This window comes from Paroedura picta, chromosome 10 (assembly GCF_049243985.1).
Source record: "Paroedura picta isolate Pp20150507F chromosome 10, Ppicta_v3.0, whole genome shotgun sequence".
NCBI classification, from domain to species: domain Eukaryota; kingdom Metazoa; phylum Chordata; class Lepidosauria; order Squamata; family Gekkonidae; genus Paroedura; species Paroedura picta.
In genome coordinates, this window is record NC_135378.1 from 68,716,171 (window position 1) to 68,973,277 (window position 257,107).

A 257,107-nucleotide genomic window follows, 5' to 3' on the forward strand; every position below is an offset into this window, starting at 1 on the left:
GCTTGACGTCCATGGAGGAAATCTGAGGTTAAAATGATAAACATAAGAAAATAGAAGCACAATAATGCAATCAAGCCAATATTAAGCATATGCTGGACTTGCTCAGATCATCGATAAAGCTTAAAAGGGCTAAACATCTTCTGGATTGGGCCTTAAGTATTTGTTCTTACATTCATTACACCCAAACCGATTTTCAAGAAAGAACTGTTTTGGAGCATAAACATAACATTCTGTTTAATGAGGAATGTCTTTGACCATAAATAACTAACTCAAGCCTTTCCTCTCCTAATTTTATTTAATTTTCAGTATGCAAATGATTACTTCCTTTTGGCTAAACAACTGACTTGGACAACAGTCAGGAAGAGCTGAGACTTCCTTTGCTGAATGGAAAGGTATAATTAAACTTTCATCAGGTAGCCCAGCTCAGCTAAGGATAGTCAAGAGACATTTTTAAAAAAGACAATCTCATTTGAATCTAATCATTCCTGACATAATGCTTAATGCCATGTAGAGCTCATTATCTAGGAACTGCTTGATTGGATTATGGATTTAATCAGTTTTCACGTTTCCGGAGACTAATGCATGTTAATGAATGCCACATCATGGGGCGTTCTGATTCATTCATTTTCTTTTCCCCAAGGCCTAACTACACATTACACGCAAAGATGTGGGGGATGGGAGTTCAAGGAAAACCCATGGGCAGGAGTCGAGAAATGATGAGGAGCTTAACTCTTTCATTGATCACCACTTCTCCACTCCATCCTGTATAAGGTTACAATCTTTTAAAGTCCATGGGGTTAGAATGGTGGAACTCTGCTTAGGACTTCTCTGCAAATCACTGTCCTTAAGCTATTTCACATGGTTGAGAGGGAAACTGTGTTTTGAATCCTGGCATTAGAGAACTTTTGGAAGGGATTTGGAGAAATGATGATCAGAGAAAGAATTAAGTATCCCCCAACACACACACACACACCACTTCTCCATTCCAAATTCTGTCCCAAGATGACTGTTTCTGGAATAAAGGGCTGTCAGTATTCAGTCATACATCCTTGTTTAGGCTGTCATTCAGTAAGTTAAAATATCCTTCAACAAAAAACACATTCCTAGGTACGTATTGGAATATGCAAGATTTGTACCGTCCAGAAACACATTAAGAATGTCTTGCAGGGGGCACTGGAAGCGATATGTATTTAGCAAAGTTATAGTAGGAACTTCCTGATGTTTTTCAAATAATTTCCTGCGGAACCCTGATTGGGTCTTTGGAGACTTCCTGCTCCCTTGAGCACACTTCCTGCGCTTGCCTCCACAACAGACCAAATGAAGAAAACAGAATGCAGTCATTTGGACAGGACGCTCTCTCCCCTCTATATACAAAGTTTCTCTTCTTAATAAACCTATTTTTTCAAGTATACTGGCATTTTACTCCTCTTTGCATATCTAAACTTTGCCAACAAGAAGCCTTTTATTATCCAGATGAAGCCAGAATATAGCTTTACAATAGCAATGATAGAAATGTAAAGTGTTCAGCTTTAGAGTCCAATAGTGAAATAAGCATTCATGCAAGATTTTCTTTTTAAATTTAGATTTCTATACCGCCCATTTCTTTGCAGCTCTGGGCGGTTTACACTGAACATTATATAACTTACATGGAACATTATACAGACTGTAACATCAAAACAACTTTCAATAAAGCATCAAAAAGATTACAAAACCACATTTATAATATAAATAACAATTAACAGTAACATTGGGAGGTTAATTCTTTCAGTCATGGGGGGGGCTTCTGGGGGGACCAGCAGGTGTTCTGAATCGGTCGGCCTCAAGCGAATGCCTGGTGGAAGAGCTCCCTCTTGCAGGCCCTGCGGAACTGTGGAAGTTTGGGCAGGGCTCTAATCTCCTCAGGGAGCTCGTTCCACCAGGTGGGGGCCAGGACAAAGAAGGCTCTGGCTCTTGTTGAGGTCCGACGCGCTTCTCTGGGGCCAGGGATCCGGAGCCTGTTGGAGGTGGTGGACTCTATGAGTATTGGCATACTCTATAAGACTTGATTAGGCACATAAACAGAGGTAGTATCGCTCTGAATAGCCAGTGCAAATGATGTACAACAGAGGGGAAGGCATAATATTTTATCATATCCGACTTGTGAGGAGAACTAGTGAGTCAGTGCCCACTTGGAAACAGAATGCTGGATTAGATGGATCCTGTACGGCTGTTCTAATGTTTTGGGCTAGTCAATCCTTTCAGATATCTGCAGCCAGTAAAGGAAGGACAATAAGGAAATTCCTCCTCCGGTTCCACTATCAAGAATAGAATGCAACCTACATCGTGGTGACTGAAGAAGGACAACACCATCCCTTGGCACCCATACCAAGGAATAAGAAAGAAGAATCTAAGATTATAAAATGTAGCTGTATTTCCGAGTATTCCAGAGAAGCTCAAAAGGCATTGGGGGGGGGGGAAGAATCACTCAATGTTTCATGATAAACAAACCATCTTGCCTTTCAGGGACAGAAATATTTGAGGGGATGGAGAAAAAGTAGTACATACTGGTGCAGACCAGTTCACGTTAAGTGTGACTCTATCCAATTGAAAACAATGGGAATTAAGCATGACCTGACTTAGTCATGTTGACTTCTTCCAAAAGTGGATTTGCATGCTATACTAACAAACATATGTCTGCAAATGCAGGAGAAAGAGGGAGAGATTTGGAAGGGAGAATCTGCAGGAGTTTGCATGTGTGCAAACTCACATCAGTGCTAGATTTTTCCGGCAGATGTCCTGCAAATGCCCCCAGGTTTTTCCTTGGTCAGACTTCATCCTATCTTCAAGCTTGCTTAGGGGAAACCAATTAACAAATTGTAACCCTTCAAGCCACACCAACTAAAACTGGGCTTGTCTTTTGCATTGTGACTGAAGCTTTAAAAAGGATAAGTTTTTATAAAGGGTTCATCTTTCCCCCCTTATAAGTACTAATGATGGCATGGTTGGGAACAGTTTCAATTTCAACAGTTTGGTGTAGTGGTTAGGAGTGCGGACTTCTAATCTGGCATGCCAGGTACGATTCTGCATTCCCCCACATGCAGCCAGCTGGGTGACCTTGGGCTCGCCACGGCACTGATAAAGCTGTAATATCAGGGCTCTCTCAGCCTCACTCACCTCACAGGATGTCTGTTGTGGGGAGAGGAAAGAGAAGGCGACTGTAAGCCGCTTTGAACCTCCTTCGGGTAGAGAAAAGCGGCATATAAAAACCAACTCCTCCTCCTCCTCCTCCTCCTCCCCTCCTCCTCCTCCTCCTCCTCCTCCCCTCCTCCTCCTCCTCCTCCTCCTCTTCTTCTTCTTCTTCTTCTTCTTCTTCTTCTTCTTCTATTAGTAAAGCCATTCCCAATTTGAAGGGTTAAATTCACCATCTCTTTCCAAGTTGTTCAAATCCAAACTATTTATCCAAAGCCTTTTCAATGGAGATCCATGCTTTTCATCATGTCTCTTTTAGACTGCAGTAAGTCTGGACATGGTGTATCACTTTACACAAAGTTCTCACAAAACCCAGCACACAAATTCTATAAGCCATCAATCTGTAGGGAAAAGACTGTCTACCACAGTCCTTGAGCCAAATCTAGAGCTGACAGAGCTTACCCTTTATATGAAAACTATTCAATAATTTGGAGCCCAGGGCATTATGTCCTCTCCACTCAACATCCTCAATTGATCACAAAGATCAGATCCACAGCCTGCTGATACTACTGGGTTTTTCAATTTCCTTTCATGAAAAATGATCTGCATTTCCCAACCAAATGTAAATGGTGAACCCTGAGCCTCATTTTGAACCCGGAGAAGCCACTGGGCATTGGAGCCTAGACATCAGTAGGAGGAGGACCTTTCTTTAATCCAAAATGGAAAATATATGAGGTCCTTGATGATTATTGCAGAAAGAGTGATATTATCCAGAGCGGAAGCAATGCTAGGCGGTACTTCCAGTTCTTTAATCGGATGTCAAATGGGGTACTGCATGGCTGCCAAAGAGGCAAGATACCATATTATCCAGCTTCAGTAAAGACATTAAGTGGCAATTTAAATCCTCCCAGCAGAAATGATTTGTGCTTTTTGTAGAAATGTATACATAGAGGAAATGGAATGGCTTAACAGCAGCTGCTTGAACTGCTCTGTCTTCTTCATTTTGTGAACCCAAGACATCAAATAATAAACCCTTGCTACTTCTATGAATGGTGGTCAATATTTTTACCACTTCTCAGGTGAAACTTTGAACATTTCTGGAAGCTGAATTTTGCACAGTATGGTGATGCAATCCAACGCTTCTTGTGCAAGAATGGCATGCAGCTATAAATGAGAGCCAGAGCTTTATAACCATTTTGAAATGTGTGGATGTTAGGCAGAGTCTTTTGGCCTCTGGGCTTGATCTTGAACCTTGCTATGGCTGTAGTGTCATGTGTCATTCTGCAATGTGTACAGAGTTTCCACAGCAAAGTCATGCACCTCTTAGAAGGGGTAGCAATAGAGCAGGAACTCTCCAAATAAGGAAGATTTGCCAGGGCTGGGATTGTGGGTTAGTAGTTAGGGATGTGGAATCAGGAGTTTGTGGTGAGATCAAGGGACAGTCGACAAGTCAAATGCCAGGAGATCAAAAACTATGGCAAGTTATAAGCAAGGAGTCCAATTCAAAGGAAAGTCGAGAGGTCAAGTGCTTGAAGATTAAGAAGACAAGGTCTTGCTAAATCATGTATCAAGCGCCAATGTCAGAATGGAAGAAGGTGAAATAAAAAGCCATGGATGGAATACTAGGACTGATCATAAGAACAATTGACTGGAGAGGAAGTCACAGCCAGTGGTCAACATTCATGGGTGGAGCCTCTCTGACCAATTATACACAGGAAATCCAGGATGGCAGCAGCAGGGCAGCCCTGACTGTGCATGACGCTGTCGCCATCCCAGCCCTGGCCTAGCACATCGCCCCGGAAGACCCACAGCAAGGAAATGCTGAATTTTCCATGTTCCCTGGGATGCCACGGGTGCCAGTGGAAGTTGGGTCGGGTCAGTGCCATGAATAATCAGCAGAGTCAGGCCTTTTGGCGCGGCCCTTCCTGCGACCTGTGGTGTCCCTGCAGAGACACCAAACACCCCTGTCAGCTCCGCAGTGGGGGCCCCATGCTGCCCAATCCCCGCCTCCACTACCACCTTCAGGCAGAGTGCCGGGCTTTTCAGTCCCGGTGTTTTGCACACACACACATGCACTACACTGGAGCAGCCCACATACACCGTGGGGTTCCCTCCTCCGTGAATATGCGGGAAGTGGCAGGGCAAGCTGCCCTGGCGCAATGCCCAGCAGCAGCCCAGTGTGGCTGCTGCTGTACATAATGCATCTCTGAGACACAGAGCTTCTTAAAGCTATTGGGACTGAGTACTTTTGCTCTTTAAAATCCTAATAACAATGTTAGAAGAGTTAGGTTCAAATCCAGTATCATTTTAGAGACCAACAAAGTTTTCAGGGTATAAGACTGGAGAGTCAATACTCCATCAGATAGAATGAAGCAATCTGTTTCCAATATCAAAACCAACTGCATCTTCCTTCACTGCATGGCCCTGAGGTAAGCTTTGGCTGCAGCAAGCCTGGAATTTGCATTTTATGAGCTGCATGGTCTTTGTCTTGTTTGTTTGAGCCTAAAATCGCCATTTTTTGCATTATCATTGAGCATTCGCACTGAAGTTCCTACACTGGGAAGCAGTAGGAATGGAACTGATAATGGACAAAAATGTGAACATATGAACATGCTTAATGTGAACTGAAAAAATTGAATTGGTAAATTCAAACTGCAGTCCCCCTAAAAATACCTTAAATAACAAACGAGCAACCAGTTTTCATATTCAACTAAAATTTGGGGGACAATCCACTACATTTTCATTCCCCCATCTTTCGTACCTCTTCTGTTTTCTTAAGCCTACAGGAAAGGTTTGTTCTTCCTAATTTAATAGATTCTGTCTTTTATTTACAGGGCCTTGCTTTTAATTCACTTTATGAATTATTATTATTATTATTATTATTATTATTATTATTATTATTATTATTATTATTATAGCTACCTGCTGATTTCAATGTAGCCATTACTTTACACATCATTGAGTACTTATTAACTTAAAATACTTGCAGATCAATTCTGAGCATGGTGGTCCCCAGGTGGCATTACCAGACAACTTCGGTGCGTAGAACTTTGAAACATCTATGACAAAACTTGTCCATATTTATCACATTTCAGGGCAAAACGCCTGCCATTGGCATGACTGTTACTATAGCAAACCAAATGAGATGGAAACACATGTTTAAAAAACAAAATCCAACAACAGAAAGGGATTTGGTGCACATTAGCAACCAAAGGCAAAACAAAACAAACAAAATATAAAATTAACAAAATGAAAACAATCAAAAATAGGCAGAACAAACAGAAAACACAAAGGTCACGGTTAAAGCTTTAAAGAAAGTTAAAGGTAGGGGAATTTGTGCCTGTATCTGTGGTCAATCAGATTAGCCTGTTGCAGATTGAGGGAATTGTGGGATATGTTCTGTTTTTAAACATTATACCAGCCCCAAAAAACTGTCACAACTCATTCTTTTAAAGATTTGAGACCAGTTTTTCTTTGCTGTGTTGTAAGATTATATTTGTTTGCATATTTTATGTTTAGAAACATATATAAGTATCAATTTTAATGGATTTCAAAAGGTATTGGGAATGCTTCATTACTTAATATAGACATCTCTGCAGCAGTTTTAAGGGGAAAAACTCAGATGATGGGTTTCTTGCATAGATTCTACTTTAAAAAGATAACAGTAGTGATGTGCAAGCAAACCATGCCCACTTGGCGTCAGAATAGGTTGGATCACTCTCCGACTGGAAAAATCTCAGTAAAAAGCTCTGGACGGCCAAGTCCAGATCACTCTTTCTCCATCTTGGGTTGTCTCACCTGCCAGTTTCGTTCACCTTTTCCCTAATGGTGCCAAAGGAGGCTTCTAAGTTGTCTCTCTCTCTGTGCTATATAAACTTCTCAATGTAAAGTACTGAGAACATACATTTGGGGGAAGCACCATTCTTGTTAGGTATTCTCCAGGTCAATGAAATCAAGAAGATTTAGCAGTGAGCCACTATGAGTTGAGCAAAATTTGAAGGGGGTGAATTGGGCTCAGTAGGGAGATGTCTAAAATGGGAAAGTGCATTTCTACACATTTCTGACTGACATCACCTTTATGAAACAAGTTAAAGCAAAGAAGTTCTGCCATGCCTCTGTTTAGAGGCCATAAGTGACTGCTAAAACACCATTTTAAAGGTAAGCAATTCAACACATTTCACTGTGTGAGAAATCTGTAGCAAAAGAATTGTATTGTTAGTTAAACTTGTACATGACAGACTAGGGATATGCATAGACACAATATTTAGTCCACCTTTCTCCACAAGGGATCTAAAACAGGTATTCTTTCTGTTAACGACATGGGTTACTCATTTTTCTATGAGGTACAATGGAAAGCCCATTTATGGGAGTGATTCTTCCTCCTTTACTTGGCTCCAAATTCTCTGGGATTATGCCACTCACTCAGGGAATCCTTCCTACCAAATTTCTAGCAGATAGGAGAAAACATCACTGTTTGACAGGCAATTAAATATCAGAGCCAACAGATGGAGGTATTTAGCAACCACTAACTAGCCACATATATCACACATACATTCTCATGCATTACTCCAAGGATTAGGACTCATTTAGTATTTAAAAGCAAAACTGGAGCACCTGAGTGAAAAGGAGCTAATTCTGGCCCCTTCTACACCTGACCACACTGTGCCCTTGAAAGATTTGTGTCCTGGTTAGGCTTCAATGTTGAAATCAATTCAGCTGCAAGAGAAACATTGAAACAATTGGAGCATAAGGAGACAAGAAGTGAAAGTCTAGCTCCCCTCTCTCATGGCCCCCATTTTTGTTTCAAAACAGATATTCTTCAGAGAAAAATAAACCTGCCCACAATGGCTGTGGTCTATGGGCCTAGGCTTTGAGCACAGGTAGAAGCAGGATATATTTTTAGACAAACAAATGGTCCAGGTAATATCTGCAGCATATTTTGGGCGAAGGTTGGTTCTGACAAGACCACTTACTGGACACTAAAAGCATTTACCTTGACCAGGGCCAGCTTTTGAAACAATTTTATCTGGCCTTCTGGTCCACAGAATTGGCAAAGGTCCATAGTGTCCTGAGTATACAATTTTATATCAGATAATTTTAAGTAAAGGGGATAACTGGGTATAACAACTCTTATATTTACTGCATTTTATGTATCAATGCCTGATCACTGATAAAGAGAAAATCGAGTTTCCCCTTCATTTGTCTTTGATTGTCTTTGACAAGAAAACAATGCACCCTTGTGTAACTTTAGACCTTGCAACTCATGTTACACACAACAAGATAGCGTTCTGGTAGGGGGACAGGAAGATATGGGAAGATATGGCATGTCTCTGAGCATCTACAGAGTGAAATTCTGAAGTTTTGCAGAACCTCCCTTCCTTCCCCTCCTTTCTTCAATTTTCTCTATAATCAAAAAAGAGTTTTAGAAACTGACTAAAATTCTCAAAAACAGGGAAATAAAGTGCTGTATTTCAGGGAGAAAGGCTCTTCCCCTCAGGTTCCTTACATTCTCCAATTTCCTCAAAGTAATTCCCCCATTCTTCCTACCCTTGGCCATCCTAGTTTTCAGTGCATATGTGAGAACGTTCAATCCTAGTCAAACTGCTCATTTTCACAAGATTGTAACTGTGCCCCTAACTTTGTTCCTTGAGAAATCAGAAGGTTTATGAACCTTCTGGACCAGCCCTGCCAGTTGTGGCAGGCAGGCACAACTACTGTGAGCCCGTAAAAGTTCCGCACTGCTGCACTGATATAAAACTCACTGTAATGGCATAAGTTATTGAACCTACAGTTTTAAATGCCAGGAAACAGGTTTCAACATCAAGCTTCAAGAGTCTAATTAAACACAACAAGGGAGCTTGGGAATGGGAGAGATTTTAAAACATCATGAAAACTACCTTGATGGTGCCCTTTTAAGTTTGATGAAGTCCTGCAACACAACATGGAAATATTTATGTACAGGGGAATTAAGCAATGACCTATTTTTCCTTTCTCTCTTTGTCCTTTTGAATTCCTAATTGTTTTTGAACTCCTGACACAGTTAATTAGACACACAAAAAATACAAAAGGAATTCTTGCTGGCATTTGGCATTCTGTATATTGTGTGTGCACGGGTGATGTTTTGTTAACAATCTACAAAGCCCTGTTCTCAATTTCCTTTATTCTTTCATGCAATTATAGTTTTGGTTAAGCCTCCAGATATGCTGGATAAATTGGAAGTTCGAAGCTATGACTCCTAATGGCTTCTCTTGTTAAATGACCAACGTGCATATAATTGGCTCCTTTGTTCTTTCTGATGGCTCAGATCCAAATTGAGTTGAATCGGACAGGACTTAAGAGATGAGGAATGAGGGGAAAGCTACTACGATATCTGTACTGTACCTTGATGCACGTCTATACTGAGATTATAGCCATAAAGGACAATATAACTGAGATCTCTGTGACAAAAAAATGTAAGAATTGAACAAAGAAAACCTATATCAGGTGATCTTTTATGGAAAAGCAGACGGAGTCCATGTTAGCACGAGCAAAGTAGTATATATACCCTCAAAAGTGTATTAAGATCAAGCAGCCCAAATCTACTTAGGGAGCCAGCCCCAAAGAAATAAAACTGGCCTTGACCAGGGCCACGGCTTTCTCGGCCCTGGCCGCAGGCTGGCGAAATGCTCTGCCTGAAAAGATCAAGGACCTCCAGGCTTGGACCCTGTTTTTGTGAGGGTGAAATAGGAATGTAAGAAATAAATACCAAATGCCCAGAGAGGGTCAATATGGTGTAGGGTCAGACAGTTGGGTTCCAATTCTCGTTCTGCTCAAAGATTTTGGACAACTGTTCTCCCTCAGCCTAATCTACTTTTGAGAAGAAGGTAGGAGAATGCTGAACCTTGTGCACCTCAATGTAGTGCTTAGACTTGGGTTGTCTAACTGCGGCCCTCCAGATGTCCCTGGACTACAATTCCCATAAGCCCTTTTCAGCAAACGCTGGCAGGGGATGATGAGAATTGTAGTCCATGGACATCTGGAGGGCCACAGTTTGACTACTCCTGGTAGAGGAAAGGTGGGATTTTGTTCTATTAACTTCTCTGCTTGTACTAATTTTATGCCCATCTCAAAATGTTCGCCATCTGAGAATAATGAAAATTCAGATGAACTGTCATATCATGAAGTCATTTTGTGACCTGCCAAATCCTCAATGATTGCTGTTCCTTCTTGCCTATCCAATACGATGAAGCCAAGGCTCCCTCGCCAATCGCCATGAAAGGCCTTACCCTTATGAGCTAAAGGTTTGTATATGAGTAATGGCATTGATTTGAAAGCAAGAATGCATGTGGGAAAGAGTACTTGGGACCTGCCTCTATAGCAGTGTTTGGCACAAGCATTCAAAGTCTGTATAATGAGGTGGTGTGTACTCATGGGTGTGTGCTCTGTAACTGTTTTAGAAACATAGCTCCTGCTCTGAGATTTTGCAATTTTTGTAACAACAACAACAACAAAAATCAACCTTAACTTGTTTACAATCCCTGTTTTGTATCACGTTATATGATATATATGCTGCAATTAAAAATAAACAGCTTTCTGAGTTGTTTTGCATCTACGTAGTGACAGGATGTAGCTTTGGAAACTATCTGTGTCTCCACTGTGGATGTTCTTGCAATTTACTGGCTTGCTTAGATTACATCTATTTGAGGGTCATAATGGGTAAGTCATGCACCATTGAAAATCAACTATATGAAAGGACATATGTTCCTTCCGTATCGGCACAGGTGGTGATATTAATCACACATTGGCACATGCTCAGAACTGTCTGGATAGAACTACAGTTCCCAGGTGGCAGTACAAGAACATGTAAAGACAAACTTGCTCAAAACCAAGAGTGGGGGGGGGTGGGTGGACAAAATGGGTAAAGTTGAAACAGGAGAGAGAGACAAAATATACAGCTTCCTACATCCCTCTCCTCAGCAACCTCAAGGCAACCAAGACAACCACCTCTTGTAAGTAAAGGAAAATGAATGAAGGAGGGGAGCAGCTGTGATAAAACAGTGTAAGAATACAAATGCACGAAATATTAGTGATCCAGACCCAACCACCATTGAGTCAAGTAGGCTCAATTCCCATCCCTAACATAGAGAGCCAGTTTGGTATAGTGGTTAGGAGTGCCGGATTCTAATCTGGCATGCCAGGTTCGATTCTGCATTCCCCCACATGCAGCCAGCTGGGTGGCCTTGGGCTTGCCACGACTCTGATAAAACTGCTCTGACTGAGCAGTAATATCAGGGCTCTCTCAGCCTCACCCACCCCACAGGGTGTCTGTTGTGGGGAGAGGAAAGGGAAGGTGATTGTAAGCTGCTTTGAGCCTCCTTCAGGTAGAGAAAAGCAGCATATAAGAACTAACTCTTCTTCTTCATGGTTGAGATACTGTTTTTTATTTTTCATTTTTTTGAACATTTGAAAATTTTACATTTTTTGAAAATGAAGGTACTATCTTCACTTTGTCACTCACCCTTACTCAATTCCAAAATTTCCCACAGTCTCCACATGACTGGTGACCCCTGAGATACATAATCTGGTGCTCATACATGTAGAATAAGATTGTGTATGTACATGCAAGGCAGGCTTGTCAGGTAGCTTTTAGAAAGGCATTTATTATCTTTCTTGTAGGGGGGTCTATAGTAGAAAGTACCTCTTGATCAGATAGCAGCAATATAGTTTATACATAAAGTTTGCATTGGCAATGATTCTGGGATGGTGAATGTTCATAATGGTTTCGAGACCGTCTGGTTTCAAAACTCACTCTATCTGATGACTACCTGCTATTTCAAGATATCTTCAAACTCTTTGAATGTAACCATTGTTTTGTTTTGTGAAAGACTGGTCAGAGGTTCTTAAAGGGAGAGGCAAGGCAAACCTGCCATAAAAGACATAGAATTCTGTCTAATGGGAAGTAAAACAGAAAACTTCTCCATTTCCCCCCTCCAAATTAGACTATTTTTTTTTCAAATACCTGTGGTTAATTATTTCTTTTATATACTCCTGCCTGTATCTGCAAAAGGTTAACATAAAATCTGCTGAAATGCTGCCCAGAAAAAACAATGGCAAGTACATGGAAGAGCTTGTCTCACTGAAGTTATAATTCCTACACAAGTGGGACCAGACTGAGTCGACTATTACATGTGGTGTCAGTAGAACTGAGTCATTTTTATTAGTAGAACAGGTACCTCTGCAGTTCCCATGAACTTGGGTAGATCTCAAGCAACAGAACACATCCTACCAGTCAAATAGATGACTGTACCAATTCTTAATAGTGATAATGATAATGATAATAAATTATTATTATTATTATTATTATTATTATTATTATTATTATTATTATTATTATTATTATTATTATTTAATTTTTAGACCGCCCTTCTCCCAATAGGTCTCAGGGCGGTTTACAACATAAATAGTTAAAACACAATAAAATCCCCATAAAAACCCCAATTAAAAGTTACATATAACATATGTACTATAAGTAAGTCAGAGGACTTATTAGACTCATGCAGTAGACTCACACACAGAGTCCATAGAATAGCAAAGTCCACTGTACAAAAAGGGTATGCTTAAAGTTTGGAAACATAAAGCAAGCGTAAGTTCATCCATTTCAAGGACAGTAGATGGATCAGCATGGTCTGAAATAGATGAAGTGGAGGCACATTTGAAATTACAAAAACTGCTAGAGTAACCAAATATTCATTTGAGAGGAGATGTTGGCCACCTGAAGTACAGTAGAAGTCTGTATATGTGAGATGCATGTATTAGCTGAGCAAACTAATGGAGTAAAACAGAAAGACTACCCCAGATGGCCAGTGCTCCAAAGGGGAGAAACCGGAGAGTGTCTATGTAAATTACTATGGTGAATTTGAGATGTATATGTTGTTCACAGAATGGTACAGAAGAAACAGGCAACAGAGAGCCCAAGCTATAAAGAATGGCCAGTCATTTGCCCATAAAGACAACAGATGCTCAAAAATGTGTGGTTTGCAGCATATCAAAGAAAAGTTTTTCACAATTAGAGTTTATTTGTGCTATGTAAAGATACTTAGAATGAAGTCAGAAGGGGAATGCATCTTGCTAAACCAAATACTTTGCCTTTATATTGGGGAGGGTGGTGGAGAAAATCAGAAAATTGTTCCCGGCATATATAGCACACTAAATAATATAGACATTAAACTTTTATGACACTCCCAGGATGAAGGGAAGTCTGTTTTGATAGCAAATTTAATTCTCTGCAGCTATAAAACACCAAGATTTACACAAAATTAGGGAGTGTGGTGAACCAGTGATCTATGCCAGAAATGTCACATCTTAGTGCACTGCTAATTAATATATTGTGAAAATGTCCCAAGACTAAAACTTTGTGGCAGAACTTTTTTTTAGTGACCATAAAAGATCTTCTTGGACAGGATACCTATGTGGCTTTAGAAATGTTGTCGTTGAAGATTCAAAAATGAGACTACCACATGTAAACGATAAAAATGAAAAATAAGATGTCATTTTGAATTTTTCTGGTTAGGCAAGTGCCTTGCTGATTTAGAGTTGTAGGGGAAGGCAATATCTCCTTTTACACTTGTTACAGGTGAAATAATAGAAGGCAAGTCAGTCAAATATATGGTCCCCGCTAAATCATGTCAAATATAAAATCAAAGGTAGTGTTTGCCTCAAGCTTTTGTTTGTTGTACCAACTGGTCTTGACAATCTCTTCATGGAGTCTAAGCAGCCTTAGTCTGACAGAGTAGTAACTTTCCAGATTTCACCTGTTATGGCATTTGTAGTTGTTTGTTTGGTGGGTTTTTAAAATTATTATTATTATTATTATTATTATTATTATTATTATTTTGATTTATTTCCCGCCACTCCCAAATGGCTCATGGCGGGTTACAGTGTCTTAAAACCCCATTAAAACTCCCATTAAAAGACTTTAAAATGTCACAACATGGCGGCACAATAATAAGATCTCCTTCCTACCCTGCTTCCTAAAAAAGGGAGGTGGAGGAGAAGGAGGTCAACGATGTTCAAGAAGAAGCCCGGGGGAGAGCAGTCAATGTACCCCAGCAGATAAGGACATACACAAAATTCTCACTGGTGGGTAGAAAAGAGAAACACCTGTTCATGCTGGATCAGTGAAACCTGTGCTCTCCAACACTCTCCAATACAAGCATTGCCCTCAGCACCTCCGATAATAAGTAAAAGAATATCTCCCCATCCAGGGCACCATAAATGAAATATCTCTATTCTTGATGTGGAGTTGCCAAACTTTAACTAATGGCGAAAGGTGGAGTAGGGCCTCTGAAGACAACCTGAATGGCTAGGCAAGTTCTTACAAGTGTAGGTGTCATTGCTCTGGCTTTGTTGCCCCAAGCAATTTAGGGCTTTAAAGGTAGTAGTAACCACCACTATTTTGAATTGGACCTGGTGATGGATCGGCAGTCATTATACTTGTTGCAACATTAGGGAAACATATTGCCTGAGGGAGGTACCTGCCCTTACTTGACAAAAACAGTGCTATCCTAAGCAGAGTTACACCTCTTTAAAAGGTAAAAGTAAAGGTATCCCCTGTGTAAGCACTGATTCATGTCTGACCCTTGGGGTGACGCCCTCCAGCGTTTTCATGGCAGACTCAATATGGGGTGGTTTGCCAGTGCCTTCCCCAGTCATTACCGTTTACCCCCCAGCAAGCTGGGTACTCATTTTACCGACCTCGGAAGGATGGAAGGCTGAGTCTACCTTGAGCCGGCTGCTGGGATTGAACTCCCAGCCTCATGGGCAAAGCTTTCAGACGGCTGCCTTACCACTCTGCGCCACAAGTCAAGTCAAACATGGTATTACAAAAGAGACATTAGGGTGCAGTAATAGAAGGGGGAATTCCAAATACTAGCCCTTCCATGCCATTCACTGGGTGACGTGAGCTCATTCTGCATACAATGGTTAATAAACTTTCAATGCACTTTAGAAGCAGATTTTCCTGTTCTGCACATTTAAAGTACATTATCCTACACATGCAGTATGAGCCCTGGTCTCTGCCTTATTTGGGTTGTTATGATGATTAAAGAGGGAGGAAGAAGATTGTGTATGCCACCCAAAGTTTCTTGTCAAAAGGAATGGGGGAAACAGAACAAAAACAGTTAACATTTACACCATCACTTTAACAGAGGATTCATAGTATGTTATTTCCCATGACCATTCCAGTTTACAAATCATACACCTGTGCTTCATCTCCACAAGTTCACCATGGTTTCTGTTGTGGATGACAAGGACACTGGGTAGCAACAAACAGCTTCCTACACAACTTAATACAGACTGGGTTTGGCTCCATCTCCAGGATTGAAAGAGCTTATTGGAGAAGACAAAAGTTTTAGACAGTAGTGTAAGAGATGTTCTCAGAGAGATCTGAGTATGGAGGAAATGTAGCATGTTCTGGGACATGTGCAGGTCTTGGAATGAGAATGTATGATTCGGGTGGGTCAGAAGTGGTCACTTGACCCCAGTGCTAGAGGAATTGGATATTCAGAACGCTGCACCCTTGACAACACTAGAGTTTGATCTGCTCAAGAGAAAGGATAAGATATAGAAGAATGTTTGGCCTCAGAAACAAGCTAACCTTTCACCTCCCTACTTTGGCCAAGGAACATCTACAGTATTAACCAATTTGTCTCATTCTGACCGAGCACACAAATGCTTTGCCAGAGCTGGCCTAAAGCAGCCATCGCGTTTCCTAGCACCAATGAGCCCTTGGAGCTGTTCAACTTTTCACCTGTACACCTGTTAGCACATTTAAAAGAAGTGCTAATGTTACTCGGTATATATCAAACTAGCAAATACATCACCTAAGTGCAGCCTGGCAAGAACAAATTAAGTGAGGTAGAACAAATGAGCTGCTGCAGTCCATAAGATTGGAAAGTACCCAAATAATTAATAGCTCACTGAAAGATTATCCTCATCTGATATTTCCACACTTGTAAGGAATCTATCCCAGCTGCAACAAGATGCAGGGAACTGGCTTGCCAATCCACATTTGCTGCTAGCTTTAAATTTCCACGCCTCATCTCCTTGCTGTCAGTAATTTCAGGACAAGGAAGCCAATGAAACTAAGGCAATAAAGAGAGCTCAGCTGAACAGTTGTTTTCATTGATTCCAGTTGAATAGTTGAATGGCCCAGAAAGATATTTTGGGGTGATTTTCTTTTTTAGGCAATGGAAGCTACAGTCCCAATTTTAGTATTCAAGCAAAGGCAGCCTTTATGAAACTTCTGTAATGTTTGAAAGCTGTCAATTCACGTATCAGGACAAGCACCAAAAGAAATGCTGAGATTACTCTAGCCTCCCGCTCCCCCCAATTTCAACATTGTAATTTTTGTTTGTAATTGTAACTCAAAATTCTAATTAAAACTTGTTAGACTTATTAGAAGATCTGTTTGTGTGTTTCCAATATGAAAACTCAATTGCAGGAAAGAAATCCTATAGACTAATATTTCAGCTAATGTCTTCTTCATGAGGCATCTCGCCAAAATGTTGAGCTGAAGCATTTCCTTCCTGCCATTTCATTTAGACTTACCCTTGAGTGTTCGCAGTGATGGATACAGCTTTTAATGGACTCACTCTAACAATGGACCGTCTCAAAGGTAGGCAACAGAAAACACAATGCACACTCTATATCTAGAACATCTGTACCCCCAAATGCTTATAGATTTCCATCACTGATCTCAGCCAACTCTTATCTCCCTGAATCAAATCCATAAGGCAGGCACCAACTGATAAATCCTTCTTTCTAATTTATAAGATTTAAGTAGAAGTTGAATGGATTCATTGGGGATTTTTATTGGCATTGCTCAATATTTTACCAGATTCAAAATATCTTTCATTATTGTCTGGTATTTATATTGGGAATCAGGTTGCCAGTTTTGTTTCAGCCCAACTGACATTCAACAGATAGTCTCAAGGAACTAGCTACAATTATGATTTCATCTTCCAAAAGAATCAGAACTATATTTTAATTGAAATTCCCACTTTCTGTAGTACTTCAGTCATTGAAGCTATCACCATGCAGAACGTTCTTCTGAAACCTTAGTAGTTTTACACTAGTAGTATTCCACTAGCATCAACACAAGTAATTCCAGTATGCATCATTAGAACTTCTGTTAAATTGTATGTACCTCATGAACAATATTTAGGGTCATCAGGATCAAGTGCTTTCCCCAGAGTTATCTCAGTATTTAATACAGTAGTAAAACAAAGTTGTAGTCTGTGACTCCCTTCCAAGAAGCCCTACTTCAACAGAGAAAGATTACCTTCAGGAAGGAAAGATTGTCTCCAGCATAAAAAGCCATTCTCCACTTAAGGAAGTCTTACTACCTTGAAGAACACTTAGCAAAAAAGAGTAATAGGATCCAACCCAGAGTGAAGCAAGTGGCATCTGTCACTACCTGAATGGCCAATCAAGAACACCAAGTTTTTCTTCCAGATCTGCTTCAAACCATGACTTCACTTGTATATTATAGCCCAGGCTATCCTGATTTCAGCAGATCTTGGAAACTAAGCAGGAGCAACTATAACAAGTTTTTGTCTGGGGGTTCAGGAAGGAATATAAAGGTCATGATGTGGAGGCATTCAATGACAACGGACCTCTGAAGTCTCTTGTTGGCAGAGTTGAGAAGATAAAAGAAGAGAAGAAAGTCCTAACTGCCTGTCTTGTTGTTCATTCTGTCTGTTGTGAAGTCAAGCAGAGAGGAAGTGTGCTCAAAGGAGCAAGATGTCTCCAGTGAGCCAATCAGGAGAAAAAGGAGATTATTTGGAAAACAACAGGATGTTCCTAATCTAAATATGGTAACTGTATATCTCCTCTGAAGCTCCCTGTAGGTTATCCTTTATATTTTGTTCAATGATGCACATTACAGATCTTGCATATTCCAGTAAAAAGGTAAAGGTAAAGGTATCCCCTGTGCAAGCACCGGGTCATGTCTGACCCTTGGGGTGATGCCCTCTAGTGTTTTCATGGCAGACTCAATACGGGGTGGTTGCCAGTGCCTTCCCCAGTCATTACCATTTACCCCCCAGCAAGCTGGGTACTCATTTTACTGACCTCGGAAGGATGGAAGGCTGAGTCAACCTTGAGCCGGCTGTTGGGATTGAACTCCCAGCCTCATGAGCAGACAGCTTCAGACAGCATTTCTGCTGCCTTACCACCCTGCGCCACAAGAGGCTCTTTTATATTTTAGTAGGGATCACCATAAGTCAGTAGTAGTGACTTAACAGCACTTTTCAACACCGGCACCCACCTTGCGTGCTGAGAATAGCCCTTTAGTGCAACTCTGCTCGTTAACTAGAGCACCATAGAGAAAAGAGAAGAGAAAACAAGGGCATTCACTATTCTGAATAAGGATGGATTTCTTTGTTGCTCCACAATGATAGATGCAGTCCCAGAATGTAGGCTCTTCAGTTGAAGAGTGCCGTTTTTGCTGGATCGGCTACCCACATTAGCAATATTTAGCTTAATGTATTAGAAGATTATTTAGCTTCATGTACCAAAAAATGGATGAAACAGAATAAAGAAGGATTAGGATAAGGTATATACTCATTCAGTATCTTAGAGGTTCTCACAGGCCTAATGGCCTTTGAATAAACCTCAGGCTGACACAATATAAGGAGTGAAGAATGAATCCCCTGTTACTCCAGGGGCAAGAAAAAGGGAATAGAGCTGCATTTTTAAAGCTGTGGGTCTGTTCTTCTGCTCTGTGTAACAGGAAAATTGCCTCACCCAGAAAGACAGGTCACTACAGCAGAGAGCTCAAATGGAACTTTCCCTCACCGCCTGCATCAACAACAAATAACAAGTGCGTGGAAATGAAACATGTGCAAGCCAATTCTAGTTATTGCTCTCTGCTGAATGTAATTTTTCTTTTTACTCTATTTGGGGTCTCTCACATGACTCTGAAGTCATTGTTGCCACCAGATGGGGTCGTTTTTTTCTGGTTTCTTCAGACATGACTTCACAATCAAACTGGGACTTGCTTGCTTGCTTTTTAAAAAAAAAATTGATCCCTTTAAAATCTATGACTCTGGATGTTAAAATTGTGAGTGCAATTCTGGGTTCTATATTTAGCCAGAAAATAAATGCATTATAACTTCCAGGTGGCTCCTTTCAGCCATGCAAGATATCAGTTTCTGAACCACAAAAAGTAGCAGAAATGAATCGTCATCTTTAAAAAATTAATTTTAAAAATGTAGCTTTTGGAAAACGAAACCAAGTGCAGCCCAAGCTAACAATTGCTTATAAGCACATCAACTTTCCCTGCAAACAAAGTCTAACCTGTTCATCTCGCTAGAAGTGGTAGCCCCATGTGACCCTCCCCCCCTTGAACACTTCCTTTATTGAAGTAAATGATCCAACTGTGTTCAAAAGCTATCAATGCACTGGAATATGTGCAGGGCTGTGAAACAAAGGAGGATTTCAGTGTCCTTCAGGATCCATGAAGCAGAAGAACAAATAACTTCTGCATATTGACAGGACTTGGAACTACAATTCTCTTTTCTGCTTCTTGCACCTCTTGGACTAAAAAACAACAACAAGAGATTCATGATGACTCTGAAGCATAAACGAAGAAGATCATGGCAGGGATCCCAAAAGCCCCACAGGCATTCACAACAAATGCTTCCATGCATCAAAGTTCCCCTTAGGATCGGGAGAGGGTTGTCCAACCACAACTCTTCACGCTGCTTTGGAAGTTGTCCTTGCAGATTCTCTACATTTCAGAATAGGCTTTTCAAATTTAGTGGGGAGAGAAGACTGTGGTCAGCAGGTCTCAAAAGCCCCATTGCACGCATGGGAGTCCCCATGCAGTCCTTTGGATCCAGGCCCACAACTGTTTCCACCATCTGGCAGGAACTTCAAGAATATTTGCTTAACTCGACTGATGCTGATGGTAAAAGACCCGCCAACTTTTGTGAATGGAGCATCAGGCCTGAAACATAAGTTTCAAGGAATGCTGAACTGTGAAACAATATTCTTTTTTCCCCTTTTTGCCCTTACAAAACAATTTTATTGCTCATAAATCATCCGTGTATATGTCACTTTCCTGCAAAATAGGTATATACTTAGACACCAGAGATGTTTATGGATGGAGGCAAAGCCTTACAAATGGTATTAATTTTATCAAGCTCTAGAGAAACGAGTTTTAACACTTGCCAGGAAGGTGTTTGCTATGCAGCAGAATCATCCCCCAAAATGTTTCTTTACTCCCTTCTTAGAAATGATTAACAAAGGCAACAGACATTATTTTTGAAAGGATATATTCAGTCAGACTTTATTCAAAGTGCAATCAACTGTCCAAGGCACCAAATAAACCGAGCCTGCAACACAAACTGAAAAGGAGATACACAGTTATAATGCACAGCAAAGAATCACCTGTGCCACAGCAGAGGGTGGGCTGGAGGTCGACAAGACCTCCCTCCGGCCTGTCCATAAAGAGGCAGGCAGGACCTATGATGTCTATAAAGGTGCCACGCATGTGTGTCCCGGCCTCTTCGCCCGGCATACCATGGAACAGCTTCCCTCTGGGCTCCAGACTGTGTCAGTTAACCATGTTTCATGGTTAACATTTTATCACAGCTGCAGGTTTCACATGGGATGGAGCCGGTTGGCAGGGAGTCTGGTGGGTGATTGGACTCCTTGGGGTTCAGGGCCTCCATATGAGGAAGCATGTAAACAAGTGTGGCTTACCTGGCTGGGAGGCCAGGGGCTGGTTGCCAGGTAGCCTGGGGGGCAGCAAGTGGGTGCCTGTTGGCGATGTTTATACTCAATAATTGTGTTTTATACCAGCCCAAAATGCCCTCCGGCAAGTCAATTTGTATTTATGATAGTAAATGTTCCAGACCCAGAAAGAGTTTTCAATAAAGATATATGCTTAAATATCAATATTCGAGCACATTTCTATATTAAAAGAAAAGTGCAATGCACAATGCCCAAAAAGTCATGCAGAAGAATCATTGGAATACACAAGGCATGATCTAGCCAATACTTTGGAAAACCACTGATATTGAAGGGAGCAAGTTAAAAATATGTTTAAATTTCCCAGTGAAACTAATGAACTATAATTATGCTTACTTTTGAATGACCATGCCCCACAATGTTATGGGTTGCAAGAGAGTTGCAATTATGGGGATGTCAGAAGGTGTTTGAATCCTGCAATACATATTCTGTAGGACAGGAAATCGTGCATTCTGAAATGTATCCTGGAAGCAGACCCTCAGGAACAGCATGGGGCCAGATTGGAGATCTACAGTGAGAGGTGAAAAAGTCACCTTACCAGTGGAAATAGGGTTGCTACGTGCAGTGGTCTGGGTGGGAGTCCCCACTTTCCGATCATACCCCCCCTCACACACACACACACACTGTTTCCAAACCCAGGAAAATGCTGCATTTTAATGTGCCCCTTAATGTCTCTGATGCACTGATGTCACTTCTGGATGGTTGTTGTCACATCGCATCAGTCCCAGAAACCACCAGCAGAGTTGATAGACCTGACAAACCAAGTGGAAATTTACCGTGGGATTCAACCTTTGATCTATAAGTGTTCAGAGCCTCTCCAAGGCATTCAAATAGCAGGAGAAAGGCCTGACCCAGGAAACTGGGATAGCACCAGTTCTGGATAGGATTACACTCCCCCCCCCAAAAAGGAACAGGTTTATGGGTGCTCCTGGATCCAGGCCTCCATTTGGATTAACACATAGCACCCGTGGCAAGGAGTGCCTTTCCCCAGCTGACCGATGGGAGCTTCAAAGAGTCACCTAAACAATAACCTGACTTTCCCATCCCCCACCCCCATGCACACAAATTCCCGACTGGCAACCGTAAAGCAACAAAGCTCCCTGAGTTGCCAAAAAGAAATAAATTTCTCTTTTAGCGTTTGCAGATGCTGCTCACCATTTGGTGAGCTGTAATAATTTAAATCAAAGGAGGTGTGATCATCCCTGGGTTGGATCCAGAGGAAAAAGTTACAGAAACAGTTGGCAGAGCAGATCCTTCCCCGGCTTCCCCTTCTCCGAGCAGCCTGCTGCTTGCCTGGAAAGTCTTCTTGGAGAGTGGAGCGATCCTTGGGAACAACATGGAGAAGAGGGGAACTGATTGAAGCAACATTGTCTCTTCCCTCTTCTGCTGGAGCCTTGCACAAAAAGGTCATTTTATTTCTCCGTCTTCACAGCAGGCTTGACCTAGGCTCCCTTCATGAGATGGAATCAAGTTGTGCTTCATGTGAATTCACTCCTCCATTTCCTTCTGCAAGCTTTTCCATCAATCCTATCCACTATTTTTACCACCGAGCTATTATTGAACACACACGAAGCTGTCTTATACTGAATCAGACCATTGGCCCATCAAGGTCAGTACTGTCTACTCAGACTGGCAGCAGAACTTGAGGGCCTCAGACACTGGTCTTTCACATCAACTACTGCTTATTCTTCAAATACATTCTCACACACCCTCCAACTCCCCTGGAGGCGTGAACGGCATTGCTGAGAGGGCAAGGATCCGGAAACACAGCGGGGGGGGGGCGGTCAACTGGCCAGGTGGATGCCTGACTGCATGCATGGCACGTAGCCAGGCAGGTCAGGGGGAGTGGCCAGCAGCAGGACTTCCTTTAAGGAAGTGGGTCCGGCAACAGACGGGGCTTGCTTCTCCATCTGCTGGGCTTTTCTTGCTCCCACCCACCCAAGCTCCCACCCACCCAAGCAGCTGGTGGCTAAGAGGGACCCTCAATAGAAGCTGACGCTCGTGGGCTTCCTCTAAGCAGCACCTTCTTGGTGGTTCAGCAGGCCTGATGGAGAGGGGGAACTCGACATGTGTGTCGCTCGGACCCCACGGGTGGGTCTGCTGGTGGGGGTTCTTCCCCCTTCCCAGATGCGTGGATGGTATGACCACTAGGTGAAGGGATCAAGCTAAGGGATCCGCCCCTGCGCTGGGATTTGCCTACGCTCATTGTGTTAATAAATGCTGTGGCCTCTTTTATTCCAAATGAAACACTGTTTGTATTTCTTTGCACTCCACATTTGTCGTTTCCCTTCCACAGCAACTGGAAATTAATCCTGGGACCATCTGCGTATAAAACAGAGGCTCTTCCACTGAGTCATGGGCCCTCTGCCTCCCAAATTCAAATTGGTTTAAGCAGAAGGAGTGAAACATGGCAAATTTACAGCACGATCCTCAGCACAGCTACTCCGGAGTAAGGCCTACTATGTTGTGTGGTGCTTGTTGCCATTTCAGTTTACGCCAGATTGCACTCTAAACTTGGCTTAATGTTACTAGAGTGTCAGCTCCAGAATTATTTTCAGTATGAGTGCTGCCATCTACAGCATCAATAATTTTCTTTAATGTGGCATGAAACAACTTCAAAACCTTCAAACTGGATGGCTGGTAGCCCCTTTCAGATCATGTTCGCAGTCTCATCCCCTTGTCCCTTGGCAACAAAGACCCCACACATCTTGGCTTGTGGAACTATGCTTCTGGATTAGAGGACTCTGCAGGATTTGAAACAAATTAAGTGTTAGGAAAAGATAGGCCAGTCTCCCGCAAACGAAACCCAGTTCTCGTTTGTGTCTTTCCTTAAATTGAATAAAACTATTCCAAACAACAGATTGCTGAACACAGACTGGCGTTTTGACAGAGATCCCTTGAATGTCTTCAAATCCAGTGCATTTTTCTCCATATCTATTACATTTGCTACATTTAAATCCCACAAGCTACATTTCTAAGAGCCAAGACAAACACAGCATCAAGATACAACAAGCACCATTGCCACTCCAAGAAGCATTTATCAACTATCTCTCATTGTTTGCTGACAGACAGATTTGTGTGCGGAATCATAGCTAAATCAATGAAAAGCAAGTCCAATTGAATCCATTTGTGTGCATGAAACCTATTCCCAGTTGATACCATCAAAAGCCTGTTGTGGTGGCTCACAATGGTGCAGCTGTGCAAGAGAGGGCTGCTTTTGAACAGGTGTATCATATAACAACTTTTTTTTTTGGCATTACTTGAACTTGGAGCACTTTGAGAAAACCAGTCTTGCCTGGATCTGACATTTCCTGTGCAATAGTGCCTAAGCTGCAAGAACACAGAATACCTCCCTCCCCCATATCATTACTGGTGATTGAGGCATGCTGATAGATACTACACCATGTTGGCTTTTACCAGATGTTATGGGGAGGGCTGATGTATTCAGATTTTCTAAGAAAGATCATTCAGAGTAAGCTGTGCCATTCTTGGATCCACTAGAGCAGGGGCAGTCAACCTGTGGTCCTCCAGTTGTCCATGGACTACAATTCCCATGAGCGTTTGCTGGCAGGGGCTCATGGGAATTGTAGTCCATGGACATCTGGAGGACCACAGGTTGACTACCCCTGCACTAGAGACCCACATCATGGGGTAAGCCCTGCACAATATAAAGCAAAATGGAATGAATCAAAAGTTTAGAATCCTAGGGGATATATACTACAGCGTTTCTTCTCCTTCCTCTTTTTCGTCTCTCAGACCATCAGACTTGTGATTGCAAGTCCCTTGGAAAAGAAATCAGAAAGTTCTCCTTCTGTTACTCCTTCTGCGAAAATGCTATGTGTCTATGGCATACTATTGCTATCATTGCTATTATTGTGCCATGTATTATTATTTACACTAATGGGATAATCTTTGGGCATATGAAACTATAGATTATAATGCATGTTGTTCTGGTGAAAACAAAACTTTCCAAATAATACAATGATACAGTGATATGCATTAGCTTCTACCTTATGTCCTCTCTTTGACAAACTAATTTCTGGCCAGCTTAGCTTAGTGGTTCCTTCATTACCAGTTAATGGTAATGTGTATACCAGTGTGTATAGACCAGCCAGTCCCTCTGACTCCTGTCTGACAAGTCTTCATCCAGTGGAGAAAGACTGCCTCCAAAGGAAGGCTTTCTGTATCATAAAAATAGATTCAAGAGGGTAGCCATGTTGGTCTGAAGCAGCACAACAAAACAAAATCCAGTGGCACCTTTAAGACCAGCAAAGATTTATTCAAGGCATGAGCTTTCGGGTGCTTGCACTCTTTGTTGGTCTTAAAGGTGCCATTGGACTCCGATTTTGTTTTGTATCAGAAAAACATAATATTTCTTCTTTGGAGGAAACGTTTCATGAGAACATAACAGCAGTCGTGCTGGATCAGACCAGTGGCCTATTGAGTCCATCGTTCTTTTTCACGAAGGGTCTTCCAGAAGCATTTGGGAAGCCTACAATCGGAGCATACAGGCCAAAGTCTACCCCAGTTTCTCCCAACACTGATATTCTCTCTGATTCTATTCGAACTGCTTCTGCTTTATTTATTTTATTTGGGGATTTTTATGGTGCCCCTCTCAGTGGTACTGTCTTGGGGCGGCTTACACATATAAAGTTCAATAAGCTATTTCAATAAACAATCAAATTAATATACTAAAACAATTTAAACCAGTGCAAAATTGCAATTATCTTTGTCACATCAGCAAACAGTAATAACGCATAGCCAGTTTGATATTGATATCAATACTGATACTAGATTGGAAAACTGGAGGAAAAGGGGAAATGAGGGGAGAAGGGGAGGGAGGGAGGCTTGAGATTTGGATGTAATGTTGTTTATTGGAACTTTGGCTCCATTCCCCCAGAAATGCAGGGACTCTCTGGTATTTGAGCAAAAATTCTGTGGTAAAAATTACTTTTAACACAGAGTTTTGCCCAAATATCAGAACATCTCAAAGTTACTGGCAGCATGATGACATCAGTTCTGGGATATGATGAAAGGAAGTGATGTTATGGTTTTGCTGGCAGTGCAGGCCTAGGCTTAGTTTTCCTGCTGGTAAATCCACCCACCCTCCCACTGGGGGTGTCCTTCAGCTCTCTCTTTCAATGGCTTCAAGATTATCTTTTTCAATACTCTGAGCAAGATTAACACCTCCCTTTCAGCCCACCAACTGCAATATGACCTTACAAACTGTTGTGAAATAGTGCATGTGTGTTTAATTACTATGTCATCCATGTGTTTTCATGTGTGAAATTCACGAACTTCTCCAAATGTTCTATTATCATCATTGTTGTTGTTCAAACTATTGCAAAAAGTTCTATTCATAAATGACTGACATGTAGTTTTCAACCAGCCCACCCACCAGGAGCGGACTCAGAAGTGAAATTGGCCAGGAGCAAACCCCACTGAGTAGCCCCTGTGGATCTAGGGGCCATTCATCCCAGTAGCACCAACATTGGGAGCTCAGCTCAGCAAAGTTCACCTGTTGCATCCTTCCACAAGTTCACACTGCCAAGGTTACCACTACGGACAACAGGTTGTGACAGACAACCTTTAGTTCTGCCCTTCAGGCATCTCAGCCAATACCTGCCTACAAGGAGATTAGGCAGATACTCATTAGCACCAACCAATGAGAGGTTATGGAACCTCAGGGCAGAGGAGAGATAAGTGGATAGAAAGTCTGTCATCAGTTAAAATCAGTGCTTGAATGCATGTATCTAAAGCAACAAGCATATTTGAAACAGCAAGTTTTAAAAAATAAGGCAAGAAGGAGGGGTCACTGAGGAAAGACCAGAAAAAAACAAATAAGTCTTCACCTACTGGCAGAAGACAGTGACAAAAGAAGGCAGAGTAGGGTAATGCAGCGCCAAGCAATCAGTGGAGGGCTATAGGTGGGGATATGGGGGGCTGTGATGTGGCATCGATAAAAAATAGAAGTAACATAGGTAACTTTAGGAATCACCAGAACAGAGTTCCTGGTGATTCCTAGAGCAACTTTGGAAGTGATCATGGGTAGGTCTAAGAATTGCTGGCAACTCTATGGTAAAGTGTAGAGCTAGCCTTTCTGGTCACTTTAAAAAGAATTCCTCAGGAAGAGTGGGCAGGTAATTCCCTGCTCCAATACAGGCCTGGCACCCTGAGCCAGATTATTGTCCCTGTGCAAGAGTAGCAAATGAATGTTTAAATAAAGCCAGCGTCACAGATGATGAGAGTGAAAGCAGGCCGCTTTCTGCCCTATGAACTGATGCTTTCAACATTGTCCTCTGAGATGGTTCAGAGATCATAGCTTGGTTGGATGTAGAATGTCTACGAGCTGGAACACTGCAGGAAAGGGCAAGACAGAGTCCCCTTTACCTGTACATTCCTTTTTTGTTTTCCACACACACTTCAAGCCTTACTTAAACTATATGAAAGAAGATGAGGTAGGGAAAGAGGATAATAGGGACACCTATAGACACCTGTGCCATGCAGTTTCAAGACAGAGGTATAAATCCTGAGGCAGAGGATCCCAAGCATCCAGGCAGCCTATTATCCAAAAAGATAAATAAATAGGAAAACTGCACCAGGTGTAGAGTTGCCAGGTCTGGGTCAGGAAATACCTGGAGATTTGGGGTTCAGAGAGGGGAGAGGATGGGCCTAAAGCAGGGTCTAATGCCATAAAGTCCACCCTCCAAGACAGCCATTTTCTCCAGGCAGGGTTGTCAGGTCCCCTCTGGCTACTTTTGTGGATAGGGGGGTAGGGTCGCCATCCACACAACAGCCTCAAAGGGAGATTGAGATAGAGCATTCATCTGTCTGGAGCAGCAGAAAAGAGCAAGTTCGGCATGGTGGAACAAGAGGCAGAACTGAACTGAGAAACCCCAGGGAAAAAACTATTTATATACAATTTATATACAGTTTATATACAATCATGAACAATTGATCTTCAGGCCACTGGTCACTTTTGGTTTAATTTCTGTGGAAGAACACTTGCATAATTTTATGGTTGGGGGTCACCACAACATAAGGAAGTATATTAACATAAGGAAGTGCATTAGGAAAGTTGAGAACCACTGATTTAGAGGGTTCTGTCCGGATTAGTAGAGGAGCCTATGGAAGTTCTGAGGAACCTCATAAGGGTTTCTGTATGAATAGCTTGGTTTTCCAAGAGCTTTGTACACACTTCTAATTTCACTTCTGTACCCACCACAGCGTCAACTTTCCTGTCATGGATTTATGTGTCTGCCTGGGGTTATAAAAGTTAGCACCTAAAATTGGATTGCAGCTACATAAGAGAAAAACATTGTCCATCTTGCTTGGCAGAGGACAGTGCTGAAACAGCCTAGGCCTCTTTTAGAAGGTCTTGATATAGGGTTGCCAGTTGGGAAGTATCTGGAGATGTTGAGAGTAGAGCCTGTGGAGGACACGGTTTGGAGAGAGGAGGGACTTCAACAATCCACCCTCTAAAGCAGACTTTTTCTCCAATCTGGAGTCCAATAATAAAAGAGATCTCCAGATCCCACCTGGAGGTTGGCAACTCTAGATGCAGGTAAATTTAGATTAGCTACATTTTTGTGTCGAATGCCTCCAACAAAGCACAAAGCAGTCTCGTCCCTCACAAACCTCAGCAAGAGCACAGGCCCACTCAGCACCCAACTGGAAAAGCTCAACACATTTCAGGATTGAGTTCTTTCCCAAATGTAATCATTTTACCAGTCTAGTTCACACTTGCTCTCAAACAGCACTCGTCACATATGGGACACTGTATATACAGTTACACCAAGTTGTCATTCTCTGTTGGTTGCATCAACGAGCGCTAGTGTGCAGCTTAAAATGAGGCAGCAACACGCACAACCCCGTCAGTTTCTGAGCATTACATGTGATGGCATTTGCAGAAACTGAAAGCCATAAATCAGCTTATTCAGCAAACAGCATTTATTTAAGAGCAATGTTTTTAAGAGCAACATGTCTCTAATCTAGACCAGAAACAACGAGGAGGAGAGGGGGGAATGGACTTAAATGCTCCAGGTAGTGGTGGTGGTTCCCCAGCCCCCCCCCCCCCGTTGTATGATTTATGGCACTGAATTTTAAGAATGCGAATTAAGATACGTGTTCAGTGACTGAAACGCACACTCGGCAGCTCTGTATGTACATGGACAAGGGGGGGAGGAGAAGTATTGCAAACTGTAACACAGATGTTAAGAACTACAGCAGGAAACGTCACGGTAGGGGCTTGCCTCGAGGTTCGCAACATTTGTCATTGTGAACTCCCGTTCCCAATCCTTCCCGCTAGTTTTCCAGCAACGTACTTAGTATGTGACCTTTACGTGGCTGCACAGTTTCCCCCAACTGTTTTCATAGCTCATAGAGCGTTTAGGAAGTGTTTATAAAAATTGCTCGAGGAACCTGTGCCACAGAGATCTTGAGCGCGGGTCTCCATGGCCCAGCTTCGATCTAGTTCACAGAGAAGTGATTCTTTTTATTTGTATTGTAAATGCCCTAGTAACATCTGTACATGAACCCTCCAGGGAGTGCGCTGAGGCACGGTCAGGTTTAATGTGTGTTATTTGGCCAAGTTTCTCAAACATGTGACGCTTGACTTCTTCCCCCCTGAAATAACACATGCGAGCACTTTGCTTTCCTTCTTTATTGATGGTCACTTTCAGTTATCTGACTGCGGTGGGAAGAGATATTATGTCATAAACACCACGGAAACATCTGCAAAGAATCCTCTTGGAATGCAGCATATTAACTGTCAAACCCAAAGTGTACTGTTGGATCAAAAATCCGCAAGGTATGGTACTTGACCCATCGGTCCTAAGGGTTTTCACATGCCTTTTCATGCATGCTCGAGCAATCGGACACAGCCAGAGATGTGTCACAGGCCAGCTTTCAGTGTACAGTTCCCAACAGAGTACTTTGAAGGAGTAACAGTGAAACGCAGCCATGTCAAACGGAGGAGTTATTTAAAGGGAAATGGTTAACCAAATTTAATTAATGGGAGATGAAGCCAGACTTTTCAGTAATAAAGCGGGGTCTTGTGTTCCCCCAAAGAAACAGACTTGAGTATTTTTGCAAATGACATATTCTTTTCATTAATCCTGTACACAGACAAGGAGAAGAAGTAAATCTGTAGGACTGTTGCTATCAGCATATCAGTTTCCAGCCATTCATTGGCATTCTACTAAGTTAAGTGTCCATTGCCAAGGGAGCTTGTTCAAAAGATGTGAAAAGCACACACAAGGCAGAATATTGTATGCAGGTTGAAGCCAAATGGGAGGGAAGAGTTTTTCACTAGATGTTTTATGCTCAGATACATCTACAGAATCATTTTTGAAGATTAGATTTAAAAGACATAGAAACAGGGTCACCTTTGTCACTTGTATGTATCTTAGGTTTATTTTCTGCTAATGGAAATATTAGCAGAAGAAACACAAAGGGTAGCTGCTTTAAATGAGTACCAGGGTGTGATGTTGCAAATTCCCTGCCTGAGGAAGCTTGCTGTGTTAAGCATTACAGAAACTGGTTAAGACTTTATTAGCATTAAGAGAAATTCTTATAATTCCTCTTTAACCAATTTCTTCTTGAAAACCGACAATCTGGGTTTTCCTACCCCTTTTTAGGAATCCTGGATCTATTCTATTCAAATTAAAAAAGAACCTCAAAGAAAGGAGGGCAGGAACAGAGGTTCTGCAGCATTTTAGAACTTCACTCAGCATATGCTCAGAGGCATGCAGCATCTTCTCAGAGCTTCCTATCTTCCTGCTAAATGTGCAACATTGCAGCTAAATGTTGCTGCAATGTGCAACATCAAAAAACACTTGCAAGGTTAAGTTACACAAAGGAACACAGAAGTCAAACAGAAAAGTGTAAAGAGGAAATCAAGGAGAAATTCATCTTTTGAACAGATGACATCTTTAAAAGTGAATTTTGGAGAAATAAATTCTACTCCCAGTGCTTTCTTTGATTTAGAGAGCTTTTACCATTTTTGCTGTCATTTTAATCTGTTCTTTGGTTTTAAGGTTTGTTGTTGTTGTTGTTTTTTAATTACTGCTTAAGTTTTTGTATTGGATGTTCTGTTGATTACTGGTTTTATTACTGCTTCTTTCTCTTTTGTTGTTAATTTTATTCTTTATCAAACTGCTTGATTTTTTAAATTTTACAGTCATTAATCTATAGATTTTTTGTTGTCTGCAGCTGCATAATAGAATATCAGGATATAAATTATATGAATAAAATAAATAAAACAAATTCAACAGAAAAGGAAAGGGGAAACAAAAACACCAAAGAGATTAGATAAAATGAGAAGTGGAATATAATTAACCAAGCAAACTACTCTTCAGTGGTGGAAGTTTTCCTTGAATCCTTTAAGCAGAAACACTGAAGTCTATAAAATCTGCTTATTATGCACTAGAATAGGTTTGTAAGAGCTATTTTGAGAATAAATTTGAGGTTCATGCCTTTCTTCTCTCTCTTTGAGTTGTAGACCTCCATGCTACATCATCACGAGCTGCTTTTGGAAATCTTCAAAAGCAGTTTGCCATGTGGGGTGTGTGAGTATGTGTGTGGGCACTCAGAGACTGGTTTCTTGGATTCCAGCCACCGAAACTAACCTCAGCATGCCTTTCAATAGCTCTTTCCCTCTCAGGTGGAGTGAAATATCTCGTGCCTTTCAATGCAGTGATGTCTTAAACTAGGGGTAGGTATCCCTCAGCACACTTGCTGAATGCTGAACAGTTCTATGCTGGACCATCATGTAGGGCTGATCCTCTGTCCAAGGTACCAAAGGAGCCCCGGAGGCACAAGCAGCAATGTCGGGTTCCTTTTGCTCCCAATGCGTCTGGTCAATTATAACCCCACACTTCTGTCCTTTGTGGTTGCTGGCTACCTTTCTGAAAGGCTTGCCTCTCCCTGATTTGGCTACTCAGGTGAATCAGTTAGGTGTATAGAATATTCATCAATATTCACATTACTTGAGTTTGCTGACAAGCAATGGATGACACACATATGGTGCTTCAATGGTTTGCATCAAACTCAGTCGGCTTAAAAGGCACCCCCATATTGCTTTATTCACTCTCCTTTTGTTTTTATAGTACAAATTATGGATACTGTGAACTTTACACAAAAACATGGCACTGATATTCAGTCCTAATGCCTGTATTTTGTTCGAATCAAACTTTTCTCCTGATCACCTTGAATATTGGCTCACAATTCAGAACTTACTCTGTGGACAGAAATCAAAGACTGTTCTGCAGACTGATTGGCAGGGACAATAGTTTTTCTTCAGAAAAAGAATATCCACTGCTTTGAGTAGATAGATATGGGGGATTTAAGGGAGGAAGTAAATGTGGTTAATGATAAGTAATTTGTGATCCATTTCCAGATATTTTTGAACACTGGAGCAGGGGAAACGTCTCTCTTCTTTGATAGAAGGTGCTGGTTACAATTTACAACCAAACTCCAACCCAAACAAAGAGGTGAACAAGCATTCCTAATTCAAACTAAACGTGATGGTGGACACAAACACAACTGCCCAAAACATATATTAACCTTTAGGTGGTCCAAAGCTAAAAGTTATAAGTGCAATATTCTTCCTTTGCCCATTGTATATCCCCTTTTGAATAATTTTCTTTTCAGCCAGGCTCCAATACCAAAAGCTTAACGGAGAGAAGAGGCATTTGGAGCATTGGCACCCATGAATTTGTCTTCCTTGGCTCCTGTCAGCATACAGCAGGGACGGAAATGACCCAGCCAAGAAGAAAGGGTGGCAGCACAGCAACGTAAACAAGCAGGAAGTTGCTATGTGCTGCTGACTTACCCTCCCGCCTCTGGGACGTTGTGGGTCATTTGTAAAAGGTCAGTCAGGAATTTCATAGTTTCCCCAGAATAGTTGTTAAGAGGACCTTTTCCACCTGTGTCACAATGTTACTGAAGCTGATTAATTAGGCCTCGGGTGGGTTGTGAAGCTATTGTATTTGCACAGTGGAAGGAGATAGAGACTTACTTTGTGGGTTGTGAAGCTATTGTATTTGCAGTGGAAGGAGATAGAGACTTACTTTGTTAAAAATGAACACTTAATTTTAAATTTTAAATTCAGACAACCTGCCACAGTTATCATTACAGTAATATCTTGATATAAGGATGTTCTAGTAACAAGTTTAATTTTTTTTAAGCCTCAGTGGGGGGCCCATTCTACATACATTGAATAATGCACTTTCAATGTGTTTGCGCAGGTTTTCCTGTGCAAAACAGGAAAATCTACATCTAAAGTGCATTGCAAGTGCATTATCCAGCATTTGTAGAATGGGTCACAGTCAGGAAAAATAGCTGCCACGTAATCTAGCAAAATGAAATCCCTTCACAGCAGCCATCTCAGCTTTACCAAGACTTTGGAGCAAAGCAGGTTTCAGAAAGAGTGGAGAAAAAACAGGGATGTACATGAATGCACTGGGATGGGGTGGGTAAAAACCTGTTTCCCAAAAGTTTTAAACTTGGAACGGATAAATCACACGGAAAATACCAATATTTCCTTATTTCACTGATGTTTCAAGTGGGTAGCCACTGTGGTCTGATTTCACACCTACTCAACCAATCAGCATAATGGAGACATGGTTACTCTTGTGTGTGTGGTGACACCATCCAGAAGAGTCATTACTCTGCCAGTGTTTTATAAAATATCTTCAGAGATATTGATCCAAGGAAATATCTCAAAATGTAGAAGTGCTGAGAGACCTCCAGTATAAGATTGACATAAAACAGTGTCTGATTCCATTTCAAAAGGCTTTATATTTTTCCCTGGACAATGCTGCAGCTTTGGCAATGGTGCATCGGCTCCTATTGCAGACTTCCATATGATTAAAACAACAGTTCTAGGAATTAGTGTAACAGAGCCACTGGCTTTATGCCCTTAATGGAAGATCCTCCATAACTGTTAATGATTGGATACTTCTGCATTCTTTTAATAGGATGCAAAGAATCCTCTGCTATGCCAGAGGATATTCATGCATCTCTCCCTCTACACTACTTGGAATTCACTCTTCCATATTGGAGTCATAGTCATAAATGGGTGCCTACAATCTAAACTTGCCAATAGAACCTTGGCCTAGTAATCCAGTTTAAGAATCATCTGCACACACCATGTAGAGCAAGAAGAATGACCAATACCCGTGGTTTGAAGCATTTTTCATTGGAGCCATGGTTCAGTGCATATACTTCACATTCTCCCATCGGGGACAAACTCTTTAGGAAAAGTACCAGTGAAACAGGTAGTGTGAGAACAGACAGGTATCCATTGCTTGGTCAATTACCATATAAACCTGCTTTAATTGGCCATTGGTACAAGCAGAGACGACCCGTCAGCCGAAGATGAATAAACAGAAAGAAATTTCCAAGCTGGCGATGTCAAAAAGCTTTATTCACAACGAGTTCCTAGGTATAAAACCTTGTTTTTGTATTTTACTTCCTCAGTAAACTTATTTCTTAATTGGGTTTTTTTTTCAGGGATACTAACAAAGTCTTCAACCCACTACCTAATTCTTATATTTTATATACCTTATGCGTTATAAGCCATCTAGAACTCACTGGAAACTCTATAGTAAAACTTTAGAATTTCCAGGAATTCTTACAGCTGAGTGGTATCACTTTAGGGGGGTTTCCAGTGTGACACCATCAACCCACAGTGCCTCCCAAATGCTCATTTGTTCCCCCCAGTATTCATAAGGGAACTCATGTATGTGTTGGCACTTCCAGAAGATCTGCTGTGGTTCCATGAATGTGTCTTCTTTCCAGCTGAGGAGGCTGTGCTGTGTTACCACTGAGACCTTGCATGTGCAGAAGCATCAGTGGGTCATCAGGTCACCATCTTTTGATCACAGAGAACCATGGGGCATCTTCACTGCTGCTATTATTATGTTTTGCAAAAACGTTCCTTCTGCTGTAAGTAAACACTTCTATTACAGACTCCGGGAAATGCAATCCATAATTTTAAAAAAGGGCTGGATCCAGACTAATTTTTCAATTGGTGGAATGGAACTTTCCTGTCTTTCCCCTCCAACTTTAGCATGTTGATCTCCACCAAATGTTGCTTTTAGGGAAGAGTGATATCTTCAGTGAAGTCTGCAGCTTTAGGGGAAATTGCCATTTTAGCCTGGATCCAATCCTGTACTTAATGGTTAATGTCAGAATTGTAGACATGTTCATAAAATAAGTGATTTCCCATTAACATAGCTATCAGAATTTGCAACATACATAAAAACAAGCTAAATGTTTTTTGGGGACACACAAGATTTGTTGTAATCACATAAAGCGTACTAGCACAACAACAGTTCTAGGAATTTATGCCCTTAATGGAAGATCCTCCACAACCTTTTGAGCCTTTCTCCTCATTGGAGACCCGAAACAGCTTAGATCATTCTCCTTTGCTCCATTTCATTGCTGCAGGAGTTTGGTGGCCAATGGTTCAGACTTGGGAGGTGAAAGCCTAAGAAGTACCTTACTTGGGGTGACAAAAAGTAGTACCTTCCTAGAGGTGACTTGGGGAGAAACAGCTTCTTTATGACTAAAAAAAAAAACATACAACCCAAATATGTCTTGGGTGATTCAAAAAAGATTCACAAGGTAAACTGAGACAAAAAGGAAGAAAAGAAGCAGGTGACCTAGTTTATTCCCTACTTCTCAGAAGTCCTAAGAGAGCAGAATTGCTAACGGACTCCGGTTATAAAATGTCCAAGTTCCACATGAATGATTTTAACCATTTCCTTTGTGCTGAAGACTATAAAAGAGCAACTCCAAATGTTTGAACTGTGCCCTCCACTCCCATCGAGTGTTGGTTTACAGATGCTCTCATGAATATAAAAATACTTAAAAGCCAGAACAAAAGTGGGAAGTGGAAAATGTTATGCAGCAAAGAATGTACATTTTAAAAGCTTCACCAATTGTGGTTTTAAGCCCATCTGAGGGCCTGAAGTAAATTAACCTTGGTGGTCTACATTTCAAACCAGTAGAAGGGTTTTCTCTACATCCCCAAAACAGAACACCTGATTTTGCAAAATTTGACACTTATCTGCTGCCTTGATGCCAAAGGAAACCAGAACTCTTTGTGTATGGAAATTAAATCATCCCGTACCTCTAGAGATGGTCATCTTCCAGGTCAGGGTTATGGCAAGGAGAAATAAGGAAGATCACATTTCATTACAAGCACCATAGATGTGACTTAGACACACTACTCTTCTAAAATATTTTCACAAATGGTTATGGTTGGGGGTAGTCACCTCCTTTAAATGAGTAATAACATGAATAATGCTAAGCAACACATTCGCTTTGGAAATGTGCTCAGCTGGAAAATTAGTTGAGGATTTTTTCTTTTGCTTTGATTTTTTTGATCTGCAGTTTCTGCCTAAGTCCCACTCCAAAGCAGACAGTTTGCATGGATTTTTCATAAACAGCAAACAAACATGAAGAATATCATTAAGAGATTCTGAAATGTAGCTAGTGGAGACTACAAATGGAGAGAAACCGCAAAATGCAAACAAGGCTATCTGCCGGAGAGTGGGCTATGGGAAAACAGAGGAGAGTTTGTTGTTTGCAAATGATATCTGTCTGAGGAGCCTGAAGGCACCAGAGGAAGAAAGAAATGGAGCCAGAGGACCAACATAGCAACTAGGATCACTGTGGATATTCTTGGTCTAGTGAGAATAACAAGCCTTGCGCATGTCCCCTCGATTTGTGTAATGATCTCATGCTTGATTATTAACACACATAGGAGTTGTAGACTTCCAGCATTTGTTTCATTCTTAGAATGCCCAACCCAAATTTCTTCAGTCATAAACTGGGCACACTTTTTGGTGCTAAAACCAAATTAACTCTTAGCAATGAGTTAACTATTACCAAATCTTGGAAACAGAGACCATCGTAAACAGACATAGTGAAAAGTGTTGTCATATCACAGAAAACTTATGGCAATCCCATAGGATTTTCAAGACAATTGCCTGTCTCTGTCTCGCAACTCTGGACTTCCTTGATGGTCTCCCATCCAAGTACAAACCAAGGTCAACCTTGCTTAACTTCCAGAGGCTGAGATAATCAGGCTGAGAACAGTGACAGATCTGTTGTTGTAATGTCCCTCAAACTTTAGAGCATTATGCATCTCTCTGGTACCATTGGCAGTAGGTTTTCCCACTCTTAAAAGATACAAATTTGGCAAGGGGCAGGGTCCAGACCCTATTCACTCAGGATGAGGAACAGGGAGCATTGAGTCAATGGGTACAGCTTATATGCCTAGGGAAAGAACCAAGAAGCAAAGAGACAATGCTACAGGGTTCAAAGGAAGATCCAAAAGAAAATGTTCTGTCTGTTAAGGTGTGAAGTTCTAAGCACTTACAAGTCCTACCAAGCAATGTACCATGCAGAAATGCAGCACATCATAAAAAGGTGCAACTCTGTTTAGAACACATGGAAAACCATTAATGTAGCAGAACACTCAAGATCCATGCAGAATACGCTTCTTAAGAAAGTAAGACAGGGTAATAATTTGTCTTTCTCCATGACTTATTCATTTAGCTGCTTCTGGTGGATGGCTGCAGGTCAAGTAAACCAGTCCCTGAATTTACACGATTACTTCTTTACACAAGATTTTTCTGCTTCTTTCAGTCTTCCAGGCCCTCATCAATACATACATGCATGCATCAATGCAATAGGCCATCAAGGTCAGTATAGTTTGGCAGCAATTTAGCCAAATCTCAGGTCTCACCTTGTATCTGGAGATGTTGGAGACTGAATTTTCTGCCTGCAAAGCACTATCCCTGAGCTAAGACCTCCCCACTCACTATCTGTGGGTTGAAAGGGAGGGTGGGTTCAGCCCAGGGTTGGCCCAGCTTTGTCCAGGATCAAATTAGAAAGTCATAAAAACCACACACATTTGCAAGGAAGAGCAGGAAATTAGCATTATTGTGCACCTGTGCTAGGGCATTGGGGAAAAGATCCCTACTTTTTTCAGTTTAGTGAAATATAGTATCCATGGGCTCAACAATGTTGGGGATCCTAGGGTTAAAGGGTCAGACTAGGATGCTGAAGACCATGTTCAACACACATAGTCATTAGATTCACCTGGAAATGTTGGGCCAATTGCTCTTTCTCAGCTCAGCCTACCTCACAAAGAACAAAAGGGGGGATGTATGGGGCCCTAAATTCCTTGCATGAGAGAGAGAGAGAGAGAGACAGACAGACAGACAGACAGACTGTCATCTCTGACTACAGTGGCAACATCTTAAAGTAAAATAAGAGAATTAAAAATAGTTAAATTTTAAATAATCAGAATTTTTAAAAGTAACCAAATAGATGTAAGCCTTTAACCAACCATAAATGACAATAAGCAAAGCAACAGGTCTACTTCACCTGATATTAACCTCTCTGTTAAAGACATTGCTCTAAATATTTCTTTAGACTGCAGCAAAATGAGATTCTGAAAGCCCCAAATCCTAAATGCTCCTCATGTAAAATCTCCAAATAAAAAATCCAGGGGCTATGTCTCCACAGAGTGCTGATAAGAAATGTGTGGTTAGCTTAGATAGGATCTGATACAATGCTGTGCTTTGAACAACACAGATTGATTACAGGGCAAAATGACATCACCATGGAAATTCATTTCAGTTCTCCCTACATGTCCAGTTAATATTGGCCTTGGCCAATATCTGACCATTCTTTCTTACCAAGATATTTGCCAGAGAAAGAAAGAGAGAGTATACAACATATTCAAAACCTCCAGGCTTAAAGGTCAGCCACAGAGCAGAAAGTTGGAAACATATTACAAGAAAATGCAGAAAGCCTGTTCCAGATCCTTGTTCTCTATTAACTAGCTGGGGAGCCAAACATTTTCTGTGTTATGCAGCCAAGGACATGCTAGCAAGCAAGAGGAGTGTTTTTACAAACATGACAGCCAGAATGGAGTAGCCCCATGCCAAGGGGAACCATATCAAGAGGGCAGGATGCTTAGCTCAGTAAGGAGGTTAATGATTTTCTTCTGCCTACTTCCTGTCCCATGGAAAAATCATTGCATAATCAGCCTTTAACACAATAAAAGCACATTCCATAGTGCCAGCACATATACATGTGTGGAGGAGCCACTTTTTCCTGGAAGTACTTAAAAGATTCGGGTGTGATAGAATCAGAAGTGTTTGTCTGTGTGTGTCTTTTGGCCTGACAATCATCTTTTAAAAAGGAGTTCTTTCCTTCTGTAAGAAATTTAAAGTTTCCAGCCATCTGGTCTCAGTGATTATTGCTTTTTGATTTGTCAATTAGATCTAATTGACTCAATGGTTATTGCTTTTTGATTTATCAATCACATCTAAACTTTTCTTTTGGTCTCCTCAATTCCTTGTCAGTACCCCCCAAAAGATTTTCTTCCTGCAAATAATAGTTCTACTCTGTACTCTCTGTTTATTTCTTTAACTATTTTAACCCCCCACATTCTTCCTTTTCTGCAAACTCAGAACAGTGTGCACAATGCAATATATAAAATGCATAACAACAACAACAATAATAATAATAATTCAGGAAGACCTACAAAACCCACCAGATACTGTGTACATTCTTGAAGAAAGTGACATCATTCCGGGGGTGATGCTGGTTCAGCTTAGACAGGAATGTAGCTGGAAGTCACAGGCCTTTGGCTCTTGCACTTTTGTCATGCCCAGGTTTTGTTACCTGCAAAAAAACCCAGGAATGGCCCATGCTCAGCCTACTGTTCAACTAATTGCAATACTCCAAGCACCCTACTCCTTCATACCTCTGGCCATACCTAGACATTGTTATCAGCTAAGTTTATTGAAGATGCCATGAAGCTGCAACACTCCTTTATTTATTTATTTATTCAGTATATTTCTATATGCCACTTATCTCCCGAAACATGGAACTCAGAAAGGCATACAACATTAAAGGCCTTGACTGTTTCCATACCAGGAATTCGGCCCAACCTGCCCCAAGCCAGAAAAGCAGGTGGCGGAATGGCACAATGCCTCCCGTATGATAAAGGTCAGTGAGAATTTAAGGTAAGTATAATGACTTCTCAAAATGTATCCTTTTCACACCCCTGTTACTACAGAATTCAAAACTGAAGCATTCAAGGTTAAATACTATACCAGCCAAAAACAAACTGCAGAGACAAAAAAAATCAGGTACGAAACACAACAAGAGTCCAAACTGGTGTTTTCAGGTTTTTAAAAAACAGTTTTTAAAGGGAAAGGGGCTTTCCGGGAGCACAAACACAACAGTTCATTGGCTGTTCTGTTTGATTGATGGCCAGGGACGGGAAGAAGCGTGGAAAAATATCGCCTCCTTTGTTGCGATTCCGGCGAGACCGGAAACTTGTGGATAACGAAAACAGCGCTAGTGGGAGAGCCTTTTTTTCTGCTAGAAACAGCTGTGTGCATTATCAAGACCTGGGGGCTTTTCGCACGCCTTCAAAATCGCACAATGGTTGCCAATTGAAAACGCTACTGATTTGCCATTATGCACAACGTCGTTGACAATCTGCCACACACCTGAAACCGATCCGCAAAAAGCGCTTCCTTGTAGCGCTTTCAGGGAAATCCCCAAAAGTGGATTCACCCTGCGGAAAGCGCTACACTCCCGCAACCAATCTGCAACACTAGCGGGAAAGTTCTGTGCATTACCATTGTTGTGGTTTCTACAAAGTCCCTCCCCCTAGCTCTCTCCTCTGATCTTCCAGCAAAGCGATAGCCATTTTTTTTTGTCCGAGCGAGCAGGGCTCAACCCACCAGCGAGCCTCTGTTTAGAGGCTTCCCCGGCTTCAGTCCCTCCCCAGAGCTGTTTAGTCACTAAGCACAAACAACAGAGAAGCCCGTTTGCTGATGTATTTTCCCTTTATTTTTTACACTGTTTTCGGCCGAAAATCGGGCCTGTGAGGGGGGGGGGATTTTTTTTTTTTACTCGGGAGGAGCGTGGCAACGATGAAACGACAGCTCAAACACACCTGCCAGCTGGATGGGTCTCTCCGTTGCAACGAATCAACACAGATTCGTTGCAATGGGTGTGTTTTAAAAAAAAAAAACCTTTCTTAAAGGGAAAGGGGCCGTTTGGGAGCATGCTAACGGCTGCCCATTGGCTGCTTGACGGCCCGGGGCGGGACGAGCTTGGCAATAGCGCTTCCTTTCTAGCGATTTTTGCTGAGACCGGAAGCCTTTGGGAAACGATAGAAACGCAACTGGATTCCACTACAAAATCAGGTATGCATAATGACGAATTCCACTATTTTAAATGGCGATTTTACGTTCAGCAAACAATTTGCTATAAGGATCCCGGTGCGGAAAGCCCCCTGCTATTAATTATAGCGCTTTACAATAGCGCTTACATTTAGCTACATTGGTGGTTGTGTGGAATGGCCCTTAGTATTCCCTTCAAGCATTTGTCACTCAATGGCCCAGAGTTTTATGTTGAGGTACCAAATATATCTTTATGACTAGTAACTGTATCTTTGCAGTGTAGCTCTACAATTTTTTTTTCTTGATTTACCTACCTCTAAACTTACATCCCATTGGTCAGAAACAGCACTCTTAATTTTCTTTTCCTTTTTATCCTTTTTTTAAAATGAAGAAAATAGAGGAACTCTTTTAAGGAAAGCCTCTTTTATAGGCTCCATGATCTAGCCACACTGGCATCTTTTGGTGGTGGAAAGTGCCCTCGAGTCATACCCGCATTATGGCGACCCTGCAGGGTTTTGGGGGCAAGAGACTTTCAGAGATGGTTCACCTTGGCCAGCCTCTGTGTCACAACCCGGGTATTCCTTGGCAGTCTTCCATTCAAATCCTAGCCAGGGCCAGTATTAGTTTAGCTTCCAAGATCTGATGAGATCAGGTTAGCCTGAGCTATCCAGGCCAGGGGAGGAATTGTTTGGACTCTTGTTCAATCTTTTGTCTCTGCTGTATTGACTTTAAAGAGCCTGCAAGCTTCCTTGAGAATTCGTCCTTGTTAATTAAATCTAGCTGTGTTAGAATTTCTGGCCATCTAGTTGCTATTTCCAAACGGTCTGGCGATGTTTACATCTCACCTTATACACAGCCCAAGGATTATTTAAAGTTAAATCAAGAACTACCTCACTGATCAAACTCTTTTCCAATAACAACATACTCTGAGGAAAAGTTAAGCAAAAAGTATAAACCTTGTTCTTTAGGCTTACAGTTTTTCTTTTGTTTGGAGGGGGAGGTTAAAGAAAAGCTACTCTCACAATAGAATGGGAGAAGAGAAGAAGCAGGAGATTAAAGATTTGGTAGAAGAGGTATTTTAGATGTTGTTTGAACACCTGTAAAGAAAAATCAGCACAAATGTTGGAGTGGCAGGGAATTCCAAAGAAAGAGAACATAAAGTTGCAGGCATTTATTGTGTCTAGAAGTTGTATGTGTTAAGATTCAAATGTATAGCTGTCCCCATCAATTAGCAGGCACTTAAGAACACAGTATTCTTACACTGATCACGTTTTCTATTTGGCTGTGTTGCCAGTGCTCATGCTTCTGCATCCACAACGCCGATGAACACAAAAATCTCAGTGTGTGGATTCAGCTTTAGTTACTTCCTGAATCCTTTTCTTTTTGTATGTCAAGAATCAGAATTCTGACAACAAATTTTACTTAGATTCTTCAGAGAAGCTTGCTTCAGTTCAGATTTCAAGTTATCAGACAACTTAGACATAATCACCAGCTCCCCCTTCAGTATGTTCTGTTCTAAAACTCTTGTATCTGGGGTAACTGTAACTTATTGCTTCACTGTAGATTTTATATCCTAAAATAACCTTAACCCATCATTTTCACCATATGCTTTCTGTCTACATTCTCTTCCAGTATTGGGCACTTCCTTTTAGTACTAGCATTTGGTCCCTCTTCAAATGTTTATGTGCAGTTTCTCCTGTGACACTTTAGTCCTTTTTATCGCCTGCCAATTGGTGCTGTGTGCCTGTGGCAGGGCTGATGCGAACTTGGATGTGCAAAGTTTTAAAGTTAAAAAGGAACAAAAAGTGTGGAAAATATCAATGCCCAAGCTTGTGTGCTTCCAACTGGCCTGTGGTCTTCCAACAAACAAAACCACAGCCCTAAAGAACAAGTTGTAAGGACTTCTAGTATGGCAAACTAGCTTTCATAAACCATGCTAGACCTCATATTTTCTAGCCAGGGCAAATTAAGTTTGGTTTCTAGTACAATCCATTGTGGATGTGGAAATTGTTATTTATGCACAAATAATCCTAATTCATTTCTGGCCAATATTTTCCGTAATAAGAAAATAATTTGACTCATTGACTAATTCAGAGTGTTGATGCCACGACAAAACTGTTCAATTTAGTTGGATTTTTTGATAGTGGGGGCTCAAGTGGCTTACATTGTTCTCCTCACCTCCATTTACCTTCACAACAACCCTGTGAGGTAGGTTAGGCTGTGAGTGTGTAAATGGGCCCAGATAATCCAGTGGGCTTCCACAGCAGAACAGGGATTCAAACCTGGATCTCCTAGATCCTAATCAGAGACTTTAACCATTATGCCACAATGGCTGTTTTCTTTTATGGGTAATATAAGGAATGTTTTGAATGATATTACCTTGAAGGTTCAAAAATTAAAATCAGCCCCCAAATTGTATTTTTACCAAACTGATTTGGTCAGATGCATTATATTTTGTAGTCTTCACACAATATAGGAATAATATCCTATATTATTGGGCTTGACAACCCATCAGGAAATTTAAAATTAAATTGTAGGATGGACAAAGTGTTTGAAAAACACCACTAAGTATTACAATCTTAAACTGAGCCAAGACCAGGAATTTGAACTAGCTACAGGAAGGCCTTGCTGGAACAAGGGTCTCTAGGAAACAAGTCCCATCTGCATCTGTGCACCAGGAACACTGGAAAATGTTCTTCCTGCTTCTTATGCTTCTAGCAAGAGCTGCAACTCTGGGACCAGGACAATGCCAGAAAAGCATTTTTGGACACAACAGAGGTCCTGCTGAAATACCTCTCTGCTGTGAAGCATTGCTGTTCTGCCAGACAAGTAGTGGGGAGCAAAAGGAATTGGGGGTTAGGGTCATGGGGTTAGTTTCTCAGGCCCCATCACACTCGTGAGTATGTTACTGAGAAGCAACATTTACTTGATTTGAGCAAGATAATTTGATTAAGCCAAGCACATTTTGAATCGCTCGATAATGCGCCTAACATATTTCTTTTGAAGTTAGGTAAGTTATTTTATAACTTGAGTTCAAAAGGAAAAAAAACTTTTCAAACTAATTATTGATTTTCTAAGCACATCGTGAATGTGCTTGACCTAATATTTTTCCAAGTTAGACTGATGACTCTGTTTGGAAACTAAAGCAAAGCACCTTTAGCCAACAACATAAGAATAATCCCAAGCACAGATATGGGGCTAGATATTGGTTTTCATGCTGTCATTAAGCCAAAACATCTCAAATGTGCACACAAGAGTCATCCAATTGAAGTCAGTAGGGCTACTTAAATGAGGCATTTCAGCAGGATTTGGCACCGTGTGTTTGAGCACTGCAGATGTGGAAACCCTATCATAGCCAAAGACCAATAATGAGTTCTGAGTTGCAAGCAAGAAATGAATGGAATTTATTTCTAATCATGCATTGTGACCCACACAGAATTCCCTGGTGCAAGGGTTTATACGCTAATGTGTAATTTATAGTTTCAATAACTTTCTCCCCTCCCCAAAGTCTGGCTTGCCAATTCAACAAGAGATGCAAACAGGTAATTATAGAAAAGTTGTCACTGCTATGAATTAATGCTGCAAAAATACTGACTTTGCACTCTGTGTCTATAAAGCAGGTGAAGTGTCCTACTCCTTTCCTGAGCATGTTGGCTTTGATTTGTTTGACAGAAATGGAGTTGTTTTGTTGGCATCAGCGATGTCACAAGAGATTGGCCGTAATCAACTTGATTAGGAACCTAAGGATCCAAGCTTGTTCTTCCCCATGCAGCATAGTGGACATTTATTTATTCTGAGTTCAGGCAAACACTGAGAACAACAGGATATGAGCACGGAGCACACCGCTCTTCAAACAGACATTTTTTATACTAAAAGCATCCAAGATGCTTGGAGAGACCATGGCAAGTGCTTCTACTTACCATTCAGAAGGTTTTGTCCCCATCATCAAGGATCAAGAGGTAAGTGATGTGAGAAACCTCCACCAGACACCTGGGGGCCCACAACTTATAGTCCTCTAATAGTCTCAAATGAGTAGCCGTGTTGGTCTGAAACAGCACAATAAAATCAGAGTCCAGTAGCACCTTTAAGACCAACAAAGACTTATTCAAGGCATGAGCTTTCGAGTGCAAACACTCTTCATCAGACTAAGAGGAAGAGTGCAAGCACTCGAAAGCTCACACCTTGAATAAATCTTTGTTGGTCTTAAAGGTGCAACTGGACTCTGATTTTATTGTGTCTCTAATAGTCATAAGACTTGCCCCTGTGCAGAAAATTAAAGCAGAACAATAGGGCCAGGCACAAGAAAGAAGGAGGCTGCCACACACCCAGAGGGTCCTCCAGTGTGCAGAAATATGTGATTCCCCTCATGTACCCCCAAGAGGGAAGGTTCCCCAAAAACAATATGGAAATTTATTGTGTGTACTGTTGTCAGTCAACCCATTGATGGACTGAGTGGAAGAAAGATGCTTTCCAAATGCTCGCAGTCAAATTTATTCAGCAATAGTTTAATAGCAATGTTTATATGCATAGCTTCTCTGTGAGATACCGCCTTAATAGTTCCATTTTTTAAAAGTTTGCTTTTTTTATTCCGGAAAACTTCTAATATATATTTTTAAAATAATTCCAGGCAGACTTTCAAAGCATTGGCTCTGTTTGGGGTATTGCTGGTTTTTTAACAGCTTTCTCGGCCCACAGGGAGAATGTCTTGTAGGGACGAGGTGGAAGAGGAGCTAAGGAGCAAGCTGAGAACAGTCCACAGCAATTTGTTATGGCTCCCCACTTGGGTGAAATATTTACTAGGGCACAAAAACCAAGAGCTAGATTTGGTTACGAAAGGATTGCCCCCAGCCACTTCACAACTGTACAGACTCTCCTCTGTGCCTTTTCCAAGCATCATTCAGGCTTTTGGTATTTAGGACACCAAGGAAATGCTCTTCTTTGAGCTAAATCAGAAACAGCCTACTTGTGATTGCAAACACATCATAAACAAGGCGAAGGATTAAAAAATGATGGATCAACAGGACTGAAAAGATTGATGTTCGCCAGTATTGACAGCCTTAATTCTCACACACCAAACAGAAAAGCTGAATGCACAAATGCATAACACACAAGAAGCTTTGCAAACAGGGCTGCCAAGGAGACAACTCTGCACTGATATAACTGGAAACTGTGCTGCTAGTGCACTTAGTATACCTGTTAATGGGTGTAGCCGCTGGAGAAAAGTTTTTTTTAATAGGAATTTGAAAAACAGAGAGCGTGTGTGGTTAAAATGCACAGCTGAGGGACAGATAATAAAAACATGTTCATCTCAGAGAAAATAAGGTTCAGAGTGATGGACAAGCTAGGTTCAGCCTCTCCCTGAGAGCTGCCACTGAGAGCTGTGCAGAATCTTGTGCAAAGGAGACATGGGGGAAAAGGCCGTTAGGGGTTAGCAGCGGACAAGTAAGCTTAAACACTGCGGTGAAAAGAGGGTTTTCTGATTGAGGGGAACCGTGCAGAAGAGCTGCTTGGAACAGGCTGAAACTAGTGAATTTGTAACTAAAGGATCTCAGTTATAGGTATAGGACATTGGTTCAAAAGTTCAGTGGAAGTCTTTTCAACTTTCCTTTCCTCAAGGTTTTGTTTCTTGCTTTGATTAACCCTGTGGGCTGCATGTCTAAAGGAAAGAAACATACACAGTTTAATATCTTGGTCTATATGCATATAATTTAGGGTGCGAATGAATGGTGGGAGAGACTGCCTGGGAAAATGTCTGAGCCCCAACTGCAATAGGTCTGTGTGAGTGAGGGATGAGTATTAATCAGGGCTTGGCTACCTTGTCTGTGGGTGTCCTGGGGAGTGAGGGAGAGGGCCTGAGGTCTGAGGTGTTCTTGACTCTGTAGATCAGGGGTAGTCAAACTGCGGCCCTCCAGATGTCCATGGACTACAATTCCCAGGAGCCCCTGCCAGCATTCGCTGGCAGGGGGCTCCTGGGAATTGTAGTCCATGGACATCTGGAGGGCCGCAGTTAGACTACCCCTGCTGTAGATTTTGAAAGAGACAAGAAGTGTGATGTCCTGTCCTACATGTATCCCATAATCTGAAGAAGAGAGGTTGTAGAGGGTGGTAGGCTCTCTGTGTGGAAAAGAGGCATCACATTCATTTATAGAAGATGTGCTCACTATTAGTTCCCTCCCCCCCCCCAAAAAAGCTGGTCTCTAGCCTTCATGGATACAGATAGGCTTTCCTATGCGTGGTGGTCAAATCTCAGAAAACAAGTCTATTTTAAGACTTCTGTAGAGTCCTTTCTTCTGTCCTGTAACTAACATTTCCTGTTTTCCCCTTGTCTATAGTGGTCATTATCTCTAATCATCATGAATTTCTCAACTTCCAGATGTTAGCACTATTGTCTTTCCATTCTATTTCAAGATGTTTCCTGGAATGCTCTCAGAAAGTGCTTAAAAAGAGAACAGAAGTGGGATCAGAGGTGAACATATGCAAGAGAATATCTTTGTATATTGGTGTTCTGCAGTCCATATCTGAGCCCTGACCTGAATAGACGAGGCAAACCTGATCTCAAAAGCTAAGCAGGGTCAACCCTGGCTAGTATCTGGATAGAAGACCTCCAAGGAACATGAGAGTCATGACACAGAGGTAGGCAATGAACATCTCTTGCCTAGCTGCCAGAAAATCCTAAGATCCCCTGGCTATACTACATGTATGTCATATGATAAATAAACCCATATCTGAAACACAGGTTGGTGAGCATTAATGGTAAGATTCAGTACTGAGTCATGTGAAGTAACAGTAACATTTAGCTTAGAGGCAGTAAGATGAAGACCAGACTTTTCACTTGGAAAAAGGACAACAGAGGGCCAATTTTGACATTGCAAAGTCCTCATGTTTGTTGAGCCATGGACATGGGACCTTTAAATCAGACATTTTAAAGGGGATTAGGCACTCCTTGGAACCAGGGTGCTTGGGCAGGAGAGATGTCTTCCTTCCCTTTCTTAAATTGCCACATAAAACTGCCATTGTTCTACTGTAAGTAATGTAATAATACTGTAATAAATGGAACCAATAGCAGCTATATTGGGGGGAGGGGTTTAAAGCGATAAAGACAATATGGAAAGGAAGAACACAGTCACTTCTTCCTAGGTATTCTGGCCATGTGGTGAATGGAGAATGCATGACACTCCAACTGAATTCCTGATTCAAAGTCCCCTTATTGTTGTTCAACAAACACAAGGACTTTGTAACAGGAAAATTGGCCCCAACAGGGAACATGTCAGAAGTTTACCAAATTAGGCATGGGATTGAAATGTTGGATAGGAAGGACTTTTTATCCTTCTCCCATAATAGCAGAGCTTGGTGGCCATGCAATGAAACAATGGATTCAGGATAGACCAAAAGAAACATTTATTCAATGACTAACTAAATTGTAAAACCCACTGCCAGTGGATATAGTGATGACCACAAATGTTTATAGCTGTAGAAGGGAGTGTGACAGATTTATGCAGAATGGGTCCATTAATAGCGACTAGTCCTGTTGTCTAGAGAAGGGGTAGTCAACCTGTGGTCCACCAGATGTCCATGGACTACAATTCCCATGAGCCCCTGCCAGCACTGGCAGAGGCTCATGGGAATTGTAGTCCAGGGACATCTGGAGGGCCGCAGTTTGACTACCCCTGGTCTAGAGGGAACTCCAGAGCTGGAGGCAGAAAACCTCTGAATACCAGGGCTAGGGGGCAACTTCAAGGGAAGGTCTTGGCCTCTATATCTTCATTGTTAGCCCTTCAGAGAAACTGGTTGGCCACTGCATGAAACAGGAAGCTGGACTCTTCCTGGATTCTCACACTTCCAGGGAGTTGTAACAATCAAAGTACTCCCTCTGTTCCCACAAAATTTACTACTTGGCATGGCACCACTACCCTCCACTTGATCAAAACATCTGGCCAGCTACTTTTAAAACTGTAAAACAGTGTTTGCAAGCTTTGCAACATCGATATGCATATGCTATTCTCCCCTCCGCACTGGCCACCACCAGAACTATTTTTAAAAATGGTTATCAAGTGCAAATCAATGCAATCGTCTGTTCTAAGTTATCTTTCAAGCAGAATTCAGAGGGTTTGAAAAGCATTCCATGCCTCTCACACCCTTATTAAAATAAAATACTACCCACAAATAGCATAAAATGTATTTCCAGGCTACTATACGGCATTGGAGATTTCTAAATAAGGGGGCGGGGGAGATACAAACTAGTTACTAATAGGAACGAGAACAATTCTGGCACTGACCAAATTAGTTTTATACAGTTGGGTAAACAACAACATACAGTTGTTGCCAATTCTGGGTTGGGAAAAATCTGGAGACATGGGGGGGGGTGAAGCCTGGAGAAAGTGGGATTTGGGGAGGGAGGGACTTAAATGGGGCAGAATGCCATACAGTTAACCCGCTAAGTGGCCATTTTATCCAGGTGAACTGTTGCCTGGATGTGAGCTGTGATTTTTGGGGGGGGAGGGGATCCCCAGGTCCCACCTGGACGCTGGCATCCCTACCCAAGTGGCAAGCAAGCTTTGCCAGGAAACATTATTTGACTTTTCTCATCAGGGCTCAAGGAGGGTTACAAAAACTAAATCTGAACAATAAATACAATAAGGAACATTAACAAAGTTTCAGCAAACCTTAAAACCAAAACAGTCTCCCTCCTCCATAAAAACACCTTCCCTAAAAAGCTCCATCTTGCACATTCTGCAAATTGGTAAAAGCATGGAAGCTTTCTTGACCTCATCAGGCAGTTTATTTCACCAGGATGGAGCTGCCACAGAGCACTTCCACACAGTTCATATCCCTTTGTAGAGCAGCACCTTTAAAAGGCTATGCTCAGGTGATTGAAGTAAATGCTGAAGAGCAGAGAAGGGTTCATTAAACTGAATAGAGTTGAGTCTTGCTTTCCACTGAGAATCTCCATCAGATATGCCCTGATGCCCGTAAAGAATAATCACTGAGATTGACACACCCAACTATGTATGGCTAGCTGAGGAGGTCACTAAGAACAATTTAAATGAGATGTTTTCCGGAGAAGTGCTGAGAACCGCTGGGAATGTCCACATGAATACAGTGAGCTGTTTCAGAGCAGCCTACTGGAGAAAACTTTGGCCAATTGTGGTAGTGCCAGGAATTACTCCAGCATCTCAAGATTGCTTAACATCTTGGAAACCAACAATTTCTGTGAAGGGAACAATCAGGACTGTACATATGTATGTGCATCTGATCCCTAGCATAGATTTTATTTATGGTTGCCAACCTCCAGGTGGTGGCTGGAGATCTCCTAGGATTACAATTGATTTCCAGGTGAGGGATCAGTTCACCTGGGGAAAATGGCCACTTTGGAAGGTGGCCTCTATAGCAGGGGTAGTCAACCTCTGGTCCTCCAGATGTCCACGGACTACAATTCCCATGAGCCCCTGCCACCAAACGCTGGCAGAGGCTCATGGGAATTGTACTCCGTGGACATCTGGAGGACCACAGGTTGACTCTCTCCCACAGGAAATCTCTCCCCTGCCCTTCTCAGGCTCCATCTCCAAAACCTAACTCAGAACTGGCAGCCCTAATATATACAGTTCAGTGCACTAAATGCAAATTGCTTTATTCATTGAAAGTACTTCCTCCAAAGCAGTTTTTTAATAATCAATATATGTCTGTGGGCTTTTGAAGAATGGTAAGGACAACCTATAAGAGATACGTGCTAAATGTTCATTCAGGGCAGTCTAACAAGAGGCTGAAGGAAGGTTTTAAACACTCCAGTGGAAAGGAATGGGACTTCTTCCACTTCAAGAAGGATTAAATGTAAACACATGCACAACAAGGCAAACAAAGTAGATATGTGAAGAATTTAAATCCAGGGCTCTCTCTCAAATTAAAGAAGATCAGAACAATTAAATGTTCTGGCCCGCGTTCTTCAAGCAGTTCCACAAGCATTAAAATTAACGGAGGTTATGCCAACAGGAGAACTGTGTTGACAGTGAACATTTGTTTCGAGCCTTTAGGCTGGACGCTTGTTTATTTCCCCCCACTTCATCTCAATAGTAGCATGCCAAAGACAGTTTGTATACTGGGACACGTATGTTCATTTGTTTTGTATTCCCAGTACTCTTCATGTTTGGTTTAGAGCATTTGGACATACAAACCAAGGGGCTCCAAACCAGAGTTGAAACAGCTGAAAGGTCCTCTCCGCCAGGACTGCTCTAATCGCACAAAGAGACGATCCAGCCAGCAATACCAATTCACTGAATCAGCCCTTTTTCCAGTCCTCATTATTCCCTTCTATGCTTTAACTCCCATGTCATCGAATGTACCTTGTAAGCGTACTGCACAAGGAAACATACGTCAACACCTTGTTACATAATTTCAACAAAGGGTGTACCTTTATGCAGAATTGCATGGTCTGTTACACATCAGAGCAGCTGCAACCTCTTGAAAGTAAGCAATGTTCTGCACAAGGCAAACAATCGAGGATGGTGAGGGCTCAGTTTGTTCTGGAGCCCGCTCATAAGATGCACAAAGACCTGCTGCTCTCACATAAAGCTTCTACTTGTTGCCAGGCCCAAGAAGCGGAGATTTCAATGCACTCTGTCTTGAGCCCAAGTGAGAAAGGCAGACTCCCTTGAACATGCATGAAGCTGACTTAAACTGAAACCATACCATTGATCCACCAAGGCGAGCATTGTCTACTCTGGCAGGTGCTCTCCAGACTGTTAGGTAGAGAAGGGCAGAGTCTGCACTTACTTTTTTTATTCCATTGTCAATCCTGTTGAATTCAGATCGCTTTGAACTCGGGTCTTCCTCTTTCTCCCCCCCCCCCCATTGAAACAGGAAAGTCTTCTGCACATGGTTAGGGATACTCAGAAAAGGGGGGAGGCAAATGGAGACTCTTTCTTTGTTTTCTTGAAGGGGGGGGAGAGGATCCAAGAAGTCAGAGGAGGGAGGAAAAAATCCTTTCTTCTCTTGAAGGGTGGGGGGACGAAGAAGGCACAAAAAAAAATCCAAGACCTACAGAAATTAGGGGCTTCTCCTTTGAGGCAGGCTTGTCACATGACCACCTGTAGCCAATCACAGGTCCTCTACCACGGAGGAGAGCCCAGATTCAAAACAATGCGATTTTCTGAATATATTCAGGATTTTCAGCACTCCAAGGTGTAAACTGCACGGGGCTTTTATTCCAACCCCAGATCGATTCAGTCCCTGCCCTCTACAAAGAATGCGATTTCCGTTTGGATTTGGGGCGATTTTAATTTTCCTTCTGCAGCAAGAAGGATTGATCCGGAGTCACCCTTCCTTTATTGTGCTTTATCTTATACGGCCCAATTGGGATGAGGATCATCACATCATGGGGGCGAAAGGGACCTCTTCCACCTTCCCCCATCAGATGTTTTCCTAAATCAACAGCCAGGGGGTGAATGCTTTCTGAATGTGCACTAATGACTGAGCGTGCAGCCCAGCAACTAGGCCACCACCCATATTAAATAATATTTGTAGGCCAGGCCTCATAAATATAAATGTGCATATTTGACATGGTTTATTATTATCTTGTAGGGTTGCCAGCCCCATGGCAGAGGTGGGGAATCCCCTTTGGTATGATGTCACTTTCTAGGAAAACCCAGAAGGGAGATTATTCTTCCTAGGAAATGCCAAAAACTCTATGATAAAACCACAGAGTTCTCAGTGATTCCTAGAGAGGGCTGATTCTGGATTTTTCCCAGAAGTGAAATCACACAATCACTGATGGCCACCCTCTATGGCCTTCTGGTCACTAGGCAACCCTATTAGCTTGTCACCCCAGGTGGTTTTTTTTAGCCTGTGGCAGTGGTATGGTCCTGGGAAACGAGGCTTTTGGTATCTTCCCAAAGAATAGATATTATCTAGCCATCTGCATCTATGATTCTTCTTGAAAACACTAGTTCTTGTAAAATATTCTGAATGAAAGCTAGCGATGATTTATGGAATAAGGAACCCCTTGAGTTCCTGGGGAAATTAAAAAAAACTTTACACCATGCAATACAGATTAACGTTTGCAATGGTCAACACTCATGCAAGTCCTCTTGCCAGACATCACGTCACCACCTGGAACATGGCTAGTATATCATTTAGATCAGGCTTTAGTGACCAGCTGAAGATCATCCAGTCAGCTTCATGACTGAGCTGAGATTTGAACTCAAGAATTTCTGGTCAAAGTACAGCACTCTAGCCAATATCTCACACTGGCTCTAGCCAATGTCAACACACAAAGCACCACCTCACATCATATAGGATGCTGTTGTGACGATGCCCATGTAACAACATATTGAGCTTTCATCCTCTGTGTATCAACCATCATAGCAAAAGCAAAATAGTCATATATCCTTATTGTATCTTTTTATACCTATATATGTCTCTCCCTCTTTGTTTCATTTTCTGCTCTCAACATTTTTCCTCTCAAATTTTTAAAATAGTCTCTTACTTCCCCTGACCATTTAAAGAATTTCAAGCAGTAAGGGTTATAAATCTTGTCTGTCAGATGCAAATTGTTCTCCTAATTTGGAACAAACAGGATGGTCAACATTCCTAGTGGCCCTTAAATGCTGCTTGGCAAAATAACTTTTGTTCCTGTTAGCATCAAACAAAATACAAAAATTGCTTCCTGACATGAGGCACAGCTACATGTAAATAAAACACAACAATAATTAACAAAAGAAATCGGAGGGATTCCATATAAACCCTCCATGGCAAACTGGACTCAGCAGCTCTCTTCTGTAGGAAACTACAGACACTTTCCCAAAAACGTTGTTAGCATGTGGGGATTTTAAGATTGTGTCTTAAAATCTGTAAAGTATGAATAACATTTTCAACTGTTGGTTGAGCTTCCAGGTAGTTACAGGTTCTTGGTAGGAAGGGTTCAGGAGGCAGCAATACTTGTGAGGTAGCCTCTATGTGGGATATAGAATCATAGAATCATAGAGTTGGAAGGGGCCATACAGGCCATCTAGTCCAACCCCCTGCTCTACACAGGATCAGCCCTAAGCATATATACGCTAGGCAATTATTCATGCAAGGCTTTTCAACAGGTGGCCATATTGTTTTCAACAATATTGTGAGCACTTTAACAATACGGCTGACTGCATTAGAGAAAATGGCAGAGAATTAGGCAGGGACAGAAAGGTGGATGACACCCTACTATGCAGAGTATTAACATGTATCTCACAATATATTGCATGGTGTCTGTGAAAATGGATGAACCAGGCATCTTTATTTATTTATACTTACATTTGTTAACCACCACTCCCAGACCCAGCCAGCCTATGGACCTATATCCGGAGGGACCCAGTCTTCCTGGCCTGGCCTTAACCCAAAGCCTGGTCGAAGAGCTCCATCTTGTAGGCCCTGTGGAACTGTGATAGCTCCGTGAGGGCCCTTAGCTCTTCCGGGGGCTCATTCCACCAGGTCAGTGACAACAGTGGTTTTCCACCTTATTAAGCTGCATCATTCATGCATGCAAGTCTGTCCTAGGAAAGTTTCCAAAAGGAAAAAAGTAGGAAAAGTAAAGAAAATCCCCACCCAATAATGTACATTAACAAAAACACTATTAAAATGTGATGTGGTTAACTATATTTGGTATGCAATGGGCCTTCATTTCTTTACGCAACATACTGGCTCTCCTTCTAAACCATGCATGCTGAAGAATTATCCCATCTCTAAAGGGCTTTAAAATACTGGAAACGACTTCCTCTTTCAAACTGTGAGCTATCCACAGGCAGTCCCAAGTCAATGTTTTCAAAACATAAACAACTGGGAAGCAGAACTGGATGGTAAAGAGAAAAGCAAAATGTAAGCAAATACCCTTTAATGTCCCTTTTCTTTTCTTCTCTTGGCTTTTTTGGCAGCTTTTTCTGAGCCACCACAATCTCGCCATATCAGTCACACTCACTAAGGGATTTATTCATCATGCTTTACATCTCTATAGGCTTTCCTGATTTATGAAGAAAGATGAAAGGAAGGAAATGTGCATAGCATGGCTAAATAATGACAAATTGTCTGTGAGTATTTGAAGTTTAAAGAAACAAGAAGGAAGAAGAATAGTTTCTGGTGGTCCAAGGGATGTAATTAGGACAGATAGGGATGGAATAGCACAATGACTTTAGGCTAACTGCCATGAAATTATTTAGAGAGAGATTCAAGAATACAATCTTTTTACTGTAGCATATTCTCCCAGCGGATATAATGGAAATCTCCTCGCTTGAGCAAACCATTTATAAAATTGGTTCCAGTGAATACAGACTAATGACCAAGGCACTGGTCCTCAGCCCATATATTAAAAAGGAATCATTGTGATCTACCTGCAAGGGATTATGTTGGGAATAGTTTAGTAAAAAAAGGTTGGAAGGCACCAGGCCAGTTTGGTTTAGTGGTTAGGAGTGCGGATTTCTAATCTGGCATGCTAGGTTCGATTCTGCCCTCCCGCACATGCAAACAGCTGTGTAACCTTGGGCTCAACACAACACTGATAAAGCTGTTCTGACTGAGCAGTGATATCAGGGCTCTCTCAGCCTCACCCACCCCACAGGGTGTCTGTTGTGGGCAGAGGAAAGGTAAGGAGACTGTAAGCCGCTTTGAGACTCCTTCGGTTAGAGAAAAGCGGCATATAAGAACCAACTCGTCTTCTTCTTCAGGCAACTCCACAGAGTGTTGTGGAGTTGCCTGAAGAAGGCACTGTTCCTGAAAGAAGCTCAGGTCAATGTACATTTATTTAGAACCCTTCTGTGTTGTCCCTCCAGAGAAGCCACTGCATGGTCCATCCCTCCCTTATCTTCATCATAAACCTGTGTGGTAGGCCAGATTAACAAGCTGAAACTCAGTTCTCCACAGCCCTGGTGAAACACTCCATCCACTTTCCCTTTCCCATCTAGGTCTTAAAGCTGTTTGACCAGCAAAAGACAATAATATAACAAAAAAAGTTGTTCAATATTCATTAAAAAAACAAATGATGTTTGCGTGCAGCAGCTATATAATTACACATATCTCATACTCTATTAAAATCCAGGTCTGCTAACAGAGTCATTAAAGGACATAAGCATGAACTGGCTTCTTATTCAGATGAGGATCCATAAATTACACAGAAAAAGAAGATATGCTCAGTGGTTCCTACCAAAGACCTATCACAGATACAAAATCTAGAACCCCCACACCTGTGGTCTTTAAGCAGCAGCTGGACATATACTTATAATGAATGCTTTAGGCTGATCCTGCATTGATCAGGGGGTTGGAAAAGATGGCCTGCATGGCCCCTTCCAACTCTAGGATTCTATGAATATAATATTGTAAAAAAATCAGACTAGATCATCAGAAGCTTTACTGGGCAAAAGTCCTTCCTTAAAAAGATTTGGCAGGCACCAAGAAAGGTACCTATGGATGCCTTGTCTTCCACAGGTACCATATTGAGAACCCTTATCAGATCAGAAGCTAAGCAGGATCAGCCCTGTTTAATACTTGGATTGGAGACCCCCTAGGAAGTCCAGCTTTGCTGTGCAGAGGCAGAAAATTATTGTTAATATTGTTATATTTATACTGATACTGTTCCATGTAAATGTTCCAAAATGTTTTCTGTAAACTGCCCAGAGCCATAAGGAAGGGCAGTATAAAAATCTAAATAAATAAATATATAACACTAAGCCACTTTTGAATATTTCTTCACTTTAGAAAACATTTCTTGACCATGTTGTGAGCAACTTTACAGCCCAAAGGGGATGATTTTACTAACATTTGAAATGATATGCTATGTCAGACAAAATTGCCAGAGTTGAATAAGCTCAGGGGTTTGGATTCCATGGGAAATCTGTGCTAATAGAAGGCGTTTCCTTCCACAAAATTGGACTTCCTCACCTGTTTCCCACTTTAGCCCCAAATGACCCCAGTCCCAAAAAAGCGCTGCACCTGGAGAAAAGGGGACCCTGGGAACAGCATGAAAAGTGGAGTCACCCCTTCCATTAGCAGTAATTTTCTTTGAGATCCAACCCAGCATAAAATTCTGCAGGTGAAGATTGTCCATAATGATTCAGCTCTCCAGGCATTCGGAATTCCACCCTGCCTTTGGACTGCCATTAGCCTTACATCCGTAACCTTTTTGGAGGTAGCTGTTTCTCATGTTTCTCACCTTTCCAGTTAATCCTAGGTGGATGGCCTCTGTGGATGTTGAACAACATGAATGGAACATACAGCCCAGATACTTTGCCAGCAGCTTTGTCGCTTATTAAGAAAGTCATGGAATTGCATATGTTTAGGCTACATGTGTAGTTGTTGCTGGTCATTTGGATTTACTTGATTGGGGATAGAGAATTACTTGCGCATAACAAATTGTTTTCAGAGAAAGCAAAAAGTCCCTTTCTGTTCAGTGGAATTTCCTGGGAAAGAACAGCAACATCTGCTTGCATGACTTTGCATTTCCTGGAAATCCCTGATGTTGTTCCTGGGGTGTTTGGAGCCAATGTACAGGATACGTTGCGTTTATGGAACTAGCTTAACTCACAGTCCATATAACCGTTACCATGCTATGCAGCTTCTCTGTGGGGGTTTAGGACAAGTTACGCTTTGTTTTTCCTGAGGTACATCATTTGCTGAAGCTCTGCAACGACATTTCCCTCTGGGCTGGGAATTTCCTGAAGGTTTGAAGATGGTGCCTTGGGAGGGACCTCGACAGGGTATAATGCCATACAGTCCATCCTTCAAAGCAGCTGCTTTCTCCGGGGAAACAGACTTCTGTCATCTGGAGACCAGTTGTAAACTCCCCATTGCCACATTGAGGTTGGTAGCTCTAGTCACGTGGATCGTTGGTTCTTTTTAAAGCAGTTGAAGACGCGGTGACATTCCCCATTGCATGCCCACAAATTTCTTTAAGCCCACTGCCTTCTTCAATCAAGAAGATTTTTCAAGCTGTCTTAACAGCCGCCTAAGGAACCTGCAGAGACTCAGATGAACACAGAGAACAAACAGTGATGCCTGGGTGATACTTAATTAAAGTCCCCAGGGGCAGGAGGGGGGAGAGAACAGTTCTCTGGCTCCGTTAGACCATTTCTGGTGAAAATGGTTCATGGAATGCATTAAGGCTGTAATAGTTTTATAACATAAAATCTGCTTTCGTTCTTCCATTTTGCCTTTTTTAAACAAAGCGATTGTTGGCTTGCACATGCTGCAGAAATAGGCAGATGCTTCTCACCATAAATATTGACTGCAAAAGGTCACCTGAATATGAATGACCCATCAAAAGTGTCGTCCACCCCAATACTTTGGATTGGTTTGGCAACACTTTTCCGGATGAGGATCCTTGCTGTTCTCCACATCTGGATGAGACTGGAGCAAAGTGGAACCACTTTGTAAAAGTGCTTAGTAGTAATGCAAAAATCCAATGGTCACAATAGTCTACTTTGTGAAAACTTACATTTTTCCTACTTAAAAAAAAAATGTTTGGACTTCATCCTGCATGTCGTGGGACATGGAGCCTATCAGAAGGTCAGGCTTTAACATTACAGAATCTGTAGTTTCAACAGTGACATTACCAAAACCCTATAGGTTCTGACAGCTTCAGTCATACCAATGCGGAGGCTTCACTGACATGACTTTGTCATATATTTCAGGAGACCTCAGAGTGGCTGCACATAAGCAACTCTCTCACCACAGATTCACATGCATACCCTTTAAAGCAGGGGTAGTCAACCTGTGGTCCTCCAGGTGTTCATGGACTACAATCCCCATGAGCCCCTGCCAGCATTTGCTGGCAGCGGCTCATGGGAATTGTAGTCCATGGACATCTGGAGGACCACAGGTTGACTACCCCTGCCCTAGCAAACCAAGCAGCCTTATGGTGCCTCCTGAAGACTTCTAATGCCATTGCCTCCTCTCACCGTCTCAGGGAGTAGATTCCAAAGGGGAAGAGGATATTAATTAGGTTCTGGTAGATACCAGGTGGCTGCACTTAAATGGAGATGGCAATTAAAGAGCCATAACTCAACAGGTGGAGGGGAAAATAAAATGGGGCTGCTACTGATAGGCTGGAAAGGAAGAGAGCTGCTGAGTCCAGGTCATAGAGGGGACTGAGACAAGAGGAGAAGCAGGGTGAAATAACCCCCTCTTCTTTCTTTCAGGTGCCTTGAAGGATCCCTTTTGAAGTCAATGTCCTACACTGGAGGGCAGCCCATGCCTCTAGGGGGACAGGCCAGGTATGCCAGTTACAGGATTCCCACCATAAGGTTACAAAAGTTGTTCTGCCTAAACCAGAGGACCACAGCCTCTGATCACTGGTTCATAAAGATTGTTCTTGGGAGGGAAACAGAAGGCAGAACTTTTTAGAAGTTTGGTTTTAAAGGCAATAACACTGCAACATGACCATGACATAGGGAAGATGATAGGAACTTCCATCTCAAAGGGAAGGCAAAATAAAAATTTCTGACAATAAAAGGAGAAAATCAGAAAACTGGAGAGCAGAGGCTTGAGAGTCACAGAATCATGGCTCTTCATGGGAGGCTGCTGTTTGGACTGTGTAAAGGAAATCCTGATGCTTCTAGCTGTAATTGAGATGCTGTCCTAACCATGGAGTTATGGTTATCTGTGCTTGGAAAGTCACTACAGGCCTATAGACTTGTACATTTTTTGCCAAGCTAGAGTGGCTAAGGAATGTGTTCAGTGATATCATCACAATAAGCCTGGCATCACTGCACTTTGATTCTTGTTTTCATCCATAGCTAATGTGTAGGCATTGTCAGAAATGACCCCATAGTTGCTTGACATTGATAGATTTGCTACGGATGAAGGTTGATAGTTCTGAGTATCATCCACATATTGGAGACTGTTCCGTAACTCCGGATGAGCCAGAGGGCACATGAATATGTTGAATAACGTGGGGGGGAGTACCACTCCCTGTTGGGACCCCACAAGGGAGTAGATAGGGGCATGATAAAACCTCCCCCAAAGCCACCCTCTGGGTCTGGTGGTTCTGGAGTAAGGAGCACAGCCACTGAAGGGCTGTACCCCGAATTCTGGCCACAGCAAGGCGGTGGGCCATTTTGAAGGCACATACATGTATGGTGTTCACTGTAACATATCAGCAGGGCAATGGCTCTAACATGCAAGCATTTGACCCAATCGTTTGATGTAACTCACTGGCCAGTTTATGATGATAAATTAGTTTGTCTCTCACTATACTGACTTGGTTGACTCAGCCTTCCATCCTTCCGAGGTCGGTAAAATGAGTACCCAGCTTGCTGGGGGGTAAACAGTAGTGACTGGGGAAGGCACTGGCAAACCACCCCATATTGAGTCTGCCATGAAAACGCTAGAGGGCGTCACTCCAAGGGTCAGACATGACCTGGTGCTTGCACAGGGGATACCTTTACCTTTACCTTTATACTGACTTGACTTTCCCTGCAGTGGCCTCCCTTTAGTTCACATGGAGAATATATTTTACAATTTCAATTCACTGATGCTTGCATATAGTAATTGCAGGAATATTTCACGCTAGAAAATAGAAGAAAATTGGTCTGCCTCTAATTTAAAGTGAAATAGACAGGAAATACCTTATTTTAGGCTTAGAGGGTGCATACACATTTTCAGAAGGGAACCCTAAGACCTTAATGTGAACCACATTAAAAAATAATTTATGAAATTAATCAGCTGTTTCCCATATGGTCTTTAAAATATCTTCCAATAAGGTAAATACGAGCAAACGTGATTTTTTAATTGTGCAGATTATTCAGTGTTTTCTTACTTTCTATCTTGCTGGGAAGTAAGATCGTTATCTGAACATAAAAGAGATTTTAATTCAAAGTGACATTGCCAGGTTCAAATAACATCTTTCGCTTTTGATATTTTGCTCAGAGATTTAAGATTTCAGGCTATTTCCTAACTTTAGCAGCACTGAATGTGATGGTGGTCATGACTTCAAGGGGAGAGTGCCCTTAATAAAGAGCTAAGGGCTGAAAGGTTTGAGCTTTATTAAAAACATAAGCCATAATGATCAATTTAGATAAATTAAGCTTCTGTAATTACTTGCAAGTGACACGTTGCACAGGCCCTGGGGTTTTTACTTCATCATTAGCACAAGACTCAGTTCTGAGTATTATGGAAGAATAGCTATCTCTGGTACCTTAGGCAGATTCATAGTTGAGAAGCTAATCACGTATTTTGCAGAAGTCCCAGCCTACCATATCCAGTAGCAGAGCCAGGAAGAGGAGACAGAAGTAGATAATTGGGGCAGGGAGGTTGTATCTTGCTTTCTACTAGTCTCAAAACCGCTTACAATTGCGTACCCTTCCTTTCTGCACAACACACATCCTCTGCGGTAGGTGAGGCTGAGAGAGCTCTGAGAACTGTGACTGGCTCAAGGTCACCCAGCTGGCTGCATGTGGAGGGGTAGGGAATCCAACCTGGTTCCCCAGATTAGTGGCCACCGCTCTTAACCACTGCACCAAGATGGCTCTTGATGTAGATTGGAGGGACTAGTTGTCTCTGAGTCAGGTAGCTTCCTGTATTCATAATCCTGCCAGGCAAATATGCCTTCTCATTGCTACCCTGTACCTGCTTAATTTCTGCTGATGACAATAGTTTCATGTACTGTTAATTTGGCAAAGCTATACATACACCAATATGTGCACAGATTTCTTACGTGGCAAAGTGTTACCTACTGTTCCCCTGGGATGAGAGTGGACAAGTTGTGTAGAAGGGGAGATGAGTATTGGAAAGGATGAATGCTTTACTTTCCTCTCAGGTATGAGACCTGCAGCTCAGGGAGACATCCTCCAGTTCTTTCAGTAGCGGCTACTTCAAGATAGAAATCACTTGCAAGGCAAGTCAAAGAGCCACATGTAATGCCCAAGACACTGAATGTCACTGGTCAAGATAATTGCCTTCTTTTTCATGATATCAAAGATTTACTAATCTATGCATAGGGCAGGAGGTTTCTGAAATCAGCCATCATTGCCTGGTGCTGCTCTAAGCAATGGTGGGAGGAAGAGTTTTATAAACACACCAGAGTCATGTGTGCCATTATGTCATTTCCTGGGGAAGCAAATAAGTGACAGCAGGTAGCTCTAGGAAACTCTGTGGTTTTACCATAGCCTGTGTAAAGGGAGACAGGACAACTCGAATGGGAATTGCGCCTTTCTTTATAGCTGAATGAGTCACCACTTGCCAAAGCCATAGCTCTCAATAACAGAAAAAGTATAAATTCCCAATGATATCTTTTTTACAATGAGAGTTTGAAATGTCAGCCAGCTTTGCTGAAAACACAACATTCTCATCTTGCAAATTAGAATCTATAAAGATTCACTTTGGATTTGTGCATGGAAAAACTAGAATGCAACCATTTACCCTTCAGTCTCTTCATAATATAATTTTATCAGTCCTTGTGTTTGAAGCATAACATTTCCTGCTAAACCCCTGCATCCACAGATTCAGCTGGTTAGTTCAATGAGGGTGCCAAATTCCAGATCCATCCCCATGCTGTTTCTTCCTAGTCCCCATTGGCCCCTTAGAGTTATGCAACTACAAATGTATAGTGAAACTAGAAATTGCAACTGATCAACTTCCCCTTCAATGCAATCTTTTGAAGAAACAGGTCTGTTAAAGAAATGAGATTGTCCCAACCTCATGTTCCTTCCTGATTCCCTAGACCAGTGGTCCCCAACCTTTTTATTACCAGGGACCGGTCAATGCTTGACAATTTTACTGAGGCCCGGGGGGGGGGGGTATAGTCTTTTGCCAAGGGACGTCACCGCCACCTGAGTCCCTGCTCCTCTTGCTTTCCCACCGGCACCCATAACTTCCCGCTGCCCGCTGGGGGGCACTGCCAGCAGCAGCTGTGCAGTGCTACACCGAGGGGGAGCCCCAGACATGACGGCGGCCGTCAGGAAGCACCAAAGGTGAGTTGGGGGCAGAGTGGCAGGGCAGCCCCCAAGGCAGCAGCTGGGAAGGAGGACAAGTAGGAGCTGCGGTCCGGTACCGACTGATCCATGGACCGGTCCTGGTCCCTGCACTGGGGGTTGGGGACAGCTGCCGTAGACCACATTCCCCAGTTCTTAAATCCTCCTTTGTCTGTCCATTTATTTTCTGTCAATAGTATTCTGTTCCTGGGCTGATTCTGTTCTGTCCTTGACTCCTCCTTTCTTATACTTTTTCTCCCTCATCAAGTGTTTCCTCAGGATGGTATCTTTCTTCATTCTTCTCCTCCAAAGGTTCCCTTAGTGTCTCTCTCTTTTAACCTGCTGCAACCCACTCTGGATTTTCTGGGTGACGTTTTGTTTTTTTTCTACCATTAGCAGCATGCAGAGTCACATGTCTCTTGTCCTTCCTTCCCTCAAGAACTGGAGCAACCAGCCCATCTTTCCTTCTCATATCTCTGCAACCCAATACATAATTCTTTCTGAACTATCACAACAGTTTCCAAAGCCTTGTGAGGTATGCTGTCAGACACCACCAGTTGGTACCAGAGTCAGGGAATGGGAGGTCATCTTCCAACATTACCATTTCTGGCATCCTAATCAGATGAGAGTAGGGGAGTATTCCCTCACCCTGGTTCCCTTTCTCCCCAGCCTCTGTCTACCTTCTGGCTATGAAGAGAAGACCTGACTTGTTTCTTCCTCGGCTGTATCTTTAGAAAGGAGTACCTGAGGCATGGCTTCCCTAGGCTCCCACCAATGAACCCTAAGCCCCTTCAGTGACTGGTTTCCAATCAAAGGACTGTCATCTCTGCCCTCTCCAATCTGCGATTTCCTTTCCATGTGCCTCTCCTAGTCCTTCCTCCCCAGGGGTAAAGCACATCACATATTCAGGGAGATATTTTTGGCTTGCTGAGCCTCCCACAAACTCCAGGGTGTCTCCTGAGATCCCATTCCCTCATCTTGGCCACTCACTACCACCCAGCTGCACCTTGCTGGCATCGCCTCATGTTCCCTCCCCTGCTTTTCTGGTGGTAGCCAGGGATGATCACCTGAGGCTCCAGAGCCCAGGTAGAGAGAGCCAGTGGGCAGCAGCAGAGACTGCAGGAGGCTGTCCAGCAGCACCATAGGCAAACCCCATGCTGGTTAGTGTGGTGGTAGTGGGGCCTCCATCCCAGACTCATGCCTGACCATGCTGCTGTGCCAGACACCTAAGAAGGAGAGGGAAGGATTATCAAGTGCTCCACCTCTGGTTTGAGGAGATGAGTAAGCAGCGGAGGCATGAGGCAGAGGACAATTTGCTTTCTGATTGCTTTCAATAATCACTAGGAAAACACATGCCTGGAACTTTGGTGGGTTCCAGACAATCTGCGAAGGCTAGAAATCCTATCCACTAGGTTTAATAAGATTCTCTCTTAGTAATATCACCTAGAATTCCAGTTTTCCTTGCCTGTGACATGCAGCTAGGGATGTCAACCTCCAGGACACACAGGAATAGGAACATATCAAAAAAAATTGTGAAAAGCTAACAATAAGACTAAGCAGCATGCTTTGAAATATGCTAATGGGAAGCCATGGTCCACCACACTAATCACGTGAAGATGAGAAGAGTTCTAATTGACCTTGGATGAAGACATATGAAACAGAAAAAAGATATCCAGGATTTCTGTTGGTCCTTAGTTTATACAAGGATTATCTTGCAATTCAATATGTTTATATATGAGAGTCTCCACTTATTGTTAACGGAATAGATTCAGTCCAGGTAATGTTTGGAGTACAAATGCATTTAAGCAGCTGCCCTGTGACGTTGCTGAAAGGAGGCCTGGAGGAAGATCCCCCCAAAATTGAACAATTAGTTGCAAAAGAAGCGCTATCCATCATATTGCACTATTTTGGCTCACCTGTCCAATAAGCCCTTGGCAAAGAGCGGTGACACGTGGTTAAATGTGTTTTCTATTTCAGCTTCCTCTGTCAATCATTTAGACTAATTTTTCTTGACATTTTCCACTTTATATCATTATCATTTTTTTTCATTCTAAATAGAAAAATGCAATAATAAGGTAGAGTCCCAAGAGACACATATTTCCAATGTGAAGAATTTCTATCAAGAGCCCTGTTTAATACAAAACAGCAAAACGACAAAATAATACAAAATGTCTCTGAATTTCCTTCCAAACCTGCCTTTATTCTGCCTATCTCTCTTCAGAGCACTATGCTATCTGCCCAGGCTCATGTTGAATACATTGTTACCTAAAATGATTCTGCACCTTTAAACTTGTGCCAGGCTTTGCTTTTTTTTGTGAGTGAAGTTTTGCAAAATATACATGCTAATAATAGAGATGATTAGTCTCTTAGCTCAGCTCTCATGCTAAAAATGGGGAACCAGTGTGGGAACTAGTGTGTGCAGCTTTGTAGTTCAATCTTAACTTGTTGCCTTCATAGGGATCACCATTTTATGTTTAACACCTCATTTTATAGTATATAATGTGTGTTGTCCTACTTCAAAGACAGCATGATCCACTGTCTATGGATACACAGACTACAGAATATAAGTTCAGATAGGGAAGCAATATTTTTTGGAATATGCAAAAGAAATAGAAGAAGAGTTGGTTTTTATATGCCGCTTTTCTCTACCAGGAGTCTCAAAGCGGCTTACCCTTTCCTCTCCCCACCACAGACTCCCTGTGAGGTAGGTGAGGCTGAGAAAGCCTAGACTGGACTGTTCAGTCAGAGCAGCATTCTCCGGGCTGTGACTGGCCCACGGCTACTCAGATGGCTGCAAGTGGGGGAGTGGGGAATCAAACCGGGCTTGCCAGATTAGAAGCTGCCCTCCTTAACCACTACACCAAGCTGGCTGCTTCTTTTTTGTTCTGTGTTTCTGTTTGGTGGCTTGAATTGTTTCATTGGTTTGTTTCAACAAGTCACTTCATTTTGAGGAGGGGCAAACACAGATGTGTCCAAATCACAATTTGATTGTAAGTGCAAGCTGTGTCCTCAAGAAATGGCCACTTCCCCCCCCCTAAAAATACTAATTGGTTAAATTAAAGCAATTAATCTCCTTGCACATAGCAAATTAGTCTGTGTGACTGTCTATCTGGTATAGTTTGTCTCGCTGTTCACCTAATGAGGTCATGGTAGCATGCATAGTTCTCTCCTCCCCATTTTGACATATATAACATATGAAATGCCAGTCTGGCTGTCTTCACAAGCCTGCATTTCATCAGTATCCTCAATGCTTTCATCGTGCTAAAACTGCTAGGCTCAATTGGATCAAATAATTATTGAAAAGAAATCTTTGAGAACTCCATAGTGGAATCCAGAGGCCTGTGTAGAATGCTTGTGTGTTACCCTTCAGAAACATGGGCAAACAGCTCTCCCCAGAGACTCCCCATTGAGAGGTAACAAGGAGGACACAGCCTTTTCTGTTTCTCAAAGGAAAACAAACCAAACAAATAGCCTGATATTAATGCTCTTCCTTCTGGCTGTGGAAATGAAGCCATTTATCAGCTTTCTGAATACGATCTGTTTCTCCTTTGCAAACCTTTCAGCACGAGACACATTTGGCTGGGCCCCTCCCTCCCTGTCCCCCAGGAGAGTCATCTGGAGCATAACCCCTATGACCAGCAGGATTAAACCACCACTCGTAAAGACATGGATCCTTGTACATTTACTTGTCTAGAAACTTTTTAAATAACCTGTGTGTTTCTCAGGCATCAGTCCTTATGAAAGGTTTTTGTTTTGTTTTTGTTATTTACTCTTTTGGCTTTCAGAATTCCTATGAGCGACAGAACGGAATGTTGTTGTTGTTGTTAGGTGCGAAGTCGTGTCCGACCCATCGCGACCCCATGGACAATGATCCTCCAGGCCTTCCTGTCCTCTACCATTCCCCGGAGTCCATTTAAGTTTGCCCCGACTGCTTCAGTGACTCCATCCAGCCACCTCATTCTCTGTCATCCCCTTCTTCTTTTGCCCTCGATCGCTCCCAGCATTAGGCTCTTCTCCTGGGAGTCCTTCCTTCTCATGAGGTGGCCAAAGTATTTGAGTTTTATCTTCAGGATCTTTCCTTCTAAGGAGCAGTCATGGCTGATCTCCTCTAGGACTGACTGGTTTGTTTGCCTTGCAGTTCAAGGAACTCGCAAGAGTCTTCTCCAGCACCAGAGTTCAAAAGCCTCAATTCTTTGACGCTCGGCCTTCCTTATGGTCCAACTTTCGCAGCCTTACATTGCAACTGGGAATACCATAGCCTTGACTAAACATACTTTTGTTGGCAGGGTGATGTCTCTGCTTTTTAGGATGCTGTCTAGATTTGCCATAGCTTTCCTCCCCAGGAGCAAACGTCTTTTAATTTCTTTGCTGCAGTCCCCATCTGCAGTGAACTTGGAGCCCAGGAAATTAAAATCTGTCACTATCTCCATTTCTTCCCCATCTGTTTGCCAGGAATTCAGAGGGCCGGATGCCATGATCTTTGTTTTCTTGATGTTGAACAACATCAACAACAGAATGTTATTTCCATGCATTTTTTTAATGTAATCAAAATTACACTGTCTGAAGTTGCCACATCTATTTTTCAAATAGATGTGTGAATTTTTCAAATCTTGGGGCATCCCTCAGTGTTTTCAAGGCAAGAGACGAATGCCTTTCTCTGCAGAATGACCCTGGACTACCCTGGTAGTCCTCCCATCACAGATATAAATCTGCTCGGCTTCTGAGGAGACTCAGCTAGAGAAGGCCACCCAAGTTAAGGCTCCTTTAAACCAATGGTCCCCAACCCCCGGTCCGGACATCAAGTTCACGGGCAATGTCAGGCTAAGAATGTTTTCCTGGGAGAAAGTTCCATTACTTGGGATTACCTATAATTTAGGATGGCTTGTTTGTTTGTTTATGTCCCACTTCTATCCCCAGCGGGGACCCAAAGTTGCTTACGTTGCTTTCCTGTCCTCTGTTCTATTCTCAGAACAACCCAGTGAGGTAGGTCAGGCTGAGAGTGTGTGACTGGCCCAAGGTCACTCTGCAGGCTCCCATGACACAAGCAGGGATTGAAGCCGGAGTTTCTCAAATCCTGCCCTGACAATTGAGCCACTAAACCATATTGGCTATCTCTGAGTAACCTTTTGCCAGGTTTTCTGAGCCAATCCTAGAAAAGGAGAGAATAATAATGCAATCAAGATATATTTTATTCTGAGGGCAGTGCAAGACAGTTCTCCCTGCAGTATATCCTCACAACAACTTTGCCAAGTAAGCTAGTGCATCAAGTGCTTCTTTTTTCCCTAATGAAAACCACCCGGGACTTATATACATGGATGCCACCCATAGGCCCACACTGCTTGCTTTGCTGTTACCTCTAGGACTCAAATACCTTGTCTGCCTTTGCCAGCTTTGCAAGGAGAAATTTTCATTGCCTTCATAGCCCTCTGTCTTAGAGGTGGATCCCTTGGGTGAGGGCTACAGTACTTGATAACCACCTGCCAATTGGATGGAGACCAAAGACATTGCAGGGATGCATGTGTTTTGCCTTAAATTGCCTAAAACTCAGAACCTTTTCTTTTTATCTTTCTGAAATCTGGCAGCGAGAATCCTTTGGGGAGGGAGGGACAGTCCCTGAAAATATCATCCAAATTGGATGAAAAACAGAGGATAGAGCCTAACTGTATATGTTTCCCATTGAAATGTGTTTCTTATTTCAAGGCAATGGGGAAATGAAAACAAATGAAGCCAATAAGGAAAGTGAATATTTAGAAAAATAACCCAAATACAGAAATTTGCAGAGGCCAACAAAACTAATTTTGCAAGCCACTCTGCCTTTCAAAATGGCATTTGGTACTTTTACAGTTAGTTGTATAAAGCAAGTTAAATGCTCCAATCAAGCACAATAAAATCAGAGTCCAGTAGCACCTTTAAGACCAACAAAGAGTTATTCAAGGCGTGAGCTTTCGAGTGCAAGCTTGCACTCAAAAGCTCACGCCTTGAATAACTCTTTGTTGGTCTTAAAGGTGCTACTGGACTCTGATTTTATTGTGCTACTTCAGGCCAACACAGCTACTCATTTGAATCGCTCCAATCAAGGTTATTCTCAGCATCATCACGACCTAAAAAGTGTGTAGTGGCATTTTTTTTGTAAACATCTATTACTGTGTTAATAGAGGGTTGTATTAATGGACTGGATTTATTAACCATTTTTCCTTTTAAACCAAAATACTACACTGAATATTACAGAAAAAGAAAATTCTATTTTCCACGCAACAAGTGCTTTGCTTTTTCCACCGACTGCTTGTATCAAATAGTTTGTTAATGGAGCTATTGTTTCCTTTACAACACTCCACAGCTAGTAAATGGAATATGGAGTAATTTGAAGCATACAGAGGATATAAGCCTGAGCACTAAAAATGTTTTATTAGGAATCATGGTGAATGCATTTGGGTGACTAATCTTCAATATGATAAACAAAGCCCAGCTATTTCCAATTTAAAGATGTATAGGTGCCAAGAGCAGCGGAAAAGAAAAATTACAAGATGCACACAACCTCTCAGAAGCAAGCAAGCTGATCATCCAGTTATGCAATGTTTTTTTTTTACAGTTTTACCATCCGGTTATCTTTGCTATGTTTGAACTATGCTGTGTCGGGAGGCCATTTTACTGGTGGCTGAGTGACAATGGTAGAAAACTAGAAATCTTTCATTTAGGATGCCCTTCCCTCACTTTATAACAGAGGTGCTTTAGACATCGTATTTCAATTAATTTCTCTCCTAGATTTTTTAGTTCCAGATGACTCGGCTTTATTTCTTTGCTCTGTTTTTCATTGCCAGTTTTTATTTCCACAGTGTGCTCTATACGTACAGTTAGTTACGGCGTTTTTTTTCCTTTCAGTTTATGCAGATCTTTCCCTCTCTTAACTGCAACGATGTACACCTAGGTATGATAAAACACTGCAAAAAAGCAACATTCATACAAATATATACAGATATGATTCCATGAAGAGGCATCTTCAGCCCAGTGTTTTTCCAGTACTCAGGAATATAATAGTGCACACCAAGAAAAGCTGATACGGTCCTAGGTACCTTCATTTCAAGACTGCTTTTGCACACAGTGATATTCATGCACCCATGCCTATTGATAATATCTAGGCATGGGAAGATGCTAATCAGTAAAAGGGCTTGAAAGCTGCTTCTAATTACAGGTGCACCACTTCTGGAATGAATTCAAAAAATTCTCCAAGTTCAGGCAGAATGCAGGAAGAATGTAGCACAAGGTCTGGTAAACCTATACAATGACGAATGAGCGAAACATGGGAAACCAAGTCATCCTTATTGTATGACTGCATGTGTGGTTGGAAACTTGTATCCCATTTGCAGCATTTTAAGAGATCCTGGTGGATGCCATTTGGCAGAGCAACATTCCTTGGATCACGTCCTGGCCATCAAGGGCCAATGAAGAGGCCATATTCACTAGGAGGATATAGCTTTTAATCCCCTTTACTCACATTGTATAAACTAACAGCATTGTAAGTATAAACACATTGCACAAAGTTTATACAAAATTATATTATGCCAGAACTCAACTTGCTGTATCATTCTTGCGTATTGCTTACAAACAAAGCCATCAAAAGTAAAACAAGGTTGGTTTCTAAGCCCACATTTGACCACTGCATTAAGTGGCCTAGGTTTGAGGTATGTTAAGCACCCAAACACCCCTGTAAAAATGCTGAGGTTCTTATCCAAAGAACCTTTAATTCCAAATTATTGTGGCTGAAAAGTGGAAATTGGCTACAATGGGTGGCGGGAGGAAATGCCTTTGTGTTCCATGGGAAATGGCTTTCAATTTAACTGTGGTCTGCCGACTTAAACTTGGCTCCCTCATAGCATCTATCATATGGATTTCTTTTTCTTACCAAGATTGTAAGTGTACCACAAAAAAAAAGCCATGTTAAAAGTGAGTGCCATTAAAATGTCTTGATGAAAAATGGAGGTGTGCAAGGGGCAGAATCCTGGCACAATTTCGACTTGCAGAAAAGTAGGAAATGTTACTTCTGGGGATGAGAGTTGCCCTGTGCTCATTCCTGGAGAGAATGCATAGCCTTTGGTAAAGAACGCAACAAAAACTAGTTATGTTGGTAAAAGATGAGCTTCAAGTGGGACATAGCAACTGCTGAGCCAGTGGAAAGTCAAGATCAGAACCATCATGAGTTGGTGTCACAAGCTAACCTAGGATGTGCCTCCAGCATTGTCACTTGGATAAGCATTGCCAATCAACCTCATGGCCAACTACAGTAGCATTGCACAAGACAGAGGCCACAAATCAGAACTCAGAATCTGTGCCAAATAAGACATGACCAGAAACAAAGACCAATCAGCCGAAGAAGTCCACAGAGACAGGGAACAAACTGATGAAGGCTCAAAATGAAGACTTTTTAGTGAATTGAAAAAATTACAGAGTCAAAATTCTATCTCACTGGCTAAGAATTAAATATCAAGTATGTACTATTTTCCTAATATTCATCCAGTATTACATTACCTACAAATTTGGTATAGTGGCATGCCAGGTTTGATTCTGAGCTCCCCCACATGCAACCAGCTGGGTGACCTTGGGCTCGCCACAGCACTGATAAAACTGTTCTGACCAGGCAGTGATATCAGGGCTCTCTCAGCCTCACCCACCCCACAGGGTGTCTGTTGTGGGGCGAGGAATGGGAAGGCAACTGTAAGCCGCTTTGAGACTCCTTCGGGTAGGGAAAAGCGGCATATAAGAACCAACTCTTCTTCTTCTATCACCTTGCCCAACAGGGTCATACAATCAAATGTAGAAAATGCCTACAATGGAGACCAGCAACAGAGTTTTTCCTCCCTCATATTCACCATCCTCAGTGTGTTCTAAGGCATAATGGCATTTCTATGCACACCTCTTGAACTCTCCGTCCTTCTTCTGCGAGATACCCCAGCTCAGTGACCTAATCATTTGAGGCTTCAACAATAAGGAGGACATAACGAGGTTTAAGGAGCTATCAATATTCATTATTTCGGTCATGAAAAGGTAAAGGTATCCCCTGTGCAAGCACCGAGTCATGTCTGACCTTTGGGGTGATGCCCACTAGCATTTTCTTGGCAGACTCAATACAGGGTGGTTACGTAGGAATAAGTCCATGTCTGGATGTGAGTATGGTCGCTATTCATGCAAACCAGAGAACTGGAAATTCAGAGTAGCATGAAAATTCCATAGGTGTTGCCATTTCACATAGTACATTAAATACCAAGGACATTGGACGGACCTCCCAATATGTGCAGCTAGTGGGCTCCCCTTCTGCACACACAAAGCCCCAGTGTAAAATCTATTGAGCTCTTGAACCATTAGGGACTGATTAATTGTATGTTCGATTCTCAGTATCTTTAGCCATAAGTATATATATTCAAAAGCACAATGCATAGCACTGGCAGAAAAACAACGAATTTACAGATCATTTTAAACGTCTCATAGTACACTTATTATGGGATCCAAGTTGGCAACCAGATCTTTGGCATTTCCAGGTTTCAAAGTGCTTCTGCATTCTCTCCTAGTCTGTTTTTAATGCACCCATTTTTTTTGGGGGGGGGGGGTTGGTTTGCAGCTGAAGTCATAATATGTGTGGATGTTATCTCATTTATTTATTGTTCCTTTGGCAGCAGTCCTTGATCTGCTGCCTCTTCTCACTCATGAGTGCTTTCAGCAATAGATACTTGGCTGAAATTGCTGGATGGGAGTCTGAAGTACTGACTTTCCCGAACATTAGAGCCCAAAGGGCGGAAATAAAGTTGTAAGCTCTGCTATAAGAGGTAACAGACGATATCTTAATCTTTCACTAGAGGCAGATTATAAACCCTTCATGCTGCAACTGTGGAAAGGGATCCATGACATCATGTCTCAGGCTTGGGGTTGACAATGATCACTGCATATTGTTTGATTCCAGGGGGTCGCTCTTTGAACAGAGTTGATTGACAGTACAATCCCATTAAAGCTGCCAGGGCAGAACCAGAAAAGAACCTGGCCTATCATGCACCGTGCATTTGTCAAAAGGGGGCTCTTTTGCGTTACTTCTGCTCTAGGCTCCTGTGTCTGAGGAGGACCTTCCTATTCATCCATTTTGTATATGTGAGAATCAGAGAGGCATTTCAAAAAAAAATTCTTGCACATGTATGAGTAACTGAGATTTCTCTAACCAAACTAACTTCTTTGGCCTACAACCAAACTAACTTCTTTGGCCTACAACCTAACTTTTTCCCTTCAAGACAGAACAGAGCACTACAATTAATTAGCTTATTAATCATCCATTGATGACTAGCCTAGAAGACATTCTCATTCATTAATCATGTTGTCTTTAAGTCAGGAAGGAGAATTTTCAAATAAGAACCCATTTTGTTAACAGAATCCAGGATTTCGACCACAAATTAAAATATTACTAGAAACATCCTTCTGTTTCCTATTGTATGTAATTAACTGGGACTAGTGCCTGGCTTTGTGCTTCATTTATTGAATATACGAATACACTAGATAAAATGGAAGGAGAAGAACAAAGCTCCTAGAAGAAGAAGAGTTGGGTTTTATATGCCACTTTTCTTTACCCAAAGGAGTCTCAAAGTAACTTACAATCGCCTTTGCTTTCCTCATCCCACAACAGACATCCTGTGAGGTAGGTAAGGCTGAGAGAGCCTGTATATTACTGCTTGGTCAGAACAGCTCCATCGTTGTTGTGATGAGCCCAAGGTTACCTAGCTGGCTGCATGTGGGGAAGCAGGGAATCAAAGCCAGATGAGAAGTCCCCACTCTTAACCGCCATACCAAGCTGGCTCTTCTATGAGTATCTGACTGTCACGTGACTTTGCTCCTAGTCAGATCCCATTACTCACTCTACAGGAATGAGAATAAAATGAAGAATTATGAGTTGCAACATTTTTTTAAATTTTTTAAAGATGATGATCGAGATTTTCTGTTGAAAATGGAAGGTGGGGCTATAATAGTTTTTTAAAGAATCCTATTAAGATTATCTAAATTAAATATTCCTGCTCTAGTATGTAATTTATAGCAAAAGTGAGCAGAATCAAGCAAGCAATGACCCTGTCAAGTCCTCACATGTACATACTTGAAAACTTGGGCACAGGACAGTATATAGAACTGGATTTCATCCTTGTGCCTAGCAGTATATCGACTTCATTTCTGTGACTTCCCAATTCCAGGCAAGGAGAACATTGACACTGTTTGATGCACACATACAGGATTGTCAAGGAACTGAGCCGTGCTAACTTTATATCTTTGAAGTTTCTGGCCTCACAAGGACCATTTCCGAATGGAGGTAGACAATGTGCACCACCTCCCGCTTGTAAATGCAAGATGGTAAACTGCATGTTTGGACGTTTCCTGATGGAAGACTCCTCCTGTCTTATCCCTCCATCCTCTCACGACTTTTTGCTTCCTGATGAGGTAGCAGAGAAGCCGGAAGTGTGGACAGCCTGCTAGTTCCCCCCCCCCCCCGTTTCTTGGGTTGTCAATCAATCCCCTCACAGCAGTGGTTTTGGGGACTCAAACGTCCCCCCCTCCCTGAGTCCCAAAATCACTTTTTAAAAATAAACTTCCACATTGCTACAGGGACGTGCCACAACAATAAAACATTTTGCTTTATTTCTTTTCGGGATTCTTTTTATGATGGTCTCGATTCATGTTCAGGTAGGTTTCTGATAGGCTTCAGACTTACGCTGGCCATGGTGATTGGACCCTGAAGCTTGTGTGTTCACAATACAGAATAAAAATACAGAACATGGATGCCATGCTAATAGGAAGAGGTCTGCTTCATAACATGGCCCATCCTCTTTCCCTGTTCATGCCCTACCACCAGAAAACAAAAACATGAATGTGTTTTAAATAGGGTTGCTGGCCACGCCCAGTATTACTGTGCACACTGAAGAGAACATGACAGAACATTTTATTTCCACTGATACATGGGCACATCAGTTTGTGTTCCTGTAGTAATACAGGATGAGCCTCTTGTGGCGCAGAGTGGTAAGGCAGCGATATGCTGTCTGGAGCTGTCTGCCCATGAGGTTGGGAGTTCGATCCCAGCAGCCGGCTCAAGGTTGACTCAGCCTTCCATCCTTCCGAGGTCGGTAAAATGAGTACCCAGCTTGCTGGGGGGTAAGCGGTAATGACTGGGGAAGGCACTGGCAAACCACCCCGTATTGAGTCTGCCATGAAAACGCTAGAGGGCGTCACCCCAAGGGTCAGACATGACTCGGTGCTTGCACAGGGGATACCTTTACCTTTACCTTTACCTAGTAATACAGACTGCACTTTTTTAAAAAAAGAAAAAATTGGCATTCCAGAAATGGAGAGGGAAGGGTGGGTGCAAGGGTGGGGAAACTGCGAGTGAGACTGTCGTGTGTTTCTTCATCCATATATGCTTGCCCTGATTTTCACCTCATTGCATGCTGGGACAAGAAAGGGGAAGAGGATTCTCCCACTTTCCCTTATCGCGGGACAATGGGGACAAAAACTCGCGCCAACCCCTGGTTGCTGTTGATATCGCCAGGAAGCAGCATTATAGCCCGCTAACAATAGTCTAGACAGGGACAAATTCCTTGTGCGGAAATGGTCAAGGACACTTTACCTGCCAACTCAATGCAGGAAATAATGGTCATTGTTTGAGAAGAAAGTGTTGTATGGACAGAATAAAAATCTACCTTTTGCCTCCTTTAGATTTCATTATTCTTCTAATTTGCAAGTTTCTAACGGTTTATTGTTCTAATTTTAATTGACTTTGCAAAAAGCAAAACACCTAATTTTAGAAGTTCTTTTAAAATTAACAACAAAAGCTTTACTGTTGCTTCAGTTTACAAGATGGTCGCTTTACTTTTCCTTTCTCTCGCATCCTTGATGGCCAGTTTGCAACCATGTGCATCAGTGGCAGCCTTGTGTTAATCATGCTATTTTTCCATTCCATGGCCTTATTCTAGTTAACATGATGCAGATCTTCTTCTTTGTTTCATTATGCTCATCAGTATGGTATTTGATATAAAGACCGCATTGTTGGGTAGGTACAATTTGTTCCACTTAACTGGGATCACTTCATTGTAAGAAATACAAACAGAACATTAACTGTGTGGTGCTGTGAAAATCTCCCTTGGCTCTATGGACCCTGGCCTGATGTATTTTAGTAACGTCAAGTATACATACCGATAAACTGTTGTCCATTAACTGCCATTTTTATCATCTACTATAAACTCTGTTCACAATTACAATTAATGCATGTTCAAACTATGTATGGAGTATGCTTGATTTTTCTCTATATGTGCATTGAGCAATTCCCATATTACAGTCAATGCACGTATAACTGAATGTGTGATTGAAACCTCACATTTATCCAGGAACAGATCCCTGGTTTCATTTGTAAAGTAAATGCTCTTTGGCTCTTTCTCACAATTTATATAAAACATCATATAGGGTAACCTTAATCAAGTTTTGTGCAGCCAGATGTGAGATACAAAATAGCATAATGGATACAGATGCACTATGATGGCTAGACTGTAAAAGGAGAGGTCCTGGTGTAATACTGCTGTTCATAAAACTCACAGAGTGGCCTTAGGTCAGTGATATTCACTCAGTAACTCAGACGCTATGTGTGGCTCTTTAACATACCATCTGTGCCTCTTCTGTTCCTGAATGTGGCACCTGCCCCCTTCTTGGAGAAGGATTTTTCCAGGAGGGGCTTGTGGTTGGCAGGTGATTTTCAGCTTGAAGAAGCTACTGCCAAATCAATGGGGAAGTTGTGAGCATCCTTGATGTTCAGGCCTCATGCCAGGGATGGAAGTAAACGTGAGGGTGTTTAGGTTGATGGAATTTGAGAATTCGGTTCCATCCCCTCCGTAACCTTACACTCACATTTAGTTTAGTCCTAAAGGCTTGGCAATAAATTAATTAGCCTTTGGTCTGGTTACATCAGGGAGATAAATTAATCACAAAAAATTATGCATATCAAATTCCCTCAGTTATTCATCTACATGGTCAGCCGATGGAAGTAACATAATTAAGTAAAGTAATTAAGATGTCAGGAACAGCTGATTTCACAGAACTTTACTTCTTAGTGTAAAGCAGCCTTACTTTACAGCCAGCTAAACAGTTCTTCATTTAGAAGAAGAAGTGTTGGTTCTTATATGCCGCTTTTCTCTTCCCAAAGGAGTCTCAAAGCGGCTTACATTCACTTTCCCTTTTCTCTCCCCACAACAGACACCCTGTGAGGGAGGGGAGGCTGAGAAAGCCCTGATATCACTGCTTGATCAAAACAGCTTTATCAGTGCCGTGGCGAGCCCAAGGTCACCCAGCTGGCTGCATCTGGGGGAGCGTAGAATTGAACCCGGCTCGCCAGATTAGAAGTCCACACTCCTAATCACTACACCAAGAGATACTCGGCTCATACATTCACTATGCTCAGGGTCTTATCTTACAGTGCAGCCTTAAGCATATGTATTCAGAATCCTACAGAAGTCTACACAATGGGGTTTACTCCCAGAAAAGGTTTTCCTTAAAGCTTGCGCTGCAAATCAGCTAAATTACAGTCATATTTTGTTCCCAGCTTTATTGGATGTCCTGGAGTGCTAGTATTTTGGGAGAGAGAGAAAAAAATCTCTTTGTCAACTTTCTCCACTATGGATGGGCTCAAACAGAACCACAAAGAAAAATTCATCACAAGCTTTGCCATGTTTTTGGTTCGCAAACTGAAATTTGTGGCAGGTCTGCTATCCCATGAACTTTTACAGTTGAACTCACTGCCATAGCTGTTTTCGGGGGCTTTCTGCAAACCCCTGATTGTCCCTTTCAGCAGTGTTTGCAGGGCCACTTCATTTGAACAAACCTCCTGCTTCAATTTGGTTTGTGGTTCACAAATTGCATTTTCCCAGTCATGCCCATCCCTTCTCTCCCTTCTATGTATAATTTTATCAACTTCTATTATGTTGTCTCTTTTCTAAACTGAAAAATCCCAGACTCTTCAGCATTTCCTCATAAGGACGGAACTCCAGTCTCCCCTCCCCCGTCATCTTGGTCGCCTTCCTCTGTACTTTTTGCAGCTCTGCAATGTCTGTTTTGAGATATGGTGAACAGAACTGTACACAGTATTCCAAATGAGGCTGCACCATAGATCTATGAGAGAGCATTACAATATGAGTGATTTATTCCCAAACCCTTTCCTAATAATCCCTAACACAGAGTTTGCCTTTTTCACTACTGCAGCACGCTGGGTTGACGTTTTCATTGAGGTAGTGAAATAGCAGTGACCCCAAGATCAGTTTTCTTCTTAGTTCCAGTCATAGTGCATCACTTTACAGTTACCAACATTGAACTTCATCTGCCATGTCGTTGCCCATTCACTCAATTTATGGAGCTCCACTGGGGACTCTTCACAGTCAACTTTAGTGTCATCATCCAGAGCAGTTCTGTGTCATCTGCACACCTGGCTTCTGCTCTATTCACCCCTAATTCCAAATCATTGATGAACAAATTAAAGAGCACTGGCCCAATACTAATCTTTTTGGAACCCCAGTACTTACTGCCCTCCATTCTGAGTGTTGCCCATTTATTCCTACTCTTTGTTTTCTGTCATTTCAGCAATATCTAATCCATAAGAGAACCCATTTTCTTGTTCCATTACTTCTAAGTTTAGTATGACACTTTTTTTTACTTTATTCTCAAAGTCTCCTACAACTACTTATTTCACCCATCCCATTTTCGAATGGTGCAGTCTTTCTCTAGTCTCTGTTTCCAAGAAACGTGTTGCTCAGTGCCCCTGCAGGCCTGGCAATCAGGATAAATATGTCACATGTCCATTAGTTGAATCATCCCTGCTCATCCTTTTATTTGTTTCCAGCATACCTTAATGCAACTTGACCATCTCAAACATCGTTCGTGTTTGCCAGTTTTCCACTTGTGATTTCATCCTGCTTTCATTAAACAAAACAAGCCAAAGCAAAATCACTTAAGGCTTGAATTGTCCTCTTTCATTGACATATCTGTCAGTACGAAGGCCAAATGGATTTGCTTGAAAGAAACAACTCATAAGGCCTAATTGTGCTTTGCCAATTACCAAAATTGTGACTGAAGTAGTGATTGTATATCACAGAGGACCAAATTCTTGGTTTCAGTTCCAAAGGAAGGTCTGTCAGCTTTATTCACACCTGATCACAGAATCATAGAATAATAGAGTTGGAAGGTACCTCATGGGTCATCTAGTCCAACCCCCTGTACTATGCAGGACATTCACAGCCCTATCGCTCATCCACTGTAACCTGCCACCCCCTTAAGCCTTCACAGAATCAGCCTCTCCGTCAGATGGCTATCCAACCTCTGCTTAAAAACCATCAGTTCTGCATATGCTTCCCACTGAGCCCAGCCCCTCCTTTAATCACTGTTGTCCTGGAAGTCCATTATCACCCTCAAGGTCTGTCCACAAGGTCTTCCATTAAAATAAACATAATTTCATCATATTTGCAGTCTTAAGCCTGCAGCGGGATCTTTGTGTCATGGTTAATCATTCCATTCCATTCTTCACTTGAGTCATTATTAATCTCTAGGCACCTCCTGTCTTGCAGGTACACAAGGTACTTTAGGGTTCCTTCGTCCTCCTACTCCATTCCCTCTAAAGAATCAAGGCAACAACTTCATTCTCTAGCTTTAGGAACTATACCATATTAATATTCACTGCAAGATACAACCCATTTGCAAGGAACCAGGTAATCACCCAATGTGTTTTTAACTCTGCAGAACACAGACACAGAGATGAAGATCTGTGCAGAGATCGAGCTTATGAAAAGAACCAATTCCATGTGTGGTGCAGCTTTGATGAAACATCATCAAATAAGCAATGAAGAACCAGGAAATTGCTGGGCTTTTGATTTTATGATACCTGTACCTTTTCTAAAGCCATGAGGCCAGGAAATATAACACAGCCTTTCATCTTTCTACTTGAACATGCACCTGAGGGATTCAGTTCTAGACAATGGTTCATATCACAGGCATTGCTGCATTTTGGAACACCTACCTCTCTTGAGGAAAATGTTTTTTAAAACTCCATTTAAAAGCAAATATATACACAAAGTTCTGCTGTAGATCCACCAGCAGAGGACAAAACTCATAAGCAGTCCTCAGGATCTAAGCTGCAGAGGGAAATGTCTGACAGAGAAAAATGTGTTTTGGCAACCAGAATCTTTTGATTCTTATTTCAAAGAACAATTGAAACCATACGTCAGAAGACTCATTCAGTCACCAATTCAATGGAAGGCAATTCCTGTAAATAAATATAGTCCATTTTATCCTTCCCTTCTCCCTAGTCAGTTCTGTGTCTGGGCACGAAACAAGACAGGGACTCATTGCTCAAAAAAGAAGATCCCAGCCAGAGTCAGCTAGTGATGTTCATTTCCCCCCCATTTCCAAAACATTACTCATTTCCACTAAATTAATAATTAGGTCAATTTGCCTCCATTGTTTAATTTTAAAGCATTATTTTAACACAGTATCTGTCAGTACCTGAATGATAATGACAAAGTCCTATGAAAACACATAAGGGACACTAGATTCAAGTACGGTGGCAACTTACAGATGAACAAGATTTGGGTGTATGAGCTTTTTAAGGGCCTAAACTCTCTTCATAGGTTACTGGTAGGAGTAGAGGTCCCTGAGACCTTTTATCCCAGTCATAAGGTCAGAGGGATATTGCAATGAAAGAACTTGGGATGCAGAGTATAATGTGCATAGAAATCCATTTGATTAGATCAGAGGGGAAATACTTGGGGACTCCCCATCAGCCACTTGGCTTCACGTCTCCGAATTGGCCCCTCCGAGTTTCTTTCACGGACTCGCCCCGCCCCTTTCTCCTCCTATAACCCTTAGGGCTTTATTATTACCGCTCTGCAGGAGCGGTTACAGAAGTTTGTTTTGATTCTGCTCAAGTTGACTTCTGCACATCAATTGGCTTGTACAAGTTCCCCATTCCCCAAATGTTCCCTTCCAAGTATTCTTTTGCTCATTATTGTTATCCATTTCATGTTCTAAACAACAAAACAAACAACAAAACAAACAGAAATGAAAAGGTTCACTTTTTGACATGTTTCACGAAGTCATTAAGTACCACCGTCTTCCAAACTAATGGCACTGGATAATAAACATGCTAAGGAAACCTTTAGCATTGTTCAGACTAATGCAAGATATTTCTGGTGTTCTGAAAATAGATGAAGGACACTAACTTATCAAATGGCATACATTCTGTATCCCTCATTCATCCTCTGTGAGCAGAGCTAGACACAACACCCATGCATCTGGATTCAAGTGCCAAAATTCACCCCCATGGTGGCTTAGCACTTGGAAAGGTATAGGAGAAACAAAAGCACTTGGTTCCATCACATTGTGGGTGTGATCAAGATTAGGCCCTTGCATCCTTTAAAAATCTTCCATTCGGCACTAAATTTGTTTCACCATCCCTTGGTCCAACCTATGGGTGCCGTCACATATAGTGGCCCACATAGATGTCAGACATGCTGCCAAACAAATGGAAGGGTCAGAGGGGAGTCTGCACTGACCCAGCATTTGGAGAGAGACCGAGCAAGAGAGAGGTAAGACTTCATGGAGAACTGTGAACTGAAATAAAAGGTGATTCATCAGACATGCTTCAGGGGGACAAGGCATTCCAAAGGTAGGATGACCACACCCCTGAAAAAGCCCTGTCTCTAGTCACCACCCACCTCACCTTTGCAGGCAAGAAGCACAGAAAGCAGGACTTCAGAAGACGATTTTAAGCAGGCAGGTTGAACACAACAAGAATAGACAAGTAGTCTGCCTCCAAGTATCAGAGACTAATATTTTGAGCTATATCTGTGTGCTTATTGCCAATTTCTTCTTGGCTCTACAAAGCGGTCAGCCATGTCTCTCAAATTGTGTAGGCCAAAGCTAAGGGAATCAGGAGGCATTTTGTTTCCAAAGAGAGAAACAGCTGGTCAGTTTAAGGCCATGAAAACCAAAAAGCTGGCCCAGAAGTTGTGCCCTCTGATCCCAGGTGTTTGTCAATCAACAGTGGTTACTTAGTGGTAAGACAAACATATTCTGTATATGAAGGTTCTTGGAGGTTGGGAACCCTACCTCCATCATATTCTGCACTGCAATACCTAGGCCACGGTTCCAGCCTCAATGTGAAAGGAGTTTTACCCCTTTGTATAACCAGTTCAGAAGCTTTGAATGACCTTGAGGGAGCAGAGACCATTCAGTCTCCTTGTCGCTCCCTTTATGATGAGAATTTACCAAAACCCGCTCAGCTTGCAAACCAACTGATGTATTTTGTTAGCTATGACAGAATCCAAGCACAATATGGAATCTGCCACAGACAGCAAATTAACCAGCATGTCAACATTAATATTGGCATATATAAGACACTGTAAAAATACGCATTATTCATTTTTCAGAAAATTACTGTGATATTTTTACTGGAAAACAGCTACAGATCATAATACTTCAGTGTTATTTTTGGGACCCTGCCGGTAACTTATTCTTCTTGTTTAAACTTGCATTGTTTCACATTATGGCCTTCTCAATTATCACTATGCCAAACACTGACACTTAATATAAGAAACATACAGGGCTGCTGTCTTTAAATCTCTTGATGCTATTGAACAGTTAAAGGCACAACTGCAAGAAAATGTTTTTGCTTCCACAGCTTCAAGGACACCAAATTTACCAACACTATAGATCAACAATATCAAACGTAAGGCACAGCCAACTTTCAGGCCTTTTAGTCACCCTGTATTTATCTCATAGTATCCCATTCAGTATCAATTCCCATATGATTATGTCTTGCTAGATCCTGGAACATCTAATTTAGGGAGGTGAACAAGGCTGATGCTGTGGTATACAAGTCTGTTAAGAACATCTGCCCTGCCATGGATAGTCCAGGCAAGCTCAATCTTGTTAGGTTTTAGAAGTAAAACTGGGCCAGTCCTAGTCTGTACTTGGATGGGAGACTTCCAAGGAAGTCTAGGGTTGCTACACAGAGGCAGGGAATGGCTAAACCACCTGTTTGTCCTTGCCTTGAGAACCTGTGCAGTCACTGAAAGTCAATTAGAGATGCCAGGCTCAAGGTGTGAGCTGGATATCCTCTAGAATTACAGCTCATCTCCAGACTACAGAGAAAATGGATACTTTGAAGGGTAGATCCTATGGCATTGTACCCCACTGAGCTCCTTGGCTTGTCCCTCAAATCTCCAGGAGTATCATAATCTGGAGCTGGCAGCCCTACTCCCCCACTTTCCACTGGTTGCCAACAGCCGATTCCACCACCTATTAAATGCATCTAACTAGTTGTCTAACTACAATCATACTGTACTTGCTTATGAACAGCGACAATGTCTAATATTTCACATTTCAGTGACTAGTCAATATGAAAATATAGTTTGTTAAATTCAGTAGTTTGGGAGGAAGGTAGTAGTGTTCAGCCTTTGGTACCCGACTAAGAGCTTAGATGTAAATTGTAAGAATCTCAGCAGTCTCTCAAATGTGACCTAGCAGTTCATGTTCTGAAAAGTCTTAACTTCCAGGAACCCTGTGAAGAAGACCGTAATAAGCATTTTAGGTGAAACTGATCACCTACAAAGTTATTGGATCAGTTTTTAAAGTACTATATTAAAAGGAAGGTGACCCAAATTGTAAGTCCCTTAAAAATGCTATACATGCCCACACACTAAAATTGTTAAACATAGGGATGCCAGTCCCCAGACAGGACCTGGAAGTATACGTCATCTCCAGACTAAAGAGATCAGCTCCCCTAGAGAAAAGGGCTGATTTGGAGGGTGGAGTCCATAGCATTATACTCCACTTAGGTCTCTCCCAGCCCCAAATACCACCCATTTCTGGCTCCACCCACAAAGTCTCTGGGTATTTCCTAACCTAGAGCTGGCAACCCTAAATGAACATAACTGTAAGTAGAATGCAAACATAAGATGACTCCTTCTTTTCTTTTTGATGTTATACCTGTGAAAAAGGCCAGTCTTACATTTCAGTAAACACTGTATATCTTAAAATGAATAACCCACCCTTTGCAGCAAAACCATCTGTGCTGCATTTCAACATCAGTTACTGAAACAACCTGCGCATTAATATTGTGACCTGGTATTTTTTTTTTAATCCTCCAAGATAACAGAACTACATAAATACTTCTAAAAACATTATCAAAGGGAATTCTTATTTACAGAATGAGACTGTAGAATAGAATAGAAATACATGGGGAAATAACTTTGTAATTTAAACTTACCTTTAGAATATTGTTTCATCCCTGGTTTTGCTAATGTACTTCTGCGTCCAGCAGTGCTCACAAGTCCTGTCTGTCTCTCGTTATGGAACAGCTGTGCAAGAGGCAGAAAGCCAGCCGGAGACAAAGATTTTAACTACTAACTATTACAAGCTGATTTTCTGCCTTCCAAACCTGGTGTGACCTCACAATTCGTTTTTCAAAACCTGTATAAGAATGCTTTGATCAAGAGGGTCCCAAATACATCACTATAGAGACCCATCATGCTACAGAATCATATGGTGCAGGCACTACCACAAAATATTTACCTGGCACTTCCTCACTGGAAAGCACATTGCCCTTCCTGCAGGTGGTCAGGCGACTGAACAATCAGTTCACAGTCTCCCCTGCCCAAATTTATAGGAGTATATTTGATCAGAAGGCAATAGGAATATTGCAGCCTTCAGGACTGGTGGAAACCATTTTAACTTCTTGTTCACACAAGTAAATGGGAGAGATAGAAGAATGGATTACAGTGGTAGTGGATTCTAGTTTTGGATATTGATCTTTATTTTTATTCTTCAGCCTTTCAAATAAAAAAACTGGTGCAGCTGGGGGTGGGGTGGGGGCCTGTCCTCTTGTTGCAGGAATGAATTCCAAATTGTCTAAGATCATTCACTGCATCTATTCTACACCATTATTCTGCTGCATGTGTGAACCAAGTTTTTGTCTAGGGTTACCAACCTCAAGGTGGGATTTGGAGTTCTCTTAGAAGCTGGGTTCCTACTCCTCGTCCATATGCAGATACCTGGGTTGCCAACTTCCAGGTTAGGGCCTGGACACCTTCATTCCTCTGCCCAGCCTCCAGCAGCAGCTCCCTGCCTTGTAAGTCCACCTGGTTCACATGAGCCAATTAAGCAACGCCTGCTATGTGCTGGAAGAGAGCTCCACTCTAAAAGGCACCACACCATGTTAGCAAGACAGATACTAACAGCAGAAGATGAAGTTATCACAGAGTGAAGACTGAGAGGCTAATGGGAGGCCTGGGTTACAGACCTGTTCCATATCTGATGCCCTTGGACTGCCTGAAGTAACCCTTGGCTCACTGGACTGAGTTAAAATATTAATTTCATTCTGTCTGTCCTTTGGCATTCTGTTTTTGAAATACTGATTCTCACTTTATTCCAACAGAGAGCTGAAGGCCAAGACAGGAGACAAAGAAAACTGCTGGCCTCCCTTCCTTGTGGTGTGTGAATGGGAGAACTTACCAGCAGCTCTTCCACCCAGCAAGCAGCAGGGAGAGGAAGAAGAGGACAGATAAGCCCCCCAATTGGCCCTCAGTGACAGAGTGCTCTCTCCCTATTGGTGACACAAATTGGTCTGCATGCAATTTGAACTGATTGGCCTCATTGACAGAGTGCTCTCTCCCTATTGGTGGCACACCCCCAGGGAGGGCCAATCAGATAGGGAGTGAGTTGTCTGCATGCAATTTGAACTGATTGGCCCTCATTGGTAGATTGCAATTTGAACTGATTGACCCCCATTGGCAGAGTACTTACTAATGGTGGCACACTCCCAGGAAGAGCCAATCAGGTAGGCAGTGAGTTGTCTGCATGCAGCTTCAACTTTATAATGTTTAGTAATGATAGTGATTAACAATGAAAAATCCTAATCCTCACAATTTTATTGCATATTATAATTATTGAATTAGTTATGTTTTTAATTTTGATGTTACCTGCCCTGATCCAACTAGGGAAGGGCAGGCAATGAAATAGCAATAACAGAAGTTGTAGTAGTAGTAGTGGTTGTGGTGGTTGTGGTGGTTTTTATACCCCGCTTCTCACTAGAGCTGTTTCTCAGTGGAACAGAAGAAGAAGAAGAATTGGTTCTTATATGCTGCTTTTCCCTACCCGAAGGAGGCTCAAAGCGGCTTACTGTCACCTTCCCATTCTTCTCCCCACAACAGACACCCTGTGGGGTGGGTGAGGCTGAGAGAGCGCTGATATCACTGCTCGGTCAGAACAGTTTTATTAGTGCCGTGGCAAGCCCAAGGTCACCCAGATGGTTGCATGTGGGGGAGTGCAGAATCGAACCCGGAATGCCAAATTAGAAGTCCGCACTCCTAACCACTACACCAAACTGGCTTTCTTGGGAGGTTGGGAGTGTCCTGCATGATGCAGGGGGTTGGACTAGATGACTCATGAGGTCCCTTCCAACTCTATTATTCTATGATTCTACCCAAAGGAGTCTCAAAGTGGCTTAAATCACCTTCCCTTCCTCTCCCCACAACAGACACCTTGTGAGGTAGGTGGGGCTGAGAGAGCTCTGACAAGAATCTGTGAGAACAGCTCTAAAAGGACTGTAACTAATCCAAGGTCACCCAACTCACTGCATGTGGTGAAGAGGGAAATCAAACTTGGCACACCAGATTAGAAGCTGGCACTCATTACCATCACAGCGAACTGACTCTTATTATTATCATTGCCATCATAAAATGTCAGTGCTTTAATACAGGAATTTCTACGTGTTTTTGTGTATGTATTTTCAAAAATAACTTAACTTTGTTTTTTTATATGAACTCTAAGTCAATGATGAACGAGAAGCATATTTTTCTGTGATTGATTCTGTTGCAACACAAAGACTCCTGATAAGTTCTCAGCTACAAGACTGATTCTCTCAAATACTCTAATTTAAAAAAAAGTACAGAGTCTTTAAGTAATTTAAAACCAGTTATTCTCTTAATAACTACTCTCCAACCCCTTTTAAAGTATTGGACAACTCCACCACTTGTGAAAAAATCTACCAAATTTTCTTGATAAAAGACTGAATAGAAGCCAAACCTGTAAGATCAGATCAAAGTCAACGAAGAATCTTATATTTGTGGACAATGAGGTCATAGGAGAAAATCATGCCTTTAGTGTAATTTCTAGGATATAAATTTCTTTTAGTCTGTCAATTGTAACTGCCTATTTAATCTCAGACCATGTGTGGTGAAGGAATAGGCTCCATTCACTTGATTACAACACATTTTTCCCATTTTGACAGTTTTTAACAAGGTTTCTGCAGTCTCAAAGGACGACAGAAAAGAAACTACAATTATCTAGAGATTATCCAGAAGACTAGTAAAAAGAGAATTGAGTTCAACAATTTTAGTCCCCCAATAGCTTCAGACCCCATTTTGAGCGTATCTCAAGATGTGTCTTATAAAACTGATATAGTCTCCACACAAAGCAGCTAGAATCTAACACTTAAAAGGGGAGGTTTTATACAGTCATAAAATCACACTTGAATAAAAATTATCTGCAGATGAATATTGGCGGCTTGAGGGGCTTTAACCTTGGGCTAACCTTGTTCATGTGGTAATCAGAAAGATAGCATCCAGCAAGGGGGAAGTGATGGAAGAGAGAAGAGAAGCTCACTTGGAGAGTCACTGAATTTGCCAACAGGAAATCATTAAATGCAATTGTAATTGATAGTTAATTGTATTGTTCACAAACCTAAACAAATGCCATTCTTCACTTTATGCTGGATTTCACTCGGTTCTATCCACCATCCCCCAGTATACAAATATCTTCTAGTGCTGCCTTAAGTGATGTGACTAACATCTGTCATGTGTGACTCATGCTTTCTCCAGGAGAGAATTATGTTCCCAGCGGGGAGGCCTTTGTTCAGGAGGTGTGGGTTTGTTTGTTTTGGTTGGCGTTTGATAGGAATGCACATGCTGCTAAGAGTTCACATGAGCAATGGGAGGCCGAAGACATTTCACCTTGCACTTGGAGTGAAAGGTGACAGAGCCTAGGACAGCTCCTGATTCCTTCTTGGGAGTGGCATGGGAGCTGTCCTTCAAGAAAATGTTGACAGAACAAAAACACAGGTGTCCTCTTTTATGGAGAGAGCAGCAGCCAGGGTTTCCCACAAAGGCCCCTACCACAGGAAAATTATCCACCTTGTCTCCCTCGCTGCCCCCATCAGACTCCATCTTGACAACTAGTTGCCATAGCAACATCTCGGGTTCCTCTGTGGAGCAACATTTTGTTCCCACAGCACTGCCAATACTGTTCAGCAGTTAACCCAGTGTGGCTAGACGTGTGACAATGTTCTTGTACCATGAATATGAGAACCCAGCATTACTCAGTTTTAAACTACCTGGGGGAGTGCCGTAGCAATTCCAGCAAGTCTGAAGTTGGAGTGAGAGCAGAAAACGTGATAAACTTTTTGGGAGTAAAGAAAAATTCTGCTTGAGTACCCCTTTCCCCATCTAGTAGCAGTATCTATTACAATGCAAAGTGTTTGTGTAGGTGTGTACATGCATATGCACATGTGTGTGTATGTGTGGAGGGAGATTTCTCCAGTTTCTCTCCTATGACTTAATCGATTCTGGAAACAGCTACTGGAGGATGGAAAGGAAAGGGTGAGTTTTTCCCACACAGCATACTAAGAGTAGAAGGCAGAGCTAGCATGGTATAGTGGCTAAGAGTGGTGGGATGTAATCAGAGAATTGGGTTTGTGTCCCCACCCCTTCACATGCAGCCAGCTGGGTGACCTTGGACTAGTCAGAATTCCCTTAAGACTGTTCTCACAGTACTGTTCTCTTAGAGCTCTCTCAGCCCCACCTGCCTCACAGGATGTTTATTGTAGGGAGAGGAAGGGAAAAGTGTTTGCAAGCTGCTGTGGGATTCTTTTGGGTAATGAAAAGCAGGCTATAAAAACTCAGCTCTTCTCTATCTTCTCAAATAAGGAGAAACCCTTATTTACTGACATACCTGCCTTCCTCCCCAGCTGGGGGACCCAAACTGACTTACATAATTCTCCTCTCCCCCATTTTATCTTCACAATAAGCCTTAGGTTAGGGTGAAGGGATGTCACTGGCTAAAGTTAACTCAGTAAGTTTCTATGATAGAGTGAGGATCAAATCCAGAGTCTACTTGATCAAAGTTAGTTGAGTACTATACCACACTGGTTCTCAGTGTGGCTTTCACTGGCTACATTTCTATTTCAACTGCATTCATTGTGAGGGGCAACTGATATGATGTCTGAGAGAGAGAATAGCTTGAGGAAGTATCCTCTTTGAGAGAGAGGATAGCTTGAGGAAGTATAAAGTTTATTCCATAGGAACCTGGAACGTCAGATCCATGAATCAAGGCAAGCTGGACGTGGTCAAACAAGAGATGACAAGACTGAACATCAACATTTTAGGAATCAGTGAACTAAACTGTACATTAATGGGTGAATTTAATTCAGATGACCATCAGGTAAACTACTGTGAGCAAGAATCTCTCAGAAGAAATGGAATAGCCTTCATAATCAATAGAAGAGTAGGAAAAGCAGTATTGGGATACAATCCCCAAATGACAGAATGATCTCAGTTCGAATCCAAGGCGAACTATTCAACATCAGTCATCCAGGTCTATGCCCCGATCACTGCTGCTGAAGAGGATGATGTTGACCAGTTCTATGAAGCCCTATAACACCTTCTAGAAGCAATGCCAAAAAATGATGTGCTTATCATCATGGGGGATTGGAATGCTAAAGTAGGAAGCCAAAAGATAACCAGGATAACAGGCAAGTTTGGCCTTGGAGTACTAAATGAAGCAGGGTACAGGCTGGTAGAAATTTGTCAAGAGAATACAATGGTCATAGCAAACACTCTTTTCCATGTACACATGGACAACACCAGATGGTCAACACAGAAATCAGATTGACTATGTGCTCTGCAAGAGCCTCTTGTGGCGCAGAGTGGTAAGGCAGCCGTCTGAAAGCTTTGCCCATAAGGCTGGGAGTTCAATCCCAGCAGCCGGCTCAAGGTTGACTCAGCCTTCCATCCTTCCGAGGTCGGTAAAATGAGTACCCAGCTTGCTGGGGGGTAAATGGTCATGACTGGGGAAGGCACTGGCAAACCACCCCGTATTGAGTCTGCCATGAAAACGCTGGAGGGCTTCACCCCAAGGGTCAGACATGACTTGGTGCTTGCACAGGGGATACCTTTACCTTTACCTATGTGCTCTGCAACCAAAGATGGAGACGTTCTATACAGTCAGTAAAAACAAGACCAGGAGCGGATTGTGGTTCAGATCATCAGCTTCTTGTTGCAAAATTTAGGCTTAAATTGAAGAAAGTAGGGAAAAGCACTAGGCCACTCAGGTATGAGCTAAATCATATCCCCTTCTTCTTCCTTCTATATATGGAACTCTCATAAGTACTAAGATGATTTTTTCTCAATTTTAGGCCCTCATAAGGAATTAACCTATATAAATATCTACACCCTGGAGTTATATTATTGATAAAACCAAGGTGCTCTTTACACTTCACTGTCAATTTTTAAAATGTAGAACAATTCTGCTGATTTTTTTTAAACCCACAAGCTTATTATAAACTATCATGTGGTTGTTTTTAGAAAATGTGTTTACTTTTCATATCTCTCATAGCTCTCAACAGAACCAGGACTTTTTATTGATTTAAAAAACTCTTTAATATGGAACCCTGTGGGCTATCACAATATTTTGAATGCTAGAAATTGAATTGCTGTGCCAGATAATCAATAGGAAGGCAACAGGGGTACTTTGGTCTTGTGGTAACCATTTTATGCCATGTGGAATTTATGACATTGAGCTTATTTTTTATATTAAGCTAGCAATGGGTGTCCTCTGCTAATACTGGTCTTGCACCTTCTCCAGTTCATGTGGAACATTCCTTTTGCTACTTGGGAGCAATCTTCTTCTTATGCTTCAAGGATATACAATCTAATATTGTCCTAATAGCATCCATCAACTCCATTCGTTTTAATGGGAACTGCAGGGGTGGTAGTGTGAAAAGAAGCATTGCAATCATAACGAACTTTCAGAGGAGGGGAAACAGTTTGGTATGTATCCAGGCAAATGTCAGTATTCATCATGTTTGACAAAAAGGAATCCTACTAGGAAGGGCAAGTTTTGTTTTCCTTAATATCCATTGAGACTAGTGTGAAATAGAAAGAAGTGATTGCATACATGGGAGTGTCTCGTTCTAATATAAGAACTGTGCTTAAACCCTTAGGTGAACTAATGAGAAATAACTTCTATGTTATGAAGTAAGAAACATTTTCCACCAGAACTCCTGAAGTATTTCAAGCTGTTTTGTACGCCTAAATCCAAACTTTGGTCTTCTGTTTTTCTTCTTTATCAACACTAGATTGATGGTACCAGATCAATTTAGGCTGGAAAATTAAATTGGAACCAGAGCCGTGCTTCTAAAAATCCAGCATACCAGAGAGAAGAATAAACTGTCCTTGATAAGATAATTTTCCAATTTCAGGATTTCCCCCACTGAGAGAGCCCTCAGCCCTGCATATGCAGGCCTAATATGCGTCCTGAATGGTTCTATTCATGAGAAGCATTACTGCTTAAGTAATGGAAACAGTACAGTTTACATGGGAGATGTTTGTTTCATCCTGTATGGAACATACTGTTTTTTTATGAAAATAATGGGAATGCTTTATGATACGTTAATTCACAAGCTTAAAAAGCGGGAATTCTAAGGTAAACAGAGAAGTGACATACCCTCCCCCAATCCAGATTTGCTCTCTTGATAGGGAAGAAGTTTGCTTTTAGCCTACTGATACTTAATTTCCTTCTTGCTCAATTTAATTTATTAAAAATATGTTCAATGTAATACAATTTGCTGTGGGAGTTTATACCTCACATTCCTCACAACAGCTGCTTTTGTTCCACTTTACGTTAGCAGGGCCTTTACACCAAAATCTTTGGAACTGACCGTTTTGAGCAGCCGTACTATGAGGCCTGACCACATGTTTTCTATTTGGTGTATCTGAGGTAAAATCCCTCATGAGAGTGGGAGAAATGAAAACGTGACTTGCAGGAAATGTAAAAATCTGTACATCTCCCTCCATGGAGTTAAGAGGGGGGCATAGATTCGTGAGGCTATAAAGCAAACCAGCATAGATTTACAAAGCAAAATGCTGAAGAGTACGTTTCTAAAATCTGGAGTGCTTGCCTCTGCTAAGTCACGAACAGTCAGTCACTCACTGTTGTGTAAGACAACAAGAAATGCCTTCTCTTGAGGCCCCCGTAAAATTCCTGATGAAACTGCGGTCAAGAGAAAATATACCTTGTGTGAAGATATGTTTAATAAGAACATATTCTCTGGACAAAATTCTGTGACTGAAGCTTTCTTTGGGGGACCTTTTAGGCAAAGGTGCATTGCTCATGAGGCAATGCTGTTTCCTCCAACCACTTTTCTGGATATCACCAAGCTCAGAAATATCCCTAATTCCCACTGATAGAATGAAATGAGGCCAGCCGTGTTGCTGTAAAGACACTGCTTAAATTCATGGCATGCAACCCTCATCAAAAGACAATTTGAATTCATTACTTCAGCAATTCATATATGATACAAATACAATACCACTTGGCAGTGGAATTACTACTCAGAGATTGAAAAATGTATTCCATGACCAAGGTTGGTCCCCCCCTCCCCCAAAGTTGTGAGCCATAGTGGAAAGTTTCCTCTTGAAATGGTGGATCAAACCTTTAAAAAAACACTACATGGGAATCCGTGAAAATCATCACTGGAAGAAGCTCTCTTTTATTGTTATCATTGTTTTGTTTATTTAAAGAACATACACTCTGATTTGCAAAATGAAAAATTTTCCTCAATCTTTTGAGAATAAATTTGGCTTCACCAGCCCTGAAAGCTGCCAAACTTTATCATGGCTTTTGATGAAGATCTTGTGAAGCAGATCAAGTGACTGGCTATATTAAGCCCCTCAGATATATGGATGTTTCCATCTTCAGATTTTGAGCTCTTATTTGTATATTTTGGATTGCATAGCATTAGCACATTTGTGTGTATGCATGTGTGTGGGGGATTTGAAAGTTGTGTTTTAATGAGTTGCTGTAATGTTTACTGAGATATATTTGATGCATTTTAAAAGTTATAGCATATCATATAAATGTGGAAATAAGTATGCAGAATTTTCCATATTCAGTTTTGGCATCTCCAGTTACTTTGTTAGGAAATAGCTCTTTATCCCTGACCAAATAGTCTAACTCAATAAAGCAACCTCATTAGTTTATAAGCATTAATATCAAATTCCCACAACAGGAAGATCTATGAAGTATTTCTGTGTTTCACTTCCCATTTTGTGCTACTATCTCTGCTTACAGTGATGTCTTAAGAGCCCTGAGCCTTTTCCCACCTTACTGTAAATGTCTGTGCTGAACAATGCTCCACAGTTTTTCAGGGGAGAAAAGGAATTGAATACTTTAACCGTCAAGGGGAATAACCTGTCATGCTCATCATCTGTCTAGTAAATTATCAGAAATCTGTTTTATTGTTCCAAGGTCCTTTTGCCAAAAGTAGATTGGCTGATGGTTTTGTTTATAAAATATATCACATGTACTTGGTTTGATTTCCCCATGTCAGGACTAACTATTAAAATAAATTATCTATGTTTAGACAAGGTGAAGAAGTGGATGATTCCTTTCTGGTGAGGTTGCTGGTTGAAAGGTGAACAAGATGCTTTAAAATTTCCATTCTATCAATGTGAAATAGCCATAATATTTAACAGACTATGTGAGTTAATTTGTTTGTAAACATTAGTATCACATTTCTACAACAGGAAGGCCTAGGACGAATTTCTGTGTAGCACTTCAGGTAGCATGACATAGCCTGATCTCATCAGATCTTGGTAGCTAAGGAACATCAGTACTTAGATGGGAAACCACCCAAGAAGACTCTAGAAAGACGGCAATGGCCAATCACCTCTGCTTCTCACTTACCTGGAAAGTGCTTTGCTTGGTTCATCATAAGTTGGTTGCACATGCTTGTTTTTCAGTTTGGGGAATTGTTATTATACACAGCCAAACATCCTAAAGTTACTATTTCAGTACTATTGACTTTCAGGAGAAAGTCAAAGCCTAACTTTACAAGCCACACCACCTTCATGGCCTTGGTTAATCTGTACAACAAAGACGTTGTGTGGTACAACATGCCATGATCAATGTATGATCAGATAAGTTAATAGTACAGATGTACAGTCAAGGCAGGGATAGCATGAACCTTGCAATGAACATGTTCAGTAAGTATGCTTAATAACCACAATGATTTGTGAGCAGTCTACCTTTGTCTGCCAAACAGCTTTACAGCTGCACTGTAGTTTTGGCAGTGGGATTTCATTTTCATGATTGTCGCATCTGTGCAGAAAGCAAAGTTATTCTATTTATAGTAATGGATACTGCCGCCCCCCATGGTTACTTAGGGTCAATATTTGCTGTGGTTGGGGCTGTGAGCTCTACCTCCTAATATGTTAACACTTAAATAGTTAGTGGGTTCCATGTCTCATTCAAGGGGTTACTTTGGCATGTCAGATACCACATTGTTTTACCTTTAAGAATACTCAAAGGTGAAAAAGTGAAACAATGAAGTAGGAATTAGAGACAGGCAAGTGTGTCACTTGTACTTACTAATGCAACCTATGAATCAGGTTTCAGGCATACATGGATTCCAGTGCTGCTGGTATGGAGTAAAAGGAGCATTCTGTTACTATCTTTGTAACTACAAGTCCCCCCCTCCTTTATTTTGATTTTCCAAGAACACAAGGTTAAACTACAGTTGATTCCTACCTCTTGCTTAGCTCCGAATCGGACTTACCCCAATGTTGCCTCTGGGGGTTGGGGGATGGGGAAGCACAAAGAAGGAACCATGCAGTATTCTGCTATCTGCATGGCTTGGTGTGTGAGTAAATTCCCATGGTGGTTGGGGGAGGTACCCCAATATGTAGAGCAGGGGTAATCAAACTGCGGCCCTCCAGATGTCCATGGACTCAATTCCCAGAAGCCCCTGCCAGCGAATGCTGGCAGGGGCTTCTGGGAATTGTAGTCCATGGAGGGCCGCAGTTTGACTACCCCTGATGTAGAGCATCATCAGGCTGGGTAGAGCTGTGAGTAGTTCTGGCGGGGGGGGGGGCTTTACCTTCTCCTATTTAGTTCACTGCTACTGGTGGGAGCTTTCCCAGATTTTTTGCAACTTTCCCTCCCCCTCCCCCTTCCTGTGTTTCAGTTGTTATGGGTAGTGTTACTGTTTGCTGTTTAGTTTTATTGTCACAGCTTTGTGTAGTTTGGACATTGGGCTTTTGGCTGGGAAGATGGTGCCTGCATTCCCACATCCCACATTCTGGGGACTCCTTTAAGGGATCTTGGGGTGGTGCCAATTTAGCAACCTGCCCAACTCAGAGAGTGTCAGCAGGGCTTGCACTACCAAGTGGTAAGGGAACCATGGGCTGGGGAATTGGGGTTATCAGGGTGAGTCACCAATTCAGGATCTATCCCCATTCTGCACCAATGTTCCTGCAGTACATTAAACAAAGCCGTGACCTCTTTATTTCTCCATTGGTGGTTTATGGTACCATTCTTTACCTGTGCTCCCTTCAACTCCCTGAGCCTGCAAAAGCCATCTCATTGATCTTTGTGGCAGAAAGGGAGATAGAACCTGTCCAATTCTCTGTCAAGTATATCACAATGGAGTATTCCCAGCTAAGCAGTTCTAAGATCGTAGGCTTGGATTGTAAGCCTGCCTGTACTCATAGTTCAGTCTAAGAGCAAAACTTGTTCCATCTGCAAGGAAACAGCTATCTCAACAAATAACTTGCTGCTTAATTTATCAGTCTACCGAAACACAGAAGACTAGCTTGAACATACTGGGATTTAGACATATGTTGCAAGGAGTCTTGGACTCCAAGACTTGCACTTGGACCACTAATCCACCCACTCCAATTTACATGTTTCGCAGAGGATTTGTACATTCCAGTTATAGTAATTTCAGGCCTTCAAAACAATTGCATTGCCAAAGAAATCCACATTGGTTTGCAAAGTAATTTCCATATTGTATTTTTTCACATTACATTTGCAATGGTTTGGAACTGTAAGATGCATAGGGAAAACATCCTTGTACTTAGGTCATTAGAAGATTTTAAAATGTGAAAATGTTTTTTGAAGAGTCTTGGTCAAATCTGATGTCCTAAGTCTCCAGTGATCCCCGGAAAAGGGAACTACAAGAATCCATAGTGGATATTAACATAGGTTTGGATCCCAGTAATCATAGGGAGACTTCTTATCATACAAGAGGACTTTTTTCTTTTTGCTTGCTTTTCACTTTTTTGGCATTGATATTTTCCCCAAAACCTTTAATGGGGGTTTGGGGATTCCTGAGAAGGGCAAGTGTGTTTGTGCATTGCCAGGGTGATTATTCATTGGAAACTTCAAGCTCCTTGCTAGAATTAAGATGAAGAAGTGAGAGGCATGAACAGACATTTAACAAACAGAGATCCAAGTCCAACCTATATTGTTCAAAAGAAGGAGATATGGATATTTGGACCATTCATCTGTAAGGGCTAATATTTTGTCCAGGCCCTGTTAAGTTTATGGAAAGAAGAGACCAAACAAGATGTTACTTGGTCACTTCTTTATTCAGTTGTTAAGAACTGAGGTGTGTTAATACCAGACCTTTGAAGGAGGCCTTATAAGGGCCGAAATGCATCATTCTATTGGTTCACATAGTGCACAGCATACTGGTTTGCAATAGCCTATGGGCTGGATATATGTTTTTAATTCCTAAAGGTTTTTTTTAATGTGCATCATAAAAGTAATATAATTTTAACAACAGAACAGACATTCAATCTTTGAAGGTCCTAACTGTTACCAGTTGGGATTTTGGGAAACCTCAAGCCAACCCCCAGTGTATACTAGTGACCTAAGCAAACAACATGTTGTTTCCTCTCCATTAACTGTGGAGCTGATCAAGAAAGGTAGAAGAAGAAGAAGAGTTGGTTCTTATATTCCACTTTTCTCTACCCAAAAGTCTCTAAGACCGTTTATGCACTGGGAACTTCACTGCCCCAGGGACAAATCAGGGACGGATGAGGTACACCTGGCCAAATGCTCCCCCATGTGAGTGCAGGAAGAGGTGGGGCAACCTACCATGACTAAAACTCCAGCCTGCAGCACGGCATGAAACCTCCAGTGCATAAACGGTCAAAGCGGCTTACAGTTGCCTTCCCTTTCCTCTCCCCTCAACAGACACCCTGTGATGTAGGTGAGGCTGAGAGAGCCCTGATATTACTGAAGAAGAAGAGTTGGTTCTTATATGCCACGTTTCTCTACCCAAAGGAGTCTCAAAGTGGCTTATAGTTGCCTTCCCTTTCCTCTCCCCTCAACAGACACCCTGTGATGTAGGCGAGGCTGAGAGAGCCCCAATATTACTGCTCGGTCAGAACAGCTTTATCAGTGCTGTGGTGAGCCTAAGGTCATCCAGTTGGTTGCATGTGGGGGAGCGCGGAATCAAACCCGGCTCGCCAGATTAGAGGGGTCCACACTCCTAACCACTAAACCAAGCTGGTTCTATGGTGCACATGGATGTTTTCTTCCAGTGCTGCTTTCCTGATCATGTGAAGCACTATAGTAGCCAAATGTTGCATTTGGCTATTTATTTACTTACTTCATGTATACCCTGCCTTTCTCCCCTCTTGGGACCCACAATGGTTTACAACATACTCCTCCATTGTTCTATACACAAAAAGATTGTTAGGTCAAAGAGTTTATTCTGTTTTTTGACTGTTTTTTTTAAAAATATGATAGCCTAAATGCTAAAGCTGTAGTCTATGAGTGAAAGCAGATTATTTTTTTATTTACTTTATTTATATCCCGCCTTTCAACCCAACGGGGACCCAAAGCGGCTTACATCCGCTTTGTGTCATGAAGCTTAATACTTCAGAATTTAATAGGAATGGGTGATATGTAGACAAAAGAAATTCCCGGCTAGTTGCATCAGCACCTGAGAAACAAGCATATGCTGCCACCTTGGGGAGGACTCTTTCCCTGTAGCTGAAGGAGTCTTGAGTGTTGTCACATAAATCAATTTCATGTTTTGCCTGTCACATCCCCACAGGAAGAAACGTTTCTTAAATCTCTCTACTCATGCGGTCATAAGATCTTCCAGATGTCTCCCAGCATCTTTCACGTTACGACCCTCATTGTGGAGAACTGCCATTGTTCTGAGCGGGAGAAGTAAAGTTTAATGTGAAATCCCACAATGCCTGCTTTGACTTAATATCTCCAGGCATAGCCAGCCAATAATGTGAGCAGCTCAATTGTCTACCCACAAAAGATAACCAAATGTATCCAAAGCTTCACTGATCATTCAAATCATATATGTGTGTGTGTATGTATATGTATATGTATATGTATATGTGTAGATAGATAGATAGATAGATAGATAGATAGATAGATAGATAGATAGATAGATAGTTCTATGGTCCCTTCTATGCTCTTTCTAACCAAGATAGACACTAACACCAGGCACCTGCTGGGATAACCACACAGAACAACATCCTAGCTTTGCAGAAGGCTCTCAGAAATAAAACCAAAACTTCAGGCATTAATAGTCACCTGTATTAATACTCAACATTGCCATGAGTGTTGGGGGCAGGGGGGGTGGGAGAAAATACTGCATAGCCTTCTGGTCACACTTGCTGTTAGTGGGAAGAAGGCATACACTTTACTTTTTGTTTTATCTAAAGGAATTAGATGCAGGTACCATTTATGCAAGAGGAAAAAAAATAGAGATTGTCCTCAGTGATACAGGTACCCTGAAGGTAACGTCGTCTGGCTTTTGTGATTTCTACCATCACGCCGATCCTGGGTTCTCTAACAAAATGCTTGGGCTGTGGATCAGAATCCCTTAATATAGACTACTGACTTATTTTACACAGCCCAAAGATGAGATTTTGATACTGCATCTTCCTGGTACTTAGAGACTAAGACATTAAAGGCCTCACAGCAGAAGGGGAAAAGGAAAGAGAAAAGCCCCATAAACACTTCTATCCATGCTCAAGACAATCGTTTTCAAACAAGGAAGCGTTTAGAATAGTGTTTTCAACAAGATGGGAAAATATTAGATATTTAGGGATGGAGTCTGAGAAGAGCAGGGTTTGGAGCCATGAGGAACCTCAGCAGGACATAAAACTGTAAAGGGCACCTTCCAAAGCAGCTATTTTGCCCAGGGGAACTGATCTCTGTAGTCTGGAGACCAGTTATAATTCAGAAGGAAGTTTCAGGCCCAAGTTGAATGCAGACACCCCTAATTTAGAAATATTTCCTTTCTCATCTTTAAAATGAAATACAAAGGTAAATTCCAAACCCCAAGCTCATTAGGGCAACCAAAAGGAAGTTGGGATATCTGGCAGATTATTGGAGTATGATCATCAACGATAAATGAGGTTAACTCTGTAACTGATTAACTTGAGCAAAGAATATGTATCAGTCTCATTGTGGTACGTTAGCCGTATCCACTTCAAAGTTCAAATGAGAGCCTGGCACTGACAAGCTTTGAAAATAAATGAATGCACAAAGGCACTGAGAATACAACACAGTAAGTGAACAAGCTCTTGAGCTCCATAGCACCGTTTTATGCTAACTTATGGTGTTCCTAATTGGTTATATATTGTATATACATGCTCATTTTATATATATGTAGCCATGTTGAATCAGAGTCTAATTATACTTATGACTGAACTTTCCCATTAGATCATTTGATATCTTTGAAATATAAGTATTAAAGAATTGTATTCCTAGAAGACAGAGGAGAAAATGGAAAATAATTATGGTATAATGCTCTTGCCGAAAACTGTACTTCCAATGCTACTATTTTGGCTTTTATTTTGTTCTTTTTTTTCTTTTCCTTTTTTAAGACTTTGTTTCACTCTGCTGTCTTTTTATTAATGAAAAGCTTTAATGAAAATAATTTTTAACAAGAAATATAACTATCTCTCATCACTGTTTTCCTTTTTGCAGCTACAGGAATTGCTTAGCATTCAGGCTCTGGTGCGCCAGCAGAAGCTGAGATAATTACATTACAATGTTGTGTATTTTGTTAGGTCCCAAACTACTCAGCCAACTATTTTTAACCTCCATCATGATAGCGATTAATAGTGAAATATTTTTCACAGCCAGTGCTATCTGACTTAAAGCCCTACTTGCTAGCTGAGTGGAATAATTCTAAGCATGACATCCTAGAGATGACATAGTAAGTTCTTAGTCTATCACAGCAAATGTTTCCTTCGTTTTATTACCAGTAACCTTTTACCTGCTCCATTTTTCATCTTCAAAAAACTTTCCAGCCCTAATTTTGGTTTCAACATTTGCAATTGTTTCTTGCGTCTCTGACATCCCATATCTGAGGATCCCTAGCCTCCAGTAATCATCTAAAGCTTTTTGATTTATATTGCTTTTCTTTCTACACCATTGCCTCATACATCTGGGTATGCCTGGGAGTTTTACATCTCATACACAGTAAAGCAAATTTATTCAGGGTAACTAAGATCGATCATAGCCTACAGTCTTTTTGCTAGCACTCTTCTTTTACAGCAAAATATTACACATACTAATTCAGAATTGGGCAGACTGAAAGATGGAGCAAGTTATTACAATGGAAACATGTAACAACTGCATTCCTCAAAGTGAGTACTACTTCCACAGGTAGTTAAGCCCTGTGCAAGCACCGGGTCATGTCTGACCCTTGGGGTGATGCCCTCTAGCGTTTGCATGGCAGACGCAATATGGGGTGGTTTGCCAGTGCCTTCCCCAGTCATTGCCGTTTACCCCCAGCAGTTAAGCCCTAGTTTTGCCTAAATATTCTATTTATGATGGTCCCATCCACTTCCATCCCACAGATACAAGATTTGCCCTCCATTTTTCTCTCCCTTTACTGACTGAGCCACCCTAGTAATGTGTTTTCTTCTTTATTGAGGAAATCTGGCTGTCCCAACCTGCCATAGTACAACATTTCGATGGTTGGTTCAGCCCAGGAACCTGAGGGGAGGATTGGGAGACTCCTTTAATAAGTTATATGATACTCAGGGTGTTTTGAAATTCAAAAATAACAAAATATTTTATTTAACATGAGAGGGAAAGATCAAGCGATATCAAGGGTTGAAAATTTCTGAGGTAAAATCTACACATGCACAGAGTTTAATTCTTATGTTTCAGGCTAATAAGAGTTTTGTAAGCTATTCAGTTACTTAAATCTTTATGTTGAAGGCTCTCCCCAAACACTCCAGTATATTTACTTTGAATATTTTCTGACTCTTGTTCTACAAAAGGTTAGTATACTGCTTTCAGTATCCAAACCTCTTTCCTTGAAACACTATCATAGCTCTGCAGGGCCTACAAGATGGAGCTCTTCTACCAGGCGTTTGGTTGAGGCCAGGGCAAGGAAGATCTGATAGGTCCCTCCTCCAAACAACCTCCCTGAGGCACTGGGTCGAAGGAGTCATTGAGTCTGCTGGGGAGGTGGGACTATTGGTCTGTGGGAGTGATGGGTAGTGTGGGGGGTATTGTATTTTATGCCTACTATTGTAAATCGCTGGACTGAGAGCAGCGGTCAATAAATACAATAAATAAATAAATCATTCAAAGCTCTCTAGGTCCCTGAAGAATTAAGCTTTCACAGTCCTTTATCTTTTTATTCAACACCTCTAAGCTTCTGAAAGTGCAGAATGCCTTTTGAAGGCAGGATGCCTTCACTACACTTATGACAGTATGGCATGACATTAACTTATCTAAACATTAACATTTGTTTTTCATGTACTGTAGGAGAAAGCACCATGTCCAATGATAGCAAGATGACCATCAACCTTCTCTTGCTTGGAAGAACACAGAGTGGGAAAAGTGCCTCAGGAAATACTCTTCTAGGCAGCATTGACTTTGCCAGTTGCCTGTCTCTCCGTTCAGTGACCACATCTTGCAGTCTCGGCCGCAGCTGTAACATTTCAGGTCTTGCACGCCGGAGTGGTAGTCAATTAACTGTGCAGCTGCAGGTACTGGACACCCCTGGATATCCTCACAGTTGCTTGAGCAAAGAGCAGGTGTCTCAAGAGGTGAAAACTGCTTTAGCTCACCATTTCGGAGAGAAGGGCCTGCACTTGGCACTTTTGGTTCTGAGAGCTGATGTCCCATTTTGCAAAGAGGAAGATGACCATACAACTCAGTTTGTCCAGGTAAATCCTATCCAACATATCGACAAGCCTGTTGCTTTCTGAAGTGGAATATAAATGGTATTCGTTAACTGAAAAAGTTGCATTTTATATATTGTATATGCACTCCTAAATTATCTACACTCAAGCACCACTTCAAGCAAATGACAGTGAGAGTTTGCATGTTAAAATATGGTACAAAAAAAATCAAAAGTAGCCAAATTATTAATGTGTTAAACTTGGAGTGAGCTAGCATTTAACCAAATGTTCCAAGGTCTGGCAACTTTTTGTTTGTTCATCTACAACATGGTAACATTTATTTAGGACTGTCATATTGCTCAAGAACATGAGAAGTACTTTGCTGGATCAGTCTACAGATATCCTAGGCCAGCATGCTTTTATTTTATATTATTACTAGTAATCAAGCCCGCTGCAGAGGAATGCAGCGGGCGCTAAGGCCTTACCGCAGTGGTGTGCGGGGTGGTCGGCGGCAGGCTGGTCCGGCGGGCTGGTCGGCGGCGGCGGGCTGGTCGCGGGCGGCAAGCTTCTTCTGTTGGCGTCAGCCCGCCAGGCAGGGAACCCCCGGCAGCCGCGCTTCGCGCGACTGCCGGGGGCTCCCTGGGTCGGCGGCCTGACGCGGCGAGAGGCGCTTTGCGCCTCTTGCCACATCAGGCCGGGAGGAACTGCGAGCCGCGCTGTGCGCGGCTCGCAGTTCCTGGAGCTGGGAATCGGAGGGACCAATCGGCAGGCGCTTCGCGCCTGCCGATTGGTCCCTCCGATTGTCTGTCGTGAGGAAGGGTCCAATCCGGACCCTTCCTCATCACGGACTAATCCCACCTCTACACCCCTTAGCCATTTATATAGTCTGTGGCACCCGTGGCGCCACGGGTGGTTTAAAGATGGCGCCCGTGGCGCCACGGGCGGTTTAAAGATATTATTTATTATATTCTTATTATTAGAAAGTTACACTCCAACTTTTTCCTTAAAGGGAGAGGAGACCCAAAGAAGTTTGTGGCATCACTCCCTTTGTCTCCATTCTATCCTCACAACAACCTTGTGAGGTAGATTAGGCTAAGACTATGTGACTAGCCAGAACTCACCCAATAAGCTTCCATGACAGAGTGGAGGTAGAATTCCAGCAAGTAACAAGTGCTAAGTGGTCCACCAGTAACTGGCCCATGGTATAGTGCTAATTATCAAAATCCTATCATTTGCTTAATTTAGGGTTAAACACTGAATGATAAGTTTTTAGTATCATACATGGAAAAGGATTTATTAATGATAGTGTTTATTTTATCAATGTAACGAGTAGCTACCCAAAAGGATAGTGGTAATTATACATCAAAATTTCAGTACTGATCAAGTTCTGCAGGGAGACAGCATATATATTGTTTAAATAAATAAAATATTGGTATTGTGTTTAATCGTAATTTAAAATATGGTACAAAATATGGTACAAAAAATCAAAAGTAGCCAAATAATTAATGTGTTAAACTTGGAGTGAGCTAGCATTTAACCAAATGTTATAGTGACTAGGCTGTAAGGCTTTAATGGCTTTAAGCCATTTCATGGGGCCCTTTCACTTCCATTTGGAAGGAGGGAAGCCATTTAAATCTTGCAGCTTGATGGGTCCGCCCATCCGCTGCATGCTTTAAATGGCTGGCAGCCATTTAAAACCTTTGTTTTGCTCCCCTCTTCCAAATGGAGGGAAGTGAAAGAGACAGCTTTAAATGGCTAGCAGCCAGCCCAGCCTTACAGTGGGTGGGTGCTTAGGCAGTGGGAGCTCGAAGTCAGGAATGGCTGCAAGCCATTTTCAAATAGAGGGAAGTGAAATTGAGGGTTTTAAATGGAGGGGCGACCCGGGTATGGCTCAGGCAGCAGGAGCTGCCAGCTCAGTGGTGCCTAGGCTGGCTCCTTTTGCATCTCAGTTTAAACTGATCTATAAGGAGGACCAGCCCTGGATTGGCCCTGGCAGCAGGAGCTAACAGCTCTGTTCCTCCCAGGCTGGGGCTGACTCCCTTTGAAGCTTAGTTTGAACAGGAGGCAGCCCAGAATCAGCTGCTGCAGTAGCAGAAAACCCTCAGCTCCCACATCTCAGATGATCCTGTCTTTTAATTCTTTGAAATAATAATGCCTTTATTGGCATACAGCAAGGATACAAATGTCTTTTAAATTCTTTTTTTCCATTCCTTCTCAGGTCTATTAGACCTGTAAAAGTTCAGGATTTCTGAAAAATATTAGATCCAAATACTATACTGTTGTCCAGTCTGGGGTTTTTCAGGAATACTCAAATTTTAGGGAGTCTCCAATATACCCAAACAGAACAATATATATATTTTTGTGCACACCCCTAGAAAAAAACAGAGGATATAATAGCACAATACTATTACTGATAGGTGATACATACATCACAAATATCAGAGACAATATGTGGTGGCTAGAGTTCAGTTCCCCACTGTGCAATGAAAACATGCAAGATGATCTTGGGCCAGTCACACACACTCAGGTATCCCAGGGTTGTTGTGAGAATCATAGAATAGAATCATAGAATCAAAGAGTTGGAAGGGGCCATACAGGCCATCTAGTCCAACCCCCTGCTCAACGCAGGATCAGCCCTAAGCATCCTAAAGCATCCAAGAAAAGTGTGTATCCAGCCTTTGCTTGAAGACTGCCAGTGAGGATAAAGTGGAGGGCAGGAAAATTACATAAGCCACTTTGGACCGCCACTGGGGAGAAAGGAGGAGTATAAATGAAGACATAAACCTGGAACAAACGTTTATTGCCTGTCCATCTTCTTGCTCTATGTTCTCTGAACCGACATTATCAGACAAAATAACAGCTTTATATTGGGATGACTCAAGTTTACCCTCCGCACTGAGAGGAACATTATGGAAAAAAGAAACTGGGAAAATAAAGTAGGGAGGCAGACAATGTCTGCTAGTTCTTTTCAAGAATTATAATCATGGCTCCAAATTGATGCAACAGTTGTCTAACTATTCATTTCTATGTTAGCTCAGATGCTATGATTTCATTAAACACAAAACAAATGGTTTAAGAGAGCCAATATTGTCCCAGGAAAGTAAGTGCATCATCCAGAAGCTTCATATCTCACCATGACTATCCCTCAAGGACAAGTTCTTGATGAATTGCTTATTTTCCCATTTTATGCACAGCATATGAAAACAGAAAAGGTATCTGTAAGTTGTTTACATTAGTTATATTTATTGTGGTAATGTGAGAGTTTCAGGCTTCCCTTCCTATCCCACTCATCCTCAAAATGCAAAACAGCTTCAAGTGGGAAAAGGAGTTATTGTATCAGCACCCACATCTTGAACAGCCATTAGCTGAGGCTTTCCCTCTTCCTCAGCCACTTCCACAGACAATTTCTACATTTAGGAAGAGTAGGACAGTCAAAGAGTACACTGTGGGCATTTCCACACGTGCAAAATGTAGCTGGGCAGCCTACCAATGTTGGCGGAATATTAAGGCCCCTCCACATGACATTGCCTATATCCCAAGGCTGCCCAGTAACCAGGTCACAATTTGGCCATTTTTAAAGCATGATGCGGTAAATCCAGAAGACTGGATTTACCACCCTGAATCATGCAAACCACTGGTGAGGCACCAGTGAGCAACCAGGGCTAAGACCATATGGAGGGGGAAATGTGAGATAGTCCGGCCAGCTTTGTCCTGCCCTCCCCTCTCCATTTCCTACTTTGAGTAATTTTTTCTTTTTTAAAATGGCGTGGTCCATGTTGCAGCAGGACCACAAACCTACATTATCCAAGGTGACATATAATCTTTAAAGTGTCCACAGTCCTCTTGGGATCAGGCAGGCAAAACACAGCCCCATTTCAGTTTTCTGGAGGTGGGAAATGAGCAGGGAAGGGGTTGGGTGGGTGATCAAGCAGCTTTCTCCTGATCATTCAGCCATGTGTTGCACTTTGTTTTAAAGCCTCCCATTAGCACAAAATGTCTTTTTGGGCTTCAGTTGCCTGTCCAGCCTTCTCACAACTGGGTCAGACAAAAACAGTCCCATTTGCGTCTTCTGGAAGTGGAAAATGAGCTTTTTTTGGGGGGGGGGGGAGTGATCTCCCGATCCTACAGGGGGTCTGAGCAGCTTGTTTTTATGCCTACCATTAGCTTAAAATGTCGTCTTGGGCTTCAGGGACAATGTGCAGCTTTTCAGAAATCTACCCAGACAGAAATAAAGTGCAAAAAATATGAATCCCCATTTCTCCATAGTAATGGGGCCATGTTGATTTTATTAAAGATGCATACATGTTGTGGCATTACGACATAGCAATGCACAAGTGCCTTTTAAAAAAATGGGGGGCTGGGGAGGAGAAAATTTCAGTCCATAAGAGAACTGCTGTGCTGTGATTGGTGGCTTGCTGTAATTGACAAGTCAGGAAGAGGAGGGAGAAGTTTGCCTTGTTTTCCCTTCCAGCCTCGTCAGGAGGCAAAGCGCCATGACAGAGCAGACGGAAAACTCAGGAGGGGTCTCCCTGTGGGAAGGGCTGCAAATGCGAGATTTACCATCCCACATTTGCCAGTAGGAAGCCACTCACATTTTACCTCTCCATGCAGAAATTCCCTGTGACTTCCAGGTCCAAGTTGCTGTTTTGGTATGGCTTCATCTTTTTATTTCTTAGGAGCCTATTCTGTTATATATGGTTCCTTTCTATTGCCTTATTTTAAACAGTTGCCTGCATCAACATACCACTGCAGATTAATATCCAGGCAGGATTGTTTTTATGGCTTATACATTTCTGTTACAAGCACAGCTGAAAACTGGAAGATGCTCATTGTTGGGGAAAATGTTAGATATATGACAACAGTTATTAATGATTTGTGTGTATTTTTCCCCGTAGGAACTGCTGGGCCCTAAATGGAAGGATTATACTGCTATCTTATTGACTCATGCAGATCGGGTTGAAAAGGCTAAATTCAACACAGAAGAATATTTGCACAATGCCTCAGATACACTACAAAAACTCATGCAGTCAGTGCAGCAAAAATACATTTTTATAGATAACCAAGCAACCATACTGAAAGAGGAAAATCTAAGAGCTTTGAGAAAAATTTTGGAGTTTCTAAGACAAAACAATTACCAAACAATTGTATTCAAATAAAGGGATTTGGGTTTGAATGTTGCAGTTAAGCAATAAACCACTTACCTTTTTCCAATTCTTTATTTTTGACTTTCCTCTCTTCCTTCCACAGCTACAGTGGGTAGTATTTTAGATATTAAACCATTTGGACAGAGATGTACTTTGTATGCAGAACACATCTAAGAAAAAGCGGGAGCTTAGACAACTAGAGCGAGTTTGGAGAAAGACTTATGAAGAGGTAATGAGATCATCTCTCAGGATGCTTATGACAGCCTATGAGATGGTGGTAAGGATCACTAGACCCACAGGACTCTGCTCAGCTACGGCCCTTTCTCACATCTTGTGTTTTGGGAACACAAATGAGCTACTGCAGCCCTACTTTTAGCTTCTCCTCCACCAGGCATTCAACTGACCTAGAAACATCTGGAGGTCCTCCTTCAAATCATACCCTCCATAATCTGAACATTTCTGACCTCCTTAGGGGCTTTGTTAAAGTTGTTCTGTTGAAATTGTTCAATGAGGTAATCATGGTAACCTGTTAAACTTATATTTACTGCTGGAATTGTTGATATATTGTTGTTACTGTTAATGTATAATGTTCTATGTATCCCACAACATTCCCTTGTAAACCACCCTGGGCTGTATGGGAGGACGGTATAAAAATCTAAGAAAATAATTAATACATACCTCGAAGTTTCAAACCTAGACCCCTTTCAGCCCAGCTTCCGGTCTGGCCATGGGTTGGAGGCAGCGCTGACTGCCCACATGGATGGCCTTGAGTTAGTTGAACCAAGGTGGATCCGTACCGCTTGTGATGTTAGATCTCACAGCAGCATTCGATGTTGTAGATCATGAGCTGTTAGCTCACTGCCTCATAAATGCTGAAATATGGGGGACAGCACTAAAGTGGCTAGCCTCCTTTCTCCAGGGCCCAAGACAGACGGTTGTAGTCAGGGAGGGCTGGATGCTCCAGTGTGGTAACCCTCAGGGGGTGGTCCTTTCTCCAATGGTATTCAACATATTCGTGCACCCTCTTGTCCAGCTGCTCTGAAGGTTTGGGCTTAAGTGCCATTAATATACGTTCACAGTGGTGGTGCTGTCTCACCTTTAGAGTGCTGCACTCTTTGTGACTCACTTCTTTTAGATGCCAGGCTAAACTTTTACCCAGGATTTTGAGGTTTCTTTTTAGCCTGAGCTGTAAACCTTCACACAAGTTTTTGGTTTATGTGCTTTTATACCCAAGCTCTTTTATTAATTGGCTTGTATTGCTTTCATTGGACTGTTTATTTATTTCTTTGATGTGGCCGTTTTGTTTTATATTTTTACTGACTTTACTGTTATAATTGTTTGTAGTGGTGAGTTGCCTCAAGCAGGTCTGAAGAATCAGCACACAAATTTAATTAAATAAACTTTGTGAGATTCTTATCTCTGCAGTGTAGCCGACTGTTTCATTTCTGGTGCCCTTCCTAGTCCAAGCTCTGATTCTAGGACAAAGATTTTAGCATACTATAATGGGATATTTTCCATTACTATGAAGGTTGGTGGAACACCTGGATTAAAACCATACATTTTGCTGTTATGGGAAAGGATGCTCAACAGATAAGCTGGTTATAATTTCCTAATAGAATACCATAAAAATACTGCATAAATAGTAGGCAGTAAAGGATTCTAGTGAGACACCACAAAATACCTAGAAACCATCGAATTTATTCTTACTTCTAAGAAAGCAGGCTTGTAACCAGCATCTGTGTAAGAAGGAAGGTTTAAAAACAGGATTCTTATTGAAGCCTCCAAATTGTCAGGTTTAGGCAATATAAATTGTGATGAGGCACCTGATTGATGCTGATTAAATATGATCAATTTGGTAGGGGAAGGAACAGAACCTTCCCGTTTTTTTCTTTCATTGCCAAAAGATCAACATCTGGAAACCCCCAATGGGTAAAAAGCAGTTCCAAGTAAGTGGCCTTTACTGACCACTTGTGGCAGTGTGTGCCAGCCCTGTTCAATCTGTCAGCTTCTCTGTCTTAAAGCTCCCCAAGAATGTAGATAGCTTGAATGGAAGCATTAACCTTCACTGTCATTCCATGAAAGGGTAGCTTAATCCTGACATAGACCTCTGGATCCCCTTGCTTGTTTAAATAAATCATAACAGAGATACAACGAAGGGCATAACAAACTGCTCACAATTCTAAAACGTTAACGTACAGTAGTTTCTCATCTTCTAGCCAAGTATGCCCAAGCCAACAATTCCTCACAGTGGGCACCCCAACCGGAGTGAAGTGTCTGTAGTAAGGACCACATCCTATTCAGACGCTTCAAAGGAAATCCCCTGGGATAAAATATTCATACAAGACCATCACAATAAAGAATGTATGACAGGTCTGGGAACAGAATATCTGCGTCATAAGGCATGAACTCCACTCCTATAGAAGCCAAAGCAGCAGTATCCTATATGTAACCTAGCCATAGGCAGAACTGCAGTGGTAGAAGCCATACACATGGTACTTAAAGCATTCAATATACTGTTTAACACTACCAACAACTATGGAAGGATGAACCTTAATGTGCCCCCCTCTCTCTATAGAGGCATCCTCTCTGAAGCTGCAAGATTTAGCTTTTTATGTCAATAAGTTTACAATTTATATGGTTTTATTATTGATAAATAACCCATTGATGTTATATAATTTTATGCACTGTGAGCCATCCTGAGGAAAGGCAGCATACAAATAGAAAAAGAAACAAAATCGCCAGACACAGAATTTTCTGAATTGAATGGAACCAGTGAACTGTCTCATCAGTTGCATACTGTGTAGCAGAAAATCAGTGCATACTCTGAAACTCCCCTCATTCATGATCACCAGTGAATGTCGCCCGGATACAGATACCAGCTTGCTAAAGCCAGTTTGTTCAAATTCCCTAATTTCACACCCCAAATGGTCCCATGCTCATTCACTGTGAAATGGTATGATTCATTTTCTAATGCTTATATTGCTTCATTAAGCAAGAAATAATGGATGAGAAACTCAAAACTGGCAATCAACACACATTCACAGCAACAAAAATTAATCAGTCATAATCTGATGAGGCAATATTTGTTTTTAATTGTGTTCACAATTGTTTCCATTTGAAATGCCCTCAAGCTTTTCCAGAATTGATTATATTTATTTGATTCCACTGTTGGCCATCGTAGCAGCCTTGCACACTCCTTTGCCTTTCACTTCAAATGGCACTCCTTTGTATGTAGCAACACACTGGTCATTGGTATGAAGATCAGGCTGGATTTGCTCCCAGATTTTCTTCTTGGGATTGAGTTCGTTTTCCGGTTCACCTATAAAATTAAGCAGACAAATATGATAGGGAGAATTCTACACAATTTACAAGCTTGTAAGTACAACCACTCCTTTGCTTTAAAAATGCACTGGGAATTTTCAACATGCCACAGTTTAATGGGTGTTGGGAGGCAAGCATACTTTCTGATCCACATGACAATGTAAGTACTTCTACAGGAAAACCGTGAAATAACTGCCAAAGGGGAAAAGAATCCTGGTTTGGTTCAGAAATAACATTAAATTAAGTTGTGGGATTGGATACTCCATCCCATATTTCCTTTTCTTGTCACAAGCAACCCCCCTTAGCAATAGCTGTATCTTTATTAGAAAATATAGTTCGATGAGATCTGAACATGCTGGAAAAATAGGCAAATGAGATGCAATTCAATAAGAAGTGCAGAGTTCTACATCTGGGTCACAAAAATGAGAGGCATGCATACTGGATAGGAGATACACTTCTGGTAGCAGTGTGTATGAATGAGATCTTAGGGTACTTGTGGACTGTAAGCTAAATATGAGTAAACAGTGTGATGCTATCGTAAAGAAGGCAAATGCAGTCTTGGGCTATATCAAGAGACACATCACATCAAAACCACAATATGTCACAGTTCCACTATATACTGCATTGGTCAGGCTGCACCTGGAGTACTGAGAGTAGTTCTGGAGGCCTCACTTCAAAAAGGATGTGGACAAAATTGAGAGGAGAGTGATGAGGATAATCTGTGGCCTTATGAGAAAAGGCTGAGAGACTTGGGAATGTTCACCTTGGAGAAGGGTAGGTTAAGAGGGGACATTATTTTTTTCAGTATCTGAAAGGCTGCCACTTAGAGAAGGGCAGAGAGTGGTTGGCGGCAGAGGATAGCACTCGCAGTAATGGGTTTAAACTGTGTATAGAATGATATCTTCTAGATTTTCACAGTCAGAGTAGTTCAGCAGAAAGACTGGCTGCCTAAGGAGGCAGTAAGTTCCCCCTCATCGGTGGTCTTTAAGCAGCAGCTGGACACTTATCCTGGATGCTTTAGGCCAGGCTTTTTCAACCAGGGCTTCATGAAACCCTGGGGTTTCTTGACAGCCCTGGAAGGGTTTCCTGATTGTTGGGAGTTCATTAATTTTCAACATATTATGTTACCTCCCCCCCCAACTCCAAATGGCCAATGGTGGGCCTGAAGGGGATGGGAAAGGAAGGGGCTCTTGGTGGGCAGGTACACAGCTATGCTTCCCAACCATATTTCACGTGATCACGCCACTTCTGGCATTTTTCAAAGCCTGAAGAATGTTTCAGAGGTTTCTCAATGGTAAAAAGCTGCTTTAGCTACTTTAGCTCATCTTGCATTAAGCAGGGGTTGGACTATATGGCCTGTATGGTCCCTTCCTATTCTATGATTATATTACTGTTACCCATAATTAAAATTAATGCTTGGATCCAAGAGAGGATTTCTGCAGACAGAAAAGGGGGCATTATTGCCAATTTCTTACTAGCTACTGCAGCTCTTTCATTCTCCATCTTCTTGCCCCTTCAGAGCATAATGGGGGTGGCAGGGAAGTAGTACTATTTGGACTGAAGAAATCCTTTCTATCCACAGAAATTAGCCCAGCCTGCTGACCTTAACCATGTTTTGTCCTTCTGTCTGCACTAAGGCTAACCAGAATTTGGAACCAGCTTCAAACTGGTTTCTGCTTGAAGTGGGTTCCGATCCTGCGCAGATGTAAAGAGTAACATAGTTAAAATCAGCAGATTACATCTAAACCAATCATCTGGCAGCCTCTGGAATAGAAAACAAACAGCAACAATATAAACTCTTAAAATATTGTTACTAATCAGATTCCAAATGCTTAGGCAGAAAAAGTACAGGCCAACGCAATTTACAGGATACAAATTCTTTTCCATGAAACCTAGAGCTAAGGGAAGGAAGAATTATGCCCTTTCCCTACTGCTACTTGGTGAAACTGCTGTGAATCATTAAGAGGGTCACAGTAGTGGAATACTACAAAGCCCACGAGTAAGATTATCAAAACCATTTAACTGAGCAAGGTGTTCTGCTTCCTATCACAAATGCGCGAGACCATGCAGAGCAGCAGAAATGCTTTTATTTTGTATTCCCTTAGCAAAAGATCCATATAGCAATTAGTGTCTACATTAATACACTCACTATATGGATATGCTTTCTGAAACCAAAGAATTTTCTCAGCAGGCTGCTACAGCTCCTGTATTAGATATTCTCAGCACCTACCTCTAAATGAAAGACATATTGTTTAAGTATACATTTATAACCCATTGGAAAATAATTACCAAAAAACAACTAATCATCTTTGCCATGATACTTGTGGTGTAATAAACTACAGTAATACACTGTATCTGGGACTGTCCTAGAATAAAATAGCATATTCCCTGTTTCTGTAGTGACATCACTGTTAAAGCTTTCAGGTCCAGTTCAAGGTGTTTGCAGTTTCCACCAGGCCCTTCAAGGTCTTTGGAGACTGCCATCCTGTAAACTTTCGCATGGAGTGGAGAAAGTGGACACAGGGAGTCTCAGGTTGACAGTGACATACATCATTATGACTAGGTTGGCCAATATATGTGGAAGGCAGTATTTTTTGAAGTTGAATTCTTGTATACAGCAACCATGGGAGCCATACCTGACTGAGTAGATTCCTAACCAAGTCAGCAAGAGTCAGCTGGACTCATCAAATAACATCAAGTTCTCAGCTTTAGCTGACTGACATAATCTTCCTCTTGTCAGGATTTAATTTTAGATTGTTCATCTATTTGCAGACTTAAGATATATTCACAAGCAAGAAAGGGGATGCTGTTAATCTTATAATTCCTGCAGATCTAATTCAAGTTCTCAGTGTTCAACCTTTGGTGGCAAGTTTCAGTCGTAAGTACTGCAACAGTGGAGCTGTTTAAGCCTTTCTAGGCCCCCAGAGATTTCCATATTAACCTCTGACAGACTCATATCAGTCTTCAGCCCGTTGAACTATGCCTGCATATTCTTTAAGGCCAAGATGCTCTTTTGTAAGTACCTACCTTGCAGCTCAAAATTGTTTTGCCAGTTTGGAAGCCAAAGCAATTACAGGAAAGAAGGGTGGGACCCAGTGAAATATACAGAACAATAAGCAAACCAGAGGACACTGGGTTACCTACGTGGTAACAAAAAATTGGTAAATCCAGTGTTGCAAGTAGACACACGAACTTCAAATGCAAAGCTCGTTGAGAAACATTAAAGAATACTTATTGAAGAAGTGTTTTGAAGATTGAAGAATCCTTGCATATCTACTTGCTATGCTGGGTTTAGCAATTTTGTTTTACCATATAGGTGTCCCAGTATCCTCGGGTTTGCTTGTTACTTTGGAAGCCAAAACAACTCTTGATCTTATTAATAAAAATGAATGTTTTTGGGAATGTACCCCCAGGCCCCTTTTCTAAATAAGAGCAAGAGCCTGAAATGATGCAAATAAACTGCTCCAAATTAACTATGGTTGCTTGTTTGCTCATCTTTGTTTAATTTTTAAATTGCTTTGACCACTTTAATTTGAATAATTCAATCAAAGGATTCTCCTCTTTCACAGATGGACAAGACTGGTTAGCTCTATGTAATTGGGCTGCTAATCGTGTATAGTTGCCCGAAGTCAAGAGTTATCAGATCTCCCCAAGATGGTAACAGTAGGCAGAACAGCTTCAGACTTTGATGGGGGTAGGCTGGGTGATACAATAAAGGACCACATTGGCTATCAGCAAATTAGTACCATTTACAGAGGAATATTATGATTTGTATTAAACCAGACAGCTACAGAATATTCACAATATTCTTCCAGACAAAAGCATAATTTCAATACATACAGCAAGTTGGATATTTAATGAAATCTGCGTAAAACAGTTGCACAACAATCAAATCACTCCAAAGGTGAAGGCAATCCTTTTAAATGCAAGCATTATAAGAGCAAATTTAGTTTTCAAGAATAAATTAAAATCTGGATTGTATTATGCAAACACCTTCTGGATCTTATTAAAACTTGCTTTGGAATACCCAGGCAAACTCCCTTGAGATCGGCGGTAGGCTTGTATTAGATTAGCACAGGCACCACTTTTAAACATTACCAGAACAATAAGCTGAGCATTCCATAGTAACCCTCCCATTGCATCCCCTTCTTTTAAGAGAAACAACTATTTTGAAGGACATCTAAATATAAAGCTGGAGCAAACCCATTGTTCATACTCTTTTGGGATAGAAGTTGTATTTTCTGAATCATAAAGTGTCTGGCTCCAAACTGTACTGTTCTGGTTAGCTTACACATTGAAAACATACCAAAATTCAGACCGTAGCTGAAGGCAATATAATATACAGAGAAAGACCGATGGATTTTTCTCCCCAGTGCGAAGCAAGGTAGTTTCAAAGAACCATTTCATTGTTGGCAAGTTACATCTAGGGGTATACAAAACCCCCAAAACAGTATTTTTCAGGCTCAAGTGCATTAAACCTGAACAATATTGCTATTTCCCAATATTCCTTAACCTCAATAACGATATGGTATTCAGATTCGGTAACTACTCGGGAATGCCATTTCCCCCCCACTTCCATGACACCCTATGAGGACGATTATAATCAATGGTCCCCCCACAGGCTATAATGGAAAACTGATCTGGGGGTAGCTGGGGGTGGGGAGGTTGAGGTAGAGGCACCACATTTTTCAGGTCCAGTAGACCCAAGGGGAAAAATGCCAATTTTTAAAGAAGCTAGCCCAACCATGGGGCTGACTTGGCTTCTCCTAAAACGGTTCAAATGGCGCTGCAGGACAAGTTGGATCCAGGATCACCTTGCATGATGAGAGCTGAAAGCTCAACGTCATGCTGTCTCAGGCTGATTCCTCTTTGGTATAGCTGAATGTTGCTATGCCAGTATCTGATCAGATTATAGTTAATCTGTATTTGGTTTAAATAATACCCAGCTTGGTTTATGCCAAATACACATCCCTATTCTTCAGTTAATATACAGTCTCAGAAGGCCAATCTTATTTTGAAAGACGGTATAATTCCTTAACACGGAGCTATTAAAGCTGCAGTTATCTCTCGTTTCCTATCATAAAGCAGCAATGGAAAAGTTAATTCTACAGAGCAATTATTTAAGTGCAAGTGAAATATAATATGAGAGGTGGAAAGGGAAGTGTGTGTGTAGTTTTGTATAATAATTTTATTCCATCACTCCAATAAAACTACAACAAAGAAATCTAATAAAAATAAGCTGCAATCCATCATTCTAAAGCCACAATAAAGACAAATCCAATTACAGCAAAACTATAATCAGCCCCTCAAAGAAAGCCATATTCCATCAACATCAGCTTGCTTATTTCTTTCCTAAGGAGTCTGTTTTGTACAGAATATCCCTGAGAATTTTTTTGATTTTGACTAGCAAAAAAAAAAATGAAATAAGACTGTTTTTGAAACTTTAGCAAAGGGACCAAGCTATAAAAGATCAATGTATCAGTCAAATGTGATAAGTAGCAGGGATTATAACATCTCAAAAACTTTCCGCTTGAACTGAAAGGATAAAAATCTGGAAAAAACCAAACCACTGAAGCAACATAGTGGGTTACAATATACACATACTTTCAAACGGAAATCTAATTTAATGCACGAAGTCCAAATGGCCAATCTAGTTTTTAAATTTTAGCAACTGGGAATAAGAGCATTCGTCTAGATGAAGTTTAGGCATGATAGGAACAAGGGGAAAATAACATTAATTGCAGGTTTGCTTGGGTCCAGACAGTTTTATTTTCAAACTGGTAATGTAATTAGATATCATCTATCATTAAACTATGCACTAACGCTATTTGTAGTGGGGTTATTAATTTTGAGAAGTCTTTTCAGCCCTGCTACTCAATGAGAATCAGAGCTTTTTAGAAAACTTTACTGCAATACTGAGTGGAGCATACAAATTTAAAAGGAACCTTTGATAAGCAACTGCTTTGACCATCTCTAATATGCTTGTCTTTAAGTGTGGCTGGCCACTATTGTGAAACGGAATTTAGGTCTGATGCAGCAACACAATTTTCAGGGTTTTCTTTTAAAAAAAGAACTGTGTCTGAAAAGCTTATTTTGAGCTATGTTTGAGTATGTGTATGATTCAGAACTAATCTACAGCCAAATCAATAAATAAGAAATACTTTCCTACAGATTAAAAATATTAAGCCTTCATTCCATTTTTTTTGTATGAGCAACAAAATGGCTCCCTTCCTAGAATATAAAATAGCTAAATATCTGAAAAAAGGAAAATACTAAAAAGCTACTGTGCTAATATATGTTAAAACGATGAGTTCTAATTAAGAAACATTCAGAACCTTCCATTTAAATTAAGCGTAGAGATTCACAGAAGGAAAAAAGTTCCAGCAGACTGCATGCTACTAATTAGGTGAATGATTAGAAACCAAGAAACCCTAGCTCTAAAATGATGACAAAATTTGAACCAGGACACTTTTCACTTTCCCCCTATTCATCTGTAACCTCCCACAGAAAACAACACATACTGCTGGGTACATTCGCAGTTGATGACTGCAGTTCCACTTGATGTGGAGCATCTCACATGAAAGCTTGTCCTTCATTAAGGAAATCCGACCCTTCCCTGATTCATGTGGCATATATCCATGATACCGACTATTGCCATACCTCTATTCTAGCGATTCTCAAAAGGGTGACAAACAGCCGCCCAGATCTACAAGTCTTAGCATTCAGAACTCGGGGGGCATTTGGGATCGTAGCCAGCCTCTACTCTCCACTTGCAATGACTTCTGACAGCAACAGAAGGTGAGTTGTTTTATAATGGCCAATGAAGATAAAATCCCAGGTATACCCCACATTAAAAAGTGGCCGAGAAAATATGGCCGATGGTCACCAGGAACAAGGGTCTCACTGAACGTATGCCTGAAATTTGCATGCTGCAGGCATATAGCATTAATATCCAGATGAATTAAGTTTTGTTTGGGTCCAGATGAATGAAAGCTTTGCCTGGAGTGCTGTTTTAAGGTCCTAATGTTTTTACTTGTTATGAGCCAGTTTACCACATCAGATCCTCAGGACCTCCCTGGTTGAGCTCTCTCTTCAAAGTATCCACTTGGCCCCAGCATTACTGAATGCTCATCCTAATGTAATGCAGATAGCCCTCATCTCCTGTCCTGCAAGAAATAGAAAACTGCTCTTTCTAAGTAGGCGTCTTATAGTTCATTTCACAAGGAGGATATCCCTTTAAGAAAAATTGTGTAACTATGCCGCTTGCGCCTTCAAAGAAAAAAATATTATTTATCTGTTACCTGCAAATCAGGTTTCTTTTGTAAGTTGCTTAGAGCAATGAAACCTGTGTACGTTGTATATTTTGCTGAAATAATATCTCATCAGCTGATTTAGAAGAAAAAGAAGAGTTGGTTCTTATATGCCACTTTTCTCTACCCGAAGGAGTCTCAAAGTGGCTTACAATCGCTTTCCCTTTCGTCTTCCCATAACAGATGAGGCTGAGAGAGCCCTGATAGTACTGCTCAGTCAGAACAGCTTTATCAGTGCTGTGGCGAGCCCAAGGTCACCCAGCTGGCTACATGTGGAAGAGCAGGGAATCAATTCTGGCTCACCAGATTAGACGTCTACGCTCCTAACTACTACAGCAAGTTGGCTACACTTGCTTTAGAATTCATATTAAATCCAGTCACTGATTCCCCCCTCCCCCGCTCATTCCAATACTTTTTATTACCTGGAAAACCTTCAAACGTGACTCTCTCTCCAGGAACAGCCTCATTAGGAGGAGCCAGAATCTCCACCTTCTCTGGTGAACTGGCACACATCAACATAGCCTGGGATACCACACCTCTCATTTTGGCTGGCTTCAGGTTACAGAGAAATATTCCCATCCGGTTCTGCATCTGTATGCGCAAAAGTATTTCTTTTTAAAAATAAGGTTTGCATTTCTTCCATAGTGCACAGCAAGAAAAAAAAATCATGCATGCAACACATAGTAAAACATCAGTAAGTACGCAGATACCACTGTGTTAGTAACAATTAACATTCTTTTAAGACTAGAATTCAACCATAAAAGCCCGGAAATAACCAATTACAAAACACTGTCTTCTAATACAGACACAACAGGGTGCAATAAAGTTCACATTGTGTCCTGATGTGCTGGGATAATGGATGAAACAATGTGTTAGTGGTGTCTATGCTTTTGTGGTCCTGGGTTTCCACTCTTAACATTCTCACATTAAGAGTTTGCTTTTTAAAAAAACTCTAAGCTAATTATCCTTTCCATGACCAGGTGGTTTACCATTCAGGATGCAATTATGGTACGTACACTTACTGAACCCAATTCCCAGAGACAGGATGAAGTTTTTGGAACAAATTATGTTAAAACGGTTACACAACATGTACTACAACTCATTAATTTAATGCTATAAATGCTTCTGTTTTTTCTCTAGGGAAGAATACCACAAATGAACAGAGCAACTAGTCTCCATAGAGAACACTGCAATCCAGAGTTTACCCTTTGGAAATGAGCAATTCTTTTGATAAATGGGATCCAATTTTTTAAAAAACTTTTTTGTTTTATTACGTCCTAGATCTTTCAGAGCTACCCCATACTATTTCTGCAGCTCAGATCTTTCCACCCATGCAATTTTAGAAGCACTTTCTGGATTAACATCGCTGTCATGTGGAATCGACAAGTGAAAATGTTGACTAGCGATTAAAATGCTTTTAACAGAAAACCAGATGAATTGTGCCAGATGAATACTTCACACTGAGAAGAGTTGAGGATTCAGCCCATTATTTCTCACAATCTGAAGTACAAAGTTATGGAATAGTTTTAAGGAAACTGTTAAGAACTAGAAGCTTCAATGGCTTCAGAAAATCCGTGGAAACACTTTAAGGGCATTTTTATTGTGCTGTCCATCAGCAGACCAACTGAAACCAAAAAGAGACATTTCCCACCTCCTAGAGCACCAGGAATTTTCATAAGAAGCCACAGCCAACTAGGCAGGCCGGAATATTGTTTTGGACTGTCTTTCTTAACAAGTCAGGATCTGACACCACAGTAATTTCAAGCCAGGAAGACATTTTTTTTCTGAATACAAGTCTGGAACACTTGGGTGTCCTCCAAACTGTCTGGACTGTGGGGGTTCCAGTGTTTTATGTAAGACGCAAACAATACACTAGCTGCTTCAAAGCATATTGGACTGCAGATGAAGCTAACAACAAAAGACCTCTCATATTTTTATGCACTTGCTGGCATAATAAAAAATGCCAAAATACAAACCGCAGTGCTGACTATACAAAATGTGTCTTTTATTTCCTGGCACAGAAAAAATGAGCAGTTCAACCAAACATGGAAGACTGATGCTATGAAGAACCATGAGCTTCCGATGTGTATTTCTTGAATAACAGCTGCTTCCTCCCCCCCCCCCCCTGCTTCCTCCCCCTAGGCAAACCTACTGGGAAAAGGATTTCAAAAATTGTTTGAAGCCCTGTACTGGCTCAAGGTTGACTCAGCCTTCCATCCTTCCGAGGTCGGTAAAATGAGTACCCAGCTTGCTGGGGGGTAAACAGTCATGACTGGGGAAGGCACTGGCAAACCACCCTGTATTGAGTCTGCCATGAAAACGCTAGAGGGCGTCACCCCAAGGGTCAGACATGACTCGGTGCTTGCACAGGGGATACCTTTACCTTTACCTTACCTGTGTCTTATAATAAACAATCCAGTTCTCACCTGATGGACACTTAGAAGGAGGAAGGTAGTTTGTTTTTAAGAGTAAACATTTTGCTACCTTGGATAATCCTTTAGTACCAAAAATGGAAAATATTAAAGTAGTAAAATAAACAAGAAACAAATATTTATTCCAGAACACCATGTGATACATGTGTATTAGAAGATGATATCTAAAATATCTCCAGTACAACTGTATTGAAAAATTAGGAGATGGTAGTATTTTAAACTACACAAAAGTTACAGATCAATACTGTTATAGATCAGTATTTTCTTTCTGCCTTTAGGAAAAATAAACTCCACTTCTATATCAAAGTGGTGCACGTGGTCAATAGGGATGTGTTAATTGCATAACTGATGGGGAGAAACAATGAAGCACTATAAAGGTATATAAAAATAAACTAAATGTTCTTTAGCCAAATAATATATGAAAATAATTCTATTTGTACCTCTTCTAGGGGAACATGTTTCACTAAACCGCTGACAACTGTTCTAAGATTTTGTTCTCCAACATCAACCTCCTCAACATACAAAGAATCAGCATCAGGATGCTTCTTTACTGCTGTGATGCAACCAATACGGAGGTCAAGCCGAGAAACATCCACAGGTCTTGAGTCATCACTTGCAGACTGCTGCTTTTTCTCCTTCTTCTCTCCTGCTAAAGAAATCCGAAAGCATATTATCACTCTGAGCCACACACTCAGAATTCCTAATTCAAGCAAGCACCCCATTATATTTTCATGTAGTTCTGAACATCTCAAATGGCAGACCAATTACTAAAATTCTGTGCCAGTAAGCTAACAGAAGACAGTCCAAGGAACTATTGGTAATCATTTGTTGTTGTCAGCCATTCAGTCGTGCCCGACTCTTGGCGATCCCAGATTCTACAGTACAGCTCTCAAATTATTTTATAATATCATTACTAATTATCAAAATGTCTAAGAAATATTACAACAGACTACACAATGTGTTAGCATTAAATGAGGATACAATACACCAGCCTTAATACTTTTATGGTAATACACACGGAAAACAAATGTGACATCATTGGATTGTTCTATGAGGGAGTCAAATGTATGCATAAGTTTTATATCATAATTTTTTCTGAAATAATTTTACATTGGTTTTTTCTAGTTTTCCTTACCAGGACTAGCAAACCAAATCATAACTGAAATATCTGTAGAGTTACCTTTCCTTTCTGCTTTCTCTTTTTTCTTCTTTTCTTCACCAGCTCCTTTAGATTGGTCTTTGGGAGCTGATGGTGCAATTTCTGTAGATGTAGGCTGGGAGACACTTTCTGAAAATGAAGCCGTGTTGCTGTGTGCTACAGTGATCTGTTTCGCTGAATTTAAACACAAACCCATAAAATAAGATTATTACTTACAAAATTATCCTGATCAGTGCAAAACAGAAAGAGTTTACATATAACTAAATAGATGCATTAGTGCAGGGGTAGTCAACCTGTGGTCCTCCAGATGTTCATGGACTACAATTCCCATGAGCCCCTGCCAACGTTTGCATGGGAGGACAAAGAGTATTGGTGGCTTTGCAGTCTGATCCTAAACATATTAACTCAGAGACAAGTGCAGCTGATTTAGATAACTTACTTAGGATTGCTACCATAACTCGTGACAGCGGTGTAATTAAAAAGCTAAATTAAAAGTTAGAACATGTTAACATCTAAACACAACAAAAACAGATTGAAGTTACAGGGTTGGATCCAATAATTCCTTTCTGCTAAATCTCCAACTGTGAAAGGTATTCTCAGCAGCAGTGATTTCCTGGATCTGCCTTGGAGGAAGGGGTACAATCCAGCCATTGGGCTCTTATTGCCCTCCTCATACCTCATCAGACATGCCCATGAACTTTCAGTCCTTAGTATGCAGGATGCCTAGATAGTTACTGTCAAGAATATTGAACAAGTGGAGACTTATAAACATTTATTCTTCCATTAAGATTCAACATTTATTCTCCCATTAAGCACCACTGGTAGGTAAATACTTGTAGCTATGCCTTTGTTGTTATAAGTTGTGGAAAAACATGCTCAAAAGTAAAATTTACAAAAAAGGTGCAAGGCAACACTTTTCCTTTTATCCTAGTCCAATCACCTCCATTCCGAATTTCTGCCTGGATCAGTTGCTGCTTCAGAACTTCAATTTCTTTCTTCAGCTTAGCATTTTCTACGCGAAGTTTCTTTTCCTCCCTCAAAGATGCCTGCAAGACTATAAAAGACAGAATTTCCACTAGCATATACAAGTCTCAAATTACAGAAGGAAGGTAAACTGAAGGTCACCTTTTATACAAGCTTGACCCTATGACTCTACACTTCAGAAAAGGAATCACAATTCTAACTTATTCTTCATATATTTAAACTGTTTTCAAAGACCAGGATCCCTCAAAATAATAATGAGGTTTACATTCACAAAGTCATAGAACACATTTAATGACTGGATCAACCATAAAGTTCCTCCGCGTGTTCAAGCAAAAGAATGAAAATAATCAAAAAGATGGTGCTCTAGTGGCTCTCCTCTCCTCTCCCAGGGCAAGTGCCTTCTCTGTGGTTGTCCCATACGAGTGGAATGCTGGAGGATTAGCATGCCCTGCGGGACCTTTTTAGTTTCCACAGGGCTGGCAACACAAAGCTCTTCCCACAGGCTTTTAATTACAGTTTTTCCTGGCGTATAAGACTACTTTCCCCCCCTGAAAAACATGCCTCCAAGTGGGGGGGTCGTCCTATACACCGGGTGCACTTCAGTTGGGATAGACATAGCTGCCCATAGTGGCCCATAGTACTGTAATGTAACAAACTCTATATTTTGAGTGGAAATGTTGAGGGGTCGTCTTATACGCCAGCAAATACGGTAGTTGTTATGTGTTGGAGAAAGTCTTAGGAGTTCTCTAAATCCACTACTCTCTCAGGTGGAGGCAGGAAAAAGACGAGGGAGGGGACTCCTCCTCCAGGACACGGAAAGCGCAATCCATATCCCGCTCCAAGGATTGTTGAAGAGGAATTCAACCATATCAATGCCTTCTTCCCCTTGAGAGTGAAAGATGAAAAGCATTTTACTGTAGCCAGTCCAGATACTACCTTTGGGTTATGTAGAAAGGGTGCTGAAAAGTCTGATGTCTTTTATTTATAAACTGTCAGTCAGTTCTTGGCCAAAAATCCTCCTTGGGACTTAGAAAAGGCAAAGCTTTACTTCAGGCCAATTAGATAAATAACTAACTAGCTTTTCAGCCTGAAGACTGTCTGAAAAATAATCGTGGTATTATAGCTTTGTGTTATAGCTGGCCCCCCTCAAGTAACCCTGTAATGATGAACCTTCCTATAAGCACACAAGTGAAGCTGATAGATCAAAGGAATGGAGTCTCAAAACAATAAGCATGGTTCTACACCAGTTTTTCCACTTTTAAATATTTATAAAGTGAACACAAAAAGTAGTCTTGTGGTACAAGCTTGTGTCCCAAGCGAATTTTTGATGTTACTGCTGCTTACATCTTCAATCGTTCCAGATCTGGGACCCACCCTCAGAAAACAGTATGCGATGGGAGTGGTTAAGTCAGAACAGGCAGTAGAAAGGGAAGAAAAATAATGTTTCATTCATTTTACGCACAATCTGATAAAAACATAAGGATTAATGATTTCTTACTGGCTTTTTCCTTCAGAAGAGCAACTTGTTGCTTAAGGTATTCAATAACTTGATCTGCTTCTGCTCCCTTCTGCTCCAATCTGTTCAAAACTGCATTGTTGCCTGCCATTTTGATCAATGAACGGGCTAAAATCCTGAATAAAACAGAAAACATGAACATTTGAAAGGGAATAGAAAAATATCAATACTTCATCACTGTATTTATACCCTCTACCCTGCTTCTGGTCAGAGTGGGCAAGCTATGGGCACAGCCTAGCAATCTGATCTTCTGGGGTCTACACAACAGACTCAAATGTGTTACACAGAAAATAAAACTGTATGCAAAGAAATGGCTTGAGGTGATAGCAGCAAGTCAAATAAATGTAATATATGTGTATATGATCACTACAGTATTAAGTGGACACGGGTTCCATTTTACAGCTGAGCTGTATTGAGATACTAATTAATGTGATTTGCCCAAGCCAGTACACCACCACAAATACCTTAAAGCAGAAATGGCAGTAAAAAAAAAAAAAACCTCTGAGCTTACATAGAATTTATTCCCATTACCATAAAGAAATACTGCCTCTACCCACATGCATTGTAAGCATTTTAACAGTATGGTTTACAGAAGTATCATATATTTCCCACAAAGTAGGAAACTCTAGAATGTTGCTATTTAGAAAAACACAAATTACAAAAAAAGACAATGTAAGTTGATGGACACATGAAACTGTGTTCCACTAACTACACCAGGCTTTTTGACGGCCCTGGAAGGGTTTCCCGCATGGGTGGGAGTCAAGTCATTTTTTATATGTTTTAAAAAACGTGTAAGCATGTTTTGGGTGATATGGTCATGTTGACCCACCTCTCCTCCCAAAATGACTACTGATGGACCTGGAGGGGGTCGGAAAGGGAGAGGCCCCTGGGGAACATGTACTCAGCTATGCTTCCCAGCCATAATCTACACAATCATGCCACTTCTGGGGTTTCTCAAAGCCTGGAGAGCATTTCTGGGGTCTCTTGTGGTTAAAAAAACCAGGTTGAGAAAGGCTGAACTACACCAATGGTCAATGAAGACACTATTCTGACTGGCCTAAGCCTGTCAGGCCTCCCGTGGGAAGCTCCAATTGCCTACTTCTGCTTGGAGGGAAGGAGGGGAGAAAGCAATGTCAGCTTTTTCACTATCTCACTTCTGGATTTTTTCTGGAAGTTACAAAGTTACCTCGAGGAATCACTGGAAATTGTATGGTTTTAACTATAGGTATGCATCTTTACAGTTTGCTAGAAGGTGTGTTTCAGTAATATAATTCCATTTTTCCTTGCAGTTCCTAACTGCAGAAGAACACTAGTTCATTCTACTTATTTCAAAATAATTCCAGCTAATTAAATATTTAAGACCCAAGGTTTCTCAAATCCTAAATGTGTTATGTATTACAATTTTGGTCTATTACTAAAATATTATTTGAACTCTTTGAAAGCACATAAATACCATTTATATTTTAATAAGTGATTCATTTAAATAGTTCATTACTGTGGCCAAAATATACACTGACGACTTAAGAAAGCGTGTATCAATAAGTGTGTCGTTACAAATCCAAAAATATGTTTAAAACATTTTCTTGAACTATGATCACTGATAATTTAAGCTTGTAACAGTAGTACACATTACAAGTTTGAACAGTAAGTGCTAAATATGCCGGAGTAAAATATTTTATTTATTTATTATGGGATATATGGACCGCCACAGTGGGATTCATAACTACTGCACTCCAATACTTTATTGATTCAATTCACTAATAAATCAAAATCAAATAGAAGTCTTTGCGAATTTGAGAACTCGAACATGTCAAACAATAAATCTTATTAAAGTGTTTCAAATTTTTTTAAAAAACTCTTAATTTTTAAACAATGTATGTATTACCTGGATTCCTGGTTCTATTTTGACATTAAGAGCATATACCAACAGGGTATCATGCTATCTGGCAGTAACTAGCCTTGTAGTTACACATTACTTTTACAAGATTTTAGAATAGCATTTTTAGCCTGTACATACTGGGGATATCTTTCTTCCCCACTCTAATTAAGGACATTGGTACCAATTTAAAGGCAGGTGATATTCTTCTAATTTTATTCACAACCACACTCTGAAATAAATTGAGCCAATAAGGTAGGACAGGCTCAAATTCACCCAAGCAAACTTCCATGGTCTCTCAGATCCTAGCCTGACATTTCAACCACTTCAACCATTCCATCATACCAGCCTGGAACATATAATCTGGTAGGTAAAGAATAGGATATTCCTGAAGAAGAAGAGATCTTGTAGTTATTTCCACTACAGTGTTAATAAAACCACACAACTATTGCATAAATGCACTCAACAGTGCAAATCCACAGATTAGGCTGAATGCATAAAGTAGCTTTGAGCTCTTAAAGTATTTCATGTATTTCAGATCCATGCAAACCTAATCCAAAGTTTTAAATTTTGGTAATTTTTACTTGTGCTACCATGCACTAAACAAACCATGAGTATTTTGGGGGGTTATAAATCACTTCAAGAATCAACTGCTAAGGAACCTGGAAAATTGATGTAATCTCTTAACTACTTGCATTAAACTCTGCTAGTTTACTGATTGATAGGGCAACTACTTAAATATTCAAGCCTTACTAGGTTGTATTATATGTTAGAAGATTCCCTAGTGATCATTTTTTTGATGTGAAGTTGAAACAAGTGCCTATTAACCTGTTTGCTGGAAAACTTCTACACTGGTTTGAACTACCTAGATTTACTATCTAGCCTAGAAAGTAACTAGAATTCAGCACAAAAATACACTCCCACAACAGGCATAAAATACTCCAGTACAGATGTGGCCTGGAAAAATTCCATCCTCCCAGATTTTCTCTTAATTCATCCTTCCCTCTCAAGGGAAAGAGAAGAAATGCTGGTGAAATTGGGGGGAAGGGGGGGGGGACTCCCTCTTCCATGCAATGTACAATTCTTTATTTTAAAAAAATACACATTTTACTCCATTAAAATGTTTTCTAATAATCAGACACGAATTTAGAGTACTAGGTAACCATAATTCTGTATAGACACTAGTTCAAAGACACTGAAATAGTGAAAAGGTTCCACATAGGGTTGCACTGTAAAATTCCTGCATGCTTTACAGAACAATCCTATGCAGTTATGTTAGGGTTGGGAAGGCATCATCTGGGCATAGAATTGGGGTCTCTGTGGGTTGGCAGGTTGTTGTGAATTTCCTACATTCTGCAGAGGGTTGACTAGATGATCCTGGAAGTTCCTTCCAACTCTATGATTCTGTCATTCAAAACCCATTAATTTCAGTGGGTTTAGACTTGAATGACCCTGCAGAGGATTTCACGGAGAGCTTTGTACAATGCTCAAATTCTTTTAATGACTTTGGATTCTTTAGTCTTTTGCACAAGTATGTGAAAGAAATTGTCAGGCTTCATAAACACACATGCCAAGGAAAGGAACAAACTAACCTGCGAGAGATGCAGGGTTCAAGCCATATAAAATTTAAGATACCTGACATTTACACACACACCCCAATTTCTCCCAAAATTTGGAAGGGCGAGATTTTTTTGCTTTGAAATGTCCAAAAACCTTACAACTCTACATGAATGAACAACTTTTGAACAGCTACAATTCCAGATTACAATTCTAGATAGCCATAATGTGGGTGGGGAAGACAGGAGAATGCTGATGGAAATAACACAAGTATTAAGGCTGTCAATCCTCTGGCTAACTACTTTTATATTTATATTTAAAACTGGCTTGCCTGCTTAGCAGGGTAAACAGATGCAGTGAAGCAATAAAGAGTCCTAAAAACAATTCTGGCTGCATGCTCTGTCCTTGGTATGGTTGCCTATGATGGCAGCCCCAACCACTTGTTTTACTGTCAAGCTTTTGTTACTGCAGACCAACTTTGTCTACTCCAATCATGTGCAATGAAATTATCCCAAGTACACTTTGAAGACACTATTTCCACAGGTATGCAAACATATAACCCCAACCCCTTGAACAGCTGTTACTAAATATAGCAAGACTATGTTTAGTTATGATTCTTGGCTATGCATTTAAAACTTACTGCATGATCTAGCTACTTATTTCCTGATTCTGAAACAGAATGCCTTAACAAAGTTGTGTGCTCAAATTCAAGAGTTACTTCTAAAAGTTACAAAGAGCTTTGTAGAACCTAAAAGATGTTTTGTGATCTAAGTTTTCAAAGACCAGAGCCCTCTTTGTCAGATACATGAACCAGATTCTCAATTGATAGAAATACCACTATACACATGCAGTTAAATGCTCGTAATCTAGCAGACCTGAAATTTCTATGTAAGGTAAGAAATGACCCATTCATGCAGCAACAATTGCTGATGCTATCTTCCTAAATGAACCAAGACTGTAAACACAGTTAGACATGAAAGGACACACTACCGCTCTGAAGTCAGGATTATTCCTAACCCTGTTTTTTCAGTAAAAAAATGTATAGCCAGCAAATTGGATACCATCAATAAGGACTTCCCTCCAAGGATCCCTGAGTTGCATGAAGTATATTAGGATATAATGCAGCCTTCCTTTTAAGAATAACATGACACTGTGCATAGCCAGAAACATGCCTTTGCCACTCCTCAGGCCAGGTGATCAGGCAGGTATTACTTTTCTCTGCCACATGGCACTTCTGGAAATCTGTCAGGTATTTTCTCAGAAGCAGGAAAATATATTTGACATTGTTTCGTATGGTTTTGAATGGAAAGACAATTTTTAGACAAGGAATTGTGCAGAAAAAAAACTGGCTTTGGAAAAGAAACATTTATCATCATGATGCTGGAATAAAACCCAACATCCTGTATACGAATGTGGATAGATGCTATATTTTTGGAAGTGGAATAATACGCCTTGCATTAATATTCAAAAGCCTTAATAGATCAATTTTACAACCACTGTGGAGCTACTGTCACATAATCATTTAGTTAATTCTATGGCTCTGTTTGGGTAAATCATAACAGCTGGACTGCATTATTTGTCTAACCTTTTTTAGTGGGTCTTAGGAACAGCTTGGATAGAATGCTGTCTTAAAATTAAAGTCACACATGAAAACAATTTGAACTGCAAATTGGTTCTGCTTGGCAAGCAGGTCTTTTCTCCCTCCAGGTGCTGAATGTAGATTATCTCAAAGCAATCTTGGCCTGAAGTAGGCCTGAAATCTCACTCCCAAAAGTTAGCACAATTGTTCTTAGCCAAGCTCAGAGCCAAGACAAATGGGTATATGAAGCCTGCTTATTTTTTGACCAATCTGCATCTGTCCCCCAACAAAAAACCTCACGAGGGTTAGGAGGCATGGCGAGGGATGCCATTTACAGGATGTACCATGCAAATTTCCAAACCATGACAAAGATGCTGAACACATGCTAATCACATGCATTGCTTATTTGGAAGCAAGTTCCCTGAAACCTTCTCCAAAGACAATTTAGGATTAAATTATGAACGACTTCACTAGGGAGAAAGAGAAGTATTTCCAGATAAAAACTGTAGATCATAATCTGAATATTAAATGTAATTCATTTATTTTAGAACAAAGACAGTGAACAGAATGGCTTGGAGAGTTGAGCATGGATTCAGCAACATATGAGTGGGAAGGGAAACACATGTAGCATAGTTCTATTGGCATAGGCTATAGCATAAGGATTGCAGCAGAGCTTCAATTAAATTTTTAGCAAAACATATAGTGAGCACATGGATTATTAGAAGGTACAAAAGATGATCTGCATGAATATCAGAAATGTGTTGCATTATGTCTTATGCATGCAAATCAGATGGTAGGGAGAACATCAGGGCTCTCTCAGCCCTCACCTACCTCACAGGATGTCTGTTGTGGGGAGAGGAAAGGGAAGACAATTCATTGTAAGCCGCTTTGAGACTCCTTTGGGTAGAGATAAGCGGCATATAAGAACCAACTCATCTTCTTCCTATAGCACAAGTGGACACTGGAATAATGTAAGCACTTCTTTAAGGACTGCTGTGAATGGAACTCTTCTATGGTATTTAACACATCTATATTTATTGTTCAATTGTTATTTATGGTTCCTGATTTCTCCGTATTGTTCCTGTTCCTTTGTGTTTTATGTGAACTATCCTGAGCCTCAGGGGAGGGCAGTATATAAATAAAATAAATAAATATAGTTCAAGCCTTTTAACTAGGGTTTTATTTTTAAAGAGAAATATGGCACCTAAAACAGGATAGGTGCTGGGTAAGTCTCAAGGAACACCAGCCCAATGAAAAAGCCCTGCCTCTGGTCACCATCCAATTCTCCTCTACAGGTAGGGGAAAGTGGGGCTTGCAGAAAAGACAGTACACACAATGATCTAGATTCTAGATGAAGAATAATACACTGAAACTCAATCCTGCCAAAGCAGAAATACCGATATTTAGTAAGATAATGCCAGAGTTTCTCACCATTGAAGAGTTACGCTTTACTGTGGTGTGCCCTTTGCTTCTCGACTCTTAAGGTGAAGTTGAGCTAAAACCGTCCTTTTTCTGCAACTGCACACATTAATTCCCCCTCAAACTTACAATCATCACACTAAGACAGATTGGAGTCCTGCATTGTAGAAAATGAGCCTGCTCCAAGACTGAAACTATAAATGCTGCATAAGCTGAAGAGCTGTTACTCAAGTATTCAGTGTTCAGCAGTGCTATAAAAAAGATTCTGAAGACCTTAGTTTTCATTTAGATATATATTCACACACATTTTTGAAAGCTATAGATTTAAAAGCATCTATACTTACATCTAGAAATAAAACTTTGCTCAATGCACATATATTTTATCTTGTATACATGCAAGCAGCATTGTCAGTAAAATGGAAATTCCATCTCTATGACAGTACTAGTTCAACTAGCATTCCAAAAATTTATAACAGCAATTTCATTACTCTAAGAAAAGTGTTATTAACAGTAAGATTCTTAAAATTAAAGAATACAAGAACACAAGGATAAATAAAACGAGAGATGGCCCACATTCAATGAAATCACCCATATTATATTTCAAAAAATTTCTTTATAGATAATTTAGCAAAGTGATAGAAAATAATCTAACATACTGTATGACTGTATGACAAATCACTTGCAGGTTTTTCCAGAGGCCTGATCCATGAAGCTTAACTCAGCTCACAAGACCAGGCAATCTTTAGCTAAACCAGTTACTGATCTAACATCTGCTCAAACCAAGCTCCAGTTAATAATACAAACTGCTCTGTACAATGACAAAATAAGTACGCAGAACTCTGTCTCTTAACTGCAGAGTCAAGTCAGTTTTGGAAACACACAATAGCCTGTGTCCTTGATAATGTGAAAACTACAACAAGGAGAAAATCGTTCCTGCCCAATGCATAATTTTCTCTAGTGTCTTTTTGGGATGTTGGTTTAAGTCAGAAACATGTGCACACAAAATTCAACTTCCTAAAATACAACATCTATACAAATACAATCATGTCTTTAAACAAATGTTGCTTCCTTTATCTTTATAGTTTGGAAGACACCCGAGTTGAAGGAGCAAGGATTGGATGTATGACGAGTCGAAGTTTGGCCAGTTAACCAATTAAATGTTGACCAATAATGGTGACACCATTTATGACCTCCACCCCCAATCCCTTGTATTGGATTTGATGCTTGTGCTATTTAATAAAACCATATTTGTTCATTGTTATTGTGGATCAATGAAATTAATATCTTAAAAATTATAAATATAATTATTATAAATAACAAACTAGGCAGAGATTCTATAAATGTGAATGATTCACTGAACAACTGTTCTTTGATTTTTATCCAGGAACATCATCCTGCTCTAAATTTTATTTAGGAAAAAAAGCAAGTATTTATGAAAAATAATTCCATTTTAAAGGATAGTTGTTGCTAACAAAAAAATTTTTTTGAAGTTTATATAGTGGCATCCTGAATATGGGGTAATATTTCGTTGTGATGAAATAATAAGCAGTAAGCTCACAAAAAGTGAAAAGTACAACAATCCTAAAAAAAAAAAAAAAAAGGCATGCTCATTGAGGAGTGATTTGCCACCTTTCAGCTTCTGCAGACATTTTAGAAAGTCACCGTGTACGAAATGCAAGTGTGGCTACCAAACCCTTTTTCATCTCCTCTACTTAAAAGATAAACTGCCCATTATGATTTGACATCAAAGAAACAGAATAGCACTCATAAGACATGGAGCATAAGTAAAAGCCCTGAAAATGTGGGCTGAAGATAGGCAGAAAGGCTTAAGAAAGATGGAAGGATGAGTTTCTTTTCAATTTGTAGGAGTACATCAGAAATATTAAGGTTTATATAAACATGAGGTATTTCTTCCTTGGCACTTTGCAATCACATATTCTTTAGTTTAAACTGGGCTGCCACCCATGTCAAGCAGCTATCCATGTCAGGTTAGCATGCCAGAAACTTGTAGCCTAGGTACGTACTGCACTGATATGTATACTGTATATCAGTGGTCCCCTACCCCCAGGCCGGGGACCGGTACCAGTTCGTGGATCAGTCATCACCGGGCTGCAGCTCCTCCTCATCCTCCTCCCTGGCTCCTGCCTTGAGGGCTGCCCTGCCACTCTGCTGCCGGCTCACCTTTGGTGCTCTCCAGGAGCCACCATGGCTGGGGCTCCTCCTCGGTGTGGCGCTGTGCAGATGCTGCTGGCAGTGCCCCCCAGTGGGCGGCAGGATGTCAGGGGTGCCGGCGGGAAAGCAAGTGGAGCAGCGGCTCAGGCAGCAGTGACATCTCTCAGCAAAAGACTACCCCCCCCCGGGCCCTCAGTAAAATTGTCAAGCGTTGATCGGTCCCCAGTGATAAAAAGGTTAGGGACCACTGCTGTATATAATCGCTTGGCACAGGTGGCATGCTGTTCAAATAAGACTGTGTTAAAAAAAGGCCTCACATTTCTATCACTCAGACCCAAGATTCTCCGTGGAATGATCCTTGCTTCAAGTACTGATCAAGAGGATGGGCATAGTAAGCAATGAGGGTTTACTGCTAGATTTCTAAAATGAGGAAAAATCCTTAATTCTCTGTGGCTAAGAGCAGGACTTGATAAGTGATGAGGTGAAGTGACTTTATATATCTCAAGGGCACATTTCTTTATTACTATACACATAGTAATAGTCAAAGCCTCTGCCCAAGTACTGAAAACATCAAGGGGAACACCTGGGGAGCCCTGGCACAAGAAAACTCACTGCAGAAATTATTTGCCTTAATAAAGAAGACAGCTAAAAAGAAAAAAAGTTGATAAGATGGTGGAGAAAGAGAGGGAGGAAAAGAGTGCAGCCCTTTTCTGTTGCTTTTTCTCAAAAGCAGATACATCAGGTAAACAAGTTGAGTTTTCCCTTTCCACATCCATGTAGTTTGCCTTCTGTCTGGTACAGTTTCTTTCCTTCCTGTCTTTACTCCTGTGTACAGCATTTTTCAATGTGTGTTCCAGGTTTGCAACTTGCCAGTAAGTTTGGCAAAGTTTTCACTGACAAAACAACTAAAGCAAAAGAGTTCATGGAGTTCCTGAAATCAGAAAAGCACTTTGCCCCTGCTTCAGGGATTTGCTGTCAAGGTAGTAGCTGTTTAAGAGGTCACAGTAGAGACTATGATATTTCTTCTTTATAATTTCCATTCTGTCTCCCACACACCAGTTCCAAAAACTACTTATGTTTCTTGCCTTCAACCAGTTTGCTTGAATGAATGAACCAACTGGACATTCCTCAACAGCTGTTTCTGGATCTGGCTAGGGACAGACTGAAGAGCAAGACCTCCCTTCTCAAAATTCAAACCCAAGATAGGAATGGAGTTTTATTTCAATTCCAGCTGCTAAGGAAGTTATTTGCCAACTGTTCAACTTGTAAACTATAAACCAGTTGCCACCACAAAATGGTCCACACAGCTGATTAGAGGTTATTGAATTCTGGTAACATCTATAGGACAGAAATGCACTGGAACAGTTAACCTCTTCATGACATGAGAGTGGCTACCTTAGAGCTTTTTAAAGAGAAAGACTTATCTTAACCCACATTATTAATAGGCAAATTATTGTGAAGAGGCAAATACTAGTTATAAAAGTTTGACGGTCAGCTAATCAGCTCATTCCATCAGGCGAGCTCCCACCTGCAGTGTGAAGGGGGTAAATGCCCTGAAACAGATTAATTTCCCCATTGAGAAAAAGGCTTTGGTCCAAATGTACATACACATCAGTATTGGTGCTTCACACTGGGCTTGACCTGCCAAAGGGTCTGTTGATAGTCATTGATAGATGTAGGTGAACATCTTTGTTATCTTTGTTATCTCAGGAATGGGAAACAGCTCTGTGTTCCTGCAAAACTTTCCCTGGCATAGCAATGAAAAATTAATTGAATGTCAAAGGAAATCCAGTTTGCATACTTAGTATGCAGAAGGATCCTGTCCAAGAAAGCTTACTTTGCACACAAACTGGAGTGTAGTTTTCCCATTTCTTTTGCACTCAGCCAATCACCTCACTTCAAAGAAAAGTCATCTCAATTTTTGAGAGGAGACAGATGGAGGATAATGTCAGGGTATCAGTTACTATCAGCATTCCACAATTAAGGATACTTCTACCTACCAATCTCCAATTTTGATACACTTATTTCTTTCATTATGTTTTCCCCAGAATTAAATTATAAGGCTAACATATGAGCTAAACTTGTTATTCCTCTTTGGTCCTTGGATCTGTTAAGCATCTTCACTATGCTGTATGCTAATTTACCATTCACCTCCTACCATATGTATGGATTGGTAGTTTCCATTTAATTGTATCAGAAGTGTGCTTCCACATGAAAGCATATACTTGGAATTAAACTCTGATGGTCTTAAAGGTTCCACTGGACTCAAATTTTGTTCTGCCCACATTAGATTATAAACACAAGATGGGAAACACTGTCTGCTCATGGGGATACTTCCAATCTACTTTACTTGACTCAGAGGGAATCGTTATTCCAAAATGCATTAAAGAGACTCACATTTACCAGAAACAGAGCAGAGACCCTCACTGCAAGATTCAGTACACAGGACCCCAACGCTAGTTCCTCTTCCTGTCAAGCATGTCCTTTGTGAACACCTGATAGCAGAAGGGGACAAAATTCAGCATAACTTATTACAGCTGAGAAATAAATCTTGTGAATAAGAGGAGCCTGTGGCTCCATGGAAGCACTTCTGCTCTGCTTGCCGAAGGGCCCAGATTCAATATCGGGCACCTCCAGTTTCCTTAAGTAGTTGATGTGAAAGACCTCTGCCTGAGAATCTAGAAAGCTGCTTCAAATCTCAGTAGACCATACCGACTTGGACAGACCAAAGGACTGATTCAGTATAAGACAGCTTCAAGTAGGGAATTTGAAAAAGGGCTGTACTCTCAGTACACAGCATACCGACTCCCCCTTAAATAGTCCACAAACAGAATCAGCCATTTTGCACATGCACAGTGACACAAGGAGTTCCAGTTTATTTCAGAACAGTGGAACGGAGCCAATACAGAATTGTGATTATGACAGTTGAGAATACACATGCTGAGTAGCATAAGGAAAGACAGTGTCTAACCAAGAGCATGAGTAACAGTCTGACAAGGGGAGCACACCCACTGACTGGGAAACTCAACAGACTCTTCCCCCCCCCCCCTTCACAGACACAGTAGACATTTGCCATCTGGCATATAGTCAAAACCCACCCAATGCCAGTATCCCCTCTCTGCTTGCATCCCCTGTCCCCTTCACAATCATTCCACTCCCATGTTGTTCTATTTGTTGCTCTACCAAGAATCGCTTGATAGAGCCTTTATGGCAGTCCCAGAACAAGGGATCGTCAGAGCTTAATCCCAGAGACTAATTAGTTCCAGGGTTCAACCTGGCCTTTGAGCATGCAGCAAGCCTCTTTTTTCCCCATCCAACAAGCCACTACCAGCCTCCAAACATTTAATCATATGGGGGCAAGGGCTTCCTAGCCCAAGCATTCCTCTGACTACAAGTTTCAGAATCTGAAGTGTGTTGTTGAATATCTTGTACTTCTTGTTTCATTTTTATGGCTGCATTGGGAAAGTGTAATAACGGGTGTCAAGTGCAAACTTCACCTAGTGTCTTGTGTTCTTTTTTCCAAAAATTAAACTTCTTTTTTAACAGCCGACCCTAGCAGTCATGGAAGGACAGACGGCAGTGGGCGCATGCCCCTCCGAGAGTTCATTAACTACCAGTAAACACATTCAGCGCCTCAATCAGTAACCCAACAGACCCGATGGATCGGGCTAAACGGCTCTTTTAAGATCTACGTCCAGTTCTCCTAACCACATGCTCCTGGGAAGCCTAGAAACACAGCTCGGGACCCACATCTCCTCGTCCTCCGCTATTGGCATTCGCAGGTACACTGCCTCTTAAGAAGGAGGCTCCACACTGAAACCCACTTGCCATTGAGAAGACTTCTCCGCACAACCCTCTTCCCGATGCATAATTCTTTGCTCACATGCATGGGGGAAAGCAGCAAATAAAAGCTTATTTGGGGTTTGGCAGCAGCCCTTTCCCAGAAAACGGCCGCCGTCCCTGTGCAGGGGTTGCTGCAGGAGCCACACGCGTGGCGCCCTCTGCCCCTTCCACGGGCCATTTGAGCCCTCTGGGAGCTCCCCGCCTGGCCCAGAGCCCCCTCCTCCCCCCAGGGGAAAAGAGGCACCAGCTCTTTCACCCCCCAGCGGTCGCCCTTGGCTGCCACCGTCCCAATAATAATGTAATAATACATATAATAAATAATAAAATAGAAAGTAATACGCCAAAATGCACCTCCACCCTCACCCTGCCTCCCGGCTCACCCACCTCTACTCACAGGCCGCAGCACAGCAGGTCGGCACCAATACGCATGCGCGCGCCTTCCGGCCTGAATCTGAAATTCCAAACGCGTGTGTGCGGCGCATGCGCCAGTCCGAAGGACGAGTAGGAAAGGGAATGTGGGCGGGACGAAGTGAGCCCGACGGTGCGGGGTTGGTGTCTGGCCAGCTGCGGGCGAGGTGCGGTGGTGGTTGTGCTGGCCGGGGCTGAGCCGCGTTGAACTCCAGTGGGGTTTGCATACGCACGTGTTGAGATGAAACTCAAAACTGCAGAGTAAACTGCAGAGGAAGGAAGGAGGATCAGATGAGAAACGGATGAGAATGTCCACATTTGGGGTTGGTGGTAGGAATTAGTTATGCCATAGTCACTTATTTGAAGTAGTCAGTCAGGAAATATGTCCTCTTTTTTGCCTTTCTTATGTGGTTTTCTGCCTGCTTCTGAAGAAGAGTGGATATTTATATGCCACTTTTCTCTACCCGAAGGCGTTTCAAAGCGGCTTACAATCACCTTCCCTTTCCTCTCCCCACAACAGACACCCTGTGAGGCTGAGAGAGCCCTGATATTCCTGCTGGGTCAGAACAGCTTTATCAGTGCTGTGGCGGGCCCAAGGTCACCCAGCTGGTTGCATGTCGGGGAGCACAGAATCAAATCTGGATTGCCAGACAGAAATCCATACTCCTAACCACTACACCAAGCTGGCTTTCTGAGTCCTGTTGTGTTTGCTTGAATGTATTAATACTTGCTGTCCCCAGAGTTATGCTAGGCACCCCATTGACTCTTCATATTACACGCATTACTTGACACACTTCGAATCACGGCCCCTCTGAAGAACTTTGCTTCTTACCTAGAGTTGCCAACCTCTTGGTGTTGCCTGGAGATCCCCTGGAATTGCAGCGGATCCATAGGTTATATAAATCAGTTCATCGAGAGGAAATGACTGCTTTGGAAGTTGGACTGCACTGTATTCCACCCTGCTGAGCTCCCATGCCTCTCCATGCTCTACTCCCCAAATCTCCAGTAATGTCAACCTGGAGTTGGCAACCCTATATCCCATCCTTTCTCTCCCCCCCCCTGCTGTATTCTACAAAAATAGAATGCGTGGTATTGGACTATTGGGGGGGGGGGGCTAGAATGGATTGGGGTAGCCGCGCTAATACGGAGCTAGAACTGGAGCCTTCCCCGTCTCTTTTGCCCTGTCAGGGAATACGGAAGGGTTAAGACGATAGAGATTGCAGTGAAGCCTAGAGAGGAAGCGGGCGAGCAGCTGCCGTCGGCACGGAAGGGCTCGGCGGTGCTGGATGAGGGGGTCGGCTTTTGCTCACGGCTGCAATCCAGGTGTGGCGGCATCTGGCTGCATCCCGGAGCTGGCCATGTTTAGGGCCATCCTTGTGATCCACTTATGAGCTGGCCGTAGGAAGGGAGGCGAGGTAAGACCTGCCTGGGCCAGCTGTCGTTTCCCTCTTGCCAGGCTCCATCAGGAGGGCTCCAGAGATGGAGATCATTGTAGCCTCTCGTGCTCTTTAGGAGCTTTGGTGCCTGCAGTAATCCAGGCCTGATCAAGTGTTCGGGACCCTTTCATTTGCATTACACGAAAGCAAGGCAGCGCGGAAAAGCAGAGGATTTGTACACGTCTCCCTCAGAACGAGAGACTTGAGATCCACTCCCACATAGTTTGAAGTATGACATATGAATAACGAACAAAACTACAGGTTCTAGGGAAGTTTGCAGATGGGAGCTTTGCCTTGGGCATGAAATCTCGGCATATGTCCTTTAGCTCATAGGAACTCTTAGCAGTGGGGCAACTTATATTTAGGACAGCACTTGGCTGGGGAGATAAATCAGCTTGGGATGAGTCGGGGGAAATTTGTTAGCATGTACCTTGTTTGCTTTCATACATGCACAGAAGCTAATGATACATACCAGAATTTTTAAATAGCTGTGGAGATGAATGGATATCTGTCCGTTTCATTCTTAATGATCTTGTTATACACCGAGAATAAATTGAATTTTTTAATCTCACTGGCTGCATTCTTTACTTTATCACATGTATGTTCAGGATTAGACCCATTTTGAGGCTGAAACGCATTCGGTCTAGCATTGTACGGTGCATATTTTGTGATTTCAGTGATTAGCGTACAGGCTTTGTCTTGTTTTTAACTTTTTAACTTTTTACAGTGGATGAGCAATAGGATTGTGAGTGTCCTGCATAGTGCAGGGGTTGGATTAGATGACCCAGCAGATCCCTTCCAACTCTATGATTCTATAAGTTTTAGACTTAACACAACTAGATGAGTAGGAAAATGGGATGCCATATAAACTGCCTTATATGTGCAACTTGAGATGTATCATACTCCTGATCAGGTTTGGACTTTGGTGGGGGTGGAGGGTTGTGTGCTATGACAAAGAAACAAGCATTTTAAATTTGGCTGGGTTTTGGAGCTGTCTGGAAGAGGATATTTTCAAGGCATCAGGCAGCTTGCTGTTGTCCTGGAACTGAAATTGTTCAGGGGCAAACATTCTTGGATTGATTTCTAGTCTATTTTGATAAAATGCAGCAGATCTATTTGCCTGTATAGCGGAGTTTGTAGCTGTTTTTTTCTGATGGATTCTTCCCAGAGCTTAGCTATGCATGCTGCTAGCAGCCATCCACACTCAACTTCTCGGGCTCTCTGGATTGTGGTCTTGCTTCCCAGAGTTCATTTATCAGTCCAATCCTGTGCAGAATTAGGTGCATATTCTTGTGAACATGTGATGGACGTGTATTTTCAGCTTATGAAAAGACTTTTTGCTGCTCTGTTACGCCTAGTGTAATAACAATATGTCCTTGTTCCTTGACTCACCATGCTATCCAAAGCAGTAACAGCATTCTAAGCCTATTGAAGTAAGTGGACGTAGAAGGGTGTAACTTCTTTAGGATTGCAGCTAAAGCTGCAAGGCCTATATCACTTATTCTGACAGCATCACATTTATAGATTTGAAGTCTGCAACCTTTAAAAATATTTATTCTTTCATCTCTCCATTTCTTTTTCAGGGATATACTTTTAGGGAGTGTCTCTTGAGAGTCCGCAATGTTTCCCTTAAAGGATGCAGAGTTAGGTGCATTCACTTTCTTTGCTTCTGCTCTTCCAAATGATGTTTGTGGGAGCAACGGCTTGCCTTTGACACCAAACTCCATTAAAATCCTGGGGCGCTTTCAAATTCTCAAGACAATTACACATCCCAGACTTTGCCAATATGTGGATATTTCTCGTGGGAAACATGGTGAGTCTATTCCGCACCCCCACCCCCATGGTTGTCGCATGTGCATGTTTGAGTGTTACAGTAATTATTTTGTAAGTGTGTTTCAAAGCAGTAGACTTCAAAGAAGCTGGGAGCATTTGTTACTCCAAGACAGCAGTTTGCTTTTTTCCAAATTGATGCAGGAGCAACATTTTTCATTCTAGTCCGTATAATAGTTACACATAACAGAGGCAGATGTTGGAGCTGCTGGACTGCAAAACTTTTGCTCTCCTGTAATTCCAATTGTCCTGATAATTTTAGGTATTTCCTTTTCTTTTTCACACTCTGCTTCTCTCATTCTCTACTCCATCCTCATTCCATTTCCCTCTCCTACTTTCTTTAAAAAAAACTACACTTCTGTCAGTCCATTTGTCCCTGTAATTCATCAATCTGTCTCACTTTTTATTTAATTCTGTAAGTCTCTCTTTTGATGTTCAATGTTTAAAGGAAATGTGCTTCACAGAAGGCGGTCTCAGACATTCTCCTTTGGTCCTTTCATTTTTGGAACTTATCACTGAGATATAAATCTTTCAAGGCATGGTGCCGATTAAGTATAAATGGTAATTCACACCTTATAGTAGGTTTCTTGTAGGCCACTGAATGTTGCCAATTGTAAAACAACTTAAGGTTTGTATGCATCTGTTTAACATCATTGAATGTCTAGGGTTTTTTACAGCAAATATTTAGTTGCTATTTATACACTTTCTTTAGGAAAGCAGGCTACTCCTTCCCAAGGCTCTGTGTTGCTTTCATTGCTGCAGCAAATGCAGAGACATCTGTGACAGCAACTGAGCTTCCATACATAGAAGTTCTCTGCTCACCTCTGTGCTTTTCCCCCTGACTTTTCCCTTCCATACATACTCTGCATTGACTTGAGGCATGGTGGCCATGCCACTTACCTATTTCAAATTTGAATAAAGCTGAAAAAATGGCTCCAATGAAGTACTTGATGTTAGGAAAATGGTAATGCTGTGGAAGGGACCTTTGAAAGTCTTGTACATGCACACCATTAACTTCTAGACAGCTTGGTAGTACACTTGGACTATACTCTTTCTTCTACAAATTGTGGTGAATCCTGTTTGAGAAACAGTTTATTAAGGATAGGGAATACGTGGAAAGCCCAAAGTGCTCCAGCTTGGGTGAGCCAAGGCAGCTTGTGGAAAGTTCAAAGGAACCAGTGAAATTATTCCTTGTTTTCAAAATGACATCAGCATTAACTACCTGTATTTGTGTTGCTTACCTGACTGTGAGGGAGGGTGGATAAATTTTTAGAGGAATTTCTGTAGTTGAATAGAGTTCTTGCTATCCTTGGCCATATCAGACATGTAGCTAGAAAAATATTCATCTTAATGAAACGTTCATGTGTGTTCTGTACTATATGAAAGTAATAGCAATTTTGTGATATTATTAGTTCTGAATATATCTAGAAGTTAGAACATTTTTCTTCCCCTCATTCCAGAGGTGTGGAGGTAACAAAGGACTTCATTGTGTGCATGCTTGAACAATACTGTCACCTCATAACCTTTTGCATATAAATAGTTATAAAAAAGAACATGTGGAAATTAGGTGATAATATAGGAGAGACCAGGCACACCCAGGAGGTAACTTCAGATTTCTTTTTAGGTGTCAAGGCAGGATATAATTAAAAAAAAATCCATGTGTTGTTTGTTAGTTGTCATAATCAGCTAGTTACATAGTCTTATTTTGTTGTTACAAGCAGCCTTTCTCTTTTCTCTTGAATTATCTTTATATAAAGCCAATCCATAATATTGTAGTTACCCAAAGGAAGAAAACCCGGAATGTAAAACAACATCCCCTAAAAGTGTTGTACACACACACAAAAATGTTATTGGAAATAACTGTCAGTTGTATGTGAATGTAAGACAGTTTACCTTTCCTTTTTCTTCGTTTATGTTTTCTTTTACATTTTTCTTTTTTTTCTTTGTAAACTTTTGCTTCTTTTACTTCTTTAAGTTTTATCTATTTTCCTTTTTTATACTTTTTGAAAACCTAGTCTTACATTTTAGTTAATAAACTATTTTGTAAGATGTCACTATAGCTAACAAGCAGCACATAGAATGAGCTGGGACCATAGCTCAGCAATAGAGCATCTGATTTGCATGCAGAACGTTCTAGGATAAGTTCCCAGCATCCCAAGGTAATGTGAAAGACCTTTACCTGACACCATGGAGAGTCACTGCCTTTTGCAGTAAAGCTTCTTGTAAAGAGTCTGTGTCACGTATAGTTAATTTTCCAGCATATGTTTAATTAATTTATTTTTATTTGTTTCCCGCCACTATTGGGGAACCGTCTCGCAGTGGGTTCCAATCTTAGAGCACAAAAACCCACAATTACTAAGAACCAGATGGCAGCATAAAAACTCTTTTCCCCCCACCAACCCTCCCACACCCAGCACCTCAAGGGTGATCTCGGGTGCCTGTCTCAGATGAACTTACATATATAAATATGTGGATATATGGAGGGGCCCTCTGATCTTCCATGCCCCGGCCTCAACCAAATATGTGCTATTCATGTAGAGGTTGACCTCTGCCCAAGCAACCCGAGGCAGCGCTGAAGTGCTGGTAGTGTCACTGCCTTTGGGGTCAGCTGCATGAAAAAGGGCATAATTTGGGTATTTATTCAGCTGCAAGCTGGGTACAAGGCAAGCCTGCAAGATTCTGGCAGTGCTGCAGAGGCAACCACCCTGTCTCGTCCCTCTGCCACGTTATTTGCTGGAGAGAAAAAACAAGAGACAACTGGTGCAGTGCGAGAATTTTTGAAACTCTGTTGCTGTGCGAACCATTCAGACTATGATAGTTTGCAGATTCCCCCCTGATGATAGTTTACAGATCCCCCTGATGAAGTGTATGTGAAAAAACATAGGAGTCTTAGAGGCGCATTGAAATTAATTCTTTGGCTGAATCAGTTATTTCTTGTTTTTTTGCTCCATGCTTGGTTTGGAGTCCTCCGTTTCTTGATGCTTTTCTTTCTGCAACATCAAAATCTTCAGGGGTACAAGTGGGGGGTTGGGTTCTCGGGCCAAGAAGGTTGCTTATCCCTAGTCTGTGCACACAGATGCAGGCATGATTCAAATGGCAATGTGAATCCACAAGAGCAGTCTAGTTTCCGGTTAGTAGCTATGCAAGTCTGTACTAGTGGACCAAATTTCAGTCTGAGAGCACTTGTAAGACCAGCAGTGCTTTCCTGGGGACAAACATTTGGTTGATTATGGGTTGCATTGCACCACTGCATCCTGACTCCAACTGGCTGTTCTTTCTGACCTAACAATAAAGGCTGGCAGCTCTTCTTTATTTATATCTGATGAAGTGAGACTTGACTCACAAAAGCTTATATGATGGGAAATGTTATTGTTCTTCAAGGTGCTACTATATTTGACTTTTGCTGTGAAGCTATCAAATATCTCATATAAATGAGTGGTTGCCCTTTGGGGGAAATGAGCAACCTCACTTGTTTCAGTGAAGAAGAAAAAACACTTTGTTCGGCTGATGCTGGGTGGCTTGGCCTCCTTGACATACTATCTGCTGTATGATTCTCCAACTACATGAAGAAGTTCAAAATACAGGAATCCTCCTTCAACACCCACCCCATCTATCATAATGCTTTATTTGTGTTATACTTCCTCAGTACCCTGGTTTTGTCCCCTAGCTTTACTTGTTCTCTGCATGTTGTTATTCCTTCGGGATTGCTGTTAGATATCAGATGTGTGTGTTTTTGTTTTTTATAAGCATCATTTGCTTTAAAGTTAGCTGTGCAGTCAAGTTTTGCCTTTGCTTTCTACACACCATTCAAAACTCATTCAAGATGATTGTGCTTTCTTGGAAATTCCACATGTGCCGTTAAGGGGGAAAATGACCATTACACCTGGGATCAGTTTGGTTCCTTTTAAGTGAAGTTAAAAAAAGAAGGGGGAAAAACTTAGTAAATTTTGTTAAACTAGTCTTAGTTGTATAACTAAACACAATGTCTGGCAAAGTACGGCATAGCAGATGTCCTTCACATTGTAAATCTGATTTTTTTTTTCCTGAAGGAGCAAGGGTTGTATGAAAAATGGCAACACTTACCCTTGCAACAATATGAGGATAATGTATTATGATGTAACAGAGAGAAGTTAAGCTGAAAACACAGTGTCTTGGCTAGCAAAGCATTTTACAGCAAAAATAGTGTAAGAAGTTGTAATACTCCAGAGACCTTTTCTTGATTTATTTTTCTTGAATTTAGTTACTTCCTTTCCAAAAAGCTCAATAAAGAAATCAATAAAATCATAGATAATCAAATGCTAAGGTCCTTATAAACCAGTCAACACAGCCTTCCCCCCAACAGATTCTGTGGATGTATCCTGACCACTCCATGTCCTAGGGATCACCAAGCAGAGGCCTCAGTGTCAAGTCTGATCCAGTGAGTTCCCTTAGTTCCCAATAAAATGGAAAGAGGTTTGCTCAGAGTCTGTGGTGTCTAAAGCAGCAGACTTGCTGGCAGTCAGTTTTGGGGATGGGGTTGGCTATTATGTCTAGCCCAGGGGTAGTCAAACTGCGGCCCTCCAGATGTCCATGGAATACAATTCCCATGAGCCCCTGCCAGCGTTAGCTGTCAGGGACTCATGGGAATTGTAGTCCATGGACATCTGGAGGGCCGCAGTTTGACTACCCCTGGGCTAGCCTGTCCCATTTTGACCCCTTCTCAAGATGACCCCCAGAGTACTAACGTCTTGGTCAGATACTAGATCTAGATTAAAATCTCTCTGGCTCTCTTTCTTATAGCTGTAGCTGCCTTTTCTGTTGCTTGGCCCTAAACATTTCTAGATGGGCTCTTTCCTTGAAATTAAGTGATCAACACAGCTCTTATGATTTTGGACAACCAGGTTGGTTTTGATATATAAAATTTCACATCAGTTACAAGATGTTCTTATAGTAGCAAATACTACATGGCTTTGAGTCTCTGTTGTAAGGTAAGCTTAGTATTGAGCTTGAAGAATACAGAGATCATGGAAGTGCAAGGATCAGCAAAACAACAAACATATATTTATGTACTGATTATGCAGTGAATTCTCTTTAATGCTTGCCTTTATGAACAGACTAGCAACCAGTTGGAGCCTTCCACATACATACAAGATTCCACCCATACCAGTTCATGCACCCATTTGTGTCCAGGTCACAAACTTTGGGGGAGTGCCCTCTTGGTTCTCTAAACTGTTATTTAGAGAGTTGTGGACAGGCCATAGCTATGATTCGTATGGATTAACAATATATGGTTTGCTGTGAAAAAAGAAGAATTTCATTTTCTAGCTATACATGTGCAAAACCATGTGAGCCTAGTCATTCTCTAGGGTGGTCCCCATAATGACAAACCATGGTTGGGTTGTTAATGTGAAAGGAGTTTTGGAACCTGTTCCCTTCAAGATACTATGTAAGTGTTTCTTCAAGATACTATGTAAGTGTTTCTTCTTCAAAATCAATCCCCAATTTAATTAATTTTATTAATAAATAAAAGGGATTGAGAAAGTAACTAAAAAAGAGATCCATTTGTCTATTCCTAGCAACCTAAGAAAATTTATATATGTACTATTACTATCCTCAGCTTGTACCAAAACCATATACAGTATATTTCCTTTATGGTAATCATTTGCCTTCCGAATGTAACTTATTTTGCGTAGTAGCCAGGGCAAAAGATAATACAAAATTATCATAATAATCATACTATATAAATAAAATGCATTTTGAAAACGTTGAGCACTCTAAATTTTACTTTAAAACCCTACTGTAAGGCAACTGCAACTTGACAGCATTTTACCCACACATTCTGAGACTATTCAGGTTTATCCGTGTGTGTATCTATGTGTTCAGTTATCTCCTGTGAACTATGTGCCCAGCGGGAGTTTGTGTTCCACTGAAAGGAGTAGACATTCTTTTTTTTATTATCGGATGAAGATGTTGTGATAATATGGTTTTAATTTCGATCGGATGTGTGAGTGAAAGTATTTGGTGCCTGTGTGTATCGAGATACTAAATCTGTCTTTATGTGTATATTTTTAATCAGAGAGGCTTGTGGTGGTTGCTGAGCACTGTGAACAGAGTCTGGAAGATTTGCTTCGAGACAGGAAACCAGTGAGGTACAGTATCCCCCCCCCCCAAAAAAAAAAAAAAAAGAAATTGCAAGGAAGCATGCTAACTGAAAGGTTTATCTACTTAAAATGACAAAGCCCAGAGACACTTTTTCTTTTAAAAAGTTAACTACCCTTACAGGTCCAGGCAGATTCAGTCCTGACGTCCTTGCAGTGCTTCATCCTTCTGGCAGCCAGATAAACACATGCTTCGGTTGAAGTGTATATTTACTTGTGCGCAAAAAGTTTTAAGATTTATGGTGCAAGTACTGGAACTTGCCAAATGTTTCTCCCCATATATTTTGTTTGGTGTTTCATGTTATGTTTCAAATAAAGTTCTTAAAAAATCTGAAGTTCACTGTAGAATCGAAGCAGAGCTCATTGCCTATGTGCATTGGTTGTCCGAGTATATAAGCTTGCCAGTGGTGAAATGGTGAGTTTAGGGTTTGGGGAGGGAGGAGGCTGATATAAAGCAAATGCAAATGTTTACCCATAATTCTAACATTTTGGGATGTGGTAGAAATGCTAATGCAGCACGGAGGCTGTACAATCTCCCACTGCCAATTAACAAAAAAAGGCTGTCTGTCCAGGTGAAGGGAAGCCTCAGCCACAGTAGGGTATTATGCAGTTGTGATCTGTGACTAGGATACAGCAACTCTGCCTGATTCTGACTTTAGAAAATGAGTTGTATAACATAGTTGTACACCAGCTATTTCAGTGTCTGTGTGCTGGGAGTAGACCCGGTTCTCTAGCCTTTCACTATCTCTTAGTGTTAATAACCTTTCTATGGAGCTCATAATCCTTCTTTCTAACATATGTAAGTGTTTTTTATCCTGATGCAGATAGAACATTTTCAGTTTTTCTGTGTATGTTTTTAAAAACTGAGATAATGCTCACATAACTGTAAACTTTTGCTTACTAAATACCAGTGACTGCAGAAGGCTTAAATTGAATATGCTCAGGTTTACACATTGGTCTGTCCCCAGAACACCAAAGTTCTTAATTAGGTTAAAGTATTACAATGCTTTTATGAGCATGGCAATGCTGGGAATGACGGGATAAAAATCAAAATTATAAGTAAGTAAATAAATAAATAAAATCTTCATATGATCACTTTAGATCTAGAGAACACACATGCTAGTATATGACAGAATTAGTACATGCACAATTAGCAATTTCTCCTTGATGTTCTTGTCTAGTAAAGACCCAGTCAGAAATCATCCTTCACTACCACAGAGTAAATGAGATCCCAGTCTGTTTATTTATTATTGAATATTTTTTTATGCTGCCTTTCTTCTACTTATGGTCCCCAAAGCACTGAGCAACCAGAACAATTAAAACAAGTTTTGAAATCTACGGTATATATAAATGAAACAATTGTATGTAAACAGGAAGGAAGGAGCATCAGGTAGGAAATGCCAAACAAAACATAAGCCTTAACCTGCTGGCAAAATATAGTGATACAGGGGAAGAAATGAATCTCCCTGGGAAAGGAATTCCATATTTTCGGTGCCACAATTGAGAATACCCTTCCTTGGATTGCCACCTATATAGGCTGAAATGGTGGGAGTACCCAAAATTGAAACCTGAAGATAATCATTTGGGTAGGTTCATATGAAAGTCAGCAGTGCTTGAATTATGCAAGTCCCAAGCAATATGTAGGGCTTTAAAGGTCAATACTACTAGCATCTTGAATTGGAAACCTCTGTAGGTGGAATGAGGCTGGAGTGATATGTTCCCTATGACCCAATCCAGTTAGTGTTCTGACCACAGTCTTATTCTACCTAGTCTTTCTTCCACCATCTTTCTTTTTCAGCATCTTGAGCAGTTTTCAGTAACCAGAGAATTTTGAAAACTGCACCTTTTAAGAAGTCCATAAATAATAGTAACCAGTTCTTTCACATGTTCCAGATTGTTGTCCTTACAACAGCCCAGTCTGGTAGGCTAGAAAGAGAGTTGAGAAAGGTAGTTTCACAAAATGAATGGATTTGTAGCAGAACAGTTTGAATTAGGAACAGCCGTATTTGTTTCTCAGTCTCTTGTAGTGCAGTTCTGGGCTGTTACGCTGTAGACATAAAAGAGCCTATGTCTCTTTAGTGCTGTACAGTTAGCTGCTATGCTACTAAGAAACAGCAAAACAGTTTTAGATGTCCTGTATGTCTTGGTTCCGCTGTAAGGGGTAGGGAGAATCAAAAGTTGCAACAGTAGTCCAACCAAGAGCATAATTATGATACTCCAAACCTCCAACTCAGTGCTTTAAGATAGTATTACATTATTACATGATTTTGCATTTTTTATCCTTTTTTTGTTACAGAGATATTGATAATATATTTGGGTAAGGAAGCAATTCCTCCCTCACACTTGAAGGCGAAAGGTTGAAGGCATTATTCAGGGGTGTTGTGAAATGTGCCGTGCCAAGGCAACTCATATGGAAACGGTCATGTCCAACTGTTTCTTATCAATGAAAGTTGAGCTGTGCTCGAGGGATGACATGTGCCATCCTCAGCTGGCACATGTAGCTGGTCTTGGCTTCTTGGCAGTTCAAAGAGAAACTGTTTCCCCTCCACTGAGACCGACTAAAATATTTCCGTTGCTTTTCAGTTAATTAAAATAGGCTTTTTTTCTGGGGTGGTGGTGGTGTGTATGAGACCTTTCAATAGCCTGAAATAATTTAAGAAGAACAATTCCCTGTTATGCTATTCAGCCCGTCTTTGTCAATTAGCTTTGTAGGGAACTAATACATAAACATTATTTCTCTTCCATTATTTCATGATAGCAGCACAGTCTTATTTCCAAAGTTGACATGTGTGTTATTGTAATTAATTTTGCAAACTCTTATGGAATGAGAGAAGCTGCGCTTATGGTTTATAGATTAATCCTTCTTACACTTGCCAGGAAATAAGTCCTCTGCACCTGTACTGCAAGCTGATGTCAAGTCAGCAGGAAATCTTCTATTAGACTGTTGCTGAAATTGAAGGTATACCGTGGTGGACAGTCCATCTTTCCATGTATATTGCAGAACAGCAGGCCGCCCAGGTGTCTGATAGTTATTTGCAGTTAATCTTACGACGTCATGCATCATTATGATACAGATTACATATGAGGTAACGTTTACATAGGTGTTTCGGCACATTTCTGTTTTAAGTCCACAAGAACATCCCTGAGTTTTATTCTGAGTTGATGGTTCTCTTTGTCACGAGGGTCCTATTAGAAGAGCTTATCAGAATTTTAGACTACAAAGATGGATATCTTGAAGTGGTTACAGCCTTAAGCAAGCCTGGCTGAATAGTTCTGACTAAATTGCTCTGGTTTATCGTAACTCATCATCAGGAAGTTAAATGTTCCACTGAAACATTCCAGCACACTTTTCTGTTATAATTTTGATGTATTCCCAGATTAATCCATTACAGGTAATGGAAAACTCTTGTTAAACACAATGATATTTAAAGCCTCTTGAGGACCTATTATTACATCTACCATCCTTTTGTTTTAACTTGTTAAAATAACGCATTAAAATAACATGGGTGGTGATATAACTATAGTGGTATAGGACAAGTGCCAAATGATGGGGTGTTAGCAAACTCTGGTTTAGTGCTCTATATACCATGTAGCATTCAATAGCAGCAATATTCGGGAACTAAAATTGCAGCCAGCTTGGTGTAGTGGTTAGGAGAGCCAGCTTCTAATCTGGTGAGCCAAGTTTGATTCCCCACTCCCCCATGTGCAGCCAGCTGGGTGACCTTGGTCTTAATGCAGCTTTGATAGTGCTGTTCTGACTGAGCAGTAATATCAGGGCTGTCTCAGCCTCACCTACCTCACAGGGTGTCTGTTGTGAGGAGAGGAAAGGGAAGGCGATTGTAAGCCACTTTGAGACTCCTGGTAGAGAAAAGTGGCATATAAGAACCAACTTTCTTCTTCTGCCTTTCTTGATCAGCTCCTCCTCCTTCTCCTCCTGAGATTTGTAATTTTTTTGTATTGAGCCAAATCTAAAACAGTTTGAATTCTCCAGAAGAAACTCCACAAGCAAATGAAATTACATTCGGAGTTAAGTTTCAAAATTTTCCATCTGGCTTCTAAATTTGAAATTTTATTTTGTACTAGCATTTTGATATCAAAATTCAGTGGTTTGCCTGTTGTAAAGTGAATTTAATTCTTTTGAAAGTTATTTCACAAAATTTTGCAGCAGCAGCAAAATGCCTGGTAGCACCAGAAAGCTGGTGTGTAACAAATGTCAGCTTTATTGGATGTATAGGTTGTGCAGCAGAACTGTTAGAAATAAAATGCTCATTCTGAGTAATAAACTGCCAGATATTCAGAGAATATCTCCCAGAATTGTAAGGGAAAACAATTGGTTTGGGTTTCAGTTTCAGCCATGACTCCAAATCCATTTCAGAAGGTGCCATCTAAATTCTGGAGCCAGATCACATTAATTTTGTGTAGGGTCAGAACATTGCATGGCTTTGATGAAACATGAGTTAGAATTAAGGCTGCGGGTCTATGGTGCAATACTATGCAGTCTAAGCCTATGGAGTTCAGCAGGTTTAGTCTGGAGTAACTCTAGACAGGAATGTGGTGTAATAAGACATTTAATGTAATGCCATTTAATGCCTAAGCATGTTTAGGACAAGATGCAACTGACATACTTCATATAGCAAACAGTATGCTTGTCATCACCTGGGCATAGAACAGTAGCCTGACTTTTTTTCCCCTGTGAATCTATTCCAAGTAAAACAAAGAATTGATGTTAATATTGCCTTTCAGAGATACCAGCAGATGTATTTATTTGCTGCATTTTTAATCTCACCTTTCCTCCTAGGAGCTGAAGTTAGTGTGTACTGCTCTGTCCTTCTCCATTTTATCCCCACAACAGTTTTGCGAGGTAGGACAGATGGAGAGTGTGCCAGACCCAGCATCATCCAGCAGTTTTCACGTCAGAGATTTGAAACTGGGTTTTCGCAATCCTAAATCAGCACTCCAACACTGACTTTCTAAATACATATAATGGGTTTTTAAAATTCAAATTAGAAGCAATTGTATTAGAATTTGCCAGGCTCTGGCTCTTCTCTTGGTTATTATTAAGTGTTATAGATTTCCTTTTTATTGGTTGCAGGAGTCTTTCTTACCCACAGATGTGGAGTCTTTGCTTTAGAAGGGTCGGGTTGGATTTTTTTCCGAGTGACTAAAATAGCTACAGGCATCATCATTCTGTTACTGTTTATATCTATATCTTTAAATCTATCTATATATCTCTTACTCAAAATTCCTTTTCTTAGAACCTTTTTTTCTGTTTTACAATGGAAGTGCTTGTAGTATGCGGATATTTGTATTAATTTGGCACCTGCATTACATATTCTGAATTTGTGAGTCAAGTAGTCATAATATGTCTTCAATAAAATATAGCTGTCATATGTTTTGGAGGTTACGGTTTTGAAAAATTACCAGCGAACCATCAGAGAGATACAGAGGTATAATATGTTATACACTGAGCCTTTGATCGGAAGCAGACTATGTCTGCAGCTGTTTACTAGCTTGGTGGAAAGCATGATCAGACTTGGATGAGTAAGTTTTATTCACAGTTATTAAACTATTGTCTACTCTCCAGATTAGGTGTTTTTATTCCATCCTCCCTTAAATGCGTTAGTGTTGTGCTGCATCATGTTGCAGCATCAAACACTAGAGATGGAATTTATGTAAGGAAGTTTCTCTGAGCTTTATAAGCTAAACATACAGGCTATAAAAATTTTTTAACTAGAAAGGGAGTAAGGCGCTTTGTATTCAACTGCCAAGTCCTCATTTGATTTTAATGCAGAGGTAGCAGTTGCGATAGAGTTTAGAGGTTTATATATGCACTACTTTCCTTAGGAGCCCTGAATCTAAGTAATGCTTTTATATAATATCCAGATCCAGATTGGGTTTGGAGGTTGTCCTGTCTGGAAAAGTGAATAACATTTTTCATAGAACAGAGAATGTTGGGTTCTAGTGCATTTATTTTTCTTGCTAAAGCAGGTAAGGAAAAATGTGAATATTACTCTCTTCTAAGAGGAACAAATACAGTAGCCTTAAGAAAGAGCTTAATAGTTAAAAATGCAACAATGTTTTATATAGCAGCTTTGTAACAAACCCCTTCCTTTTCATCCCGTTAATCTCTGAGTAAGATTTGGTGACGAGAATCCATAATCAATGAACAAGGCTGCATCAGGCAGTGAAAAGGTATAATTGCTTACCAGCATCCTACAACAACAAAATAAATTGTTTTAAACCCTGTTTTAAACTGCATGTAGAAACCTTAAGAGTCAGTTAACACTCAGGATGAAGGCTACTGGAAAGAGTGTAGCAGCCTTCTGGAAACCAAAAGAGTTAGAAAACACTAAAGAAAGCCTGCTGAAATGTTTGGAAAACACTGGAACAAAATCCTCTCAGCATAAAGATTTAAAGTAATTGTGAAAAGGTTCAGGAACTCTCATTAGCAAGAAATATAATAACTGAATGTACATGTACCAATTTTACCTCAGAGTTATCTATATTGAATTACCTCAGGAATTTTACCCATGATTTCACCTGATTTTTCCCCTCTGTTGAATAAAATATTTTGTTCATTTGGGGAAAAAAGGGGGGGTTATTCCCTCTGAGGGAGAGAAGTGGATGGGGGCTGTCACAGCATGTAATAGCTTCAAAGTTTATTTTTGGTTTAATCCTCTTCCAGTTTTTTTTTCCCAAATCCACATTTATAGTAGTGAAGTCATTATGCAAGAAAATCAATTATTCATTATTTGTTTATGTACCATCCAATACTGCTTTTCTTAATTAGTTTGATTTTTTTGTGGGGGGGGGAATATAATATTGGCAATGAATCTGGATTGCAAAATAATTAAAAGTTAAATTAGGAGGTGTCCTTACATAAATATTACCACCTGTTTTGAGTCTTCAGGCATGGGTTATTAATCTCAAGATGCCAAAATTAATATCTTCCTAGTGAAGAATCATTTATGGCACGGCTAACCATCATTCCAAGACATTTTTCTGTTAACATTCTGAGCCTGGTGCTTTTCATAGAATCGTAGAGTTGAAAGGGACCTCCAGGGTCATCTATTCCAACCCCCTGCAAATTGCAGGAACTCACAACTAACTGCCCACCATGATGATCCCATTTTCATTCCCAAGTGATCCCTCCACCAAAAATCTTCAGCCTGGCCTGGAGGAAATTCACCTACAATCTCACAATGGCAATTAGCAATTCCATGGGTATGCAAGGGAAGGCCACGAGAGAGAAACACTGGTACATCCCTTCCTGCCCACCTACTCACAATCTAAGTTCATAAAATCAGCATTTTAAGTCTCTGCTTAAAAACTTCCAAAGAAGGAGAACACACCACCTCCTGAGGAAGCCTGTTCTACTGAAGAACTGTTCTAAATGTCAGAAACTTCTGGATATTTAGCCAAAAATTCTTTTGAATTAATTTCAACTAATCGGTTCTGGTCTGCCCCTCTTGAGCAACTGAAAACAACTCTGCTCCATCTTCTATGTGACAGCCCCCTTAGAATTTGAAGATGGTTATAATATCACCTTTCTTTATCTCATATCTGAAGTTGTGAGCGGGAAGGGGAGTTATTGATTTTTTTATAATTCTTTGGATGTATTTTATCTAATGTTGTAAGATGTTGCAAGCTAACTGGCTAGGAGAGCCAGTTTGGTGTAGTGGTTAGGAGTGCATACTTTTAATCTGGCGAGCTGGGTTCAATTCTACAATCCCCCACATGCAGCCAGCTGGGTGACCTTGGGCTCACGACAGCACTGATAAAGCTGTTCTTACTGGGCAGTAATATCAGGGGTCTCTCAGCCTCACCCACCTCACAGGGTGTCTGTTGTGGGGAGAGGAAAGGGAAGGCGATTGGAAGCCACTTTGTGACTCCTTCGGGTAGAGAAAAGCGGCATATAAGAACCAACTCTTCTTCTTCTAGGAGCGGCAGCCTAGAAATGAAATGAATAAATATAAATAAATATTATAATAATAAAACGCTTCAGGTTTTTGGACTGTTGGTGGATAGTTTAATGCATATCAAAGGCAAGCTTGTCTCCAGCATCTCCTAGTATCAAAGTCTCCTCCTGTATTTCCTGACCTTTTTCCTTCACTCCAACATTCTCAGGATGTGTTCCTCTTTGGGTGTTTATTGCCTGTCTCTTTTTGCATCATCTGCCAAATCTGAGGCACACGTGTAACTTCTTGATCTCTGTAAATTTTAACTTTTGTTTGTAATGGAGCATGTATATGTATTCTGTGACAAGGGTTTGGGATAATCCTTCTTTCTTATTCATCAGCACTAGCTCTTTTGGGAACTTGGTGAGAAAAAAAACTGGAATATTATGTGGCAGGACAGGTCCCTGTTTGCCATTCAACTTTCATCACAGTTTTTTTCTGAGATTGGTTGAGCAAGATCTTTTTGGAAGAATTGTGCTATTATGGGGGACCATCCATGTGGCAAGAAATGTATTCAGCAACTGAAAATAAAAACCCTTTGCTGGTATTCTGATCGCTTCCCAATTCTAGGCGTTTAATTTATGAGACCTGTAGAAAACATTCAGTGAAGAGAGTGGAGACCTCAGATTAACTCATATAACTGTGAAGTTGTCACAAGTCAGGTGGTCAAGGGGCCAAAGCAGATTTTGGCCTATAGAAATTGTTTTCAACTTGGCTTGGAAATGAAAAGAAAATCTGTCATCTCGACTTTAAACCCATTCTTTCCGCCCCCCCCCTGCCTCCTGGGTTAAGTCGTATCCTAAACAGTCATACTTTTTTTTTTTCATTTTACTATGCGTATCTTAATATTTGACTGAGTGTGAAATGTGTGTGTCTGTGTATGGAAAGGATTTGAGGCTATTTTAGTAAGTTTCAACTCAATTATTTTCATCTGTTAAAACGGAGCTGTGATGAAAAGATACCTCAGGCATATAGCCCCCTCAGCCTGCTATGTCAGCACATTTTCATTTACTCGTGGCTTTTGCATTTTATTAAATCAATATATTAATTTTGGCCTCACAATAAAGAAGGAAGCTGTGGTGGGCTGCCCAGGGCATCACAAAGACAGATTTAGTGATTTGCACAAGCTTAAACTGAAAAATTTTTGCACAGGGTCATTCTGTGCAATATTTTATATATATATATATATATATATTTAAGGAAAGAAAAATAATGATGAAATTAATAAGTAATTTCCTGTCAAGAACTCTTTAGGGAGAAAAATTCAGTGTGAGGATAATGCTAATAATATGAATGGCTTGCTATTTTAAAGTAATTGCAGCTGAAAAAGCAGAAGGAAACTCAAAGGACTCGCTTCCAAATATTTCAAATATCTAAAAGTGACTCTAGAGAAGCAATTTTTATTCTCAGAAGGTCTTTAATCTTGCAAAAGGTGTTTTTTTTATAACAGTTCCTGATAAATCTTATTCTTAACCATAATTGGAAGATTATATTTATTACTTCTGTGGCTGTTAGTTTTATACAGACTGTGATCAGAATCCAATGGGCTGCAGGCAGAAGAGAAATGACATCTTGTGCCATTCCATATGTTGATGTGCATGATCTGGTGTCACAAATTGACCCATATGTGGAGTCCTGGGAGCCATAACCGGGCTTTCAGTGAGGAAAAACTTCTGCATATGGAAGAGTATTGGGCTAAAATGGGACACTTGTACCAGATTATACACCAATTTGCTTGAGAAATAAATAACAACTTTAGTTGAAAGTTCTGTAGATCCCAACTATTGGCTCATATTTTTAAAAGTCACAATAATGCATAGAAGATTACTGAAAAGTTCAAATATGTGCTGAAAAGATACACCATGCTTTAGTTTTCTAAAGAATGTGTCTCTTTGGTAGTAAAAACTGCTTTGGGAGCAACAACAAAGTTCGACTTGATTTCTTAGTCTTGGTTTTTTGGATTTTAGCTTATAACTTTCATCCATATGATCTGGACAGTTCCTTTACCTGCTTATCCTTTTATATTTTAGACTTTAGGAAGCTGAATCCATTGGTCTTAACAAAGTAGTAGGGAATATTGTTCACTGATACTTGTTGCCATGTGGCAGGATATTAGCAAATTGTGAATAATCAAATTGTATATTATTCAATTCCTGGATTTAAAATGTTCTGCTTTTCATTTTTTCCAGTCTGTATCTTAATATTTGATGGAGCAGCGAGAAGCCCTAAAGGGCAGTATGACAGCATTTTGTTTTTCTTTCGGTGAGAGAAGATACTGAAGGTTCACAGTCTTTCTGATATCTTTGTGGGGATTGTTTTTGTCTGTTCTTAGATTTATCCAGTAACCTGATAGAATTAACACTTTAATTACTACATTTACTGCTAAACAACACTTTCGCTCCAATATACCTCATCCTTCCTAAACAGCAGAAGGGAGAGGAAGGGAGCTGGGTAAGAAATGAAGGACAAAAGACTGATCAGTGGGCTTCACTGGAAAAGTCCTGTCAATAACTTATAAACTGCATGAAGCCGAATGCAATTTTGGGTTTAGATGACATTCCCATATTTTAAGAGTGTAAGATAAACATATGCATACTGTGAAAATTTGTTCTGAATAGCACCTCCGTTTAATCTAGCCTTTGATTAAAACAACATTAACACCTGACCAAATAAGAGCCTGCCAGGTATAGCCAAAGGGCCCGTTGCATTGCTAACATCTGCCAACCAGATGTCTCTTAGAAAGCCAGGAGTGGAGCAAGAAGTCAACAGTGCTTCTTGGTTCTTTTGTCTTTAAGTATCTGGGACCGGTCCGTGGATCAGTCGGTACCGGGCCGCGGCTCCTCTTCATCCTCCTCCCTGGCTGCTGCCTTGGGGGCTGCCCTGCCACTCTGCCACCGGCTCACCTTTGGTGCTCTTTGGTGGCCGCCATGGCTGGGGCTCGCCATTGGTGCGGCACTGCACAACTGCTGCTGGCAGCGCCCCACAGTGGGCGGCAGGAAGTCAGGGGTGCCAGCGGTTAAGCAACTGGAGCAGGGAATCAGGCAGCGATGTCCCTCAGCAAAAGACTACCCCCCCTGGACCTCAGTAAAATTGTCAAGCATCGACCGGTGCCCAGTGGTGAAAAGGTTGGGGACCACTGCTGTAAATCAGTGGTCCGCAACTTTTCGGCCACCGCGGACCGCTGCTCTGGAGTGGGGCAAGAGGGCAGCCTGGGGGCTTGCTCGTGGCCTGGCAAGCTTCTCGCTTTGGGGGGGAGGGAAGAAGGAGCCACGGCCCGCGGGTTGAGGACCACTGCTGTAAATGACCCACTCCTTGTTTAATTAATCCTCTCATCATTGAGAATTTTTTTTGAACATCGTCCAGTTTGTTATATTTAGAAAGCCAAATGTTCAGACATTTTAACCTCACATACTAGATCCTGGTATCATTCAGGACAATTCCTTCGTTGCTTTGCCCACTAATTGTATGAATAATTGTTTTTAGACATAGTCTAGAAATTTCCTCTCTTTCATGATATGTATAGACCTTTGCCCAGTCAGTATCACAACACTGTTTCCTTTCTCAGTCTCTCTGATTTGTTCCTCCATTCTCTGAACACATCAAGAGTTTGCAACTGTCACTCTAAGTACTTTTCATAGATGTATTTCCATGGAGGTGTTTTTAAACTGCTCTGCAACCTTTTTTGATGTCAAACACCAGCAATTCAGTTCCATTTCAGTTCATGTGAAGCCCATCTCCCTAGTATGGGCCCAGCTGTTCCCAAAATGTGGTCCCAGTTTCTGACTAATCTGAACTCATCCTCCTGCTACCACTGACATTGGCTTTCCATAACTGTTCAGCAGAGGTAACTTTTTACAGAATACCAGATATAGTGTTTCTGTGTAACTGTGAAATACTATGTTCTAATGCAGGGGTAGTCAACCTGCGGCCCTCCAGATGTCCATGGACTACAATTCCCAGAAGCCCCTGCCAGCATTTGCTGGCAGGGGCTCATGGGAATTGTAGTCCATGAACATCTGGAGGACCACAGGTTGACTACCCCTGCCTTACATAACTGAATTTGTCCTTCCTAAGGGTTCCATTGAAGTTATTGTTTCTGTTGAACAATGTCTCTGTTGAAATATTCTAGTTGATATGTTATATGTTACGATGTCCTGTATAATTACCCCATGATGATTTGTGTAAACCGCCCAAAGCCGTATGGAAGGGCAGTATAATGATAATAATCTTTAACCGCTTGTAGCGAAGCAGATAAAATAATTCGTTAAGGGCCCCGAGGGTGGGCCCTGTCCGTGATGAAGAAGGATGCCGATAGGCCCCTTCCCCCGGACTGACAATCGGAGGACCCAGTTGGCAGGCGCGCAGCGCAGCTCGCAATTGGTCCCTTTCCGCCGGAATGACTAATCGGGAGGCGCTTTGCAAAGGCCTATTTTGTAAAGACCTATGGCTATATACAAATAAATGTATCTATCTAGATAATAGTATAAAATAGTATAAAAAATAATGGTTGTTGTCAGAGGGAGGCTTGGGGGGCCAATAGGAAGTGGTGGATCAGATGGACCTCAACTAAATGCCTGGCGGAGGAGCTCCCTCTTGCAGACCCTGCGGAACTGTTCAAGTTCCATCAGTGCCCTGCTTGTAAGCCGTGACTTCTTTGGGTAGTGAAAAGTTCCATCAGTGCCCTGATCTCCTCTGGAAGCTCATTCCAGCTTCCAGGTGGGGGGCCAGGATGGAGAAAGCTCTGGCCTTGGTTTAGGTCAAGCGGACTTCCTTGGGGCCAGGGACCATCAGGAGGTTGGAAGTGGTAGAGCACAAGGCTTATGCAGGAAACAGTAAGAGTGCTAATAACTTGGTGGTTAGCCTTGTTAGATGTTCTTTTCAGTTCATAATATGAGCTTTTCGTATGTCTTTTCTCCTTTCTACAAAGCAGTTGTCTTCTGAAGAGCCCACGACCCATTCAGGCAAAGCAGCAAAGGTGTCAGCATTATATTCAAATAGCTGAGGCCCTATGAGTGCTTTCTTGAAAGCAGCTCTTGATGAAGGATAAGAACATAGAAAGTTTTCTCTTGCCCAGGAGGTATCTTGAGAGCGGAGTGAGAAAAACAAAAGAAAGTGGAGGAGGAAGTATTGTAGAAAGATATTCACAAGAGTAGAGAGAAGTGAAAGGCCGGATGATGTAAATGTATTTCTGTGAAATGTTTGGGAGGCAGTACTTCCTTCTTGACTTAGTCCACAAGTTGCTTTTTTTTTAAGGAACTAAGTCCGTAAATGTATTTAATTCTCATGAGTGTTTGACATCCAGAATATATGATTCTGGATTAAAGCAAAATTTAAAACAGAATTCTGCCTATTTGTTTTCTGAATATATACTGTTGTCTTTTCATCACTTTGAGGTTTGTTTCCTGAATGCTACATCTCAGTTTCAGCTTGAGTCTTATACTTCTTGCGATGTAAGGCTGACCTCCTCTGTACATTTGGAGTAAGACCTAGTGAACCCGGCAGGATTTACTGTAGAGTAAAGCTGCATCAGTTCAGGTTTAGTGAATGGAGGATTTTTATAGCAGCCTCAGAAATCATGATGACATTAGTCAGTTGACTCGTCACATATTATTAATTGTCTGGCTAGAATTTGACCGTGATTAAATCTTCCTTGAAGCCATAAACGTTGTTTCTTATATCTTTATTATTATACCAGTATAAAAGCCATTTTAAAAATGGGCAGTGAAAGGGGTGTCAAGCAGGAGGGCGTGAGAGGGTGGCCGCAGCTCCCTTTGGCCTGCAAAACGGGCTAAAGGGAGTGAAAAGCCCTGCCCCCGCCGGTGGCAACAGGGCTTTGCGGCCCATAGGGAGGCTCCAAACTCCCTCCCCCCCCCGGCTCCCTCCCAGCAGGAGTGTACCTGCAGGCTGCAAAGCCCTGTCACTGCCTCTCTCCTCGTGGATGATAATGGAGGCCGTAGCCACAAGGCTTCTAGCAGGCAAGGAGGGTGGGTGGGAGCTCGAGCGGGAGGGCCAATCAGGGTGGACCTGGATGGTCAGGGCCCTGGACAATCTCCTCCCTTGAGGCTGTTTCCCAAATATATAAGGGAGCGAAATAGTGTTGAGGATATCATATAATGTTAATAAGATCAGGAAAAAGCCTGCTTCTTTTCCTAGCCCTGTAGAAGTCAAGGACAAACCTAGCAGCATAGCAGTTCTTGTACTGCCCAACTATGAGAGATCTTCTGTTGTGCAATATTTATTTGATGTCGGCTGCCAGTTGTAATTTGTAAAATATTGTCTCACTTCCAGCCTAAATAGGACCACCAAAATGCAGGGGACTTATTGGACAAACTTCTTGGGGCCCTGGTCACTTTGGAGGTGCATGTCACCCAGTTTACTTTTTATGTAACACGTGACTTGCATCTAAGTAGTGGTGGCAAGATGGATGTGCCAGAGGAAATAGTTCCTTGGGAGCCTGGGGTGGCTTTCAGCAGTTCCGAAGCTAAGCCAGTGTTCTTGCTGCTTTAAAAGTAAATGCTAATATTTGACAGATAGAAATAGGGACATGCTTACTCTTCTGCATACCAAGGATAATTTTACAAGGCTTGCCTTCTCAATTATTTGTTTGTTTAAACCAGGGGTAGTCAAACTGCAGCCCTCCAGATATCCATGTACTACAATTCCTATGAGCCCCTGCCAGCGAATTGTAGTCCACAAACATCTGGAGGGCCGCAGTTTGACTACCCCTGGAAATCTTCCTATGCTATTTCCACCAAATCTGGGAAACCTGAAGTGATGAGCAATCAAAAAAAGTTAAGCTTTAACAAATAATGTATGTTAAATAATTGAACAAAATTATTAGTTGTAGTTCCTTCGCCATTTGACTGTATTTATTTGCCATGGTCTAGTTTTGCTCAAACCAAGAAGCCAATAAATAATTTGCTGTTTGGATTACAGATGTACTGGGGTAGTGGTTAAGAGTGGCAGCCTCTAATCTGGAGAAGTGGGTTTGATTCTCCACCCCTCTACATGCAGCCAGCCGGGTGACCTTGGACTAGAGCTGTTTCAACTCCAGCTACCTCACAGGATGTCTGTTGTAGGGAGAGGAAGGGAATGGTGATTGTAAGCTGCTTTGGGACTCTTGGGTAGTGAAAAGCAGGGTATAAGAAAAACAGCTCTTCTCTTCTGTTTAGGAAATTTTATGGGACTCATCCTTGGAGAATTTGCATACAAAAGCATAAAACATTATAAACATTTAAAGAATCACTTCAAGCACCATCATAGAAGAAATATCCCCCTGTCTCTCCCCTCTGTGGGCGTAGGCTTCTTCTAACATGATACCTACTGAAATGTGTGCTCATATCTGAAAACAATGGTTCCCTCCTCTCTTCAGAATGTTTCTATTTCTTCATATGCAGATTTGGCTTCTTTAATCAGGGGACAGCTATAACATTACTGCTAAATATAGTTGAAATATATGTGTATTTATTTCCTATCTCCTGTTTTTCATTACCTACTGTGTTTAGCTCTCCATGGACCTCCATTATCTAAGGGACTGGATGAGATCTCTGCATTTTCTTTCTTTGTTCAGCTTGTTTTTTTTTTTGCAGAGGGTGGATATTTTTAATCCCGAGAGCTCCTATCAATCCTTTCTTAACTCTTGAACCTGTCTGGTGTTGCTTATAGGCTAATGGGGGGGGGGGGATGTGGGATAATTAAACAAAAACAATTTGAAATGGACAGAGGCATTACAAATTCATATCCTATTTTCAACTTAAATGGGTTTCATTAGGTAGCCTAGATTTTCAAGATTGTTGAGATTTCTCTTTAAAGAAGATTAAAACAGATGCATCTTCTGGCTTCTTCACTGTACAGATTTTGAAGTGTTTTTAATGATGATTTATCTGTTCTTTCCTATTTTCAATGAGTTCCACATACAGGTTTTTCTCTTGCATATTGATACTATAAAGCAGCATTTTCTCATGAGGGGGTAACCATTACCTTTAATGCTTTTTGTACAACAAATATATATTTGTTAACCCTGAGGCGGATAATTAAAAACGTACACATTTAAACATTAGCATCCAGTAATACACTCGATGACGTAGATGGGGCAGTTCATGCCCAAGTAGTATGATTTCTTAAAGGCTTTCAGGCAAACTGTGCAGACATCTCTGCATTCAATTAGAGCTGTTTCATGTTTTTGAAGCCTTGTGAAAACAGAACAGCTAGACGCATTTTTAAAAAAGGAAGCTTCAGAGTCATTGTGTCTGCTTATGTCATCCCATGTTTTCCTCCCAATAATTGCCAATAGAATCTAAATGTACAACATTCACACGGAGTGGAATATACTAAGAAAAGGGATGATTTTTATCCCACGCCTAAAGTTGGCTCACCTGCCAGAAACACCAGTGTCACCTGTCCTGTAGTATAACAATATTATCACAATAAGTCGAACACATATTTTACACTAATTTAACATTTCATGTAATGGTTATCAACTGGGTAGCATGGACTGTGCATAGCAGGGGTAGTCAACCTGTGGTCCTCCAGATTTTCATGCACTACAATTCCCATGAGCCCCTGCCAGCAAATGCTGGCATGGGCTCATGGGAATTGTAGTCCATGGACATCTGGAGGACCACAGGTTGACTACCCCTAGTGTATAGGATTTAGCAGACAAATTGAATCCTGAATATTTTATGTTTCTGTGTATTCTGCATTTATGGATATGTGAGGAAGGCCCTCTAGTGTCTCAATAAAATATAGCTGCTTCTCTCATATTCTGAAACATACAATGAAAGTATGCAGTGTACCTTCAATCTGAATCTCAAATTTTACGCCTACCAGGTTGTCTGTGTAGCTCAGTAGCCACAGCCTACTACATTTTGATGTAGGAGCAGGGCAGAAAGGAGAGGATGATGTAACAGCCTTGTAAACTAATCATAAGGCTGCTGTAACATTAAGCAGGAAGGTAGAGTAAAATCGCATTGACGCCTCTGTCGTGTCAGTACTAGCCCTGGTGAGTAAAGGGAACCTCCATATACAGAGGCACCAAACCTCTGAATACCCAATGCTGGTGGGAGGCTCTGATTATCTGTTTCACATAACATATTTATGCCAAGGGCTTGGAGGAGGAGCGTGCCTCATGGCTTAAGTGCCACTCAGCGCTTCACACCCACTCAAGGTGGCTGTCCTGCCCCTGAGTGCCTCCTCCCCCAACTGGCCTTCCTGTCTGTCCAGCAGCCAGTCAATCGCCTTCTGTCCCCCACCTCTAAACACCCCCTCCTTCTTCCCTCTGAGGCTTGGAGGCTGCAGTTCCCTGCCTGAGAGCTGCCCCTGCCATTGTGTTCCTTTTCCAGGTCCAGGGCGAGAGGCCGTCTGCAGAGTTCTTCCATCTCACCCCCCCCCCCCCAATCTAGCACTCATTGTATTCCTGAATGCAACAGGTCTGGCCCTTCTTATAACAATGTTTATGCTGAACATTACAGTTCTTTTATTAATATTTATTGAAGTTATTATATTTTGATGATTGAACATAGAAGCTATATTCTTGTCCAGCAGAAAGTACTATTTCAGCCCGAAAGTACTAAATCAGACTGTTTATGATTGTCATGATTTCTTTTTCAGCCCTTTTAGGATTTTGTGTATAGCTTATGAAGTACTGGAGGGGTTGCAGTACATGAACAAACATGGAATAGTCCACCGGGCCCTTTCACTTCACAATATCATGATGGACCAAGAGGTGAGGCTACAGGGCTTTAGTTTTACTCTGTCCATCTGCATTCTTGGCCATCACCCACGCAATAAGAGTGAAGTTATTGAGGGAGGTATCTGCTTTATAAGTGCAAAATGCTTGCTAAAATCTGTTGAAATCCATCATCACGTGTGCAGGTTTTGCACGAAATCTTCTATGTGTATAGGCTTTTGTACAATGATGAATAAATTGCTGTCAGAGTGTTATCAGGGTTGATTTTGCTGATACACTTTTTTTTAACAACAAAAGTAATTATTCATGTGTTACTTTATACAACTTCTATGGTGTATTCTGTGCCTGTATGTTTGATGTTTCCTGGCCTATGGAACTAACCAACCATAAATTACCAAATAAAAGCACTATACTGTAGATTGATCCATTTTTCTCTTGGTAACAGGGACATGCCAAGTTGGCTAAATTTGGATTTTACCACATGACAGCTTATGGTGCTGATGTTGATTTTCCCATAGGGTAAGACTATATGTACACTTTATGACCTTATTAGGCATTGAAAGTATGATGTTTCCAATAATTAGTCTAATTCAGTATTGTCTACTCCAGGGGTAGTCAAACTGCGGCCCTCCAGATGTCCATGGACTACAATTCCCAGAAGCCCCTGCCAGCATTTGCTGGCAGGGGCTCCTGGGAATTGTAGTCCATGGACATCTGGAGGGCCGCAGTTTGACTACCCCTGGTCTACTCTGATAGGCAGTCCTGCGGTCTAATCTCCATTCACCAGGTGAGTTTCCATAGAACCTCAAGGTTTCGAATTGCAGTTCAGACAGCAGCAGTTCCAGAAGGATAATGAAGACAAATTGCATAACAGCTTTCGAAAAGTAAAAAGTGTAGCATTATAGGTTTTCTGGGACCCCGCCCATGTCCGCATTTTTTTTCCCCCAAGATAACAGTGGACATTTTTTGTGTGTGAATATAGTATTTGTTCCAGCCATGTATGTGACAACATTCAAGTCTAATGAGACTGGTATTTACGAGGAAAGAATTGCCTCGTTTGAATGATTGGTCCAAGTTCCTTGCCATATCTTTTTTGCTTAAATTGTCTTTTCGTTACTGTAGATATCCTTCGTACCTGGCACCCGAAGTAATTGCACAGGGAATTATGAAATCCAACGATCACACTCAAAGTGAAAAGCCTCTACCTTCCGGCCCTAAATCCGATGTATGGTCCCTTGGTATTATATTATTTGAACTTTGTGTGGTACGTAACATTTAAACTATTAAATAGTGATGCATTAGGCATTTCAACATTCAAAGGGCTAATTATTAAAGGAGGTTCTATTGCTTTTTTTTCTCTTTGGGAAGACAAGAAGGAGCACCAAGTTCTGTAAGTTCTGCTGCTCAAAGTTGTTTGAAAATTCTATACAATGCCACTGGAATAAAACCCAGGGATTAAGACAGGTCTAGTCAAACTGCGGCCCTCCAGATGTCCGTGGGCTACAATTCCCATGAGCCCCTGTCAGCATTTGCTGGCAGGGGCTCATGGGAATTGTAGTCCACGGACATCTGGAGGGCCGCAGTTTGACTAGCCCTGGATTAAGAACTGAACAAATTCCAGTTGTGCAGGGTATGGGTGAATCTGCTCATTCCTGTTCCAAATATATATGGCTAAATAGAGAAGAGCCTAATGCTGGAGAAGAGCCTAATGCTGGGGGCGATTGAGGGCAAAAGAAGAAGGGGACGACAGAGAATGAGGTGGCTGGATGGAGTCACTGAAGCAGTAGGTGCAAACTTAAATGGACTCCGGGGAATGGTAGAGGACAGGAAGGCCTGGAGGATCATTGTCCATGGGGTCGCGATGGGTCGGACATGACTTCGCACCTAACAACATGGCTAAATAGTATGTAAAAGATTGGGACCTCCATTCAGATCTCTGTAGTGCCACTGAGCTCTTCTAAGCATCTCTTCTGTGACAGGCTGACACAAGTACCCTCTCGAAACTATGGCTAAATAGTAGTTTACATTCTTCATATCAACTTTGAAGTTGACACAAAACTTCTCATGAATATGATTCATAAACTGTAAGGAAGGCCTTGAGAGCATATGGTGGCCATGTATTTCATAATATTTTGTTTCATGTATTTCGTAATAAGATTTTAGTAATCTCAAGCCTTACTGCTGTTTTTAGGGCAGAAAGCTATTCCAGAGTTTGGATGTAGCAGAAAGATTAAAACTTCTGCTTAATCTCGGTAAGTAATATGAAAGTAACTGCAGGGCACGACGTCTTGATAAAGGCCCAGGTGTATTAAGGTCGTACTACTGATGCAGGGATGCCAGATTTTCAGTGCATCTGAAAATGTGCATCTGAATGTTGGAAAGTTTAAGGATATATCAAAGCAGTACTACCCATATGCAGCTAAGAAGTTTAATAAATCTTGGTATTAAAAGAAAACTCCTAACCATATAGGAGACTAAACCAGGCAAAGTAAAAGTAATAACTGCTTCTCTCATCGGGGTGATTTTGATTGGCATGAATGTCAAAAATGCAACTATGAAGGCACTGCTCCCAGTTGCTATCAGGGCACACCAGATGAATGATTCCAAAATAAATAACAATAACTAGCATTGCTGTAGAGCTTTCAGTGTTCAAAGCACTGCGCATGCAGTTTAAAGTGACATCACTGAAAGCTAAAGACACAAATTGTTAGCACCAGCTCTGTTTAGCATTCACAGACAACCTAAGATGCCCCCCCCCCCTTTAAGTGATTCCCTTGCTTTAAAGCAAGGGTAAAATCCTTCCAGTTACAAAATGTCATGTTTTAGTCTTGCAAAAATGTGTGAAATAATTACACTTCTTCCCAAACATGTATGCATATCTGTTTCTGGGTCTGGGAAAAAACGGTCCTTTTGAAAATGATTGACTTGAAAACATGTCGTTTGGTGACAGGTCCTCACCTAGAAAGACAGATTTCTTGTACTATTTTTTTTTTAATTGGGTCATTTCATGTTGATGACGTTCCTCTTCCTGTTGTGACTTTGTAGGATGTGTGGATGATATCGCAACAGTACTGGCTGAGGAACATGGTTGTCTGGACATTATCAAGGTCAGAGCAGAAGAATGTATTGCTTGGCTAGAGATACGTTGATGAATTATCACAGCGTTCAGCCCTTTCCTTGAAACAAAATGAGGATTTGTTTTAGAACAAAAACTTAGTTCTGTTTCTCCCATACCGTGTCACATTTTTTAGATGACGTAATCAAAACTTTCCCCATAATACTGGAAGTTCTCCGTATTTGGAACTGTAATCCTTTAAATAAAAGCCTAGCCAAAAAGAAATGTTTTGGCCTGGTGACTACAAGAGAATAGGATAGGTGTCACATAAACCACAACGTGGAGGGCAGTCCACAAATAAGCTGCTACTACTGAAAATATGCTGTCTTGGATCACACCCACACACACACCCGGACATCTGTAGTATTTCATTTATTTATAAAATTGATGATATACCTCGGCTTTCTTCCCATATGGGAACCCAAAGCATCTTACGTTGTTCGGCTCTCTTCTATTTTATCCTCACATCCTGTGAAGAAGTTTAGGATGAGAATGTGTGATTGGAGCTCCCCATGGCATGAATGGTGATTCATTCCCAGTTCTCTCAGATACTAAACCACTACACCGCACTGGCTCTTCACACTGACCTGTGCAGATGGGTGTACAAAGAACAGAACGTTTTAACTGGCAAGCTGATCAGTATGGGAGAAGATGGTTTGTAATTTTCTAACCTCCCCCAAAAGTCACAGCTTTCATAATCTGATTCATGCCTTTGCAGTCATACGTCCAAACATAATTACCGTTTCCTATAGTTATCTTGAATTCAAGCTGCACATTTTTTAAAAATGCTTAATTTAGTGCCATGTCTATTGTTATTTCTGCTTTTGCTTACCAGGAAATGCCTGAAAACATTTTAACTCTACTGAAGAAATGCCTTACATTCCATCCTTCAAAGAGGTGAGCATACAGATAAATGTATAGGATAGATCCCCTTTAAGGCAAGGAGAATACAGTATTTATTTACTGTAGCCATGCATTGCTTGAAATGGCAGCCATCTGAGGCAACCTGTTTAAATCTCTCTTTTTAAATAATTTTGCAGCACCCATCTGTAAATTAAGATCTTGGTCCAACTTGGGGACTCTTTACTTGAATACTGCTATGCTCATCATTCCTAATACTAGGATGTAACTCGGGTTGCCGACTCTGGATTGAGAAGCTGCTGGAGATTTGGGTGCAGAGCCTGGGAAAGGCGAGGAACCTCAGTGGGGTATAATGTCATAGACCCATTCTCCAGGAAGATTAATCTCTGTAGTGTGCAGTCACCTGTACCAGGAGGTTGGCAATGCTAGCTGTAACCCCTGTTGCACAGAGTCAAGTCTAGGTTTCCCAGAAGCCTTTGCTTAACTGGGAGCTGGAGCCAGGCAAAATTCCTGGAAAATGTGCATGCGTGGTACATTTATTTGGATGTACACTTGAACACTTAGATGTTAAAAAAAATGTTATGTGGAAAGTGGTCAGCAAACCATGATGGCATTAATCATCTGCTCAGGGTATGGTGAGCCATATGGAAGGGCGATATAGAAATAAAATAATAAAATAAAATAAGAATGTCTTCTTCACTTTCTCTTAGCACAGAATAGGTCCCCATGCAACTACTAATAATCTGGGTGAGGCCATGTATGTGTGATTTCAGATTGGGAAGCATGTGTGCAGCAGGCATGGTTCTTCAAGCACCTGGGAATATGTGCATAAAAGACTGTGCATTTGTGCTTAAGGCAACAATAACTAGATGGGATTAGGAATGTAGTGTATAGTACAGTCCTAGATGGAATTGTAGTCTTTCTATGCCCAATGGAGTCTAAAGGCTTAGCAGGGTGTAACCCTGCACAGGATAGCAAAAACCTGAAATGCAGATTTCCAACACAACTTACCTAGCATTTTAAATTGATTTCTCTAACAGAGTTTAGACTAAAAATTATTTCATCTTGGGCACCGTAAAATGGTAAAACTTGTGTGGCAGTGTAGGACCAGCTTCTGAAGAGAGGAGGCCCCATAATACCTGTACACTGAAAGTAATGCTGCAGAGTTTCATGCGTTCCCTCTCCTACTTTGCCTATATAAGCAGACCATTCATACGCATATCTATTGAGCACAGGGCTTTAAAAGAGAAATGTAACACTGCTAACCAAGCTACCAGATTGTGTATTTACTTAAATAATTTATATCCTACCTTATCTCCTCAGACTTGAGATAATATGCTCCTTATTGACCTAGGTAAAATATGTAACAGGCAGAAACTGATTGTTGAACAAAGACATTTTATAAGAAATATATATATACATGTTTAGAGAGTGCCCTAATTCTGAAAATGTTCACATTGCATCACAGTGAACATTTAAAAAAATATTTTGGATTTTCATTTATTTTGCTTTAAAGTTAGGGTTTTTTAAAAAAAAGATTTGTGATAATTTCTTTCTCTTCTTTTATGTCCTTGTTTCCCAAGGCCGACTCCAGACCAGTTACTTAAAGACTCCGTGTTCAGTGAAATCTCTTCTTTATACCCATCTTTCCGCAAACCTGCTGGCCTTTTTTCATCCACTCTGAGATGTGCTGATTTGACTCTTCCTGAAGATATTAACCAGTTGTGTCAAGGTAAACAGGATACCACAACTGAAGTCTATTTACTGTGTGGTGTTTCCTTGCTTTTGTGGAATATCACGTATGATTGTTGACCAACTGTAATTGCTTCTTTATTTGGATAGGCACATCCTGTTCCATTTGTTCTTTGGCTGTTTATTTTGAATTAGAAAAAAGTTTGAGTCCAGTGGTACCAATAAGACCAACAAAGTTTTATTCAAAGTATAAGCTTTTGTGTGTGTGTGTGCACACTTTTTCAGTGGTTTTTCATTGTATCTGAAGAAGCACACACATGAAAGCTAATACCTTGAATAAAACTTTATTGGTCTTAAAGTTGCTACTAGACTCACACTTTGTTCTGCTGCTTCAGGCCAACATGGCTACCTGCCTGAATCTATTTTAATTTATTCACTGTTGCCACTTTATATGATTTTAACTTGATTTGTAAGCCTCCTTAATGGATATTGTGATGGAAAAGTGGAATAACTGAATTATGAATGAAGTGTTTAATAGCGTTTGGTATCAAATCAAGATGGAGACATTCTATCCTTCATTTCCCTTATTATCGATCAACACCTGTGGCCTTTTTCTTCCAAGGGATTTTACTTCTAGTCCTTCCAAAGGGGAGGTCATTTGTCTTTAATAATGTGGTAGGAAGAATTGTTCCTCAGACCTAGGTATAGTCTGCACAGAGCTTTTTACCCACTCCCAGTTCAAATAAATCCCTCCTATCTACACTGAATTCGATTTCCATTTTAATGTTGGGCGCTTTAAATTTTCCCTCTACAACATGCATGTTGATCCGGAGTGACCCTACCTTTCTCCCATGATATCCAGAAGTGGATTAACTCCTTTCTTGTGCCTGGTAGCAAAGCAGTCTTCCCTGATTAGCCAGGACATCGGTTCAAAGACTTCCTGGTTCCCAGTTACAAGGCTTGTCTTAAAGTGACTGTGCTCCAGAAGCCCTAACTTCTCTCAGCAGAGATTTGCCTCTTGGATTTATTCCCCACTCTGCTGTCTCTAATCCTCTCCCCCCGCCCCCGCCCCCGGCCTGTTCAAGAAAAGAAAGAAAGAGACTCCTGCTGTGCTTGGATCCTCTCCCCGCTCTGAGCTTTCCCAATCAAGCGCAGAACATTTTTTTTTTCAATTGGGGGGGATAGAGGAAGACCTGAGTTCAAATCAATCTGAATTCAGAAGGATCCACAACGGAAAAAACAAAGTAAGTGGAGAATCAGCCCAGGACTGTTTCTAGAGGGGGTAGGAAACATGTTGGGGGAATCTCCCAAATTGCTGAGAAGTTATAATGCTGTCTTTGTTGGCTTCTGTTAATAGATGAAAATGCTGATTACCTAGCAGAGAGATCAATTGAAGAAGTTTATTATCTCTGGTGTTTGGCTGGAGGAGACTTGGAGAAAGAGCTTGTCACCAAGGAAATCATTCATTCAAAACCACCTATCTGCACTCTCCCAATGTAAGGAATTTTATTTATTTTATTTTATTATATTTATATACCGCCCTCCCCGGGGGCTCAGGTTTTGGGGACAGATGTGCAAAGAAATAGTTAAATGAAAAAGTGACATCAAACTCGTTGGCAAGGGAAATCTGAAGTTGCAGCCTGAAAAATAGTTGCATTGTTAAGCATGTTTCCTGCATGTTCAATATTGTACTAATTTTTATTGCAAAATCTGCATTCCCATTTTGCCAATCTGCATGCAATGTGTAGTATGTCCTGAATATGCACACACCTTTATAGTAGAGATTTTTCTTATTAACTTCTGCAAGTGAGATTAGCTCAGGGCAAAATTAGACAATACTGTGTCCACCACAGGGGCACAGTGCCTATCAGAGCTTGTTTTTTTTTTTCCATTTCTGAAAATGACTTGAGGGCTGATTCTGCTAAGGATTATGGTACAAGGGGTGAGAGGATCCTGTCCCTCAACCCACATTGTCTTCAAGAGCCAAATGGTTCCGTTCTTGAAAGCAACACATGGAGGGACAGATCCCCAACAACAGTTTAAAGTCTTTTGATCATTGCTGCCCTTAAATGTTTTAGCACCTGAAGGAGAAAAAAATTATGTCTTCCCTCGGGGGTATCTAAGCTACCAAAACATGGTACTGAGTTGACCCTATGACATTCTTTAAAAATTATTCCAGCTAGTGGAATTGCTTTCAGTGCCCCATGCAATCCTTAGTTTGCATACTCTCACTCTCTGTAATATTTTACTTTACAATGCCCTGCTTCTTTTCAAATCAAAAGAAATTGTGTGTAAATTGTATTGGCTGCTGAATAATTTGCTAGGGAACCATTGACTCCACCTCCCTAAATTTGCAGAAAAACCAGTACAATCTACATTAAACCCCAGCAGGGAGGCTGCAGTAGTTCATGAGCCCTGTGTACAAATACCCTGTTTTGTGCCTTGTCTATTGACAGTCATTCTCAGCTGTCACTTCTGTCTTCAGTTTTTTGTTGGAGGACGGAGAGAGCTTTGGCCAAGGGCGAGACAGAAGCTTCCTTTTGGATGACACAACAGTGACGCTTTCATTGTGCCAGCTCAGAAATGTAAGAAGAAACATGTTTCTCTGCACTGGTATATTTTTGGGTATCTTTTCTGACAGAAAATGTTATAGCTTTTCTGGCATGTTGTTTAGGTACTTGTCTTGTCAAACCTCAAATGTTGAGCTCCTCAGCCTTGTTTTCTTTCCCGGTAGATGTTTAATTACATGCTACTGAGAGAACCTCCTTAGTGTATTTTATTTATATACCTTCATACTTGCCTGTCAACATGCTTCTGAGGCAGCTTACAATGAGTTTCAACTGGAATACAATTAAACAAAGAAGATTTTGGGGTTGGGGGGATTCCAGAAGAAGGAAGAAGGAAGAAGAAGAAGAGTTGGTTCTTATATGCCGCTTTTCTCTACCAGAAGGACACCACAACAGACACCCTGTGAGGTGGGTGAGAACAGCTTTATCAGCACCGTGGTGAGCCCAAGGACACCCAGCTGGCTGCATATGGGGGAGCGGAAAATCAAACTCGGCTCTCCAGATTAGAAGCCAACACTCCTAACCACTACACCAAGCTGGTCCCCCCAAAAGCACAGTACAATGGAATGGGGTCTAGAAATTCATATATCATTGCATGATATGATGTTCTCTGCATATGGAGCTTGTCCAGATGACAGATTTTTGAAAGGTCCTTTTTAAAAAACAACAGAGGAAACCTTGAGGCCACCTTTTCAACCTAAATCCATTTCATAAAAATTCAGTGCGTGAACTTCCTTAACTAATAAAAGCCTTTGTCATAATGCTACAGATCTTTTCAGAACTGTGGAATTGAAATATCAGCCCTTAACAGTAGAAAAGGATGACTCTGCTCAGCGCTGATCTTTCTCTTTTTGAGAAAAACTGTTTTGAGCCTTACTAATCTCTGAGCCAGTATTAATGAATAGAATTTTTTTCTGTCAGCATTCAGAATCCTCTGCATTCCACTCTTAGGACACAGTTTTGTGACCGTAATCAAAAGAGGATCAGTGCTACATGCGGGAAAGAATTTCAAATCCCTGGAAAAGATAGTCTTGCACCTTCAGAGCAGGGCCAGACTTACACCGGGAATAGGCAGCATTAAATTTTAATCATGCCGCACTTGAGAATCCGGTTAATTTAGCACCTGCTCTTTGAAGCTGTAATCAACAAGAGTGAATAGGAACAACATGCTGGCTTCTGTCCTTTGAAACACAAATGGAACACTGATCCTTTCTGTCCGTCCCCCCCCCCACACACACACACTTCCCCAAAAGACTGCTCCTATAGTGATGAAATCTGTGTGGTCAAATAGTTGTGCAGGTTGGGCAGCTGCAGTGAGGAGGGAGAAAGGGGTAAAGGCATCCCCTCCTCTCTTTCATCAACTCAAGCAGGCAGAGGAAAGGGTACTGGGAAAATCCATGCACCTTACATTGATGCTTTATAAGATACAAGCTGTGGTGTCTATCTTCTTTTTTTCTAAAATATTTTCATACTTTCCCCTGCTGACCCATTTTATTTAAACATAAAGTCAGACAATAGCATAACCACCACTGAGGTCCCAGGTTAGAAGGCAAATTCGTAGGAACGTTTGCTGGTGATAGAGAATGCACTCATGTCTAATGCTGAATTACCAAGGTAAAAACATTTGAACCACAAAATACAATTATAGCATGGTCCAGATGGATGGATGGATGCTAATGACCATTTCTTGAGCAATATTTGGACATGTAGCAGGCTTCAATAGCTTGTATTTCATGCAATATAAATCTTAATTGGTATTGAGAAAAATGCACAAGGGTTAATGTTTATTAACTAAAATGTAATCATTTTAATAGTAAGATTCTATCACAAACAAAAAAGGTTCTGTATAATAAAAGAGATACTGGAAAAAAATGCTTTTTTGTGATCAGCATCAGTTTCATAGTCTGGTGAATTTGACTCAGGACAGTGGTGAAATCAGTAGGATTTAATAATTGCATGTTTTACTTGCCATTGGGTTGCTCCAACTTATAGAAAGCACCTGAGTGAACAGGTGGTAGATTTCAGGAATCATAGAAACAAATATGTTTTCAAAGTCAATATCAACTTAAGGCTAGTGGAGATGTTATAGTAATTGCTTAGAGGAACTGGAAAGGCTGTTGAGTAGCATGCTCCTTGTTGCATGTAAAGTGGCCCTTAATCTCCAGACTATTTGTAACCCAGCACTTGAAACAAAGTTCCTGGTTTCATAGACTAGTTTAAGAGCACACCTATGTTAGGGTTAACCATGACTAGTCTTTGCACATGTAACATTGCAGGCAGGATGCCTTGACCCAATCCCATAAAAGTGGTTGAGCATCTGAGTAGCTTTAAGATTTAGGAGAACCCTTTGGTTTAGCTTTCCTTTGGCTTGTAAAAGAGCTACACGAGAACATACCACCACTGAAAGCAAGAGATTCTTTTCAAAGTAATTTCAAGGAAATGACAAGCAAATAATGATAGTTTTATTATGTAAGTTTCTTTCTTAGTATTTTTCTTCTAGTCATTTGTATCTAAGAACGTGTGCCATGCACACGAAAGCTCATACCTTAAATAGAACTTTGTTCATCTTAAAGGTGCCCCTGGACTCTAAATTTGTTTATGTAAAATACCAAACATTTCTCCAATCCTTTTTATTTTTATAACATTAACAGAGGCTGAAAGATGTTGGTGGGGAAGCGTTCTATCCACTGCTTGAAGATGAGTAAGTATTATCTACCTCAGGACAGTCCAGATGTCCACCGCCCACTTTATTCCTTTCCTTGGTAGATGGCATGACTATCATACAGAAACTGAAATACTAGTTCCAACCAAGATTTGAGTCCATTAGCACCTCAAAGAGTAACCAGATTTCCAGAGTTTAAATTTCCAAGAGTCAAAGCTCATTTTGTCACATGTTCCTGGTCAGGGCAGGCTTTGACAGTCAAAAGCTTATATCCTAGAAATCTTGCTGATCTTTTGAATGCTCAGGAACTTGAATCTTGCTCCTCTTCTATAGGCCAACACAACTACACAACTACGCATTGGCTGCAGAGGAAAGGATGTACAGTAATGGGTTTAAACTACAAGTACAACGATATAGGGTAGATATCAGGAAAAAATTTCTCACAGTCAGAGTAGTTCAGCAGTGGAATAGGCTGCCTAAGGAGGTGGTGAGCTCCCCCTCACTGGCAGCCTTCAAGCAAAGGTTGGATACACACTTTTCTTGGATGCTTTGGGATGCTTAGGGCTGGTCCTGCGTTGAGCAGGGGGTTGGACTAGATGGCCTGTATGGCCCCTTTCAACTCTATGATTCTGTGAAATTACCTACAAACAGAGAATGAATCAATAAGACCTATGCTCCGTCATATAAGTCAGACTTGTGAGTTATTAAAAAAGCAATAAAATTCATCTTTGTTTTTGAATTGTCAATGATCTGTCCTTCGTTCCAGCATTAGCTCCAGTATTTATAGAAAAAACCTAAGAGAGTGGGTATGAAGTTTGGAAAATTGTGTCAAGTGTTTATTTTTTAATTCACTCCAGTGGTTTCATTCATGTATGCAGCAGTGGTAACTACAATGTCCACTTTTTCTTAAATTAACCTTGGCCAGGGGTGTGTGTTTTGTTTTTAATTAGATTTTACCCTTCAATGTAGAACTTGCTGATAATCTGAACTGCTAATTTTATTCTAAATTCCCTTTCATACTTAATTCACTGTGTTGGATAAATTGGAGTTTTTCCCCACAATTATATCATTCACTTTCAGCCAATCAAATATGCCCCATTCAAACAGCAACAATGAGTTATCTGCTGCTGCTAACCTTCCTCTTATTATCCGAGAACGGGATACAGAATACCAGCTCAACAGAATAGTCCTTTTTGACAGGTTGCTGAAGGTATGTATTAGTAAAGCTGGGAGGGTTTCAGCTTTCCTTGGCATGCAGGAAGCTTCTTTGTATTTGTGTATTCACTTTGTCCCTGATCAGTTCTGCACTGGAAAGGAACACAGACTTCATTCCCTCCTCTTTAGACATCAGCAGCAGAATATTCTTTTTAAAAATCTATTGTACTGTTTTATATGAAGGAAAATATTAAATACACAGGTTTTTATGGCTTGTCAGGTCATTTCTGAGCATAATTCAAAGTCGGACAGCTATGAACAGTCCAAGGTTTGGGTATTTAAAGGACAGCCCACTGCCATATGAACCTTCTTGAGGATTAAGATTTTCCAAGATTCCTTGCTCCAGTTTCTCCCCTTCCCCTTTCAGAAGTGAGGGTGATCCTGATGAGGGTAGCACCCTTTCTGTGGAATTCCCTCTCCAAACACATTTCTTAGGGTACCCACTTCACCATTTTTCAAGTACTGCTTGAAAACTATTTTGTTTTCTCACTGTTCTCTGATGTTTTCATTGTAATTCAGTCTTGGCTAGTTTTGCAAGCTCCCTTGAGGAGCCTGTTGTTTAGTCTAAATTGAACAATAATTCCAGTTCTCTAAATTGTTATCTCCAGGCCTATCCATACAAAAAAAATCAAGTTTGGAAGGAAGCAAGAATTGATATTCCTCCATTAATGAGAGGTTTAGTTTGGGCTGCCTTGCTTGGAGTAGAGGTAAGAGGGGGAAAAAAAGGAATAATTTAATTCCATTTTTCCAACTTAGAATAAGGTCAATGGAATTTGATGAGGGGAGGTATGGTTTCTTCTCCATTTTTTTTACCATACTGTATTTTTATCCTACAATCTTTCTTGCTTCTGTTCGCTAATCCCCAAGCTCCTATCCCTACATTCAGTATCCTCATCCTGAAAATGGAGCCAGGTGTGGGAAAAACTAGGCAGGGACAAGTGTGGATGGTTCTTGGTCTTCCTCTGCCCATGGCATTGGCCTAATTAGTGTGTTGAAAGGGCAACAAGAAGAAAATGAATGTTTCTTCTGAGAAGAGTAAAAGATTGGGCCAGGTCTGCTTCCCCAGAACCAGATCTGCCGTCTGAATTTCCTGAAGCTCTTCAGTCTCTTTTGCTTCTCTGTGTGCTCCCCCCCCCAAATACATACACCTGCCTGTCATGAACTATACTTGAACCAAGAAATCTGACGCACATGAACCCAGTTGTCTGTATGTATGGGTGATGTGTTTTTAATGCTTCTGCTCTATTGCAGAAGCTGTGTGGGAGGTGGCCAAGAAAAGAAGAACTTTCCCTCACCCTTCATAAACTCACTGCCCTTATTCTTTCTTCATTCTCCCATCCGCCCTTAATTAGGACTTAATTTTTGATGCATTGTCTTTCCCTCACACATTGTGCTTCTGCTGAGCTTGTGTGAGAAAGAAAGAGAGACTTTCCATGCATGGAGGATCCACACGTGGTCTAGTATGAGACAAGAGGACAAGGAAGTGAAACATCACTTCATGATTGGGAAAGAGCTTCTTTAAAAGAAAGGAGCCAGGCATTGCTCATTCACACAATTATGGCAAAGTTTTCTCTTTTCCTTACCTCGTTATCCTTTAGTTAGGATATTGTGTCATGGCTGAGCAATGATTTCGGCCATCAACAGGCCCATCTTTCCTTTATTCTGTGCTTTGTCAGATGGGAAGACTGTGGTAATATAGTAGCACACTTTCTGTGCATAAGTGCCGAATAGAGCAGAGAAGGGAAGGGCCGGAGGTGAAGTGTCAGGTTAAGAACGGCAAGGCAGCCTCATTTTGGACTCTGGACCACATGACATCATGAAATCCTTGCCAAGTATCAATGTGGTTGTTAGACTGGCATTGTCACAGATCTGTTTAGAATTTTTTAGTTCCTTTAGTTCCTCAGAGAAAGCAGTGACATTCCAAAAGTCATTTTTTTGGTGGGGGGAGAGGGTATAAAGATAAGTCTAACTAAAATGATTTTCCATTTGGGGTCCAAAGTCCGGAACATAAGGGATTAAATTCAAGGACAATGAATATGTAAACATTTGTCCAATATAGTTTTACAATATATAGTTGGAAAACGCTGTATTTTCCATTGCAGAAAAACATCAGTTGTCCTATGCTGTTTGTGAAACCTTAGTTAAGATTTTGATTTTGATTATTTTAATCTATTTTAGGGTGCCATTCAAGCAAAGTATGAAGCCATTGACAAGGACACTCCAATTCCTACAGACAGACAAGTAAGACATTTGGGTTTTGCTTGAAATCACCTATGAAATCCTGAAAATTCCTCCATGCTCTTTAGAGAGACAACTGCCTTGAGCCTTCGGGGAGGGCGGTATATAAATAAAATGAGTGAGTGAGTGAGTGAAAGTACACTTTGAGTGTGCAAAATGTTTTACAGGGATTGTGTTTGAAATGATAAGCATGTATGTCAAGTCACAATTCTTAATCATTTTAGAGATGTAACTTGTTCAACATTAAGATTGAACCAGAATGTGAATCCAGAAACCACATTTAATCCTATATGTGCCTACCTTTATATCCAAATTGTCTCTTTTATATCTCAACTGACAAAGGGGCAAATTCCTTTCCCTACAACAGGGGTGATCTGCAGGCACCTTTGGAGCTCTGACTCAGGGTGATAGAGAACATGAGTGCCACAGGAAGCAGAGCCAACCCAAAAATGTCAGCTGGTAAAATTATGCAAAATTCTAATTTTAAGTCTTCAACATTTTTGATATTCATAGCAGGGACCTCCAGACTGGACTTTAGTAACTTGCTCTATGCAGGTCTACCCTTGTCCTTGACCAGGAAATTACAGCTGGTACAAAATGCAGCTGCTAGAATCCTCACAGGTACAACTTTGAGGGCACATATCCAGCCTGTACTGAGGCAGCTGCATTAGTTGCTGATTGCGTCCTGGATCAAGTTCAAGGTTTTGGTATTAACCTTTAAAGTCAGGACCCCACTTACCTGAGAGACCGCTTACCAGCTTATATCCCCCAGAGAGCTCTTCGCTTTGCGGGTGCAAACTTACTGGAGATCCCTGAACTGAGAGAGGATTGCCTGGGCCCAACCCAGGCCAGGGCCTTTTTGGTAATGGTCCCAACTTGGTGGAATGACCTCCCAGGAGAGCTGAGGGCCCTGACGGAGCTTGCACAGTTCCACAGAGCCTGCAAGATGGAGGTTTCTGCTAGGTCTCCAGTTGAGGCCTGGGCGGTTAAGATCTGGGCTCCTCCTCAATCAAGGAAGACCTTTGCTACTCCCTATAACCCCCCCCCCCAGGGCTTTATGTGTGTTCTGTGAGCAGGCATGGGAGGGGGTTTTAGACTGCAACCAATAAGTCATATTGGATTTTTGTTTTATGGGCGGGTTTATTGTGGGCCTATTTTATTGTCAGCCGCCACGAGCCGATACAGGAATGGGGGTTATAAATCAAATTATAAATAATAAAATAAAAAATAAAATTAATGCATTGTTGAAAACATTTATTCACTTACACAGAGCTTACCTTCAGTCACACAGTGCAGATCCTTGTGCTGTGGTGGCAACCACTCTCATAGCAATGCTTTTTTCAATGTACACAGCCAGTCAGGTCTCTGATGGCCAATCAGAAGCCCTCTCCAGACCCCACCCACTTTCTAAGAACACATGGTGGGAGACAGGAATAGTACAGGGAACTATGGTTCCAGTGGGCACCATGATGAGGATCCCTGCTCTAGGCTAATATTTATTTATTTATCATTGCATTTCTATCCCGCCACTTCCACAAGGGCTCATGGCTGCTAACAATTATAAAAACCCCAATACATAAAACCCATAACATTATAAAACACAACTCAACCATCCCCTTAAAATCCTCCAATTGGCGGAAAAAAAAACATCCTAAAAACCTCAGAGTGGACGGAAGGGCTTTTAATCCACTCCTGGGACCGCAAGAGTGGAGGGGGGGTCCAGATCTTTTCCACGTGTCGGCCTGGTAGAAGAGCTCCATCTTGCAAGCCCTGCAAAACGCCGAAAGCTCCCGCAAGGCCCATAGCTCTTCTGGGAGCTCATTCCCCCCAGATAGGGGCCAGGACCGAGAAGGCCCTGGCCCTGGTCGAGGCCAACCGTGCTTCCCGGGGGCCAGGAATGATCAACAGATATGAGAGTAGCTCAACCATATGAATGCCGGTGTTCCCAAATGTTCCAGCTTATAAGCATTTGCATATAATGTGGAGTAGAGAAGAAGTTTGAGGGGTAATGTCTTACAGCTGATTGCTATAACACTTCCCTTAAATGCCATTCCCCCCTTTGCAGGTGGTATAGTGATATCAGATGGGCTTTCTGACCTCATTTGAGTTCTTCCAAAATTCCTTTTTGTCTCTTGTGATTTATGGCAGAGTCTACTTCGAATTAATTTTCTGTGCTTGGCTGTCTTGTAGATTGAAGTCGACATTCCTCGATGTCATCAGTATGATGAGTTGCTGTCATCGCCAGAAGGTCATGCAAAATTTAGACGGGTATTGAAAGCTTGGGTGGTTTCCCATCCTGATCTTGTATATTGGCAAGGTTAGTTTAGCTGACCAAGGCTTTAACTTACTATTTCTTAAGCAATCAGAAATGCATAGTCTTTCTCTTGTTTACTTTTTATGTGATAGAATTTTAAAATAACCCTGCAATAGTATCAGTCGGTTCAATCCAGGCTACATTTTCCACTAACAGAAGAAGAGTTGTTTTTTTATATCATTACGGCCTGTGCATAATGGGCCTTTGAGACTCCTTCAGGTAGATTAAAGCAACATATAAGAACTAACTCTTCTTCTTCTCCTTCTTCCTCTTCTTCCTCTTCTTCTTCTGCTGTTGCGGAGGGATTGGTGGACTTATTGAGAGGCAGGAACATGCTGTTCCTCTGTCTTGCCTGAACTGATATTATAATCTGAAAAAAACCCTATCAATTTTCCAACGTTGAGTGTAATGTACCTGGATTTTTTCTGAAGCTGGTAGGCACCACTGAAGTGGGAAGAAATTGAATTTTTCAACATTTGTCGCATGAATCATACATGACAGTTTTCCTTCAGTGAAAGGAAAGATATATACCATAATAGTTGAGTGGAAAAGTATTTTCCTTTTGTGCATGTCAAGGAGCTGCTGTGCATATCAGCATTTTGGCTTCCAACACTGCAGCCAATTAACATCTGCTGTTTTTTCACTCATAATAGCATACAGTGTTTTGTTATATGGAGAGTGTCTCACTGTGTAGATTATCAGCTTTAAAATACCTTCTGAATTCTGTTTGTACTACCTGATAAATATGTCTGAGATGTGTACTGAATGCACACTGAATGCACATTTTGTTCCCTGCAGGCCTTGATTCTCTCTGTGCGCCATTCTTATACTTGAATTTTAACAACGAAGGTGAGCGTTTTCCCCCTCTGAGATGGAACTATAGAGTATAGGTTTGTCTGTGTGTGCTGGATTGTGTGTCTGTGTGTGCTAACTCCTTCGGCGTGTTTTACAGTTGTGGGGTCACATTATTTTCTTCTGCATGTACCAAATTATCAGGTTTTTCAAGGGAGGGTTCTATCATCATCAGTGGCATCACAGCACCACTGCCCCCTTTATTTTTGGAATATGCTTATATTGATATATCTATTTATTATATTTATATATCGCCTTCCCCTGAGGCTATCAGTATCAATGATATCAGTATAATTGCCACATTTTGATAGGCATTAAAATAATATATTGACATACCATTGTAATGATAGGACAAGCAGGCTATCTGAATAGTCAGCTTTTTAAAAGTAAGTCTTTCTTTTTTTTTCCCCTTTGCATCGATAAGCCTTTTTTATACCTCCTTAAGGAAAAGGGATGGAGACTTAAAAAAAAAAATAAAAGTTGGGAATTCAGAAGAACATGTTTGATCTGTCATTAAAATCGTTTAGTGATATTTTACTGTTTTTTTTTAAAAAAAATGGGAAAAAACCACCTAAATCACTCATCTTCAGAGGTGGGGGGAGAGGTTAGGGAGTGGCTTAATGATATTCACAATCCAATTGTGGTGAAGTGCATTAGGAAAAAGGCAATTAAAAATCAGCCTTTAGAAAAAGATTGGAGACAAAGTGGTCTCAAACAAACCATAAAAAACACGAGGGGTGACCATAAAAACAAAGCAGAACCTAAGGCACAGGAATACAGGTGGGAATCGGCATAGACCAAAGCAGTGCAGGGCAGAACTGACCAAAATAAAAAGAAGAATACAAGAAAGATCTAATGTTTCTCTTTTCGATTCTCTTTCAGCTCTGGCCTATGCTTGCATGTCTGCATTTATTCCTAAATACCTGTATAACTTCTTTTTAAAAGACAACTCTCATGTGATTCAAGGTAATTTTTTGTGTTTAAAAGTCCTTACATACCTTCCTCTTCAGAAGGACATATAAATTTATATTTATTTATTTATTTAGCTCCGAATTTATCACTTAGTCTGTATGGAGACCCAGAAGATCTCTCACACACACGCAAAAAAAGATAAAGCTTACCACTATCATAAAACCAAGCCAGTAAAGTTCAGGCAAATATAGGCTTGGCATCCTAATTCAAGACATTTGCATCTCATTACAATATTAATGCACTCCTACTTGATGGCTGCCCATCAGTGGAAAAGTTTGGACTGCCATTCTGAACTGTTTCTCTTGAGTGTTTTGCTTGTCATGGTAGTATAATTTGAAATTAGACAACTGTGTTAGGTAGAATGAAATATGAAACTTCACCTTCTTCCTTGTTTTTGAGTCTTACTTAAGCCATCTTTATAGTGCATCACTGTCAAATTTAGGAAAGTGAGAGCAAACAGAAGCTCCATGCAGCTTCTTTTAAGACCAAACATTTATTGTGAATTGTCAAAAAGACCCTAGCAGCTCCTTTTAGAACAAGGAGACATGCTCGGTCAGTTCGTGACACAGGCTTAAAAGCAATTGAAGCTCTAATCCAAGTAATAATTGCAACTGTGTAAACCTGCATAAGTACTTTTTTTGAAATCTTTGGTATATAAATGAGCCCTCATACCAAGACCCTAGCTTTTATGAAAGGAATAAAGGGCTGTTTTTTAATATAAGAAATATAAAGAAATGTAAAACAGTAAGGGTTGTTTATTTTGGAAATGACATGTTTAAGTGTGGATAATAGAACTCTAATTTAATTTTACATAGAAAACAAGTTAAGAACTTCCTGCTTGGCATGCTTCCATAATAGCTTATTGGGGATATTTCATAATACTAAATTTCAGATTTTAAAGAATTGAATAAACTTTGTAAATGGAAATGTTTATGTTTGTAAGGTTTTTTCCCTTTCTACTATAAAGAAATCTGTTCTTTATATTTGCCCTTTATGAAACAGATTGTGCAAAGCTTTTTTAGTTGCTGAAGACAAGTACGCAAATTTATGGAAGAGATATAGATTTTAAAAGGTCACAGTTTGCTCTGGTGCTACCTGCCTGCATTGTTGATCCTAAATCATATTGAAATGGGTGCAAAACAGGGGGGATAATACTGGCATTTAAAAACTTTTTTTCCTAAAGAACATTTAAACTATTGATAAAATGTCTAGCCTGCCTTCCCCTTAAAAGGGCCATGGGCTAGGATATGTTAAAAATTATTTTAAAATGAAGTATTTAGCCAAAAATACAATACATATCATCAACAGGAAAAAGGTACCAGCAGTAGATAACAGCAACAATATGCAACCAAAATAATTTACTTTTAAATATGACTTAGAGAACCAAACTTTTTAGTACAAGCTCCATTACCAGGAACAGAAACATTTATGAGGCACACATAGCAGAACGGAAAACTGCCAGTCAAGTAATACTTCCAAAGAAAATCTTTAACCTGGTTGGTAGGACTCCAAAAACTGGAACCAGATGAACTAGAGTTGCCAGTTCCCTTGGTCCCACTGACGAGGGATGGGGGTAAACTTACCAGGTACAAGGAGGGAAGAAGCTAGAAATAAACTCAGTGAACCTCCATTACCCAGAAGGGACAAAGCATCTCAGGGATGACTTTTGAGTTTGTGGGCAAAACCTCTATGGTAGAATTAGCTTCTTACCATAGAGTTTTGCCCCAAAACCAGAGCTCACTCACACCCCAATGTCACCAATGTGTCTGTCTCTTCCAGCTGATGTTGGCATGCCATGTTTATTTCTGGTTTCTTGCCTGTTTTGGGGGTGGGGGATTTTCCCTGTTTCTTGGTAGCCCAGATCCCCTAAACTGGGGGATCCCTACCCCCACCTGGGGATTTGGAACCCCAAGATGAATCCATAATATAATATTATACTTATTTTCATGAAATGCTTACAAAGCAGCAGGTTCTCAGACCAAAACATCTTGTGACAGAATATTGTGGCAAAGACACTGAAGAACCAGTATCTTTCAGAAGAGGGGCCAAGTTAATACAGCCAGTCATCCCCATAACATGGCCCCTCAGGAGTGTGCTCAGGTTGTCACAAGATTTGTCTATCTGGTGGTGGTAGTGGAGGCAAGTGCCATCAAGACACAGCCAGTGGTGTCCCCCTAGGGTTTTCAAGGCAAGAGACATTCAGAGGAACTTTGCCATTGCCTCCCTCTGTGTAGTATTCCTTTGTGGGCTCCCATCCAAATACTAACTGGGACTGACCCTGCTTAGCTTCCAAGATCTAATAAGATTGGGCCAGCCCAAGCTGTCCAGGTCAGGGCATACCTGTGTAGCTAGGATTGAATAAAGGTGCCAGTTGTGGACGTCTCCCATATACAACAGAATATGACTAGATTATCGTTGACTTAACTGCTTTTCATGGAATGTCATTCATTTGTAAACTTCTTGAATAGCTGAGTCATAAATCTCCTAACTTTAGGATAACATAGTGTACATAATTGATGCAATTAAACAAAAGGCTTCTGTGATTACTCAAATTGTGGGAACAGCATGTACAGCTCCCATTCAGGATTGTCAGTTCATGCAGTTCATTGCCTTCGTCCACTTCCAGCTGGACTCAGAGCACGTTCAGTTCCCTGAATTTCAAAGTGCCACTGCATGAAAACCATCAACCGTACAAAGTAGTCTTGAAGTAAACACAGCATCTCCAATTTCAGAACTTTGTCATGAATTGCCACAATGTAGACTTTTTAAATTGATTTCTGTGGATGCAAATGGAAGACCAATTACAGGTTTATAGCTGTAGGATGTCAAATTATCTGAAGGAATAATTCGTATCATCTGAGCTAATGTTGTTTTGCTGAACCGAAATGATACACTTTCACAAAGGGATGTATGCCTTCAATAGACGCTTAATTAACCATATAATCTCACATAGTAATTATATTCTGTGAAACTGGCTATCCAAATAAAGATGACATTTAACAAGGTATAGCATATCCCCGTAGAGCCGCCAAAGGCATGAATTCCTTGTTTAAAAAAGAAATGTGCTTTCAGGAAGCTAATTGTAAATTTGTTTTCATCAGCACGTACCTGAGTATATGTGATTACCAGTTTTAAATACTTTACCTGTGTTTGCTGAAGGCATCAGGAGCATAAACATGTTGACATTGGGCATGAAAAAAGCTGAATAAAATGAGCGCAGAATAAAATGAGCACGGGCTTAGAGATACAACAGTGCTGAAGGATCAGATGAGTTTTCATACCAGCTTGGGCAATAAGATAAAAATTCTGCAAAGTTAGAAGTAAAGCAAGAAATGTTGGCAGCAACCTAATGGCCCTTGTATTTGACACCTGAGTAGCCAATATTAAAAACTAGCAAGTTGAAAACTTGATATTTGCCTTAAAAAAAAAAATCAAACCCAAGTACCTATCTTGAAATGGAAGAAAGAGTAGACAACTTTTGTACTCCTTCCCCTTATTGCTTACTGAGGATCCAAAGCAACTTTTACATCCTCTGCACCATTTTATCTTCACAAAAATCTTGTGAGTTAGCTTAAGCTGAGTATGTACGACTGGCTCAAGGTCACCAAACAAGCTTGCATGGCAGAGTGACTGTAGTGCTCCTAGATCCTATTCAAGTGCTCTAACCACTACATCACTCTGGCTGTCGTGTAAAGCCATGTTTAATATCTGCCATGAGCCAGTGCTCATTCAGATAATTTCTTTAAATGTTGATTTAATGTACTGACCTTATTTGCACAGTATTTTTGTAACCCCGATAGATATATGGTCCATTTGCAGTGCAACTCTGGGCACAGTTAATCCAGTTGAGGTCCTCTGATTTCAGTGGGATTTATTTATTTGTTTATGTGATTCCTTCTTTGGAATGGTCACAGGGCAGCTTACTGCAGAGTATTAAAAAAAAGATCAAATTTATAAAACCAACAAAATTTCATACTGAAAACTATCACTCTATTTCCTGCTACGTAATCTGTGACAGTAAAGGGAAATGAAGGAGTCTTCTTTTCTCAACTCCTTTTGAATGGCACTTGAGACAATGGAGATGTCAAGCCAAAGAATAGATTTTATTAAGCCCACAGGGAAAGGTTAAGTGGAATGTGGAGTTAAAACTTTGTTGCAGAAATGCAGTAGTTGTACAATTTTCAGATCTTATGTACAGGCTTTTGAGAGTTATGGAAGCTTTTTCCTTTGTTTCTTCGTTCTCCCTAGTAGAGTAACTCTGCATAGGGTTGCAGTGTTATTTTGCCATATTTCTATTTTGTGAAATTGTGGAAACTGTAATTTACAAGTGGCCAATAGAAGCAGAACCTCTCCCACACTGCATATTTAGCATGACTGCAAGACTGTGTTCAAAATGTCCTCTGTCACCCTGAAGATCGATTTAACTACTCAAAAGCCTTTGTTAGTACTTAGATGGGATACCAACCAAGGAATTCCAGGATTGCTACACAACACAGGCAATTGCAAATCACCTCTGCTTCCCACTTCCCTTGAAAACCCTAATAGGGTCACCATAAGTCACCTGTGATTTGATGGAATTTTCTACTGCCAAAGTCTTCTGAAAGATCTGCAAAACAAGTTAGGAATTTTCAATTATATTGCTTTTTTTGCACCATGTGGATTGTTTGTGGAAATGCTGGGCCCTTTCTGTCCTTCACAGTGATGGCTCTGTGGGTGTCCAGGCTTTTTATCAGGTTGGTCAGAGAGAGTTCCCCACCACAGATGAAAAAATTCACATTAGGAAAATGAGATTCTCAATTGTAATTTACAATAGATACAATGAGATTCTCAAGAGTCTATTAAGTTTTGAAGAATCATGGTGAATGACTGGAGCAGCCACTTATAACTGACAAGCTGGTGGGTGGTCGATCTCTGTCTTTTGCATATTCTTTAAGGCCTGTGTTCATTTTTTTTCTTGACTAACCCAGTTTTTGTTGCTCATAATTTATTAAGAGTTTTCCATAGCAATAAAAATGTTAAGGATTGTACGCGTTCAACAATCCTTCACATATTAGCAGAAACAGATGTTCTTGAACTATTATTAATGTGGTTACAAATACCCCCTTAATTCCACAACTGTCAAGCCCAGATTAGAAGTGAATGATGTTTAAAGCAACTGCAATGTCCTTCCTCTAGACCTGACTGATTATAGCTATGCTAGACAAAATCTATATCTCCTGTAATTTTTATGTTTATGTCTGTTTTGAAGGGAAAGAAAATCGACTGAACAGTGGTCAGACTGCAAACCAACTGTAGCAATGTTTTTTTTCTCTCTCTTCTTCATGCTATTTGGAATGGGAAGTCCAAAAACCAGCTATTGATTCTGATCCCTGCAGCAAAATTCATAGTGAATTTTTAAAAAATGTTCCTTTTGCTTTTCTTTTTACACTCTTGGAATTCTAGAATACTTGACGGTATTCTCCCAGATGATTGCATTCCATGATCCAGAGCTGAGCAACCATCTCAATGAAATTGGCTTCATTCCAGATGTAAGTGGGAAATTATTTTATTTTAAAGATGATAATAATGGTAGCCCAAAAGAAAACTAGGGCTTTCCCCAAGGATTTGCTTCCATATCTTACAATCCAAATCAACTTTTAAATAAAAGAGTCTTCAGTCTTAGCTAGAAGAACAATAGTTTGGTGTAGTGGCTAGGAGTGTGGACTTCTAATCTGGTGAGCCGGGTTCGATTCTGCACTCCCCCACATGCAGCCAGCTAGGTGACCTTGGGCTCACCACAGCCCTGATAAAGCTGTTCTGACCAAGCAGTGGTATCAGGGCTCTCTCAGCCTCACCCACCTCACAGGGTGTCTGTTGTGGGGAAGGAAAGGGAAGGCAACTTTGAGCCTCCTTTGGGTAGAGAAAAGTGGCATATAAGAACCAACTCTTTTTCTTCTACCCGGATCTTCTCCACATTGCCTCTAGACACTTCTATCTGCTTGTGCTGAAACCTTGGTTTGGAAAACAGAATTACAAAAATAGATATTCTCTTTCAGTTTTACTATCATGACTTTTTTTTCAAAATACCTTGATCCATGTAGTTTGGGGACTTTCAAGATCTGTAGTACCAAGGCCTCAGAACTACATGTCCCAGGTTTTCCTGGGCTGGGGATAAAGTATGAAATCTGTTTCAAGTTTATAGTTAAGAGCACCTTGTGGTGCTGCTGATTCTGTAAGAATCCTTGATTTGCCCATAACAGGAAACTTATTGTGCTACTGATAGCTACTTTGTGTGTATCTTTGTATTGAGGTTATGTACAGAAGCCAAGGGTGGAATGATATCCATTTTCTTGGTAACTGTGTCTATACAGAGCAACACTTACTTCAAAGAGCTTTGAAATCTAAAGATATCTAATTTTACATGGGGAGGGGCTGTGGCTCAGTGGTAGAGCATCTGCTTGGCATGCAAAAAGCCCAAGGTCAATTGCTGGGATCTTCAGGCAGTAGGTGTTATGAAAGACCTCCATCTGAGGCCCTAGAGGACTGCTGCCTGCCTGAGTAGACAATACCGTGATGTACTACTGGTCTGATTCAGTATAAGGTAGCTTCATGTGTGATCAGATGCAAATAAAGAGCAGCTAACTTCATAATTGTATTGTCCACATTAACAGGTCTGCATTCCTTTATATCCTCCTGATACAAAGAGGTCTTGTATTTGAGAAAATAAAATGTGCATTATGCTTCCGTACCCATGACACCTAAATTTAAATGAAGGTGAAGGACATACACTTCAGCAATGATGCAGATCAGATTTTTGTGCTTGAGTACTAATCCTATCAAATCATAAGCTGATTAATCTTTCAGGCTGCTGCTGTGGGAAAGATGATTTCTTGGCACTCTTCCACTGGTGCTGTGCTATAAAGCTCTTAGAATATTGAACGCTGCTGAACAGCAGATTTCATCAGCTGATTCGGTGCTTGCTCTGAGATTTATGCGAAGGTGATAAAAAAAATGAAGATTTAAAAAAAATGTCCCTTCTATATTTCATGTGTTTATTCCATGAGATTTTTTTTCCAACTGCACTAATGGCCATTTAACAATCAGCCTCTCACCTACATTCCTTCAGCTCCCATTGGTCTCTCTTAGGGAGAGGTAGAACCTAACCTGTCCACCACAATGTTGTTATTATAAACTCTTATCTAATAAGGCTACAATTGCTGTAGCAATTAGTGTCCTGATCAAGGTGTTCTGCCTTTCAAAAAATTATTATTATGTTCAAGTTTGGTTTATTACAACTACATTTACCAACTAGCAAGATGGTCTTCAATAAAGATTTTGTTAAGGCAGTAGACCTGAATTTTGGTGATCTCCATGCTTTCCTCATATTGATGTGAATATTATTAGAGCGTTCTATCTTGTCTTCCAAGGTATTATACATACTTCTCCACCACTAGTTGTTTTGTCTGACACCTTGACAGCCTCTCAAAACATATTCCATCATCTTAAATCCACACCAAGTTATTTAAAACAATGCCAACTACAATCCAACATAGAATTGGGCATACATAAATTTGAGTTAAATCCAAAGTCCCTTTTCTGTGAACTGGAGATTTCCATTCATTGATCCATCATTTCTCATGGCAGCCCTCCATGCGGTGCCTCATGCTGTTCTTAAGGCTCATCCAACCCTCACCCTTCAGGGGAGCACAAGCTGCCACAAGCAGAAGGGAGAGGCAGGAAATATATGTTTGTGCGGCCCTTATGGTCCCACTCTACCATGGATTGTGGCTACAATCTGAGCAGGAATAAGGTTGGAGATGGGGTGTGCTACTGTCCCAGGTGGGCAGGGCTGTTTTTATGAAAACAGCATTTTCTGCAAAAACGGGTTTTAATTCTAGCAAATGTCCCAGTTGTAGCTGCCCTCATTCCAGCATTGAAACCTTGCAATGTTTCTTACTAATAACCCAGAAGCAGTGACTTCTTATATTAGCTGCGTAACTAACAACCTCTGCATTCAGTAGTTATTTTACTTTTCTCCCCTTTCAACATCAGCTTGTTGATTATAGAACAGTCCTCACTTCAGTAGGGCTATTTGGTGATCCCCCAACTATTAGCTGATTGAAAGCCACCAATAAGAATAGCATTAACTTACTAGGCATGCATACATTTTACTAGTTTGTAGCCCAAGACTGTATGATTTTCAGTTAAGGAGGCAACCTTCACATCCCGGCTTCTGAGATCTGCTGTTCAATTAAGAAGGCAACATCTGTTTGAGAAAGATAGTTGAGATATTTCTGGGTTCTCCTCTGAGAGTCTCTTTGCGTGTTCTAGAGCAGGGGTACTCAACCTGTGGTCCTCCAGATGTCCATGGACTATAATTCCCATGAGCCCCTGCCAGCGTTTGCTGGCAGTAGCTCATGGGAATTATACTCCAAGAAGAGCTGGAGGACCACAGGTTGACTACCCCTGTTCTAGAGGAAGGTGCTTGCACCTCGTGGCTAGCTTTTTTGGGTCTGTCATTGAGATGTCTACACCCATTACATTTTTTAGGAGATGCATGTTCTGTGAGTGCAGCAGGCAAGTGTACATCTTCCCTCTTCACATGAGGCAGAAGAAGGAAGGAGAGGAAGCATGGGTCACTCATCCTCCATCAATCGGCACTAACATGGAATGTACAAAGAGGCCAATAGAGTTGCCATAGATGTCAGATTTGATAGCAGGCAAACATGACACATAAGGGCAATTAGGAGCTCATATTAGTCAGTGTTAATAGACCATGTGACCCAGTTGTCAAGAGTTCATGTATGTGTGTGTAACCTGTTCTTAATCAAAATAAAATCTCGAAAACAGACTTGCTTCACAGAGTTATTGGGATGCTAACTGGCATAAGGTTATAATACTTTAAACCAGAGAAGTCCTATAGCTTTTTTAACAATGAAAAGTATTCATATGAAGTAAAAAAATAGATACAGTTTTTAATGTAGGGTTCATACTACATCTTTCATACAAAAACTTTAAGTATCTGAGCAGTCTGCCACTTGGCTATACCAGAGGGAGGTTGCTAGGGGGCAGTGTGTACTAAGAGTATACATCGACAACTATTTCAAAAAATCCTTGTGCCCTTTTTCTGTCTGTTAAACAGTTCTGTTTCCCTCCAGCAAGGTAGAATGCTATAAAAATTCTAAATGTATCATATTTGCTTTCACACTTGAGATAGCTCTTCCCTTTTTCAAGAATGTTTATATTGGTTGGGGAGGGGAACTGCAGTGTACCCTCCACTTCGGGTAGTGCAGTCACGTACCCGGTTATGACTTTGTTGTTGTTGTTTGTATTGATTACCTGTCAGACAGGGAGATCTGACGTGGCTTTGTGATCAGCTCAGTAGTTCTGAGTCTTGGAACACTTAAATGGTCTCCATGGTGACCTCTCCGTGTCTCAGTGATTTATAGACGGATGTAAGAATTAGGCCTGCACCTTTCATTTATGCAACTGCAGGTAAGGGTTGCAATGGAAGGAAGGAAGGGTTTGTGGGCCACATGCACAGCGGGAGATTTGTTTTGTAAGACCAGTCCCTGTTGCTTGCTCCTTGACATTGAAATGAATGCAAAACAGTCTGATAGATTAAGCTCAAAATTGGGAGATTCTGGAGTGATAATTTAGAGCAGGGGTAGTCAAACTGCGGCCCTCCAGATGTCCATGGACTACAATTCCCAGGAGCCCCTGCCAGCGAATGCTGACAGGGGCTCCTGGGAATTGTAGTCCATGGACATCTGGAGGGCCGCAGTTTGACTACCCCTGATTTAGAGGTTTGTTCTGCCCCACCCCAAAATTGATGCAAATCATTCATCAGCCTTAACTTGCAGCCTTAACTTAACAGCCAAAGCAGTGTAGAGTCAGGGAGGGTTGGTCATTAAGTTACTAGGAAGATGCCTGGAAGGCATTTCTCTCTGGACACCTGATGCCATCTAGAGTCTCCTCAAGCCCCCTTTCCCCTCTCCCTGATGGGATTCTGTTGCCAGCACTGCCACATCCTTGCTGTAATCTGCCACCCCTCTAGTTGCTGAACAGGTTCTGGAGGCAGTTTCGGAATGGATGAACAAACTGAAGCTTAATCCTGACAAAACAGAGACAGTATAAGCTGTACAAAGGTTTGACCCAGGAATAGCCTCATCTCCTGTTCTGGTTGGAGTTACACTGCCTCGCATCATGGTTTATAGCATGGAAGTGCTGATGGACTTGGATAAACAGGTCATAGCAGTGGATAAACAGGTAGCAACAGTGACCGGGGATGCCTGTCACCAGATTTGGCTGGCAAGCCAACTGTGGCCCTTTTGAACAGAAAATATCATGCTAATATGGTCATATCATCCAATAATTGTTTAACAAATTTTAAAAATATATTTAAAATTAATCACCTCCCACCTATTTGGGAAACCCTTCCAGGGCCATCAAGAAACCCCAGGGTTTCACAAAACCCTGGTTGAAAAATCCCATACTACTTTGTTGATACCAAAAGCTATGTGGAGCATGCATTATTCTGTAAAAAAAACCCACTAGATTACAATCATTGTACAGAAGATAGAACCATAGGGAACGTTTCTAAAGTTTAAATTGCAACATTAGTGATGTATTATTTAAATGTAAGTTGCAATCTGGCTTTGAGGTGCTGCTTGCATTAACTTCTCAGTGCAATGAGAAAATCCAGAAGTACTTCACTAAAATGTAATACAACAGTTACAAGGAACTGCTTTAACAATGTGTTTTTCCCCTTTCCTTTTTGTTTTAGCTATATGCTATTCCTTGGTTTCTCACAATGTTTACACGTGAGTATGACTTTTTGCTTCTTCTGTGCTCCCTTTTCATTTATATTCCTTTTAGTTTCATGTACCTTACAGATTTTGAATTCCTTCTGTGATAGTTTCACCCGAAAAATATCAGTATCTTCTGATATTCTCAAATCCCAATACCTGTATGGTATTCGGATTCAGTAAATGCCAAACTTCTTCAGCTTAATTATACTATGAGGACCACAATAGTCAGTGGTCCCTATAAGATATAATGAATAATCAGTCCAGGAATACTCGAGCCTCTGGAGGTAGAGGCACCAGGAGTAGTTGTAGTTTGCTACAGTATGAAACCAGAGCAAGGGGAGAGGCACCAAATTTGCTGCATAACTGCTGGTGTTAAAGCAGAATAAACATCTTGATTCAAATGTAAACATATTTAAACAGTGAAACTTGTATCAAACAATGAATTTAACAGTTGGTACCCAACAATCAAGAGCCTCTTGTGGCGCAGAGTGGTAAGGCAGCCGTCTGAAAGCTCTGCCCATGAGGCTGGGAGTTCAATCCCAGCAGCCGGCTCAAGGTTGACTCAGCCTTCCATCCTTCCGAGGTCGGTAAAATGAGTACCCAGCTTGCTGGGGGGTAAACGGTAATGACTGGGGAAGGCACTGGCAAACCACACCGTATTAAGTCTGCCATAAAAACGCTAGAGGGCGTCACCCCAAGGATCAGACATGACCCGGTGCTTGCACAGGGGATACCTTTACCTTTACCTTAAACTTTATTACAAGATGAGAAGCCATGAAACTTCCCACTTTGGAACAAATACCTTCTATTCAACATCAACAGCCTTGGATTACAAATGACTCTCTAACCACACTAAAACAGTAGGGAAGATTTGCCACATTATTTATAATGACACTATTTGTATATGGCAGAACAGCAAGTGGCCACAAAAAAACCCATACACACACTTTCAGCACACCCAACCAAACAGCTAAATGGCAGAAAACCCTATTGTGTAGAAAGCTAAGACGAATCGATTGTATTCTGATTTGTCTTATTTTTTTATGCCAGTAAAGGTTGTTGTTCTTTGTTGTTGTTGTTGTTGTTGTTGTTGTTGTTGTTGTTGAAAACTAGTCATTGAGGATTAACCTGTATGTGTTATATACCTTGGCCAAGTATTCTACCGCTTCCTAGCTGAATGTTTCCTAACTATTTCTTTGGTAAATGAGTAGATTGTGTTTGTAGTACAAAATTTATATATAATTCCTTGAAAGAAACAGTTGGGAAGTATGATTCTTATGAACATTCACATCTTTTTTTCCTTTTGTTCATACTCATCATATCAGAGAGTTGGGGAAAGTCATTGATGTGTTTTGGGAGCAAAATATATTATTTACTTTAGGCATTTGATAATATTGAAATGTGTTATTGATTGCCTTGAGGAGTAATAAATCTTCATATGAAGACAAATCTTTCTAAACAAGGTTAGATACATTTTGTTCCCAGATTATCATGCAATAACCTTGTAGTTGTGGGGATGCCTGTGGGAAAATAGTTATATTTTATATATGTTAAAAATATTTGCTGCAGAAACCAATTTAATCAATGAATTAATTGATTAAACAACCTCTCGTCATCTGGTTTCCTGTAAATTATTTCTGCATCCTGTGAAGATCATGCTTGTAAACTTAGAAAATATCTTATTTTGTGTGATATATGTTAAGCACATAGAACCGTTCCATGTTCTAAGACAGGGGTAGTCAAACTGCGGCCCTCCAGATGTCCATGGACTACAATTCCCAGGAGCCCTCTGCCAGCGAACGCTGGCAGGGGGCTCCTGGGAATTGTAGTCCATGGACATCTGGAGGACCGCAGTTTGACTACCCCTGTTCTAAGACTTACCTGCAGCGCCTGTTCCCTTCCAATATCCCCAGTTACTGCCTGCTATGTCTTTTTCAATCTTTCTTCTTCCTTTGAAGCAATAGTGCATGTCAACAATTTGAAAAAGTAAGAAATCAATCAAATCAAGTGGAAGAACGTGTCCTCAGTAGACTTTAAATAAAATCTTTGCCTGTCCTTTGTTGGAATGCTATTGACGCTCAAACAAAGAGATCAATCGGCAATCTGTTTTTTGACCTTCCTTTCATATCTCCTTGACTCATTTCCTTTTTGTGTCATTTTTTTCAACCTCTTGTTCCCTGCCTATTGTTTTAAAAATTATTTACAAAATCTATACCCTGCCTTTCTGCCCTCATCAAGGCCACTAAGGCAGCTTAACAGGTTATTCAAAGACATATATGGAATGGAGGAGGAGGAAGGGTGTTGGGTTTCTTGTTTCTTTTTTTTTGGGGGGGGGGGTTGCCAACTTTTACTCCCTTCTACTGCAGATTCCCTCCCCTGCCCATGGTGTTTCTGTGGGCCCCTTGACCCTCAGGAACATAATCAGGGAAGTTGTAGCTGGGGAACATAATTGGGTGTAATTGGGGGGCTCAGTGTTCTGCAGTAGGGTGGAGGAAGTGGGGAAGTCTCATTGCACCAATTTACCAGCAGTGCTTTTGATCTAGCCTTTGATTATTAGACTGTTGTATTTAATCCACTTGGTAATGTTTTAGCCTTCAGAGATAAGTAAGATAATTAATGTTTATGTGCCATCTTGCAGATGTCTTCCCTTTGCACAAAATCTTTCATCTTTGGGATACGCTACTGCTCGGAAACTCTTCCTTCCCATTCTGCATTGGAGTGGCAATTCTGCAGCAGCTGAGGGATCGACTTCTTTCTAATGGGTTCAATGAATGCATTTTGCTCTTCTCTGATCTACCAGGTATTAAAATTCATTAGGTTTGTTTCTGTTTTGGATTACTCTTTCATACTGTTCCCACTGTTTTTGTGGTTTGAATATAATTTGAACCCGGCTGGCTCAAGAAATTGGCATAGTGGCACAGTGAATGGACCCTATGTCACCCTGATCACACATTACATTCTTATGGATATTATTTGTTAAAATATTAGTGAGGAAAAGACAAAATAATCATATCCAAATATTGAACTAATTACACGTATGCCAAGATGTCAAATGACTAGAGATGGGCACGAACTGGCTTACAAAAGTAAGGTTTGTCATGAATTTTGGCCAGTTCGCAATTTTGGATGTTCATGGAAGGGCACCTGGCATGAAAATTCCATGAACTGTGGTGCTGTTTGTGGTGGTTCATGAATGGATACATTTCCAGACAGACTATTTACAAAATTCCCAAGACAATGTAGGGGGTATAATTCTCCAGTCTTGGAAACACCAGAAGGAGCCCTCCAAAGGTTAACAGGCACTTCTGGCTACCAGTAAGAGAGTTCTCATTTTGCTCTATGGCAGGGGTAGTCAACCTATGGTCCTCCAGATGTCCATGGACTACAGTTCCCATGGGAATTGTAGTCCATAGACATCTGGAGGACCACAGGTTGACTACCCCTGCTCTATGGGATCAGAAAGCTATAATAAAAGCTCAGCTCAGCTTCACGTCCTTTTGTCTGTCACCTGTTCGCAGTTACAGAGAGGCAGGGAACTTGTTAAAAGCCAATTAGCAAAGCACATTCATTTATTCCCTCCTGATTGTGAACTCCTCTTCCCTGCTGGGGATTGGGTGTTAGTTAGACTCAGGGCTCTGAACCATTCTGTCAATCTGCTCACACTGAGCAGAGGGGTTTTGCTACTGTGTGCCTTGGCTGAGGGAGGACCCGCATTTTATACCTTCCTGATTATGTATATATATTTTTAATGTAAAACTTTTATTGAGTGATATGATCATATATGGTCATGTTGACCCGCTCTCCCCTCCCAAAATGGCCAATGATGGACCTGGAGGAGTTGGGAAGGGGAGGGGCTCTGGGTGGGCATGTACACAGCTATGCTTCCCAATCATATTCTGCATGATTGCACCACTTCTGGGGTTTCTCATAGCCTGAAGAATGTTTCAGCGGGTTCTCAGTGGTAGTCAAACTGTGGCCCTCCAGGTGTCCATGGACTACAATTCCCATGGGCCCCTGCCAGCGACTACCCCTGGAAAAGGTTGAGAAAGTTTAGCTCCTGGCTGCCTTGACTGAATGAGGCGCCCTGTTCTATATTTCCTGACCGTGAACTTCTTTCTCTTCCTGCTGGGGTTTGCGTATTAGCTGGACTCAAGATTCTGAGCCAGCCCTGCCTTTCTGCTCATGCAAAGCAGTGGGGTTTATCTACGGGGTGCTGACTGAGGACCCCTATTTTGGACAATACTATGATGTAATTTCTTGTGGGAAAATATGCAAGTCAGTTGCAAGTGGCTGTAATCATTGACACTGATAATTGTTCAAAACATTATGAAACAATTGTTAAAAGCTTTGAAAATACTTTGTGCTGTCACTTCTGTCAAAAGCCAAAGAGAATTGGTGTTTGCCAATGTGGTATCACCCGTACACCTTTCTAGATTCAGCAGTTCTTTCCAGAATCCCACAATCAATAAATAGCATTGCAGTGTCATTCTGCTCATCTGGCTTTTGCCTCTTCGTCTCATGCATAATTTTTCCCTAGTGACTGCCTGGCACAGTGCTTGACAATTCTGTTGATTTTTTAGTTCAGAGGGGCATATGACTGCGGGAATGTCAATCATTTTGTAATTTAGCTGCTTGTAATAAAGCAGAATCTAGTTGCAATATTTCTCTTCTATTGGTCTTTAAAACCTCCCCCCCCCCCCCCCCGGCTTTACACATCCAATAACTGCTTGTAAGATGACAACCCCTTAACATGCCTCAGATTAGTTTCAGGACCATAAAGCAGAACCTGGAGAGTCTAAAGAACAGTCTAAAGTATGATACCAATGTTAAGTAACTCAGGGTTCAGATTCCCAAAGTTTCAGCACTGCAAATTTAATTAAAGTGGTACAAATATTTCCTGATGTGCAATTGTTGTGGTCTGCCTTGAGGAATTAATTCAAGAGTGAAGGCTAAGAATAAAACCAATATCTCCCTAACTTTACTTTGAACCACCTATGTGCATGTTAATATTCCATTCCATGCTAACCAAGCATAAACCTTACCCTTTTTGTTTTGACTGGAAGGGTTTGGAACAGTAGCATTTTCACCAATTAATAGGATCATTTCACTAATGATAACATAGGTAAAAATTGGTTCAGGACCACCCAATGGCTTGCCATATGAACCTATTTGTGGGGGTAAGATCACCTCTATGACAATGAATGGAAAATGGCCTGCAGCATTAAAATCATTGCCCTCTAGTCTCTGCAAAGCATTTCCAAGAACAAAAGCCATTATTAATCAAGTTGACCTCTATATTGTGTTGTTATAAGAAACTATTCTGGCTCCTACTACACTGGACAGTGTGTGCACTGGATATTTTCTGTTAAACATAGCAGTTAGTTTTTGGGTTGCTGTTATTGTTGTTATTGTTTTTTGTTTGTTTTACAAATAATTAAACAATTAGGGTAGGACTATGGCTTCTAGGGAGTATCTGCTTTGCCTGCTGAAGGTCCCACGTTTAAGACTGAAGACCCTGGAGAGCTACTGCCAGTCAAAGTAGACAGTAGACTAATGGATTGCCACTGTTTAAACCAGGGGTAGTCAAACTGCGGCCCTCCAGATGTCCATGGACTACAATTCCCAGGAGCCCCCTGCCAGCGAATGTAAATAGCTTTAGTATTGTTCTCCTCTGTCATCTTTCATTGCACCCAACAAAGGGACAGCTCTCGTTTTCAGACACATAGATTTCAATGGCCTTAGCCAGTCTGGATGTCAGGTCTTAGGGCAGTATTCCACCAGAATATGGACCCTCCAATCAAGATGTGTTAACACATCAAAGAGCTAGCATGTTTTCCCTTTCAGTTGTAAACAGAAAAAGGTGTGCTCTATCCAAAGAAAAGCACCTATCTCATATTCTCCCTGGGTTTTTTTCCCCTTGATCCTCCGGTAAATTCTGTTTCCAACTTTTTCCACACTAGCGATATTATTTAGATTTTTAAAGGGTTACCTTTTTCGTCCCTTTCCGCACTGAAATCCACTTCTTCATGTACAGACCCAAATTGCTCCTTCACTTGCTCTGCGGCAAAGACATCCCCAGAAAACACGATTTCATCTTTTCAAGTGGGGTCTAATGGATGCTAATTGAGGGCTGTTCAGTGCGGAAATGCATGCATTCAGGTTTTTCTCCATGCCAAACTTTTTTAGTTTTTGGCACATCCCTTTCCTTGTCACTGTCCTCCCTCCCTTCCTCCATTCCAAAAGCTCTGCCTTTAAAAAGAAAAGGGGGGGTCTGATGGCATTACAATGTTGCTTCTAAGTTTAAGTCAGTCAGTCAGTCAGTTTTATTTACGATCAAAGACCATCCAGTGAAAAAAATATAAATACAAATTAAAATCAATGTTATGAAATAAATAAAAAAATCACTTGGGTAGGACAAATGTATATAAATATACTTTCCTGAATTTAAAAAAAGAAAATTTGAATAGTAGCGTTATAACCCAGGGTGATTTTTTAAAATTACATTAAGGACACTGTGGGGATGGCCGATCAAGGGTGCAGAATGGTGGGTTTAAGAGGTGCAACAAAAACAAAAGTGCAAGCAGGAGCCATTTTGTAAAAAAACACATTTTTTGGAAAGGGGAAGGGAGGAAAACATGATGGGAGGCTGCCTCCTTGGAACTCAATGCAGAAAGCATATCATGAATTTTAGCCTGGGAAATGAGGGGAGGAAAGCTGAAATATGGAAAGGCTAGAGTCAACTTGCAGCATCCAAAGGAAATCCAAAACAAGGCTAAAACAAGGTGTTTCTCCTAATGCGGAAACGGTCTCAGGCACCATTTAATTCAGTTGGCCAAAAAAGAGCATGGCCTTCAGGGATAATGAGCTCATACTGTAAACAAAGCAGGATGGATGAGTGTTTAATTCCCCAGCTGGAAACTAAAAATAGATTTCAATGCTTAGGTAATAGTTCTTGGACTCAATCCTTGAGGGAGTTTCCAGATCCAGTGGGTGAGATGCCAGATCCAAACCAAATACGCAAGTCTTTGATTCTGGCCCTAGCCCAGCAATGTCTGTATTAAAGATTCTGGCAGATCAGACTTTTCTTATATCTGATACCATATAAAATATTTTCTCCAACGTACAGGAAATTAGAAGAAGAAAAAGAGTTGGTTCTCTTATATGCCGCTTTATCCAAAGGAGTCTCAAAGCAGCTTACAGTTGCCTTCCCTTTCCTCTCCCCACAACAGACACCCTGTGAGGTGGGTGAGGCTGAGAGAGCCAGGATATTACTGCTTGGTCAGAACAGCTTTATCAGTGCTATGGGGAGCCCAAGGTCACCCAGCTGGCTGCATGTGGGGGAGTGCAGAATCAAACCCATCTCGCCAGATTAGAAATCTGCACTCCTAACCACTACACCAAGCTGGCTCTGTCTAAGAATAGTCCAGTTGTTTCATCTAGGGCCCTGAAAAGTAGATATGTCTTTAAGAAGTGGAAACTATGAGTTATCCAGCCAACTCTGTTTCTGTATGGATTTGCTTAGGATCACACCAGTGTCTTAAAATGATAGGGTGTTGCAGAAAGGTATTCTGTATTTGTTCTGTCCCTGAAAGACATAGTTGGTTATGGTTGGATTTGATTTCTCTACATGTCCTTGAATGTTCGATGGCTTTGTCAAGGACCAAGAGTCTCATATATGTGGTTATAAAAGGGTTCTCAGAAATTCATCATCAAAGGTGAATAATGGTATTTGTGAAACAGGAGCCGTTCATAGCTGCCAGTGTTTAATAGCTTTCAGTCAAGTGTAGGCTGGGGAATCTGGCTTTGGTACAGAAGGAAAATGATTTGTTAGCACACACCTGCTTACCAAAGAGGTTCTGTAGTGTTAAGACTTGCAAGATCGATGTCATTTTATCTAAAGCTTTGAAATCTTTTAATTATTCACACTTTCCACTTGTAGCTACACGATGTTCCACAAATCCCAGCTTACCAATTCTACTTTGCCAATTCTAGTTTGGCAAGTGACATCTCAGAACAAAGCTGTCAGATTTCCAAACAGCTTGACCTAACTGGTATATATTTGCTGTCATGTGTATTTGGTGATACATGTGTTTAAGAAAGCACCAGAATTTTGGGAGAGTAGTGACCTGATTGTAAGTGTTCATAAAAGCAGAAGAAAATGGTGGTATATTTTAAGTCTAGTTTGTCCTCACAGTACCACTAATTAAATAGGATAGTGCAATCCCTACTTTACAGATAAAACTAAGATTATAGAATTACTCCAGGCCATTGAGTGAGCTGAACCTGGGGTTAAACTCTTCTCTGTAGATTTTTTCTTATCTTTTGTCTGACAACAATAAGACCTCTGGTAGAATTTGTCATTAGTATAATGACAAAATGCATCAGTTCCCTTCAAATCTGCTTCAAATTTAATTAATAAAATCCAGGTCTATTCCCAAATGACTACAGATTGTCTATTTATATGCACCCACATAGTGATATAAGGCTTGGCATCTGAGTTTTCTAGTGACATCTGGTTGTGCCTGCTAAAATGCTGTACTAGATGGACCTGGATTATTAATCAGGTGGGCAATTTTTACATTTTTTCCTACAGCTTCCTTGCTCGGTGCTCCTTACTGTAGTGTGACATGATGGGAAGGGCTCTGTTCCTGGTGATGATGGATAACGTTCCAAACTTCTGGATACTGTAGTTCATAGTTGCATATGCAGTGGTTCTCAGTGCCCTTAAATCCATAAGAATGGCCTCCATTTAATCAGCATCCATAAGGCATCCAGGAAATTAATTCACTGTCTGATTTAAGTGGTTCTCCTGTCTCATGGTTATTATGGTGGAAATATGATATTTTAAACATCATGTAGCCTTGATGTTACTGATATGTCTTTGAAAATATGTACTGGAGGTGCTAAGGCGTTGCTCTCTCTACCCCTCTCACTCAAGCCTAGTTGGATACTTGTCTACTCCCTGTGGGCAAGCCTTAACTTGCTGATATATTCATGTTTACATTTGCACATACCGGCATAAATAGTCTACATAAGATAGGACAGGCTACAAGTATACTGGACAATGATATTTCCCTCTCACAGGCAATGGGAAGCAATCAGTCTCCTAACCTTAAAGAACTTAAACAGCATGAACACAAGCTTTGGGACTAGCACCTGCCACAAGGCAAAATGCCAACTCTGTCCTCATCTCCATTCTGAAAAAAACATTAAGTTGCACTATCAGGACTGTGACTAGCCCAAAGTCACCCAGCTGGCAGCATGAGAAGAAGCAGGGAATCAAACCTGGCTCTCCAGATTAGAGGCCGCCACACTTAACCACTACACCAAGCTGGCTCTTGTGAGTTTAGTCATCCCCTGAGAATGCGTCTGTTTGCTTCATCAATACTTCATGAAGACTGTTGCTTAGTTACAATATGGATGCCCCAAGTATCCAATTACAAGATGAGACTTGCACTAGATTTCTGTGTCGCTTTTACTTTGTGCTTCTACTTTTCCCCAGAAACTAAAAATAAGGAAGTTGTTCTCAGATTCCTGTAGTGTTGTGTGCTCTGAGACGTCTGAGCAGATCCTGCGGCATTTGAGTCCCACATCTAAAAGACCGTGTCTTCAGCACAATCGCTTGTCTGCATTCTTCTAAGACGGGGGTAGTCAAACTACGGCCCTCCAGATGTCCATGGACTACAATTCCATGGGCATCTGGAGGGCCGCAGTTTGACTATCCCTGTTCTAAGATATGCTCATCAGCTAGAAAGTATAAAAGACTTCAGGCAAAACAGTACTTCATGAACTGAAAGTGTCTTGGTTTAAGATGTGTAGCAGAATAAAATCTAATCTTTTAAACGACCGAGAGAATTCAACCAAAGTTGTAAGTGTCGAAATGCACCTTCACAGGCAAAACCATACAAAAAAGAAGGGGCTCTGAAGACTCTATGTGACCTCTTTGGCGTCTGACCTCTCACAATCCTGTTGCATTTTTTCCCCCTACCGGGGTGGGTTGTTTGCATGCCTGAGGCTAGCTGTGGGCAATAGTAAATAGAATGCTTTGGGACAGAGAGGTCAGACCAATGTTATTAACATTCATTGTTTTGGAGAGTGGCCAGCAGTTTATCTTGGCATGCAAGTTTGTTCAAAAAGAACAAGTTTCTGGGATGGAATAAATGGTCCACAAAAGCATGTGTGCAAGGGCACGTACTGTCAAGCGCATGTATATTTTCAGAGGGCTGCATCAAGAACAGCTAGATTCAAGTCCAGTAATACCTTAAGAGACTAACAAGGTTTTCGGGGGATGAGCTTTCGAGATGCCCTGAAAAGTTTGCTCTCTAAGGTGCTTCTGGACTCGAATCGAATGCACAACTTTGCTTTTCATGATAAGATTTCAGGGAGAAATCACATATTCTGATATTTCCCCCCTCCTGATCAGCTTTGTGATCAGGCCATCTGCTTGACATCCACATGTCTGAACTCTGCACTTGCTGTGTCCTGTTATACCCTTAAAATGCAGACTTCTGACTTTTGTCTGCTTATCTGTCCTAGTTGACAAGGCTTTTAAGCATATACGGTTACACTGTGAGCGATAATATGGAGTCACACTCAAGACAGGAAGAGTTAGGCTTTCCACCTGCACAGGAGAGATTTTCTCCAGTCAAGGAGATTAATTATTGGCTCCGTGCAGGAGAATACTGCCACCAAATTGCCAGTGCTAGGTAACAGATTTGTTTCTCCAGCTCATTGAACATACAGGAAATAGGTTTATTAACCAGACGTGTTTTGGTTTTTATAAGTAGTTTATCGACGTCTTCCAGGGAGGGAAAGCAGTGATTTGAGAGAGGAGGGGATTGTGAATGCAGAGTGTGTTTTTAAAATTATTTCTACATAGTTATTCAGGTTTGTACAGCAGAAATCACATATCCATAAGAAAGCTAGAATCAATGCTGCAATGCTGGTCCGTAAGAGCAAAAGAGGGACAGTTTCCATTCTTCCCTGCTTTATTGAAGCCAAAGCTGTGCTTTAATTATGAAGAACTCCTGGTCCTTCCGTCATAGAGAAATTGTGCCTCTGAGTAGATATTCAAGATATAAATAATAAGAAATAAATATTTTATTTATATACCGTCTTCTCCTGTCTAGCTCAGGGTGTTTAACAACAAAATGTAAAACAGTTTTTAATAATAAAACATTTTACATATAAAACCGAACTCCTCTTATCATGCTCATATGACTGAGTAAAGCTTGAGGGGTTTTCTGTCCCAAGGCCTTAATCATATGCCTAGAGACACAGCTCTGTTTTGCAGGCCCTTTGGAACTATTGAAATTTTGGAGGAGCCTGATCTCCTTAGGCCAGGGGTAGTCAAACTGCGGCCCTCCAGATGTCCATGGACTACAATTCCCAGGAGCCCCTGCCAGCAAATGCTGGCAGGGGCTTCTGGGAATTGTAGTCCATGGACATCTGGAGGGCCGCAGTTTGACTACCCCTGCCTTAGGCAGAGGGTCAAAAAAGTCCTGGCCCTCGTCGAGGCCAGTTTTATTTCATTTGGGCCAGGGGCTCTGAGCAAATTTTAGCTGCCTGATCTCAATACGCCTTCTTAGTTCAGAATGCTCAAAGGTGTGAGTAACCAGCAAACCCTCCCCCCCCACACACACACACGTTTTAATAGTACCCTGAGTCTTTGAAGCTACACAGTCCACATGAATTTGGGTACCAGACAGGCTAGTAATCTGACCTGGCAGTTGACAATCAGAATGCTGGTATCCATTGCTTCATACTGTTACAGTTTCTAGTTTTTCAGTGTTAATTATACAGGTTTTTTTTTTCAAATGCAACAGGCCACGCAACCTTCAGAGTCACAGGTTTTTATTTCTCTAGTGGCTTTTGGTTGATCTGTCTGTTTCTTATAGCAACCGTAACCATGACAAACAATGTACTGGGATTAGACCACACATCATGGTGATGGACGCTGTGCCTTCCATTCAGGTTGCGTCACATTGTTTGCACGTCCAGTCCGAGGGTTCAGCTGATCATTCACAAAGCCAAGACGTAGTCGGTCCAATTTTGCAACATTCTGCTTTGATTACATATGCAGGCAAGCTTACACACCATAACAACATTTTGCTTTTTGAAATAACTTCTTCATTTGAATTTGCTGGTGTGACTTGTGGACTGCTCAATAATTACAGATTTAAATTTCCAATTGGTTTGAATATTAGTAGTGGGAATAAGTAGTTTCCCGCCGTCTGTCTAGATTGCAACATGAGTTATCTGCAAGGCTTCCTGATGTGTTGAAAAATTAAAACGAAATTGTTATACCATTATGCAGTTGCTAAACTGAGAGACTGTGTTGGACAGATCCCCCTCCCCCATTTTCTGCCTACTGACACCCTCTCAATGATATGTCATGCAGCACTGAGGAAAGTAACCCTCCTTTCTACACACACACACACACACACACAAATAATTTTGAACAAACTCAAACTTTTCTCACAAAATATTGCATAGGAGGAGTACATTCTTCTAAACACCTTCCCACTACACCCCAATGTGTCAGATATGACACTGAAATGTAGGCTGGAGAACTTCTAGAACTTGTCATAGAGGAAGTGCTGTTTTTAGAAGGCAAGAAGCAAAAATGATATTACTCAAAATTTGGTCTGAGTTTGTGGATCTGTTTAAGATGAAGATTTGTATCCTCTTTCTGTGGCTACCATTTCCTTCTCCCTCCCCTCCCCATTATGCTGTGTTCTACCTGTATTTCTCCCACTCATCTAGATTTGCAGTCTCCCTCTCTCCTCTTTTCTTCCTTAAGATATATACTGTGTTGGTAGTTATAAGATGAGATACTCCAGTGAACATCTGATTGATTAAAAAGAGATTTCTTGTGCAAATTCTGTTTGCAGTTCTTTAAATCAAAGCGGTTGATTTCTCTTCTGAATTTTTCACGTCCTACGTCCATATCTTTATTCCCTCCACCCCAGAAATTGACATTGAACGATGTGTCCGTGAGTCAATCAACCTCTTTTGCTGGACCCCTAAGAGTGCTACCTACAGGCAATATGCCCAGCATCCTAAGCAAGTAAATGAGATCAACTGCCCCAGAAGCTTAATGTCCTGTTTGTCATCAGACTATCAAGATGCACCCAGAGGTGATCTGGTGAGATTTCTTTTTTAATCTTCATGTTTTATTACAATTTGATGATAGGATAATAAGGTTTTATATAGTCTGGTTGTTTTTAATCTGTTTTAATAATTTGAACTGGGCGTGGGTTTGTTTGTATAAGCAAGATGTTTTGTTGGAATGGCCGACTCTTCGAAGTAAGTAATATTTTTTTTTAATCAAAAGAACAAAATTTAGAAGTTGACCTTCCATGTTTCAGTATAGCTATCTTTACGTAAATTAGGCATCAGTTTTGTGCATGCCCATGTGTGACAGTCTGCAAGAATTAATTCTTATATTTCGTGGTTATATAACATGCTTGCATTTTATTAAGTAAACGGTGTAACTATGATTTGGGAAAACTTCCCTGAGAAGTGCAGGGGGTTGGACTAGATGACCCATGAGGTCCCTTCCAACTCTGTTATTTTATGATTCTATGAAAGCAGGGGTGTTAAGGTGTTTGGTTTTCAGGAATTTTGATAGGAAATATAATCAGGAATGTGAAAGAATGAATAAATCTTTTGCTAGAAAAGGGCTAGAACCATTTATAGCAGTGACACAGCAACAGCAAGATTCAGCCTTACAAATGTAGTCAAAGTAGGTTGTGCATTTCTGGGGGGGGGGGGCTCAGAGCAGGAGTATCCCAACAGGTAGCTTGTGATCTACCAGAAGGTCGCCAGATGCTACAGAGTAATTTTTGCAGCCCCTAGACAACCCAGGAAGAGATCATAAGATCTGCTCTAGGCTTTTATTGTTTTGCTTCTCAAGTTTTATTTCATAAGGTTTCCCTTTGTGCTGCTTCGTTTCTGGTGTTTTTCCTAGTATATGTCCTTTTTCTAGGACAGAACAAGCTTCAGTAATGATATACCATGGGGAGGGAAGTAGCTCAGGATATTTGTCAATACTCAGAAATAACTCATTAAAGAAAAGGTTGGAGACTTCTGCCTTGGATCCTGCTTAATGGGGCCAGTTTGATAATGTGGCCACCTGAGTTCATTTTAAAAGTTTATTAAAGGAGTGTGGAATTATATTGGTAAAGAATATATCTTCTTCGCCTGATGAATGTAGATAAAGTGGGGGTTGAGTTAGAATGCCTTTCACAAGCTTCTTACCACCACCACACAGAGAAAGCCAGAGCCAGTTTGGTGTAGTGGTTAGGAGTGCGGACTTCTAATCTGGCATGCCAGGTTCGATTCTGCGCTCCCCCACATGCAACCAGCTGGGTGACCCTGGGCTCCCCATGGCACTGGTAAAACTGTTCTGACCGAGCAGTGATATCAGGGCTCTCTCAGCCTCATCCACCCCACAGGGTGTCTGTTGTGGGGAGAGGAATGGGAAGGCGACTGTAAGCCGCTTTGAGCCTCCTTCGGGTAGGGAAAAGCGGCATATAAGAACCAACTCTTCTTCTCTTCTTCAAAGTAACTAATGTGCCAGGTTTATTCTAATGCTGTGTCTCCAAGACCAGTTATTCTGCCTCCTGTAAAGAGAGAAGTCTTAAAATTGGGTGGCCAGGCAGAGACTGAGTTCACATAAACATACCACAACCTGATTCATTTCCTATTTTTTCCCTGCCATGAGCCCTGCATTCAACATTCATTCCAGATTGTGATTTTTTTCCAGATAAGAGAGAAGATTCATGCTATGCTTTCTCATAGCACAGGAATAAGCGAATTTAAGTTAGTTCAGTGGAGTTTTGTGAGATATTGTAGGTGTGTTCACATTAAAGCCACTTTTTAAATTTATGCCCATTTAACAACAAAGCCGTTATATGTTTTGATACTTTTTCACGTTCAGTGACTGTCTAGTTAGCTGTGGTTTAGAGGCTGACACATACCTCTGAATGGGCTGTTTTAGTGGGTGAAAAATGGCTACCCTAGGAAATAATTCCTTTTGCTATCTTCCATGTCTCCCCCCTCCTCCCAAAGAATTTTGCAATTGAAGTTATCCCACAGTTTGATAGCCATGTGACCTTATTTATGGCCATTACCAGTTTGAACCTAAAATTCCTCAGAAGAATGTGCCAGTAGAAGCATTTCATCTTGTGCCATGGCTTTTCCCTGTTTCCTATTCTCCTCCCACTTCTGCAGAGCATGTCCTTTCATTTCTGTAACAGAGATTATTAAGGCCTAGCCTCAGAACTTCTGAATAATCCCTTCTCTACAGTGAGAAAGAAATAACAAAAAACACAGATAGCAAAAAAATGCAATTTTCCCTCCCATGGAATTTGTGCAATGTGTTTATTTAAAGACTTAACTTTTGCTTGCTTGTGATCTCCAGCGTGTTAGGTTTACTTTAGCCGCATTCTAGCAAACAGTAGTAGTACTAGGCTGTGCCTTGGAAGTTTAGTAGGTAACCTTGGACCAGTCATACCATTTCTCAACTCAACTCACAGGGTGGTTGTTCTAAGGATAAAAACAGAAGAAGACAAATGGTATTGTAAGCTACTTTGGGTCCCCATTTGTCAAGAAACTGGCATCTTTAAGCAGTTTCTTGTTCAGTTCAAACAATGATTCAAGCTGAGGCCTAGAAAAGATGGAAGTTTCTTTCTGTGGAACACAGCTTGAGCTGATTGTAGCTTCAAAAGACTCAGATAAGAGCGATGAGACATCACCCAGGTACAAGTCACACCTTTAGGCCTGGTGGCATGAAGAACATAAGAATCTAGGAGTGTGCATTCCTTCTTATTAGAACCTGAGCTCAAGGTTGGGAGAGGGTTTTTATTCAGTTGAATCCAAGGCAGGTGCAGGATGTTTGAGTTAATTAAAAAAAACCCCATCTGATTGGTCAGATCATTTGGTTAGCAACATACCTGGTTGGTCAGATGACATCATCTGTGTTAGGCAGAGCACTCTTGATTCTGTTTTGCAGGTGTTGTTAATTGGGCCTCTCTTCCTACTTGGCCCCATCATCTTCAAGGCCAGAGTTAGGAATGAGGTAATTGGCTCTTCCTGAAAACCCGCAACCCACAGGATGGGAGGGGGAAATCAAGAGTGATGAGGTAATATTCTAGAATGTTCCAGCAAGAACTTGTCCTGATTGAATTGTCATCACCTGAAGCTAGTTGGCCAAAAAGATATGAGCCTGAATCAAAATTAGACTGGTTTTGGATAGGTCTGAGATTGCAATGCTGAGATTACAATGGACGATAACACTTTGACTCTGGGACTGTAAAACTGTGCCATGTGATGCAGATTTTTACATGTATTAGTTAAGCTAGATTTTGTTTTCCTTGGTGTATGATTTTAGAGTTATATCTTGCTTAAAGATAAAACTATTCTTGAAATAGTTCTGTATATATTTTTTAAAATGTTCATTTTCTTGTGCACACTAGATCTGGGATCCCACAGGATTCAGATTTCATTTGACTGGCTAACTAGAATCAGGATAATACAGGTTACTGGGCATAAACTGAAGATATTTCATTCCAGTTTTGCCCTGTATCTGGATTACATTTGACTTTGGGAAACTTGTTTTGTGTGGGTCTTACTGTCTGGAAACCTTGTCTAGGACTTCAGACACCTGTTGAACTCAGAACCAGTGCTTGTAAATGTGCTTACTTTAGACTTATCACTTTGTTATTTTTATCATCATTGAAACCAATTTCTGCACAATTTTAAAATAAAGCGCATATTTTGTAGAGTTCTTGAACTTAGGAGGCTTCAGTCTGAATCCAGTAGTTTAGACTCACTGGCTACAGCTGACAGATGAATTAATCTACCTTGTAAGTGTCCTTCCTTTCAAGTGAGCCTCTTGTGGTGCAGAGTGGTAAGGCAGCAGACATGCAGTCTGAAAGCTCTGCCCATGAGGCTGGGAGTTCAATCCCAGCAGCCGGCTCAAGGTTGACTCAGCCTTCCATCCTTCCGAGGTCGCTAAAATGAGTACCCAGGGTAAAACGGTAATGATTGGGGAAGGCACTGGCAAACCACCCCGTATTGAGTCTGCCATGAAAATGCTAGAGGGCATTATCCCAAGGGTCAGACATGACCCGGTGTTTGTACAGGGGCTATCTTTACCTTTAGGTGTCCTTCCTTTCAAGGGTGACTTTCTTGATCTTAGTCCCAGGAGGCTGGAGGCTTTGTCTCTTGGTGTCTGGCTGCCCAACTAGTGGAAAGGGACTGGTGGTGGCACTACCCTGGAAGGTGAGCACACACACTCCAGCATCTTTAGTTTTATCTTCATTTACCGATAAAAATGTGCTTTGAGAAAAACTTGTTTCACTGATATCAGCTTGGAGCATTACCTTTGCCCAGCATGAGAATGTGCTAAATTTATTATTTTCCTTGTTTAGAAGCTGTTCAAATCATTTGACAAACCTGGCAGTGCTTTGCTTAGTAGAGTCATGCCCTCCTAAGTTCATTGAAGTCAATGGGGATCTTGCAGATCGGTTACGCTAACTGTGGCACTTTCTTTGGCACAAGGAGCCTTCTTCAACTCCTTGAGCTGGGCAAAGCACCACCATCAAGGTTTAAAATGTTATGCAGATTTTTAAGTATATATTTTGATATATGCATTCGCATTGCAGGGAGCAACTATGAAAAACACAGTTGCCTGGTCAAGACATGATGTTTCCCTGCCTGTTCTGCTGCATTGGTATTGATAATGAACCTCAAATAAGTCTGAAATGTTTTAAAACAGGGGTAGTCAACCTGTGGTCCTCCAGATGTCCATGGACTACAATTCCCATGAGCCCCTGCCAGCGTTTGCTGGCAGGGGCTCATGGGAATTGTAGTCCGTGGACATCTGGAGGACCACAGGTTGACTACCCCTGTTTTAAAAGATGGCTTCCCTGAGAAGGGCATGTTAAAATATTGATGGGGAGGAGGGAGATACAGCAATGCAAAAATCCAGAGTCACTTCTACATTAGCATACATGAAAGGGTGGTCCAATCTGATTGGGATTTTGAGACTCCCTTTCTGTGCTCAGTGTTTTGGGTTAGTTTTTTTAAAACTCATTTTGTTCTTTATGAAGGCCAACTCTACTCATGTTAAGAACTGGGAGTATGTTGTCTCTAAAGTCCCAATATTCCTATTTTAAATATATAGCGATTAAAAAAAAACAACTGAACATTCCGCTAAAGTCCTTTTTAGCAATTATTGCATGCCCTGCGAGAGTTCCCAATAGCTGCCGAAATGCACGGAATTGATAAACAAGCCCAACAACAAACATTGCCTAGAGAAGAAGTTTGCAGTTTCTGTGCCAAGCCGGAGTTTTATCAGCAGAACTCCTTTGGCGCTCCACAATCCCCTTCCCGCCCCAACAGAGTCCAAATTATGCCAGCTTGACATTGGATGTCTTATTTACAAATTGTAATTCTTTTCATGCCATGTGCAGTGCTTCCCCTCAGCATGCCGATTGCTTCCTAAAGTAAACTCCTGAAGGCCATTATCACAGAGCAAAGCAAATGTTGATGGTATGTTGTACAAAGGCAAAATAAATACTGTTGCAGCCATGGGACTCTCTTCTGTTTTGCCTCTCTGTGCCTTTCCCCCTCCTAGCACATGCTGTACCTCGTGAAGAGCGCCTGAAGAGGCTTTGTTTTTTCTGAAGTGGGGAATAACTGAGGCTCCGATGCCCCTTGCAGCTTAGCAGTTGACTTTTGCAAAACATACGTGCAGAGAACAACAAATGTACTTTCTTTTTCTATTGTGAGGTTGTGCGCTGTGGCGTCCAAATTGGCCATTCCAGGCTGACGGAGCCAGCGCCACACCGCGGAGGGGGAAGCACGGGCGCCGGTGCATAACTTGGTGCACACATGCAGGCGCATGCCTGCGTGTATGCGCCGAGTTATGCACCGGTGCCCACGCCTCCCCCCCGCGTCGTGGCACTGGCTCTGTTAGCCTGGAATGGTCAATTCGGATGCCGCCGTGCACAGCCCTAGTTCAGGGTCATAGAGACAATTGTTCCCTCCCCAAAGTTGGTCTGCTGTGTAGCCATGTTGGTCTGCTGTAGATACAGCTAGATTCAAGTCCAGTAGCATCTTAGAAAACAGCAAGATTTTGTGGGGTACGAGCCTTCAGAAGTCCAAGCTCCTTTTGTGGGATCTGACAAAGGGAACTTTGACTCTCAAAAGCCTCATATCTACTGCAGACCGAAATGGCTACCCCCTGAAACTAACTTCACTGGTAAAGTTTGTTGTTGAATGTATGCCAAGAAACCAAGTGGAACTAATGCATAATCAATCCACCCTGAGTTTCCAAAGACAGGGTAGAATAGATATCCCACAATAAATAAATCCCAACATTTTTTTTTCCAATTTAAGGATTTCATTACGTTAGGGGATACAATCCAGAAAAAAATCAACTATTTACAAAATCGTTCAACACATGAGTGCTCAGGGAATTCGTACCAGAGTGCATGTCAGTGATTACTTTTGCAATAGGGACACTCTGTAAAGGGGATGATGGGGCCAGCATTGCACCTCAGATTCTCTGACTATAAACAAGTCCACTTGATAATTTAAACCCCCAGTCCACTATTCCTATGGATTGGAAGCTGGGGAAACAGTTGATAACATTAGGAGTTAGGAGACTGCTTTTCCCTAGTTTGTTTGACTCAAATATCTATAGAGTGTTCTGGAAAAGGGAATAAAATATACACATGAAACAGCTTTGTACTGATTCGGACCATTGGTCTACCACGGTTGTCTGTTCTAACTGGCAGAGGTTCTCCAGAGTCTTGGATACAGGACTTTCACATCACCTACTACCAGGGTTGCCAGCAGCCTGGAGACAAAATCTCCTGCCCCTTTGATAGAAGTTTGATGGGCTGTTATGTACCAGGTGATGTTATTTGCTGGGGTGTTTTTTACCAGGCATTATTTCATGGCACAATGTTTTGGCTGCCCATTTTCACACATTATGTCTCTGTCAAACAAACAGGACATTTTTCTCCATGTCAACTGGCAATCCGGCCAGCTACCTGATCCTTTTAACTGGAGATGCCAGGGATTGAACCGGGAGTCTTCTGCATTCAAAGCAGATTCTCTAACGTTGAGCCATGGGCCCATTGTACTAATTCTGCGGTGTTCCTGAAGGATCCGTATTTGAGCATTCTCTGTCAGAGAATAGGCAGTGCTTCTGGAATGGCGTTAGACGTGCTTTAGTAGCTCTAGCAGAGTTTCATTTTGCCTTATATATCTGAGTGAGAGCCCTGACTTTAGGTGGAAAAGACAGCTGGGAAAAACAGATCATTTGGCATTGAAATACAGGGCAATATGATGTTTCCAGAGTGTTATAGTTTTATTTCATGCTCCAGTAAACAAGCTATTTTATCTCAAAAAAATAGTATATTGCATCTTTTTTTAAAATGAAAATAGCCCTACAGTGAGTATTAAATTTTATGTCTAGTAGGAAAGGATAATTCACTTGGGAATAGCCCATTGAATATATAAGCTTTGATGCTGTCAGTATTACAGAAGAAGGAAAGCACTGAAAGAAAATGCTATCTTTCCTCCCTTTTACCACAGCATGCCATGGAGTGGTTAATTATTGCTCTCAGTGAAATAATGCCTGTTAAAGAGGAGAGGCTAGTCATCACTAGTAATAAATTCCTATAAATTTAAGGTTATTTGTTTTGTTTCAATCTCCTTGGTTTGCTGCATTCTGCTTACAGTACATGTGTATAGACATGGCTAGGCTGCTGTGAATTTTTGCAATAAAAATGCTGCACTACAGCACTGAAGTCTCTTTTCTCTTGCTAAGGATAAACAGGGTAACCCATGAGTTGAGTAGAGTTTTCCAAAGTGATGTGCAATCACATTGAACTCCCAGTTACCTTATCGCGTATAGAAAGATGGTCTCACTTTGATAATGCTAAATTCTTAGGGCAAGATAGTAGCATCCTGGAATCCAATCACTGATGTCATCTTGTGGACTAATCGCACAAGTCAAATGGCTATTACTGTACTGAATGGTTTCTTGCATTTGTCATGATGTACAGAGATATTTTGCATATGCACCTTTCCATTGTACTAGTCATTCAGATTTCGGTGAACACAAGGATGGAGGAGGATTAGATGGACCTGGCCAATCCTGTATAAGCTTTCTTCGATGCCTGCAAGAGGATGTAGGCAACCCTAGATTCTATTTCCTGGTCATCTGCATAACCCCACCCTTTAGGAACACCAAAATGTGATGAAACCTGGGTGATTGAATGATTTTGTTTGGTTGTCCTCTTACTTTCCTTTTTTTCACCACTCTTTTTTATACAATTTGCATATTAATTTCAGCGTGGTGTCATGGATGGTTTATTGTGCTTTGAGCTGTGAACTCAGCTATGAACTGTTTTTTTAAGAACAACACTTAAAGGAACCTGTGATGTACTCCAGAAGAATAAGCATTTATTTCACTCATGTCTGCACTGTACTGCTTTCGCATTCACAAGGTGAAAAGGCAATTAGATGCTGTATTGCTACATATGAGCACTTGTGCATGGCCTGTCCTTCTAAAAATGAAATTACGACAACGTTACAGTTGTGAATTCAAGGTAACAATAAGTCAGAGTTCCTTGAGAGAACAGTATGCAGAACTGAGAAGCAGAAAGGAGATTGGCTTGGGAGTTTGTTAGGGAAAAGGTGTCCAATCAGTAAATATCTACTTCTTATTTTTCAAAGCACGTAGCACTTACAAAATAACACTTGCTGTCTCAATGCATTATTTGTTGGTTTTGTTTCTCTGTCTGTCTCTCTTAACAGTCTAGGGACTCTATCAAGTTGAATGACCTGAAATCGGAAGTTTCTCCACGGATCTCAGCAGAAGATTTGATTGACCTGTGTGACTTGACGGGACCGAGCCATTTCAAGACCCCGACAAAGAAAACAAAATCTAGCAAGCCAAAGCTTCTTATTGTTGACATTCGGAACAGTGAGGAGTATCCTTTTAAATAGAAAGAGCTATAGCTTTATCTTTTTTCCATTATCGCTCTGCCAATCTTTTTAACTGGAAATGCTTCAGCAGCTGGGAAGGGGGGGGGGCAGTCTGACTGTACAACTAGGGGAGACATTGGAGATCCGTAAACAGATCTCCAGTTGCTTTAAACTTCTTATGGAGCTGGGAGGGAAGGAAATTAGATTGGGACCCTGCACTGTGTAATTTTCCCAATGGAAATTGCTCCCCTGGACAAACTAATATGTTTCCTTTACTAGTGCAGATAGAAGTTGTGGGGACTGATTTACAATAGTGTAAATGGTGCAGTTATGGTAGCACAAGAGAAAAAAAGAATCTGTCCAATGCCTTTAATCAAATAATATTCAAAATATAAGAGTCTCTGTTATCTCTTTATTATAATTTCTACCTGGACTCAGCGAAGCCAAAACAGTGTCTAGATGATTTTATCCATTTTCAATTATTTCATTAGTTTATGTACATACATCACACATCACTAATACGTTTTGATTTTAAATTTATTGCTTTTTTTCCAGTAGATTTGTCTTTAAAATGTGCAGTTCATTAATTTCTAATTCCTGGTGATCAGTTCTATCTAAGAAAGGCACTGTGTTTAGTTTTTTTGTTAGACTGATCTGTTTAATCTTATTTTTTTTGGTTTTGAAAGACTAAACGTAGCTTGGTAGAACTGGAAAGCTGTTTTAACTCACGACTATATATAAGCAAAGCAGAACTGTCAGGCCATATGCCAAAACCCAGCCCACAGTGTGTTACACTCGCAAACTAAAACAAAGGTGGTCAAAGAAGCATGAAAGTATAATTATTTCTTCTCTACGATCATTAATTTCATGCATCAGTTGAGATTTCCACTCAGTTGCAGGCTGCAGTGTCTGAATCATTTGGCTCTTCATTGTTTAGTCTTCTGAGATTTTTCTCCTGAAACTTGTTTAATTTTTAAACAAGATCCATTCATAGCAAAGTCTGTTTCTGTTGCCCTCCTTGTTCCCTGACATGTTTAAAGGCCGGCAGAAATGTGAGTGGTTATGCTGATAATTAATATAATTCATGTTTTCAAGGTGCAGAGAGTCAAAAAGCTAATAAACACTTCAAGACAGGGTTTGATAGTCTAAAAATGGAATTTAATAGATTTAAGAGGAAAGCAGGTAGTGTAAAATGCACAGGAACTACTTGAAAAGAGGCAAAATGGTCCACCTTTTCCCTTATATCTGTAGCCTGCTCTGTCATAAAGGTTAGAGCAGAGGTAGTCAACCTGTGGTAATTGTAGTCCATGGACATCTGGAGGACCACAGGTTGACTACCCCTGGGTTAGAGTGCGAAACTGCACCTCAGGCAGAAAATGGATCAGTTTCCCAAAATCCCACATATTAAATACCAGCATGAATATCGAAAAGCTCAATTAATAAAAGAATTGACTTGCAGGTATTGATCATCTGTCCAAATGAAGTGGAACCAAAACAAATGGCCCTCCATTTGAAATAGCTAAGAAACTGTTTATGTTGGCAGAGTTTTAACAAGCAGCTGATGTATGGCATTAAGAAGAGAAGAAGAAGAAGAGTTGGTTCTTCTATTCCGCTTTTTCCTACCCGAAGAAGGCTCAAAGCGGCTTACAGTCGCCTTCCCATTCCTCTCCCCACAACAGACACCCTGTGAGGTGGGTGAGGCTAAGAGAGCCCTGATATCACTGCTCGGTCAGAACAGTTTTATCAGTGCCGTGGTGATCCCAGAGTCACCCAGCTGGCTGCTTGTGGGGAAGCGCAGAATCGAACCCGGCATGCCAGATTAGAAGTCCGCACTCCTAACCACTACACCAAACTGGCTCTCATTAAGCAACTAGTACTCCTTATGAGACACTGTATATCTCAGGGTAGGCTATAATGAAATATTCATGCACAAGAAAAAGGCACCACCATTAATAGGAACAAGGGCATGGGATTCAACTCTCTGCCCATTTTCATTCCCGATCATTATCTTGCCCAGACTCCTTCCAAGCAACATAGAAAGAAAGGTAGATGACATTTAACAACGTTTGATGGAAAACATGTGCTACAGGTGATTTTTGTTTTTTCTTCATGCCATGCTGGTTTCTGTGTAAACTGGATTTATTGAAATTCAATCTGCTACGTGTTGACAGTTTAAGTCTGTGCTCCCCCCCACACCCACCACCCCAGCCGCCTCTGCCGCCAAAGAGTTTTATAAGGGCGAACTTCTCGGTAAAAAGATAATGTCTGGGCCTTCCTATTTAAAACTCGTGTCTTAAGTGAAGGCTGTGATTGCAAAAGGGAGGCAGCAGTTTTAGACCCATTTCGCTAAGTATGTTACAGTAATGCGGGCAGCATTCCATTCCTTTCAAGAAGATCTCGGTTGAATACTTTATAGGCTTGCATAAAATCTCTGGTTTTAGTACTGGACTGGTTAAGATGGTCATTTAAGATTAGGATGGACACTGAAAACGTGCATGGCCCCCTGTTGTCACTTTAACCAAAAGCAAATATGTTTGCCTTGTCTTAAAGTTTAAGACATTTGCACTGTTGTCATGAAGGAGTCTCGGTCTTTTACAATTACTTTGTACTGAAAGATCAGAGAAGGGGAATGCATTGATTCTGTACATTTTGTGATACGAGTAAGAGCTGCTCCTTCCAGTTAGAAATGAAAGGACTGTGGTGATGACAGAGATGGGTCAGTTGCTTGTTAATCTGCAAAACGTCTCCTTGACATTATTTCCCACAGTATATTTTTGTCACTTGTCCAAATGGAGCTGTTCATGCTAATTATTTTAAAAGGAATCCACACTAGTATTAATCTTAGATTAACTCTAAGCTCCTCTCCAAAGCAATCTCTGTTAGATCCTGGAATCTCCCATCCTGTTGCAACCAACTTTAATTATAAGTAACTTAGATGGTTTCTAAGAGAGAGCCAGTTTGGTGTAGTGGTTAGGAGTGCGGACTTCTAATCTGGCATGCTGGGTTCGATTCTGCGCTCCCCCACATGCAACCAGCTGGGTGACCTTGGGCTCGCCACGGCACTGATAAAACTGTTCTGACTGAGCAGTGATATCAGGGCTCTCTCAGCCTCACCTACCCCACAGGGTGTCTGTTGTGGGGAGAGGAATGTGAAGGCGACTGTAAGCCGCTTTGAGCCTCCTTCGGGTAGGGAAAAGCGGCATATAAGAACCAACTCTTCTTCTTCTTCTTCTTCTTGGCAAGCATCCTCTCAAAGCAGCTATTTCAGGGTGTCAGGTGAGGGGGGGGGGAAATGCACAACTTAGCACCATAAATTACACTGGAGAATATATAATCTAGTTCTGTACATTTAATTTGTGTGTTTGATGACATATCATATGCATGAATGTAATAGTGATTATGTTCGTTGTACTTACAATAGAGGGAAGCTAGATTCAAGCGCAGTTGCATTTTAGAGATCAACAAGGTTTTGGGGGTATAAAGTTTCAAGAGTAAACGCTCATCAGCTTCATATCATGACACAAGGAAGCTTAGACTCTTGAAAGTTTTCACCCTGGAAATCTTAATCTCTAAGGTGCTACTGGATTTAAATCTGTAGCTATACCGCAGAACAACACAAAAAGCATCTGAAACTGCCATGCATTGGAGGGATAACTAATGTTAAAATCAGTAACTTAAGACTAATAAATGGTACCCTAGAGATTTAGAGAAGAGCCTCTTGTGACACAGAGTGGTAAGGCAGCAGACATGCAGTCTGAAAGTTCTGCCCATGAGGCTAGGAGTTCAATCCCAGCAGCCGGCTCAAAGTTGACTCAGCCTTCCATCCTTCCGAGGTCGGTAAAATGAGTACCCAGCTTGCTGGGGGGTAAACGGTAATGACTGGGGAAGGCACTGGCAAACCACCCTGTATTGAGTCTGCCATGAAAATGCTAGAGAGCGTCACCCCAAGGGTCAGACATGACCCAGTGCTTGCACAGTGGATACTTTACCTTTACCTTTAGAGATTTAGAGATTTCCTGTGTAGCCCCAGGGTAGTCCTAGATTCCAAAGATCTCCACCCCATATTATGGAATGGAGTTCTTTTTATCACTTCACATTTTCCCAGGACTCAAACTATAATATTTTATGTTCCCATCAGCTAGCACCACCATTGTTGCACACACTGAGTTGGATCCTACCCTATCCCAAAGCTTATTTATGTATTGAAATATTCCTTCTAGCTCAAGTGTGAATCCTTCCTCCTTTCTAAGGAACATTTCTCCAGTTTAAATAGTCCTCTGTTGGAGGAAGGCTCCTTGGACGATGGTGGAATCCACCCCACTGTGTAATTTGCACACAACCAAGTATATTGACTGTTGTGCTGAGGGATCCAGTTTGGTATCATAATACTATAGGGGAGGGTTGGCCGAACAAGCTGAGTCAGTTCTCTCCCCACTTGTGACTCATGAGTGGGCAGCAAGCTGAGATGTGGTGTTCAAGCATCTCTAGCTATGAGCCCAGTTTACACTAGTGATACAGAAACATTTGGAACATTGTCTAAAAGTTCCTTCCTACCAGCTTTGTTCATGTTTGAATCAGCTTTGGAGTGAGGGAATGAAGAGCAGGAAAAGAATTGCTGGCCCTCAAATCTTTTTAAAAGTGCTCTCTCTTCATTATTAGTTTCCGCCCAGTACCCTAGCCCCAGGGTCAATTTAATACAAGGTCTGTTTTAATTAAGTTTATATATCTTGATATGTGTGATATATGCAATTTTTGTGTTTCAAGAAATATATTCTAGAATGACTCACGCCTTGAAGAAATCTTTGTTGGTCTTAAAGGTGCAATTGGACTCAAATTGTATGGAAGTATAAGATACCCCTTTCCCCCCAACTTTAATGGTATCCCTTGGACAACAAACTTTCTTGCATATCATCAAATACATTTATTAACTTTTGTGGATTATCCAGTAAACTATTGCTGTTACTGCTCGGAATCAATAGCTTTTGTCTGTATTTTGAGTAAAAAATAAAATGGTTAATTGGGCTTGCCTGTGTCCTTTATAAACTTTATGTCTCAGATACCTGACATGACAATTTATGGCACACATGGTCCATTATTGTCAGATCCAACCCTCATAACAAATGAGCTTGACACCCTTGATCTTATTCAAGGGGAAAACTTTTAACAAGCCTCTTTTGGGAAATATGTTAAACAGACTTTTTCCTGTATCTAAATTTGGAAGAATGCTTTGGCAGAGGGCATGATGAAGGCATGATGTGAAGCCTTTGGGGGACTACATTTGGCCTCCAGTTGCCTATTCCTATTTTAATGCAATAGTTATCTTTGTCCTGGTACTCATTTGCAGTGTGGTGTAGCATCCAGAAGCTCTGTGCTATTCTGGTTGTTTCCATACAGCCATAGTTTGTTATCCCTTCTCCTCATTAATTTCCTTGACTCTTCTTGTCCAGTTTCAATCGAGGGCATATATCAGGCAGCATCAATATTCCCTTTGGATCCGCGTTCACTACAGAAGGGGAGTTCATCCAGTGCCCTGCTGCAGCCACACTTCAGAGCTTTAAAGGAAGAGTTGTTGTCGTTGTTGGAAATGTGGCGAAGAACGCAGCCTCGGTAAGTTGTGCCTGTTGTCCAAGATCATCAACAGTCCAAAAAAAGCATTTAAGGGATTTTCCCAGGATAAAATGCTACCCGACATCAGTTTAAATGAAAGTTGAAGGTATCATATTCTAATGTATCTGAAAAGCAACTTTGTATCCAAAAAGCAACCTTAAAAGGACAAAAGAAAAATTGTGTTGTGAAAATAATTTGTATTTTGTTTCAAGCGCTATTAATGAAATCTCTCACTCAACGTCAATCTATACAATAGGGACAATTCTTTAATATGACATTCCAATGAATTATACTTGATATTAAATTGCCATAAAATATTTCCTAGATATTAATAATGTCAGTTTTTTCATCAAGCTGTTCTTCTGTGTTCCTATCCTGCACCATAGCAATCATCATGTTTTAAGCCATGTTTATAAGACATGTTCCACTGTGAGTGAACAATTAATACATCGTTATTGTTGACCACCTAAGATAGCCAAGCAACATAATTATGGTTCCTTTGCCCAGCATAAATCTTCCAGTTTATCACACAGAGAAAAACCTTTTTTATATTTTTACTGCAGAAAATATATAGACACAGGGGAGTTCCCAAATCTGCACAGAGATCAATAGGATTATATAGTATTAAATGCCCTTTCCTTGGAGACTGGGAAAGATGATGCCCTTGCAAGATGAGCCAGTAGCCTGGGGTCTCTATCTCTTCATTCCACCTCCTGGGAACATTCTAAAGCCGTTACTCCAGCCTTCCAGGAACTACGGACAGGGATCCGGGTCTTTGCCTGGCATCAATCCCAGCCTCCAAGGTTTACATATTGTAATGGCTTACTCATGCCTTCTAGCCTTGGCATGCAAGATAAGACCGGCTTGACCCTGCTCAAAACATTCTCTCCTCCAACTCATAGGGAAGCTACATTCTGGAGAGGAACATACTGCTCTCTTGATAAGAACCAAGTGTCAAAATAGTCAACCCAATATGCAGAACTATAGTCACTTCCTAATAACTGTATGATCAATCAGAAGATTGCACTTGCAATCATTTTCTTTACCACCATGCCATCGCCTATCTAGAGTATTATAGGTGTTTTTGCCACCAAGGCTAGATTTTGGCTATGTTATTATTGTCACCTTAAGTTACTGATACTGATTATTTGAAAAAACAGATGCATGATTCATGTCGAAATTCAGATTCCACAGCAATGAGGTGGCGGCAGACCCAAAAAGGCCCAGACCCTAGAGTATTCTCAAAACCAAGGGGATTGCTTTAAAAACCATGTTGTGAGAAGAGGTATTGCCAAATGAACTCCTATTGGGAGGGATCATTCTGCAAGTTCCCCATATTTACTGGCACAGTAGAATTCAAGTGTTTTTTAACAGCACAGCAACAGCTCAAAGCCATTCCACTTGTGAAAATGGCTTTCCGTCCTGGCCATCAAACTAGAAAACATTAGAAAGACTTGCCCGAGGTCAGAGAACACAATGGCATTTCTGCTTTTGAAGTTGCAAAGCTGATGTGTTAGCGAATACTATTCCTGGAACTGACCACACCACGGAATCCATGTTATACTTGCTAATTGAGCTTCTTCTGTGGGCTCTTTAGCATTTCTGGTAATAAGGTCAAATATGTATGCTGACCTTTTATGCTCTTGAATGACAGAAGCATGGCACGAAGACATGATCTGATATTTAATCAGGGCGACAATAAAAATGAGCCATTCTTTTCTCCCATACCCTGGGAAAAATCTTTTCTTGGACAGAACTTAGAAAGCCCAGGCCAGAAAAGTGGTTACAAAACTCAATGCATGTCTCTTACCATATTTTTATAACTGTCTGTGGTTATAGTGAATGAAGTTTTGAGCATCATACCAATTTATTTTGGCTATAAAAGCAGCTGACATGGGTCCATCTCCTTATCTAGAACATTTATAGAATACCATACACACATTGGTTACCATAGTATCATAGTTCCATTAAATATATGGCAGAAGTTTGCTGGAAAAGGAATGGGCAATCCACTTTAAACAAAAGAGGGCAATCGTGAGTTTTGTTGGCCTTCTAAACAGCATAAAGCAAGATTAAATTCAGCTCCCGCTCAACGTAACACATTCTTGGCCTAAATGAATGTCTGTCTTGTAAAGCACATTTCCAAACAGGCATGGTGACCCTTCCCTGTGAGAACTGTTCCTTTGGCTTAACAGTGAAAGGAAAATTACTTGGTTCACAGCAAACTAGTACTACAGCACTTTTTAAAGTGGAGAGTGACTAAATTGTGGTGCCTGATAGCGTTACATTGCAACAATTTCATGGCATTTCATTTTGAATTAACACAGCCACAGACAGCTCAGATGAAACGTGGAAGGACAGTTTGCCTAGCTGTTGTCCCCTGGCTGTGGCCTGGAACTGTCTGTCCTACCAAATAGAAGCAGGGAGAAAGGATTTCGGGATATAGCCTTCCTACCTCTGTTTTCTTGAGACAACAGCCGGTGCAGAGGAGAGCAACAAGGGTGATCTGGGGCCTGGGGACCAAGCCCTAGGAGGAAAAACTGAGGGACCTGGGAATGTTCAGCCTGGAAAGTGGAGCAGTTCCTGGTGGCAGCAGAGGATAGGACCCCCAGTAATGGATTTAAACTACATGTAGAACAGTACCGGTATAAATAAATATATATAGTCAGGTCAGCAGTGGAATTGGCTGCCTAAGGAGGTGATGAGCTCCTCCTCATTGGTGGACCTCAGGCTGCCACATGACAGATACTTATCATGGATGCTTTAAGCTGATCCTACATTGAGCAGTGGTTTGGTCTCTGAGCAGAGGTTCCAGCTCTGTGATTCTATGATTCTAGTGACCTTAGTCAATTAAGGAATGCAGCAGACAAAGGGATGCCATATTCCGATGAACATCACTTTCCAGAGGTACTTAATACCCCCTTATTAAGACGGGGTAGCATCACAAGATTTTACACACACACACTTTTTTGACTAAACAATTATTTGACTGCGTGCTAAATTGTGACTAAACAATTCAATACCCAGTGTAAATGTGATTGCACTTGAAGTGGTTAACTTGGGCATGTTCTGTTTTGGCATCTGCTGATCTTCTGGCCTTATCTCTTATCGTATTTTCCATCTGTGTGGGTGTAGATTAATGGGATCTTTAAACTCCTTGTCTGTTGGGCCCTTAAATCTGTCAGACTCAGTTTGTACTTGAAATTATGGAGTGAAGAGTGTACATTCCTTATCCATTGAGTAGGTAAGGAATTTTTCCCTTGCACTTGAGTGAACAGAAAAGTGCTTACTGTTTTTCCTTACTCTTTGCCTCGGTCCGTGCAGGTTCTGCTTTAAGCGTCAGACCATGACTAAGAAACATTTTGAACATTTCCAGGCTCATTTATCCGGGAACGTTTACTGTTTGACTCTGTTGACTAAATTAAAAAATAATCTGCCAAAAAGAGTGTGCTTGTGGGGGGTCACTATATGCTTAGTTAATGTGGAGCAGTTCTTTTCAGTAGTACTGCAGCATGTCCATGAACAAACTTTTTATTTATTTATTTAGATTTCTATACCGCCCATTTCTTTGCAGTTCTGAGCGGTTTACACAGAACATTATAACTTACATGGAACATTATACAGACTATAACATCAAAACAACTTTCAATAAAACATCAAAAGATTACAAAATCACATTTATAATATAATAACAATTAACGGTAACTTTGGGAGAGTCATGGGCAGGTGTCTGGGGGGACCAGCAGGTGTTCTGATTTTTGCTTTAATATTCATCAAATGCAATCAAAGGAGAATAGGCTTTTTTTGGGGGGGAAAGGGGGACCCAAAGCAGCTTGCATCATTCTCCTCTCCTCTCCTCTCATTTTATCCTCACAACAACCCTATGAGGAAGGCTAAGCTGAGAGTATGTGACTGGCCCAAGATCACCCAGCAAGCTTCCATGGCAGAGCATAGGTTCAAATCTCTCGGCCAGGCCGGCTTGTGGCGGCTTACAGTCATGATAGAAAGTCCAATAATCTAAAACAATAAGAACCCCGTTTAAAACACAGTCTTATATAGTACTCCAGCAGCAAACATATCTGCCATGTAAAAATATATGTTGCTTTTTAGCATGCTTGTGGCATTATAGAGGGAGCTTTCAACTGCCCCAGCAAAAGGCCACAAGCAACTCACCTGTGAATTCTGAACAGTTGGCTGCATGCAAGTGAAAGATCAATGGCTGTACTTTGATTTTTTTAATACCAAAATCTTACCTGATCATCATTCCTTAAATCATTTGAATCTACATTCAAAAGCAGTTGAGAGACTAAAAGAACAATGAGTTGGATCCAGCAGAAAATGTCCATTTGCGGTAGAGATCTTGTAAAAACTGAAATGCAAGGAAAAGACTGGGGTAGCCCCCTGCGCTTAGTTGAACATTGTATCTCCACTTACATTTCTGCTTCCACAAAATATTGTGCAACCAGTTTCTGGGCACTAGAGGGAAGGAAGTGCTTGTTGCACCAGATCTCACAAAGCAAAACTGTGCTAAGTTATGAATCACTGGATCAAAGCCATTGTTTAACTGTATTGTCACATGTTTGCCAGTGTAGTTTTACAAACCCCTCTCTGTGGGCTCAGCAGTCACCACTGGGCCAGGACGGGGCTCCAGCAGAGTGGCTGGGGTGATGGTGGGGGAGACTCCATTGCCCCAGAGAGGGGGGGGAGTGGGGAGAGTACTGCCTCCTAGCTTTTTATTAACAACCTTCAGGCTCACACCAGCCTCACACCCAAGGCAGTTCTCTCGGTCCTGGGCTCCTTTGTTGTCTCAAGTGCTGTCACCCTGTCCTCTCCTGCACCTACTGAGCCTTGCCTCCTGCTTTACCTCTCAGTTCCTGCTCATGACCAACCATAAGTCTCTTTCTATCAGATGGGGATGATTCGCCCACACTGTCCTCCTGCTCATTCCCTGCCTGCCCTCACCCTTCACTGTTGTAGATACTTTGCTCTATGTTGTATATGTCATGTCAGACTCACCCCATAGGTTTGACTCTCTCTCTCGTGGCCTGGCCACATGCCAACATCCTTCCCTTAGAAGGGTCACTTGCTGGAGGCACCTGCCACATGCTCTCAGACTTTCAGTTATCCTTTGACAAGGCTTTTTCAGAGTTCATGAGAATTAAGTGTGCAGATTTGGCTAAGGTCAGTTTATAATAACAGCATTTTTTGCTTCTCTCTCAGCAGAATCACTTTTGTATATATTTTTAAAAAGCTGATCAGTCTAATGTTCCAATAGACTTGAAAGCGATGAGATTTTACTTTCTTCAGTAGCATGCAATAAAAGATAATCCAATAAATCTTTTGTTGAGGAATGCAAGGGGTCATGCTTGAACCATAAACACAGCATTTTGGCTTCTGATATACAGAAGTATAATGTAAAAAGTCAGAGCTGCAGTGTATCTTCAAGAGCATTGCAGAGGAATTCATTTTGGAATGAAGCTTTAGATGAACTTGCTGTAGAGGTATCTAAACAGCATCTAAGCTTCAAGTGTCCACTTAAATATTCGGTGCATGGATATATAAAATGTGTAAGGTCTTGACAAAAGGACAGTGGAGAATTAAGTTTCTTTAAATGATTTTAGATTTTATATGTTTGTAACGTTTGACTGATAACTGAGAGGAGAATAGTTGGGAAGAGGAATGAAAATTCACTTAGAATTATGGGTTCAATGCATCAATAGTGTACGGTGAACCAGACTACTAAGTAATCTGAACAGTAGCAAGTATGATTTTGTTCTGTCGAACAACTTCTTAACAGTTGGGTGGGCTGTATGGGTGTGAATCTACTTTGCTAATCCTACCTATTTTACTGGCTGTTTTAATATGACCAATGGACACTTGCTTCAAAATATACTAGGGTCTGTGGGGCTCTATCAGGAAGGAGGAGAGTTAGAGTTGCCACCCTCCAGGTGGTACTTGGATATCTCCTGATATTCCAGTTGGTCTCACAAACAACCAATCTCAGTTCCCCTGAAGAAAATGGCTGCCTTAGAGGATGGTCAGGTATGGACCCTGAAGAAGTCCCCCCTTTCCAAATTCACCGTAAGATCTCCAGGTATTATCCAGCCCAGAGTTTGCAACCCTAAAGAGATCAGAAAGGTCCTGTTTTGCAAGCAAACTGCTGTTCGTGAATCATCGTGAAAGTTATAACATTGTAAATATTTCCCATGTTTCTAGTAGTAATCAACCCTTCAAGATGATTTCCTACACAGAAGTCCACTTTGGCTATTATGGATAACATTTTGATATAATTTTATCTAGAAATCTGCTCCATATGTCACCAAGTGGCCTTTCTTTAGATAACACTAAAGTTGGGCACAAAGGGAAAAACATTTTTGTAATCAAATGATGCTGTTTTAGTCCATTTTATTGATGTGACAAATGCAAAAAAAAAATCTTTCACTTGTGGAAAACTACCTGACTGTTTAAAAACAGGAGTTAATAGTAACAGAAAATAGAACCTTCCTTGGCTTTCTAGCAACATTAAGGCAGTAGCTAGAGAATAAAGGGAAATTGGATTATTATGATCTGCCTGTGATAAGAAGTTCTGTTAGTTGCTGAAGAAGGAATCTGTAAAGTGGTTTCTATCCGAATGTGTTTTATTTTCATACTTTTCACGTTTCATCTTTTTATTAGGAAATAATTTGCTCTTTTGCTTTTCTTTCATCTCACAAGTTAACTTTACTGTAGTTAAACAGACCTGCAGGCAGGATAGAACATTGAGGTCCTTGTAAATATTTGGAATGATTATTTCTCTCTTTCCCTCCAGCAGTATACATACCAGAAATAACCTTTTAACCTTTTTAACGAAAAAACGGAAAGAGAGGGGAAAATGCTGTGTTATGTATTCTGTGACTTTTAGGACAAGAAATGCTACAGTGCTAGAAATAAGCAGAAATAATACATTCCATTTCAGTAGTATTCTTTTTTGAAGGACGCACAAGATAACATAACCCATGCAGGAATTTGTTCGTATGCTTTACAGATTCCTTCTTCAGCAACTAACAGAACCTCATCACAGGCAGATCATAATAATCCAATTTCCCTTTATTCTCTAGCTACTGCCTTAATGTTGCTAGAAAGCCAAGGAAGTTTCTATTTTCTGTTACTATTTCTATGGCAAATGCTCTGTTTCTCTGTGTGTACATGCAGTGATCACAAGTGATTTCCTATATCAGAAAGATATCTGCTTACAAAAATTGGTGGTATGTGTTATGTGGCTTCAAGTATGTCCTTGGACAGTGAACTAGATGACATCTAGAACTGATCTAATAATTTTCTGGTTGCCTGCATTCATCTTTGTCAATGAGTGACTCTACAGTCTATCATCTTCCCAGGGGGATACACACATTTGTACGCTCACTTTTCCCCTCATCTTTTTTTCTGCTTCCATCAGTAAATATATTATTTATGAGACCTCCTACTTTGTTTCCATGCTACCCTTCCCTTTCTGTTCCTAAGCTATTCAAGGTCCTGTCATGTCTTTGCTCTGCCATATTGCTCATTTCCCCAGACCACCCACCAAATGCACTGTTTGTCCACATTACACCACCATTCTCCTTCTTTCAGCTGATACTTTAGCAGTTGTCCCAAATCGTGTCCAGCCCGGTTGCCAAGGGGCTCTTGCATGGTTGTAGTAATAGCCCATTTGTCACAGCTTGAATGAGAGCCTTGTTTTATTACAACGTGATTACTTAGGCATTAGAAAAGAACACCATGGCAGACAATTTATCAGGACTGAGAGAAAAGTAAAGCTGCAACCCACGCAAATGCCTGTTGAAAGAATGGAAGTCCAAGTAGTCACTGAAAGTTTGCTCAAATATAGAATATGTTTTTTTTAAGTTTTATTGTCTTTTTACTGCAGAACAATAAAAGAACAGGAAAAGGTAAAAAGAATGAAAGGCAATGAATAGACAGGGTCAAGTCATCCCAATAAACTTTTCAGTTTCCAGGCAGCCAGGACATAAACAATTACCAGATACTTCAGATTCATCAATTTATAACAGAATTACTTATTTAACATTATTTCAAATTTATTTTCTTTAATCTTTAAAAACACAAGTCATCAAATCATGTTTTCTCCTTTATGCAAGAAGTCCATAAGCGGTTTCCAATTATTCATAAAAGAAGTTGTTGTCTTTTCTCTAAGCAAAGATGTACGTTTAGCCATCTCTGCAAGTTCCAACATCTTTAACAGCCAGTCTTCCGTATTTGAAGGTCGTCCCAATGTGCATCATTTCCTGCTTTCTTACTCGCACACGGCAATGAGTCTTGCTCCTTTAAAGACATTACAAATGCTTAGGAAACCCCACAGTTAACTAGTGAATATGTAAAAGCAATTAAAACATTGGATAGGACAGAAGGATCACTGAGGGAGAATGCAAAACAAAACAAAAGAATCTGTGGTGCCACTGCAGAGTGACATCTCTTTGGGTCTCATTTTGTGTTTATTGGGCTTTTAGCATTTTAATTTAGCTATCCTCATCATTGGTTGTTGGGGGGGGGCATAGAGTGTTTTGCTGTTTCTAAGTGCTCTGGGAAGTGACTGTATTTCACTTTCATTCATGCCGCTTATGTACTAATAATCAAAATGGACTTTAAGAAGGCATGAGCCTTTCAGAGGAATAAGGGAAGTTGCTCACACCTAGATTCAGATGTCATCAAGAAATTTAGATTTACGGCTAGGAAGCAGAGCGGCGCAATATTACTATAAAACAGACAATGAATTATTTATTGCCTAAAAGAATCCACTAACTCACACAGCACTTTGTTTCATTTTGCTGTCTAATTGCCACTTTCTAGAGTGGGAGAGAGTAAAAATTAGGGAAGCAAAAATCTTCACTTTCAGGTCTGAGTTCAGATATATTTTCCTCATCAAGCTCATTTTTAAAATATATTCTTTATTAGTCAGTGTCGACTATGGATGGCCACAAGCCACCAATTTTGGCCAGTTCGTGAACTGAAGAACTGAAATGAACTACCGTGAATATTGACACAATTCATTGTGGCTCATGATGATTTGTAAAGATCAGAAAGTTGGGATTTATTTCTGCTTTCTGCTCTAAATGAAAAAGAGCTGAATGGCTTGGAGCTTCCCACTGCTCAGCTGCTTGGTTTAAAAGGCTCAGAGCCATTTAAATACTGCTTTCCAGTCCCCACAAAAAGTCACGGGGAGCAAAAAGCAGGATTTAAATGAAAGTGATGAAGTGCTGTCACCTCAACCCCACCTCAGGCTCCCTGGTATAGCCTCTTTAAACAGGTTGCATGAGGGAACCTGAGACACCTGGGCCAGTAGCAAGAGCCTTATCCACATCAGTCCAGCTGTTTTGGGTTCACTTGTGTATCTCATTTGAAGGGGCTATGGCAGGGAGCTAGAGGTAGCTGAGCCAACACAGAAGTCTCTCCCCAGCAGCTCATCTTCCTGGGCAAGCAGAAAAACAGGGATGAAGTGCCTCCCTGGGGGCACTTCACCCCCACCTTTTACTGCCCGTGGCTTACCACAGCTACCATATAAGAAGGGATTAAAGCCTTCCAAGAGGTACTTCATCCCCTCCTTTCTGCTCACTGCAGTAGTTTGCTAGGCACTTCAACCCTTTCTTTTTGCTAACAGAGAAACAGAAATAGAAGTACGAAAATAAATAAAGCCCTGGCCAGCAGAAAGGAGGGGTTGAAAAGAGCCACTTCACCCCATATTTAATCCTCTGGTTTTCTACTCACACACTTCAAAGTGGCAGGGAACAGAACTGGAGTGTCTCTTTGTTGTTTAAACCCCTGCTTTCTGCTGTCCTTGCTTTTGCTGGGAGCAGAAAGCAGGGTTTTAAACCTTAGATGGCCCATGAATCTATACAAATGTTTTGGTTCAGGAACCATGAACTGAATCACAAATGTGGCTCATGCCCATCCCTAGTAGCAACATTAGTAAACTAATGTTTTAATATGAGCAACAGAAGTCCATGAGACTCAGACCAAGGACTCTGTGATTGTTTGTGATTGTTTTCACAAGAATAAAAAGCTTGGCCCGTGTGAGACAGCAGAGCTGAAGGATACAACAGTGAAGAATTGCAGAAGCCCCAGCAGCAGCGGTATAATCCTTTGCCAAAATGACTTCAGAATCTACTCCTCAGCTTCATGTTTCTTACAGATGAGAGACATAGATGTAAATGGCTTGAAATAATTTAATGATGCAAGATTGTTTGATTAGAAGGAAAATGAGAAAATCACACTAGCCATGTTGCATGTGTTTGCTTTGTAAAGAATTTGTGTAAATACATGAATGCTACACAGCCTTCTGACGCCAAATCTTTCTGCTTCAGTTCGCAGCCCATCTCGTGAAAATCAAATATCCAAGGGTTTGCATTTTAGATGGCGGCATAAACAAGCTCAAGCCGACGGGTCTGCTGACAGTTCCTTCTCCACAAATATGAGGATATGTTAAATATCCTGAGAGCCTGAGGTGTCTATCAGCTGTGTGAGAAAACTGTAAAGTTGTTATGGCACGTGTGTCAATAAAAGCAACAGATCACTGGAGCCTTTCCATGCAAGTTTTTCAGGAGATTTATTTTTATTTTACCTCTTTTTGGCATGGAGCTCCAATACTTGTGTGATAAAAATGTCACTATTTGTTCAATGGAAATGTGAACCTTTAGACTATGTGGTTTCAGCCTACCAACAATCATCCAGTCATGTTTTGTCTGTCTAGCACTTCAGTGGTAATACTAATTTGGGGTCAATCAAATCTGTATTTTCAAAGTATTATGGGGAATTGCACAACTTATTTCAAAGGTAATGTCTTGTTAAACAAATGCTGAAAATAATGGGACATAACCTTCACTTGTTTATGCAGGTAGTATTGAATTACTCTGTTTACTGATCTATTTCTGGACACAGCAATATTATTAATTTGAGAGGGAAAAACAAACTGGAAGTTTAGTTTCAAAGTATGCTCTCCAAACGTTTCTTAAAAATCTGTTTGTGTATCCTTTTATAACTCCTTGGAGTTCCAGTAGTTGCCATAGAAGAGCCTTAATTCCATCCATGTAATTCAATATGACACATTCTGAGATTTGAGGGATGTATTTTTTGCAAGAATAGACCTTCTGTCCTTAACTGAAATATGTGGATTGTCAGCATTTGAAACGGGCATCACTGGCATGTTGACAAAGGAGATGGGAAGTATGGAAAATATTTTGATCTCACTGTGAAATTGCCTGCACTTTCAGCAACAACAAGTTGAGTTTATGAATGAATGGATTTTTTGAATGGATAATTAAGTTTAGTAAATATTAAACTACTTATCAATAAAAAGTAAACACCTGAATTTCAAAATATTAGTATATATTAGGAAAATTAACTATTCTTTGATTTGTCTGTATATTCAGGTTCATAGAATAAAATAGCTAACCATGTTCACTAACCTGACACCCAAAAAAGCATTTCATTTTGTACTGTTATTTGTAATGGTGTTGACATTAAAGCATAATTTTTGTGAGCTGAAGTTTCTCCCTAGCTATGTCATTTCCATCAGTGTTTAAAGGAACACTTTCATGCTTATAATTTTAGGGGTAATGAAAAACTGTGCTATTAGCACAATTTTTCAATATTATGAGAAGAAGTTGTTTCTTATATGCTGCTTTTCTCTACCAGGAGTCTCAAAGAGGCTTACAATCACCTTCGCTTTCCTCTCCCCTCAACAGGCACCCTGTGAGGTAGGTGAGGCTAAGAAAGCCCTGATATTACTGCTTAGTCAGAACAGCTTTATCAATGCTGTGGCGAGCCCAATGTCACCCAGCTGACTGCACGTGGAGGAGAAGCGGGGAATCAAACCTGGTTTGCAAGATTAGAAGTCAGTGCTCCTAATTACTACAACAAGCTGACTGTTATTAATACTTGCATCAAAAAGAATTGTTAAAAGGAAATGTTCAGTTGACAGAAGTCTAAATGTGAAAAATTAGCAAAAAAAAAAAACCTCAAGTATTGAAACGATACAAAAGGAGTTGCCTGATTTATTGTGTCTTTTTGTTAAAAATTGCAAACAGACCACTATTCAGTATGTTTATGATTTTCCGTATGCTACATTGCATCTTTACTTTCAAATTAAAATGTTAGCTAAAGTCAAATCATATGTTGTTCCTAGGGGTCCCAAGGTCCTTTCACTCATCCATCTCAAGCAACTGGGAAATTCAAAGGTAGTATAAAAGTAGACACACTTTGTCCAAGGGTGCAAGAGGACTCTGCCTCTTTTGAGACCCAGGCAGGCTGAGGTGTAAGGATGACGCAAGTGTTCTCAGACAGCAACGAATCACATGGGAAGGGATTTTGTTAGGCTAAGCTATAGGCCATTTACTTTTCCTGTTGGGTCCAAAGTTAACATCAGCCAAGGCCAGCCTCAGCATTTTTATCCACCCTGAGCTCCATAGGAAGGGTGGGATATAAAAATAAAGTTTGTTTGTTTATTTATGTATTCATTCATTCATTTATATCCTGATGTGGGACAGCTGCTAAAGTTCAGGGCTCCTGGTAGAGCTTACTACTTCTGACCATACACACACATACCTCATCTACCATCTGGAATTCTAGCTCACCTTGTTCCTAGTTGCCCAGCATCATTGTGGAAAGGTATATGGTACACAGTGGCAGTGTTACTGGCAGCAGCACTCCCAGATGCATGCATCAGCCAGTACTTTTGGGGGCAAGATGTTCAGGTGAATTCTACTGAGGCCTGGGGGGGGTAGTCTTTTGCCGAGGGATGTCGCCTCTGCCGCCTGACCCCCTGCTCCACTTGCTTTCCCACTGGTGCCCCTGACTTCCTGCCGCCCACTTGGGGGCGCTGCCAGCAGCAGCTGCGCAGTGCCACGGCAAAGGTGAGCCCTAGCCATGGCGGCCACTGGAGAGCACCAAAGGTGAGCCAGCAGCAGAGTGGTAGGGCAACCCCCGAGGCAGCAGCTGGGGAGGATGACGAGGAGGAGCCATGGCCCAGTACCAACTGATCCACGGACCGGTCCCAGTACCAACTGACCCCCGGACCGGGGGTTGGAGACTGCTGAAGTAGACAACTGAGCAAGGGCAGTGCAAGAGCTTATGAGTGGCAGAAGAAGGGTCATACTGGTGAAAGGAGTAAAGGTATGAGAGGGGGCCTGGTGGTTTACAGATGAAGCCCCTGAGCACTGTTTGCCCAGGGCCAATCAAAACCAGCAAATTCCCTTCGTTAGCTATTTACAGGAAGCAAACGGAGACAACGCCATAACTAGTACACTTTTTTGCAAGAGTGGAATAAAGACCCTCTGTTATTCCTATTTTGTTACTGATCTTGCCCCTATCCTATCAGCTCAGGATGAAGAACAATAAGGTATGTGATGCCTACAAATTAAACTCAACATATGAAACTAAGTGGAATTTTGTCACAAGATATTCCGTCACAGAGTTCCTCCAAGGTAAACAAGTGACACTTGTGGTAGTAGGGGGGAAATAATAATAAACATGTTTGGCATCATCTACATGGCCAAGGGACTGCTCCACATTCTATCACCTGATATCTTTAACTGCCATTTTTTTTCTTGAACAGAGTAATTATTCTGGAAAAGAAAAGAAAAAAAAAACTGGGAAGGCCCTTCAGGTATTACAAACTGTGATTCAAAGGACAGGTTTTTTTGCACTGAATATGTATTTACCTGGCAGCAATCACGGTAAACTGACTCCAGTGTGAGTCACAGCTCCACCTTTTCTCAGGCACCTCTGTAGGGAGAAATTTTATCTTGTTTCTGGATTTAGAACATAAGTCTGGCGCCAGCGAGCACAAAAGTAACACAATAAATCTTTCTTCTGCTGGATAATTGTTAATATTAGCTACAATAACAAACCTGTCAGTATCTGGGGATTCGAGGGCACCGTGCATTGTAGAACCCGAGGAATTAGGGAAGGTTTAACTTTCTCACCTTCTGATTACAAGGCTTGCTTTGCCTCATTCCCACCCTTTAAATGCTCCAGTTAATCCTCTGGAGTCTTTAATGATGCCGTTCGTTTTCTGGCACTTCTTGAGAAAATGTTAATGTAGTTTGTATAAAATTTAGCTCCTGAACGATAACAGAGGGTTTGTATAAGAATTTCAATTTTTCAGCCCAGTGAGGACTGTGAGATTTCAGGAAGCTAGCATGGTGGCTGAATGAGGGCCTTATTTAGAATGCAAGCAATTATGCCCATTGTGTGAAAAAAAATTCATTGGGTTCTGGCAAACTGTTTGGGGATAGAATCTGAGCCAGCAAGAAGCTTAAGGGGGAAGCCATTGTCCAGTAAAGCCCGTTGTGCAAAAAAATAGAACAGGCTCTAGAATACTATTGATGCTCGGGATAAAGGTGGACACATAAACATTCTACACTTAAAAGCAAAGAAATTAAATCCTTCCCTTAATATATAGCACAATTCTATCTTGCCCTTCCTCCAAGACTGCTCAGCCAGCTTCAGGACAAAGGATCTGAACCCGCTTCTCTAGAAAAGGCTTACTTATCCATGGAGTAGGACAAGACATGTGATTTGTTCCCATGGGACAACTGAGATGGTTCAGACATCACAAGACCTTTAAAAGAGTGGCAGGCTCATGATGGCCTTGCTTGGGAATAGGGTTGCCAATTTCAGGTTGGGGGTGGAGCCAGGGGAAGGCAAGGACCTCAAAAAGTTATAACAACAGACAGTCGTCCTCTCTCAGCCTAATCCACCTCATAGGGTTGTAAGGACAAGTCAGGAAGTACAAACCCCTGAATTCTTTGGTGTAAAGGGATCCAGTCTCAACATTATGAGACTACATTAAATTAATTAATGTTCTTCCCATGTGAACTTGGCTGGGGTATTCTCAGTCATTTTTCATAATCTTCTTCCCTCTAATAAAACTTGGTTTGTGGCCATGACAACACAGTCCTTAAAAGTGGAGGTGATTGGCCTTGATTGCAGGCTGTTACATCAATAGGAAAAAGGCAGTCTGAGGCATCTGCCCAGCAATCACTGACAAACCCATGCTGTCTACAAGGGCACATGCTGGCTTCTTACTTCCCTCTCCCCCACTCAATTCCTCACACTCATGTGCACTTGGGTCAGTTCTCACAGCTGAGTCTCCTGCCCTCTTCGAGGAGGAGGAGGCTGTCATGTCTGGGCGGCAAAGGTAATTCAGAAATGCACAAATTCACTTGGATCCCCCCCTTTTGCCACCCTATGAATAATACACACCAGCTTGTGGCCTTCCCGGGGGCCCATCTCCCAGCACTGGTCCATGGCTCTCCCTCGAGGGACCTAAGAAAAATCTGTAATTGAGCCCGACAGTGCTGGTCCTGTCATGCTCCCCCTTGTTGTTGGTAGCCATGGGACTGGGAGCAAAGACAGCAATGGCAGGAAAGGGAGAAAGAAGCACAGAAGAAGAAACTGCCACCAGTGAGGAAGGAGCAGGACATGCCAAGTAGGGAGGCCAAGCTGAGGATGGCATTGGCAGGCAGCAGTGCTGCTATGGCGGCAGCAGCTTCCTTGTGTGGTCTGCAGGCACAGTCTGACACTGTGGGACATTCCAGGCTGGGAGGCCTAGTCAAGGCCAGTGATGTTGGGCAACACCACTGCTTCAGCAAGATGGAGCACTTGTTGCTGGAAACTGCAGACCCTTTGCCTGGCTCCAGTGATGTCAGCAGTCACCATCTTTTTAAAAAGAACCCTATGCTGTACTAAGAGTGAGGGGCTCTTGCATTACCACACAGTACTGCGGTAGGGAAACACTCAGCAGGAGAGAAACAGTAGAAATCCTTTCCGCAAAGATCTGTGAACTTTTTGCTTAAGAGGTGTTGCTCGGGCATACTAATGAATTACTATCTGGAGTGGAAACAAAGAAGCCATGAGCAGCTCTGGCAAGATCCGTGAACAGTCAGGAAAAGCAAAAGGTGCACAAAGAAAGAAAAGTGATGTAGAACAATGCTGTTATCAGGGGGTCTGCAAGAGTTCACAAAGAATACGCCTTTTGGTAAGACGATGCTTAGGCAGATTCCAGTGAACCCGGCTAAAATATTGAACTCTTTTTTCAAGAAGGAAACATTTGATTTAATTGAAATAAGATTCTCAGTTTGGAGGGCATACATTAACATCTGGGTGCTCTCCAAAAGAAACAATCCGCTTTAGATTGCAAATGTTAAGAGCCCTATTTCTTTCAGCACAAATGTATTGTCTTTATAGTTTTAGTTCACTAAATAAGAAGACAAGACTGGAAGGAGCCCGAGGGGACAGACAACTGTGACAAGACTGGCTGGAAACAAAATGGACAGCCTCCTCCCCTACCTCCCGTGCAGGTAGCCCCAGATTTGAGAGATGCTGTTATAGCTTGGAACGCCCTGTGCTTTCTCATAGATGCAGAAATCACATTCAGTGATATTATTTGTGCGTGAATAAAAAACACATATCATGGCTGTTTCTAAAAGATAAGGGGGTGGCCTGTACAAGCCAGTGTTTGGAGTTATTCCCAAGCCTCTGCTTCTTGACAGATGATGTTTTCAAACTGCTGGTCAACCCTTTGTGTGAAGACTGAGAAAGAAGAGGCGCGTTTGTGAATATTTGAGTTGCGGTCTACAGTTACGTGAATCCTCAGCTAGAGCTACAAGATGTGCCGCTTTCTCCTGAAGGTGTGCCTGCGTTCAGACCAAGGAGTGGCACAGTTGGGGAGGAGGGCTGCCTTGTTCGTGTTTGGCATGAGAGCCTTCTTTCTACACTCTTCATTGCATGACAAAACTTGAAACTGTTATTGCACGGAAGACTCGGGAACATCCCCCTGCTAGTCCTCCTAGGAAATCTTGAACAATAACCTTTTATTAAATTGTAATTATTAAAAGTGGCGTTTGGAAACCTGAGGTGCTAGGAATGTCACAAACACAGATGGTTATAAGATTTGGACCTGACTGAACTTCTACTTTAGTCGAAGGGTCCAAGAAAGGATCATGGGGAGTTTCTGGGAGGTGGAGGGGTTACGATAATGTTAGTGATTCTCGGCAGGCTGAAATCTGTTCAGCTTCCCAAAATGATACTGCTGGGGAGGCACCAGGGTTTAAAGTTCCTGGATTGTTAGGAAGTGATACCCAGAGAGTTGGCTGTCCACCTGTTTGTACAGATCCTATCAATCACTGCATCCGTCTGTTCACAAAGGAAGATCTTTCCTACAAAGAGGAGGTCCTCTGGAGATAGAGCAGAAGCTCTTAACTGTGAATGATGTCTCATAGCTATTACTGAGGCCATAGTTTGGATACATGCATCTGCTACATGGTGTGTCACATTGAGTTCCTATTTTCCCTCCACTTGTATGATCTTTGCCAGATTTTTTTCTTTGCAGGAGTGCCTCTTGTATTAAGACATTTGTCCCCATAAATCTGATAACTGCGTTTGAATTAGCTTTGCAGAGACCTAAGCCTCCTGATGTGTAGATCTTGCACCCAAGGATATCTAATTCACGACCTTCCTTATCAAGGGGTGCTGAATGCAGTCCTGCTTCTTGCTTGGATGGGAGGACCAAAAAAGTTGGCTGGTGGATGCTGAAATAGGAATAGGAATGAAATAGGAATTCATGTTCCTTGTCTCTAATCTTATACAGGATTTCCACTTGCCTAGTGGAGCTTTGACTGGATACTGGTTTAGCCTATATATTTCTTGTGATTTCTAGAATGCCTTTAACCACTGATAGAGCTATTGGACTGGGGTTGGCTGAGTACAGCACATTTATAATTGGGTCTACAACTCAGTTTTGGAGATGTGTGTTCAATCCTTCGCAACTTAGCCATTCTAACAAGTTGTTCAGAATATCACTTAAGGTCTTCAGTTGGAGAAGCAGGCACAGTCTCCCACAGTGTCACCAGGCAAGTGTGCTCTGAGTCATTTTCCAATTCTTGCGCTGGTTGGGTCTCAAGATCTGCATAGGAGGGTACAGTATCCTGGACTATTCACTGGCTCTCAGATGACCATGACCTCATGACCGATCTGGTACAACAGGTAGGTAGTTGTCACTGGGGGATGGATGAAAGATCCCACTGGTTTCATGGGGTCATAAACCACAGGAAAAATGGTTCCTACTGTGGATGAGAGCTCCATTATGATGTCTGAGAGGTCAGAAGCCGATGCTGATTTCCTTGAAGAAGCCTTCTGTTCAAAGGTGATTAATTCAAACACATCCTTATCTGATTGCAAATGTTTCAAAGCCATAGAAGGAGTAGGGATATGAGGTTTTCAAAAATGCACTCTGCTTTCATCAGAGGAGTAGCAAAGATGTCAGTTGTTAGGGCCTTGACATAGGGCCTTGATCAAGATCTTCAGTTTGGAGGGATCCCAATGGCAAATGACAAGGAGACACCAAATATTGAATTCAAGTCAATGATAACAATCGATGGTGAAGTGAGCTATTCCGACATCATGGAAATCTGAGATCAACCTCAAGGATATGTTGGCATTGTGCTGGCCCCTGGATGGGAGATTTTGATGACACGTCAAAGCCAGTATGTTGAGGTTGTGCAATTAACAAAGTTGAGTTTTGACTTCTATTTTGCTTTCTTTGTAGGCTGTTGACAAGTTGCTCCTGGGATCTATGCCACCTCTCTGGTATCAGGCTTTGATTGCAATACTGGCATAGAGACCACTGAAGGTGTCTCACAAAGCAGCTTTGAGGCAAAAAGCCTGTTCTTGATACACTTTTTGCAGCACTGGAGGGCCTGCAAAAAGGAGCTCTTCTGCCAGGTCTTTGGTTGAGGCCAGGGCAAGTAAGATCTGGGGCCTTCCCTGTGCTAGCCAGATCATCAGGCTACCCCTTGGTTTGTCCCCCCTTAGGCTATTTCAAGAAGTCTCTTGAGCTGGGAGGAGGGAGTTCTTTTGCTGCCAAGGGTGGGTTCTAATGGGGTTTTATGATTGTTTTATGGGGTTTTACTGTGGGGGGTTGTTGTTACCTGCCAGAGCCACTGTGTTGGAGTGGCAAGCTATAAATTAAATTATTAACAAACAAACACATTAATTAATAAAGGGCCTACATACCTGACAAGAAGAGTTAGGAAGAACGAATTCCACACACAGAGTCCACCTTGCAGCTCTCTGAATCTCACTGTTTATCTTGTAATGTATTTTCTTAATGATTCATTTTTCTTGAACTTTTAAAAGAATCTGTCATGGTACATCGAGCACAAAGTCCTGTTGCAATGTATGTCTCATCTGCTGCATAAATTATTTTATCAAAGAAATAAATTAAATTGACCGAGAAGGAAATTCTAGTCAAATTCTACTTTCCCCCTACTTTTTAAAAAAAAATTGTTATTTCCCATTAAAAAATCTCCGCTCTGATAACTAGATTTTGCATAGCTTGGGAATAGTAAATTCTGGCAGAAAATAAGACACTTAATTATTATTTTTATACTGTTGAGTGTTTGTAATTTAAATTCTGGGTCTTTACTGGAGACCACAGAAGAATTCCTTTTTATTTTAATTTAAAAAGTGACAGAGTAATACAATGTAGCTCTGTATACATTCCTCAGCACTTGCAATTATGCTTATTAAACTAAGAAATGCTAAGCAGGAAATTATATCTTCCCAAAAACATTGAAGGATAAAAGAATCTTCTTGGCACTTAGACTTCACTTAGACATATCTTATCAGCTCTTGGAACTCTTTTCCTCTCTTTGAAAAAAAACAAAGCTGTCCAAAGGCATGGCAAATGAATGTTAAAACATTCTTTCCATCTCTAGGACACTCTGCTATTGTGTCCTCAATGCAAGGCATCAAAAGGAGACAGCATAGTTTCAAGTAGGAGAACACTTTATTAATTCCAGTTCTTTCTCTGTCTGGAACTGCCGGGACAAGAACTTTCTTTCTCCCTGCTCTTGCCCACACGTAGTCCTGGAATGGACGGGATTAATGGACCAGAGTTATCAAAACATCACATCTGCTATATGTTAAAAGCCATGACTACTCTAGCCCATTTTGAAGTGTTCATCTGTGTTATATTTTGAAATGGATGTTGCTGTTATTTTAGACATCCAGTGTTATGCTAAACTAATTCAGAAAATGTCCAAAAGATAACACCTGCTTAATACAGAGTTGCCAGATCCTCCTGGCATTCAGCAGGTGATGGGGACGGGGGCGGGGAGGGTTGCCAAATCCAGGTTGGAAAATTCCTGGATGTTTGGGGATGGAGCCTGGGGGGGGACAGGAACTTCAGGGAGTTGAAAGTGCCGGCCACAACAGAAGCTGAATTTCAGCTCTGTAAGGCCCTGCTGATTCACATTCCTGAGGCAAAAGTGCATTCTTTGTACATGCTGAATGTTTTTTGTTCTGTGCTATGCTATAGAATTGTTTACACATTTTGTGCATGACACCGTGAAGATTCCTGTCATGTTAGAGCAATAAGGAATATATGGAAAGCTTGTAAGGGAAGGTTTCAAAAAGTCCCTCTATTTCTTCATATAAGAAAGTGTTGTACAAACTGCTAATAAAGGAACAGTCCCCATCTGTGGTATAGACTGCAAATGGAACCAGCCTTATTGTAGCCAGAGTGAGGAGGCCATTGTGACAAGCCATTTCTGTCAACTGAGGTGACCCTCACAGCCTCTCATGATTTTGGTGGAACCAGGGCCTAGTCTGCACATACAGGATAATGCACTTTCAATGTGCTTTGGCAGCTGGATTTTCCTGTGCAGAACAGGAAAATCTACTTCTAAAGTGCATTGAAAGTGCATTATCTATTGTGTGCAGACTAGGCTCTGGTTCATTTTAAACTATTAACCTTCCCTTCAGTTAGCAGATGTTCTAAAGGTAGCGATTGTTTAACTTTGGGTTAGTTTTGTGGTTGCACAAGTAGAAAGTAGAGGCCACTGAGGCAGGAACTCTTTATGAACCACAAAGAAAATTGAATCAGTTTGTAATTCTTACTGTATTTTTTTACAACTACCAAAAGAGTGATTTGCTTTTCTCGCCCAGATTCCTTGGACTAGATCTGACCAACAGGTCAGCATAATTCAGGAGTTATTTTTTCTTAAAGCTTCTTAATGCGTATCACTTCTAATCCCTTTCAAAGTCTCCCTCCAGTTGAAGCCAAACTTTATGCCAGAGGGGAAAGGGTACTTTAAGCCCATTGTATTGTTTCTCCACGTGCCTTGAAAGAATTCTGGCCAAGAGTCAAATTGTATAGTCAACACCAGATAATAGTAATTATTTCCAGGTTTCAGGTCTTTCCTATGAAGTTTTAAAATTTAACTCATTAAGTAGATATGACAGCCCAGTTCCTTGTCCAAACTCTCTGTCTGGTTCCTGGAAGACTAAAATGGATATGATGCTTTAGTTTTGCTTGTTTGGTCTTCATGCCAGGGAGGTAGATTGGCAGGACTTCACTTTATGTCACAATTTTGGGATAATGCTATAAAGTCTATTGTTATCCTTTGTGTCTGTGTCATAGACTGATACTCTAAACTGCCAGGTATGACATTGTTTGGGTGCCTGAGATATTGTTTAGTATAGACAGAACAGGTGGGTGCCTTGGAAAGGACAGAGTTGAAATATTTCATAGAATCAAAGGACAGGGTGGGTCTTTACAAATCCTATGGCCCTCAATATAGTTATGTATACCTGTATTTATACCAGGTGTTGACTATCCTTTGTCTATGTATTTTGTCTTTTCTCCTAAATGCAGAATGTTGCATTGATGTTTGCTGAATTTCATTTTCTTAGTTCTTAAGGTGCAAGTTCTTCCCAACTTTTGAGTCATTGGAAAATTTAATCCAGATTCCCTCCATCTGTTCATCCAACTAATTGATAAAAATATTGGCAATATTGATTAAACAAAATTAAACAAAATTTGATTAAACAAAATTCCATGATGAACAGTGTCCAGTGAATTTCTTTCAGCAGGCTATATAATGTCCTCAGCATTCCTGTTAAGGTTGCCTCATCCCAAAAAAGAAGTAATATGAGTTTGGAAGAATTTATTCTTGACCGATCCATGCTGGCTTCTGTTAGCATAATCACTGCATTACTTTCAACCTGGCCAACCTGGGGTTCCACAGATTATCCTTCCTCTCCTCCCCTTTTTTGAAGGATTGGGTAACAATGGCCCATCTTCAGTCTTGTAGCTCTTCATCCATCCTCCAGAATTTCTCAGCGATGATAGAAATACGTCAGCAAGTTTTTTTTAGTACTCTGGGATGCTACTCATTTGGCTCTGAAGATTTAAACTTATTTAGATATTTTCTGACCATCTCCTTGATCTTGAGCTGCAATAATGCTCCCTTGCCTTTCATGTGAAGTTGCACATAGTTCCCCTTTTAGAAGAAGGATGAGAGTTTAACAATTCTGCCTTCTCTATAATTGGTTAACTTTTCACAATATTCAACGAGAATCATGCCTACTGGTTCTTCCCTCTTCCCCTTACTTTGAACGTATCTGAAGAAGCTCTTTTTGTTGTTATTATCACTCACTACAAACATTCTATGCTTTCAGATGGTGCTTGAGATTATCACAGTTATTTCATGTTGAAGATAGAATTTAAGAATATTGGATGTTAATTTCCATTTTAATTATTTTTGCAGTGTGCTTATTATTACTGAGAATACTACCCTAATAATAATATAGGAACATAAATACAAAATGGCTGATACCTTATCACCCAGCAAAGTAAGTGTGATCCAGAGATGCCCTTTTTAGGACAGGTGAACAGCAACTTCCTACCAAGAAGCATTTATTACCTCCCTGACCCATTCAATTCACCCAGTTCGGCTGGACACCCACAGCCACAAAGCGTAAGGGGCAAGTTTAAACATGGTGGGCCACACACTTCCTCTCCCTTAGGCCTCACCAACTTAAAGTCACCCATACAACTACAACCAGAATGTACTCCAATAGCCTCCTGAGAATGATCAGCAACAACCATGTGGAGAAATGGATAAATGTACCCTAAAACAATAGATTGAGAGTTTCTGGTTCTAGAATTCTGTTTATGAAACTGTAGATCGTAAAATGACATTATTTCTCCAGTTTATGCTCATTTACCAATATATATAATCCACGTTAATACTAAAACTATTATTTCCTATTCTAGAGAAATAAAGTTCTTGCTTTTATTGCCTCTGGACTTTTTTGAGATGGAGGTTTCATGAATGGGCATGGTCATTCTGTTTGAATCACCTAAGCAGAGAGAAAGTGAAGTGTATCTTCATGGCACGCCTTTGAAGGGCAGGAGTGCGAAGCATACCCATGCTAGAATAATTAACTGCACAGAAGGCAGCCTACTGAGATGAATTCACAAAGTAAGGTCAGCCAGTCCCTGAATGTTTTTCTGGCCACTCAGTTATTTGACTTTACTCTGAGATTCACCCTCCGGAAAGCGCTACACTCCTGCAACCAATCTGCAACACTAGCGATAAAGTTCTGTGCGTTACCATTGTTGCGGTTTCTGCGAAGTCCCTCCCCCTGGCTCTCTCCTCTGATCTTCCGGCGAAGTGATCGCCATTTTTTTTTCTCCGAGCGAGCGGAGATCAACGCACCGGCAAGCCTTCGTTTACCCAGTGAGGCTTCCCCAGCTGCAGTCCCTCTGTTTAAAGTCACCAAGCACAAGCATCATAAAGGCCCGTTTGCTGGTTTATTTTCACTTTATTTTTCACACTGTTTTCGGCCGAAAATCGCGCCCGTAAGGGGGGGGATTTTTTTTCACTCGGGGGGAGCGTGGCAACGATGAAACGACAGCTCAAACACCACCTGCTAGCTGGATGGGTCTCTCCGTTGCAACGAATCAACGCAGATTCGTTGCAACTGGTGTTTTTTCTTTTTTTTAAACCTTCCTTAAAGGGAAAGGGGCTGTTTGGGAGCATGCTAACGGCCGCCCATTGGCTGCTTGACGGCCAGGGGCGGGACACAGCTCAGCAATAGCGCTTCCTTTCTAGCGATTTTTGCCGAGACCGGAAGCCTATGGGAAACGATAGAAACGCAACTGGATTCCACTACAAAGGCAGGTATGCATAATGACGAATTCCACTATTTAAAATGGTGATTTTTCGTTCAGCAAACAATTTGCTACATGGATCCCGGTGCAGAATGGCCCTGGGTTCTTATTAATGGCTGAATCCATTTAAATATCAACCATCTCTGCTGCCCCACTAAGAATTTGGTCCCACCTAGTACTATTGCTTTTAAATCTTTTCCATCTCACTATAAGTGGATTGTATCTCACACTGCACTTTCCCTGATTAGTTCTGATTCTTTGTTTATCCACCTCTGCCCACTTGGGAGTGGTCCTTATCCTTTCTGAATGGATTTAATTCTAACTAGCCTCTCTTTGTAAATCTCCCCACTCCCACCTTTCTGTTGTTTGTAACAGAGTACGGAATGATATCTCCCTTGAGTCTACATTCTGTGGATTTGATAAAGTCAACTGCAACTCTTGAAAGCCCATGTTGGAATAAATTGTGTTGCTTTTTCAGTGGCCACTGGAATTCTGGTTCATTTGCTTTTTTATCCCACCACCCTACAAATTCAGTGGGGGGGGGGGGAAGACTAGGCAAATCTAGTAGGCAAAACCAATGTCCAACAACCTTTGATGGGAAGGTCTGGAAGCCTAACAGCTTTCCATATTTTGAAGATGCTCATTACTGGTTGAACCAGTTGAGTAATAGCTGATTGGCAGTGTTATGTGAGTATGATAAGGATCCATCCAGTTAATTTCTCTTTAGTCTCCCACAAGTCTTAGACCCAAACAAAAGTGATATTCATGCTGGCAGCTACCCCAGAATTTCCTTTTCCAGCCTTCTTCTTTCTCAGAACATTAATTAGATTATGGTTTTCTGAAAGAGAAATTGAATAGAGATCACTTATGCACTGACTAACCAAGAACAATACTCTCTTTCTGTGTGCCAGAACTAAGATGGAAAGGAGAGCTCTTTATGAATGGCCAGGCAATATTGAGAGCCAGTGGAGAAAAACACTAAAAGCTCTTTTGGTAAAGGAAAATTACCCCTGATCTTTGGGCTTCCACATTCTGGAGATGATTAATTTATTTAGCTTTTGCTTTGAAGGTGCCTGAGAAGGAGAGTCTAATAAATAGGTTTCAACTAAAGTTCATTCAGAGCTTCCTGCGGGGAAAACATGCCTTACCCAGATAGTAAGAGGCAAAATGTTTTTGGATATTTTTTAAAAAGCTATGCTGTGTATGTTAAAACTTGATTTTTTGCCATGGAAAATGGTTCATCAAATAACTCAAGAAATCACATGAAATGTTGCTACCCAATTTTTGTATGAAAGTCCTGAGTACTAATCAAAGGTACATAAATTCTCTAAAAGGCTTATTTTTAACACTTCAAAAGTTTGACTTCTGTAGGGGCATTAAAGGCTAGGGCATTGCATACCTTAGAGAAGTAGTGTGCTATAGTGGTTGGGGTGTTGGATTAGGAAGCTAAAGGTTTCATGTTTCATGTTTACTGGGTGAATGTGACCAGGCAGTCTCTGTCAGCTCAACTGAATTGGGGTAGTTGTGAGAAGTGAGAAGATACTTATATATTGTCATGAACTCCTTGGAGGCAAAACAGGATACTTCATAGTTTACTCATTTACACCCCATCATAACTTTGTATGGTCTACAAAGGAGTCCTAATCACTTTAAGCATATTATCCTAGTTAGTGTTAAAGGGAGCCAGTCCACACATTAAAGTTCATGTGGTGGACACAAGGACTGTCAACAAATATTCTTTGAATTCCATGCTGAGAACTGAATTACCAAGTGGCAGAAGGAGAAGAGTTGATCTTTATACCTCACTTTTTACAACCCTAAGGAGTCTCAAAGCAGCTTACAATTGCCTTTCCTTCCTGACCCCACAACAGACACCCTGTCAGGTAGGTGGGGCTGAGAGTGCTCTGACAGAACTGCTGTAACAGGACTGTGACTGGCCCAATGTCTCTTAACTGGCTGCATGTGGAGGAGTGAGGAACCAATCCTAGCTCTCCAGATTACAAGCCGCCACTCTTAACCACGACACCAAACAGACTCTCAAAGGAGAGCCTGATTTGGGCTGAAACCACAGTATGCAGAGAGAAGTGGTACTTTCCGCAGCCTGAAATAGCCCCAGGAGCCACTATTTGAGCCACTGGGGAAATTTATATGTAGCCATTAATACATGTAAAATGCTTAGCTGAGCAAAGCATCAGCTCCCTGAGAGTATTTTGGGTCAGGTGTGTTGCAGGGGGAAGACTTATGACCCTTCTCTCTTTGTGCCATGGTTCCAGTATGAATCAGCCACCCGAGAATTAATTTGCCCAAGTGGAATTCTAGGGAGCATGTCTAGTCTAATGTACTCGTAGTGTCTTCTATGTGGACATTTAAACATGTGACTCAGCTTCAGCCTATCTTTCTCTGTCCCCAGAATAGGTAGGAGAAATTTCTGGACTGTCCTAGGCCAATCAGTTCAGTTCAGTTAGTTTTATTACGGTCATAGACCAGCACAAGATGATACAATTAAAACCAGGAATTAAAACAATTGCCTGGACAGCAGGAATCTTACATTCACAGCTTGTAATAAATGTTGTCTTGGTTCCATTTCCAGCATAGCACAAGGAAGTAATGAAGAGTCCAGATTTAGTAAGAAGAGTAAATTGTGTCCCATTATCTCAAATAAAGACAGAAAAGGCCATCTACCGTCCATATTTTTCATTTATATTTTCCCTGCCAGTTTAAGCTTTCAGGAATGAGTTGCTGAGGTCATTTCCCCCTGGACTACCCATGCTCTGTAACTGTACAATCTGAGATGAATAACAAGATATTCTAAGGAATGCAAGATATAACAAATGGCAGGCATTTCTCTAGAGCTGTAGATTGGGTGGCAAAGGTGTACAAGATTAGACTCCTAAGGACCCCACAACAACTGTGCAGGGAAAAACTGGATGTGCAAAGGAAATTGGAGGTAGGAACAGTAAAAGTGAATAAACAAACTATTTGGATGACATTCTGGTAGGGGAGGCTCTGGAAGTGAATAATTTCCTTTTCCCCTGCAGATTTCAAATCCCAAATGACTAAGGGTTTAGATAACAGTCAGAGCTCATCAAGAGATGCCATCCCAGAATGTTTATCAGTATTACAGGAGGAATCCATTTTGGGTTATTGGTTAAAATACAAAGAAGCGCTGTACCCCAGTCACAAGCAACAAGTTAACTCTGGTGTGAGCTAGGGTCTGCATAGGATGCTTTGCCTATTCTCTAGAGCAAGCAACAGAAAAGGAAATTTTTTGTCCTGTTACGGTAAATTTGAACTTTGAAGGGCCAGCTGTACAATAAAACATAACCCTGAATTACTTTTGTTTGCCTATCACTTTGAAACATACAGAAACTACCATCTGGATCTAGCCCATTAGACATGGGGCAGTTGCAAGGGTAGCTCCTTGGCTCTGTGCAGAGTCCTCTGAGTTTGCTTTTTTAAAGACATGTAAACCTATGTTCATGGTGAAGTTATTCATCAAGGGAAAACTAGGCTGAAATGTCTCCATGTATATATACAAGAACCAGTGGTTAGAAAAGAGAAACCCAGTGGAACTGGACATCCTGGCACACCCCTGTCTTATGACAGGCATAATGGCTAAAGGGAACAAGAAGCTGGGTGTTCAGATATTATGTTCCAATCTAGGACGATGAACTCTGATGTCAAATGCCACTTCATTGGTTTTTTCCAGCACTAATGGTAGCACTCACCCTGATTCCTATACATGTTTCTGAAAGTCAGCAACAGTAAGGTTACCTTCTACCACTTCCGTCTGTGTAAACAACAGAACCCTATTCAGCTGCCAATTATTTATTTATTTATTTATTTATTTATTTATTTATTTATTTATTTATTTATTTATTTATCATACTTCTATACCACCCTCCCCGGAGGCTCAGGGTGGTTTACATTATAACAAAGAACCTTACATAAAACAGTCTGTAGAACATGTACATCAATAACCAACAATTGCAACCAAATTAACTAATCATTGACATTCATTTAATGGTTAAGCAGTCCAAACTTCTTGGTGTAATGGTTAGGAGTGTGGACTTCTAAAGTGGAGAGTCAGGTTTGATTCCATGCTCCCCCACGTGCAGCCAGTTGGGTGACCTTGGGTTCATCATAACACTGATATAGCTGTTCTGACTGAGCAGTGATATCAGGGCTCTCTCAGCCTCACCTCCCTCACAGGGTGTGTGTTGTGGGGAGAGGAAAGCTGCTTTGAGACTCCTTCGGATAGAGAAAAGCAGCATATAAGAACCAACTCTTCTTATTCTTCTTTAAGGAATCAAATGAATACAGAAAGCTGCCTTGCAGTCTATGAAGGTCAATAATACCGTGATCAGCAACATCTCTTCAGGGTTTGGAGGCCTCATTACCTGATCCTGTTAACCCACTAAGCCACAGTTCCTCACCTTCTATTTCAGCTCCACACCAGCCAGTTTCCCTGTGGCCGATCAATGGCAATCTGTCCTCCCCTGTGAAATGTGCTGCATTCATTTGTGAAGGAAGCATTGACCCAGAGATGATGTGGGGGCAAAGATGGGTTGAAGAATGGTGCAGAGGAAGTGGATTTCATGGAAATAGGGGGAACAGGACTGAAAAATTTCAGAGGTACTCATGAAAACCTTCTCACGGCAGATGAACGGCAAAAGATGGCACAAGACAAGAAACAGCCAGGTGGCCTGGGGCCAATCACAACTCATCTCTGCTTTCAGTAGCCCAATGTAGGCAAAGGCAAGCCCTATAGAAAAGATGCCGGAAATCTATTTGACAGCTGGCTAATCTTCTTGGTAATGACTGGGGAAGGCACTGGCAAACCACCCCGTATTGAGTCTGCCATGAAAACGCTAGAGGGCGTCACCCCAAGAGTCAGACATGACTCGGTGCTTGCACAGGGGATACCTTTACCTTTACCTTTTTAATCTTCTTGGAGGGGAAGGCAAGTACTAAGGTGAGAGGAATGGCCTCATGATACCAGGAGTGAGTTTGGCAGAATGCTTCTTTATTCTAAAAGGTCCTGGGGATTCGTTTTTAAAAGGTAACTTGGCATCCTTCGTGAGAAGTGCGAAACGGTAGTGGCAGGAGTAGAAAATCCTAGCGTTTCAGTTGTTTGTGTGAAACCCTTCGTGCTTGTTTACTGCAAGAGCTGCTTAAGCACCGTTGATCACTTTTGCCAGGGAGTTCTACAGGCCCTGAGGGCAAAGCAGCGTGTGGTTCTTAAAAGACAAATCGAGAAAAATCTGCCAAGTGAGATGCGCGTTCCTTTTAAGGAGCCTGCTAATTGGAAAGGCTGCTAGGATCAGCACTTAATTGTTCCATCCACACCCTTGGCTAGAAAAGCTTTAATTAATCCTTTTATGGCCTCTCAAGACATGTTTTTCTTTATCATCATCTCAATCATTAAAAAGAAACAATGCTATAGCATCAAGATCTCAAATACACAGCTTTGAACAGCCTGCCTGTAAAGGCTGTGCTCTTATCTTTTGACTGTAGCTGCTAAGGAGTGGAGCGCCTTTATTTTTCCTTCTCTCTAACCACACACAAGAATAGTAGCCTTCTTTGAAGTCTAGGGCTGCCAACCTCCAGTCTGCACCTGGTGATCTCCTGCTATTACAATTGATTCCAGACCACCAAGATCAGTTCCCCTGGAGAAAAGGGCTGCTTTGGAGGGTGGAGTCTATAGTACAGGGGTTGTCAAACCGTGGCCCTCCAGATGTCCATGGACTACAATGACAATGAGCCCCTGCCAGCGAATGCTGGCAGGGGCTCATGGGAATTGTAGTCCATGGACATCTGGAGGGCCGCAGTTTGACAACCCCTGCTATAGTATTATACCCTGCTGAGGTCCCACCGTCCTCAAAATCTGCCTTCTCCAGGCTCTACCCCCCTCTCTCCAAATCTCCAGGTATTTTCCAACTCAGAATTGGTAAACCTACAATATGAACTTGTACAGTTTGGCAGTAGGGTAATGGAAATATCTTGAGGACTGAAATTTTGTGAGGGTGCCCTCAGGAAAATGGAAACGCTATTCATTCTGTATTCAGTTTGTAGCGTAAGGATGCTTTCTCTATTTTTTTCCCTCCTACTCTAGAATAATGAGTCTGGCCTGTGGAATTTGGGTATTACTGCACCTTTTGGCAAGAGGGAGGCAACAGAGGGGAAAAAACACAATTGTTTCATTTTTGCCCCTTTACTTTTTCAGACAATGAAAGGGAGAGTGTTGAAAACTGGAGGGCTGTTGCGGGAAATAATGGAAATAAGCTGAAGACCTGACTTCCAGTGTCAATTCTGCCATGGATTCATGATTAGGTAATGGTTGACGCCATAATTTCTTGCCGCAAAGAAACCTGCATGATGATGCTATCCAAGGTGATTGTATCATGTTTTTCTTTGAGACATTTGGCATTTGAAGCTGTACTGCTGGTGGTGCCCCGTGTTGTGTTAGGATTCACGTGCACATGGCCCTGAGGCTTCTTATTTCTGCTGCTTTTGCACATTTTGCTGTACTATAATTCTTTCCCTTCCATGGCTTGGAGTTCCAAATCAAACCGCTTCCTGTTCTGCATTGATAACCGCCTGGAATCAGGATGCTTTGTCCATTTAGTGCCCTCTGCAGCGCTCTACTATCAGAACCCTGTTGGTCATAGGAATGCCATATTTCTACAAACTGGATAGGTAGCCTTCTTGGTGTTTTTTTAGTTTCGTGGCATATGAAATAGGGACCTGTTCTCCTAGCCAATTTGGTGTAGTGGTTAGGAGTGCGGATTTGTAATCTGGCATGCCGGGTTCGATTCTGCACTCCCCCACATGCAGCCAGCTGGGTGACCTTGGGCTCGCCACAGCACTGATAAAACTGTTCTGACCGGGCAGGAATATCAGGGGTCTCTCAGCCTCACCCACCTCACAGGGTGTCTGTTGTGGGGAGAGGAAGCCACTTTGAGCCTCCTTCGGGTAGAGAAAAGAGGCATATAAGAACCAACTCTTCTTCTTCTAGCTCTCTGAAATTTGCCATGGATGATCCCTTGGATAAGAGCAGAGTGAACCCCTTGAAAATTTCTTCTATTGAGGATGGAAAACAAAGTCATTCCAGTTGGAAACAATTTCCACTGAAACCGCCGAAGCAAATAATACCAAAACAAGTGCCTGAAATAACTCTAATATAAGTGAATGGAGGGAAATGCTCGTCGTGAATATGAACGTGGATAAAAGAAGTGACATCCCTACAATAAAGTGTTAATAAAAGCTTGCACATTAAAACGGATTGGAAAACACTACTGAAATAGTTGTGATTTCCTTAAGTTAGATGATGAACTTTTGCTTTGGCACAGGAGACACTGGAACAACAGATAAATGGTCAGCAGTTCCCTTTTAATTGCAGGAATGGTCAGCAGTGCTCCTTTAATTGCTTAATAAAACTGCTTTTCCTAGCTCATAAGGTTGATGAAGGTGCTAATGACTGTTAAAAACACAATAAACTTCCATTATAAAAACTATGGTACCCAGGACAGGTGTAAATAAAGGCATGAAAAACTTGTTTGCTAACTTTTTGGTGTGGAAATCTGAAAGGGAACTTTGCACTGAAGAGCAGACTTGTTTCTGAGGTCTTGCTCCTACCACAATTGTGTCCCTAAGTAACCCCTTTATTATTTCCTATCGGAGTGAATTGCTGTCACTCCTTCCTGTGAGGAAGGCATGAAACACCTCATCTGAACACCTGCAGTCAGAAAAAAACTTGCTCTCTTGCCCTGCTAATGGGTGGGGCTGGCTGTCCCTGAAAGGAACATACATGGTGAGATGTATGCCTGTGTGCAGAATACACAGATGGTGCATCCTTCAAAGGCCTTGAAATATCTATCATAATAATTTAAATTTTCTAAGGCTTTTGGGTGGCATACATAGCTCTCTTCTCATAAGAAGAGCCCTGCTGGATCAGACCAGTGGTCTACCTAGTCCAACACCCTGTCTCACACACTGGCCAATCAGTCTCTCTAGAGAGCCAACAACTGGTCATAGGGGCCAAGGTTTTCTCCGGTTGTCTCACTGGGATTCAGAGTTTTACTTCCTCTGAATGTGGAGGTGGCCTTTTGTCACCATAGCTCACACCCACTGAGAAACCATTAATCTCTATCTAATCTCCTTTTAAAGCCATCTGTGCCTGTGTGGACATTATGACATCCTCTCCTCCACTTTATCCTGACAAGTGTATGAGATAGGTTAGGCTGAAGGGAAATGAATACACCCATGTCACCTGGAAAGCCAAATCAGGATCTGAACTCTGATCCCTTCAGCTGAACTCTATCTGCTATCCCCAGTGGTTTGCCAATACATAATGAGGAACATTTGGTGAGTTATAAACATTCATCAAACGGTTTGAAAAGAACCCATGGGCTGAAATTAATTCAAAAGAATTTTTGGCTAAACATTCTGACAGTCAGAGCAGTTCTTCAGTGAACAGGCCTCCTCTGGAGTTGGTGGGTCCTTCCTCTTTGAAAATTTTTAAGCAGAGGTTAGATAGCCAACATACAGAAATGCTAATTCTCTGAACTTAGGCAGATTGTAAGTGGACGGGCAGAAGGGAATTGGGGGTCACTGAATGGAATTGGGATCGCTGTGGGTAGACAGGTAGTTGTGAATCTCCTGCATTCTGCAGGGGGTTGGACTAGATGACCCTGGAGGTCACTTTCAACTTTCTATGCGGTAAATAGCTGCACCCACACCACAGAGCATGATCACATTTGTCACAGATAAGATCTTGTGCACCCTGCCCTACCTCAGCCACTGAGCAACATGGCAAGTATGTGAGAAGGAAGGCCAGAGCCCCGTCTGGATGCACCCTGTCTCATGGCATTGCTTTAATTACAGATCCTGTACTGTGCACAGAGGCATTCCTGATCACCTCTTTCATCAATGACATGTCTGTCAAGCATCTAATTGCTTCAGCAATCCAAGTACTTTGGCAGTTGAGTGTTCTGCACATTGAAGATGGTTTTTCCTTAATTCATTGCCGGTAGGGGCACATTATCAGCCCACGGATGATTAAAGGGATTTTCTCTTTTTTTAATTTAAAGGGTTTAACATACACACGTATTAAATCTGATCCAGTCACAGAATGAAAATGCCTTCTTTGACACCATTATAAGGGAAGATTTAAAACCTCCTTGTTTCTTTTAGGAATAAAAGCTTTACTAAGGAGAATTTCTGCCTAGATGGCTTGGTAACAACAGGAAATAATCACAACTGCTACATCAAAAACCACCCTGAAGATTTCTCTATGTGATATAAGCATTTCCCTTGGAATAAAGTTCATTACTCTTCTTATGGAAAAACACAACACCATCAAGTCTGTTATGGTCCATCCCCTCCCCGAATGAATTCAGTCGGCCTGACAGCTATTGATTGAAATCTAAACTGAGAATTAGCTACTGCAGTCACAAAAAGCATTTCTTCCCTCACACAAATTGCATGCTAACTCACATTTCATGTTGCCATTCGCCTCTTAACTGACAGCCAGACTCCCCCACCCACCTACCCTTCTAACTGTGCAGGTATATGGGCAACTTCTGAACAACTCATAGAGATATATAATGTTTTAATATGAAATTTTTGGTGTAGTGGTTAGGAGTGCGGAGCCAGTTTGGTGTCGTGGTTAGGAGTGCGGACTTCTAATCTGGCATGCCGGGTTCGATTCTGCGCTCCCCCACATGCAGCCAGCTGGGTGACCTTGGGCTCGCCACGGCACTGATAAAACTGTTCTGACCAGGCAGTGATATCAGGGCTCTCTCAGTCCTCACCCACCCCACAGGGTGTCTGTTGTGGGGAGAGGAATGGGAAGGCGACTGTAAGCCGCTTTGAGCCTCCTTCGGGTAGGGAAAAGTGGCATATAAGAACCAACTCTTCTTCTTCTTCTTCTTAATGGCGTCCCCTGAAGAAATTTGTAATCAGCACTACAGCTGAACCAATCAAAATTGTTCATTATAAACAAGGACAATATCAGGCGGAGGAGCCCTGATGCTTCCTCCTCAACGGGGCCCATAAGTGCCCATAAGTCAATGCGTCGGTTATTTTATGTAAAATGTGACCCACTCCAGAACAAGGATAGGAAGCTATTTTTTCTGCTTCCAGGTTAATGTACATAATGCATTGAGAAAGTTCCAAAGGGCACCTGGAAAATATAACGTAGCAAATGAAGACTCATGCGTGCACACTGAAGCTTCTCCCTTGAATGAAACTTTCTTGGTCTTAAAGATGCCTCTGGACTCAAACTTTGTCCTGCTGCTTCAGACTGACACGGCCACACACATGAATAAAAATTAAGGACAGCTGTATTAAGCATCCCATGTCTGCCCACTGACATCTCGAGCCATGTTTTATCAATTGTATTTCACTGCTGGTCCAGTGGGAGGACAAGGCAAGAACAGTAGTGGCATTGATTGGGCACAGGTAGCCAAGATGTGACATCTCCATGTCAAGGAGCTGGGAAATGCTCAATGCCTGCAGGTAAATCTGGGCAGAGTGAGTACACACTATTAGTCACACCCACAGATTAAGGTTCAGAGTTGTATTAATCAGCATAATGGATGGATAGAGACAGTAGGCCTGCTCACAGGTTACAATGAATGCATGCACAATCCATGTACGCTGTACACTTGGTTTTTCTTCATATGGGCATCAAGTAATTCTCATCTGCATGTACATTTCAATCATGTGTTAGAAACCACATTTATCCAGGTACTGGTTCCTGGTAACTTTTCTAACATAAATGCATGTTGGCTCTTTCTTACAAAGACATGCATGAGTGCATGCACCGGCAGATATATGTATGTTCACTGTAATTTGTGAGCAGGGTTAATCTGTTAGCTACATGGCTAGAGGAATGGGGAGAGATCTAAAGCTTCCAAGAAAAAGATGGATAGAACTTAAGAATACTATTCTGGGAGTGCACACAGGGAAAGGACATTTTAGCAGAAGAGAGGTAGAGACTGGCATCTCCTATCAGAGATTTCCATATCTAGCCCTTGCAGGAGTTTCTTGGTTCTTTTCTTGTATTCCGGGCACTGCATATTCCAGCAGCAAGAAAATTTTGCAAAGCGAGGCCAGCCTGGGAAGCGGGGAGATGTGTGGCTGCCGCTAGCAGAACTCCGAGGCCCAGTCCTGGTGGAGGGCTATAGAACTCCTGCTACGACAGGTAAGGAGTGTGTGTGTGTGTGTCTGAGAGGGAGGGACCAGGAAGGAGAGGTAGGGGGGAGGAAAGGTGTGGTGGGGAGGGAGGGATTGAGGGGGGAGCAGGAAGGAGGGGTATGTGGAAGAGGCAAGAGGGGAGGGGATAGGAGTATGTGTATGTGTGCGTGTCAGAGAGGGAGGGGACCAGGATCATGAATATGTTCCACATATCCTGTGATAGTCAGACTCTCACTAGATTTTTCTTCTTCAATGGGTTATCAACCCCATGTAAAATGCCTGCATGGCCATGTAGTTAACATATCAGCTCCCAAATAAATCTTGAAATGACCAGCTGCATTGTTGTATGACTAAGATGTCTCATGCTCAGAATCCTTGTGTCAACATCTCTAGCTGATGTGACATACTTCATATGATGGACTCCCAAACTAGGAATGTGTTCCTTTGTGCCAGGGTTGGATGCTACATGCCTTCATGCACTAGATAACAGCTGATGACACAAGCCATCTGAAAGAGCAATTTGTAAAGAGAGGAGAAAAAGGAAGACAGATTCCACTGATAACTTGCCAAGGACAAGGACACAGATGGGAAACAATGGCAAGGAACAGTCACAATCACAGGAAATAATGACATAGCTCAGGTCACAAAAGCTTTTAAAATTCACATTTAGCTCTTTGTGTATTCACTTGTCAGCCACATCTGCCTTCGGGATATGTAGGTTCTGATGGTTATCTTTTTTTCTGATACCTCTGTGGCTCTCCACCCCCTTCCTATTTTATATCAGGGGATCCAGTATCTAAAGATGGGTGGTCCAATCCAATACTA

At 41.2% G+C, this 257,107-nt stretch overlaps 3 protein-coding genes and 1 long non-coding RNA gene across 10 annotated transcripts; 2 read left to right on the top strand and 2 right to left on the bottom strand.

Annotated features, from left to right (window-relative positions):
• Positions 1–34,870: 34,870 nt before the first annotated feature.
• LOC143819257 (uncharacterized) lies at positions 34,871–85,285 on the bottom strand. The gene is made up of 4 exons (XR_013224887.1): positions 85,146–85,285; positions 84,426–84,516; positions 39,548–39,678; positions 34,871–34,909 (listed from the first exon to the last, which is right to left on the bottom strand). It is a non-coding gene; the product is annotated as an uncharacterized LOC143819257 (long non-coding RNA).
• Positions 85,286–99,738: 14,453 nt separating this feature from the next.
• On the top strand, positions 99,739–108,985 carry GIMD1 (GIMAP family P-loop NTPase domain containing 1). The gene is made up of 3 exons (XM_077300673.1): positions 99,739–99,821; positions 102,044–102,447; positions 107,298–108,985. Exons 2-3 carry the CDS (start codon positions 102,055–102,057, stop codon positions 107,556–107,558), a joined length of 654 nt encoding a protein of 217 aa, XP_077156788.1. The 5' UTR covers positions 99,739–99,821; positions 102,044–102,054; the 3' UTR covers positions 107,559–108,985.
• A 1,630-nt stretch (positions 108,986–110,615) lies between these two features.
• Positions 110,616–137,208, bottom strand: AIMP1 (aminoacyl tRNA synthetase complex interacting multifunctional protein 1). 6 transcript variants are annotated; one of them, XM_077300676.1, is made up of 8 exons: positions 137,099–137,191; positions 135,269–135,366; positions 124,251–124,384; positions 122,709–122,822; positions 121,790–121,942; positions 121,050–121,258; positions 118,600–118,768; positions 110,616–110,865 (listed from the first exon to the last, which is right to left on the bottom strand). In XM_077300676.1, coding segments are annotated over exons 2-8 (948 nt in total). In that variant the 5' UTR covers positions 135,271–135,366; positions 137,099–137,191; the 3' UTR covers positions 110,616–110,698. The 6 variants fall into 6 exon arrangements, with proteins under 6 accessions (XP_077156791.1, XP_077156792.1, XP_077156794.1 ...); XM_077300677.1 differs by having other exon boundaries at positions 137,109–137,128; XM_077300679.1 differs by having other exon boundaries at positions 135,275–135,366; positions 137,099–137,117.
• A 1,154-nt stretch (positions 137,209–138,362) lies between these two features.
• On the top strand, positions 138,363–232,603 carry TBCK (TBC1 domain containing kinase). Of its 2 annotated transcripts, XM_077300680.1 has the most exons (26): positions 138,363–138,537; positions 140,142–140,371; positions 146,444–146,516; positions 164,093–164,207; positions 164,617–164,690; positions 165,294–165,435; positions 166,363–166,423; positions 167,217–167,278; positions 168,122–168,183; positions 169,731–169,879; positions 171,197–171,335; positions 172,325–172,424; positions 175,058–175,107; positions 176,149–176,278; positions 176,892–176,990; positions 178,462–178,524; positions 180,712–180,838; positions 181,634–181,684; positions 182,570–182,653; positions 188,102–188,187; positions 193,425–193,461; positions 196,088–196,249; positions 206,421–206,596; positions 215,293–215,468; positions 220,911–221,070; positions 231,423–232,603. In XM_077300680.1, exons 2-26 carry the CDS (start codon positions 140,179–140,181, stop codon positions 231,531–231,533), a joined length of 2,682 nt encoding a protein of 893 aa, XP_077156795.1. In that variant the 5' UTR covers positions 138,363–138,537; positions 140,142–140,178; the 3' UTR covers positions 231,534–232,603. The 2 variants fall into 2 exon arrangements, with proteins under 2 accessions (XP_077156795.1, XP_077156796.1); XM_077300681.1 differs by lacking the exon at positions 140,142–140,371.
• The last annotated feature ends 24,504 nt before the right edge of the window (positions 232,604–257,107 follow it).

Excerpts from the sequence above, each read along its gene's own strand:
- GIMD1 (XM_077300673.1), top strand. The coding sequence starts at position 102,055 with ATGTCCAATGATAGCAAGATGACCATCAACCTTCTCTTGCTTGGAAGA. Across the intron at positions 102,448-107,297 it reads ATACAACTCAGTTTGTCCAG|GAACTGCTGGGCCCTAAATG; the intron begins GTAAATCCTATC and ends TTTTCCCCGTAG.
- AIMP1 (XM_077300676.1), bottom strand. Across the intron at positions 121,259-121,789 it reads AGAGAAAGCAGAAAGGAAAG|CAGGAGAGAAGAAGGAGAAA; the intron begins GTAACTCTACAG and ends GGATTTCTTTAG. Across the intron at positions 110,866-118,599 it reads CACGTTTGAAGGTTTTCCAG|GTGAACCGGAAAACGAACTC; the intron begins GTAATAAAAAGT and ends TTAATTTTATAG.
- TBCK (XM_077300680.1), top strand. The coding sequence starts at position 140,179 with ATGTTTCCCTTAAAGGATGCAGAGTTAGGTGCATTCACTTTCTTTGCT. Across the intron at positions 164,208-164,616 it reads ATATCATGATGGACCAAGAG|GGACATGCCAAGTTGGCTAA; the intron begins GTGAGGCTACAG and ends TCTTGGTAACAG. Across the intron at positions 175,108-176,148 it reads TATCCACTGCTTGAAGATGA|CCAATCAAATATGCCCCATT; the intron begins GTAAGTATTATC and ends ATTCACTTTCAG.